Source organism: Pseudonaja textilis, chromosome 2 (genome assembly GCF_049901715.1).
Source record: "Pseudonaja textilis isolate UNSWEBS1 chromosome 2, rPseTex1.2, whole genome shotgun sequence".
NCBI classification, from domain to species: domain Eukaryota; kingdom Metazoa; phylum Chordata; class Lepidosauria; order Squamata; family Elapidae; genus Pseudonaja; species Pseudonaja textilis.
In genome coordinates this window covers 194,553,531-194,771,473 of record NC_141991.1, presented here as the reverse complement: position 1 = coordinate 194,771,473, position 217,943 = coordinate 194,553,531, and the positions used below count along the sequence as shown (strand labels likewise).

Sequence of the window (217,943 nt, the reverse complement as noted above, 5' to 3'; positions counted from 1 at the left end):
TGGTAGTCCTCATCCCATATAGGATTGATTATCTGAAGATTAGGGTGAGGATAGTTACGGGTTTGGTTTTTGTATATGCCTTAACAGATTTTGAGCCCAGATAATAGTGCCTCCTCAGTTATCCAAAGTAAACTTAAGAAAATTTGTAACTTTGCCAAAACAATGTAACACTGCAAATTAGTTTCTTGGAAAGCTGTGTCTTAATTATGATTAGGATCCCAGTCTGACTGAAATTTGTTCTCAGTCTATTTTATATTTAATGGAAGTTGTGCAACAGTATTTCCCATTCATTTCTATGGGGCTTGTCTAAGAAAGCTGATGGATCATATCCATACATAGAAATGATTTTGCCAGAGGAGATATTTATGGCTTCTCTTTTTCTAAACCTTGAAATCTGCTATCCTCACTCCAGACATACAGTCCAGATATACAAAAGATGAATAAATGGACACGAAGCGTTTCGTTTTTTATTCAAAAGCATTTTCATTGTGAATATTATCTGAACCAGTTTCATTTTAATTGTACCATGGCAGGATTTTTGTTTTTCTGATTTCCAGGTTTTAAAGGGAACAGACTTTTTATGTGATGTATCAGTCAAGAATGACTGCATGATTTCCCCCCCCCCCCCAAAAAAAATGATAGGGGGAAATGTCTGCATATTAAAGAGACAGCTCAGCTTTCACAGCTTTTGGTTGTGAGTGTCAAATTTCTTTTGACGTACAGGTTGACTTCTCCCGTTTGTTTTGGAGTTATCGCAAAACACAGATTAAATGATTAAAAGAGTTTTAATAAGTGTTAAAACATACAACAAAAATAAAGTGTACACCAGGTATAAAGATGTGCTCCTCTTCTTGAAACTATTGTATTTCAAACCAAGATCTTTACTGAGGAAGGATGCTTTCATGCCTGCAGCCACAGTACCTTCATTTCAAAAGTGGTGAGCACAGCCAGATCCACATTCAGGGATGTCTTCAGGTGGGGTCAAAAAAATTAAGATTACGCCACAACCATATGATTGCATCCCACTGCTTTTTTATGTGGAAAAGCTGTGACTGCTATGATTACATTTTTACCTTTTCCTAAGACCCTATTTTAGTGGAATTGCAATTGTATAATTAAGATGGCTTTGGAGTTCCCTCATATTGTTGACCTTAAATTCTGGCACATATTGCAGATGGCTGATTCCTATTATTTAGGCAGATTCCTGGCTTTTGTAAATAGCTTTTTAGCCCACATACCTCATATACATACATTATAGTTGATATTAAATGTATATTTTTGTTCTATAGCCTTATTCTAATTTGAACATTCAGTTGCACATCTTAGCACCTAATCTGGAGTTTTGTGTTTGCTCTCTGGGCCTTTTAGGTGAATGAGACATTATTCACTTAAAGATACAGTGTTAATAAATATATCTGCTTTGATCTCTATTGAATTGAATTGTCCAGGAATAATTCACAATAACTCGTTTACACATTGCAAGGCATGCTTCATCAGCAGTACATTTCCATTTTATTCTAGTATATGGGAATTCATTTTAACTGTGATTAAATGGCATTTAAAACATTGATAATCCCAGTAATTCTTATTATACCTATATTCTTGCAAATGGGTCACTTTTCTTGTATTTCCTTCAAAGTAAACCTTGAATGCAATTACTATAATTTTGTAGACAATACTCATGTTTGAACAGGTTCTCTGGAAATGAAATGGGAGCTAGTAAGTTTAAATAGAAAGATTAAAACAAGATTTTAAAAGTGCCAGGTAGCAGAAGGATTCAGCCATGTGTCCTTCCTTCAACATACTTGTAAAATTCAATTTGTTAGTGACTTCTTTATAACAATATCTTGAAAGCTAGCCTTATAGGACCTACATGTTGACCAGATGGAACTCTTGTAATTTTAACACAGCAGTATTTTATTACTTACGCTTGTTCTTAATATCCTTCAAATGCATGTATCATCTATGATTTGAGACTGAATCTTTTTTGGCAACAGCTAATGTATAATAATACCCAAATGACTGCACTAGTTAAAATTACAGCATTTTGGCCATACTTTTGTACTCCAGCATCTTTCTTCCTCTACATTTGCATCTCTTAAAGTACTTTTGGCTCATTGTTATCTTTAAATGCTCTTTTATAATTATAGGAATAAATACTTTTATTCCCATTATTGTTTCAAAGTGCAGTACTGTATCCTAACCAGGCATGCTGATCTGTAAAAAGCTACATATCCTGACTATATTTGAAAAGGGTAATACGTTCTCCCAGTCCCCCATCTTGGATGGTATATCTTTAATATAGATGTGCTAGTTTATTATCAAGATATATTGCTACACCTTCATATACATGCATATAAAACAAGAATTCAATAGTAAGTCCATACTATGGTATGTAGTATCACTTTATATTAACCAAAAAAACTTAAGGACCATGCATAGCTCCCTACTAAATAATATATTTATAACTATATAAAACTTGATGGATTTTCCTTAATAGACTTACAACATGAAATTCTACTACACACCTTTTAGCTTTTGATTTTGAAATTACAACTACTTTAAATGAATGGTATCTTCCTAATCCAATTTAAAATAATGTTCAGAAGGCAGAACCACCTTAAATATAAAACAGGAATCATATTGTTCATTATAGTTAATAGCGAGCAGTCTAAGACTGAGTCCTACTCAATCTCTAGAACACTAAAAAAAATTGCTTTGTGAGAATTGTGTTGAGTGTAAGTGTAAGTTAAATAGAATGGGGATTTCTAAATTCATGAGAAAAGCTAACTTGATAACTTTACAGATGATCAATCTGTAAAAAGATAAAGATAAAATTTTTCCTGTCACTCATGTGTGACTCTGGGGCATGGTACTCATCTCCATTTCTTGGCCAAGGGAGCCAGCATTGCATGAAGACAATTCATGTGGCCAGCATGGCTATGTTTCAAAGGTGCACGGAATGCTGTTACCTTCCCACCAAAGTGGTACCCATTTACTTATATTTTACATGCTTTTGAACTGTTAGGTGGGCAGGAGCTGAGGCAAATAATTGGAGCTCATCCCGTTGCATGGAGCTCAGGTCTCAAATCCAGGCTGTCAGCTCTCCAGTGCCCCTCTTGATGAATTTGTATTGATGTCTTACTTGAGTTAATATTGCCTACATTTTAAAAAATGGTTTTGTATATCATACTGCCTGGTCCTTAAAATCTAGTAAGTAGAAGAAGGTTATGATTATGTTTGGTCAATGATAACCAGTTAAATTTAGAATGACTGTGTCAGCCAAGGAAAAAGCTATATATTACTCTCTATGATATAATTACTTCTTTGTGTCTGTATAGGATGGTAATAATAGAAGACTAAATATTGCAGTAGGAAATGTAATAATAATTGTAGTAGTTCTTAATGCTTATCCACAAAGTACAAATTGTTACGTATATGAGCACACTATTAATAATTGAAATCAATCAGTTTCCTTAAACCCATCTGTCATATGTTTTACCCAAAGATTATTAATACTCTACTGTATTTATCTCAAGTATCCTAATTTGGAAGGTATTCACTATTAACATGGTAGTTTGATTTTTGACCAAACGAATGTTTGTCTGCTGCCTGCTGTAATAGAGCATCTCCAATATAATATATAGTATAGTATAATATAATATAATATAGTATAATATAATATGATATAATATAATATAATATAATATAATATAATATAATAATATAACATAACAATACAATACAATACAATACAATACAATACAATACAATACTAGTGGCATCTCCAAGATGGTGCCGATGATGACTGCCTTGGTGAAATGCTCTCTAATGGTTTCTTTATTCCTTATTATTATCTGCAATTCACTACGGATTTCATACTCATGAGACCATCTGCTAAGAATTTGGCAATGTTTCCTTAAGGAGCAGCTTTCTGATTCCCCACCCCTACCTGTCTTTGCAAATGTGGAGGAGATTCTAACCAATTCCCCGGTGCTATGGATTACAACAAAGAAAGCAAAGAAGTAACCACACCGGAAGAGGAGACGAGGTAAACAAGCGGGAATTTTAAACAGATTAAGAAATAGGGGGGAAAAAACTCCTCTCCCTTCAATCTTTCTGACTAATTTACACTCACTGGCTAACAAGGTGGATGAAATTTATCTCTTAAATAGATGGAATTCTGATTTTCATAATTCAGCTGTTCTTTGTTTTACTGAAACCTGGCTTAATCCACAAATTTGTGGGGACAACACCATATACATCCCAGGATTTTAGACATTTAGATCAAACAGAATTGAAGAGACCAAGTAAAACAAACAGTGAAGGATTATGTTTATATATCAACAGCTGGTCTCAGGATATAACTATAATATATAAGTTTTGTGATGAAAACTTTACACATCAACTGCAACTTTACACCAACTTTTTGTAAGTGGATCATAAGCTTCCTAACAGACAGGAAGCAGCAGGTGAAGCTAGGCAGAATCACATCTGATACCTGTACAATCAGCACAGGGCCCCCCCCCCCCCAAGGCTGTATGCTATATCTTCTCCCTATATACCAATGACTGCATCTCAAACAATCCATCGTTAAAATACTGAAGTTTGCTGATGACACAACAGTGATTGGTCTCATTCGAGACAATGATGAATCTGCATCAGACAGGAGGTTATACAACTTGCTTCAGACAGGAGATTATACAACTTGCTTCGTGGTGTAACCGGAACAATCTGGAACTGAACACTCAAAACCGTAGAAATGGTGGTAGACTTTAGAAGAAACCCTCCTATACTACCACCTCTTACAATACTAAACAACACAATACTAGACAACACAGTAGAGACCTTCAAATTTCTAGGTTCTACCAGATCACATGACCTAAAATGGACACCTAACATCAAAAACATCATCAAAAAACCACAAGAATGTTCTTTCTGCGCCAACTCAGAAAGCTCAAACTGCCCAAGGAGCTGCTGATACAGTTCTATAGAGGAATTATTGAGTCTATCATCTGCACCTCTATAACTGTCTGGTTGGTTCTGCAACCCAACAGGACAGACACAGACTTCAGAGGGTAATTAGGACTGCAGAAAAAACAATTACTACCCACCTGCCTTCAATTGAGGACCTGTATACTGCACAAGTAAAAAAGAGGGCTGTGAAAATTTGCAGACCCCTCACATCCCGAACATAAACTGTTTCAACTCCTTCCCACAAAACGACGCTATAGAGCACTGCATACCAGAACAACTAGACACAAGAACAGTTTTTTTCCTGAAAGCCATCACTCTGCTAAACAATTCCCTCAACACTGTTCAACTATTTACAAAGTGTACACTACTATTACTGTTAATCTTCTCAACACTCCTTATCACCCATCCCCTCCCACTTGACTGTTTCCTGGTATGATTTGATTGTTGATTGTACCCTATGACTCTCATTAAGTGTTGTACGTTATGATTCTTGATCCTTAACAAATGTACCTTTTCTTTATGTATACTGAGAGTATTTACACCAAGACAGATTCCTTGTGTGTCCAATCACACTTGGCCAATAAAGTATTCTATTCTATTCTATTCTATTCTATTCTATTCTATTCTATTCTATTCTATTCTATTCCATTCCATTCCATTCCATTCTATTCTAGAGGTTAATATGAAATAGTCTTGCATCCAGGCCTGTTGGCCTGCTTTCAGTAAGCATGAGTTATTATACAATGATTAGTTATTCTGCTCTTCTCTCTTCCTCTCTGATCCCCATAAGAGATGAGAAAGGGAGATGAGTCAGGCAGGTAAAATCAACACATAGATTGATTAGGCAAAAGAATAATCAAGTCAACATTGGAATGCAATAAAAGTGTTTTAATGAAAAGCATAGTCAAAGTTGAGAGTCAAAAAATTGAAGAGTAAGAATTATTGGCACACAACTCAATGTGGGCAATTGCAATTATTTGCAAAGGTACTTGTTTCTTTTTTGACAACAGATTTCTGAATTCACCCCAGGACTCAGCCAGCATTCATCTGTAGACTGGTGGTAATTCTCAAGTACCCTAGTTGTATAAACAGCATTCCTGTATCATTCAATTAGCCACTTTTTTTCTGTCACATTCCAAGACATATTAGGCATCAGAACCTAAGTATTGATTCAAGACTGGTTCACAGAGTTCCTAAATGTGGAAAGGGCAGGTAAGATCAAGTTTCTGTCATGGAGTAGGACTCAATTCTTGAGTAAAGAAGATCTTTGGAGGTCAGGAAAGATAAATAGTGTCACGCAATTTTTCACAGTTATGGTTTTGAAGGCATTCTGGTAAAAGTAGGTAGCATGCCAATGTCCATGTCCCATAGGCTGCAAATCATTGTCTGACGTCCATGATAATGTTTATTTAATAAGATGCTTGTGTACAGAGCAGCTGAGTTTGAGGAGTAAATGCTTGGAGGTCTGATTCCATTTCTCACAAAGTCCTTTAGATGATCACAACCTGCCCTGCCTTCTGAGTTTGATAAAGCAGCTGAATAATTCTGGCTGCCATCTCTTATGTTCTATGACTTGCTTCGATACCTCATTAGATTCCTCCCTCTAACCTTGAGAGATATAGGGCTGTCATAAGCCTATCCTATCTTCTAATGTTCAAGAGGTCAATGTGATGCAGCTTGCTGCCCATATAGAGTATATGCATGTATTTAAGGGTTTCAGCCCTTCCTTCTTTCTTTGTCGAATAGATGATTTTCTCCAAAGGCAAAATAAGCTCTCCTTTAAGGAAAAAAAGTCTAAAATTTGAAATGCAAACATTTAATACAGTAGTTATGGAAATCAGTGGTAGAGGTATTCAGATTATGGGAAAATAGCTGCTTGTTGTTTTTTAAATGAAATTTATGGAAGAAGATGTAAGACTCCCAACTGACCACAGAAGGCCACCCGTGTGCTACAAATAAGTTTCTGCCAGGATCTATAGATGCTGGAGAAAGCTTCAAATTAGATTCTAAGGAAAAGTTATCCCTTTGTGCACAATCGAAGGATACAGATGAATTCTAAACTAACTGTATAGAATTGTTAAAACAAAAATGTCAGCACAGCACAATAAATCAAAGATCAGACTGAAGTCACTGCGGTCATGTGACTTGTCTTTTCAGAGGTAGTACTTTCTCAAAAAGAGTTGTTCTTTCTGTTTCAGTTATTTCTCAACTTTTCTCTTTCTCCGAATTGTAATAAATTGAGAGGCTGCTAACCTCAGGGTCTTTTTCCTCAGCTTCAATTTAAGTTGTCTTTATTTAGAAGAATTCCACATGTTTTTATCTTAGCAAAGAGCTTGGATTCAAAGATACTTCCCTCTAAAGCTATGCCTTGGCTAAAGTAAATATTGATTGATCTAGGAGGGGGTTGACAAGTATCCAATTTTTCCCCTTCATGCTACCACAAAATTAGGACAGAAATGAGGACATATTAGAGATAAACACATTTAAAGTGGCCCATGTACGTTGATCCTGATACCATACAAATTTCAAACATTTGATTCTCTTGAGCTGCTGCTGCTATTTTGCTAGAGTAGTAAAATTGACTTCTTTAGCTGATTAGAGGAGACTTCTCTCTTTAGCAATGTTGCAAGAAATACAAGAACCAAAACATATTAGGAAAAAAAATGATCAACCAGAATTTTCCTAAAATAAAACTAAAGGTTCTGACCAATGGCTAAACCTACACTTGAGTCATGTGTTAAAATCTGCCTCTTGTCCAGCACAGTCCCTGATAGAGACTAATTGCTCAATGGACCACTGTGTCTTTAATCATTTAATTTCTCCAGTTCCACCGAAATGGTTCTCCGAAGGCCTTTCCTCGTCTTCTCTTCCTAAGAAGGCCTTTCCTCGTCTTCTCTTCCTAAGAAGAGCAGCTCCTTGTGGTTAAGACCAAATAAACACAAAACTGGAAAGTCTAGAAATGAAATACAACATCAGCTGATGGATACCCACATTCCATTCTTATCACATATCCTCTTGTATTGTGATTACCTTGGCATAATTTTGTTGGCTTGTTGTCATTTTAATCAGTGAGTTTCAATCTTTTGTATAGGAAAGGAAGCTCGGCTCTTGCTTTATTGATACCTCTCCTCATTATATTATTCTTGTATTACAGGGTGGTAGCCCCAAAGTGTAAAATGAAACCAGAGGAAACAAATATGATATAAATCATATATTAAACTCCTTATAGACAACCCCATAATCCCTTAATTCAGGGCTGAGTTGGGGTGACTGGATGGAGCTCATCATTTACTGGCTGGATGCTCTTTCTGTTGTAACATGGAGCTCACAGCATTTTATTTATTTTTTTGTATGTGCTCTGGGAGAAAAACATAAGCAGCTACCCATGACTGAACTCTCAACTTTCTGAGTGAGAAGCAAGCCACCACACTGCTCATCTATAAATACATCTCTATATATAAATCAGTGGTGGGATTCAATATTTTTTTACTACAGGTTCTGTGGGCATGGCTTGGTGGGCATGGCAGGAGAAGGATACTGTAAAATCTCCAGTCAGACGTGGTATTTAACAGTTCTCCGAACTACTCAAAATTTCCGCTACCAGTTCTCCAGAACTGGTCAGAACCTGCTGAATACCACCTCTGATATAAAAGCGATATACCACTCACATCATCATAAAATCTCCAGAACCGTAAAGCCTGCAAACTTGAAATTTGGCACATATGTTCCTCTTGATTTCTCACTAAGGATTTTTCAAAATGACCATCAGAGCATTAGTATTTCGTATATTATTATTATTAACACGCTCTGATGCTAAGGAATTCTACTCCCCCTCCCCACCTGAAAAGAAATCTGTTCCAAATGCAAAACACAAGAGGAGAGGAGTTTCAGTTTTAGTTTCACAGCACCAAGCAGTTTTAGTACAGAACAGTTGAGCTAAGCCATCCAAGGCTCCTTGCTGTCTCTTTCTTGCTCACACAGCAAATACTATTTCGGTTTCCAAACAGCCCTGAACTCTCTCACACACTGACAGGACACTAGCCAGATGAATACTGATGGATGCTGGTAAGCAGAGGCAGATTTTCCCCCCTTATTTTCCTCCCCGAAAACTAAGCCCGACCACAAAGCTTCGTAGTGAAGCACAGGTATCGAGTTAGTAATACATATTTTGCAAAAATCTTCTATCGGCTTTCTATTATGCATCTGGAGGTAGGCATATGACAGCTGATTAGATCTAAAAGTAACTTTGCTTTTGGATTTCATTCCGATACAACATCTCTTTGTTTCTCATTCAAACAGCCAGGCTTTTTCAGGCCCTCTGTAAACCTCAACAAAATGAAGTTGTTTTATGGGATACACAAGTTAATCCAGCTTTACTTTTAATTTCCCAAAATATCTTTTGATGAAACCTGACACTTGAAGCTATGGATAGACATATAATATGTACTTGAAACTATAGGTAATCCTCAACTTATAACCAGTTGCTTGGCAAACATTCAAAGTTATGACAGAACTTACCAGTTGCTTGGCAAACATTCAAAGTTATGACAGAGCTTACCAGTTGCTTGGCAAACATTCAAAGTTATGACAGAGCTTACCAGAAGTAGTTATAATGCTGTTCTAAAGTTCTGGCAGCTGATTCCCTGGTTACATGACCACATTTCAGGCTCTTGGCATTTATGGCTGTTTGCAGCATCCTGCAGTCATATGATCAGATTATATGTTTTTTGCCAAAACCTGGCATTTACTTCTGGTTCTGAGCAAAACCAGCCCTTAGTGAACAATTGGTTTGCTTAATTACCATAGCATTAGCTTTACAATTGCTGCATTTGCTAAACATTCCTCCCCCACAAAAGAGTAAAATCAGTCATTCATCTGACCATTATTTTTACAATCATCATAACTTATCATAATGAGTAGGCTCCATTACAGTCATAAGTGGAGGACTACCTGTATGGATAGACCTAAAATGTGCTAAATGTTAAAATTATTGATAAATGGAATATTAAAATGACAGAAATCTAAAGAGCAATAATTGTTCTGTATAACACTGTTAAATAAAGTGCTAAATGTTATAGCCTCTTTCACTTCATTATTATTAATAATAACAATACCCCCAAAAGCAAAATTCAAGTTTAACATTTTTATTTAATTATAAGATAAAATAAGATACAAAATGTGAAAGTAAATAGGAAAACAGTGGGGAGGAAGGGCGGGGAAGTTAGGAAGGATAAGAAAAAAAGAAAAAGAAACATTGATTTCCAACTCTGTCTGTTGCAATAATATAAGGCATTAACATCAAATCATAACTTTTTGTTTTTTTATAATAATTTAAACTAGCCATTTCTATAACGATCTATCAGTCTAATCAGTAAAACCCAAAATAAAAGTTTCATTCTTTTCCACTTGAAGCACAAAGTTCAGAAGTGGTCTCCATGTGGAAATAAAAGTACTTACATTCTTTTCTTTAATCGAAATAGTCAGTTTTGCCATTTCAGCCAACTCCATCAGCTTCTGAAACCATTTGTACATGGTAGGAATCGAAGTGTCCTTCCATTTTTGTGCATACAATAGTCTTGCTACTGTCAACATATATAGTATCAAAGTCCCAATTTTTTCTCCAAGTCTTTTTCCATTACAAGGAAAAGGAAAATTTCTGGTTTCATCATTATCTTTATTTTCAAAAATTTCTGTATTAAAATATGAATTATACTCAAAAATTTGCTGCATTATCACATGTCCACCATAGATGATAAAAGTTCCTTCTTTACTTTTACACTTCCAATATTCACCCAAAAGCAAAATTAATTATACTCGTCCGGGGACGAAACAATGTCTAATATTTTTATTAGACCAATATATAGAATGGCTTAAACTCAACCACAGCCATTTTCTTCTCCTTATTTGCATTCTGTATATAAAACATAGATTACCTGTGACTTGTAGCTCCTGCCTGCAATATTGGAGGCAGTCTGATATTAATAAATAACCATGAACTCTTCCAGTTCTTTCACTATTGCCACTCCCTGATTACCAGATTCTCCTGGTTAGGCCAAGGACACCCTTGCTCTTAGCATATCAAAGAGCAATAAGCACTACTGAAGATAAGACATCAGGCTGAAGTTTGCAAGATAGGAATCTGTGGAATCAGATTGCAGAATTTACTAAATATTGAGCATAGATCAAGTCTATTTATCCATAAATGAAAGGCAGCACCTATGGATTGGGAGGTGGGGAATGAGAATTCCCTACAATGCAGGATTAAATTAATTAAATTAAGGAATTAAATTAAGGAAAAGACACTAATTTATCAGCTCAATAATCCTGGGATCAAATAATACCCACCAGTTATGTACTGGAAAGGCTTACCTTTTCTCCTCAAGAAAACTAGCTACTTTAATTTTCAATCCTCAGGTGCCAATTCAACTCTGAAAGAATGCCCTTTATCCCATCTTCTTTTCCTGATTCCCAGAAAGAGGGCCCTCCAGCCTAACACTTCCTTAGGCCCAACTGTGTTTATTAATTTCAGTACATGAGCTAATATGCCTCAGTATGGATCAGTATGCACAGTTTGGGAAATTCCCATAATATATCCCCATCACTTTCCTTTCAAGGTTAGCAGGGTCATTCTGCAGAAAAGAAAAGAGTAAGAATGTTGAAGTATGAGTAATAAAATAAACAGTAAGAACAAGAATAAGCTTTATAGCCTTTTCGGCACTGCAGCCATCATCTGCCAGCCTCCCATGTGTAAACTGTCTGGAAATAAATCCAGTTTAAGAAATCCCTTCCCAAATTTCATCCTCAACCTCCTCTGGAAATTAGGATTTAAGGTGAAAGTGTATATAGCAATGGAGGGAGGGAGGATGAGGACAAGGAGATCATCAAGGGAGTTGGAAAGAGTATGAAAGCATACCCAAGAAAAGAAGCCAAGCATCAAGAGCAGCAACCCCATAGGAAGTATTTCTCATCCTAATTGGAAGTAACTAGCTACAACTTTTTTTTGAAGAGCACCAAGAGAATATGTCATAAAAATATAATATCTAGCCAGTTCGATCACCTCAGAAACTTCTTTATACTAAGTCTGTCTATTAGCCAAAGTCTTAAGCCTCTATCTAATTTCTTACAAATATTTTGCTGGATTTGAAAAGAATAAAAAGACGGAGTAATCCTTTTTTCCCAACTCTTTACCAATAGTATACATACAAGGTGATTTCATTTTCTGCTATGGAATGAATGTTGCACCTCTGTGCATCTATACGTATTTCTACAAGGGCTGGGAGGAACAAAGCAGGTTTATATACTTCCTGTCTGGGTCACATGACTGAGAGGGAAGGGCATTTAGAATGGAGCAATCAGCAACATTTTGAGTCACTGTTCAGCTATTCCTCCCTCCCTCTCTGTCATCTATATCTCTCCCTCTCCATCTATCTGTCTGTCTATCTATCTATCTATCTATCTATCTATCTATCTATCTATCTATCCATCCATCCATCCATCTTGTCCAAGAAAACTGTGTTTCGTATGTATGTATGTATTATGTATGTATGTATGTATGTTATAGATAGATAGATATAGATATATAGAGATAGTAATATTTAGACTAAGTAGTGTAAAATTTATATTATTATTGCTTCTTGTTTGCTTCCTGCTTTTCAACATTTTGTAAGAGAAATTCACTACTGAAGGTGTACAAGGCAGTATCCACCCAACAGGTAAAGGTTCAAAAATTCAGCTCAGTGAAGTTTATTTATCCTGCCTGGAGCGGGATGTGCATTGGGCAATGATATCCGTACTGGAAAGAATATACCTGTAAAGGCATGCAGAAAAAGAGAAGGACAAAATTGAGAAAAGCTACGTCAAATGAGCAAGAAAACCCCACCAATGTTAAACACTGATAGAAAACAGACGCAAGTAAGGAATCCAGATATGTAAAATCACTAACATCAATAACTGGTGGCAACTGACGCTCACTGAAGAGGTGAGCTGGATCTGTTGTGAAGTTACTAGCTCAAAAAGCTGGTTTTGTTTCCAATGAGTTTTGATAGTTCTCATTGAATCTACTCACCTGCTTCACACATATCCTTGAATCATGAACCATGGTTAATGACCTTAACAATCTGAATTGTATCTATTATAGGTATAATAGAATTAGAATGCATAATGTATAATGTTGATACAACCAGTATATCACATTTATAAAATTGAAGCTGTAATACAAGAGGAAGAAAACTATAATAAAACTTTATTTAAAAAAACACCACCACATAATTTGAATCAAACCTTGTATTAAGCCACAAGCCACATTAGGGCTTAGAAGCTTCCTCCAAAGGAGGCTGATCATAACCAGCCAGATGGTGGGACCTGCATCACAACCAAACCTCTGCCTGTTTTATATGTATGCATGACAAGAGGGATGGGGGGCTTGGATCACAACACCACACCCATCATCTTGAATTTTGATTTCTCCTCCTCCGCCTCAATGCCACTGAACAGCAAAGCATACACTAAACTGGTTCTGACCCATAACATGGCTTGGCTTCGGCTTAACACAGGGGTCCCCAAACTTGGCAACTTTAAGACTTGTGGACTTCAACTCCCAGAATTCTCCAGCCAGCTATGTTAACTGGAGAATTCTGGAAGTTGAAGTCCACAAGTCTTAAAAGTTGCCGAGTTTGGAGACCTCTGGGCCTTAACACATTGCACGAAGCCAGACATTGTGGCTTGTTAAGCCACGATTTAGGACATTGCGCTGAGTAAGTCTTTCAAACATTTTGTTTTGTTCGTTTGTTTTGGTTCAGTAACACGAGGCGTCGATTCAGTCACGGCGCTTCAACGGACGGCGCTTCGACATCTGGGAAGAAGCAATTCCCCGAACTAAAGGAGGGCCATGGCGAGGGTGCGCCAGCCTGTTGGACCGAAGACAACCGAGGTAACCGTGAGGTTGTCGGGTTTTCATCCCGAACGTCTGAAGGGGACGGGGACGAAGACGGGGGTGGAAACGGATCTGCTGTTCCCGAACAGCGCCGGATCCTCATCCCACAAGGAAGCAAAGAAAATAAACGCTGCAAGTTTAGACGTTCCCTCGCAGCCAAAACTAAGCAGAGCCGCCTCGGGCAGAAGCGGGAAGTCTCCTTCCCGAAAAGTGAACGTGAGTTGAAGGGGCGGAGCCTGGGTCGCCGACCGAGGAGGCTTTGACTCTCCCTGGGGAACAAGGCGAGTCCGCTGACCGTTCAAGCCGGAGTTACGGCCGCCCGCCGGGGCCCTCGAGCGGCCCGGTCTGTTTTTCTGCCTGGCGGGAAAGAAGCGCCCGAGTTATCCGAGGGATTTTCGACGTTTCCCCAGAGAAAGGGGCACCCCTCAGGCCGGCTTCTCCCGAGGGGCTGCCGAGCATGGGCGGGCAATGCTGCTGCTTATCCGAAGAGCAGAAGACGAGCCGGCTCTTGAGGCTGGAGATCGAGCGGCGGCTGCGTCGAGACAAGCTGCATTCCGCCGACGAGCTGAAGCTGCTGCTTTTGGGTGAGCCCGGTCGGCCCGTCCTCCTGCCTGGGTTTGGGTGAGCCCAGGGTGCGGTCAGGCCACCCTTGGGAATCCGCTTCAGGAGCGATCTGGGACAGATCAGGAACCTGCCCGGGGCAGGAGCAGAACCATGGGCTCACCTGTGCCAAGATCGCAGGATTTAGGGCAGGATTCCCCAAATGGAAGAGGTTCTGTTGAAGAACCTCCAGAGCCGAAGAAGCTTCTTGGATGAGAAGTGAAACGTCTTCAAAGAAAACCCCAGAAAGTCCAGTTGCCTCTTGAAAAAAGCACCTTTGGGACAACCATAGCCTGGATGACTGAGAATCTCCATAGACATTCTGTTTAAAAGTTGCTAGTATTATTTTGGACTATAATTTTAACATAGTAGTTGAGGCTGAGATATACAAATTGTGCTTATTCCTAATTTAAAAGATTTATTTTAAATAAATTTACTAGTAAATTAGGTCATATATTCTCAATTTAAGGAGCAGGACTGGACACCAAGGTGCCAATATTTCTAGGGAACTTACTCAAGACTATTTCCAACCTTACTTTACTGAGAGATACAGAGAGCTGAATGCAGGAAGTTTATTCAGAAATTGTTTGGGGAGGGTCAAACTGGCTTCTTATCTAGAATAGGTGAGTAATGCTGCAGTCTGTTGAGTAGACTTTGAAGTCCAGTTTACATTACACGGAACTGAGGGAATGTGGGCAGAGTTTACATAATCGCAGTGTGATTTTTTTTGCCACGTTTGCACAATTTATTCTTCTGCTGGGTACTTTATTGCATGTTATCACTAAGATTAGGGCTCTGGGGGTGTGTGGGGGGTTACCGCTATTGTGGTGCAAGAACCCCAGCACGTCTAGTTATTCCTAGGTGGCATGAGCCGATACTCAGTTTTTTGGTTCAGCCATGAAACTCCCATGTGCTTTGGCAAGCCACTACTGAGATAAATCCATTCCCCAAGGTTGTTATGATGATAGACCAGAGTTGGGAGAGAGTTATTTTGGGGGTGGTTCGGCCAGCATGCAGTTAACAATGATCATCTGCCTTGATTCTGCAGCCCCATTGGATTTGACTAAACCATTAGATCAGGGGTCCCCAAATTTGGCAACTTGAAGACTTGTGGACTTCAACTCCCAGAGCTGCCAAGTTTGGAGACCTCTGCATTAGATTAATGTGGGAAAGCTAAAACTAGCCCAGAGGAAGGAAGCCCACACTGCAGCCAAGGCAACAACACACAATAGTTAACATCGGCCTGCACCTTTTGCTAAGCTTACAAGCTTACAGCTTGGTTCTCTGCATGTTGTTTTCAAAAGGAAAAATTTTTAATAGAAGAAGCTGTGAGCAAATAAAGTTCTTATTGTGGTCCCAATGAAAATTATCACTTTCAAGTCACTCCCCCTCCACACACACAGTCCCGCCTTTTCTTTGAGTATGGGATTCCACAAGCCAAACATCAGCCTATGAACCATTCCTGATGTGTGAGATCTAGTCTGTATCCACCCATTCTTGACTCAGGAGAAACTGTACCAGCCTGGCTTTTGTTGGCTGTTTGTCATCCCACCTTTATTGTCTCTGTTTCCAGTCCCTGACAGGCATCTGACTTTCCTCGCATGGTAAGGGGTGACGATGCTTAAGAGATTTTATGCACTTTGAAGTTGTTTTGGGATAGTCTTGAAATAAATAAGCTTTAACACTGGTGTAATTGACAACTTCACTGATAGTCTAAGGATGAAGTGAATGCAATGTTTTGGGGATATCACTTTTGTTATAGTGATCGTGGTGTGATTAGGTAGAGAGGTAGAGGAACAGCCTGTGTCTTCACCAGTCATCATTTTTGGATGGTCCTTCTAGCAACAAAGCCTTCTTTTTTCTGACCACCCATTTTGACCATCCAAATCATAAATCCTAAAAAGCAAAGGGCCAAAAAAAGTCTGATATGTCTGTTTCCTTACTATTGTATTCATCATGCAAACTCAACAGATAAAATATAGCAAGAGAAGGAAAAGACATTCCCCTGTTCTCTTCCAACTAGCCAATATTGTTTCCTTTCACCATTTTTGTCCCAAAGATGCTTTTTTCAAGATGCAACTGGACTCTCTGGTCCTTTTTTGAAAACGTTTCGCTTCTCATCCAAGAAGCTGAAGAAGTTCCAATCCAAGAAGCTGAAGATGTTTCTTGGATGAGAAGCGAAACGTCTTCAAAGAAAACACTAGAGAGTCCAGTTACCTCTTGAAAAAAGCACCTTTGGGACAACCATGACCTGGATGACTGAGAATCTCCATAGACTTTCACCATTTTTAGGTGCATAGAATGCCCAGAGGCATTCCAGGGAAAAGGACATTAGTAAATAGGTGGGAATTAGTAGCATTTTGCTTTTACAACATGGATATCCTACTTGTCCAAAATATCGTAAATGGTTAAGGATGGGAAACAGCTCATGTGAAAGAGAAATGTATTTTGAGTCATTACAGATAGTTATTGACTTACCACTGTTTGTTTAGTGCAAAGTTAGAACTGGAAAAAGGTGATTTATGTCCAGTTTTCACACTTGCAACTGTTGCAGCCTTCCTATGGTCGCATGATGAAAATTTGGGTGCTTGGCAACTGGCATGTGTTTATGACAGTTGCAATGACTCAAGGTCATGTGATCACCTTTTGTGACCTTCCCAGCCAGCTTCCAATAAGCAAAGTCAATGGGAAAAGCCAGATTCTCTTAATGATCACATGATTCATTTAACTACTGTAATGATTCACTTAATAACTGGCAAGGAAGGGTTGTAAAATGGGGCACAAGTCACTTAACAACTGTCTTGCTTAGCAATGGAAATTTTGGGCTCAATTGTGGTTTGTAAGTCGAGGACTACCTGCATAGAGAAGAAAAAAAATGGTTATTGACGTTGCTGAGTCAGATAGGCCAAGGAATGACATGGAATAAAAAGCTTCGCTATAATCTAATTCAAATTTCAAATGACTGCTTGGAACTAGGGAAGAAGAATTGTAGGAGGAGAATGGTGAACTATTTTCCAAAGCATTTTTATGTTTATTCTTGCAAACATAATAGTAAAATAGCGATAACCATTTCTTTCTTGCTCATATGATAAATAGAGATATTCTATTTAGTACATTTTAAAAAGATTTTGAAGTACTGGTTAGAGTGCTTGAAAAAAGGGATAAAGCTCATGTATGAAACCTTGACTTCATAGAAGTAATAACAACTTTTTAAGTGAATTTTCTGGAACGTGCATTTCTGTTCTAAACATCAACTAAAGCAAATTCATTTTATTTACCAATACTATAACTAGCACTAGCAACATAGTCTTAAAACAGTTGAAAATCAAGGATAGTGATTTGAATCAGCATAGGTAAAAAAGTTGGTAACCAAAATATTGACGCAACTAAACCTCATTAAAGCCACTAATGTATTGTAACGTGCTTTCAAAACCACATTAGTTATGCCTGAACCTCATTTGTGGTTAATTATTTGCTCATTCTATTTTGCTACTCCTGCAGCAGTGATTTTGAATGAAACTAAAAACTGCATTGGATGTTCACAAACCAAGACAAAAGTACTTTTTAAGATGGGTTCCTGAGAACTGTTTAGCAGAATGACAGACCCTAAATATTAATTTCGCTTCCATTCCCACAATCTGCCAGATTTAAATAACAATGATGGGACCAAGTCCTATGTAACTCAGAGTCTGAGTATCTAAGCTCATATCTATACAACTACCTCACCCATCACTTCTAGAGCAGCCTATGCCTGGGGAATCCCAAGATTAGATAAGCCGTAGGTTTTTTTTTCCTTATCCCAATTTATGTCACTATAAGGTTAGTGCTATGCAATATATGACTCTTAAGTTCCTTTGGTTGCTCTTGGGCTCAATTGGAGTTTATGGTGATGTACATGGCTTTATAAGCAGTAATTCTTTCAGAGTAAATTCCTGCCCAAGCTTTCTCAAAACAGTTATTTTTGCAGTACACTGATCATTACAACCTCCTTAAAGTGAGGCTCAGAAACTGAGTGCCTGGGAAATTTTCTATCTCAGGTAAATTCTGCATGATAGACCTGGGTGAACAAGATGTTCTTTGCTGAAGTCTCCTCTTATCAAGAGATAGGACAGGAAGGGTCAAAGAAGAGGGCATTTTGATGACTGCTCCCCTCATTTGTAACAGTGTATCCCAGCACAAGAGTAGTCTCCCTCTTATTCTTCTTTGTGTTTTCCTGCAAGTGCAAAATCTGCTTTTTCTAATTTTGGCTCAACCAAGTGTTGGTCCATCCCATTCCGCAGGAATTGACTGATTGGCTTGTGATGCAAGCCTGACATCATGGGCTAGGAGAGAGGGACTGGCCCAAAGTCACCCAGCTGGCTTTCATGCCTAAGGTGAGACTAGAATTCACTGTCTCCCAGTTTTCTAGCCCAGTACCTTAACCACTAGCCCAAACTGGCTCACATCTCTCTTATGTCTTCCAAGAAATAGTTCTGGAAGGCCTTAATAATTAAGTAACTAAAAAATTATTTGTGCCATTACATTTTTGTTAATGTTTATTTTATATTATTTGTTGCATTAATTTTGCATTTTATTTGATTACAAGCCTCTTGAGCAAGATAGTTCATACGTTATATAAATAAAAGAAATAAAATGTTAAAACTGCAACGAAGTAAATTTACAGTGCATTTTATTCGTTTCCTTAGTAAAATTGATTATATGTCTACAATTTCTGGTTATAGTTATTGGAACATACATTGATATATATTGATATACATTTATAAATATTGATTTGCACACATTTTTTGAATGAAAGTGATTTCTGTTTGCTTGATATAGTCAGACATTTGCAATGTTTGTATGCAGCTCATTTCCATGACTTGGCATTTTCTGAATAATTTTCTTTATCGTCTCCCTTCATTTCCAGTGAAATGGAAACATTTCAGAGTCAAACTTGTTCATTTCAGTAAAACACACTCACACACACCCATATACCAGGTAATAAGAGTAGCAAGGTTTTACCCATTTTTTTTTTCAGTTTTCCAGAGAATGGAGAGAAAAAGGAAAAGAATGGTGAAGCAAGTAAACATATAAGCATAAAAGCTAGAGGACCAGTTATTGTCATTAGTCATAGGGCCCTGAGTCAATTTTGTGTTTACTTATGCAGAATAGTTATTGTTGTATTTTTATCCGATCTTTTTTTTAAAAAATGTCCTAACTATGAGATTAGGCAAACAAGGATGTTTTTACTTCCTGATTTGATGGAGTGACAGGGTGTCATGTAAAGTAAGAAACTTGGGAACGATAGTACTGTAGTAATTGGGTCAAGGAGAGTTTGCAATTACTGAAGTATTAATATACTTGTGATTGCATCTTCTACTTAATTTTCAGATATGCCATGGTTCTCAAGTAACAGACTAGATATTCTTCCCGAGATACTTCACAAACCCTTCGCAATAAGGAATTCTTCAATATTTTCAGTTATTAATTTTTGTACAAATACGTAACTAATTCCTTCAAAACTTCAGTATCACATGAATGAGAGAACATTGTGGTTGTGTTAAGTGTTGAAGTGGATTTCCTGTCTGCAAAAACCAAACATAATCATTGCTTTTTCTGAGTTATAAAAAACATTCAAAGGAAAGGGAGAACGACGGCATGTCTCCTTGGTAACAGTAAAACCAGCAGGCTTTTCAATTTCACTAGGGGGCGAAAATATCTCTCAATACAATTTTTAGATAAACTTTAGATAAATTATCCTCACTTAAAATAGTTTCCATTTTTTGACAGATACATTTGATGTGCAAAAATAGTAGTGGGGGATGGAAGGTATTTCCATGAGTTTATTTTCTGTGGAGAAGAGGATGTTTACGGTAGGAAGGAAGGAATGATTTCTGACTCCAGATATTTTATATGTATAATATGGTATTTATTGTTAGTTATTATGTCTGCCTTTGTGAGCTCGCTCTATCTCTGGAACTTTTACAGTAGAAAAATATACTACAGTGCAGAATTAATAAAATAGACATTAATAGTGAATATATATATAACTCCACCATTGCTGGTCTCAAGCCTGAATGAGAAAGGAGGAGGTTAGGCATCAGACTCTGCTACAAGTTGGCTGTAATTTCCAGGTAGCATCACTATGCATCAAACCCCAAACAACGCTTCTGCGGACCCTGAGATATGACAGGAATAATGCATAGAACAAGAAGACAATAACAATTAATATAATATTAGAAAGAAAATAATAGTATTAGCTTTCCTTTTATTTGTTTCTTGTATTACCTACAAGAGTCATCACTTCAACATTCAGACTCTTGAAAAACATATCTATTTTGTGAAGTTAGGGGAGGGGTGTCTGAAAATTTGAGCAAGTCTGTATTATCCAAATGCCAAGTACTGTAGTTTGCAGGACCCAGCAAAACATAGGAATGCCCTGATAACCTTTTGACATTTCAGTAATCAGAGGTCTGAGGCTGCGTGGTGGCCAACCCTACAATTCTGGCCATCTATTTAGGTTAGTTCACTGCTGCATTCCAATAGAAAATTTGCATACAGAGTAGAATTAGCTCCATTAATGATCAGTTAAGCTTGCACCTACTATGACAAGGGAAAAAATGTAACATCAGCCAGTTTTAGGGTCCTCTGGTAGATCTCTGGAGTATTTGGAGCAGATAGGCAAAAAAATGCACTCAATTATTTAATATAACAGTAGCAAATTGTTTTCTCCCTTGCCTGCCTGCAACCATAAATTATATTGCTGAAAAGACCAATGTGAAACCTTATGTGGAAAGTATGTGGATTTAGCTCAGTTCAAGCACAAAAGAAAATTCCTGGGTCTAGGCTTATTAAGCTTCTGTTTTTTTGTTTTTCTTCCATTAAGTTCCATTTGGTGGTTTGGTGGGCTTCTAAGTGACTTGAGTGACATCTAAAATCTCCCCAACATTTTGTAACACTCTGTTGTTTTTGTGAAACAATGTTTTGCCTTGTTTTAGCTGAGGAATAGAATAGAATAGGAATAGAATAGAATAGGAATAGAATAGAATAGAATAGAATAGAATAGAATAGAATAGAATAGAATAGAATAGAATAGAATAGAACTTTATTACGGTCTTAGACCAGCAATAGAGCTGAGGAATAGAACAAGACATTTTAACCGAAGTCCCATTGATGATATTACCTAGGCTGATAATAAAACTAAATGTCAAGCTCAGAGAGCAAAAATTTCAAGCTATATCAGGTCCAGATTAAAATCAATGTTTAAAGGTCAAGAAAAATTTACAAAGAAAAAAGGGTCAGGGAGAAAAAATGAAGAGAGAAGACGGGTTGCAGGAGGTGGTAATGCCCCATTTTTTGAATGAAAAATGTCGTGCGCATGACACAGGAAGGCAGGGTAATGGCACAAGTTCTCTAAATCCAGGTAGTCCTTGACTTACGGCCAAAATGTCTGTTGCTAAGCAAGACAGTTAAGTCAGTTTTGCCCCATTTTAACGATCTTTCTTGCCACAGTTGTTAAGTAAATCACTACAATTGTTAAGCTAGCAACCCGGTTGTTAAGTGAATCTGGCTTCCCCACTGACTTTGATTGTCCAAAGGTCGGCAAAAAGGATCATAGGAGCCCTGGACACTGGAACCGTCATAAATATGAATCATTTGCCAACCAGCTGAATTTTGATCGTGTGACCTCTGGCATGCTTCAACAGTCATTAAGTGTGGAAAATGGCCATGTCACTTTTTTCAGTGCCACTGTAATGTTGAATGGTCACTAAATGAAGTGTTGTAAGTCATGTTCTAACGATGTGAATATTCTTGCTATTTTTAATTTGTTTGGTAAAATACTAAGAGAGGGAACAAACATCCCATATCATGGGACACGTCAGTAGATAGGAGTCTGTAGAGATTCTTACTCATCCAGGTCATAGTTGTCCCAAAGGTGCTTTTTCAGGAGGCAGCTGGACTTTCTTCTTCTTGTTTTTCTTTGAAGACATTTTGCTTCTCATCCAAGAAGCTTCTTCAACTCTGGCAGGATAGTGGGGAATGGAAGGATTTATATTCCTTGAAGACAGGATTCCCCACTATCCTGCAGAGCTGAAGAAGCTTCTTGCATGAGAAGTGAAACTTCTTTAAAGGAAAAACAACAACAAGAAAGTCCAGTTGCCTTCTGAAAAAGCACCTTTGGGACCTATCAGTAGATATGGTGGCTACTTTCTTTCTATAAAAAGTTATATTCTCATTTGGGTCTTATAATCCATCTGAAGTGTCTTTCATAAAACTGATTTTAAGATATTTGTCGTAATAGGAAATACATTGAAATCTCATTGAATCTTGTATGCTTAAATAATACCGCCATCCCAATATAGGCACAAATCTGCAACCATTGATCATTCAATGAGGCAGTGTTTGCTTTAGATGTCTAAGAGTTAAACCCACAATTTCAATATCTGGAGATTGTTGTGGCTTTCCTGAAAGAAATTCATTTACAGCAATCAGTTCTTGCTGCCGCTTTTCAATGTATTATTATCCCCAGTTGTTCTCCTTTTCCATTTTCCAATGAAACACAAGAGCCGACAAAGAGGCTTTACTTTCTCCATTATAATAAGAATAATTTATAACCTGCTGGTGTTTTTGTAACCAGTGGCTGATCTATATAGATTCTAAAGTTATTCCACATTCTTCTAAATCAAGAGCAAGATTCATTACCTCAGGCCCTTTGTTTAATTCCTATGGATTCATCATCTGATGATACAATGAAGCTATCTATCATGGCCTATCTCCACACAGGATTTTCTAATGAGCAGAGCAATTTTAGACATAGCCTCAAGGCATGCAAGCATCTACCTATGGAAAAATTAAGTCCAGCTGTGATCAAAGGCTGATTTTTTATAGAGTGGTCTCCAGAAGATAAAAAACTTATATTCAACCTCGAGTCAAAAGACCATTTAACAAATAAATACTGTAGTAAAGTATTTACTACGGATGCACTGAATATAATTCCCATCACTATCTATAGCATGATTTATTTATTGTGAAACATCTGAAAGTGGCAGCGGGAATATCAGATTATGAAGGTTTGGTCTAGACATGACCCAACTCCCATAAAAATGTGAAGAAGCCAGACTCCCATAGTTATCAAAACCCTATCAATTTCAGACCGCAGAGATGTTATAAGCACAAAAAATACTTTTCACATCTTAACTACAGCAGTTAGAGTGGAGGGGAAGGAATAACTGAGATGGTTATGCTGGCAGCAGTCTTCCTCCTCTGACGTGTAATTTTCTAGTTCTCCAGTATTATTTGGCTCACTGAAATGTAATGCCTGCATATATAGGCAGAGTACAGACTGTAAAAGTCCATGCACTTTTCCAGAAGTTCCAGGGACCAAGGCAGCAACACCAGGTATTAAGGGATGCAGAGAGTTACAATTAAAGAAGAAATTAATTGAGAAGGTTTAATTCAATTTGATTATTTAAGAAGATTACTGGTAATTACTGGTAAATAAACAATGTAAAAAATAAATGGAAACGAAAGAGAATGCCACTGGAGATGAGAAAAACGGCAGCCAAAGGGGAGGCAGGCTTCAAACCATCCCAATTCTTCAGCTGAGGACAATCAAAGCAGCCATTCAGGACAAAAGGGGATTATAGTTTGCTGTATGGAAAGCAAGAAAGTAGCCGCCATATCTGCTGATATGTCCCAAAGGTGCTTTTTCAGAAGGCAACTGGACTTTCTTGTTTTTCTTTTCCTTTGAAGACATTTCACTTCTTATCCAAGAAGCCTAAGTCATTTATAAAGATATTGAAGAGTACTGGGCCTAAGATAGAACCTTGTAGTACTCCACTGCTTGCCTTCCCTCCATGTAGATGTAGTACCATTAAGGACTATTCATTGAGTACAGTTTGTCAGCCAGTTGTTAGCCAGCTTTGTCTAACTGGCTGTCAAAAAACATAACTGGCTTTATCGCTTTAGTTTTTATATAGATGGCTTGCTTGACTGATCTCAGAAGTGTGTTAGAAGGGACACAGAGAAACACATTCGGGCTTTAGCATGGCTTTAACTTGGCAGCCAAGAGTGCACCAGCACTGCTTCCTCTTCAGTATCAGACCTACATTTACTTGGGTGTTGGGCTTAACAGCAATGGCCTACCAAAATACTCTGCTGTATTTTCCTTCAAGAAAATCTGTGCCTTTCTAAATCTGTGTTCATTGCTGTTTTAATTTTTAAAACTTTTATTCATTTATTTATTTTTAAAGGAAGGAAGGAAATGATAGGGAGGAAGAGAGGGAAGATTTTTGATGCTCTCTGCCAACTTCCCAGAAGAAAACTCAATGGGGGAGCCAGCAGGAAGTCAGAAGTTGCTCTGGCTCACTCCCACTGCTTTTTTGCCCAGTAGTAGTCTTTTCTGTTTTTCTGTTTAGGTAAGGAAATATCTCTAGAATGATGACCCAACTAGGTAAGAATTGTCTAGTGATCGTTTAAAGCGCTACAGTAGTGCCTAAACCTAGTGACCATCTTGTTAACACAACTTAACAAATTGGTTAGATTTTCACAAGTTAAAGAATTGAGCTTCTTATATCAACCCAACCAGTGCATTCTACCAGTGAAACATATTGTTTAGTGAAGTCAAAGACAGAAACTGTCTGCAGGCCAAATTACTACGTTTTTTTTTAATGTTCAGAAGCTATTAAGGGGAGGTTAAAAAGAGAAAATGAAGAGAAGCCATAGTGTTGTATTGGTGAAGTGAAAGATAAGAAGTGAAAGTTAAATAAGAATAATTTAAAGATAAATAAGAATGAAACATGTATCAGTAAAAACAACCAGTACACACAGAGATACTACTTGATAGAAATAATTAGCTTCATTACTCAATTTTAAAATCGCCTCAGTAGTTTGCAAACCATACAGGAGACACAGGCATTTTCAGATCATCTAAAGCATTTGAGTTTTACAATCCCTCAATATTTTCATTTATGGTATTGAGAGACCTCTAGTGGTGGCATGGGGGGTTTTAAACAAAAATTAGGGTCTCTTGCTGTTTCCTAAAGCAGTCAAACCACCATTCTTATAGCTAATAACGTTTTAAAGATATAATGTACAATATCTAAGTAGATTCTTTACTAACACTTTAAGAGATATTAAATATATCAGTAGTAAATTTACCTGAAGAGGGGATTTTCTGTTACAATTTTTGAAGAATTTCTCCCCCAAACTATAGATATGTAGGTGTATTAGAAAGATTTTCAATAACAGACTTATTCTTTCAGATTCTTGTGAATTAACGTAATGTTTTCAATCCCTGCTTTCATTTATAGTGACTTCATTATTCTGACTTGGTTTATAGTGACTTAAAAGCATTATGTATATTATCGTTTATATAAAAACTGAAATTTTGTGACTGTCTGTGCCTCAGGCATCTCCTTACTTAGTACCAAATTATACTTGCTACTTTTTGGATATGCCTGTGAGTGCATCAGTTGATATTAGCATGAAGGAATAAAATCTCCCTTCCCTTTAAAAGTTCTCCTTTCTTTCCTTTCTTACAGGTACAGGAGAGAGTGGGAAAAGTACATTTATCAAGCAGATGAAGATAATTCATGGATCAGGCTTTACAGAAGAAGAGCGGAAAAGCTACACAAAACTGGTTTATCAAAACATATATTCCGCTATGCAAGCTATGGTGAGCGCTATGGATGCTTTACAAATACCATACTCATCTGAACAAAGCAAGGTATAGTATTGCACATAAATTAAAATCACTTCTGCTGTTTATTGTATAAGTCAGGTTAAGTAAAAATGCACTGGCATAAACCCATTCAGTCAATTTGGGTAGGGCATGATTATTTAATGTAGCTGGAAATATGCAGTGATTCTATGGATTCTAATCAAGAATTTCAACCTTATGATAAAACATGTATTATTTCACAGTGTGATGAGTTTAGGAATATGTTACATGTACATATACAAAGGAGTCTCTCGTCTTTTTCTTCAACTTTCCTGCTCTTAGCTATTGCCAAGTTTTGTTATTATTTGTTTTGTCCAGCAGCTTTCTATATTCTGGCCATATAAGGCTTTTGGCCTATCCAATGCTCAGTAAGCCTTCATAGTGTAGTAGCTTCATTGCATCTCCATCACTGTCCTTCAGATATTCTTCTAATCTCCTTTTTTATTTTTCAACTCTTTGGTGTACTTACAACATTTCATGCCCACCCATTTTCCTTGGTAAGTAGAGTCTGATATTGTCATTAAATGAAGGGTATGATTTATAGTCATTGTGTTTCTAGTCTTTCTAGCCAGACCTTTTAATTTTGTTTGAGCTTAATCCACTACTCCAGCTGTATATCTAATGACTGGAATCGCCAGGGTTTTAATTGCCTTGATATTATTTCTGCCACTGTGTTTGGACTTTAAGATCTCCTTCATTCTGCTGGTTCATTTTAGCTGTTCATTTTTCTTGACTTCAGTATGTTGTTGTCAGCCCGAGGGATATCCAGTATTTGTAGCCATTTTATTTCCATAAGGTATCTTTAATCCTTCAGTTTTCTTCTATTGATCTTTTGTCCCTCTGCTGTTTGAGTAGTTTCTTTTGTGCTCAGGGGGAGCACAAAGCTTGTTTTCAATTAGGTGTTGTAGGACTGCATCAGCTATCACACCAGTTAGCAACTTGAAAGTTGTTAATAAGCAGGTAAATGTTCTGTAGTTAGTGGATGCTGCCTTTTTGTTGGATCTTTCATTGTCAGGTAGATTTTTCCAGATGTTGATCAATACTCCCTTGGACTATGTTATTAAATTACTTGGCAATCACTTGGTCAGGTAGCAATCGGAAAATTTATTGGAAAAGAGATTCAGATACCTTGACAATAGCAAGGTGAATTTATTTGATGACAGGAGCGATGGATGCACCATTGGGAGACTTGAAGTGCCAGGTTGAGTGCAGATGGTTCTGAAGAAGGTCTATATAGCCATTAACACTTGTCATCAATTTGATACACCAATTTGATATTCACATATCCAATTAGTTGGATATCATTTCTCCAGGATTATCAGTAATTTCTTCTTTAGGTATTCAAATCTTATATTTATTTTGTAGTGATTGTATCCAGTTATCCGGTGTTCTGCTGGTTTCTTTTACCACTTTGATTTTTCATCAAAGGGTTCCTCCATTGATTTTTGCCTTCTTGTTATGTGTCCCAAATATTTAATTCATCATTAGCATTTTCACTGAACTGTCTGCTTTGATTTTATCTAGTAGTAAATGTTTGTCTTTTTTCAGTCCAAGTCCAAGGCATTTTTGACATTTTTTTGCACTATTCACAGGCATTTTTTTTTTAATTTCCTTGGCATTTCTGACAGTCCAGCTTATCTGTTATAACTGGGAAAGCCATAGTCTTGGCACTATTCATCTTTGCTTTAGGTGTGCTGGTAATATTTTGTCTAGGCCTATCACAGAAAACATCTTTTGCATTATCACAATTTGTATGCCGCAAGATTATCTCTTCTGCATTGATTTTGGGAAGGAAAATTAAGCAAAGAATTTCACGATATCCACCTGCTGTTTCCAACATAAAAGATGAGATTTCAGCAGAAGGCGAAAAACCAAAACCAAACTGCAGGTGGACCTTCCTTAATGGTGGTAATTGGGACTAGACTTTTTGTTGCTAAGTGATGCATTCATTAAGCATGATGTCACATGACTGCAGTGCTTAGCAATAGCACTCCCGACAGTTGCCATTATTAAGCAAGGATGGCAGGTTAAGCAAAGACCTCAGGTGACTGCAACTTTCTACTTCCTGCTGGCTTCCAACAAGCAAAGTCAATGGGGAATCCAGCAGGAAGTTGCCAGTTCTGATCACGAGAAGTCTCAGGTTTGGTGGCTTACAAACAGGCCAATGGGCAGGTGAATGCTGTGGAGTGCATGTGAACATAGGTGATGGGTGCTGCCATGTGACATTGTTGTGGCCTGTTGGCCACCAGCCCCTCCAACTTTATGAGGAGGAGGTGTGGGAGTCAGGGTCAGCATCAGGACAACCTGATAGCTCTAAAGGGGAAGAGGGAATGGAGCTGTCAGAGAGAGAGAGAGAGAGAGAGACAGAGGTGGATCCTGAGGAAGAGGAGGAACAGCTGTATGCAGTGACTGACACACGGAGAAGGAAGAGGAGAGGAGAGCAGTGGAAATCTGTGGGCCGATCCTTGGGATAGAAGAGCCACCGCTGCTAGCAAAGTCTCACCCTAGCTCTGGGGATAAAAGGCAGGGGGCAAAGATGAATAGATATTGCAGACAACTATGCATCTCCCTGCTGGACAGACTAGAGAGAGAGAGAGAGAGAGAGAGAGAGAGAGAGAGAGAGAGAGAGAGAGAGACTTTTTGCTGAGGTTGCTGGCGCTCCTAATAAGGAATAATTGGTTTAAATACAGAGGAGTTGTCATGTTTGGGGAGCTGGGTCAGAACAGGCATGAGTGCAGGCAGAGACTATGGCATGGTGCGAATGGACATAGATGTACGTGTATTTGTGTACTACAGCCTGGCACGCCTCAAGAGATAAAACAGCAGGATTGGGGGTAACTAATTAGAGTGACTTGCAACCTCCAGCCAGCTTCCCCACTGACTTTACTCATGGCAAGTTGGCAGGAAAGATCACAAATGACAATCATGGGACTACAGGGGTGCTGCAATAGCCACAATTTGAAGGACTGGTTGTTAAGTCTCCTTCATTCAGCATCATTTGAACAGTTGCTGAACTAGAGGTTGTAACCTAAGGGCTATCTGTACGACGATATACAGGTAGGCCTTGACCCTATGACCCTGGGCACATTTGAGGCCAGAATTTATGTTGCTAAATGAAAAATTTGTTAAGTGAGTTTTGCCCCATTTTACGATTTTTCCTGCCAGCTTGGTTAAGTGAATCGCTGCAGTTGTTCAATTAGTAACACGGTTGTTAAGTGAATCTGGCTTCCACACTGACTTTGCTTGTCAGAGGGTCACAAAAGGGGATCATATGACCCCTGGACACTGCAACTGTCGGGCTCCGAGTTTACCCAGAGCCCGTCAGCTCCGAATATTTTTCACAGCAAGTCAGCTGGCCATGTCACCATATCTCTGTTGCTGCCAGATCTGTATTTCTGCTTGTGTGCTGGCCAATGGCTTTGGAATGACTCAGCAGAGCTGAGGATGGATTCTGCAACAACTGCGGGGCTGTTGGAACTGGCTCTTTTCATGTATTGGTGTGGTGCATATTGTTAGAGGGGGTTGGGGCACATATAGGTGGTAATTAAGACTTAGGTTAAAACATGGTGAAGATGGCACCAGGTGGGGATCAGTTAGTGAGGGTCGGAATAGGGTAGGGATGTACACATGGTATAGGGTTAATAGCATTTAGGGATAATGGGTTAGGCGTAGCCAGAATTACAACAGCGTATAGGCCTGGGTGTGGTGAGGTGTGTCTCGTGATAATGGTGATAAAAGGAAAGGGAGCAAACCCAACTCTAGCCTTGCCTGGGTTTTAGCCATTCTTGCCTGATTAGAGTATTTGTTGTTTGATGCTGTATTGAATAAACCATCATTGTCCTAAAGAGGAGCTGGAGTTTGGGTTCATTTAAAGACAAATCTTCAATACTCAAGGACTGGTTGAGAGCAACTGTCATAAATATGAACCAGTTGTCAAGCATCCGAATGTAAATTACGTGACAGTGGGGATGCTACAAAGGTCATAAGTATGAAAAATGGTCATAAACCACACTTTTCAGTGCCATTTTAACTTTGAACGGTCACTAAATGAACTGTTGTAAGTCGAGGGCTACTTCCATGTTTCTCTCCAGAATCTAGCTAAAGAATCTAGCCTCTTTGATCATCCCTTCCCATCCTTTTATGGCTCATTCTGCAAGATAGTATAATGTAAATATATACCAGACTAAAACAAAGAGACCTATGACTTCGTAATGTAAAGTGTTGTTAGGCAAAATTAATTAGGCATAGATTGCTAGTGAGAACATTAAATTGATTTTATTTTATTTATTTATTTATCTCCTTTATAAATAAAGGAGATAAATAAATTTTTATTTTTATTTTTTGACGTTTTAATTTTTTCAGGTCTTACCTGTCTGTTCCTATAGATAGTTAGTGTAATCATGTGTAATAACACAGTTGGAGGGAAACTGTTTTTCACAGGCTGTCAAAAAGGCAAATTTTGTGCTTGGGATAATTAGAAAAGAGATTAAAAATAAAATGCCAACAGGATAATGCCCTGTGTTATATCATCTGGAATACTTTGTACAATTCTGGCTGCTGCATTTGAAATAGAGCTAGAAAAGGTGCAGAAGAGAGCAATCAAATATCCACCTTATGAGAAAGAATATCTGGCACTTTTCAGACTAGAAAAAGGCAACTGAGAGGGAATATTATCAAGATGTGTTTGATCACACATAGCTGTAGAGCAGGGGTCCCCAAACTTGGCAACTTTAAGACTTGTGGACTTGGAGAATTCTGGGAGTTGAAGTCCACAAGTCTTAAGGTTGCCAAGTTTGGAGACGTCTACTGTAGAGGAAGGGTGAGAGAACCTGAGGGTGGATTTAAAAGAGGGATCAACCTAGAATCTCTGTAGCTACAACTGAGCTAAGTCCAACTCGTCCATTGACTCTTATCTAACTCCTACAAAGTGGTGACCTTAGTTGAGAAGATTCCTGTGAAAGGCATGAGTAGCAGTAAATCAGTTCTCTATTATTTGTTTGAATTCACTACTCTTTCTGTGCTGTAGCCCACGTGTTAATATCCAATGCAAAATGAATTAACAATGGGTTATAGCTTTAAAAAGAACAAATGTGATTATACTTCCACACCAGTAGAAATATAGTTTTCACTATAATCTGCATTGTAAATACATTTTTAAATTTTTTTGGGCAATGTATAAGAGTTACAAAGCCAAGGGATAATCAAAGGAATGGAAACTGATAAATCCTATAAACAGTTACTGAGGAAACTAAATATATTTAGTTTTGAAAAAAAGAGGACCAAGATACTATCTTTCATGTACAGTATTTGGGGCGGGGGGAGTGTTTGTCACACAGAAAAAAAAGTTGCCTCAAAATGCAGGATGTGGAATAATACGTTTCTGTTAGCAGCAGGCAAACTCTGCTTCAATCTTAGAAATAAATTATAATGGTAAGCATTAATGCACAGTAGAAATAATTTTCTGTGGAGATTTTGGGCTTTAAGGAGAAGCAGGATAGCCATTTAATTTATATTCCTGAACTGCAGAGGGAGACTTGCTCGGTGGTCTATAGCGGGGGTCTCCAATCTTGGCAACTTTAAGCCTGGCAGACTTCAACTCCCAGGCTTAAAGTTGCCAAGGTTGGAGACCCCTGGTCTATAGTGCTTCTTCCAGTTCTGCAACCCTGACATGATAGAATCCCTGCCTGTGGCCAAATCCTCCGGTGATCCTCATAACTTTTTTTTTCTAGGTTGCTATCATTGAATTTAAAGAAGAATCTAGAATAGTCTAGTCTAGAGAGGAAAATATGGTAAGAAATGACATGGTATTGAAGGAGAACTTCAATTTCCTTGCTATTATTAGTTTGCTTTCCAAAAATACCTTATCAGTGCCATACAGGTAATTTTTGACTTACAATCAGTCATTTAGCAACCAAGATTATGATGACCCCCCCCTCAAAAGCAACCCACCACCCAGTTTTGAAGTTACAGCCACTGGAACACCCCATGGTCATTTACCCTTACCACCAACAGCAGGGACACCCACCTATTCCTCCTATTTCCCCCATCCTGCCCTGCCAGGTCTCTTCATGTCTTGGGTATGTGTTCTGCCCCACTGGGTCCCTGCAGGCCTTGGACTGGTTTTCCACCCCACCGGGGCCCAGACCCTCCTCCCACCCACTCCCTGTCACCAATTGCACACTTATCTTTCAAAAATCTTAGAGCACTAGACCTTGCATTAGGGAAGAAGGGCAGGCTGCTCTGTCCCTCAATATCCTTGGGACCAGAGGTGGTATTCAGCCAGTTTGGACTGGTTCTGGTGTACCGGTAGTGGAAATTTTGACTAGTTTGCAGAACTGGCAAATGCCCCCTCTGCCTGACTCCACCCACCCATCCCCTTACCTCTTACTATATTCCCTTGTTTTTTAGCTCAGCTGATTTGTATGGCAGAGCAGATTGCCACACCTCAGCTGAGTTTAAAAACAGCTCAGCTCACTTCTCAGCTCACACAGAGGTTGGTGCTTGAGCCCTACGTGTGCACAAATCACGCGTTAGGCAACCACGCCAATGGTGGGATTCAATTTTTTTTACTGCCAGTTATGTGGGTGTGGCTTGGTAGGTGTGGTAGGTGAAGGATACTATAAAATCTCCAGTCAGAGGTGGTATTTGTCAGTTCTTTGAACTCAAAATTTCCGCTACTTGTTCTCCAGAACTGATCAGAACCTGCTGAATACCCACGTGCGCGAAGCACACATAGAGGTTGGTCTGAGTCCTGCACGCATGTACATAGAACCGCTCATAGAACCAATAGAAGCAAATTTGGAAACCTACCACAGTTTGGGACATGAAATTGTGTCCTGATGCCAAAGGAATCAGGCTTTGTTTGCAAAAACGAGGATTTTAAGTGGTGTTCTCCCAAGTGGCTTAAAAAACAACAACAAAGCCTTAATTGTATTAATGTTCTTATTTGTTGGAATGCAAAGTTGGATTACTCAAGAGATTTCAGGATTTGTAAAAGCCTTTGCATATTTATTCTTTTGAATGAAATTAAGGATAAAATCAATATTTACATTTGTTTGGTATTTTAAAGACCCTGTTTGAAAACTTCTACTTTGGACTGAGTTTCTGCATATCATAGATTCTTGATTGTGAAACATAGTGAAGTCAAACATAGCGAAAGCTAATATTAAAAAATGTTTACACCAGGCATTGTTTGGCTACTGTATTTCCTACTGAATTCCCAGCAATAATTTCTAATCCACTTCAAAGAAGTTTCTTAAGCAGAAACTCCTTTTATGATGCGGTGGCTCAGTGGCTATGATGCTGAGTTTGTTGATCAGAAAGGGGGGTAGTTCAGTGGTTCAAAACCCTAGCGCCGCGTAACGGAGTGAGCTCCCGTTACTTGTCCCAGCTTCTGCCAACCTAGCAGTTTGAAAGCATGTAAAAATGCAAGTAGAAAAATAGGGACCACTTTGGTGGGAAGGTAACAGTGTTCCATGCGCCTTCGACATTTAGTCATGCCGGCCACATGACCACAGAGATGTCTTTGGACAGCGCTGGCTCTTTAGCTTTGTAACAGAGATGAGCATCGCTCCCTAGAGCCAGAAACGACTAGCATGTATGCGCGGGGGGTCCTTTACCTTTACCTTTTTAGCCTTTTCTAGACCCTTTTATGTAACCTTGGTCAAGCTCAGATTAGAAATCTGATCGCACAACAATTATTCCAAATTGAATTGTAGTTTAATTTAAACCAACTGCCAATTTTTTGTACGGTACTAAAAACTCCTAATCCAAGAGGCATGCCTCCTTACAATTTGCCCTCTGGCCTGCTTCAGCTATTGTTGGGCTTTTATCAGATCCCATTGCAATGCCCTTCCCTCAGCACTTTTATGGGATAGATACTGGCGTCTCCTCCTGGCTCATTGCTTGTGCTTTTGTGGTGATCAATAACACACACCTTTATACTGTAGGAGTTATAGAACGTTGCACCAAAATCTTATTTTTCCCCATCTAGCAGCAATCCCAGGCAATTAGACAGTTTATAGCTCGATTTTCTAGTTGCTGATAAAGTTTATTTATACAACCTACAATGTTGTTGTAAAGTTTTGTTATTTAGCACCCAAACTTCCACAGGAAGATTTAAGATGGATTGCTGTGTATGCTATTTGTTTTTATCTATTTTGGTTTTCTTTTTCTTTCAGTTTCTGTTTTATTTGCTCACCAAAAGCAGTTATAAATCACATTGAAATTGACTTGTGTGTATGTTTGCAGTTTGAGTTGCTCAAGAGGGAGATGTCCATCAGAAGACAGTAGCTAATGTGTACAAAGAAAAAGGAAGGAAGATATATCCAATTAAGACTTGAACTTATATAAACTCTTGGAAAGTATTGATTTAAACATAAATTAGATGTGGATTTTCTGTCCATTAAAGCTTATCTTCTTTGTTGTGAAATATGGATCAATACTGTTGTCCTCAAATATTATAGATGCCGGGTTCAAGTACAGAAGTTTTAATAACATAAATTCATGGCACACATCAGATGGGGGTTTTTTCGTTCTAATTATTTATTTAAACTCAGGCACTTTGGCATCCTCTTTATAATATTAGGCCAGTATTATTAATCCCATGTTTAGGTGGTGTGTATTATTTCAATTAAAATAATAAGAAACCACTTAATAAAATTAGAATAATAAGCATTTTTAAGGGATTCCCTGAGATTGTTTTTTTAAAGCTAAAAGAAATGTCCCAATTTTAAACCATCACTCTAGAGAAGAAAGGAATGTTAATTTCTCCATATACCACTTTTTCTCATTTGAATTGCTCTCCAAGAACAGCTATTTCTAAATTCATTTGCTCTGCCGTTAATATTCTATGCTGCATTATTTCTTCTGGCCTTGGTTAAAGCCATGGAGGCAAGTTAGATTAAGCAGGTGATCTTGATTGTGCTATTTAGGGTTAAATATTCAACTGGAAATTAACATAAATTGCTTTGTTGATTAGGCAAGACAAGTATGCTAAATTCTGGGGTGACTGGGAGCAGGTTATTTAAACATCTGTAAAAATCAATGAATAGGCATCACAGAATTTGTGCTATGTAAGTCAGCTAATGATGCCTTATAAATTATGATGGGTAAATGACGCACAGGAGTAGGTCACAGAATTTTAGTACATTTAATCTATAAAATCTTAATAAAATGTACAGTATGGGGCCTGGGATCCAGAATGGGACACGCTATCTGAGTACCTTGTTTCTCTCCTGCTAAATAAAAACTCTGAGATTTACAGTAATGTGCAATAGACTTTTTAAAACTCTTACTTAAATTTTATGTGCAGTCTTGGGATCTTGGGATTAGCTGGAAAGGGTTTCATTTCCTGATATGTTACAGCTACTGAATATTTTTTTCTCCTGAGAGGACATGAATTGGTTTCATAAACCTGTATGATGAAGTAGGATCAAAGAGGAAAGATTGTTATCTATTTAAGGTGAAAGATACAACTCTGGACATGTTCCATTCTTATTTTATCTATGTAGCTCCATCTCCTATCTCTTACCGGAACAACTAATAAATTATAATCTGTTATAACAGCTGACAGATAGCAGTGCAGGGAGGAAGTGATGGAGGAGGAAGAAGAAAAGAGGATTCAGTGAGAGCAGGAATCACTTTGATTTAAAGACAGTACAAGTTTTCCCACTGATGAGTGACAGACATCATATTACTTTACAATTCATTCGGTTTCCTTGAATTTATCTTTGGTGCTTCGTACAGGAGTTCCAAATGGCATACATTCCATTCCATCCTCCACTTTTCTCCTACATCAAAAACCTTGTGATATATTTCCGCAGGATGCAGAAAACTTGGCAGTCATTATAGCCTAGTCTTTCCTACCGGCGCTCACTAATTTGGCTTTATTTCCTTGGAATTATTTCCTGTGGAAAAAAAATTACAGATATTTGAACAAGCAAAAGCCTCCAGTGTAGCTCTAAAGCACTGACTTTGGAATTATTCCATCAAAAATTGGAAGGGTTACAGATGTTTATTTTCTCAGATTAGTTTATGGGAAAATGTATACCGTACATACATACTGGATAGACACACATGCACGTTATTCCCTTTCTAATTTCCACCCCATACATTTCCCTTCTGTTCTTTAAACCTCATGGGGCTTGCATTTTTTGAGGATTTTATCAATTGCATCCAACCTCATTTTCCAATTATCTTCCAATCCCTGAATATTATTTTTCTGATCTATTCCCCTCATTGAACTGTACTTACTTTACAATTTGCTGCAAATCATTCTGGCATGAAAACAACATTGCCTGCATGCAAAAGTACACATATATTCATATCTCCAGCCAACATACTTGTAACAGCACAATAATAATTCCTTATATGTTTATCCATAGAGTTCTTTGTCTTATCCAAAACAGCCATCAAATTTGACTTCATTTTGGAAACAATGCAATGTGCTAACATTTATAGCAACATAATAAAAAGGAGACTAAAATCAAATATTTTGTACTTCTTTTCTAACTTAATTCAAGCCATTTGATGAATGGCTGGTATAGATGAAACTGCATACATGGAACTGTGACTCAGGAGAGGCAAGATATTCCTAATTTATCTAGAAGTAGTTGGGTTAGAAGAAATAATTAGGTCAGGCAGAGAGCAGCATTTTGCTCTTCATAAAAGCAGTCTGATTTTTTTCCCCCAGGTGTCTACCTGAGTGTGAAAACAGGACATGTTGCTGATTTATAAGCTTTATTGAGCTTATAAAGCTTTTATAACCTTTATTCCTTAAGGTAGTTGCATTTATTTTTTGGGCTTGCACCAAGATGGTGTGCTTTAATGAGCAGAAAAGCTGCACTGCACTTTCATGAGGCCCAGTGCACTTTTTCGGAATAGTTTTTGAAGCATGCACTGCCCTAGTAATCATAACTTGTTCACACTGTTCCTTTAAAAATGGATTCAAATTTCTAGTAACTTAGAATGCCACAAACAGATTATTCCCTGAGGTTACTTGTGTGTTTCATTTGTTGGCTTGGTACCCAGTTCTTTCCTGGGCATACTTCATAGATTTTGAAATGACAGATTTTTCAGCTGCTCTTTGAGGAACCCTTTCTCTCTGTGGTGGCAAGCTGAAAGAGAGCTTTGTTTTTAATGGCTGGAACTTTTTAGCAAGGAAGTTCAGGCAGGCTAGTTCCCTCCTTATTATGTTTGCTGCTGGCAAGCAAACATTTTGTTAATACTGGCAGCGTTTTGACACCTGAGCTGATCTGTTTGCTGAAGGAGGTGGCCTATATTTTTCTTTTTTTCTACCTTAATTTACTTTCCCTTATGATAGTGCTTGTTATCTTGACCACTTTATTTTCAGGCCTCTTGAACACTGTTTTGGAAGGGAAAGTGGGATAAAAACTTTAAATAAACGGTAGGGTTTTGTTAACTTCGCTTATCACTTCAGCAAAAGAAGAATTTATTTATCGGGAATTCAGTGTGTGCTGGTTTCAACTGGTGATAGCAGTAATTAACCATTTAGATAAGCAGATTTCTATCAGGCTTTGTATGATTTGGATATACAGGAACATCTTGGTCAAATACAATTTTTACTTTGCTCCCTCATCAAATAGCATGGAAATGCTGTAATCAAAGAGCCGATTGTGGTGCACTTCTGTTATTACTGGGTAGCAGGCATAGTATCTAGCCCAGCGCAGACACAGACAAAGTGGCAGTGCTTAGTTACTATGGTGACCACCTTGGGTATGACTTTTCAAATAGGAATAGACTTTATAATAGAATATTTCAGTTCATGTTCCTGGAAAGAAGCGGCAGATTTTATAAGTAAGCTGCAACCATCTTAAATGACAATTAACTTTACTGCAAGGTTTTTAATTGTTTGGATTTTTCTGTACATGTTTTAATATATCAATTAGCTTTATGTTATGTACTTTACCATCTGTTGAATAAAAGACTGCAGTTATAAAACCTGTAGTAATTTTATTGAAAGCAATGGTTGTGTTGACTTTGTGAGGTAGACCAGAGCTGGAAACAGACTCCGTAGAAAGACTAGAGGTCTTCTTCATTGAAATTGGTTGCAATTGCAATAATGGCATTGTGCAAGCCTGGTTGTAATTTACCTCCCCTTATTTTAACTTTTATCAAATAAACTATTGTCTTGGTTAATCATTTATTTATTTATTTATTCGTTTTTTTTATAGCCACCCATCTCAACCAAATGACTGGGCAGTTTACAGTTCCAAGTACTACAATTTTATTTCCTTTTTAATTGTTAAAACTTCAGCCAGCTTCTTTTGAATATCCAGTAAAACGTTCTTATCTGAGTCATTCTCTTGACTTGTCACCTGTATTTCCATTTTAAATGCCTTCTCTGTTTATAATCCACGCTTTAATATTTTTGATTCTGCATCAAGCAAGGTTTGTTTGACATCTTGATTAACACTGGATGATTGTCTATGCATAGAAGCATACATTGGTACTGTTACTGCAGTTATTAATTCTTCAAAGTTCTCCTCTAATTTTTAAAAGCTTAAGCTTTTTGTATCATTTTGTAAATTCTAGTACCAATCAAAACTTTTGGTTTACACTTTTTTTGCCCAGAATCTTTAATTCCCCAATAATGTTCAATTTAAAACATAATCTAATATATGATACGATTTATACAGTAGACAAAATAACTGTTTACTTTATATAGTTAGCTCCAAAATCTTAATATATAAGTTTCAAAATTCCAAAATTTTTAGTAGTAGCACTTGTAAATGCATTGCAATCAAAAGACCTAGTATGATTTTTTTTTATTTAAGTGAGAAATCTAGAGCTTTTCATGCATTTCAGGGTAGTTTTATTCGCATAGTCAAATGCAAATGTTTTGATCCGCTGCTCAGTCATTTGTATAACATTTCCAAAGTGCCTGATTTCTTCATTCCTCAAAGTCACATTCTGACTAACGCTAAAGGAATCAGAGAGTTAGCCTAGTGTAAGTGGAAAAGCCAAGTACTTTAGCAGTGGCGAGATTTATTTTCATTTTAGATTCATTTCTATCATGGAACATTACTGCCAAAAGTTATGCCTGCACATATGGGATTAGATGTCAGATTTTAAGACCACAGTTGCTTGTTTTTCTTTCTTTCTTTCTTTTTTTGAAAAAAAAGAAATCCAAGAAATAATTTGGGATACTGATTGCTGGGTCAGTAAATTCAAATGTTACTATGTCTTACTGCTTGCTTGCTTATTTATTTAACATTTTTTCTTTCCACTTGGAGGACACTCATTATATATGTGCTTATAAGATCAGCACTGAGAAAGGAGAGGGAAATAACCCAAGATAATAACAATCTCTTATTGTTGTCTATTGTCTATTTAAGAGCTATACTAAGATACACTAAGAGCTATGTGCTTGCAGGAGCTGGTGTACCTGGGTGAATGCTTTTCTTCCTTGTCCTCATATGTCTAATTCAGAAGGTGCATTGTTACCTCCAAATTTAAGTTGGAATTTTTGTTCATCACTTTGCACTTTAGGTAAACTTTTAAATGAACAGATAGGTATTTATTTGGTACTTTGTAGAAAATAGCAATAGGTAGTATTTTTAAAGGCTGCTTTAATTAGGGTATTTGTATAATCAATGTGGAACACAGTGTCTTCCACTGTGTAATCAGTGGAACAACCTGCCTCTAGAAATTGTGGAGGCTCCAACACTGGAAGTTTTTAAGAAGAGATTGGACAACCATTTGTCTGAAATTTGTCTGTATAGAGTTGCCTGCCTGTTGGACTAGAAGACCTCCAAGGTGCCTTCCAACTCTGTTATTCTGTTATTTATGTCTTCCTAGTTGTCGGGCGAGCCAGCCATTCAGAGTTCTGATTGCATATCTAGATTTGAAGCAGTTCAAATCTACATTAAATAGAGCAAGGGACGTGCACAGGGGTGGGATTCTGTGGGCGTGGCTTAGGTGGTGGGTGTGACTTGGTCATGTGACTGGGTGGACATGGCTTGGTGGTCATGTTATTGGCTGGGTGTGGCCAACTCAATATCATTCACATCGAGGCATGCATCTCCTCGCCTGGCCTCTCATGACTGTGGGGATGCTGCAACAGGCGTAAGTGTGAAAAATGGTCCTAAGTCACTTTTTTCAGTGCCATTGTAACTTTAAGTGGTCACTCCACACAAGCAAAGTACCAGCAAAGGAGGGGGAAAAAACTCCAGAGAAGTTCCTGAGACAGGAAGTCTAGTCCTGCCAAGAATGTAATAAGGGTTAACGGAGAAGCAGTTTCTGTAAGCAACACCAGAATGTTTCCTTCCTACCTTCCTTACAGGATTAGACCAGTAATTTCTTCTAACAACCGATTCTCCGAACTGCTTAGAATGTTAACAACCGGTTCTAGCGAATAGGTGCGAACTGGTAGAATCCAACCCCGGATGTGCATCTCCAAACAGCCTCCTTAGATATTGGTGGTTTCTCTTCAACATTTCAAAGCCATTGATACACTATGGAGGCAATAAACATTTTAGCCTTGTCCTCCATAAATCGCATGTTTGCCACAGTTATCTCACTCAACCTTATAAGGATTGCTTGTTAAGTGAAGCTTCATTCCAGCTGCTGAATTGGACAGATTATCTTGTGCCCATTGCTTAACATAGAATTGATGAACTCCAGTTTGATATTTTCTGTTGTTCAGACTGATTTTTCAATCTATAACTATGCCTACCCACCCACCCACCCACTCCCCATTTCAGGATGACAGCCGGATGATTGAAGATGTACAAGCAGACAAAATAGAAAGCCTGGAAAGAAAATATGTGGAAGCAATTAAGAGGCTATGGGAGGATCCAGGCATCCAAGAGTGCTACCACCGACGGAGAGAATACCAATTGTCAGACTCAGCTAAATAGTAAGTATAGTAATCTTTGCAAACTTCACTTTGGCTTTTTAAACATATTTATTATTGCTTATTTATTGCTTTGTTGTATGGAATGTTAATGAATAGATTTTACTACGTGTGCATGTTCGGTTTTTATGATCTTGAACAGTTAATAAAACATAGTTGAAACAAATGCATGACAGGATCACATAGTGTTTCTCTGGTTGGAACTGGAAATTCCTCCACCCCCCCTTCTTTTCCTTTTTGGGGGAGTCCTTGGAGGGCTGCAGTGGGCTTGTTGACCCAGCGACATCATTGGAGGCTCAAAGTTGAAGGTTTTAAGTCTCTTTTCAGAGTTTTGAGGGCATTGAGTTTACCCCCAGTTTTGATAAGATTTCCAGAAGCCTGATTTTTTTTTTTAATTAGAAAAGAAATATTGCTATCGAAAAATATAATTGTAATGCCAAATTTTGATCACATTGTTTTAGGTGACTGTCATAAATATTTTTGTTTTTCTGTGTGAGGGATATGCATATAAAATGTTTCCAGTAGATTGTCCTTCTCAGTTAAATAGATATTACAGATTCCTCCTGTACATTATCTAGCTAGCTGTAGAATAATTGGATATTTGATCTTTGAAGTCATCATCATCATATCATCGTCATCATCATCATCATCATCACCATCATATTCACCTTACACACTTTGCTCCCCAAAGGAACTCTGAATGCATACAAGGAATTGAATTTAAAAACAGAAATAAAGTAATACGAAGATGCACATATTTCAGATCACATCAGGGAACATATGGGAAAGAATTAGAGAATTAGAGTTACAGATCACTTTATATCATTCCTGCCAGAGAAGTCCAACCTTCAGGGCTGTTCAGAACATATAGGCTTCAGAGGGAGGATATAGAGCAGTGGCAGATATAGGGAAGCATTACAGCTGTCTGCAATCTTCAAGAAGTAAGATTTCCACAACAGCATCCTGATTCTGAATACATTTTCAATCCTTTTTGTTTGTTTGTTTTTGCTATATTAGCTTTCATGTGAAATATCACTTTTAGTCTCTGTTGGATTAATCCAGGGGTCTCCAACCTTGGCAACTTTAAGCCCGGAGGACTTCAACTCCCAGAATTCCCCAACCAGAATTCTGGGAGTTGAAGTCCTCCGGGCTTAAAGTTGCCAAGGTTGGAGACCCCTGGATTAATTTATAATAACATGAAATGCTTTCTAATGGCATGAACTAAAAAGATGTGTGACTTTGATTTTGAAGTTTCCTTTCAGATTTAGAACGTATTGCTATGCCATCGTTTGTGCCAAATGAGCAAGATGTCCTTAGAGTGAGAATACCAACCACTGGAATAATTGAATATCCTTTTGTACTACAAAAAGTTTCTTTTCGGTAAGTCTATCCTTAAGGCCTTCTCTTAGTCATCATGACCATATGTCCAAAATTGCACCAATTGTTTTCAGTAAATGGATAACTAAAGAAAATACATACGATTAGATTAATCCTCTCCAATCTTGTTTGCTATTATGCTGCATCTATTTTCATCTGTAAATAAAGATTTCAGAATCATAGAATCAGAACTTAAAAAATATCATTTAGGAGATCAAGTTCAAATTAAAATGTCCATGGTGGAAGGCTAACCTGCCTTTGTTTGATCATATTCAGTGAAAAGAAGTATGCCTTCTGTGATTGGTTCCATTGTTCATCTGTGCTTAATTTAAAAGTCTTATTTCCTAATCTAAAGGTAAAGATTTCCCTGTCAGTTGTGTCTGACTCTAGGGAATGGTACTCATCTCAGTTTCTTGGCCGAGGGAAACAGCATTGTCCAAAGACAATTTCCATGATCATATGCCAAAGGTGCACAGAAAGCTGTTACTTTCCCACCAAAATGATATCTATTAATCTACTTGCATTTGCATGCTTTCAAACTGCTAGGTAGGCAGGAGCTGGAGCAAGGAATGGGAGCTCACCCCATTGTGCAGAGCTTGGGTTTTGAACCCGGGCTCTCAGCTCTCCAACTGACAAGCTCAGTGTCTTTAATTGCTGAGCCATTGTACATCGTATTTCCTAATCTATAAACAACTAAACTGTAGTTGTCCTGACCTTTAACTGAGTGAAACAGTGCGTCATAAGGCAATGATTTTTGAATAAGGTACCTCAGCTGGACTCACAGAATGTGCCCAAGATCCAAGACCCATGATTCTTGAGGAATGAAGTTATGACTGATTTAGTGCTATTAGTTGCTGCTGCACTTCTGATCTGCTGCAATCACGTGAATTTCCTTTCAGTAGTCCATGATAGTTTCCCAGCCAGTCTTGCAATCCCTTTCTGTCCCCCCACCCCCCCAACAGCCATAGTATGGGTAGCAGTAGGAACTGTTTTTCTGAGTTTCCTGAAAGCTGCTATTGCCCATTTCAGCATCTTCCACATTTGGACACACTTTATTTAGTGTATTAGAAAAATGATGTTTGCACTATGCACCTTCACTGATTCTGTTTTACCGGTAGTGCAGCGGCCATTAGGAATGTGTGTTGTGGAAGAGTTGTAGAGATGGGATGAAGTTACACATTATTTGATCCAATAGAATTGGTACCCATAAAGCTCAGATAACTTGAAATAACTTTTCCATCATTTTAGTGGAACATATTTACCTGTTAATTTTCCCAAATGTAAAATGTAAAAATCAATTGTACAAAAATCAATATATCTTTCTAGCAAAGTGCAGCCTCAAAGTTGTTGCTTGGTGAAGTGTTTTACAGGATGATTAGTGATTTATGCCTCCTTTTTACAGAATGGTAGATGTTGGTGGACAAAGATCAGAAAGGAGGAAATGGATTCACTGTTTTGACAATGTGACCTCAATTATATTTTTAGTTGCATTGAGTGAATATGACCAAGTCCTGGCAGAATCCCATAATGAGGTAGGAAAAAGAAAAATAATTGCTGTCATAAATAGTTATTCAATACTCATGTGTATATCTTAACAGAAGTTACCATGGAAGGGTGATATTTGTACCAGTTATCTAGGTGGGAAAAGGGAACTTGAGGGATAACTGCCCAATTATGCCCTTAACAGAAAAACTATACCAGTGTAATTGGCTTGGACTTCTGGCAGAGGTATATTCATGTTCAACAAAAATAATAAAACATCCATAGTTGGAAATAAATGAATGTTTGTTATTATTTATTATTAATGTTTATTAATAATAAATACATGAAATGAATAGCTTCACTTAATGATCACAATTGAGTGTGAAATTTTGGTTGTAAATCACTGTGATTGTTAGGTGGGTCACCATATGACTTGATTTGATTTTACAACTGTTTTTACAACAGTTTATAAAATGAGTCACCACAATTCTTAGGCGAATGACATGATCGTTTAGTAAATCCATTTTTCAGAATGGGCTTTTTTTTGGCCAGGAACTAACTGAAACTGGCAAAAAACATTGCAAAATATGATCACAGGACTGTGGGGGTCGTAAATGTGAGCTAGTTACCAAGCACCCAAAATGCAATCATGTGACCATGTGTGCGTGCGTGGCATGTGTGTGTGTGTGCACATGTGGCAATCATAACTTCAAGAAAGGGATTAAAACCTGGGGAGGTTGGAGTCTGCAATAACTTTGAATAATCTTTAAGTGATAGGTCATTAAACGAGGACTACCTGTAATCAGCCACAAAATCAAACCTAGTGGCATCTCAATCAAGACATGTTCTCTGGAAGAGTATAATTTTTAGCATCTTCAAAGAGCAATCAAGGGAACATAGCTGAGCTCTGCAGGGAAGCTGTTCCAAAGAAGGATCACTTCCTCAAGAGCAATGCCTCTGAGATGAGTCAGATGGGTCAAGTCTGGTTGGAGGATATGGTCCTGGAGATACCTAAGCATCAAATGCATTCATAGGTCAAACCAGAATATTGAATTATTCTAAAAGCTGTTTGGAAACAATCAGGTATTGCGTAATGTTATCCTTACCACTTGTGCTGGCTTAACACATAGAGGTGTCAAACTCTATTTCATTGAGGGAAGCATCAGGGTTGTGTTTAACCTCAGGGGGCGGGGTTGGCATGGCCAGCTTGATGTTACTTGTGCCGGGAGCACCTATGGTGACTCAAGCGCCCTGCCAGCCAAAACGGGCTCACAAGCTCTGACCAGATCCAGTCCTCAAGCCTTGAGTTTGACACTCCTGATCTACACTATCTGAGGCTCCTAAGTGATCTTCAGAGACAATCATATGTACAAAGTGATAAAGGCCCGAGTTACTACAACAGAGACCTCCTGCTCAAGTTAGAGCCGCAGTTGGTGCACCAGCATGAGCTGGTCAAAGATCCTCTGCCAATATCTTCCATTTGTCAACTGACATTAGCTTTGAGTATCCCCTAACTCCTCCTTCAGTCTCTCTGTTCCTCCCTACTAATGATTTTTCAGAACTTACAATCTACATCATCCAAAGCATTCCACTATGAGCCAGCCTCCAGGAATTTTGTACAGGTAGACTTTGAGTTATAAGGGCAATTGGGACCACAATTTCCATCATTAAGCAATAGAATCATAAAGCACAATGTCATGTCATTGCATTGCTTAACGATAGCAATCCCTGTAGTGCCCATGGCCATTGTTAAGAGAAGATTGTGGGTTAAGTGATCTCCGCTTCACAGCTTCTAACAACCAAAGTCAGCAGGGAAGCCAGCAGAAATGTGCAAATCTCTGGTAGATTGCAAGCAGGCCAGCAGGCAGGTAAACGACTGTTGCTGAGTGGGAGAGAGTGCATGAAGGTGTGCAAATGTCCTGGAAGGCAGACAGGTGGCTTGGGAAGTGAGTGCAACAAAATGTGGGATGGCTGCTGCCGGGTGAAAGTCAGAGTGAGCTGCTGGGGAGGTATGGCACAAATGCAGCAAGGCATGGAAGGTGTGCAAGGGGGAATAACTGGGACAGACTTGGGATGGCTGCTGACAGGCGAAAGTGATCAAGTAGCTAGGGAGGCACGGCATGAGCTCAGCGAGACGCGGAGATGGTGTCTAAGGGGTTGGGAGAGTGTGTGAGCATAACAAGGCTCACGGAGGATGCATGAAGGTCCGGGGATGAGTGGCCAGCAAAGCAGGTCATGAGGGCAGAGGGTGGGGCATGTTACATGGGTGGAGGGAGGCTAATCTGAGCAATTTACAGTACAACCATGCCTGCCAGCTTCCCCATTGACTTTGCTTGTGGGAAACTGTCAGGGAGGGTTGCAAATCGGGATCGTGTGACCTTGGGATCCTGCAACCATCGTAAGTGTGAGCTGATTGCCAAGCGTCTAGGTCGCAGCCACATAACTATGGTGGTCCTGGGATGATAGGAACATTGAGAAAGGTCATGACTACCACCCTGTGTTGTGGTGACTTCGAAGCTTATTGAATTGTCATTAACCGAGGACTACCTGTATCACAATTCTACAGTCCATTGCAATCCTCCAGCACAGGTAACTAACAATAACTGTAAAGCACTCATAATAAACATTTACAAGGAAGTGGCCTGCTATCAGGAAGCACCTTGATCTTGTAGCAGTGCTCATCTTAGTAATTCTTTGGTTGCAAGAATTACACATGGATACATATGGATTGCATATTATTAATCACACACAAACATCACCACTCCTGGGACAGAATACTTGTTTTCTTGCCAACTGTGCCTTCTGGAGGTGGTCTAGTAGTTTTCTGGAAATCTGCCAGCATTAAACATGTCCTCTTCTGGGAGGACACTTCTCCAAAACTATTGCACTATCCCAAAAAGAAATAGATCATTGTGTTCCTGAGGTGATGGGGAGGAAGTTCCAGTGTTCCCAGGAACATTCTGTCCACAGGCCAGTGAAGTTTTCCCATCTCCACATGTCTATTTTAAGATGTGCAACAGAGTTTATGGCATTGTCTTGATAGCTAATATAGTTGCCCAAATTAATTACATTTTGTGTGTATGTCAGGATGCAAAAAATGGTAGAGTACATTTTGTTTTGAGTATTAAATGAAGGTATTTTAATTTTTGAAGATAACCTATTTAAAAATGCTTCTTTGTTCTTTTATACTTCTCTTGTAGAATCGTTTGGAAGAAAGCAAGGCCTTATTTAAAACAGTAATTACCTACCCTTGGTTTCAGGATTCTTCAATCATCTTGTTCTTAAACAAAAAAGATATTTTAGAAGAGAAAATTATGTATTCTCATTTAATTAACTATTTTCCCCAGTTCCGAGGTAAATGATTATTCTAAATAGGGCTTATCTCTGTTATGCAGGGGTACAATTTCTTCTATTCACTTACACAATTGGCACTATCTTGGTAAAACCTGTCAGCTATCATGGTTTTCCTGTGTTATTTTATTACTTGGAATACTTTGTATTATTGTAATTGAAGTTACACATCATCAGATTCTAATCCTAACAGATGGATACTGATGCTAGAATAAAAAGTTATCATCTGTTCAATCCAGCATGTTTGAAAACAATGGACTGGATTACACTAATAAACATTGAGGGCAACGGGAGAAGGGAATGGCAGAAGGTAATTAGAGCTGGGATACCCACCCCCTAGGCCACGGCCCATTACTGTGCTGTGAGCCATTCAGAACTGGGCCATGAAAGCAGCAGACAAGCATGCATGTAGTTGTTGGCCTCTCCACGGAACCATCCCCTCCCCCTCCACCCCGGCCAGTCCGCAAATCCGGAAAGATTGGGGAACTCTGGGCTAGATGGAACAAACATCAATTTTGGCAAACTTCAGGAGATAGTGAAGGATAAGGAGAACCTAGTGTGCTATGGTCCATGAGTCCCAAAGAGTCAGACATGATTTAGCTACTGAACAACTAATAAATATAAAAACATATTTGGATGGGTTTCTCAATCTGGGTTTCTCAAGTTATCAATTTTGATTTCGAACAGGACCCAAACAAGATGTCAAAGCTGCTGGAGACTTCATTCTGGAGTTATATAAGGATCAGAATTCAGACAAAGACATCTATGCCCACTTTACATGTGCCACAGACACCGAGAACATTCGATTTGTCTTTGCAGCTGTTAAAGACACCATCCTTACTCGGAATCTAAAGGAATTCAACTTGACATGAATAAAAGGGAACCAGCTACATACATTGACTATAACGCAATTTTATTTATTACTTATATTCTGTGTTAATAGATTTTTAAAGAAAGATTATTTGTGTCCTTGCTGAATATGGAAGGGTACTTCGAATAAATTTAGAACTTTTTAAGGCATAGATTTTGAATAGCCTGCTTTTAAATTTTTGGAGATTTGTGAGCATTTTGGTCATAATCACAGAGATCCTTTCATAATTTATAATAGATGTGCATTTAAACCTAGCGAGGCCACAAGAATGAGTTTAAGACATTATTTAGCAGAAAGAGGTGTGCTTAGATTTGAGTAATTACTTATTAAATCTGCTTTTAATGGTACTTTTCTCCTTGTAGTGAAAAATCAGCCTTAACAGGTGGCAGCAGTTGGTTGCTCCTTTTTAGGCTCAAAAAAACCAAAATCAAAGCCTAATTATTACTTGGGTGTGAATTATCTAATCCTCCCAGGTTAGATTTTTTTTAAAAGCCAAAACTGGTCTGATGAACGGACTAACAGTCTTCACATACTGTTCCTGTTGAAATTTGCATGAAGTTACCATGAGCTGAGCTTCATTGAAGAGTACTTAGTTTACTTGCAATTAAACGATGGATATTAAAGAGGCTGCTTGTATATCTTTTTACTTAATGACAGGCAACTACAACTGACAGGTGCTTTTATGGAAAACTTTGACGCTTTAATATCATTTGCATTAATATTAATAGGTTAACAAACCAAAGGCAGTTGTTTGAAGGACCCTCTCTTCCCAATTACATCTATCTGTCAGGAAGGGTGCATTATGGGTCCATTCTGCTAAGAAGTTCCATCTGAAGGGAGCCTAAATATGAGTCTTTTCTGCTGCGGTTCCTGTCCTCGAGCCCAAGTGAGGTTGGCTCTCTTCCTATTCCAGCTTTCTGAAAACTCTGTAATAAAACATGGTTTTCCCAACAACTTTGAGGAACCCATAGGGAGCATGTAAGATAGCCCCACTGTACTTAGAATATTGATATTCTCCCACAACCTTGGTCTCTTATTTGTGTTTAATTTTTTTAAATTATTGTTATATTTGTTTTTAATCATTTGTTGACTGTATGCTGCTCAGTGACATGGGTAGCTATATAAATTTGCTAAATAAACAGTGGCTTTCTATGATTGTTTATAACTTGAATAATAATGCTTTGATTCTCCATTTGATCCCTTTTAAGAAAAATGTTTCACCTATTCAAAATCTTTTATAGCTCACTTACTCTACAGCAGCCCACAACTGGATCAATAAAAGCAATCTTCGTTTTCAAACTTTACAATCTCAGTCACTCAATACAGAGGGAATGAGGCAGGGAAGGGAGATAAACTATTTGGGCAGCAATCAGAGGCGATTCAAGGAAAAGCAGGGTAAGCTGCTTCTATTGGCGGGGCCTCTATAGTGCTGCCGGAACATGGTGGTCGCTAGGTGACAACTGTGGACCGGAGACCATGTAATGTTGCAAGTTTGGCATCATTTTAAGCAAACTGTCCTCAATTTTTTGTTTGTTTGGAGAAGGTAAAGTGGCAGAAAATCAGCGATGGCCAGATCTGTGTGAATCCACGGTCCTTCTCAATGCAGACGTATGTTATTGTGCTAATTGAGGAAGAGAACGGTTGAAATTAAGAAAAGTTTGCTTATGAGACGGTGGTGGTAAGGTAAAGCTTTATTGCGAAACGGCATTTGATAAAAACCCTCTGAAATAATTGCTTGCATCTCCGTTAATTTAAAAAAAAAGAGCAAAAAATGATTGGGCGGTATATTAAAATTATTGACCCATCAACTGTATTATGTAATTTAATTTCCACAGTCACATTTTTCCCTCTGAGGATTTTTGTTTAATCTAGAAAAGAAACCTTCCCAATACCTATAAATATATCTGTCTATACAGCGGCATGAAAGTTGTGCCATGATGGTAATTATAAAGAGCCGACAGTTCATACATTTTTAAATTAACTAAATTTAATTTAGTTAAAACAGACTCCACAAAAGCTTATAAACAGGTTTCAAAGTTTAAATGTTGCCCCTTAGTCATGTGACTGCATTTTTAGCACTTAGCAACTGGCTACACTTTTGGCAGTTTGCAGCATCCTGCAGTTGTGACCATGATTCATGACTGCGGGAAACCAGCATTTCCTTGTAATTTCCAGCAAAAAACAATCCACAGCAAACAATGGATTTGCTTAATGAACCTGGTGTTTGCTTAAAGATTGTAATGAAAAAGATTTTTTTTAAAAGGGTCTGGTTACCTACTTTACAACTGTCATAATTTACAATTGTAATTGCCAGGCTTAATTATGGTCATAATTCCATAACTACCCGTAAATAAATTTCTCTACCTAAACATAGATTTGGTTGTGAAACAAGTATTCTTGGTTCTTTGCTCCCCTCTATCCAAGCTGATTTTTTCTTCTCCTTTTATGGTCCTTCAGCAACATCCTTGAATTACTGAATGAAATGCAGCCTAAATACCTAACAAAACATTTTGCATATGTGCCTATTTGATAACTTTTAAAATAAACAGAGCAGATATGATGAGAATTTAAAAACCACATCCAAATAAGGTCAAATGAAACAATGTAAAAGCTATATATGTATTTATTGTATATCTTTAAAGATGCTATATAGTTGGCCTTACCGTACAATTAATGCAGCGACTGAAAATGCTCAAGTGTGTGATGTGAAGTCAGAGACCCTAGATGTGTATCACAAACTTGAGCCACACAATATAAATTATACTTTGGCATTTCTGATAGTTTAATTTATAGGAGTTATATAAAGAAATAAAAGATTGGAACAATGCAATGGGGTTAGGGTACTTGCCTCAAGCAGTTACATAAAGCATATCAGAATATATTATAAATACATAACACATAAGGTCACACTGGGCATGCCATTTACTTTATTCAGCTTTTACAACAAAGCTACAGTTTGATTAGTTTAAGCACCACTAGCAAAGACTAGTTTTCCTCTACCACAATTCTTCAAACAATCTGGAAAGAATATTCTGGCAGCAGACATTTATTGTATGCATCAAACTATTCAAATCTGTATTAGGCAATATATTTTATGTGCATTTGCATTCCATTTCTCTTTTATGAAGTAGCCTCTGTCATAAAGGGGGGGATAGGCAGTGTTTATTTGCATAGTCTTAAAATTAACATTGTGCAATAATTTTCCCCATCCTGATATTGTATGTGTGTGTATATATGCACTTTGATGAAAGTTTTAACATTACTTTATTAAATATTCTGTAATGAGCCATGGATTCCCTGTACATCCCCACCCCAAATCATAGGGATGTTCTTAGATAAAATCAAGGGTTTGTTACCACTTTGGATCCAAAGCTGAAATGATACTTCAGAGTGGGTACAAAAACACATGTGTGCATTTTCCTGCAGTTCTTCAGCAAGTCCAAAAGAAGACACAGCTTCTTTAAGGAGATGCCAACAGGACATGTTCACTCTGAAACATGCTTGTGACTTCATATCCAAAATGTAACTCATTCTTAAGTGAAAAACTATGATTCAAAGCTAATACAGTACTTCGGAGTGTGCACAAAAACACATGCATTTTCCTGAAGCTCTTCTGCAAGTCCAGAAAATGTCAGTTTCTTTAAGAAGGGCTGACCTATGGGATATAAGCCCCATTCATCTGAAACATGCTTTTGACTTCAAACCCAAAATACAGCTCATGCCTAAATGAACTAGTACTTTAAATTGCCATTCAACAACATTTCTTATTTTGTTTGATAGCTATTTGCTTAATTGTGCGATACCAGAACATTTTGTTAATTTTTGTATTATATAAAAATGTGATTATTAAAAATGGTGTTACAGTACCATAAGCTTATCTGTATAAAAAATTAAATCACCTCATTATATACATATATATATCTATATCTATTAGTAAACAAAAAGCTTCTCCAACAAAGCAAGGTCAGCAATGTAATATCAGAATATCGGAACACCGCTGGTTGAATCAGTCTTCCTGAATTAAACTGAATTTCAGTGAATATTAATTAATGTGATATATCATTACAATATTACCTTTAAATAAACACTGAACAAAAGGAGTTATGAGCAGAGAAGAACCTGATTACTACATCATAAGACTCTGCTAAGATGTTTGGTCTTGTTGATTACGTGGCAGATCAAAAAATAAAACCAATTTAGTTTAGATTTAAGCAATTATAATTTATAAATACAAAATCAAATAAGCCACAATTCAATAGCAGCTTTCGGCACTAGAATTGCTTGCACCTATTGATAAAACTGACCTTTTTCACTCAATAGTGTAGAAGATTCAAAAACAATTGATTTAAATAAACAAAATTACTGTGTCAATCTCTTTGTATTTAAATAGTGTCACATGCTTTGAAGTACAAAACAACAATAATGTTCTTATTTTCTTCAACTGGTCATAGTTTTGGTTGACTCTCCTTTACTTTTTCTTCCAGCTTAGAGAGGATCCACTTGAAATTAAAAAAGCAAAAGTGATTTAATTAATAAAAATGGGGGGAAATGTACAAACTAATAAAGCATAGAAGCACTGAACAATTCATATGATGTCATGAATCTCATTGTTGACATTACTGTGAATCACCTAGTTAAGCCACACTTGGATGAAAACAGCTTCTCTGAGAAATGTCACGCACATGCCTTGCTACTTCTACTACGAAAAATTTGATATCAGGATTATGCAATCTGGGCACTTCAGACCTATCTACAACTCCCAGCATCACTAAGCAGCACTGTAAAAGAACAATGGGAATTGCAATTCACCAACATCTGAAATACTATCCACATATTGTACATTACATTCAGTTAATTCCTTCAAAACAGATATTAATATATTATGTAGTAATAGCATTTCATATTCACCTTTGCATCTTCTGGTGTTCTAAAATTAATTATTTTTCCAAATTCTTTGGCATGAAATACAGACTTCACTCGTTCCTGAAATAAACAAGCAAACAACTACAGTTTGTATTAAAAGCAAATTTCCAAATACCTAGGCAGCACTATTTTTTTCCATTCCAGGAAAGGATTCACAAGTTATATAATGAAATTAGTATTTATTTAAAATGTCTTTTAAGTTTTGCAGATCTTCTCCCCTAACGCACAAAACAATCTGTAACTGGCTCCCAAATTTAATCTTTATTTTCTGAACGTTTAGTGCTCAGTTGAGGGGGGATGAGCAGCATCGGAACTGCTGCAATTAGAGCAAAAGAGGCCTCATCAGAAACCTTCTTAACCTGATATCTTCAAATGCATTGGATTTCAGCTGATTTAGCACAGCTGGAGACCACAAGAGTGGAAAAAGTTGCTGGGAAGATGAAATCTCTAAGACAGCAGACTACATTAGACCCTTCTGCAACAGGGTGTGACCCTTGTATATACTGTAGAATAGACATTTTTGCCAATCACTATGATTTAAATAAATAAGCTAAAGGTTTCTTATAAAGTTTAGTAAAACAATAAATTACAATTTTAATATTGTACAAGATGAATTTCAAGTATAGCTATATAGATAAAATCTTTTTGAAAGTACTGATTGAGAAAGGATCCGAAATACAGTTACAAAAGTACTTTGTTAGTAGGACAAAAGGGGGAGTACTAAATATGTGAAGGAGAATCCTATCATTTTATTCATTGTTCTGGCATGTTAAACTCTTGCAAATTCATTTTGCAAGAGTTTAACTCAGAAGTCCTGTTTGGCATGGGAAAGTTTGCGTATCTTGATTTATGTTATGACCTAAATGAAAAAAAGGTTAATTACTAAAGCATCTTTTTTGTATGTAACATACAAGTAATGTCTGACCATCTCTGTCAGGAGCCTGATTTTCAGAGTGGCAACAATTCATTCATAGGATGGCACCATATTGCCTAGTTGAGAGATTGAACAAGCTACTTTCCTTCCCCAATGTGAGCTTCAGAGCTCTATGAAAGGTAAGGGAGTGATTGTGTGGGAGGACAGTGTAGAATCCTCTGGAGTGAGAAACTGGCCCAAGTCCTACAGGGATGGGGGAGAATATAGTTGGGGGGAGGTCTTCGTGGTTTCCTGTGGTCGGTTGTAAGGGAGAATCCACCCAAATTTTATGCACATGACCATGGGGGTGCAATGGCCTTAAGTTTAAACTGAATTGTAAGTAGCTCTTGGGGGGAATCCATCATAACTTCCAGTCATAAGTTGAGGACAATCTGTATGCATGGAAATAAGAGTAACAGAAAACAGGTAATTCCAGGGTAATAGAATGACTTTTGCTTCTTGACCGGACCAGAATATTAGGTACAGATCCAGAGGAAAGAAATGGTGAAAAGACTGTCTTCCAGCAAGTAATGTTTCTATGGTACTGAGCAAGGAGGGAAGGCAACAATAGTAATTTGGGAGATGGTGAAGGTTTGCAAAGAAAGAGTGAATTGTAATCAGTAGAACAAACAAATGAAACTCAAGCTCCATGAAAAAATATATACATTTAAAATGGTAACGTGTCCTTTATTGGCTAATACTAGTTAAGTATTATTCATAGAAAAATTTCTTACTAATAATCTCATATTTATATTATAAATATAATTATTTGAACATTAATCAAGTAATTTGTTTTGTTCCATCTCTTTTGTTCCATCCATAACTTTACCTTTGCTTCAATGCGCAACCTTCTTCCATCAACAATGAATGGTTTCTTGGTAAATTCATCGTAAGTGTACTGCCATTCACATGTTAACTGTCCAAACGTACCTCTTGTCACAAACAATATGCCACTGTGTACAAACACAAGACAAATAATTAAAACAAATACAATCATAAAACTATTTTTTTTTTTGAGAAAAATGTTTAAGCCTTCAATGTCATATAACACGCAGTTTAAAATTCTCTCAATTTCAGTCTTTTTTTTTAATCTTAGCATTTTCCCGCAAGTGTAGAGTCTACTTTTATTTGGCTCAACCAAAAAAATGATTAAAAAATGAAGCCTGGTGGCAATTAAAATTGCTACACATACTTCATCTTTAACTTCCAGTTCTATCCACTGTATTTAATTCCAAATTCACTTTCATGTTTAGAAAATAATTTTGTCCATCACAAAATTATTTTTACTCTTATTTAAAGTAAATTGAGCACTAATTACAATCCAGATGTTCATAACAACTGTAATTTTAATGGCTGGAAATCTTTTATTCCTTTCATCACTTCTCTCCCCTACCTTCTCCCATCTTTGGCATAGAAGCCTTGAAGACAAGAACTACCTTTCTACTCACATTTCTAAGTTGTTCTGGGAACCATTTTGATTAAACATAAATGCTTTTGGTTTAGAATAAGAAAGTAATACTGGAGGAATCTTACCTTTTTGTAACCATTAATAAATCTGTATTATTAACCATTGCATGTGTAAAGTATCGCAGTTTTGCAAATCTTCCATTTTCAATATTCTAAAAGAAAAAAAAAGTTGTAGAGTTCCCTAGAATATAGCATCTTAATTTTGAGGAAAAGATTTATATTGCATCAGATAATATTAAAACTTTATACAAATATGGATGAACTTCATACTTTTAGTACTCTGAACATCTATTATGAGCAAGCAGCTATCCTATGCAAAATGGCATTGTTTCAAAAATAATGAATGGACTACATCTTGAGACTATTGGAAGACTTAAAAGCTGTATTTTTCAGGTTATATGAATTTTAAACCATAAAGGTATCTTGAATTAACCCAACATTATTCAAAATAAAAAACAGATTCCATTCTTCTTTTGGGTAGGCTCTCATACCAAAGGAAACAAAAGGAAAATAAATGTAAGGATCCTATGCTTTCATACCTTTGTTTCCAAAAGTATATGTTTAAACTCACTAAACAGTGAATTGTATGCAATGAATTGTACCTTAATTCTTAAGTTATTAAGGTAATTTGCTCATTATATTCAGGAATAATAACAACAACAACAAACACCCTCTGTGTTGAGTATAATGCTGTCTCCCATTAGTTCTACATACAAAATTATTATTTTTATCAATGAATCATTATCCATCCCTCAAGTCACACAGTATCCTGAGCTTAAAGATATATTACATTGTGTAAAAATTTAATTAAAGCAATGTATTCACAGCAGTTGAATCATAAAAAAATGGTAATGAATAGTGAAAGGCATATGGCATGGTGAAAGCATCAACATAAGGGCTGCATGCACAAGCCTAGCAAAAGAATTCAGGAAGCAGCCATGAAAAGAGCTGATTTAATATTATTGCTAGTGAGCTTCCAAATAGATCTTGTAGGTTTATCTTGAGAACTAGATAGATTTGTAGTATAGTCAGAATGCCTGGCCCCAAACCATTCAGGAATTTAAAGCACTAAGACATAGTTCTGAAAAGTCCATGCAATAGTAAACCTAATACAAAGTAGGTAATATCCTGGCCCTAAGATAAAACAAGGAATTGTACTCTTCATAAGTCAGAGCTTGTGAATCATCAAAAGATCAGTATGTATGAATACAATAATCTAATCTAAACATAGCCAGATCATCTGTGACTTTAGGAAACATGCTTTCTTTGGATAAGATTAAAGCTGTGCCATCAATCTGATCAGATCAAAGGGGTTGCTATCTACACAATTTGATTAACTAAAGTAATAAATATAAAAATACCCCCAAATATGAATGAGATATTTGGGATGGGGAAGAGGAGTATATATCCGGAATCAGTGATACATCTATCTAGATCTGATTTTCCCCAACCTTTTACCAGAACTATTTCAATGTTCCACATATTTTATTTACATAATATACTTAATGAATTGCTTCAAATCCTAACATATCTTCTTAAACGTTATTACTACTATATTTTTTTTACATGGGCGAAACAACAGTAGAGGACTATCGTTGTGGTCCGCCAGCAGCCTGCGGAAATGGCAGCAGAATCGGACAGTGGGGAAGAACATGGGCCAGTCCGGGGAGGACTCAGACAATGGTCCTGAGTCTGATACAGAGATGGGGCCAGGGCCATCTGGAAGTTATGTGCTGACTCCAGAGCCTCCAGAATCTGACAGCAGTGAAGCAGAGAAACAAGGGGACCCTGTTCCTAGTGCGCGTGTGCTCAGAGCTGCCAGAAGGCAAGAGCAGCTAAGACAAAAGGAGCGACTCGGGAGTAAGGCTTGAAGGTGATTGCCCCTCCCATAAGATATAAAGGAAGTGCAATGGGACAGGAACCTTTGCAGGAAGCAACGTCGTTCACTCTGTTTGGATTAAACCTTTGTGTGGACTTTGTACATTTGACTTTTTACAGTTAATTTGGCACTTTAGTTGTTGGCAGCAATTCAAAGGACATAAAGGTGGGTACTTATCTCAAGAGACTGTTCAGGACTCATTACAGACTAGGAATGAACATAATTACCAGGCTGAAATAAAACAGGAGTTGTTTGGACTAAGTTGTGCTTAATTATGATCTCAGGAAGCCTTGGTCAGAACAACTATAATGACCATCTTCCATCTCACATCCAATATTTTTTAAAGTGCAATCATCTCCAATTACATATTTTTTTTTTAAATGTACTTCTAAAAATGTACACATAGAAGGATGATAGGAAACTGATTTTAATATATTAAGGAAAATGTCCAGGTAAAATAATTGGATGTATCAATATAATTATTACAAGTTGAACTCAACTCAAGGAGATTTCCCTCAAAATTCACATTACAATTTTTTTTGGAAATGTATATGCTGCTTTCCTCAAAGACGTGTATTTTTACTGCCAGAAAAACAGAGAGACAGACTCTTGTAAGATTTTCTGCATGAGGGACTAAAATCATTAGAACTGCTTTTGATACTTTTTGATATAGCTTCATTTTTGCTCTGCAAATTTTGCAGCTAACCTTTTTTTAGGATATGCTCTCTTTTATATTTTCAAACTGGGTTAAATGAATTGGAACTATATACTTAATATGGTGAATAGCTGCTGTTCCATCAAACAATTGACAGGAGCTCTGCAAAGACACCAAACATAGCAGATCCCTTACCTGAGGAGCCTTGGTTATTATTTTATAAATAAAGATCTGTCTTAGCGAACCCACTCACCTTTTCCCTGTTTGGCACTGAATGTACTGTAATTTATTGATTTATCTACAAATACACATATGCATCTAATGTAACATTAATAAGTTCAGAAATTATCTACCAATCTGATATTACATATATTCAATGTCCCCTTTGAAAATGAAAATCCAACTGAAAAATTCCACTGTAGTGCTGGTTGCCTGTAAAATAAAAGAAACACTTGCCCTATAAAATAAAATAAAATAAAATAAAATAAAATAAATGTCCTGTTTTATGGGATAACATATTTTCCCTGAATGAAACCATTTATCAATAAACAGTTATGTTAGCTGCAAAAGGGATCCTGTAAAGTTACCTGCTATGGCAGATCTCCAAATACTGTACACGCAGGCCTCTGAAGTTAGCTGCTAGGACAATCAGATCACCAGAGGGTTTGTAACTTTGTGCTTGCTCCTTAATACGCATATAAGTATAGATTTTCTTACAATTACAGTATATCCTTAAAAGTCAGGGAACTGTCTTTGTCTTATCATATTTTACTGTTAAATTTCTATCTTGCATTATAGCAGCTTTTTCTAAACACTTAATTTTTTGAAACTCTATATGAATAGATAATAACATCAAGACTTAAAGGAAATATTATCACTGTGGCCCATCTGCTTGACCTCTCTCTTTGGATTGAATTGTTACACCAATTGGAAGAACTGAAAAAAAAAGTGGAAATCAATACTTCTTTCTCTTAGTTTTGGCAAAGCTACTATTAGCATATAAGGATTGTACAAATAGTACAGTAAAAATGTATAGTCTGGAAGCTCTCTCAGCTATATTCTTAGACACTACCAAAAAATAGACCACAGCCCAGTCTAAAGCATAACAATGTTGTGCAATCCCTAAGGGTAAGGGGAAATGTTATGAATATTATAAATTTTGTGCTTTAGAGAATCCCATTCTCTGCATGGTTCCATCTCTACTGCTTTTAAAAATATTAAGACCTCAGAGATATATAAACCCATCCACTTTGTTTTAAAGGAAAATGACCATCCAATATGCAAAAGAGTTAATTTTTGGATTTAAAAAATTCCAAGCTATATTTCAACTTCAAAGACACTAGCAGATCCCTTACCTGCGGAGTCTTGGTGTTCTCTGAGCTTTGTTGTTTGCTTAGAGACATTCTGACTAGGTAACATCAGTGCTAGTGAGTGTGGGTTTGCTCCCTGTTTGTATATAGTAGCTTGCCCTGCCGGTGTTGATGTGTGCATGGTTTTCTCCTTAGCAGTTCCTTGATTAGAGTATTGTTTTCTTAAAAATTTGTCTTCTTAAGTAAACCAAAAGACCCAGTAGTGCAAAAGGAAAAATCAGGGTTCATCTACATCACACAGTATGAAGACTACAACAGCGACCATATACAGACAGGTAGGCAGAAGACTAGTGGAGTGCTGAAAACTCCTTAAACTCACAACACACAGAGTCAACCATAGTTGCAATTGGAAAACTGACCATTCGAGAACAAGCTAAATCTAAACACACTAGAAATTCCTGGAAGCTTGACATTCCGAAAAATCAGCCACCAATAGACACATAGAGATAAACCACATTTACATACCAGTCAGAGAATAAAACAGTAAGAAGGGAACAAAAGGACAAAACCACATCCTCTGCAGCAGCAAATACCAAGATAAGCAGGGATTAACACCAGACAAGAAGCAAGCAAGCAAACAGAAAACAATACTCTATTCAACTAACTACCAAAAGGAATATCCCCTCCCCCCCCCCCAAAAAAAAATCACTGGCAGGGAAAGCTACTACAGGTAATTGTCAGGTTATGACATGTCACTTAGCTACCTTAAGGCCTGCACAAGATCCAGTGCAAAAGGATTTGCAAAAGGAGAGGACTTCCCTCTGCAAAGCCTTTTGCCGCAGATCTGGTACAGAATTGTTCACAGAGAACAGAGACCTAAAGTACTGTAGTGCGAGACCACGCAAGATAAGTTACGCGAGATCTTGTGTTACTGATCTTTCATGTTTTTGAAAGCTTTTTGGGGTGATCTGGAATGGTGCAAAAAGTGCTTGACTGGGGACTAGAATGGCATGAAAAGCATTTGCAAGCTGATAGGAGGCTTGAAACAATGTTATTTCACTGCCCGAAAATCTCGGCAGCTTGCAAATGCTTTTTAAACTGAGACTAGAAGGAAACCATGGCAGAGAGGATGGATAGGAGCCAGCTCACTAGATCTTCACAAGGTAAGTAACCTGGGCATGACAGGATGGGGGGAGGGAGCAATTGTGGGGACTCCAGGGGAGGGGAGGCCTTGGGTGGTCTGAAGCAGGTGGCCTGTTCCATCGCTAGCCCCCCCCCCATGGTCTTCCTCACCTTGAGATACCTCATGTGTACTTAACAACCTGTGCAGTCGATGAGTGTGGGCAAAAACAGTGACTGATCCAGTTTGTTTGACATAAATCACTCCAACAAATCTTTGGGTTACAAATGTAATTGGTAGGCTCCATTACATTCGTAACTCGAGGACTACCAGTATATAAACAGAAAAACCCAAAACACACACACACTAGCAATGATATTGTTACCTAGTCAGATAATGAAATGTTTGCAAGGAAACAATCAAGCTCAGAGAGTGCCAAAGACTCCATAGTTCAACCCTGATATATGTTATCCATACATCGTTTTTACTGGAATGAGTTCAAGTAAAATTCTCCATTATATTGTTCCAACTTCTTATTTTCATCCTGTTCATGGCAAGAAAGTTTTAAACACTACATTGCATTGTATTAATCCCACAATACTGGAAATCTCCAGCCATTAATGGATGTGAATGGTAAGCTGCCCAGAATCATTGATTGAGATGGGCCGCTATAGAAATTGAATGAATGAATAATTCAGTTGTAATTTGTGTCCCAGTCATTTCCGAAGTTACCTAATATGTATAATCAGAAACCAAATCTAATTGACATAAAGGTTTGAGGAATAATAAATACGTTGTGCTCTCATTGGATTTCTACTTTTGTAATATTCATAGAATCAGAATTCCTCCCTCCCCCCAACCCTAAACAATTTCTACTCATATAGCTGATCTTAAGAAAATATTTATTTATTACGTCATTCAGAAGGATAAATGACTCTTGGATAATGAAGCCATAGAGTAAGAGAAGGCACCTACCCTACTTTTATTTATGATGCTTATGAATTCATCAAAAATCATATTTTATTTGTCCATATATCTAAAGTGAGATACAACTATCCATTATATAGTTTGACTTAGACTTGTCGTCGTCACAAAATAGAGATAAAGCACTGCTACATAAATTTGCCACTTCTTTTCTTAGTGCTAAGTTTCTGAAAAAAATAAAATTTATATGGACTAACAAAAGACTCAGGTTAGGTTTGAGAAAAAAAAATGCACTTCTTTTCTTTCTTTCTTTTAAAAAAACCTCTCAATAGTAGTAGGTCCAGAGATCTGTTTTTGTTTATCAATAAACCCAATATTTCAACAGAAAAATATAGGCCATTTGGCTTGCAAAACTGAAAAATTATTCCAGATCAGTGAGTATATTACAAATATGATTGTTGGAAACATTTTGGCTGTATTCTCGAAGATCCTATCTCAGAAATAATCCATTGCAAATCCAAGTTCATTTCCTGTTTTCTGATAAAAAATAAGCTCATGGTTATGACTTTTAAAGCTATAATTTCCTAAGAAAATTGCATTTTAATAGCATTGTAATTGTAATGTAAATGAGGACCCAGAGTGTTGGGAGCAACTTGTTGAAATTGTAAATTGCCCAGAGAGTGCTGTAAAGCACTAAGGGGCAGTATACAAGTCTAAGTGCTATGCTATTGTAATTACTAATACATATACATGTAAATGAAACTGTCTAATAAACCACTGAATTTAAAACTATTATATAATTCCAAGATGGCCCTTGGATCATCACTGTCAGATGAAATGGAAATAGCCATATATAAACTTCTACATATACTTTTTAAAGAAAACAACAGTAAGGAAAAAACCACCAATTTAAGTCTTTTATACTTTAGCTACCAACATCAAGTTTAGAATGGAGTGGATTTCTTAGTCTAGATCGGGGGTGTCAAACTCAAGGCCCATGGGCCTGGAAATATCAAGGGATTGGCCTGCGGTGACTCTGGCACCTAAAACAGGCCACATGCAGCCCCCTGCGCCTCGTTTTCACCCTCCATGGCCTCCTGCAGCACTCTGCCGACTGAAACTGGGCTGAAAAAATGGGCCCAAAATTGATCTGAAAAATGAGCCACGTGGTCTGTTTTTGGCCGACAGGAGGGCTGTGTGTGGGCTTCCTGCACTCCGTTTTGGCCTGCATGGTGCTGCAGGAGGCATCTGTCCAACCCCCTGCTGCCACCCTCCCTTGCCGCCGGTCCACAGAAGAGAACTACAATGCTAATCCAGCCCTCAAAGAAATCCAGTTTTACACCCCTGTTCTAGATTCATTTAGAAACAGATCACAGAATAGATCCTATGTAGAATTATTAAAATAATCTTTGAATATTCTTAATTTTCTTCTGTTGGCAAGAAGCAAATTTGCAAATGGAAAATTGGCTCATTGGTAATATAGTTTTTACTGATTGGCCATCCAAATATTTCAAATTTTTATTATTTCTGTATATACTTACATTCAGGCCATTATTAAGAGTTCTTTTTAATCAGAGAAATAAAAGACTTCTATTCGCTCTACTTTTAATAAGATAAATTTAAAATAAATGAAAATATAAAAGCAAAAATATGGTAAAGTCTCTAAGGATGAAAGTGTGTAAGACATAAAGGTATCTTTATAAATAAATCAATATTGATAGATTAAACTATTCCATTAAAAATTTAGAAGGGAGAGAAGGCTAAGTAAAATGGTGTGAAAATTTGAACAGAAGAAATCAATCTTTTCTTATATAGACTTATTTATTGTTATTACAGAATAAAGACAATATACCTAAAAAGAATATAAGACAATATTAACATCCACAATGTATGTGAGAACACAAGACACTGTATTCATATATAAAAGGAAATTTTCTAAAAAATGCACAAATGATTTAAAACATCAAATTAAAATAAAGGAATGGAAAATACAGTACTTTAACAAGGACTACATAATCTTCTGACATTATTTTCGATTAAGTAATTATCACAAGATTATGGTCAATGTCAAACAATGTTTCAGTGTGACAATTGAAATATAAACAAGTTAAATAACAAATTCTTTTAATTTATGTTGCTGATTAGAATATACTTTAAAATTTACATGTAAAACACAATTTTATAACAATTATTGGATTATTTTCTCTGGCAGTCTCATAAAAGAAATATAACATTCAGCTGTTGCAATTCAACAAGTAAGGCATACATTATTATCCTAACTGTTATCATCAACATCATTAACATCATCATCATCATCACTACCACTAATATGGCACAAAGTCCATTTCCTGTAGGCCTGTCTTTTCTGTAAGCATGAGTAAGAGAAGAAAGAAGCAGAAGAGTTAGTTGATGCTAGTTAATTTGGGTTGAAACTTTAAATGCAAGAGAATGAAAGAATAAAATTAAAGATGAGATGTAGCTTTTGAATTATAGCATGCAGAAGAAAAACACTAATCAATGGAGTATGTTAATCCTATATTTCAACCTCTTATTCAACCAACTATTTAAAGATGTCCTAAGATTTTTTTGAATTTAAAAAGCACAAGCTAAAATGGCTCATGGCTATGTAAAGTAAAATAATTTACATTTTGTATATCAGTGAACTTATAAATTTTATAACTAAAGCATAAAACGGAAAACCTTGAAAAAAGATAACTTGTGATCCAAACAGCTTTGCTCTTGTTTTCAATAGATTTCCTTCTTTCCTTGGAATGTAATGTAACTCCCTGGAGGCATACCAGATTTATGGATCATGGTGCCAACTACTCAGAGCTAAAATTAAAATTTGTAAATAAATTGGAACATACTATAATTGCAATTCACGAATACTGTTTAACTGACTGTATACTAATATTTCTAGCCTAATTTGTACAGATTTAGACAGCAGGATGTGAAATGAGTGATTATGTTATCTTGCTGAACTAGATACGAGGAAAAGTAGAGCAGTTGCTTGGAAGGCAGTCAAGGTGTTTTTATTTTTATTGTTACTGATATGAGGCTAGAACTTCAAAGCTTCAGCTTAGTTCAAATTTCTACAATTTTTGGAAGAATCTACTCAATCCAGTTATTAGGCTATTTAAAAGTTATACTTACTGTTCTAACTTATACATAATTTAAGAAGTAAACAGTTACTATACTCATGTTATTGACATATTTCTTTCCTCACTCTGAAGACAACTTCAATAGGAAAAACAAATTAAAAATTTCCATAAAATATTGAAAATAACTGACAAGAGTCATTTAATATGTTATAGTATAAATTCCTCATTTTTTCCTGAATTTTATAAGCAATAATTACTATTCCAAAGTACAAAAGGTACTATTACTACCTTTTGTAACATTTATTACAAATCTTAAAATAAAAAAGTATAACAAGAACATTTGGTTAAATGCATTAAGTTTATTTTAAAAATTATTTATCATTGTTTCTTGTTTTGCAAAAAGCCACTATTTTAAACTTAAAGCTTTTTTTGGGGGGTGGGGGGGAATTCTAATAAGAGTTTTTTATTTTAACCATCACCAGAAAACATTTTATTTATAGCCCTGCATATATACATTCTTTACAATCATTTGTCCTAGGCATGGTGTACTGTCTTTTAGATAAATTATTGCTATTTTGGCTATTGTTGTATTTTTTTATTTTTTTCACCAAAAGAAATGGAATATATAAAATCATTTCATTAAAAACAGATTTCTAAATCAGTTCTTTTGAAAACAGAAAATATAAGAAAAATAAATTTATATAGCTAAACTTAGCATTTGAAAAATTCCTCTAAGTTACTAAAAATGTAAAACTCTCTAGATTAAAAATTCTATTTAAAAATATGTAAAATAAAACAAAACTAAGTCATAATAAAACTTTAATTTTGTTCAAAATGAGATTTTAGGTGTTCAGCTACATATTGAAATTATGTTTATCAACCATTTCAACTCAATTTCTAAGTTTGCAGATATATTTTCTTATATTAGATTTAATATATTAACTTAAAAATAAATATTCTATATAGATTGAATTACAGTTCATCTAGTTAAAAAAAGAACATGTCTCAAATGTTCCAAACAAATGGCTCCGTGCATGTGGAAAGGGGGCTAGCAGGAAGGAAAATATCCAAGCCAGGAAGAAAATTATGTATAAGGGGGTTTAATAATCTCCTGACTTTGCAAAAGATCAGATGTATTTTCACACAATAAAACTGTGTTGGCTATTATTTTTGAAAAAAATGAATATAGATTTTAAATCCTTGTATCTAAAGAGCCACGTCCTTCTGAGGTGGGTAAAATGAGGAGCCAAATTGTTGGCGACAATATGCTGACTCTGTAAACCACTTAGAAAAGACTTTAAAAGCACTGTAAAGCGGTATGTAAGTCTAAGTGCTAGTGCTAAAGGAAATCTTTTCACTACCTGAACCAAGTGGCACGTTATCATATTCTTGTAATTATCATTCAAAATGTGATTCAAATTTATGGTAAGTTAAAAAAAATGCAGTGTTAAAATCACTCTACTTCTATAAAGATAAAAATATATTCAAATAAATAATGTATAATCTGTTATATTAAATATGTTATATTTTTGGCTGTTTACTCTCTTCACCTGTAACATTTGACTTCCAGCACCATCTCTTAATCTGTACGGTCTAATGACTCCATCGTCCCCAAAGAAGCGTGGAGGACGCAGGCTTATGACATCTTCAGAAGCATTTGTAGCTCTGAAATTACAAGTTTAATGGTTATGCACTTAGAGAGAATATTGGCATTCAAGCTGTAAATAAGATTACATAAAGACTTCCCCCATATATTTCTCTGAACAGTACTATTTAATAAATACGTTACAATTGTACACTGATATGCAGATGCAGCAACTTTTAACAAAACAGCTCTTGTGTCCAGTAAATTTCATGATATAAATTTCATGGTGGGTTGCTTTAAAAATGAAAAATTTTAAGCCACAGGTTTGCTCTTTGTTTTGTCTTTGGATGGCCAATGAAGCACCCCTATGTAATAAAAATTTTTACAACCATGGGGGCACTGCAGTTCTGTCACACCTGCATATCTCTCCCATCTTTAGGACAACCAGCACAGCGACATTTGGACCAGCCTCACTTTCAACCCTAACATTGCCACTGCCATTGAGAAATAACACTATGCATATATGAACCTTGGGGAATGTGGCGATTGCCTCATTGCTCAGGGCTCTACAAGATCTACTGCATATTGCTTACATTCAGGCATTTTTCTCCTGCTGTTGAGAGGCCCATATTTAGATATGCATTTACTTTGAAAAATGTTTTATGACATTTTGTATTGTATCATGAACTATTTAATAATAATTTTATGTCATAAAATGTTTGATAAAAATTGCCAAATGTCAATTCCATGGGAGTCATGGATTCTAGATTTTGGAAACATTCTGTAGTTTAGCCGATTTGAGATATCTTTGTTCAAAAAGATAGTTCTTGACTTATGACTATAATTGGGACAGGAATTTTTTTATCATAAATTATTACTGTTTTAAGTCAAATTGAACCAACTTTTACAACCATTTTACAGCAGTCAGAAAGAAAAATCCATCTTCTCCAATGGGAGCTGTTTTGCCAAAAATGGGGGAGGGAAGAGTTACAAATTGCAAGCATGTGACTGCAACATGCTGCAAATGGTTGTAAAATGCAACCCTATTTTACACATTGCCCAAATTGCAATCAAGTAATGGTGGGTGTGGTGTGATGATTTTAAGTGTAAGTACAGATCATAAGTCACTTTTCCCAGGGTGCTGTAACTTTGAACCATCCTTAAATGAACTGTCATAAGTTGAGGACTACCTGTTGTTTCACTATAATGCACTGCTTTGCCCAGGTAAAGATTACGAAAACAAGAGTTTTAGTAGCATAGAGATGAGAATTATTTGCATTTCAGATACTGAAAATATTTGAAGATAATTGACAAAATTTATAGAGAAACAATTAGACATTATTTTAGCCTTGCCTTTTAATTCCTTGAAAAGTGCTGCTAGCCATATCTATTATTCCTCCGGTAGGTCTTGCTACTGCTCCTACTAATCCTTTCCCAACTCCTTTGAAGAAACCTGCTGCTCCTTCCTTTTGGGCTCCTTGAAGAAAAAGCAACAACATTTAAAGGAAGCATTAAATAAAAATCTATACACAAATTTATCAAAAGTTATATTCAAAGTTATTGTACCAATTTTTTTTACTGAAAAAAAATCAAGGAACATTAATAAAATTTTCCTTCCCACATGGCTTTCAAAAGGCAAATCAGATTGAGAGCAAAACATCTGAGTTTCTGACTACAGCCTTCTAAAAGAAAAAAATGGGAGAAATAGCTACACAGTAGCAGTAGAAGACATAATAAACATGATAAAATGTGAATAGTTTTTCCTATTTATGAAGACAACCAGTAGATGAAAAAACAATTCCCTTGCAGGCTGCCCATATCCAGTCAACAGCAAAGTTGTTACAAATGAATCCCGATTAAAAAATTGATAATTTGCAGTATTTTCTTTCATAGGAGAGAAATATATGTTATTAACTTCTATGATATGAAACACTTAATGAATTTTTTTCATTTTATGAATAGTAACTTACCTCTTATTGGCTTAGTTACTATTCCTGTTATACCACTGACAAAACCCTGTGAACAGAGATAAATATTTCATTTTCCACCTGAAATGGAATGCATATTTTAAATATTTTCTATGTTAAAATTTATAAATGAATTATACTAGGCAAAGTATTGAATCATAAAAAGTAGTTAATTTATATTTCCTGTATCTATATAAGTTGTCAATCTAAATCACAATCCACTTTACCATTAAAAAAATTAAATAAAAGGAGACAGTAAGATATGAATGACCTGCCCCTAGTTTGGTTTAGTTTACTTTATTGTCACTGCACCTCATACAATGAAATCAAGCACCATCTTCAGTTCATATCATGACCATGAAAATTAACACAAACACACACCCTTCACACTCCACACACTGAACCGAAAACCCCCGACACCGCACCAACACTGCACTATAATAGTAGAATCTATTAATCTTACAATATACTACTCTTGAAGCCATTCTAAATATTCAAATATATATTTCTTACAGATACTAAGCCTTTTCCTCCACGAGTAAAGCCCTCCTTCAGGCCAGCAGGTTGCTTATTCATTGCTTCTCGTCGTTTCTGCTGATAATCGTCATCAAAAGTTATTGCTGCTACTCCTTTAGCCATAGCACCAGTTATTCTTGAAGCAGCACCAGCTAGTCCACCTATTATGGTATTACAAAAGAGAATTTTTGTTAAAATTAGAAAATTTAAATATAGTAAAAGCACAATATATATTATGAATACATGGCATTTCTGAATCCATGTTAAAAATAATTCTTACCAACAGCACCACCAACTAAGGCTTTCAATCCTAGTGCCATTCCTTCTACAAATTCTTCTGGACCCTGGATAGCCCCCTAACAAAAGAACAAAAATATGAAAAATCAATTACTATTTTACTATCAATGATAAATTCTCCAATGAAAAAAAATGAAGTAAACATAAGCAAGCAAAGTATAAAATCTATCTGATACTCACTATAAGTAATGTAGGAAGTAAAATAGGAAAGATAAAGTCTTGGATAATGACATCTAAAGCCATTTATGGCTAAGCTAAGTAGTTGATTCTTACTGAAACTGATAAGCAAAGGTTAGAACTACCTTTGTTCTCTTCTACTGTGTTTGAAGAATTTCAAAACTTGCTATTATTCCACATTTCTGTAGAATTTTGTGTAAAGTGAATACAACATTTTCATAGCCAACATTTACAAATACAGCCAGTCCTTGTATAAATAATAAACATACCTGATACGGCTCATAAAAAAATGCTTCAACTCCTTCAGATAAATCTCTTATGAATCCAAATGGATTGCCCAAAACATCCAGACCAAGAACAAGAACATACATTTGTTTAATTGCCTGAAATAAAAATCAGATTTTATGAAAAAAAAAAGTTTTTAACAGTAATTTGGAACAATGTTTTTCTGCAAGTATATTGATGCAACAATTGTTTTAAATGCATGAAATCTAAGCTAAAAATGCCTCTCTGGATTTCCATTTGTAGAAGGGAAATTTGTGTTGTGGAGAAACAGAAATGGCTAATTTCCAGCCCGTACAGAAGATGGATACTATACACTAAAAAAGCAATTTTCTTTCCTTTCAAATATTTCCTGTCTACTTTCCTCTGTCCCAGGGCTGCTGTCATTACAGATAGTCCTCAACTTATGACTTTAACTGAGCCCAGAATTATAGTTGTAAATCACTATGGATATACACTGAGGCAAAAACCAGAAGTAAATGCCAGAAAGCAGGCAAAACAATGCAAATCACAGTCACCTGACTGCAAGATACTGCAAATGGCTACCAAGTGCTCAAAATGCAGTCATATGACTGCAGGGTGTATGCTTATGTGCACTAATCATAACTCTGAAAACAGGTGGTAAGTAGCTCTGGGGAGGCCCCTGTAACTTCAAGTGACCAGTCCATAAGTTGAGGACTATCTGTATCATTCAGAAATCCAGGGTGTGGTATTGCTGTGAATGGGTAATTTTGGGCTTCCTGAAAAGGCAAAAGCAAATGAAGATATTTAAAATATTTTAATGGTAATTTTTCTGTTTCTGAAAATTTAAAAATATTCTGTCAATGTGTACTAATAAAAAATTATTCCTGTTATATGCATACTTGAAAACGCAGAATAGAAGCAAGATATAGAAAATTCTGTATAGAATTTGGTACAATTTTGGCGAGTTTGGGTTTTATCTTGCAACTGATTTTCCAGAGAGGTGTCAGGAAATAGGATGGATGGATGGATGGATAGGCAGAAAAGATTGTGGAATCCTTGACTGCCAGGGCTGGAATTTCATGGCTTTTAAGTAAGGTGCTATAGGTCAAGGAAAGGCGGCAACCTAGGTTTTCAAAGGGGCCACCTACCAAGTTCTGCTTCTGAAACAATGAAATGATTTCTCCTTGGAACTGTATCACTCTGGTGAAAGTGACATATCCCTTCCTGACAATAAAGCAAAATTCTCGTTATAGAACTAATGTGGAAAGAATCTTAATAGAAATTTGGACGGAAGAAAATTGCATTTTGGAAAAGTTTGGAAGCACAGGATTCCTCTCTGAAAGGAAATGTTTTTCACTAAAGCAACAAAATAGTAAATGAACAAACTGATGCTGAATCTAATTCTGTATGATTTGTATTCCTACAATAAGATGTATTGGAAGGAAGATGTAATAACGGAAGTGGCAAAGTTGGTTCGTTTCGGCAGAATCTCATCTGCGATCATCAGGCTTCTGTATTGTGTTCGTCTGTGAGTCAGACTTTTACAGTTGTTTCAGTTTTAAATTTGGGGCTAGCTTACTGCTGTGCCAGAATGGTTTTTTCTTCAACCTGATTGGTTGGGAGTCTTGGTCTGTGTTTATTGGTCTTGGAGTTTGCTGTGTTCTGCTTGATTGGTGTTTCTAATATCTTCTGTCTGTTTTGTGGCTTTTTTTGTCTTGGTTGGCTGGCAACATTGTGTTCCTGTATTGGAGGCTTTTAGTGAAGCTTGGCTAGCCCCAAATTTAAAACTGAAACAACTGTGAAAGTCTGACTCACAGACGAACACAATACAGAAGCCTGATGATGGCAGACGAGATTCTGCCGAAACGTTGCTACAACTTTGAAAGCACAACTACAATGACGTGGGAAAATACCCGAACAAAGCTGAATGCCATACATGTAAGTACCCGCGAAAACTTAAAAAAGCACAACTACAATGACGTAGGAAAATGACCAGTTCTGGAGAACTGGTAGTGGAAATTTTGAGTAGTTCGGAGAACTGGCAAATACCACCTCTGACTGGAGATTTTACAGTATCCTTCCCCTGCCATGCCCACCAAGCCACGCCCATAGAACTGGTAGTAAAAAAATTGAATCCCATCACTGATTAAAAAGATATAGCCCTACTGAGGTATATTTTATAATGGCCCTAACTTTAAAATATTTAGTACTAAAACTACCTTGACAACTGGGAACTGAATGAAATTGGGAAATAAATTCCAATAATACATATTTCATCATAAGGGAAAAAGAAGTGCTATTTATTGACAAATACTGGATTTTGAGGAATGTTGCCTTCTATTACCCCCTAGCGGTCTGTTAAGGAACATGGCTTCATTTTATATAATAATCTGCTATTTAGTCAAGAGAATCTGGAGCTTGCAAAATCCTGAACATGGAAGCAGAGGCATCCATAGCATGAAAGAAAGAAATTGTGAAATAAGCTTTGCATTGTTGTGACACAGGCTATAACTCTTTGTATATGTTCATGACCTTGCATATGTGTACGAAAGAGCTTGCAGTAAAATGCTTGTCTTGTCATTGTGAACCTATGCCTGGCTGTGTCAAAATAGAAGGCTGTTGTAGATAAAGCTGTGAGGCTGACTGATGCTTTTGCTCTAAAACATGCTGCCAATTCCTGTTTCTTTCATCTGTATTCTGATTATGCGTAAGTTTCTTAAATCTTAGAGCTCCTTCTTTAGTTTCAAGGGATGACTATTCTTTGAGATGCATCGTTTTCCATTCTCAGCTCATAGCGGTAGCCTTTCCAGCAACAATTCTAGCTTAGGTTATTCCTAATGATATAGTGATTGTTGTGTAAAACTTCTCGCAGTTTAACACACACACACACACACACACAGAAATACTTATACTTTTTTCTTATTGTTATATTATTTTTATAGATAGTCCCTAACTTACAACCAGTCACACTGCAGTTTGAAGTTATAAGAAACCCAGGCAAAACTACTTATGACCTGTCCTTGAAGTTAATTGCTGTACAACCCCCATGGTCACATGATCACATTTCAGCCACTTGGCATCCTGTTTGGAATTTCTCTTCTAGGACATGGGGGCTCCTGGGGGCGGGGGGGGAGGTTTGTGGAGTAATTAAAATCTTGGGGGTGAAGGTTTTTCTTCACCTCAGCACTATAGTTCTCTCCCTCTCCCTCCCTGCCCCCACCCTCTTTATCTCTCTCTCTTTCTTTCTCTCTCTCTCTCTCACACACACAATACACACACACAAACACACACAAGAGAATGTGGAGAAAATAAGCTAGCTTTTCCCCAGCTTTACTTCTGTTCAGAAACTTTGTGTTTGCTAAGTTTTCTAGCCGGAAAATTAGTGGACACAATGTTTTTGAATAGAAGAAAGGGTCTCTCTAAACTTTTTTGCCTTCAAAAACATCATAAGATTGTTCTGAACAGTAAAAACAGCCTCTTTCTACCGTTCAGAAAGATTTGCTAGTTTTCTGGCTAGAAAGTTAATAAACACAATATTTCTGTAACAATAAAAAGGCTTTTTACCCTTTTGAAATATTGCATTTGCTACTATTTGGAGAGGGGACAGGAACCACCCTCCTGGGCTGGAGAAAGGAAACTTAACTTCCTTTCTCCAGCCCAGCCCAGCAGTTTCCTTTGGCACACTTAAGGGAAGGGTAATTGGTGCACTGGGCTGGAGAAAGGAAACTTGAGACCCTAAAGATCCAAGTTTTTTTTGGCTAGCATGGCAATTTTATTATACATACGAATGCAGGGAGAAGGCTTGTGGTGGGCTGCAGAAACAAAGCTTGGATCTTTAGGGTAGGATCTTCATTTCTACAAACCAGGACAGGAATTCTCTTCTGCTGTTTCGATGGACAACTCCTTTGTTTTGTCCACTCAGTCACTCTGCAATTGCTTAATATTTACAACAGAAAAAATCAGAATTGCAGTCTTTGAGCAAGTATGGACACCTTGCTTAATGGCTGCAACACCTAAGACCAATATTTCAGACTCAACTGAGATAAGTCAAGTCACACCTGCATTTTTGTAATTCTTTTTTTAAAAAATTTATTAAAAAAGGAAAATAAAGAAAACAAGGACAACTGGACCTTTGATAAATACATTTTTACTTCTGCCTAGTTAATCAGTGTAGCATTTCGGCTATATGGAAAAAGTGCTCATATGGTTAATTCACATTGGCTTATACTAACCTGCTTTGAATAATGCATGATAACTGTCCACTGCAATTGTTGGGTAGTACAGAAGTTATAGTTCAGTTCAAAGAAAGCCAACCTGAAACAGGCAAATCACATGCATAAATGAAAAATAAAATAAAGTGTAAGTACTATTCTAAATATCATTATTGTATTAATGTAGTCCACATACTTAAGAACAACATCCTGCACATCTGTAAGTGTGGCCCCAATGCTCTTTAACAAGAGGTTTAAGGATTGAAACGGAATCAGTTCTTTGTGTTTTTCATCTCTGTTGCTGTCTTCTCCACCAGTACTGAGTGAAAAGCTTAAATGCAACTGAAAGGAAAAATCAATAAAGGAATTGAAAGACTCTTAAAACTTTGAATAATATTTTAACTCTTGAAAGATTTTTTTGTTGTTTCTGTAAGAATTATTGATAATTTGTCAATAGTTATAGCCATATTGTCTTGCAAAATCCATGCCAATGTTGCAGACAATCATCTAATTTGTTATGTCACCTGCTTTTACAGTTTTTTTTACATTAGAAAATCAAACTTTGCTATCATCTGCATTGTTCTGCAATACAGGTAGTTCTTGTTTAACAACTGCCTCATTTAGAAACTGTTTGCAGTTACGACTATGATGAAAAAGTAACTTTGCAACCAATCCTTGCATTTATTGCCTTCGCAGGTCTGTAAAGCAAAGCTGAAGTAAGATTGTAAGAACAGTCACAATTTCCTTTAGTGATCGCTTTGGGATCTCAACTGGATTACTAAACAAGGTCTACCTGTATAAACATTTGGGATTGTGGCCATCCTTTAAAAATGCAACTAAAGCTAATATACTTTTCCAATAAAACCCAACAACTCTTATTTGTTGGATGTAGCTTTCCTCAAATATTTTTGTAATTTTTTAATGTGAAAAATTATTGATGTTACTCAATGTTGTTATTACCTGTTGAATTAAGTATTCATTGTGGTAGGATGCATCATTCTGTTGACAGTTTATTTTTGTTTTCATATTTGGAAACTGTAGCTCTTAGTAAAATTAGTCCGGTTGCTTTTCCCCCTAGAGTATTGGAGCTTACTAAAATGGCAGAATTTTCACAGAAATCTCGTTCTTATTTAATACTGCTAACTCTATTTAAACAAGCAAATGTTATATTAATGGCTACCTTAATTGGAGAGATATGAAAGTATTCATATAAACTGATTTGTGATGTGTCAGTTGATACTGCATTCTTTAATTCTTCCTGTGCAGATTCGACATCCTTTTTAAAAAGTTCAACCTGTGAAAAATTTGACAAAAGGTAGTAAATCTTAAAACTTATATCAGTAATGTCTATAAAAAACTTCATAGACATTACTGATATATTTTTTACATAGCAGTTCATATGTAGTACATAATCGATAAAAAATACTAGATTATGTAACGATTCATTGTTGCATTATTTAAAAAATATCCTATAGAAATTCATACCTCTTGGTCTTTGGGAAGTTCATCAACAAGTGTAAAGAAATCAGACAGCGCATAAAGGAAACCAAGATCTAATCGGAGATCCATCTCTTGAATTAAAACTTTAAAATACCTATAAAAAGTTGAAACCATTAAATAGTAGAAATATGTAACTATTAGCTATGCAACTATTTCAACAACAAAAATGAAAGAAAATGCCTCAGTGAACAAATAACCAAACAATTCATATAACAATACTTCATGCATTTATATTAAACTTTTATAAAATTAATACAAAAAACAGTAAACACATTACTTCTAATACTTTTACTCTAATTATGTCTACTCAAAAGAAAAGAAAAATCAGTGATTACAATACAGTTTATTTCTAACTAAATAAAGTTTCCTATTCCAAAGGTAAAGGACTGCAGTGCAATGCTATACATATTCAGTCAGAAATGAATTCCAATAATTTCAAGTAGAGAAAGTTACAATTGCACCCCCAAGTTAAGACTGTAAAAAGCATAAATACTTACTTTATGCGTGATATCCGAGAATGTCCTGCAGTTCTCATCACAATACTTACATCAGTAAATGGCTTGGGTTCTATAAAAATTCCAAACATACTTTTATGGAGGATATTATTTATTCTAATATATAAAAGGTAATATATATAATTGATACCATTTACAATGATAAAATGATATCATTTGAGATCATTTGCAAAGGATGCAATGAATGAGTTGAATAAAGGAACCAAGTTATTACAACATACACGCACACACACACACAAACACAGCATATGAGACCAAATGAAGCCATTTACTAAAATGAGAAATAGACATTCATAAACATTTCAAATTCTAAATCCTAGCAGGTGCATGCTTATGATAGTTTAGTGACATCAATGAGTAATAATTTTAAGATTTCAATGACATTAGCTAAACTGTCTTAAATTAAAAGATTTGCAATTTGTAATTATATAGTTCCAGAGTCATTGTACATTTGTCAAGTGAAAGCAATCTGAACAAATCAGTTTGATAAAAATGCAAGTGATAGAAACGTTCTCTTCAGATTACTTTCACACTTGGAAAGATAACCATTTTTTCCTCTAAAAAGATTGGTTACTCCTATTTATTGAAAAGCACTTCATCCAAGTGAAAAAGTGCAAGTATTTTTGTAAAGTTATATATGTTCAGCTTCTAACAAATTTAGGATGAAATATATAAATGTATTAATAAGATATAGTGAATTTATCTTACGTTACTTTTTTGTATTGTGAAAGGGCTTTTTATTCATATATTTTAATTTATTTTTCCTTATAGTATTATAGATGCAAGAAAAGCATAATAATGTATTAAACTGTATTAACACACCTGAATCCAATGAGATGGACTTGGGAGGTTTAATGGGATAGAACACAAAAGGAAATATGGCTCCAGGAATCTGATTTTGTATCTGATAGGAGCAATTATAAGACAATACACCACAGGTTAGAAAGTATTTCCACTTTATATAAATTGTTATGTTGTAGTTTACAATTATGCTAGCTTTATAAATTTGAAATGCAGAATTCCCCAGACAACAGTCTTAATCTACAGACGTTAGCAGCTAATCATGTCTTATTGGTTTTTCTATCAAAACAAAAGTTCATTTTAAAATTTGAATTTTCATACATTATTTAAGTATAGCCTAATGCTGATATTTTAAAAACAAATAACAGGAAATAGTATTAAAACAATACATAAGATGCTTGTCCATTATCTGTTTTTCACCATGAATTGTGGGTAATCTGATATACCTGTATTCTATAGATTTGAACTCTGAAAGAAGACTGATGTTCAGAGGTACTGTATTGTACTTTTAAAGCTGGCAAAAAGCTTCTTCTCACAGGAAATTCATATGGCTGCAATATTTTCATATCATTACCAGTAGGAGTCAAACAGACCTGATATAAGACAACATCCAAATTGTAATTAATTTTTAAAATTAACCTTTCAAATCAAAGGTTACAGCATAACTCAAACTAAGCATTTTTAAATTCCATATATTTCTGACATTTCATATCCTTAGCTTTTCAATTGTATGCAATTGTAATGACAATGTTTTAAACTTTATCCAAATATGTTAATCACTTTGTTTTAAAATTAACAATTATAGCTTCTCCAGGATTACTCAGAAATAACTCCAATTAAATTCAACTGAATATCATCTTTATTAGTGCTGAGAGAAAGCAGAAATCTAGATACTGGGGCATAAAGCAGGGGTCTCCAACCTTGGCAACTTTAACACTTGTGGACTTCAACTCCCACAGTTCTTCAGCTAGCAAAGCTGAGGAACTCTGGTTGAGGAATTCTGGGAGTTGAAGTCCACAAGTCTTAAAGTTGCCACGGTTGGAGACCCCTGACATAAAAAAATCCTGGCTACAATCCTGTCTCATTAATTTAAAATGTAGTTACTGAACTGAGCAATGTTACTTCTCACACAATCTTGCCAAAAGAATATCAGCAATATAAGGAGCAATTTACCATATTGATTTAAAGGAAAAGAAAACAGGTTAAGATAGAAGTGAGAATGCTGAAGAGGTCAGTATCCCCCCCACACACACACATTTCTAAGACTGGCTGAAGAACAATGTTAATTGATATCAGAATCTCTGTATCTGAAAACCCAAGTGATATGATTAAAAGGTATTCTCATAAAGGGTTTAAATTCAATCAAAATGCAGGTATCTGCATATCCTATATCTTTAAGAGACCAAAAAGATGTTGAGAAATTCCTCACTACATTGCCATAGAATCTTTAAGAGTATCAAGGAAGCGAAATACAAGATACCATGCTATTTATGAAAATAGGAACAGATTTTCTGAAAATTCACAAATAATAAAAAATCTCTGTTTTACACAAGAAATTTACTGCCATGTTAGAAAAGTTTTGCTTCATCTGTTCATCTGTTTTCATTCCCAAGGACTGTAACTGTATGATTCAAACAAACATCATATTCAGAATCCTGGAACACAGAATTGCTTCCTTGGCTATTATGCTACAGATTACTACTTTTTGCTGCTTGAACCAGGGGAAAAAAAGGATAATGTGATCAAATAAATCTTAAATATGCAGGACTACTGAGACAAAGAAAGAAAGAAAAATTTCTCTCCCAGGAACTGATTATACTGGGAAATAATGCTGCCCAATGCCATCACTTATATGATGGGCTTTTGAAAAACACTAGTCTAAACACCGTTCAGGTTCTTAAACAACTGCATCTGATCAAGGAGTTTTGCTCAGGAAAATCAAGAGTGACAATTGCAAACTGCCCTAACAATTTAGGAGAAGAAATTAGGACCCAGCATTCTGGAGAACATTGGCCACCGGGCAGGAAATTTTCCGTAACAGGTCATAAAAATTACAAAAGCTCAGTAGTTTCAATTACACGTTCAATTGCACATGTTAAACTGGGGGTGGACTGGTTAATTATATAGTTTCACTAACTCTAGGCTACAGATCAGCCACCTGTTTTAAAAACAATGGTTATACAGTACAAGCCAGGCTTCCTGTCTCCCTTACAAAACAGACCTCAAGCCCAGGGATAAGATAGAAGAGGGTATGCCACAGCAGACCCGCTGGAACAATTAGGGCCAAGCAGATCATGGCTCCCAACTGTCTTCCCTCAAACCATCTCATGCAAGTATTATTAACATCAACACCAGGGCACCTAAAGTGATTTCAAGTTACTGGCTGGCAATGAAATACAGGGGCAGTGTGGTAACATATCTGGGGAAGTGATTAGTGCAATATTCTGCTGGAGCAAAGAGGCTTTGTGGCTATGGCCTAAAACAGTCATGAGTTCCCAGAGTTATTCTAGATTTTTTTCTGGGCCTTGTCATTCATTCAAATAGACTATTTCCACAAAGTTGCACAAGCACAGGAAAAAGCAAAAAATGCCCAATTGCAACAAATTAAATTGATTAAAGTAAATGTTTTAATGAATTAAAATAAAATAGTTATTGATCAAAATATTTATAACCCATACTATCTTAAGGGATACGGAGATAGGATTTGGTAATTAAAAACAGCCAAGAAACAACAAAAGCTATTCATCTCTGGACTTAGAGTTGAAAAACAACTTAAGGAAAATAAGGGCTAATGCATGCTCTTTTGGAAAAACAAAAATATTTTTTTAGAGGTTACTGAACAGAAAAGTTTATGCCTTTTTCAATTTGCATAGTTACAGGAACATTTCCCTCCATGAATTTTTGACTACTTCCAGAAAGTTCTGAACGTTGTTCTGAGATCATAAAGGAAAACTACAACAGATGAAAATAAGAATTTTATCCAAGTGTGGACTACTAGGGGTTTGCAGGGGTTTGGGAGAGCCCCTAGCTAAGATTCTGTGCAGTTTGGAGAACCCCCAAATCGCACTCCTGGCTGGCCCCGCCCACCCCTCTCCTCCCCGGAGTTCCTGCGCGGCCCGTTTTGGATGCAGGTAAGTGCAGGGTGCACACGGAGGCTCATGAAAGGTGAAAAATGGGCCTCCCGGAAGTTCGGGAATGCCAGAAATGGGCCCGTTTCTGGCTTCCAGAGAGCCTCTGGAGCCCAGGGAGGCTGTTTTTGCTCTCTCAGAGGCTTGAGGAAAGCTTCCGGATCCTGGGGAGGCTGACTAGGCCACAGCCACCATGACCACATCCATCCAGCAACCAGGCAGATAACCCTTTGTTAAAATTTTTGAAGTCCACCCCTGATTTCATTGCCTCTCCCAGGCAGCACGAAACAGTTATATTCCATAATTTATTAAATGAAACTTAATAAATAACTGAACTTACCCACCTACGCATGGAACAAATGACATGTATGGCATAACATTAGCAGAAGAGAAAAAGGGGGAAATGTGTGCAAATGCTTGAAGGAATCTGGTATTAGCATATAAAAAAAACCTTTAAAAAAACTTCAATTTACCGGAATATTATCATCAAGCTCCACTACTTTATTTTCTGTAGGTGAGTTATCACAGTATTCAATAAACTCTTTCTCCAGTTTGTCCGTTTGTTTCACACTAAGTGGCTTCCATCTTGACTTTTTCTTGGGTTTTGTCTCCCAAATTACATCGGAGCTTGCAAGTAAATTTTTTTAAAAAAGGATTATTTATCAAATTGTAAAACTATGATAAGCAATAAAACTGTATTAAATCTTTGAGATTTACTAACTTGAAAAAAGTCTCCAATATCAAAGGTACCTCATATTTTTTAAAAAATTGCATTAAAACTTCTTGGAAATATAAACTATTCTATGACTGACGCTTTAAAGTTGTTATTAAAAAGACTGTAGTAGAAATTCAATCATCATAATCCTCAATTATTTAGTGCAAATATACATTTTATATTCTGTCAAGTATTAACTTTAAACTTGGCATTTATGTAGCTGTTGGCCTGTAATTGTGCCAATAAATCATCATTATTTTCCCATATCAAATTTAAAAGCAGCATATGTTGGCAAAGTTAAATTGTTTGTGCATACTTTATTCAGATAGAAGATAAAAATCTGCCACCATTTTAAAATGTACAAAAAGATTCTAGGTAGGAATTGGACTTGTAATAGTTCCTATATATTATGCTCACTTCTAGAGTTAAATAATCTAAATTACATCAAGTATAATTTACTATATAATATACATTACTAATATTAATATTTTAAATTTTACATTTTTTAGTTTTTTGAAATGTCAATGGTAAATTGAATATATTAGTTACCTTGTGATTCCAATGTATGCTATTTCCTGTCTTAAATAGTTATTTACTAAAGAAATTCCAACATCTTGCAATGATACAATTATCTCTTGTTCTGCTAATTCCACTTTTTCACTTTCATATGTCATTTTGAAAACTTTTTCATCTTCAGTGAATAAGATTATACGCTGCAAACCTTCAAAAAATGAAACTATAAAAATGTGCTTGGTTCCCACTTGAAATGGTGTCATCAGGTCCTAAAATAAGAGATAAGTATTAATTATCAGACATTCTTCAAAGCATTGTTGCTCAAAGCTTTTATTTCCAATTCAATAACATACAAAACTTTACCTGGACCATATTTAAAGGTGTATATGGGGTATTCCTGCAGCAGGCAGGGAATACAGCACTTCAGGATCTCCAACCTCAGAGTGATTATAAAGAAGCTATTTAGCTAATTCACATATTTAAATTAAAAGTTGTTTTACAATTGCTTAAATATTTTCAATATCAATTGTTTTATATATGTTTGTTATATGCTACTTTCATGAGTTCTATGGAAATCTGGTGTATGTATATCTATGGTTTTATGCATGCAAGTGCATATACTGGCACATACATATGCACAGAGATACACACACACACACAAATCATGGGAGTTTTGTGGCTATCGGCAGTGAAGCATACCAATAAAAATATTCTGCCTTCTTCATGCTTAAATAACCAGAGCACAAACAAATTCAGAATAATCCAAGAACAGTTTATTCTGTGCCTAAGGCATTCTGAGAATACTAGTTTTATAAGGTAGCCTAAGAGAAAATTAATTAAATTAAACTAAAATGAAGGGATTTACGTAATATTCTCACAGCTTAAAATAAATTAATCTCTTAATAGGGGAAAGACATATTTCTTCACTGAAGTCACAGATAATTAAATTGTAATAACAGCATGTAGTGCAAATTATTAACAATGAGCCTTATTATTATTACACTTTTTAAAGCCTCCAGAGGTTAATCTTATGGGCATGATTGCAATTAATAAATTCACTTATTATGAGTATATCATTCTACCATTTTAAGTTTTATACACGTATACAATATTAACTGTATCACAAAGTATATGTGATGCAGTGTATATTCTATGAGCCAAAGAACTCACAGAATATAATTTCAGTTCAGTAATAAACTGAACTGAACAAGTTACAGTATCGAAACAACTGATATTCATAAGAATATTCTGCTCTAAACAGAGTGGGTTTTGGGATACTATGCATAGAAGGATATAAATGTCAGAATAAACTAACATGGTTTAATCATTAAATTATTAGTATACTCTGGTATATCACAAAATGTATACTGCACGTATGTTAGATTTTACAGCAATTTTTAGAATTAATTTCATGAAGATGCTTGGAGGTAAATAGTACCACCCCTCTATAATTTCTAATCACCTAAAGATAGGTCCTATGTTTGTTTTTTTCAGAGTCAACTCCAATGCTTTCCACAATCTTAAAAGTTTGATCTCTCAGAGCATGCTATGCATGTTTAATTACAAACCTTTTCCAACATAACCAAATGCAAAGTCTATATTCAGTGGAGTTATTTAAGTATATATTCTGAATGCTCTGGAGACATAATTACAGATAATTTAATCAACTAAAGAGGAACAATAGCTCTGATACCAGCTATTAACTAGTGTCTGTATTGTTCAAAATAAGTCTGGACAATGACACAAATTAGATTTTCTTATCCAGATAAAGCTATAAAAAATCAGATAGGGCCCTATAACTACCATCTTGTGCTAAAGACTTGTGTAAACTTATGGAGATAGCTTATTTCTACTTTATTTTAGGGTCATAGCACATAGCTCAATTTATTCAATCCTAGATTTCCATTATCCCTCTCATTTCCAGCCTATTTGCTGCATTTTAAACATTATACCTTCTAAAAGCTAAATTATTTGATTGTTAAGTATTATACTGATTTGAACATTATACATACATCTTTCTGAGTTATTTCTTCACTGTTTCTTCCACATTTCCATTTCAGTTTTCTGGATCCTACAGGATCCGCCCATGTATACAATACTGCTTTATTGGGTTCTAAAGTTTCCTCCATTGAAGTGAGAGAACTGCAAACAAAAATAGGAAAATGCAGATTTCAATGCAAAATACATCCTCAGCAAATTTTTTATCTTTCCTCCAAAGCTATTATTTTCCAATGTTATTAAATTTCTATCAATTAACTCTGACAACTCAATTAAAACATTCCCATGTTACAATATTCAATCTGTGATTTTAAAATTAAATGAAAAAGCTTATTAATATATAGGTAGACTTAATATATTAATTTCTCAGATATTTATATTTCACTGTAACTCTGCTGCTTCTTAATCAATGTAGTTAAAGTGACAGGTTTATGATAGATTACAGTTTGTTTTATTTGAAAAACTTTTCTTTAGTTTTAGCTCAAACAATAATAACCAGTAAACAGGATAAATTAATTTAGCAATTGTGTTAGATACACTATTAACAAGGATATTCTTATAGTACATGATCACTATATATTCATACAGCACTAAATGTTATGCTGTTTATTTTTAACAATATGCAAATAAAACATTGTATACACTGTACAAATTGTATACCTTTGTCCATATTCAATTACTTCTTCTTTGGTATGATTAATTATCAGGAATGGGGCTGCACCATCATGGTAATTAGAGAATGTAATTGTTGTTGAATGTTCAGCTAGCGTAATATCCACAACAATGCCACCAAGCTAGCAGATATGCAAAGATGAAATGATATATAATATACATATTACACTGATGATTCGTTCACATAATTCAAGGATCTCAATGTTTCTGATTCAAAATTAACAGCAAAATAGTAGATTACTACTATTATTTTAAAACTTGGAAAGGGGTTCATGTTCCCAAATCCTTACAAAATTCCAAAACCTGATAACAGGTTTACATTTAACATTTTAAATGTAACATACAACATTTTAGTCCTATTCACTGTGTTCACTTCTGATCTTATTTATCATAAAAATAACTGTATTAATTGCAGATATTCAAGCAATGATGGCAGGTTTTTAAAGTTTAAAGATATACACTTTTGCATGGTTTCAAATTAAACAAATGTATTTATTTTGCCTTATGCCATCATATTAAATAAGAACACATGAATATTTGTAGAATCGTGCATCTCCATAAAAATTAAATCAAAAACTTTGATATTACACAAAACTTTATAGCAAGTACACTAGATTATCTTTAAAGTCTTAAAAAAGTAAGAGAAAAGGAACTCCTTAAGTTAGCTTGGAACTTCTTATGGCATAGTTCAGCAGCCAAAGGACATATACTATCTTCAGCACCTGTAGACTACATACTTAAAACTGGCATCAATATCATCAAACTTTAGTCATAGAAATTTGGTTAGATAGTGATTTCCAGCACTGAGCGAATGCCAGCCTGGCCGCAGTTAGAATATGGATAATCATATAGTTCGTTTTTTTTGATAACTTTCAAAAAGCAGAAAAATATCAACTTTATTACATTAAAATTATGGCATCACCAGCTACTATTTATCTGTTTAAAAGGTTGGGAGGCAACCTGTGGGCAATCTGTCATTTTTTTTTCTCATTTAACATTTATCTCTATATACTCACCTTGTTATCTAAATGAAGTAGTAAGCAGTTTTCTTGTTTATCAAGTTGTATAACTTTGGATGGAATGTAAGAATCTTTTACTCTAACCTGTAACTTGCTGTCATTATTTTCAGGCCAAAATGGAACACACTGAAATAAGAATGAAATGCATTTATAAAGAAAATATATCATGGAACTATAGCTATCAAAAAAACAGTATTTCTCCCTTACTTGACTCCAAAGTTATACAATATACAAAATCCTGAGAGCCAATTGCAAAATTTCACTGAATACTAGAATACAGCACAATAAAAATGTTAATAATTTTTTTAAAATCGCTTTTAGAAATTTGTATGTGTCTTTAGAAAAAAACGTATTAGTAAAAGTATAAAAAACCCTTGTGAAAATGTAATTCAGATGTTTCAATTTCTAAAAATAAACAGAATTCTAACTGCAATTTTTAGTAAATGATAGCATAAAACTAGAATATAACTAAAATAATAATAGTACTGCCTTGTTGGACAAAGGAGTATGCTAACTCCTTTGAGAGTTAAAAGTTATATGCAAATTTTCACTGCTTTAACTTAAATTGGTAGAATTAACTTTGGGCAATTTATATAGTTTTAGCCAGTTATAATAAGAATAGTTGTTTAATAATCATTGTCCATTTTCATGCATTTAAAAATGTTTATCCTATGTTGCTGAAATTTTGAGGGAACTAACAAGTCAATGCATGAGATATTACACAATTTTTAAAATATAGGGAAAATATATATATATAAAATATATATATACATACACACACATACACATACACATACATACATACATACAGAGAGAGAGAGAGAGAGAGATATCTTTGGTTATTCGGGTTTTCTCCCGTGTAAGATTGGAAGTATCTAGGCAATGTTTCGATGAAGTCTCATTCATCATCTTCAGGCTTCTGTCTTCGGCTCTGTGCTTCTCAGAGTTACAGACAGACACAATACAGAAGCCTGATGATGGCAGATGAGATTCTGCCAAAACGTTGTTACAACTTTAAAAGCACAACCACAAGGACGTGGGAAAATACCCAAACAAAGCTGAATACCATACATGTAAGTACCTGCGAAAACTTAAGAAAAAATAAATATGTATGTATGTATGTATGTGTGTGTGTGTGTGTGTGTGTATGTATGTATGTATGTATGTATGTGTATATGTGTATATATATATATCTTTGGTTATTCGGGTTTTCTCCCATGTAAGATTGGCAGTATCTAGGCAACGTTTCGATGAAGTCTCATTCATCATCTTCAGGCTTCTGTCTTCGGCTCTGTGCTTCTCAGAACAGAACACGCCTCCAGCCAATCAGAACACGGCCAACCCCCCAACCAATCAGAACACAGCCAAACCGCCAACCAATCAGAACACATCCCCACCCAATCAGAACACAGCCAAGCCCCCACCCAATCAAGTCACACCCCCAACTAGCAGTTAAAAGGAAGAAGCAGCTGCAAGCTCACATCACTCTGAGAAGCACAGAGCCAAAGACAGAAGCCTGAAGATTATGAATGAGACTTCATCGAAACGTTGCCTAGATACTGCCAATCTTATGCGGGAGAAAACCCGAATACCAAAGATCCATATATATATATGTATATATATATGGTGGTGTAGCTATTTTGTTTCAAATCAGCACTATAAAAACAATAGGATATTGTTGAATATTGCATATTTTATTTTATTTTTTGCTTTTGAGTTATTGTTGAGTCTCGGCAAGTCCTGCCTGGACTGGTTGCTTCTTGGCAGTATTTTTGCCACTGCCTTCTTCCCAGGGCTGAAAGAGAACAGCTGGCCCAAGGTTATCCAACTGCTTTCCTGGTTTCTAGCCTGGTCCCTTAACTACAATACTAAACAGCCTTCCCATATTGTGTATAAACCAAGTCTTTTATATTGTAATATACAATAAGGTAAATAATTCTTAATAAAAAATCTAATGGATGCAAAGAAACAATTTATGCATGAATTATCAAGTTAAAATTATTACAATGGATATAAAACTTCAAGACTTACCTGTTGAAAAAGTACTGGTATCCAATTTTCATTGCCATGTTCAGCTACTTCTAAAATGTGTGTACTTCTGTTTGTGATCATTAAAAAAGGTGTGAAAGTCACTATTCTAGTGATATTAAAGCTGCTATTATGTATAGTAACACCAACCTGGAAAATACAATTTTTAATATAAAAGTCTCATTATTGTTAACAATGTCCTTATTTTTTCTTAAATAATATTTCTTCAAGAAAAGATACAATTCATCCTGTAGTGAGTGAATGAGAATGAAATAAATTCTGTGAAAAATACATGTGATGAATTCTTTTGCTTCTGAAGACATATTATTCCTATACTACATATCAGTTAACAAGTTTAACATTATCTAGTGTACAGTGACAATAGCTTTTTCAAATTCAACCACATTTTGTTCAAGTTCCACCCTTATTTGTAGATTATTAACTTCAGCATCTAAAATAAGTAAAACACTAAGCATATAAAATATTAAGCTTGCCATTAGCTTGCTTTAAATTTTCCCGCACACAGGAACTGGATAGACATTCGCTGCTAACATATCTAAAAGCTATTGCTTATGGCATTAAAATTTGTGACCAGGGCGGAGCTGGCGTCATGACGATACGGCATGCGATCTTGGAGGTCTGAGATCGCTGCCGATATCTTTGCTCCTGGACAGTCCTATTGGATCTAAACCGTCCCGAAAAGAAGGTGAAAGTGAAGAGTGCATCCTGTCGATCCCAGGGATACCGCAAAGTCCCTGGTAAATCCAGGAGAAGCTCTTCTTGCCAGCAGCAAAGAGGCAGCCATTACAGCTGCTGAAGTTGGAACAGCTCCAAAACGGAAGAGAGCAGAAAGACAGAGTGTGCCAGTTTGGTGAGAACCTTTTTTTTATTCTAAGATCTGAAAGAACACCCTAAGGAAAAGAAAGAATCTGTAAAAGTTTTTGACAGAAGTGATTAAGCGCCGATTTTAAACAGGACTGTCAAAGTAATGTTGTTGTTGTTTTTTCTCTCAGTGCTGGATTTTCTATATATGATCTTGTATTTTGAAACTGGACTGGTTTTTTCATTTATATCTATTTTCTTCTTCTCCTTTTTGATTTTGTAATATTTTAGGCTAGAGGCTCCCTTTAGTTTCATTTGTTTTAAATATCTTTTTCTTTTTTTTATTAATTCTTATTATATCCTGCTCGGAAAAGGAGGGGGAAAGTAAGAGCAAAGAAACTTTGTAACACTGCCAACTAGAGGCTTGAAAATATTCTATTTCCCTGTGACCAGACAAAGCTGAGAAAGAAAGAACGGGGATTCTTTTTGAAGGACATTGCTATTTGATAAGATAGAGGGAAGAGCATGGGAGAGTATTATTGCAGGTGCTCTTCTGGGTTTCTATCAACAGCTGGAGTCTGGTGTTGAAACGTAGGGGGAAAAAAGGTGATAAGTTTTTGGAGAAGAGAGTTATAATAAGAGCCTTGGATAATTAAACAAAGTGCAGTGTGCCCTTTTAACTTTTTCTAAGTTGTGCTATCCCTCCTCACCAGCTTTATTGTATTTCTTTTTATCTTTTTTTTTTTTGGTAATAACTATATGGGTTTTTGGCTTTGTTGGAGCTTGTCTTTGTTTTTCTTTTTTTCTTTGGAAGTCCAATCTCTACGTTTGCTTTTTATTTTAAAGGAAAAGCCTTAAAAGCCTTTTTTTCCACTTTCCTGGTATTTTTGTTTTTTCATCTACCTTTCTGGTTTATATTTATGCACTTTTTTCTATTTGAGACCTTTCAATTGGATTAAGGTGTTGAAGAACCTGAAGAATTTTTCCTTTTCCTTTTTTTTTCTTAAGTCTTTTTCTTCACCTATTGACTGGATTAAGGTATACAAGAACCTGAAGAAATTTTGTCCTCCCCTTTTTTATTATTATTGGGCTTCCTTTTTCTACTATTTTTATTTTGAACTATAATTGGTTACTTCATAATTGGATTAGGGTTTAGAAGAACCTGAAGATTTTGAATTGCTTAAAATGAGTAGGAAATTTACAGCTCCTGGTTCTTCAACTTCTACTTCTTCCTCTCCACCATCTGGAGGACAACGTTCAATACAGACAATGTTAAAGCAAGAAAAAGAACAAGAAAAAGTGACTCTGCAGATGATTATGCAAGGAATTCAAAATATAAAAGCAAGATCAGAGAATATTAAAAAGAGAATAGAGAACATCGAACAAAGAACAGAGAACATTGAACAAAGAACAGGGAAAACCGATAAAAAAGTGGAGAACATCTAGCAAATGATGTTGAAGATTCCAAAAAATTGAAGAAGATAAACAAAGAGACAAGAAGATTGGAGATATTGATAATAGATTAATGGTGGTTGAACAAGATAAAAGTGGTATGTTGAGATGGGAGATGGATAGATCAGAATTCTATCTTAGATTCCAAAACGTAGAGGAACAAAAAGGACAAAACCTAGCTGAGATAATGATAGAAATACTGGCTGAAGCTTTGGAAATAACTCAAGAGAAGATGATGGATGGAATAGATGAGGTTTATCGAGTTTTCACAAGATATGCAATGAGAAATAGCTTACCAAGAGAAGTTCACATTAGAAAGAAAGCCATTAAAATGCAAACAGTGCAGTGGCAAAAGAGAAAACATTGAAATACAAAGACAAGGAGATTGTGGTCTTGAAATAAATACCCAGAAGAGTGAGAGAGATGAGAAGAGAATACCGATTCCTGACTAAAATGCTACTTAAAAAAGAGGTGAATTATAGATGGCTGATTCCAGAAGGTTTAATGTTCACGTGGCAAGAACAAAGACATAGAATTGATTCAACTGAGAAAGCGGAATTATTTTATACAGAATTTTTTGGAAGGAAAGAGGAAGAGGCAGAAAAAGAGATCTCACTAATTGAATTTTAAGAGGACTGCCAAATGGCGACTGAAAAAGAAGGCGCAGTAGGTGGAAAGGTGGAAGCCAAAGAACAACGTGAACTAAGATCTACGAGAGCTGCTAAACCTAACTATAAAATATAACCATGGAAGAGAAAAAATTGATTACAATTAATATAAATGGACTTAACTCAGCTGTTAAAAGAAGGAAAACCTTTCATAAATTAGAGAAATTAAAATTTGATATAATTTGTCTACAAGAAGTACATATTAAAAAACAATATGAGCAATTGTTGGTACAGCCAAAATTAGGGAAAATATTTACTTCCTTGACACAATGTAAGAAGAGAGGAATGGTTTTATATATTAACGAGACCATCCCAGCAAAATTGATCTATACCGATGATGATGGAAGAATATTAATGGTGGAAATAATGGACAATAATATGAAAACACTCCTGATTACAATTTATGACAAACAAGAAGAATTCTACAAAAAAATTACATATGAAAATAATCGAACTGGACTATGCTAATATAGTTATGATGGGAGATTTTAATGGAATCGTAGACAATAAATTGAACTATACAGCACAGAAAACAATAAAGCAAAACAGAAAGACCCTCCCTAAATCTTTTTTTTTAATGGTAGATGAAATAAATTTAAAAGATACATGGAGAGAAAGAAATGCTAAAACTAAACAATACACCTTCTATTCAAATAGACACTTATCATGGCCCAGAATAGATATGATATGGATGTCAACAGAATTAATAACTAACATTCAAGAAATAAATATTGAAACAAGTACTTGGGAAGATCACAGTCAAATGACAATTAAATGGAAAGGACAAAAAAGAAGATCTAGATGGACGTTAAATACAGTGGATGGAGAAAGAATTGGCTTTTTTCTTTAGAGAAAACAAAAAAGAAGATACATCAATTCAGAATGTATGGGATACAATGAAGGTATATGTTGGAGGCTTGATAATAAACTATGCAAGGAAAAGGAATACTATGAAAAGATTAGTCTCTAAGGCCCTAGAGGATGAGCATAAAAGACTTGAAAAAGAGCTACAGATCCTCCCTATTAATGACAGTTGTAAGTTTTCCCATTTCTTCAGATCTAGGGCTATCTGTTGTTTAAGTTTAATATAATTGTTCTCTTTTAATGTACTACATCTTGGTGTCAAATATATCCCCAAATACTTAACCTTGTTCGTAACTTGGATTTTCAACAGATCTGCCAATTCTTCTCTTTGTCTTAGTAGCATATTCTTTGACAAAATCTTTGTTTTATCTTTATTTATTTTCAGACCAGCCACCTCACCATATGTCTCTATCTTTTCCAGTAGCTTCGAAGCTGTTTCTATAGGATCTTCCAAAATAAAAACTAAGTCATCTGCAAAGGCTTGTAATTTAAATTCTTCCTTTTTGATTTTCATTCCTTTTATGGTTTTATCTTCTCTAATATTTCTATTCAACACTTCCAGAGTCAATACAAATAGCAAGGGAGAAAGGGGACATCCTTGACTTGTGCCTTTTCTTATGTTAATAGAGTCGGTAAGTTCTCCCTCTATCATTACCTTTGCCATTTGCTCATGATAAATTGCTTCTATTGCTTGAATAAATCTTCTAGCAAAACCCATCTGTTCCAGTAAGAGTAACATAAATCTCCAATTCACATTGTCAAATGCCTTTTGAGCATCTAAAAATATCAAAGCCATTTGCTTTTCAGGGTGTGCCTCATAATATTCCAAAGTGTCCAAATTTACTCTCATATTGTCTCTAATTTGTCTCTTTGGCAGGAATCCATTTCGATCTGGATGAATAAAATTATCCAAATATTTTTTAAGTCTTTCTGCTAATATCGAAGCAAAAATTTTATAGTCTGCATTTAATAAAGAAATCGGTCTATAGTTCTTAATTTGCAGTGGGTCAGCCTCCTCTTTTGGAATAAGTGTAATATAAGCCTCTGACCATGTTTTAGGTATCGTCTTCTTTGACATAGCTTCATTCATAACATCTAAAAGTGGAATGCTCAGTGATTCTTGTAATATTTTGTAGAATTCTGCAGGCAGCCCATCTGGACCTGGTGCTTTCCCATTATTTTGTTTCTTAAGTGCTTGACTTAGTTCCATCATTGTTATATTACTTTCTAACATTTCTTCAGTCTCTTTAGATATCAAGATGAATATTCTACCCAGAATCTTATTTTTGTTTCAAACAATACCAATTAGGCTTGGAAAAGACTATTTTGAGGACCTAAATAAAATTGTGTTGAAGTATATATGGCAAGGTAAGAAAGTGAGGATAAAGCTAAAGCTTTTGCAAGATGCTAGAACTAGAGGAGGGTTTGGCCTGCCTAACTGGGAGTTGTATTATCAAGCTGCAAATTTGATGTGGGTTAAGGAATGGATAACATTAAGGAAGACTAGATTGTTGACACTAGAAGGTCATGATTTGTTGTTGGGTTGGCATGCTTTTCTATGGTATAAGGGAACCAAAACACAGGGCTATTTTAGAAGACATTATATACGGGAGTCTTTGTGGCTAAATTGGGAGAAGATAAAAAAACAATGCTATTTGAAAATTCCAGTTTGGTTATCGACGATAGAAGCATTTTCTTATCCTATAATTTATAAGAAGGAACAAACAGTTAGATATGGGGAATTACTAGATGAAAAGGGTGAACTTAAATCGATACAAAACTTAGAGGAACAAGGTATAAAGATGAATTGGTTTTCATATGTGCAAATACACTCAAGGTATGATGAAGATTCCAAAACAGAGGGATTTTATGATAAACAGACTGATTTAGATAAGATTCTGACAGGTACTGATGAAAAGATGATTAAAAAACTATATGGTTACTTATTGGGAATTAAGCTAGAGGAAGAACAAGTTAAAGAAACCATGATTGCTTGGGGGAGGAATTTTGGATATGGGATTGACTTAGAGAAATGGCAGAAATTATGGTTGCAAAATTATAAAATGACAATGTCTACAGCTTATAAAGAAAATTTGTATAAGATGTTTTACAGGTGGCATTTTCCCCCAACAAGAATAGCAAGAATGTTCAAGAATAAATCCGAAAAATTTTGGAAATGTCATCAGACACCTGGCTCATATTACCATATGTGGTGGACTTGTGTGGATGCTAAAAAATACTGGACTAAAATCCACATGTGGTTGGAAAAAATGACAAAAAACATATAGACCAGAGATACTTTATTGGGAATTTTACCTGAAATATATAGCAAAGACTTGAAATACCTGATTGTAAATGTATTAACAGAGGCTAGGATTGTATTTGCTAAAAACTGGAAAAATTAGAAAATAACATCACAGGAGGAAATAATTAAGAAAATATTGGAATGTGCTGAAATGAGTAGATTGACATTTGAAACTAGAGAACAAGAGGATAAACAATTTTATAAAATTTGGGATCTTTTCTATCAATGGTTAGACAACAAAGTACAGTAATGAAATATGTAGACTTTTAGAAAACAATAAATATATAAAGATGTACTTCTTTTTTATTATATCTACAAAATGATTTTAGGATAGATTTGGGATGACAATATGAACTGTTATAAAATAAACTAAGTAAATTATGATTATCTTGTAAAACATGAATGAATAAAAGTATAGTCAAATGATTGATTAATAATGATACTAAGGTATTTAATTTTTGATTGACAATATGAGATCATATGCAATGTAATTGTAATTGAAGACTATGAAATAGAAGCACAAAACAATTTGTAAACCAACCGGCACACTGTATGTACACCTATGGAAGATAGCTTGATGTTTTCATGTTTTGTTTGTTTATGTTTGTTTTTAAAAACTAATATTTAAAAAAAAAAAAAATTTGTGACCAGGTTTAGTCTAAGAGGCAAGTGAATTGTGCACTTGTCCTAGGCAACGAAATGAAGCAAATACTAAATCCATCCAGTAATTGTGAAGCTGTTTGTTCTATATTTTCAAATATTGAAGAAAACTGAAATGAAATGCAGGGGGTGGGCTGGCTTGAATATGACTAAAAACTGGAATGCTCTGGAAACTTATTTGGAAGTCAACCTTGTTAAATGAAATAGAATTTCCTTTAAAGAAAACATACAAAAATATGGCTGCCAGAAAATTACAATAAAGCAAAACTTTACCTGATATTCTTTTTTGTGGCTTTTACATTTTACAAAGCCATGACTCCCAACTGTATCCAGGGAAAAATGATCAGAAAGTTCACTGTCTGTCACCATGAGCTGAACCTGTAAGGAGGAAACTTGTTATTCAACCTTTATCATGAAGATAATTAAAGAAAAATATAAAAATGGTTAATATTCTTAATTAAATAAACCTGTAAAATACTGTATTTTGAAGTGCTTCATTTTCACATTTTAGTTAACCAAACCATGTAAACTCCAGTTCATTTGCTAGCTGTAACAACACTTTGGGCTGCTAAACACTCTCAAATCTTCATTTGGCTATTTCAAAAGGGGAGATTTTTCTTTTGTCTTATTTTTCTTATATTTCAGCAACTATACAAGCCCACGTGAGCCAACAGAGGAGGCATGCTGTAGGACCTCTCAGTCAAGAAACTTTGGTTGGTGGGGTGCAGGAGAAGGGCTTCTGCTATGGCTCCGAACCTTTGAAACATCTTACCCACTCAGGAGAGATCAGCTCCCACCCTTCTGATCTTCCTTAAGGGACTAAAGACCTGGTTCTACCAGATGGCATGGGACCCCGATGACCGAGCATCACACTTGAGGAAGCTGATACATTTAGAGGCAATCCCATGTATCTCCTGAGCATTCTGTTCCCTCCCCATATTTTAACTATAATTTTCTCTTTGATTATAACTCCATTTTTATTATTTTATACATATTTATTTTATATTTTAATGCTGTAACCCACCCAGAGTCATTTTGAAATGAAATGGATGGCAAATAAATTTGATAAATAAACAATTAAAAAAATAAATTTTAGACTCCCTGTAGACTTCCTCTTTTGGCTGTTTAAAAAATAAGGATCATATGCCTTACTTATTGATACTCTTAAAAACCATATTTTTTAAATGCCATGTTAAAAACAAAACATCTCTTCCTAAGTCTTAAATGTAACAATTTATTAAAATACAATTATCATTAAAAATAGCTTGTAGTATTTTTATAGTAATAAGATTCAAAGTACTGGAAAACTAAATATGATAAGAGTTGATTTATGAGACTAAAATCAATACCTTATTATCATGATAAAAGTGTTTAGGCTGGAAAGAAAAGAGAAGTGGCAACTTGTAGTCAGGTGGATGTTTGCGGTGAATTCCATCGGCTTTATACTGTAACATTCGACCCGTCTTGTTGACCATCCAATAGGGACTGTGAATTGCTACAATCACTTGTCCTGTAGCATATGTCACATGGATAGCTATATCCAAATCTGTCCTATCCAGATCACTAATGTGTGAAAATGTGATGAAACTAATTTCTTGTTGATTTGACTGGAGGCAGTACTCAGTAGTCCAATCTTTATCAAGATAATTAAGTAAATGCAATTCTAGCTTGCTCTGATCCAGTAATGCATTATGAATCTGAGCAGAACATCCAGCTTCTAGAGCACTGCATGTGGTACTATATCCCTGTGAAAGCAAAGTTTCAATAAAATTATAATACATATAATCAATACACTAATTATCATATTAGTTATCTCCTATTGTTTTTATTAGTTAATGAACAATTGTGCAGAATGAAATGGAAAGCTGTTTGTATTGAAATATGACATCTGAAGTAATTATCTTTGGGTTATTTTCTTGGGAGATTTTAATAATTAATAATAAAATATAAAATAAAATAAATGGGAAGTTAAAAGCAATTCTATTATTAAAAAGCACATGTTTCCCCAAATATTATATGGGTGGTTTTTTTTGATACCATGATTCATAATCCTCTTCAGCTTGTTCTTATAAAATTTCTGAAATGTTTTGAATTAGAAACATTTTTATTTCAAATTGCTGTTTTTTTATTTCAAAATGCTGAGATAGCCTGGTCTGATCTTACTGGAAAAGTTCTGTTGCTGTTCTTTTTTTTAACCAGGATGATTCCAAAGTGAACTTGTTACCAGTAATATCAGAAATGCATAGAGACACTTCCAGTGATGTCAAGTTAGTACTTTTTGGCCTCAAAAACAGCTCTCCTAAATTGAAAGCTTCATGCTGAAAACATTTCAAATGTGAAGTTTGCATACTTTTTCATATAATGAAAATAAATTACATCAGAAAGTAATTTTTGAAGGATTTAAAATAAATATTGGGGCATTATGTAGAATTCTTTAAAATCATATTCTTAATAAGCATTTATGTACTTGCACATTTATTGTATCAGTGCAAAGATATAATTGCAATTAAGAAAGATATCAAAGATACCAAATATTTATCCTTATGATCTAAAATAAATGTTCCTCAGATCAAGTCGCAGACCAGCTAATAATTACTTTACTAAGACTAACTGAAGAAACACTATTAACTCAAGAGAATTTTCTTTCATATTTAGTGTGTACCTGCAGCAGCAACTGAATTCTGGACATGGCCAAGCATATTTTGGGGAATTTCAATTCCATTTATTTTATTAGGTGAAACTGAGGATACAGTCTAAATTATAAGATCCGAAGAAAGCGAAAGGGAATTTAGGGAAAAAAAACACTACCTCTAAAGAATAGGCAATCTGATATGGAAGTAGATTGCGGAGAATAACAGAAGACCACAAATGAACAACATATGGTAAATCCCACTGATCATCTGTACAAGTTGAAGTTATCAAAGTATCTTGCATTGGAACAATGTTGATAATAAGTGGGTTATTAGGTGATTTTAAAGACCGGCATTTCTTCTGTAGCAATTTGTCAAAATTCTTCACCATTTCATCAAAGCTAACACCTTCACTGGATTCATATTCTTCAGAAGTTTCATCTGCATCAATTACTGGTCGAAAAAACAGTAATGACCTGTGAGTAAGCATAATAGTTATTCTTATTTTCTTTTTCTATTAAGAATATTCAATACTTCTATCCAGATTTAAACAAATGAAACTAGAACAAAATATAATTAGAAGCAACACAAATAATATTAAACAAACTGCATTCAAATACATTATAAATGTAACCATTTTGGATTACAGGTCTTTTGTTGCCTTATTAAGAAACCTCAGTGCTTGGCCTGGTTGACAGGTTACCTATCTTTTATTCTATCTACCTTCTGCAAGCTTAGATGATAGTCCTATGGATAGATATGGTTTTCCAAGTGATCAATGCTTTTGGGGAGAATATTTAATTGTCATAAAATGGTAGAGGTGGATAGAATGGCTCAATGAGAAGGTGTTATTATTTTCTTGTGATTGGATATCATTAATTTATAATCTAAGAGAAATATTTCAACCAGCAGGAAAGAATAAGAACGCTCAGTGAGTAACTTTTAAAATTAAAATTAGAAAAAAAAAACATCTTAAATGATTTTGACTTACAAGCAAAGACTGTGATTAATTAAGAAAGTTTTAAACAGATAAATGAGACAATAATTTTAAAAGGTTTTTTTTTTCTTTGATGAAATTGCTTTTGAAAAAAGTAAAATGAACTAGACAAATGACTGAAGCTTCATAGGAACATTGACTGTTTATTGTTAAATCCGAAAACAATTGGTGGATTTTACAAAATTAATAAGGATAGTATAAGCCAAATTCCCCCATCCTTTATTCCCTCTTTTCCAAAAATCCATCTTTTTAATTATCATATTGATGTATTTATTCTAGTTTGTTCCTTCGCCATTGTTTACTTTATTATTCTATTATTTTGATTCTGTTCTGTTTATACATTTTATTTTTTGTCCTTTTTATTATTGTAAGCCCTTCAGTGAGATACATGGCAAATAAATTTAAGAAACTATATGACTATATCTATGGATTGGTGGACATATAAAAAGCTTAAAAATTGACTCAAATATACACTTTGCTGAGGAGGATTTTAAATATTAATATTCAATAAAAGATAGAACCTTTCCTTTTAGGACAGATGGGCACAGCTGGAAAAGAATTATAGAAGATTATGTCAAAATAATGGAGTATATGCACAAATGATAGAAAGATTCAGCACTATACACCATAGAGGAATGATTGGTAAAACTGACAGAAGTTGTTGAGATAGCCAATTGACTTCTTTGATTAGAGAAAGGTCACTACAGTATTGACATTAATCAATGACTGAAAACCCCAATAGACTTTTTGTGTAAAAAAGAAAATGATTTTGTGACTTATGATTTTAATGATTTGAAAGAATAGGTTACAGAAGAAGGGAATTATGATGTAATCCTAGAGAAAAAGCGAGAGGTTTGATTAGAAGTGTATGTATTCCTGCGGACAGGAAGATTAGAAGCCATTTCTTTATATTACTGTTCATGTTTTCTGTTTTCTCTGTCTCTTTTCTCTCTCTTTTGTCTTTTTCCTTTCTTTTCCTTTCTTTTACAATTACTACAACTAACCCTCAATTTACCATTCATTTAGCAACCATTCAAAATTACAACAGCACTGGGAAAAAGCACTGGGAAAAGTGACTTACAATCAATCCTCACATGTAATGATTATAGCATCATCCCCATGGTTACATGTACAGTATTTACTAAGGTTGCAGTGTTTGGGGGCCATGTAACTACCGTTTGCAATCTTTCCAGATGGTTTTTGAGAAGCAAAGTCAATGGAGGAAGCTAGAGTTGCTTAATGATCACATGAATGACTTAAACACTGCAGTGATTTACTTAACAACCACAGCAATAAAGGCTGTAAAATTGGGTGCAGCTCACTTAACAACTGCCTTGCTTACCAATATAAATTCTGGTCTCAATTGTGATTGTAAATTGAGGACTACCTCTATACTTTTTTCTCTGAATTTACTTTTTGTTATATATGTAAATCTTTAAATAAAAATTATTCTAATTTTTTTGTCTTCATCAATAAGTATTAGATTTTTGATGGAAAGATCATTTCCAAGGATAAATAACTGGGAAATATCAAACAGCAATGTTAAAAAGGAAATAGTCCTGGGAGTATAAAGTTATTAATAATGATACAAACAATACATAAAGAGTACAAGCGAAACATTTAATCTAACTATATTCCTTTACCAGAACCTTTATTATTTCTTGATTTATTACTTTTAGAAACTAATTTACCAATGTTTGTTTACAAAATAAATATATGCACAAAATAAATAATATACCAAAAAGAAATTAATTACCTATAGGAAGTTAATGGTATGTTAAATTCATTATCTGGTAGTGCTACTCCTAAACATTTTCCATCTTCAAATATACTCAAAGGAATTGAAAAATGATTCTTTATCTACGGTATACAGAAAATAAAAAGTGTGTGTCAATTGACAAAAAATAACTATGTTACAATTTCATTTCATCTATTAATTAAATCTCTATTCAACTGAAAAATATAATGAAATTTAACATTTAGGAAGATGTGATATCCATTTTATAAATACCTTTATAAAATATTGTATATTTGCTCTAATATGCATAGGAAATAAAACAATTAATCTTCCAAAACTAAGATTCTATAAATAAATAAAAACATTGTACTTGGGAGATTCCCACTGATCAGTAAAATTTAAAAGAAAATATCTCACCTGAATTGGAGAATGTACGGTTACTATCTTGCTCCCATCAACAGTATCAATTTGACAAACAATAGATCTTACAACACCTGAATCATTATGTCTAACTCTGTACAAGCTTCGACCCACTTTTGTCAATGGGATCTTGTCAGTAGTAGAATGATTCTGAGGAGCTAAAAAAATGAAGATAAAAACATTATCAAAAATGAAGCCACACAGATCACTGTGTGGCTATGAGAGACAGGGGGAGGAGAAATAAAAGTACCTAAGTTAATTGCAAATACATAAGTACCATGAAAAAAGAATTTAATGTGTTAATAAAATGTTGCTTTGTGTGCATTCACTGATTTGAACAAGTGCTATAATAAAAGGAGCTTTAATTTAACTTGTATTCTTCCTTTCCTAATTTATTAATGCAATTGTTATCCTCTACCCAATCAATGTTATTTTTCTTTCCCCGTAATCCAAATTGAGACATTGGAAGCTAATTTTAGAAAAATATTTAGTTACAAGACTCAGTCATAATATGTGTAATATAGTTTGATTCTATTATACAAGTGATTGATAATTTGTTCATTTTTTGTATTGTATTCACAATATTAATGAATGTAAGCCATGAAGCAATAGCAATAGCACTCAGATTTATATATCACTTCACAGGGCTTTACAGCCCTAAGCTGTTTTACAGAGTCAGCATTTTACCAACCTTGGAAGGATGACAAGCTGAGTTCAACCTTGAGGATTGAACTCTTGCTATAGGCAGAGTTAGCCTGCTATACTGCATGCTAATCACTGCATCACCAGTTAGAACTACATACAGTAGACAGCTATTTAAAAAGACTTCAGACTTTTCTTAAACACTAAAGTTCCAGGTTTTCCCTTCCTGAAAGAGAAATCAAAAATCCATCACATGGCCCAACTGGAGACATCCCACCGATCACTCCTCTCCAGATGCAGCAACATGTCCTTGAGTCTCTGAGATAGAATGTTGTTCTGGCTAGTCTTCTATGAAATCCCCTCTCCCAAATTCCCAGGCACTGAATGTGGCAGCCTCAAAGCTTCCAAGTAAAAAATGGCTTCCAAGGCTGATACTAATCTTTGGAATGTGCTGACTCCTGACAATCAACCTCAGGGGTCTGGGTGGGCGTGGCCATGGTGGGCATGGCCTAGTCGGCCTCCTGCACCATGGCGGGGAGGGGTTGCCCTCCCTGCATTGTGGAGGTTTTTCTCGAGCCTCCAGGAGGATGAAAATGGCTTCCCCGGGCTCTGAAGGCTCTCTGGAAGCCGGAAACGGGTCCATTTTTGGCCTTCCCGAACTTCTGGGAGGCCTGTTTTTCACCCTCCCCAAGTCTCCGCGTGCCCCCTGCACTTACCTGCATCCAAAATGGGTCGCGTGGGGACTCCTGGGAGGGGTGGGATGAGGCCACCCAAGAATGGGATTTGGGGATCCTCGGAACTGTGCAGAATCTTAGCTAATCTTATCTTTTTTTCCTGAAAGCCATCACTCTGCTAAACAAATAATTCCCTCAACACCATTCAACTATTTATAAGGTGTACACTACTATTACTGTTAATCTTCTCATCACTCCTTATCACCCATCCCCTCCCACTTGTGATTGTAGGACTGTAACTTTGTTGCTTGTATCCATATGATTTATATTGACTGTTTCCTAGTATAGATTGTTGACTGTACCCTATGACTATCATTAAATGTTGTACGTTATGATTCTTGATTCTTAACAAATGTACCTTTTCTTTATGTATACTGAGATTATTTACATCAAGACAAATTCCTTGTGTGTCCAATCACAATTGGCCAATAAAGTATTCTATTCTATTCTATTCTATTCTATTCTATTCTATTCTATTCTATTCTATTCTATTCTATTCTATTCTATTCTATTCTATTCTATTCTACTCTACTCTACTCTACTCTACTCTATTCTAAAGGATCTCCCGAATCTTGCATCATATACATTTAGATGTTTACTAATAGACATTTCATTTCATACTTACTGAGCCAAATGTAGAATACCTTGCTGCTTAGAGTGGTCATTGCTGTGAACTGGTCTTGCTCACTTTTGGTTCTGATATATTCCATATTTAGACTTTGCCCATCTTCAAGATGAAATGAATTTGCTTTTGGTTCATGATTAAGAACGCTGAAGGATTCACTAGGCAAAACATTGGTAGAGACTCCTAAGGAATTTATTAATACAAAAGGGGCCCTATCTTTTTTGAATGTTTCTGAAGCTTCGGTAGCTGCTTCTGCAAATGCCTAACAAGAATAAAAAAATCAACAAAATTTCAAATTAATATCTTTTTCTATAGATTATTTTCTTCACTTAAGGCCCAAATCCAAATTAAGATTTCTCTTACCGCGCCTAGATTACTCAACATTAGTAGTCCACATTTAGATAAAGTAATGTTCAGCTGGTTTTGAGAATAAATAGTGATTACTGTTTTATATTCAGGCACTTTATAGTGTTCTTCTTCTGCCACTGATTCAACAAAGGCCTTTTTGTTTTTCTTTTTCATCTTAAAGAGAAAATATTTGGGACATGTAAAATTAGAAATTAGAAGTGAAAGTTTTTTTAAAGTTTAGAATGCTTTGTAAAGTTAGCCTAATAATAATTTATTAAAAGTGTTGTTAAATAATACAAGATGGTAGAAAGAAATATAATAAATAAATCTTTTTTAAAATATTTGTTAAAAGATTTTTTTTAAATAGAAGACAATATAAACTGAACTACGAAAAGAAAAATAAATAGTTGATGTACTAAATTAAAAAAGAGGGGGGGAGAAATACTTAAAGTAGGAACTTTTTATTTTCATCACAAGTACAAATTTAGTAATTGTTCATCCCCCTATAAGGTTACAGGTATCTTCCTGTAACAGATTCCTTATTCATATACAAATTATTAACATTTTGGATCTAGTGCCAACAAAAAGGTTACCCAGAATTTTATAGAAACTTGTTTTATTTTTAACCTTGGTCAAGCACACCAATTTTGCATTCCTTCCTTTTGCTTCCAGTAATTGATTTATTCAGATGTTGCATGATTTGATCTTTCTTCAGTTCCTCCCCCCCCGCCCCCATTAAAGGCTTCTTTGAGGCTTTACAAAACTTGAAAACTTTGATAAATATAGTAAAGAATCATTATCCAGATCTTTGTATATCATTTGCATTTCTACTTTAAATGCCATCTCTATCTTATAATATCTTATAATTTTTTCCTGCACATAAACAATTTATTTTCTAATTTTTCAGTATCTGATGAGGTTCGTTTTAGCTGTTTATCTTGTAAATTACTTGCTATTCTTTTTCACATCTGTACTTTCTTCTTTAACAACTTTTTGATATATTAGATCCAGATATCAGTGCTGACATGGCCACTCCTAGTTTCTTTTCCCATTCTTCAAATATCTCCTGCAGTATTTCAAATGTCATAGTATTTTCTGTCATTTTGTCCCAATGTTGACCAAAGACTAAAGGCAAATCTTTTCTCTTTTTTTCTTTTTCCTTTTGTGCCTGGAATAAATAGTCTCTTCTAATGTCCCATTTTTCAAAGTCTCAAATTTCTATTATGAATTTAAATAGAGTAAACAATTTAATTTGAAAGCATTATTTATTTATATATTTCTAAACTTTAAAGCAAAAGTCATAATATTCCAAACTTGTCTAGTCTTTTAAGCATGTATAACTTTCTTGAATTAAAGTCTTTAGTTTTATACTTTTATTTCAAATTATTTAAGTTCCGAGCTTAATTTTTCTTTTATTCTAGAATGAAGGAATCTCACAAACTTGTCTTTAAGATTTTAATTGCCTGAAGATTGTTAAATAGCTAATTTCCAAAACTGATTAAAAAGTGAGGTTACCAAACCCAGTGATCTTAAAAAGACTGCCATGGTTGAGAATTTGGTTTCCCTTTTTACCCAGAGATCATCTTCATCTGGAGAGGACCAGACTACTTGCTGGTGCTTTGATTATGGCCACGACATTGTCTTCACTTGTTTGGAGATGTGCTAGCTCATCATTTTTCATGAGAAAATATCAGTAGAAAGGATAATAAATATTTCAAGAATATATAATTTGTTTGGGAATTTTTGCTTCAACTAACGCATGGATTACAAAAATGCCAACATTATAATATTTGAGGTGCCTTTGGAACAGAGAGCTGAAATACAGTTGAAGCATTTTAATAAATGCAGTGCTTTCAAATACACTCAACACAATAAAACAAAATCTTTGTAAGTCATCAAATACTAGAATAAAAGCAAGATTTTGGATAACCATTTAGTTAGTAACATAATGTATTAGATTACTGCAGGGAGATAAACCTATGTGCAACCAAAATATAATAAATACATTGATATTTCACAATCATATTCTTCCCAAATGGAGTATATAAGAATAAAGAGTTTCAAACTGTACTCTTTTCAGTCCAGAACCCAAATTACTATGAAGAGATTGAACAGCCAGTAGACTAATACTCCCTTACGCCTGCTTTGGAGTAGGCATACACTGGATTATGTTCTAAAACAAGGAAACATTTCTACTAATAAGTAACAAGCAAGAAACAATTCTTCTCAAATAAGTTTAACAAGATCATATATTTAATATTTTTATTACAATGATAGATCACGAAGAACATTTATTATATTTGTTAACCTATCTATCCTATACTCAAGTGAAATTGTAATTCTAAATCATACCTTTAATTCTAGAACCCATGGACTGAATTCATCACTGTTTTCTACTTCTAGAGGCTCAAGTAATGGTTCCCAAACACCAAACATTTCATTGAAATAGTGTACCTAAAAATATAAATTAAATGAAGTGTAAAAATTAGCTTATATCAATTTGAATGAATTGAAAATGAACAGCAATTTAAAAAAAAGATAACATTCATTCTTTACTATATAAAATGTAAGGGAGAAGAGGAAACTGGAGGAAGAATGCCTCTACATCCTCTTTTCTGGCTTGTCATCACAGTGAAATCTCGATTTTGGATGTTTCTACAGGTAGTCTTCAACAAAGTTGTAAAAAAATTTAAAGGGTCATCATGTTACTGGCCCAATTTTACAACTATGTGTATGGTTGTTAAGCAAGCCTATTGTTCACTATGGGATGTTTGCCCAAAACTGGAAGTAAATGTTGGATTTTGGCCAAAATGTTGTAAATCACCACAGGATGCTGCAAACAGCCATAATTGTGGGCCAGCTGCCAAGGGCCCTAAAAGCAGTTGCATTATCATGAGGGGCAGGAGGATGTTAGAACTTTGTAACCAGGTTGTAAGTAACTTTTGAGGAATTTGAACAGCCATTAAAGGACTGTTGAGGACTATCTGTATTGTAGTAAGATGGAAGTTGAGAAAGGCAATAAAGATATGCATCAATGTAAAGATAGCGTAAGAAGTACTATTCTTAGTTTAATGTAGATTATTCAATAGCTATCTCGTGGTAACAGAATTTTTTGCTGAATTTAAAATAGTAGGGAAAAATATCAACCAACATATCCCGCTGCATAACTATTTTTAAACAGCCTACAAAGTAAAGCATATTTTGAACATTGTACTAACCTCGAGTTCAAGACGTGATGAGAGATTGATTAAACTACTCCAATTTTTAACTTCTCCAGAAAATGAGGATTTTGCTGAAAGCATTGGTATTGTTTTGTGACCAACTCCAGCTTCAAGAGTTATAACAACAGTTTCAATTTTCATTGTTAATGACTCTCCTGTAGGAATCAACTCAGCTACAGAAGCAGGATGTTTGTTTTCAATGGATTCTTCAAGAAACCACATATTTAGATTTGTAATATTCTTCTTATCCCAAAGATCTGGTGGTACGGGGCTAAGATCTTTCTCTGCAGCCTCTTTGGTAGGGAAAAGTGCTGATGTGATAGTTATAACTGTATTTATGATAATGGGTGACACCTGATTTTTTTAAAAAAGGAAAATTATGGAGTTTAACAAATTAGAAAATCAAGACATTACTAAAATATTAGATATAACAATATAAGGAGAAATATTTATGTTGGAAATAGATAGGAGTGCACTTTAAATTATTATGTAACATTTACTTAATATCTGAGTTAATTTATACAAAAAAAATCTATTTGAGTTTTCCCATACCTTATAAGACTAAAAATAGCACTGTATTTAGTCTCAAGATTAATTTAAATATATATTTAATATACCTTAATCGTTAGGGATTTTATTGACAGCTCAGCTTTCTGTGGTTCTTCACCTGACTGCATCATATTAAAGAAAAGATCACATGGTTGTAATACCTGGAATCAAATAATAAATTAATTAATATGAATATCCACGTTAAGAATGTAAATTTCTTCAGCAAAATCGTAATACATGCTGCAAATAAATGAAACAATGTATTTTAGAAATTGATTTCTCTATGATCATAGGAAACAAGCTTCCATGAAGTCAATCTGTTGCTATATGCATATGTTTTCATTTACATACCTGCCATGAGTAATAATGAAAAATCATATACATAATTCTTAATGTCAGCATATGAATTGTGTATCCAGTACCAGAGACATGGTTAGTGATATGGCTACAGATCAAGATTGGATAAAGTCTATTTCCAACAATACTGCAAAATCAGAACAGCAACTTATAATTATTGATGATTCTTCCATCAAGTCAGAGAGCTTGGTGCATTTTATTTCCTCTCAGTCATGATATTGGGGTTTTAATTATTGCTGATATTTCATATACAACCTTGCTTCCATAGAAATGTTGTTATATTTTACTGACTGTATGATTTTAAATTGAATTACTAATTAGAAAGTGTAATTGGCAGAATGAAACTATCTTTAAAGGAAGGAAGGAAGAAAACAAGCAATCTCTCTATCTATCCAATTTACCCATCCCGCCATCTTAATTACAAGAGAGAACTTGACTATTATGGATAGATATTGCTACATATATATAGGCATTCCAAGTACATTGCTTTAATATGAAATTGCATAGCACTATGGCAGATTTCAGTCTTAGATCAGGTTATCTTAAAATCTTACCGTGGTAATATTTCCTTTCCTCAGAGCTGGAAAAAATGGACAAGCTTTCACATTTATATCTTCTACAACAGCTGTCATTTTATACATTCCAGGTGCATTTTTTATGGAGATTTCACACTGTGCTGTGGCTACTAATGCAGAAGCATCTTTCCGAGTTAAATCAGCCACAAACACTATATCAGGGTTTTTAACAGTAAGATTTATTTCCATTGTGGATGCTGACTGCACAGGAGCTAAAAATGTAATGCATATATTTAGTAAGATTGGAGGTATATATTTTTACTGCCCAATGTATCTATTTCACTAATTCTTGCTCTTAATTTAAAATGTTGAAAATATTTACAATAAACAATTTGATTGACAGAACATGAAAAATATAGGGAAAACAAATCAGATTCTGGCAAGACTTAAAATTGAAACAGAACTCAATTGAACATTGGTAATTAATATAAATCAACTGGTCTAAGATTATGTCAAATAGTATCTTGCCTCCTATATCACATGGTTCTACTTTAATATTATTTGATAGAAGTGTCAAATCTGTTTTTCACAGAAAACATAAACCCTAGCTAGATAACCACCTATATAAAATTATTGACATAAAAATGCATTAGCCATTTTTACAAAATTTACCAAATCAGTAAAGATTTCATTTCCCATATTCTTAAGACTGCAAGTTTTAATGACTTCACCTACTTTTATCTAAATTTTAATTGTTTTATATGATTTTATGAAGCTGACTTAAAGAGTTTCTAGGCATTTTAAAATACAGCTAAGCAATATAGTTATTAACAGTATGTGAAATGTTTTTCATCACCAAAAAAATCCCTTTTCCTAAGAATAAAATGATGAAGAAAATCTTTTTATCTTTAGATCTATGTTTGTTATGTATTTGTGTACCCTGACATACCCATCCGTGTGAGAAACATTGTTTTTAAAGAATCAATGTTGTCCTATCAGAAACAATTTTTATTTCCATTTAAAAAAATTGTAGCAATTGGAAAACTTGCTGACTAATAATGCAGGGGTTCCTAATCCCCAGTCTGTGGACTGCCACGGTCCATGGCATGCCAGAAACTGGGCAGTGCAAAAAAAACGAAGCCTCATCTGTGGAATTTAGGCAGCATGTGAAGGCACCATGCCACTTCTGGTCCATGGAAAAACTTTTCTCCAAGAAACCAGTCCCTGGTGCCCATAAGGACAGCTTTATAGTCTATAGTATGTTTTTTCATTCATTTTTATGACTGTAAAAAGACTTCAATACTCCAAAATTTTGAAATAAAAATGTTCACTGTAGATCTCTTGCCTCTATAATTACTGCTCTGGATTTAGAATATTTCTATTTCTATGATTTCAAGACATGTTGTACACTGCAATTGTAAATAGCAGCCTGCATTTTCCTTTTTTCACATATTTTAATAAACAATGTATTTCAAAATGATAACTTACTGACATTTCACAGGCTTTAGAACGCTCTCTCTCTCTTAATTATCTGTTAGGAATTTCAGACAGCCTCTTTAGAAAGAAGGATGACTTGCACAGCAAGGAATCACATAACCCCTTACAATTATATTCAATTCAGCAAAAACTGAATATAGGAACACTTGAAATATAGCATATATCCAATTTGTGACATAAAATTATCGAGTAAGATGCTTATCACAGCATCATGCAAAGTTAGAGCCTCATAATGAAGCCAAAGCTATTAATCAGTACTTAAATATATTGGTGCCAATTACTGACCTTGTTCCTTTGTAGTCAGAGTTTGCCTGAAGTTTTTATTTGCAGCAGTGCTTTCAGCATTAGCATTTAGAAATATTTCTGCAACAGCAAGCAGAAACTCTACACTAGCACAAAGATAGGTTTCCTCAACAATTGTGTCCACAACAGTGGTGTCATCTCTCCCCTGTTTATAGCTTATATTCACCATGACTTTCTTTTCAGATCCATGTTTCATTTCTACCATTCTGAAAGACAAGGTGATTATTCTGTTTTATAACATATCAATAATAAAAGACGGTATGTGCATAATCTTAAATATAGCTCTCAAATCAGATAAAATCATGAAATCTGGAAGTTTATCCATCTTACTTTTTGCTCTCAGTTTGTCATTCCATAATTATTTAAATAGCCTTTGAGAAACAAATATGCTTTATGCCATCTTTTAAAGCTTTATATACATCGAAGTTTCTTTTCAGAGTTCTAATCCTCTCACCTTTCAAACTATTATGAAAAAAATTATACACACATATATACTGTGTTTCTCATATAATAAGGCCAGGTATTATTTTTTTTTGAGCCCCGAAAAAATGGCTAGGTCATCTTTTGGGGGGTGACTTAATTCGCCCCCTTGCATCTTCGGGCGGGCGGTGACAACTTGGATGTTGACCTCAGCTTTGTTGGGGCACTTCGTATTGGGGTCAACGCAGGCAGCACCATATCCGGGTGTGCAACAAAAGTACTTCCTAACGGCAAGCCCACCCACCATTCCCCCCCATTTCGCATGTTTTAATATAGGCCTTAATTTGGGGGGAGGGGCTTAATTTCATTTCATGCCTATAAAACATGCTGGGACTTCCTATTGGGGGAGGCTGTATTGTTGGAGAAACAGGGTGTGTGTGTGTGTGTGTGTGTGTGTGTGTGTGTGTGTGTGTATTTGTTTTCTGAGGTTCTCACGGGTATTTGTATGTAGATCTTTGTTTGTTCGGGTTTTCTACTTCCAATCTTACGCGGGAGAAAACCCGAACAAACAAAGATCCATATATATATATGTTATGTCCCACCTTCCAAAAATAAACAGATAAGGCTGAAAGCAGCAGTCCTCGCAAATAAAGGCAGCAACCAGGAATCTTCACTGATAACAGCCGCAGCCAGCCTCCACAAGATAGTCCAAGTTAACAGTCCCAATAAATCCAAGTCCCAACAAGATATTTCAGGTTTAAATCCTCCAAGCCAAAGTCTTCGGTTCTCTTTGCAAACAATTTGTTCCCGACAAGAGTGCAGAGTCATCCCTCTTCCTTTTATAGAGCAGCAGCTAATTAGTCTAATTACTGATCTGCCCTCCTCCTGTGCTCCCGTTGGTTTCTCTCGTCAGGAGACGCCTGCTTCTGATATCCACCCAGCGATTATCTAAATTATTACTTTCACCTGAAGACTTCCCGGCTGATAACCTGATTGAGAAGCCGAGGAGGTTGAAGGTTCAGGCCGGTCCTGCAAATCAAATGTCCTCCTTGTAACATTCTCATTCAAAACTGCAGGCAAAACTGTTAGGATTCCTTTTGAAATTCAAACAGTCATTTCACGATCAAATCAAACTACAGGGAGTAACGTTCTCATTCAAAACTGCAAGCAAAACTGTTAAGATTCCCTTTTGAAATTCAACAGTCATTTCACAATCAAATCAAACTAAAGGGAGTAACGCTTCCTGGTTCTGACGTCAATCCATGATCTAACAGTCATCAGATTCAAAGTTCCTAACAGGATTGGACCTTCCAATCACAACACATATATATATATATATATATATATATATATATATATATATATATATATATATATATATATATATATATATATATATATATTCTGAGGTTCTTGCGGGTATTAGTATGTGGATCTTTGGTTATTTGGGTTTTCTCGCGTAAGATTGGAAGTATCTAGGCAATGTTTCAATGAAGTCTCATTCATCATCTTCAGGCTTGTGTCTTCGGCTCTATGCTTCTCAGAGTGATGTGAGCTTGCAGCTGCTTCTTCCTTTTAACTGCTAGTGGGGTGTGACTTGATTGGATGGGGGCTTGGCTGTGTTCTGATTGGGTGGGGAGGTGTTCTCATTGGTAGGGGGTTTGGCTGTGTTCTGATTGGTTGGGGGGTTGGCAGTGTTCTGATTGGCTGGAGGCGTGTTCTGTTCAGGTGGGGGCTTGGTTGTGCTCAGGTTAGTCTTAGTTGCTGGGGGATTTGAGCTGGTGAGCTGTGATCCTGCTGTTTGGCTTCGAGTTCGTGGTCGTGCTGCATCTTCATGATGGGTGTCAGTTTGCTTCATGTATGGCTCGGAGAGGTTTGAAGTGGGTAGTGATGCAGCTGCAGTGCAGCTTCTGGTCCGTGGTTGTGTCTCATCTTCTGTGTGGGTGTGAGTCTGCTTTCTGCGTGGAAGTGTGGTGGTGGCATCTTGTGTGGCCCTCATGGGTGTGGGTCTGGTGTCATTCTTCATGTTAGGTACTCATCTGTTCATGAGGGCGGGTTTCCAAATGGCTGGTAGGCGGGAGGTGTCATCTCGTTCCCCATCCAATCAAGTCACACCCCCACTAGCAGTTAAAAGGAAGAAGCAGCTGCAAGCTCACATCACTCTGACAAGCACACAGCCGAAGACACAAGCCTGAAGATGATGAATGAGACTTCATCCAAACGTTGCCTAGATACTTCCAATCTTACGCGAGAGAAAACCCGAATAACCAAAGATCCAGATAGATAGATAGATAGATAAATAGATAGATAGTGTGTGTGTGTGTGTGTGTGTGTGTGTATGTATGTATGTATGTATGTATACATATGCCAAACCTAAAGAGTACCTATGGAAGGATGAATATATTAAGTATATATATCAGGAGAATTTCTATCACTTTTATGAACCTTTTAAAAACTTTTAACATGTCCACAACCTTCATCTTTCAGGTATAGTTCTATATTAAACCAATTTTTAAAAAATTCTTTTGGATTATATTATTTGGCTATTTCTGTCTGCTGATTGCCTTGAATTTCACGGTATGGAAATGCAGAATATAACTTGAAACAATTATATATGCACACGTACTAAACATTTTTTTAACAGACCACATTAAGGTGCAGTCCAGAAGGCAAGTGAGAAATAGCGGGGTGGGGTGGGGGTGACAAAGATGGCAGATAAGAAAAAAGAAAGAAACATAGCTAAATCTACTTTATATTGATACCATACACTATACTTCTCCGTAGTCTTTCTATCCTTGCAAAACTTTGTCATTTATAAGTATCAATCCAAATATTGTCCAAATCTGTTTTCATGATTCTCATCAACTTTATGTAATCACTGTATTTGTGAGATGGGTGGCATAGTAAGCAAGTAAATATGATTTCCAAATTTTGAAACTAACAATATGATTGAATAATTACTTTTTGTATGTACTAAAGCACACATATATCCAAATTGTCCTAAATTGATTTAGGTGGCAGAGATCCTCTACATATTTAATGGTATTAATCCCCATTATTCAGTCTAAAGTGCCACTCAGCATAAGTAGTAAGAAATAATTTTTGCCAGTTCATCTATCATAATAGACCCACAATACTGCTCTAAATTGGAAGATCTTCTCAAACAATATTTAAAATAACATAGTAAGGTTAAATAGAATGAAAAAATCAGCAACTATCTGTCCCACTTCCTTCATCAGGAAACTCCACTGGATTTCATCACTTTCCATGAATGCATGTACTCATATTCCAAGAATCTACATTCTTGATCCAATATCATTAAGCTAGTTAGAACTTCAAATGCAATTATATTAATGTATAATTTTATACTGTTTTACATAACTATGTATTTGGTCTTAATAATTAAATTCGAAAGTTTAGCCTTTTGAAAAGTGAGGAAGAAATGGGACCAAAAAAAAGCTCTCAACAAGCTGTCCCAAGTATTAGCAGCAGTGAAAACTGCACATCTCTTTTATATACAGTAAAAATTATTTGCATGCATTACTATCAACACAAATATTCAATATAAGTTAACAATTTTAAGTTTTATTCTTTTGGGGAAAAATGAGCACCTTGGTGTTGCCTTCTGTACAGTTTCTCGTTTATCATCTAAGGTGCAATCTGTTAACTTAACTGAAGCATTCAGTGACCCATCTGATAACATCTTGACAGCAGCAGCTATTAACAATAATTTAAATTCTGCAAGTTTCAGACTATTATCTCGTTCATCCTTAACTTGAGGCTGTTTTGAAAAGAAAACAAATAATTTAATGCAGTACATTGCCTAATACAGTAAGCAAACAATCCACACAAGAAATGTACAAATGTCCTTCCTTCCTTCCTTTCTAGCGAGTACCTGGATTGGTCATTGTACTTTTCTTCAAAGGTTCTCTGGAAGTGGTTTGCCACTGCCTCCTTCCTAGGACTGAGAGGGGGACTGACCCAAACTCACCCAGGCAGGTCTACAACTTACAGTTTCCAAATTTCTAACTGGGTGTCTTAACCACTGCACCAAACTGGTTTTTCAATTTCTTACCAAAGGTGGACTGGGTCGGGAAGGATGTGTGGGATTGTCCAAGTGGTGCCATGCAAGGAAGTGACACAGATCATGAAGAGCATATGGTAAATGTACAAGAGGTGGTATGTAGATCCAAGAAGAAAAGGAGGAAGGATGGCATGGGTCAGGGAAAGTGCAGTAGAGGACAGCACAGGTCAGGGAGCAGGAGGAGGAGTGGTATGGGCCAAGAAGAATATAAAGGAATTCCTTCCTCTGTTTCTTTCTCCTTCCCTTTCCAACAGGTACCCAAGTGGCTGCTGCTAGATGGGGAAGGGCATGAGGACTGGTAACCTCTCATGGATTAATTTAGTTTTTTTTAATGAACAGAACAGTTTTTCTCACATAAGTTCATCCTTTTACTGTAAAAGGGTACTCATACATAAGACCAAAAGAATAATATCCAGCAATTATTACTATAGTTTTTTTTTATTTCCTTACTTGCTTTGAATGGATAAATGCTTGCTCCATTGTCTAAGTATCCACAAAATAAGATTATGCAATTATAGTAAGCCAGTAGAAAAATTACAATGATTTAATTTCAAAGAATATATTTTCCTTACCTGCTTGGACTGTGGGCTGTACAAAACTAGAGTCAGGGAATCAAACTGGAAGTCTAGTTTTAATGTTGTTTTTACTTTAACTGAGGAGTGCATTTCCACCACAGCTGATGTCACCACTGTTGTTCCAGCTTTAAACATTAGAGACATACATGTTAAGCATATATTGTATTAAGTACTATTACTATGAAAAGCTTTCATAAGAAAAATGGCTTGCAGTATCCAAAGTTGTAAAACTGTGCATCTTAAAACATTTAAATATTCAGGGATAATCTGATTGCATGCAAGGAAAATGGGAAGAAGTGTGGTAACTGCATTATCCTTTCACCACTCACCACATATAAAGGATGACCATCTATATAGCTGAACTTCTACTATCTATGCAGGCTTCCCAGACGATTGAGGCCAATTGAAAAATCAAGGTCTGTAATCACCTGGAAACCCTCCACAGATAGAAAAGGATCTCTACAACAGATAGTTTATCTTTATATATAGAAGGCATAACAAGGTGTTTGGTGCTAACAGTCATTTCTGCTCACAGTAAATATGAGCAGAGTATTTTGAGTAAACCCTGAAGAGATTTTTAATCAGGTCTCACTAAATAAATTTACTTCTAAGCATATATACATGCTCTAATTATACAACTATACATCTCTCATACAATCACTTCAACCAATGTGAAATATTATTTTAATTGATTAAAGAGAAAAAACAATTATATTTTTAATAGCAAAAAAAGAAAGAATTAGCTTAACTGAAAATAAAATACCTCCAGAATGTTGGGAGACACTTGCAGCTCCACTGTGAATGCTTAACACATCTTTTTTTTCTTGTGCAGATGGAGGCTCAAAACTATCTCCTAAATTTTCATTCAAAGTCCTCAACATTGTAGTTATATCCCCTTCACTGAGAATCAGCTTTAGGGAAAAAAGCAGGTAATACAAAGCATTATTTTTGCTTGAGGATGTTTGAAATTATTACTACTTAGAAAAATCCTAATTTGTTTTTAAAACGTATTTACCCTTTCAATGTCAATCATTAATTTACAGAAATACTTCAAATATGAATTTGCTGTAAAAGTTGTCCTATGAATGATTCTGTGCAGTAAAAAAATGATTTCTCCTTTCCTTTTGCCAAAGCCATTTCTTTGATTAGCACAGTATCTTTGCTAATATAAACAACTATTTTGTTAACAATTGCCACTTATTGTACTTTCTGCATTTCATTTTTCTGTCCTCACTGTTTATTCTTTAATCTTTAAAGTGTTCGTCTTTAGAATATATATGGAATGTGTCTATAGGTGCACGTATATACTATCACAGATCAGGAGAGTTCTAAATTGAGCTCATAATTGGATTGGACTTTAGAATAATACCTTATGCCATGGTTCGTGTGTGACCTTATATTTACTGGTTTATTTACCACTTTTATATGCCAAACACTCTCAAATGGCTGAGAGGCAGCTTACAGATACACACAATATAAACATTTAAGCTTATAAAACATTTAAACTGAGTTCATTTTTGTTGTTTCTATTTTTTGCTTTGCTTTTTATCTTTTGTACGATGTTTGAGTGTGTAATATGTGTAATATTTTATATATTACTTGGTTTTATAACCACAATCCAGGGATTAGTTTTAAGATGGGAAGTCATATGTCTTATAAATAAACAAATAAACAAATAAGTACAGGCCTTGGCAAAAATAGATTTTAAGACTCAGACTAAATCCTTAAAAAAAAAAGTCTGCTCAAACTCAACCTGGATACAATACACAATCTTATCTCTAAGGTGCTTTTTCAAAGATGCTTCTTGGTTGAGAAACAAAACGTCTTCAAGGAAAAACAAAACAAAGTCCAGTTGCCTTTTGAAAAAGCATCTTTGAGACAACCATGATGTGGATGACTGAGAATCTCCATGAACAGCACAAAACCTTATTTCCTAATTTTTTTTTTCTTGCCTTTATATATTGTTAAGTTGCAAAATATAGCTATGAACAAAGTATGATATAACATAGATAAAATATTTATATTCTATTTGACATTAATCATGCTAAAAGCTACTGGTATGTTTTTAAAATATACTTTAGGAATATCTGTGTTCAAATTGTGCATGGGATCGATTTCTGAAAACATCTAAATAAAGAACTTACATTAATTGGCTTGAGACGCCCAAATATATTAATGTCAGGAATTTCATGATACCAAAGAGCAGCTAAATTGCGTTCAACTTTAACTTCAAGATTTAATGGCTGTAGTAATTGTAATTCATTTTGTAATAATCCATTCATAATATTTGATCTAAAAATAAAAATGGAAAATATCCAAAGTGATGCATTAAATAAAATTAGGAACAGGAAATCTATTTAAATTAACTATGATTTCCTATAGAATGAATACATTCTGAAAGATGCAACCCTATTAGAATGCAAAGTATTATTACAAATTTTACCAAACCATACGTTCCTTCAAAATATACAGAATTGGCTTTGTACATGTTAGAAGTCACAAGGATTTTATACACCTTTTATTTGAAAAGATGTTTGATTCCCTCTCTGGAAGAATAGACAAATAAATTCTGAGACTTTACCTTGATATCTAGAATAACTTTGTATTTAACAAGCAAATCTTACAAAGAATTTAAGCTTATTTGGAAATAATCTTTATACTAGAATCTAATATCAGGATTATGCCAAAATTAAAATTTGGTTTTGAGAGTTCATATATCAACTAGTGCTATAACTTATAGCAATGGTGGAATGCATCATTTACAATTTCTAATAAACTTTTAATGATTTGAACAGTATTAACTATTTTTAGCCTAAAGCTCAGAAGAGAGATTTATTAAAAAATAGAAAATGTTCATAATGGAGCAAGTTTTTAGTATTGACATTTATTAGCTTTAAATGTTTTTCTCTGTCCATATTTTGTACTTGTTTTTTAACTACTTATATTTTTTAAAATATATACTGAAGATTAGCAGTTATAAAAAGAACAAAAACGTGTCATTTTAGCATTAAGTTAAAAAAAAAATACTGCTGGGAATTACAGGAAACAGCTAGAAAGAGGCCCAGGCTCTCCACTTGGTTTTAAGGTTCTTTTGGTTTTGCATTCTTTTCCTGCAACTGAAGTATCTTGGGTCTTTTTGCCATAAAGAAAGGAAAATTACATAAAGAGAAGTCTGGACTAGAATAAGAGACTCTTTTTCCTCTTCCCCAAATTCCCCCAATTATTTGCCCTTCAAATCTACTGCAAATTGCTTGACATTTTTTCTATTTTTCTATGCCCCTTGTACCTTGTAGCTAGGTAAGGATAAAGCAGAAAATGATAAGAAATTTGGAACTTTCTGGATGGTGAAAGTTTAGTATCCAAATTACTATTGCCTTATAATTGTACATATAACTAATGAATTAATTTAATTCTTCAGCATACTTTGGAAAAACTCAATTTAGATTGCAAAAATGATTTTGAATCAATTGCTGTAACCTATAGAGTGATTATATTCTTCTTGCTTTACTTCAGTACTTGGAACTCATTGAGAAGTATGAATTTTTCAGACATAAGGGTTCCTAAAACAAAAATATTACTCTACTGTCAGCAGAAATCTATATGACTTACAGTATAGATTTCTGTTCTATTTGTCAATGTTTAAATTGAGGAGGTAAGTTGTCAAGAAAAAGGACTTTCAAACAAAATACTCAAGGTTTTTGGAGCTATTTTAATTAATTTTAATTATAAAATAATTTTGAAAAGGAGAAGAAAAAAAGAATGACTAGGAAAGTCTGGATTTGATAGAAGTATAGAATTAGTTTTTTTCAAAATCACTTTTTGGTGGTTATATAGTATAAAGCTGAGGTTGTTAACTTAGCACACCACATCATACTATTCTAATTAAATTGCTTATTTTGAAATTACATTTAGAAAAATTATGAAATCATTTTAACTTACCTGTATAATTTTAGTTCACTCAGCTTCACACAAATACTGTCAAGAACTGGTGGGACACTGTAACGAAGTTTTGTTTTCACAAGCAAAAACTCATTTTTTATTGTGATCATACCAAAATCAGCAACTAAAACATCAGTAGATACTGCTGACTGTGGTATTATGACAACAGGTGCTTTAATGTTAATGTCCAGTGCCATTCGGGAACTCTGCTTAGATAATTCCTTTACACCTGTGGCTGCTTTTTCAGCAGCTTGAACAGTGGCTTCAGTAATTGCTTCCTTTGCCATCTGAAAATTGTTTACAAAAGCCTAGAATTTAAATTAAAAAAGTTCAGCAATAAATAAGTAAAATGGGCATATTTAATCTGCTATTGTTAATCCATATGCACTCCAAATTATCATATCAGTTATCATCGTCATATCACATTTAAGTAACTTCAGGAACAATGTTACGTTAAGGAAAACATAGATTTGAAGGAAGTAGGAATATACAGTCCAATCAGTCCAAACATTTTTGGACCATATTTTGCAAGTACCAGTTCCTCAGTGGTTCCCAGAAAGAAAGAAAGTATCTTAAGCACAGAAACCTGTAATTATGCTGTTCTATAAAATGAGATGTTAAATGGTGGAAAAATGAATAAAACTTGTTTTTTTTTTAAAAAGAAAGTATCTTAAGCATGAGCAGAAGTCCAGGAAGCTGCACACCAGTTTTATCTGGTGAAGTGTCACCTTTGATTGGGTAGTACCATCAAAGCTGATACCTCACCAGAAGCAGGAGGACCAAAAATCCTAAGCCACAACATCTTACTTTGGCTAAGTCAGAGTTGGTTCTGCCCTATCCAGATCCTCACAGCTTCCAGGCAATGGGTCAAGAGCTGAACAGTGTCATGTGCCAGGCCTAAGCTGGAGATACATAGCTGATTATCTGATGATACTGCACCCTATGCTGCTGGAAAATCTTCTCCAGTTCTCTCATGTAGATTTAAAGAGGAAAATGAGGCCCGAGCCCTGAAACACACCACAATGTAGAGGACTTCTCCTCCTCCCCACAACCATAACTTGAACCAATCACAGAAGGAAAAGGAGAATCACTGCAAGATAATACCACCCATTCCCAACAGCCAAAACCAATCCTGATTAAACCATGGTCAATGATATCAAGTACATATGAGAGATACAGGAGTGCTTGAATAGATGCTCCACCCACATCCTGAGTTCTCAGAAGTCATTCATAAGCACAAGTAATATTGTCTAAGTGCATAATCCAGTCTTGACCCTGACTGAAAAGGTCAAGATAAACTGCTGTACCCCGGGACCGCTGAAGTTGAGTGCCTACCACTCTCTCAACAACCTTTCATCAAGAGATCCAGTCTTGCACCAGGCAAGAAACCAAGCAAGAAACCAGGAGGCACCGATTTCTAATCCTGCTCTAGGCATGAAAGCTGGCTGGTTGACTTTGAGCTAATCACTGTGTCTCAGTCCAAACTACCTCGTAGGGTTGTAATTGTGAGGGAAATAGGAGGAGGGAGGAGTATTAAGTATGTTCGCTGCCTTGAGTTATTTATGTAAAAAAATAAAGGTGGGTTAAAAAAGATCTAAAAAAAGGATGGAGACTGATTGAAAGATGTCCAACGAACAATGGCCTCTTGAGAAGGGGGCATGCTACTGCCTTTTTCAAAACAAATGACATCATACCATCCTGTAATGAGACATTACTCACTATTTAGCCAAGCACATGCCACCTCCTAGGAGACCTTAATAGACATGATTTCTTGGGCAGTAACTTTATTTAGAGGATGATTACACTTCTTCCACAACTAACTATTCTGCATTATATTGAGTATTCTATTTCGAAGTTGCACATATCAAATAGGGAAATATTGTCTCTCGCTACACTGATCTTAATCTCTGATGTGTACCAGAACCTCAAGTGTAGAACTTAATAATATGAAAGTAATATATATATAATGCATTTATTGTTTAAATTCCATAATACAAATTATATTTTATATTTTAAAGTGCTCTCAGTTATAATGTTTGGCTGAAAAATTGTTTTAACAATTTTACAGTTAACAATATACAGTTTAAGTAATCTCTTCTATCAATACATAGTTCAACTGAACAATAAACAGGGACTGCTAAAACAAGTTCAATAGCTTTTTATAGAGTAGAACAAGCAAAACGAGTTTACTTTAAAATCATCCAAGCTGTGTGTTAGTTTACAAATGTCAGAAAAAAGTTTTGACTTACCAAAATTGCAGAAACAAATTTGTTGACAAAAACAATTTGAATACATCCAACAGTTAAATAAATGTTGCTGTCAACAGCATTCATATTTGTAAAGGAAGCACCATCCGTGGCACATGTGTATGTAATCATTTTTAAACTAAAGACTTCTTTTCCAGTTATATACAGAGCCTTGAAATAAAAACAATTTTCAGTATAAATAGTATAAATTTTAAAGAATTATGCGTTTATCAAAAATTCCATGGTTCCCCTTCTATTCATGTAATCCTTCATGTTCATGAAATGGGCTTTGATCCATTGAATTAATGGAAAGGTTTAGGAAGAAAATGTATCATCTTCAACCTATACATTAAAAGCAGGAAAAGGGATGATTTTTTTAAAAAATATATGTGTTATGAGGTAATGTACAATATAGGGACCAATCCAATATGTGCACTGTAGCAGTAACTAGATATAGAATGCAAACAATAAAGTTAAACTGAGAGGAGTAATTTGTCTGTAGTCTTTGTTATAAAGTATATTCAATTCGACTTTCTTCTCTGAAAAATTAAATAATTTAAAGCATCTTCTACTAAACCAGGGGCAGTATTTCAAACTCAGAATGCACTGTTTTCTATAGAAGGCTTAAAGCTTAAAACAAAACTGATCTTTGAGTTAGTAAATATCAACACATTAAAAGTACATCTGTACCTTTTTATATAGTGCTGTCACATCACAATCCACAATAATTATATTCTTTAATTTAGCAGATATTTCAGTTGTTTCTTTCTTCATTATCACTTGGCTATCAAGACCTACATATAAAAAAATAATAGATGTAAATGAAGCCTCATGTTCAAAGACTTTTTTCTACAATCTTGTTTATTTTTACCTTCTATGCTAATTTCTGAGATCCAACGTTTCTGTTCTCTTATAAAAATACGCAAACAATTCATGTCTACCAAAAGATGGAGATCACAAACATCCTCATGTTTTGATTTTTTCGAACCTATGGGAAATTAAAAATTACAAATAAATGGAAAGTTGAATTTCCCGAGGTGAATATATGGCATTCACACCCAATTCAAAAGAGGAAATCAATAAGAAAATATGTCAGGAGAAGAGGGCTGTTGACTCTTCTCATCTGACTATAATTAAAAAAAACACTAATGCAACTAGGAACTATAAAGAATTACAGCTTATATGTCGGAAGGCATTTGGTCCATCTGTTCTCACTATAAATGGAGATTTTATTTCAGATAAATACTATAACAAAGCTTTCAACAGATTTTTTTTTAACAGCTTGAAAGGGATAACTTTTCTTAAATAATAAATGTTTTAGCATCAGTCATGGAAAGAATCATTTTTAAAAAATATAATTCTCTCCTTATCTCGTTTCATCAACAAAATCCAAAACCGTTTTCAAATGGACACTTGGAACATAAGAATACCTATTAGTCAGCATTTTAAAAATTATGTTGATTTAGAAATGGAAACTACTAATCCTGAAATAATCTCTTTAATATTCTTTTAAAGAACTCAGAATGTGAAATAAGGCTGAAATACAAGAAATACAAAGTTTGATATGGAAAAGCCTTACTAAATTTCCTAAGAACTTCTTTTTTTTCTTCTTTTTCCTGGACAATTTCTACTGTATTAGCCTCTTGAGTTGGAAGGAGATTATTTAGAAAATTCATTGTACTCAGAAGTGCTTCAGTATGTAAATGAATATCTATAGAAGAAAAAGTCACCTAAAGAACAAATGCATTTTATTAATATGTTTTAAAAGCACCTTCTGAGATATAGCAACCATATAAATAGAAACTATAACTATTACCTTTATCAGCTGCAGAACGTTCTGGTAAGTACTCTTCAGGTCTGGAGCATTAATATCTGCCTATAGTCAAAAACATGACATTTTAAACTTGAAAATATTACAGAACATAGCTGCACCAGAACTCTATAGATAGTAGATCTATAATAAATCCTCAGTATTTGCTTTGGTAATTACCACACTTTTGGAATAGCCTTCTCTAACTATTGACATTGCTATTTATCTATTACCCAATGATAAACCTGTCCTTCATAAATATGCTTAATACAGTAGAACCTCTGGTCAAAAATGCTTCTGACCATGACCAAATTCACAATTTTTTTTTCACAGCCAATTTCCCCTTCCGCACCATTTTTTTTTTTTGCAAATGCCAAATTTCCAAAATTAGGTTTGGGTCATGACCAAATCAGGTTGCGACCAAAGTTATGGAATGAATTATGGTCACGACCAGAAGTTCTACTGTACTAATTTGTTCTATTCATTTTCCAACACATTTATTCCTGAACAATTAAATAATTTAAATATTTGTCCACACAAATTTTAAGGAAAAAAATTGAATCCTTTCTCTTACCTTGGTATATTCAATTGATAGAAGATCTTCCACTGAATTATCCAAAGTTGAAATAATATAAACAGGCTTCTCTTTATTATCTAATTAAAGAAACATTAAAAAAATTAAAATCATAGTGCGAAACAAATGAATTGGAATCAAATACAGAAAGCCCATGAGTTACAACGACCTTGGAAAAAGTCACTTCTGACCTCTTTTGCAATAGTGTGATCACAATCAGGTGCTTGGCAAATAGCTCCTATTTACAATGTTTGCAGTGTCTTGCAATCACATGTTTGCGATATGCAACCTTCCCAGCTGGCTTCTGACAAGCAAAGTCAATTTGGGAAGCTGGATATGCTTAATAACCAATAACCATAGAAAAAATGGTCATAAAATCAAGATTGGTCACAATGATTCATTCTAAGACACTAGAAATTTTGATAGTTAATAATTTAAGATTAATTAACGAGTTAATTATAATAAAAGCAAAATTAATTACATTGAAATTCATGAATAACATCTGTAAAGCATTACTTAGGGTTCTTACCTTATGATCAAAATTGAGACCTGAATATAACTAAGCAATAATATTGTTATGAGTTATGCCTGATTTTATGACCTCTTTTGTCACATTCATTAAGTGAATCATTAAAATTACTAAGCAAGTCTGGCTTTCCCTATTGCTGAAAGTTGCCCCTTGGGAAAGTAACAAATAACCATGGGACCCAGGACAGCTACAACTATCATAAATAGACATCAGTTGCCAAGGGCCCAATTTTTGTCACACAACAAAAATTGGGGATTACTGCAATGGTTGTAAGTGCAAGGATCAGTAGTAAGTTATTTTTTTTCTGCGATATCATAACTTTGAATGGTTGTTTTAAAATGGTCATTAACTCAAAGACTACCTGTATTATAGTTTCATGAAAGGAACCTAAAGAGAGTATTATCAACTGAAAATTTATTATGCAATTATTACTATTACTACTATTTTATTTATTTATTAAATTTATATTACCCATCTCACTATCACAGTTACAATGGCTTATAGCATAATAAAAAGTTAATACAAAGCAATTAAACATTTAAAAAGATTAAATAACCTGAAGTAATAATATTGAGGTTATTATTATTCTTTTTGTATGCTTGATTTTGCCTTTGACAATAAAATTAAATAAAGTATTGTTAAAATAAACAGTGCACGTATTGTTTATATTTGCAAATGGACAAAAGCTAGTTTAATTTAATCTTATACAGGCAGTTCAGTGACCATTCAAAGTTATAATGGCATTTAATGGGGCACTTAGATAAGAACAGACTGTTGCTGGAAATTTTCACTAAATTTTTCTCTCATTCAACTAAAATAAAAGTAGAGCAAATTGCTACTTTAACTTTAACTTTAAAAATACTCGTAGTAGCTTCAAATTGCTCATCTAAAATCATATATATAATACTTACCTATATATTCTGGACACATTAAGCAAATTTCTCTAAGAAAAGCAGTAGCAGTCATGTCATATGTTCTGAGCTTAAGTTCAGTGCCTAATTTTAAAATTTCCAGCCGAAGAATTGGCTTTTCAATGTCTTCTGCAAGACGACACACTTGAAGGAACACCTGTTTATTTAAAAAAGAGAAGATGGTTATCCAAAGTTTCAATAACCTTAGGATGGAGAGAGATTATAGGACTGGAAATAACTTTTAAGGTCTTCTAGACAATCATTTCCCTTTTAATAATTAAAGCAACTTTTCACTTCTTAATGATATAAAAGGATTAATTTATAAAGTAAGCACAAATAACTTTGAGTTACCTGTAAAATAATAAAGGCAGGGGAAAAAACTAACAAATAAATAAAATATAGTTTTTGAATTTGGGGAATACATTTTAAGTACATAACAATGGAAGGAAAAAACAGAATACAGTTGTTCCTTGACTTACAACAGTTCGTTTAATGACCATTCAAAGTTACAACAGCATTGAAAAAAGTGACTAAGGACCGTTTTTCACACAACCATTTCAGCATCCCATAATCATGTGATCAAAATTCAGATGCTTGGCAACTGACTCATATATATGTTCCAGGGTCATATGATCACCTTTTATGACCTTCTGACAAGCAAAGTCAATGGGGAAGCCAGGTTCACTTAACAACTATGTTGCTACATTAACAATTTCAATGATTCACTTAACAACTGTAGCACAAAAGGTTCTAAAATGGGCCAAAATTCTTTTAACAAATCTTTCACTTAGCAACAAAAATTTGGGGCTCAATTGTGGTCCTGTATAAGTAATTATTTTTTCATCAAAAGTTATGCAAATAATTCTAAGTTTGTTGAAAGCCTAAGATTACATTTTATTTATTAACTAAATTAAAGGAAAACCAAATCTTCTTTTGCCGTAAAGTAATACAATGTAGTGAAGTGCTTGTTTCAATCAAAAGAAACTTTTTTCCTACACTAGAATAATAAAATTGTATAATTGTCTTTGTCACAATAAATTCTTTGTACATTCTCCCAAACTGATCGTATTAATTCTTACTACCCAATGTAAGGCCACTGCTACAATCACAGTTGATAAAATAATAAACTAAGTTTTTGTCCAAGGAAATGTGACTGAATACTGTTGCTTTGCTTTTTTTTCCTATTTCCCATTCTCTATTCTTCATTGATATGTAGTTGTGGATCATTTTCCTCAATAAATAAAAGTACAAGTATACTATTTGTGACTCATTTGTCAGAATTGGGTTCTCTTTATCTTATTTTAGTGCTTGTATGGAAAACAGATCATTTATGCAGAAACATTGAAAATTCATATAGGTTCATGACTGTATGTTTAATTGTATGTTTCAGAATTAAACATTCAAATTTTGGATTTTTTAAGACCTAGACTGTAAACATGGTTAAGTAACTGGTCCAGGCAGCTATGAAATATATTTTTATTGGTTATGGTGTTACTAGATTTATTGGAGAAAGATGCTGAAAATAAACAGATGCCAACACTTATAGTCTATTAAAATTCAACTGAATAATAAAAATTGAAGAGAAAAAAGTGCAAGAATAAAACAAAACTTGTATATGTTAAAATACAGAAAAATATATACCTGCCTTAGAGTAATTTGATTGCAGCAGTGTAGAATAAGGATGGTGGGAGGGTGGGGGGATGGATGGGCATATACATACAGATAGATTCATTCATTCATTCAGTCAGTCAGTCATCCATCCATCCATCCATCCATTCAGTCAGTCATCCATTCGTCCATCCATTCATACATTCATTCATTCTCAATACTGATCCAGCAGCATATGGAAAATTCATAATGATGTTACTAGCGGAGTGACTTAAAGAGAACTGAAAGGTAAGAAACAGAATCATGTACCTGTAAGTCTTTATTAAAAGTTCTATATCCCATATAAAAATATTCATGCCTTGAGCTCTGCACAATTGATTATTCGTTCATGTATTAAAGAAAATAATGAAGAATAGCACTGAGATACATGGCTATGATCTGGGTCAGTGCAGCCCGCTTTCTATACATAAAAGTTATTGATCAGTAATGTACAATAAAATTCATAAAAAATTACAAAAATGGAAAGCCACCAATATATATTTAAAATTAAGCCAGTATCCTTTTGATTCTTTTGTTCCTTTAGCCCCTTTGGTTTGGCCCACTGGAAGTCTTAAATAAATGACTGCATTCTGTTGCTGTTCTACTTTCCCTTACGATTCTTCCTTTTACAGTACCTATTGACAACCCACATCTTAGTATTTTGGTGATCCCCTTGTCCTTAAGATAATGGACAGCTGTAAATTCTAGGAAGACAAGAAAATATCAAATGAATTTATTCCCACAATATCAGAACTTGAGATATAGTTGTTAAAGATAAATGTAGCACGGTAGTCCTTGTTCAACCTAGTCATATACTGTATACTGTTGCCAATCAACAGTAACAAAGCAACTATAGTAATAATGATAAAATAAAGGTGTGAACACACATTTCAGAAAGAAAACATACATACATAAACAGTCTGACATAAATGGTCATAAATCTTTAATAGTAAAAAATAAAGCATTACCTCAGATATTTCAAATCTTAATTGGAAATCAGTCATGTTTTTCAAAGGTTCTGTTTTTGCTGTGTTTTTTCGGAAGCTACTAGCTCTACTCAGTGAGCCCAAAGGTGCTTCAAAAAATGGTAGGTCTTCCAAAGGACTACTTGGAGCATCATAAAATTCATCCTCAGATTCTAATAAACAGTTCAAGGTAAAATAATAATTATTAAAACATGCTGCCATTTTGACTTATTCATGTTATAAAGAAAACCCAATAATTGAATCTAACATAGACGGACTTTAGATTTATGAGATTCTATTTAGATATTTGTTTTTATTATTTGGCTCAAGCTGCAAGACCTACCATCCATATCCTAATACAAAAGGCACATGAAGTAGTAATTCTGAGACTATTTTTGAATATTGGAATAAAACTGAAATTATAGTGCTTTTACATAAAAAATTAATCTTGTTTGTTCATTGCTACTGATTAGCAAGTGGAAGTCATAAAACACTGCTGACCTACAGGGATCACCCAGGCATACAGATTTATTTTCTGAACATTTCTAGTCTCTGCATAAATAATACATATTAGCCCTACAGCAAAAAAAAAACTGCATGAAAACATTTATATAAAATAATGAAATTCTGGTACATACATACATGCATGCATACATACATACCTACCTACCTACCTACATACATATCCATTAAACTATTTTATTTTGTGGTAGCCAGTGTCATACAACATGCAGAAAGTAACAAGTCAAGAGTGAAGAGAAACACAATTCTAACTAAATCTAGTTTGCACCAACACAAATTATTATACATGTATCTTCATGACTTTTTTTCATATAGATTTATTTATTGCCTTTTTGTATTAAACTTCTCACTGCTTTCTTTTTCATTAGCTACATCTAGTTATAACCTTTGAAAGGAAACTACAGCCACCTATCTCCACAACCCCCATCTCAAACACACCAACAACAGCCAAGCCTCCTATAACTGACCCCAACCCATTAGGTTCACAATCTCTGGTGATTACAGAAAAAGAAGTGCAAGATCTATTTCACAGATAAAAGCCAGGAAAAGCACTAGGGCCAGACAAGATAACACCTTGCTTAAAAGTCTGTGCTGACTAATTGGCCTCCACCAGAATCTTCAATAAATCACTAGAGATGTGCTATGTTCCTTCTTGCTTCAAACACTCTACTATCATCCCAGTGCAAAAGAAGCTCTCCGTCAGGGAACTGAATGACTACAGACGAATTGCTCTAACATCAGTGGTTATGAAAACCTTTGAAAGGCTAGTGCTGTCCCGCCTAAAAACCATCACGGCTCTGCTGTTAGATCCCATGTAGTTTGCATACCGAGCAAATAGATCAATAGATGATGCTGTTAATATGGCTCTGCACTACTTGAATCTCCATATACCTATGCAAGGGTCCTCTTTGTAGACTTCAGTTCAGCATTCAATACGATAATTCCAAACATTCTTCTAACTAAACTAGCTAGCGGTACCTAACACACTTGTAAGTGGATCATAAGCTTCAAACAGACAGGAAGCAGCAGGTGAAGCTAGGCAGAATCACATCTGATACCTGTACAATTAACACAGGGCCCCCGCAAGGCTGTGTGCTTTCTCCATTTCTCTTCTCCCTATATACCAATGACTACATCTCAAACGATCCATTTGTTGAAATACTGAAGTTTGCAGATGATACAACAATGATTGGGCTCATTTGAGACAATGACGAATCCACTTAAGACAGGAGGTTGTACAACTTGTCTCGTGGTGTGACCAGAACAATCTGGGACTGAACACACTCAAAACTGTAGAAAACCTCCCATACTAGATTTTAGGAGAAACCCTCCCATACTACCACCTTTTACAATACTAAACAACACAGTACAAACAGTAGAATCCTTCAAATTTCTAGGTTCTATTATATCACATGGACACTAACATCAAAAATGTCATCAAAAAAGCACAACAAAGAATGTTCTTTCTGTGCCAACTCAGAAAGCTCAAACTGCCCAAGCAGCTGCTGATATAGTTCTACAGGGAATTATTGAGTCTGTCAACTGCACCTCTATAACTATCTGGTTTGGTTCTACAAACCAACAGGACAGACACAGACTCCAGAGAGTAATTAGGACTGCAGAAAAAAACAATTACTACCAACGTGCCTTCAATCGAGGACCTGTATACTGCACGAGTCAAAAAGAGAGCTGTGAAAATATTTACAGACCCCTCACATCCTGGATATAAACTGTTTCAACTCTTACTCTCAAAACGACACTATAGAGCACTGCACACCAGAACAAGTAGACACAAGGACAGTTTTTTCTGAATGCCATCATTGCTAAACAAATAATTCCCTCAACACTGCCCAACTATTTACAAAGTCTGAATTACTATTCATCTTCTCATCACTCCTTATCACCCATCCCCTCCCACTTGTGGCTGTATGACTGTAACTTTGTCGCTTGTATCCTTACGATTTATATTTATTGTTTCCTAGTATGATTTGATTGCTTATTGTACCCTATGATAGGGGTAGGGAAACTTGGCTCTTCTATCACTTATGGACTTCAACTCCCAGAATTCCAGAGTGAGCCATAAAAGGTTCCCCATCCCTGGCGTACTGGTGGGGGAAATCAATTTTTTACTTGAATGGGACTGTTTAATATACAAATGTAGGACAAATGTATATATAATATACATACATTCTATTCTATCTTTCCCCTTCCTCTCAATCCACTCATTCTTTTTTCATATGCTTTGTTTTTCAATCTGATCCTATTCATTGATCACCATTTAAAAAACAATTCATTCTGCAGCCATTCATTCTTGACCTTACTTCTTGTTTTAACACACACTTAAGTACCAATTTCCAATGCAGTCAGCATACTATTATGATTGATCTATCCTTGCCAATTCTCACTTCCATATAAAAAAGCAAAGAGAAACATGCTCTTATCACAGCTATTTCCCATTCTTCTGATAAGCATTAATTCCTTGCAATAGATCTCATTACCCAGTATTTTTTCTAACATTTACATTTTATAAGTAAACATTACTAGATTAAATAAACATGAAATGAACATTTACCACTTGATCCAGCTATTGAAAGAGGTTCTAAAAATGGAATTACTAAGGTCGACATTTGAGGTGTTGTTATCAGAGAAGATGTTTGAAGCTGCAATACAAAAGCAAAATGTAATCTTCTTTAGTTCAAGAATATATTACTCCCTTGGCTAATATAAACATTTACTTCATTTTTTGGTTGTTCAAAGTCATTAAATTATAACACCAATAATAATGATAAATTTCAAAATATCAACATACAACAGCTAATTAGAATGAGACAAGACTTACAAATCTCCTCTTTTTAAGAAAGTATATGATGCTAACAATAAAGCCAACCAGGCAGTAAATATAATGAAAGATAACAAAACAAAACAACATAGTAGTTGCTGTTGCTGTAATGGGGCAGCATTATTGTTCAACACTTTAAAAACAATTACTTAAATATATCTTCTATCTGGTCATAGATATTAAGAATAGATGGAAGTGCTTCAGGTACAGTGAGTAGGAAAATCTGTATAGAAGGTAGGCCTTCAGATTCTCCTAATCTTAGATGACCTGGCTGCTCTGAAACAAACCAAGAAACAAACTAAACCCAACACTGTTTTTCAAAGTAGAAATTGCATACTTCCATAGCATGTAAATATGATTTAGAATGTATTATGTACCAGATGAATTTGTCAATGTTTCATAAAATTATCCATATAGTAGGAAGGCAGTCATTGGGTTATGACAGTAATTGGAACCAACCAAACTTTCTCTTTCTAAGTGAGGCATTTCTTTTTTTTTTTTTTAATAAACTTTATTAGTTTTACTTTTTAAAAAATCAACGACAACACAGCTACAAAGTATATACAACAAAAAGATTTAACAAGTCTTGGCATGGGCCAAGAGGGAAAGAGAGGAAAGCTTGAGAGAGGAAAGAGGGAAAGGAAGGGAAGGGGGGAAAGTGGGGATAACAGAAGTAGAGAAAACATTTATAATAAAACCATATTTTTGTGACTGTCTGTAAGGTCTTTTCTTCTTCCAGAGTATCATCGGCAGTGCTTTTCTTTATCTCTGCCTCTGGAGGCCTCGGCCTTAATTTTCTTAGAGGTGATCTATCTTTGATTAAGCCAAATGTACAAAGGATTCCAATTGCTATAATAGGTTGAAGATTCTTTATTTTTTAATGCTTGTGTTAGTTTGTCCATTTCGGCGCATTGTAAGATTTTCTGAATAACCATAAGATCAGTGGGGATAGAGGGTAGTTTCCAGCACTGGGCAAATGCCAGTCTGGCAGCATGTTAAGATGTGGATTGTAATATACTTTGACTTTTTGGATATTTGTTTATCAAAAATTCCTAGAAGGAAGGACTCTGGTTTGTACTCAATTTGTTCCATGGTTATTTCCTCTAGCCAGTGCCTAATTTTTTGCCAATACTTCTGGGTTTCCTTGCATGACCACCACATGTGAAAGAAGGTACCTTCTATGTGTTGACATTTCCAACACTTGGGGCTCGTGTTGGGGTGCATCTTCGCCAATCTCGAAGGGGTTAAGTGAGGCATTTCTAAAGTGCAGTGTCACAATGTAGCATTTAAGTGATGCAATGCAGACAGTCCTAGTTGCCATTAACAGAAGACCCTGGCTTGGTCCCTCCAGTAAAGTAAGAGACTGCTTCTTCTTCAACTCCCCACATCCACTTATCTAGTCCTCATCTCTGCCCTTTTGGCTACCCTACACTTTGCTGCCTCTGAAACCCTGTGCTCTGCTGGCTCTACCACCTTACATTCCACTGGCCCTGCAACTTTGCACTCTGTTCGTCCTGCCACTGTCAAAAATAATTAAGTATACATTAAGCAAGGTGATAGAGCAGGGCCCATGGAGCACCAGGTGGCAGAGCTCCAGAATACTAGGCAACCAAAACGGCAGAGATTTGGGGGGGGAGAGATGGGGGATGGTGGGAGCAGCCACGCAGTTGCAGTTATAGCAAGCTGTCAAACATCTGATTTTTGATTATGTGACTGCACAAACAGCCATAACTTCATGGACCAGATATTAACTACCATTTGTTCAGTGCAGCCATAACTCCAAATTGTTTCTAAACAAACGAACTTTAAACAAGGGTTACCTACAATCCAATAGTCCAAATGTAATTTGTCTACTACCATAGCCAAATCTGGTCGCTTGCCTATTTGCCAAAATTAATGGCAAGTACCTGAAAAATCCAAGTTAAATCCAGATCCAAAAGCATCTGTACACACCAAATCTGAAGCTTCTGAGTAAGCTCTAATAAAAATAAACTCCTGGATCTCAATTGACTATCCAGCCTTTTATAAATTAGGTTTTGATTTGTTTGCCCCTTACTACTCAAAGGCTAACTTGAGATTAATATAATAAAGTTTTTTGGCTGTGATTGAAAGACAGCTGGAAATTCCTACTCATTCAGTCCACAGTCCACATGATAATATGAATTTATCAGAATAAAAATAAACCATGTGCCCTCAAGTTTCTTTGTCACATCATGGACCTAATTTTAATGCTCCTATGCTGAGTTCTTGAAACTACAAGAATTTACCTTACTGCAATTTACATAGCTATGACATGGAGGATTGGTAAGAAGATCACTATCATGACAAATTCACACAGCAGCAAGTGAGAAGTTGAAACAATATCTAAAAACTTGTAATTTTTCCTAATTGCTATTCCCTGAAAATCTACTTTTCTATGCTGGCAAATTATCAACAGATAAAAAAGAAAATAAAGGCATTAACTAAATATTTGCTTATATGACTTCTGCTAATTATTTCCTTTGTGCAAAATAAGGAAATATCACATCGATCAAATACTTCACTGTGATTAAATTGCCCAAGAATCTTTTGTACTATCAATGAACATTTAAACTTGCCTTGGAAGGTTGTAGAGCAGCTGTGGAGTCAGATGAATTTTTTGGTTTTGGAATGCTGTCAATAAGTTCCAGAATAGATTTTAATTTCTCATCTGAGATATTAAAAGAAAGTAATGGCAGCTCACCATACATTTTGTACCTAAAAAATAACCATTAGAAAAATAAATCCAGCCAGGATTTGTGCAGTTTACAATCAAAACAAATAAAAATAACAACAAAAGCATCATTTTAAAAACAAGAGAAATAAAAGCATATAAAAACTACCATAAAATACACACAACTCACAGCCCATAAACCCATTTATCAAAACAATCAGTATAGCCACTGCACCAGCTCCACCACATTTCCCTGACCCATATCTATTGGCAAAACCATATCTTCAGCGTCTTATCCAGCTTTACCATAAACTTGGGATATAAATGATAGTTCTATTAGATATGCAACTGGCTTCTTGGAATTGGAAACAAAATAAATGGGTGCTTTTCACAATTAGGATTCCACCAATATCTACACTGAGATTATTTCACATTTGTAAATACAGGTAATCCTCGACTTACAACAGTTCATTTATTGACTGCTCAAAGTTGTAACAGCGTTGAAAAAAGTGATTTATGACTGTTTACAACTGTTGCACTATCCCCCTAGTCACATGATCAAAATTCAGGTGCTTGGCAACTGACTCATATTTTTGACAGTTGCAGTGTCCCTGGGTCATGTGATCACCTTTTGTGACTTTCTGACAAGCAGAGTCAATGGGAAGCCACATTAATTCAAAACCATGGTACTAACAGCTACAGTGATTCACTTAACAATTCTGGCAAGAAAGGTTATAAAATGGGGCAAACTCACTTAACAACAGTCCTGCTTTAATTTTAGGCTCAATTGTGGTCATAAGTTGAGGACTACCTGTAATCATGAGCACTAGAGTGAATTCAGCAGCTGATACTAAGTTAATGAAAAGAAAAACTGTATGCCATTTTAGGTAACCCCAAGTAGTGAAAACGTAGCAAATGCATTATATATGCATACCTCTTTATAAGCTAACAACACAACAGGATATTAAATAGAATTGATATACTACAAACTGAACATTTTAAATACTAGATAGTCACTTTCAAATAATCTCTGTTATGAAAGAAACAAATTAAATATATTTCTGTCTCAACTCAAAACGTTGCCCATGCAATTTCTAGATTATCCAGCACTCATGGTTTTTACCACGATACAGTGGTCCTAAATATAAACTAAAGTGCTGTATTACTAGTCTATAGCCGTGAATGGCGAACTTATGGCACGCTTGCTGGAAGTTGCACACAGACCCATCTTTCTAGGCATGCCAGCCATCGCCCATTGCAGCCAGCTGGTCTTTGCATGCATGCACCAGGAAGCTGAGCTTCCAGTTTCTGGCACAGGCATGAGCGTTGGTCAGTTGGTCTGCGTGCACGCATGCGCGCCAGAAACTAGACAATGAATGAATTGCATACATCATCCCAAAGCAAGAAATAAATTTGACCAAAACAGAGCACTAAATAAGCCACAGCCATAGCTTTTATAGGACCATAGTTTGATCTCAATACAGGTAGTCCTCAACTTACAATAGTTTGTTTAGTGACTGTTCAAAGTTACAATGGCAGTGAAAAAAGTGACTTATGACTGTTTTTCAAATTTACGACTGTTGCAGCATCCTCAATTTAGGGTGTGTCAAACTTCAGCTTTCAATTCCAAACATAAGGGCTGCTCAAAAGTTGTGACATTCCTTGGGAATTGTAAAGATATTTTGGTTATTTTAATATAATTTAGATGTGCTTGGTAAAGCAACTACATAAATATAATAACTTTTTAACATGTTGTTTGTTTCATTACCCATGGTCACATGAAAAAATTTGGATGCTTGGTAACTGGTTCATATTTATGAAGGTTGCAGAATCCTGGGGTCAGGTGATCATCTTTTGTGACATTCTGACAAGCAAAGTCAATGGGGAAGCCAAATTCACATAATAACTATGTTTTTAAATAACTATCATGACTCACTTAACAGATGTGGCAAGAAAAGTCATTAAATGGGGCAAAATTCACTTGGTAAATGTCTCATTTAGCAACAGAAATTTTGGGCTCAGTTGTGGTCATAAATCAAGGGGTATCTGAAGATGATTTATCTCACAATAAAATTACTATAAAATAGCTACCCCTGGGTAAACTAAAAATCTAATCTAGGTCTAATTCCAAGTTTTGATTGCTGGGTTCAATATTCTGCTATTTTTTGGTATTTAAGTGGTCAGTTTAAAAGTATGTCTATTAGATTTACTGGTAGAAGGTCAACAGATATGGAAGAAATATATAATCATAGTCTCCATCAAATGAACAATACTTTTAGTAAGAGTAGTATGAGTAATAAAAAATAGTTATAATTGTTGTAGTTATACTTGGGCATTCTTGCATCTGTTACAACCATTGCTCTGTTCAGTTCCATTTTCACATCTAGAGGTTGCAAGATATGTTGAGATGAGGATTGTAACCTACGAGCCTCCTCCCAGTTTTCATCTAGAAATGAAAAAAATACTTATTGTAAGAAACTTTGAAAAACAATTATATCACAGTACAATAGATGCTTCTCAAGGGTTTTTCATCAATTTTAAAAAGCTTGGCTATATCAATGTTGATGCTAATTTAAAGCTACAAAGAGCAACTTTACACTAGTTTTAGTGGCATCTTTATTGTGGTAAACCCAATAGGTAGAAGTAGATGAATGATAAGGTTTGTTTGAGCTTTTAAAAGTCAAGGTGACTAGTTTCCCTTATTTCCCACTTGCTCTGGAATGGTCCTGTGTTTCCTATGAACTAGCTTAGTGGGTAGAGTGCCTTTGCTGCAACTCTCATACTGTAGGTAAACCATGCCCAATAGACTCTGTCCCTTCTCGGTATCCTAAACTGCCGGGGTGAGCCTTGGTAAGCTGACTTGCTTTTTTGTTGTTGTTTTACCAGAGCTCCAGGTCTAGCTTCTTGATGTACTGTCCAATGTTTCCTATTTCTCCAGTTTGTATTCTAATAATGGAGGAGATTCAGCTCAGATTCCTGCTGCATTCTAAAAGTATTAAGTGCTTCTATCTGCACCACCTTCCTTGGCTTCTATGATTATCTTGGATTTCAGAGGGGCCCTGTTATGAGTATAACCTAGTGGTAGTCTTACTACATGGTGTTGCTGCTATTGGTTTCAATGTCAATCCTGCTGCTTGCCTTCTTTGCTATGCTTCAGGCCTTAGAGGATATCCATACTTTGATTCCACTTGAAGTAGGAGAATAATGTCTGATTTTTTGCTACCAAGAGAGTCAGCATCCACATAAAGCTCGTCTGCGGAAGGAAGCATGAAGTGCTCCAAAATCTCCTGCTAGATGGCTGTGTTGATCCTGGACTTAATGAAGCACACCGGACCAACACCAGCGGATGACATGGCTCCCCAAATCAACACAGATTGTGAAAACTTCACACTGGACTTCAAGCATCTTGCAGTGTGTGCCTCTCCATTCTTCCTCCAGACTCTGGGTCCTTGGTTTCCAAATGAGATGCAAAAGTTGCTCTCATCAGAAAAGAGGACTTTGGACCACTGAGCAACAGACCAGTTCTGTTTTTCTTTAGCCCAGGTAAGACGCTTCTGACATTTGTTGTTGAGGAGTGGCTTGACAAGAGGAATACGACATTTGAAGCCCATGTCCAGGATCCATCTGTGTGTGGTGGCTCTTGATGCACTGACTCCAGCCTCAGTCCGCTCCTTGTGAAAGTCCCCAATACTTTTGAATGGCCTTTTCCTGACAATCCTCTCCAGGCTGCGGTCATCCCTGCTGCTTTTACACCTTTTTCTTCCACACTTTTCCCTTCCCTTCCACATAACTTTCTATTAATGTACTTTGATACAGCACTTTGGGAACATCCAACTACTTTTGCAATTACCTTTTGAGGCTTTCTCTCCTTATGGAGGGTGTCAATGATGGTTTTCTGCACAACTGTCAGGTTAGCAGTCTTTCCCATGATTGTGAGTCCTACTGAACCAGACTGAGAGACCATTTAAAGGCTCAGGAACCCTTTGTAGGTGTTATAGCTTAATTAGCTGATTAGAATGGGACACTTTGAGCCTAGAATATTGAACCTTTTCACAATATTGTAATTTTCTGAAATTGTGGATTTGGGGTTTTCATGAGCTGTAAGCCATAATCATTTTAATTATGACAAATCACAGCTTGAATTGTCTTGCTTTGCATGTAATGAGTCTATCTCCTATATTAGTTTCACCTTTTAAGTTGCATTACTGAAATAAATGAACTTTTGCACGACATTCTAATTTTTCACCTGTATGCCCAACTATATAACATACTCTTATTACAGAGCAGTTTGGCAGAGAGAGCTGGGACTAATGGTTTCTCTTTTGTCAGGTTTCTCTGTAGCAGGTTATTAATGCTGGTTCTTCCAATTTTAAAACCATGCTCATCTTCTTCCAATTCAGTTTTCCTCGATACTTATTCAGCATAGAAGTTAAATAATGGAAGAATATACAGTCTTTTCTCACTCTTTGCCAGTCTGTTTTTCTGTGTACTGTTTGAACTATGCCTTCCTAATCTGAAAATAAGTTTTGCATAGAGACAGTGAAATGTTCTGAGATTCCCATATTTCTAAGCATGTTCTACAGTCTTAATATGATGGACACAATCAGTGACCTAATATTATGAACTAACCTAAATGAAGTTGACTCTTATTTTGTGAAGAGAAAACCATGTTTAGCTGAGCCTTAATGAGATGATTCTCATTAAGCGATAACTTGATGAATAGAATCCATAGGGAAGGGAAAATTTACCTAGTATGTTAAAGAAGGGTATTCCACATTATTCCTTAAAAATCAACAAAATTTAATACTTACAATGTCTGCTATAAAGTAGCTGTATGCTACTGAGTTGAATGTCAAACCTATCATAAGCTCTTGACATAATATCTTCTAGAGCACTTTCGCCAACTTTGATATCTGACAAGGTAGACCGACATTTACTACTCATCTTTAAAAAAAACAACAATAGAAATAGTCAATACATACTCCAAGAAGAGATTACAAATAAAGAGAAGGACTCTGTACAAATCAATCAGGGAACACTCCTGAACTATCCTGCATACTGCATTGTTTAATACATAGAGCAAAATCAGGAATGCTACCCTCTCCATCTCATCTTGCACTTCTTGCTTCCTTCAGCATTTCTCATTCTATTAAAGTTTTGTCCCTCACTCAAGCCCAAAGTGACTTAGTTGCTGTTTTTTTTATACAGGTTAAGGTCTATTAGCCTGGCAAATTGGACTGAATCCTTGGCCAAAGGTTTTCCATTTCTATAATACTGAACTTTTGAAAATATCTAAATTGCCCACTACAGTTAAGCCTTCAAATTATATCATCACATGGACATTTTCAAACCTGTGGAAATTAACATACATTATTTAACTGAATTATAAAATATTCTCTGTGTGTGTGTTAAAATATCTTTTAAATCAAATTTGATTCCTGGTTAATTCAAGACAGATCCATTTTCATGGCAACTGTATGGAAATGGTTTGTCACTGCATTCTACATTCTGCCCTCTGTCCCCACGTCTAGGTTATTGCCATATTCCCAAATCTTCCAACCAGGCATTACTCAGACTAAACATGGGCCTGAAATGAATTCTGTTATGCTCAGATAAAGTCAGCCAATGGTTATAAAATAAATAACAAAGACATAGAATATAAGAATTTTTTTTAATATTTGAAGGGGTTACCTTTAAATGACCTAGATCCAAAAGTAGCTTATTTGATGTAGCTTCGTAAAATCCATTTTGTGGAACAATGACATAGGAAGACATAAGATTTATTTTTAAATCTAAGACCTTCTGGGTTTCTATAACATACACTAATCCTAGACAAAAAAGTCAAAAAATTGCATTAGTAACCGTTTCTTGAGCTAGATTCTGCTCCTCACACTATGATAGCTGTTACAGTGTGAATTCAGTGTGCGCACATGTGTGTAAAAATATAGTTTACCTGTAGCTGTCTTGTCACGAAATTCTTCCAATTTTGTTAGGGTTGCTGAAGTTATTTGCTCTAAATGAACATCACTTGGGGGTCGGAAGAAATCAACTAAACTATTCACAGTCATCTGATAAGTATATAAAAGAACAGTCATGTATATTCTTAATGTAAAATGTGGGTCTTTTTAAAACTTGATTTGTAGAATAAGCATTTTCTACTTACAGCATCATATATTATTTCCAAAGGCTGTGACTCTATTATTAGTCTCTGATTGCAATTCTCATCTAAGGGATTGGTTTCAAACATTATCGTGAAGAGTGATGCATTGTGCTGTGAATGGACTGTGTGAGAGGACAACAGACAGGGTACTGTTTTTTTCTGAGCCATGCCCTGAACTTCAAATGCACTTACGCTTGATTCAAATCTGAAAAATAGAACACAAAGGATATGCATACATAAAGGTACAAATACACAAACACATTTAATATACACACCACATACACACACACACACAAACGCACAAACAAACAACATATTATATTATTCAAAAGAAGTTACTACAAAGTTTTTGCTCTATGCTCTCATAATGTAATAGTCAGAAAATTACAATGGAGAGATGAAGGATTTTGACTTTTTTGCCAATTACATATTTCTCACATCGTTGTATAGGATCAAAGGGGAAAAAAGTTTCCATGGGCATGTTTATGATGAATGACCATGGCCTAGAAATGATTTCAAATATCTCTAATGGAATTCACTAAGCTTGAATAAAAGGCAAGTTACAAATAAGTTTATTTTTTTAAAAACAACTAAATTATTTAAAATTCATTTTACATATATTCATATAATATGTAGTAAAATTATACGCAGAAGACTTACAAAGTTTCAAAGTTATATGGGAAAGGAAAGGAAGGACCCCTGCTGCACTTTACTCCCATTTGAATTATCTCTAAAAGGGTTTTGAAAGTTATGCAGAGCAAGTTATAAATGTAGCAATAAGACCTCTTTTTTGTGTAAATCCAACTTTTCTAGCAACTTTAGAGGTTACCGGAAAAGAACAGTCAAGATTTTGAATGCAATTTGACATTGGAAAAAAATAGAGCATTATAGGGATCCAATACTAGGCTTATATTCTCTAGTAACAACAAAAAGCCCATATTATGTACCGTATTTTTAGATGATGATATTATCATCATCATCACCATCATCTTCCCACCTTTTTATATACATAAAACTAGAAGTGGCACACATACCTAATATTCCTGCCTCTTAATTTTCCCCACGAGTGGGCTGGGCTGAGAAAGTGATTGGCTCAGTCACCCAGAGTTTGACACCCTTGATCTAAGGCATAGATTTTTCAATTCTTATATAGGTTGTCCTTGACTTAGAATCACAGTTGTGACAATTTTCATTGCTAAGTAAGGTAGTTGTTAAGTGAGACACATCTGATTTTATGATCAATTTTGCCATGATTGTTAAGTGAATCACTTGGTTATTAAGCAAATCTGGTTTCCCCATTGACTTTGTTTGTCAGAAGCTGGCTGAGCAGATTGCAAAGGCTGATCACATAACCCCAGGATGTTGCAACTGTTTTAAATGTATGCCTGTTGCCACATGCCTAATCATTTGACCTTCGGGATTTGGCAAAAATGGTAAGTGTGAGGACTAGTTGTAATACTTTTTTCAGTGCCATTATAACTTTGAATGATCACTAAATGTATCATTGTAAATCAAGGACTACTTGTATGTGTGGGTTTTTTGTTGTTATTATTGTTAGAGAATATAAGCCTATAATTTCTTGGGTTTTTTTCCAATGTCAAATTGCATTCAAAATCTCAACAAAACGTCAACTTTTCTGGTTGCCTCTAGAAAAGTTGGATTTACACAATAAGAGATCTTCACTTATTTGTTGCATTTATATCTTGCTTTTCTTCCAGGAGATCATGGCTGAATGGTCCCTCCTCTAAATATTTTTCATCAGAACAACAATCTGTCCAGTAGCTAATTCCCTGGTCAAAATCCAACATTAGATCTACTATGTACCATGCCATACTAACCCTCAGGTAGTTTCTTTAGACAAAGATCAAATAACAGGAATGAAACGTATTTTGCATGTCTCTTTCAAAAAAGCTACCAAAGAGCACAAAACCAGAAGGAAAATCAGATGGACAGGGCAAAGCCAATACAGAAAGATGGTCATACATGGCCACTCACCAAGGGAAAGGCTCTACATTTTAACTATATTTCTATTTACCTACTTTAAATAAATGCTTACCTTATTGCTTCAGCACCAGGTCGTTGTGCTAATGTCGTACGCAGATCAATTAATGCAAGTTTTATCAGCTCAGGTTTCTCCTTGTTTTCCCTGATTAGCACTGACATGCTTATTAATTTTACATAAAGCTTCATAGCTTCATACTATGCAAATTAACAAAAAAGAACATGAACTTAAGAACATTTTAACCAAATGTTATTAATGATTATATTTGAAATTCAGAAAATTAATCATTGTGTATGAAACTCAAAATAGGTAAACTGGACTGAAAACACAACACCAAATGTAAGAAAAATGCCTTATAATGGGATGTCTTTTCTAAGTTAATTATTCAAAAATAATTTTAAAAATTAATAATTCTAATAATTTAATTTTAAATAATTAAAAAAATTCTGAATGGTATATCACGAAAGGACAACACAAATAATCCCTCCCTTCCTCAAAGAAGATTCTCCCTTCCTCTAATTAAACTCAGTTATGTACCAATTAATATTTAATGTCTGCACCAATTAATACTTAAAGTTCTAGGAAACGGACTTTGGATAAAGTCCTACGGGCCCATAGCTTACAGTTCTCATGCATTCCATCCGAACTACGAAAGTCTGGTTCATTTACGTTCAATATGTGAGCAAGCAAGCAAACAAATTATTTAATGCTTAGGTCTATGTATTAATTTGTATTTTAGATATCATCATTCATTATAAGATAGCATTGCTTTTAAAAATCAAATGTTTTCTGATTTATCCTACGCAAATTGCACCCACCGTTTTTGGCAATGTTGGATCGACAGCGGTTTCACTATAACCAATTGCTGCATAAAGTTTATCTTTTTCTTGTGGAGTCATGAACTGTTCAATACCTGCAATATCAAATGTTACTACATTAAACAAAAAACAAGCACATTTTTCATATGGTAGCATTCTAAAACAAACATATTGCATAAGGGTTTCAATATTTTTTTTTACAATTACAGCTTTGTCAAATGCTTAAGTCTACTCCATTAGTAGAAGCAACTTTACCTTTTCTAATATCTAAAGGTACTATAAGATAATTTGGTGTTTAATCATAGTGAACGCTTACTCCAGCACTACAAAATTGTTAGATCAAAACTGCCATCTTTATACCTTTTGGTTCTTGTTTTGTTTCACTGCTTTTTCCTCCAGACCATCCCCACATCCAACTAAACCAGCCACCAGAGTCTTCATCATCTTGTTTAGCACCTGGTTTGAAAATCTTTAATCCAGCTTTAATAGCCTATTATGCAAAACAAAGCATAAATTAACATTACTAATTGTATAACATCAAATAATGCATTTATTGTATCAGTTATAAAGAAAACCTAGCAAGATGCCTGGAGAAATGCAACCCAATCTGAGCATCTCCTTGAAATGGGCAATCTGAAGGAGGAGGAGTGTTTTCATAATATAAATTCATAGTACCAAAAAATAGCAACTGCTACTTTTTAACTCCGAGCGTAAGATTAAATAACTCCCATTTTGGAGCTTCGTTCTTGAAAAGTATTATCCCAGAGTTGATAAAGAATTTAGGCAATCCTTTTCAAGTTACCCCTTACTTGCCAGAATCCAAGTTAAATATCCACAAGGGACAGATGACTTTCCAGCTCCTGCCTCAGCATACTGAACAGATTTATAACCCTGGGAATCAGAAATCCTCCCTCACCCTTCAAGATTTCATCCTTTACAAAATCCCCCTCCCCTCTTAGAAATCCAGCTCAACAAACTCTGTGGAGTATAGAAACAGGAAATCAAGGTGAGCCAGCTGGATCCATTGATCTCTTTCAGAAAATATGTACCCCCTAGCTGCAAATATTATCATCCAGATCCTGCAGTTCTTAACCACATTATCAGCAAAGGTGAAAAGTTCAGGAAGTTTTTATAATGCACAATAATTAAAAGTTCAATTAAACTTCATTAAACAGCTCTTGACAATGGCCAGGCATTTGCTTCCTCAATTCCTGATAGGATCACTGCCAATATTTCATACAAAATGCACACAGGGCTGCCAGAAACAAGTCTCCTAATCTCATTAATTCAAGAGCTGTGATCACTTCATCAAAGCTCCAAAAGACAAAGGAATGCCATGCTTTTCAACACCAATACTGCTACAATGCTCAAATGCAGCTACATAATTTATTTCTTATATCATCCACACTTTCTCAAGGACTGTAAGTGCCATATGCTAAGGGAAGGGAGTCCACAGGAGTTTGGGTTAATTAGCAGATTATTAATCATATTGAATACATAAAATACGTTCTTGTATTCTTGGTTGATCTAGTCTGACTTTCTTATATACAAATAGTCCTCAACTTACGACAATTGAACCAGAATTTCTGTTGCAAAATGAAATATTTCTTAAGTAAGCTTTGCTCTATTTTACAGTCTTTCTTGCCACAATTGTTATGTGAATCACTGTACTTATTAAGTTAGTAACATGGTTAAGTGAATCTAGCTTCCCCATTGCTTTTGTTTGTCAGAAGGTCACAAAAGGTGATTAAATGATACCAGGACACTGCAATTATCATAGATCTGAGTCAGTTGCCAAGTATCTGAATTTTGATCAGGATGGAAATGCTGCCATGTTCATAAGTGTGAAAAAAGTCATAAGTCACTTTTTTCAGCGTATTGCAACATTTTTCAGCATATTGCAACAAGTCTATTGTAATTCTGAATTGTCATTAAATGAACTGTTATAAGTCAAGGATTACCTGTATTAATTTAATAATCTTGATTATTATACTTATAATTTACATTATAAATGCTGAAATAAAGACACTACATTTTGTATAGTGTAGTTTAGAACAGTGGTCACCAACCAGCGTGCCAGGGACCACTGGTGGTCCGTAAGTTTTGGTGGTCCGCAGAGAAATGTCACCCCAACACGCCCCCCAAAACAATTAATCCAAGCTGCATGGGAATACAAGGCTGCACTGCCCACATGGCCCCTGGCAACACAAGGCTTGAGTTGCTTGAATGGGAAACAACATGGGGTAGTGAGGGGAGGGGGGAAGGATGGAGGAGGAAACTTGCCCCATTCACCCCATGTGCCTGGCCTGGCCACCAGGCTGCTTCTTTCTGCTTCTTTCTTCTGCTTTTGGCTTCACGCAAGGAAAGCAGCAAAAGTCTTTCTTTCTCTCCCCCAAACTCTGCCAGAAATGAGTCTTTGGGACCCTACTACAAGGCATCCTGCTCCAAGAGGCTGCACCGGCGCGACAAGTCTCACAAAGACTCATTTCTGGCAGAGTTTGGGGGAGAGAAAGAAAGGCTTCTGCTGCTTCTGTTGCTTTGCTTGCATGAAGCCAAAAGTCTCTCCCCCGCTCCCCAAGAACGGAGCTGGAGATGGTATCCTGCGATCCCAAATAAAGAATGATCGATCAGAAGGAAAACGGGTTGGGGAATTTTCCTGCAAACTTGTTTTGGGATTTTCCCAGGGTCTCAGGTCCATGGGATTTAAAATTATGAGTTTAGTGGTTCCTGGGGTCCAAAAGGTTGGCGACCCCTGGTTTAGAAGACATTTACCTCAAATTCTGCCTGTTGTCTTGCTAGAGTGATGTTGAATATATCTAAAGTCTTCTCTAGATCCTATAAAGAAAAGTACAATGTTACATGCAATACAAACTTATTTAAATGTATTTCTACAGAGTTTCCATCACTAAGTAATGTGGTTGTAAAGTGTAATGACATGTGATTGCATTGCATAGAGATGGCAGTATTGGTTGTTATTGTTAAGTGAGGTCCTCATGGGTCATTATGTAGCGACCTCACATGACCATAATTTCCAAGTTCCTGCCAATGACTTTGCTTGTGGGAAACTAACAGGGAATGGCTTGCTGCAAGATTTTAATCATGAGCTAGGTGCCAAGTCACAATCATGTGTCTGAAGGGATACTATAAAGGCCCAAGGCCCAAAGTCCAAGACTGGTTATAAGTCCCCTTGTTGTCCCAAAGGTGCTTTTTCAAGAGACAACAGTCTTTCCAGCAGTTCCAAGAAGGAATCACACCCATTTGCACTACTCAGGACACAGACAAACCTTCAAGTGACCTCAACAACTCTCTAAAAGAATGCAAATGACCAGTTGTCTGCAAGGAATATAAATCCTTCCATTGCCCACCATCCAGTCAGAGCTGAAGAAGCTTCTTGGATGAGAAGCGAAGCAACTTCAAAAGAAAAACAAAATAGTCCAATTGCCTCCTGAAAAAGCACCTTTGGGACAACCATGACTTGGATGTCTGAGAATCTCCATAGACAAGTCCTCTTGTTCTGCATGGTTTCAGGTTTGAGTGGTCACTGAACAAATGAACATAAATTGAAGACTGCCTGTGGTAGAACTTTTAACAACCAAAGATTCGTAATTTGCTATAGCATATCCTCTACTCCAAACCACATACTACTGTTCCAGATTTCAGTCAACCTGCAGCAAACATTTAGTGATCTTCTTAGAAAATTAAGAAAAAAATATTATATACTGCCACCGAACTATCATTTTGAGATGATAAGATTCAAATCTATTGCAGACAAACTGCAAACACAACAAGCACCCCCATCACTGCTAGCATGAATTGTATCAATAATTTTGAAGGCCTAAATCACTGAAAGGTTTAGGGTACCTATTTTTACTATCAAAAATCCCAAAATGTCAAGCAGATTTTACTTGTTTTGAAGGCCAAGAGATATCTTAATTATTGTTGAATTAAAACTGGGAGAAAGTATTTTTGTCCCTATTTCTTACCCAGGCCCCTGATATGCATATGTAGTTGGAACCTTCATGCACAATTAGTTTTGGCATTCAAATATATAGAGTAGAAGACAACTGGCAAAAGGAACCTTCCCTTGTTCAACTGAGGAAAGAACTGGAGAAAAGAAGATAGACTCCTTCCTGGAAAAGTGTTCTCTCAATCCAATTAACTGGGCAACTTCTACCCGGTGAATTATCTCTTAGTCAGAGTTTATGCCTGGGAATGGGACAGAAGTCACACTTGCCAGCATAACCAGGATGGAAAAGGGAAATTGTTTTTTTCTGCACCTCTCAGATGTATTTAGTATCATTGACCAGTGTTTATTGGTATTGCTTCTGAGAACAGAGGGTAGATGTTACCATTTTATAGTAGTTCCACCATTTTCTGAGTGGGTGACATTAACAGAATTTGAATTAGAAAGAAGTTAGTAATAGTTTTGTTGCATTAATAGTACCATACCTTCCAGACAATGGAAAGTAATTCATCCACTCTATCCTGTCATGGTCAGGCCCATTTGGAACATTTGGGATAGTAACTAACTGGCAAGTTCACAGGAGAGCTTCCAAGATGGTGAAAGGAGGCCACAAACAAAATCTTGTGAGGAACGATTGTATATTAGATATTTTTAGGCCACAAAACAGACAATTAAGAGGACAGCATTCAAATATTTGAAGTGTTATCCAAGGAAGGGGTAGACTAGACAGGGTAAGACTGACCAGAATCAATGGAAAACCATAATGAAGTAGAGATTCAGACAAGATGTCAGGAGGAACTTCCTCTCAGCCAGTGGAGATTTATAAATAAATATACAATCCAACATTATATTTTGGAAAACAATTATTTGTGTAGCTTGTGATAAACATAGTGATTAAAACTTCTAACCTCTAACATAAACAAAGTCTCTTGTGTAGCCTTCTTGGAAGTTATTTTTATTTTATAGAGTTCTTTATAACTTTTCACTTGATTCCTATGGTATCGAATATGTTCCCAAGACCACATTTGTAGCCTAGGTTGGATGTTTACTTCAAGAATGCCTTGTGTAACATATCGCCACCTAATAGAAAAAATAAAACATGTTAGGACATAATATTGCATGCAAAGTTAATGTTTCTTTTTAAATTATAAAGCAATCTTCACAAATTAATTTATAATTCTTGATTCTCTTCCCCAAAATACAAAAATTAAATCTATTACTTTATTAATAAGGGTACTTATGAAAATCTTCCCTATCAAGTTTCTTTGGGATTTTGAATTCCAATTTATGAGAATGTTCTAACAGAAAAACCATCAGAATTGTAGAAATTTCCAAAAGTTATTGGATGTATACCATTTCCTGGCATTGTTGTGTACAGGAACATCTGGCCTATATTTCCTATATGGTAAATTCCGTGTCATCATATCAATTGATTCAAGGAGTTCCATAATACTGAAATACTGCAAGAAAAAATGCAAAAATTTACTTACTACTAGTATGGAATAATAATTACAATAAAATGTAAACAGCATTTGCCTTAAAAGTTATTTAAAGGTCAAATACACTGTAACAGTAAAAGTTTTCATTTTATAATGATAATACAGTATTTAACTTTTGAGTTAAAGTAGTTAGTATTCCAAGAAAACTCTGTTCTTTGGCAGATATATTTATTTCAAGTTGTTCGCAAATCAATACATGATACGAATACATGATTAAAAATCCCCATGGCTATGTGGAAAGTGTTGTAAAAGTGAATGATGTGGGAAGTATCCAGTCAATGTACGACAATATGGCTAAAAATTCAGGAGTATGAAAAGTTCCATCCTCAGATAGCAGTGTAATTGATTAATTGACTCTGCATTTGAGTTAGTATTGACTCCTGGTGGGTGTCTGACAAGTCTACAGTTTTCTTGCCAATATTTTTGAAAGTGTCTTGCTATTGTCTGCTTCCAAGGACACATTTCTAACACTTAAATAACCTTGATATACAAGCCTGCTCAAATGTAAATTTGGGAATTCTTTCAAGGATTACTGAAAACTATAGTCTTATAAAAAAATGAAAATAGTACAATGAAAATTTAATTCAGGAAGTAAAAAAGGTTGCTATAAAAATCTAAATTATTTATGCCATTACCTGTGGTTTATTCAGTTCAATGGTTATATCCTGAAGATTTATATCCAGATCTAGTTTTGGTGCAGAAAAGTCAACATCGGATCGCGGATTCATACGGAGTTTAGCTTTAGCTGAAATCGGACGGAATACTAAAAAGCAGAATTTTAGAAAAAGTTAATCAAGAAACCGATAGGTCATGCAAATAGATTGTTTTTTTCCCCAATATCATATGGATGCTCCTTATAGATGCTACGAAAATTAGATTCCCTTTTAGGCACCAAAGTGAAAGCTAAATTTTGTAACCAGTTGCCCAAAAAGGACAAGGCTATGCAACGTTTGCTCACATATAGCATTCTGGAGGATAAAACAAAGATTTTACTACAATCTCTATAATCAAGAAGTCACATCAATATTGTAGTTTATCCTACTGTGATGATGCAAAAAAGGTGGAACTGTGCCAATAAAATGTTACATTCAGTCCTAGATAGGTAGCATAGTGCCAAACACTATCTTACAATGAAACCTGCTTTTTGTTTCTTTAGGCCTATAAATATACAGAGTTTTCAAGGTAATAAATACCTCTTTGTATTTTATCCAAAAGCAAATCAGAAGTCAATATAACATTTTAGCACAGACATAATATGATCCCCGAGTTCAGTGATGGGATTCAAACTTTTTCACTACAGGTTCTGTGGGCGTGGCTTGGTGAGCGTGGCAGGGGAAGGATACTGTAAAATCTCCAGTCAGAGGTGGGATTTGCCGGGTCTCTGAACTACCCAAAATTTCTATTACTGGTTCTCCAGAACTGGTCAGAACTTGCTGGATACCACTTCTGCCCGAGTTCCTTACAAAACTAATCTAACCACAATTGTCTGTTTTAAATGAAGTTTTTGAACTAAATAACAAGGTTGCTCCAAGAGGAAATTATACCTATGCTTACTGTACTCCAAATGTAAGTTTGTTAGGAAATATTAAAAACTTACCAAAAGTATAGCCTTCTGGAATCACATTAGTGCTTGCAATTCCATATTTTAAGTGACTCTTTTTGAGGGAAAAAAATTGATTGAAAATTTATTCACAATAAAAATCAAAAATGCAATATAAACCAATGAGAGTATTTTTCTCAAGCAATATTCTAGACTGATCAATGTTAAATTAAAATAGAGAAATCCAAGGATATATCTTGCACAGGTTCAATAATTCTGTTTATATATCATGCAGAAGAGGCTCCCCATTTAAAAATGTGGGAATATGTATTATGATAATACAGTGAAATGTAAATCACCCTTAGAACGCTAAATCACAGTAGATGATTGCCTAAATCAGAAGAAACTAATCTGACCTCTGACCTTTGTTCAGTAAGATCTGATTGAAAAAAATATCATGAGGAAAACAATCATCCACACACACCCCTTTGGCCTTATTTAATGAAGAATAAAAATAGTTATGGTAAAGCACAAAATTTTAATTGTCTAAACATAGACCAAAATGAAGCAATTAATTAATAAATCCCGAGTTAACATGAGGTCTTCAATTCAAAATATCTACTGTGGTCTTTGCTCAGAAAATATACATACTTGATAATTAGACGGGCATATTATTAATGAGAATATACTGCTTGGGTTCTCTGCAATGGCATGTCCCAGGATACGACAAGATTCTAAAATATTTCACTTACTCAGGTTTTTAGTTGAAAGACTGAACATTTCCAAGAAAACTGAAGAAAAGTACTTATACACTTATGAATAAACTAAAATTTTTAGATGCAAAAATACATCCCCAAAATTGCATTTGCCTTATTTTATGATGAGTTTATCCATAAGTATATATAATAATACTTTTTAAAATACCTGTATATCTGGTATAAGTTCTCAGATAAACCATCCATTGATAGGCTGACACTCAATTTTTTAATCAAAATCCCACAAAAATTGGTAATTTGTAGATTACCTACAAATAAAACGATTATGAAAATTTAAAAATGTGAGGGTCAGCTTATACATGGATGATACATTTTTCATAATAATTGGGTTTAAAAAGTTGAGGTCGGCTGATATGTATGTAGATGTGCTTGTCATTGTATGTAGATGAGCTTAGATGGATGGGTGCCATGGGCAGGTACTGCAGGTGGGCAACAGGTAACTGTGAGTGGGTGTCATGAGTGGAAATGGGTGCCGTGGCTGGGTGGCAGTGAGGAAGCTGTAAATTTTCAACATGTGACTACAGGGCAGTAAGTTATCAGGCATTTTAAGAGTCATAAACTAGTTTTTTCAGTTCCACTGTAACTTTGAACAGTTGCTGAACAACTGGACATAAAATGAGAACTGCCTGTATACAAATTCAAAAATGCCAAATCTAAATTCCAAACTTTTAATCTTTAAACATGTTTCCTGTTAATGTATTGTTCATATCTTGTATCCATAACAAATATTATTTTACAATTTGGAACAGGTTGGCCTTAGTACTAAATTGGAGTTAAAATCTAAGATAACAACTTTTATTTTGATCAGTTATTTTCAATCTAGCCTTATAATTCTACCCTGATTTTATTTTATATTATTTCATTGTTTTATTTCAAGACCATTTTCTGTAGGACCATTTTACAATTAAACAGAGTTGTTAATAAATGACTATTTTCTTGCAAAACAGCTATACAATATTTCCCATACAAATCTCTGATTTTTTTCTTGATTTAATGGCTATAATTAATTTTCACACATAATACTTATTCCCAAAATCAGCTGAAAAGAAAGAAAACAGACATAAATTTGCTAATTTCAGTGAACCTTTTTTTTTTATGCCTTTGAGTCAGTTTTTGATTCCTGGCAGTTGCCTTGAGTAGTCCCTGCAGCTTTCTTGGTAAGGTTTTCCAGAAGAGGTTTGTCCTTGCCTCCTTCTTAGGGTTAAGAGAGAGGGCCTGGCCCAAGGTCACCCAGTTTCCTTTGTGCCTAAGGCAGAATTAGAACACATTTTCCCGCTTTCTAGCCTAATGTCTTCATCATCATATGAAACTGGTTCTCTCATCAGTAGTGCTTCTTGAAAAGTTAACTAATACAAGGCTACAGCATTAATGATCTTTTTTTTAGCTTAAAAAGACACTGTATAAAAATATAAATGAACTGTAATTCGCTCTGGACAAATCATACTTGAAATAATTTATTAGCTTTGTCTACTTACCAAAGATTCTTTATAGTCACCATGATAATACATTTCAGACTTTACATTCCAGTATGCAAAGAAGTTGTCCAATCGAACTAACTGAAATAAAAATAAATAAATAGGAATTACTGAATATCATATGTAAGGTTATCATGGTCTAATATCTTATACATATTCATGTTTATGAAAGTTATTACAAATATTGATATATCTTTGACAAAAGTTAAACACATGTAAATGGAACTACTGAAATAAATCAAATAAAGCAGCAGTCCCCAATCTTTGAGGCTTGGAAGCCTGGCGGAGGGGGGGAGAGAAGGGGAACTGGGCAAATTGAGATGCATGAAAACATGTAACAATATTAGTTCTCAATTATGAACTATGACAATCAGAGCAAAAAAAGATACTTCTCCCTTGTATTTATTTTTAAATTTATATTTATATAATCTATAATTAACAAACAAAAAATAAAACAGTAGTAACAGAATTAAAAATAATCATATTTGTGATTTAAAAGATTCATGGGATTTTTTTCTGGCCATCAGAAATAATATTGGCAAAATGTGTCAGAAAATGGCTATTGGTATGTCCCAGCAATACAACTACAAAAAAAAAAGAATATTCTACTTTAAATTACAAATGAAATTTGAATAAAACAACTATTTATCTGATGAATAAATCACTTTACTTTACCTAAAAGGAGGCCAAAATTTCAAACAGCCCAGCAAGATAATATTAAAATAACACTTAAAGTATATCTGCTTTAGCATGGTGTGGGAAGGACAATATAATGTTGTATTGTTTCATTCAGTTATTTTTATTATTGGTGGCCACATTTTATCTGAAATTACTGTAGTGCTTGTATTTCTGGACTGACTTTATTTATTTAAGTATTATTGGCCACAGTTTCATTGAAATGAATTTAACAGTTTTATTTGTTGAATTGTCACATGGCAATATCATTACAGATATTAATCAATATCTAAGGGTAGGCATAAATGTTTAAGAATATCATCTATTAACTTGCATATGTTTCCATCTTAAAGCATTTGAGTAGTTCACGAGGAGCAGAACTGCTGGATAACTAGCAAGGTAATTCAGTGTTAAGTCTGAATTAGATGAATTACCCAGAATATTTCTACTGCATGTTAGGGTAATTCAGAAGTATGGAGGTAGAGCATCCAACAGTACATGCAACATGTTGGAAGGTAAAACAAAGCTGTTGTGATTGGAAGGACCAATCCTGTTAGGAACTTTGAATCTGATGACTGTTAGATCGTGGATTGACGTCAGAACCAGGAAACGTTAATCTGATGGGCAAGCCAGTTAATTAGCACGTTACTGCAAAGAGCTCTGCCTGTTTGAATTTCAAAGGGGAGTCCTAACAGTTCCTGTCAGCAGTGATAATAAATATTTTGAATGAGGACACATTTGATTTGCAGGACCGGCCTGAACCTTCAACCTCCTCTGCTTCTCAATCAGGTTATCAGCCGGGCAGCTGACAATGAGAACTTATGGAGACTTCAGGTGAAGATAATAATTTAGATGATTGCTGGGTGGATGTCAGAAGCAGGCGTCTCCTTACGAGAAGAAACCAACGGGAGCACAGGAGGAGGGCAGATCAGTAATTAGACTAATTATATGCTGCTCTATAAAGGGAGAGAGATGACTTTGCACTTTGTCCGGAACAAAGTGTTTGTTTACCAAGGAGAACCGAAGATTTTGGCTTGGAGGATTTAAACCTGAAATATCTTGCTGGGACTTGGATTTATTTCGTTGGAACTATTAACTTGGACTATCTTGTGGAGGCTATCTACAGCTGTTATCAGTGAAGATTCCTGTTTGCTGCCTTTATTTGCGAGGACTGCTGCTTTCAGCCTTATCTGTTTATTTTGGAAGGTGGGACATAACACAAAGCTATATTATTTTTGCTACTATGAGGTATTAAACACTGTGGCAAATAAAATGGTTTGTCTCAGTGATCAATTATAGATTTTATGAGGTTTTAACATAAAAACTAATGGATGGGCCTAATACATACCTACTGCAAGTATAAAATCATTTCATTACAATGAATGAAAACAAAGATGATTCAAACACATTTTCGTTATAAAGTCCGCATAATTAACACAAGTATAGAACAAAAGTGATCAACAATATGTTGATTTAAAAAAATTATTATTGGAAAGAATGCAAGTCATTCAAAATTCCTTTGGATTTGAATAGTTTAGTATGGTATATAAAAACTAAGTATATAGTATTATATATCATATAAATACTAAGGAGGCAAGGGTGTTGGAAAAAATGAAAAACAATGTGGCCTGTGTATCTGTTCTTCCTTGTGATAGTTTTGACAATAAGGAACAGGCTCTTTCAGAACACAAATCCTTGGCCTTCTCACAGCCTTCCTTTCATCTTTGCTTTCCTATTTATGAGACTGAAGAAAGTTCTTGCTTGTGTGGCAGTTGAAAAAAAATATAGCCACTTCTTCAGATACTGATGTTTCCATGATTTAATTTCCACAATTCAAAACCAGCTTAAACATGGACAATCTTTGGATCAGTTAGAAAATGGAGTTGCTATTCTTTATCTCTTATTTCTAGAAATTTATGAGAAGAGTAAAGAAATCACTATAGTTTCATGTACCAATGCTCTATGAACTATTAGCTGGTTATCACACTTTACTAAGCCATATAATAATTTCAACTTATTGATCAACTTTACCACCTTGAGTTCCTGAATAAAACGCAGGATATTGAAGGAATTAACAAACTTTTAGTCCCTTCAATGTATCAAAATTACATGCACATAAAAAAAACTTGCCATGCAACAATTCGGTGTATTTGTGATTTAGCTTTGCTCAAAATGAGATTATTATGTGAAACAAATAGCAAAAGAATGAAACCTCGCTTGTGCTTTACATTAACAAACTCAGAAGGAATCTCATAGCACATTCTACTCAACTAGATTTTCACCTAGGACTCCTACCTTATAGAACAACTTAGTGGTTGCATCTTGAATACATGGGTTCCAATTTTGATCTGAAGTCTGGAATAGAAACAGAAGTTATTCTGACATTACTTTATTGATGAGACAAAACAACATTAAGATTTTCCCCAACTGTCATCAGGAACACCTAACGGGATTTGTGCTGTGTTCCACACTTAGAAAGTCTGAACAGAAACAATTTTAGTCACTTCCCAAATATAAAAATAACATTTCTGTGGAGACCAATCAAATTTCAGATCTTTTTTCTTTATAAATGATGCAAACAAGCTTATTCAATATTCAAAATTTGTTCAATTTAAATCATAAAACCATTTCTGCTTTAAAATTATGCCTTTTCGACTTTCAAAGTTGTCATTTATTCCTGAATTATTAAGATTAAAGAAGCTACATACATATTAAAACATTCATAAACAGAAACAAATTTTTAATTAAAAACTTGAGCAATGATAATACCTGTAAACTAAAATTTTCAAGTGAGATACCAAATGACAGTGGAATATCTTTATTTGTGATCTGGAAAAAACAAAACAAATATTTTTCAATATGCAACAATACAGGTATACAGCATGCAAGATGTAAAATTTGTGCCAACGTGTGCCTTATAACAACAGAAAACATTTCTTGATAATTTATCTATGTATAAGTACTGATTTTATAAATCAGGATATGAATTGTTATGATTAACTTTGGGTTAAGATTAGCTAAACTTTGTATCTTAACTATGTTTCATCCTAATATTCCCAACATAGTATTCTTAGTGCTCTACTCTACACATAGTCCTTTACGTGTATGCATTTTAGATTAGTGTACTGCTGCATAAAATAGTACCTTCTAAATCTGAACTGCATTTATGTAATTATTATGGGCTTTAGACAGAGAAAAGCTGTGTTTAATTTTAAATCTAAGGGTATGAATTTATATAGACATTAGTTCTGAAATCCACTAAAACCAGAGAAAGAAATGAGGATTCAAACGTTATTTGCTCAGACATTCCCCAGCATTACACCAGTACTTAAAGCAATAATTTAATATGCAACTTTGCAATCATACCATCATTGAAACTTTCCAAATTATAATGATGCAATAGACAAGTATAGATAGCACGGTCTCAGCTATCTCAGCAATAACTTTCTTTATGGGTGAACAGATAGATTATCCATCTATACAACCATCTGAAGTATCATTCACATTTTTACAACGTATCTGTATATTCTATGCACATATACTTACATCATCCTCGTATCGTATATGGATGTTGGAAATTTTCAATTGAAGGTTTCTTATAACTTGAGTAATTAGCTTTTCTATGAAAGTATCTTGCTTTTCTTGTGGTTTATCTAAATCAATGAATACTTTATATTATTAAGCAATTATTAAGCAACGGAGGCTACATTTGATTTAGGCAGATAAATAATAAGTAACAGGTAATTCTATAATTGTTTTATTTATATATTCACATAGACACAGGTACAGAAATAGCGTAGGTAGAAATTAAATATGAGTTCCTTCGAAGGGATGAATGAAATCACTTCTTTTTGCAACAACAGATGACTGACATTTTAAACATGGTACTAAGAAACAGTGCTTAGGAACTCATTTCATGTAATGACTTGAGATGACACAAGCAGCCATACTAACCGTAACCAAAGTGTGATGGAAGTTGGTCAGTCAAGCCCAAAACAGGGGGAGAGGATAAAGAGAAGGGTGAAGGGAAATGAAAACTCAAGACAAAGGATCACTGGAATCCTTGCAATAAATGGTCCTTTAGCTGAATGAAGTGAGTTGAGATCCTCTATATAACATTTGTTACTGAAATCTAACACAGACGTTTGTTGCTGGCTGAGTCAATTAAAGGACTATAGTTGGAACCAAACTGGAAGTGACTATGTCTGATGCATATGTGAGAAGTCAACATTATTCAGAATCTCAGTCTACAATGATTCAGTTTCACAGCATTAGAAAATAATAATAGTCAATAACTAAATTGGCAGGCTGCAAGTTATGATATTGTGATTCCACAGACACTTAATAATTCATTAAATGGGTAAAAAGTCTACTGAATCCAAAGTAGATTATACCTTTTAAGTGACTTATCAAAGAGGCAGCCAAGCTTTAATATTTCATTTAACCAACAGCATATATGCTATGGTAAAATACTTACATTTAAGCAAATGCAAAATAGGTAAGTCATAGGCAAGTAATAAATAGCCGCAAATATAAGTGATGGCTGCACAATTCTTGGAAATATTTTGATATACACTGCTCAAAAAAATAAAGGGAACACAAAAATAAGACATCCTAGATCTGAATGAATGAAATATTCTTATTAAATACTTTGTTCATTACTTAGCTGAATGTGCTGACAACAAAATCACACAAAAATTATCAATGGAAATCAAATTTAGCAACCCATGGAGGTCTGGATTTGGAGTTACACTCAAAATGAAAGTGAAAAAAACACTACAGGCTGATCCAACCTTGATGTAATGTCCTTAAAGCAAGTCAAAATGAGGCTCATTAGTGTGTGTGGCCTCCACGTGCCTGTATGACCTCCCTACAACGTCTGGGCATGCTCCTGATGAGGTGGCGGATGGTCTCCTGAGGGATCTCCTCCCACACATGGACTAAAGCATCCCCCAACTCCTGGACAGCCTGTGGTGCAACATGGCGTTGGTGGATGGAGCGAGACATGATGTCCCAGATGTGCTCAATTGGATTCAGGTCTGGGGAACGGGCGGGCCAGTCCATAGCATCAATGCCTTCATCTTGCAGGAACTGCTGACACACTCCAGCCACTTGAGGTCTAGCATTGTCTTGCACTAGGAGGAACCCAGGGTCAACCGCACCAGCATATGGTCTCACAAGGGGTCTGAGGATCTCATTTCGGTACCTAATGGCAGTCAGGCTACCTCTGGCGAGCACATGGAGGGCTGTGCGGTCCCCCAAAGAAATGCCACCCCACACCATTACTGACCCACTGCCAAAGCGGTCATGCTGGAGGATGCTGCAGGCAGCAGAACGTTCTCCACAGCGTCTCCAGACCCTGTCACGTCTGTCACATGTGCTCAGCGTGAACCTGCTTTCATCTGTGAAGAGCACATCAACCAGTGGCAAATTTGCCAATCTTGGTATTTTCTGGCAAATGCCAAACGTTCTGTATGGTGTTGTGCTCTAAGCACAACTCCCACCTGTGGACGTCGGGCCCTCATACTACCCTCCTTGGAGCCTGTTTCTGACCGTTGAGCAGCCACATGCACATTTGTGGCCCGCTGGAGGTCATTTTGCAGGGCTCTGGCAGTGCTCCTCCTGTCCCTCCTTGCACAAAGATGGAGGTAGAGGTCCTGATGTTGGGTTGTTGCCCTCCTACGGCCTCCTTGTCTCCTGATGTACTGGCCTGTCTCCTGGTAGCGCCTCCATGCTCTGGGCACTACACTGACAGACACAGCAAACCTTTTTGCCACAGCTTGCATTGATGTGCCATCCTGGATGAGCCACTTGTGTGGGTTGTAGACTCCGTCTCATGCTACCACTAGAGTGAAAGCACCGCGAGCTTTCAAAAGTGACCAAACCATCAGCCAGAAAGCATAGGAACTGAGAAGTGGTCTGTGGTCACCATCTGCAGAACCACTCCTTTATTGGGGATGTCTTGCTAACTGCCTATGCTTTCCACCTGTTGTCTATTCCATTTGCACAACAGCATGTGAAATTGATTGTCAATCAGTGTTGCTACCTAAGTGGACAGTTTGATTTCATAGAAGTGTGACTGACTTGAAGTTACATTGTGTTGTTTAAGTGTTCCCTTTATTTTTTTGAGCAGTGTATTTGGAATAGATTGCAACTCTATATTCAATATATTTAAAATAATATTCAACCTCTTGACCATGGCATCTTTCTAGATTTGCTACAAGAAGAAATCAGCATGAAATAAAACACAATGTATTCTCAATTTCAAAAGAAAGCGTCAACTAGAATACTCTGCTAAAAATTTTAAATGAATTTCTCAGTTTTAATTTCTAATACAGTAAATATTGGTAGATATAATGCATGTAACCCAAAGCTTCTCTGGTCCTGAATCATTTTTAAGGAGACCAAAATATTTGAGAATTACTGGCTCCAAAGAATGGAAAATAATTACAAGCCAATAAAAGAATTCAGAATTCTAGAAACAATTTGGAATGAGATTTGCCAGTTTGTTTTAAACACTAAGCAAAATGCTTTTGTTGCTTGCTTGCTTGCTTGCCTTTAAAACGTTCCTAGATGGGTCCTGAAGAGAATCAGATGAGAAGAAGAACTTTCTTTGGAAAGCTTTTTGCTGCTTGTCTGACCCTCTTTACACCCTCTCTTTAGGATTCCTGTAAAGCCAGTCAGACAAGTAGCAAAAAGATTTCAAAGGACCCAGCTTCTGCCAGGGCTGTTTGCTGCATGTGTTCTAGTCATTTTTTTCTTTTGAGTGGAACTTGTTCTTCAGTTCCTCAATGCAAGCTGCAGAAAGATTTTTTTTTTTGTTCCCTTCCTTCCTTTCCTTTACTCTTCAGTCTGGCAGTCACCCATCAAATAAGTAACTGACAGATTCTGTCACCCTCTTTCTGTTACCTAATTGGTGGAAGAGTAGGAAGAAAGATCAACAAGTCTGTCCCTCCCAACTTTTGTTTCTGTTTTCTTTTTTGAAGAAATTAGGTTTTGGGGGGAAGGAAGGGTTAAGCAAGGAAAAGGGGGAAAACCTCTTTTGGAATGCCTCTCCTGCATCTGTCACCCTGGCATGCAGGCAGCGGGCTTTTCCAAAGCCTAGCAAGATCGAGGAGAAATTTGCAGTCTCCCAAAGGCCAGCTGATCTTGACAGAAAACTCCAAAAGTAGTCACCATTTCCACAAGAAATTGTGGAAAGTGCTGAAAATGGTGCCCGCTTCCAAGAGGCATGGAGAGCAGGCCCAAGCACTGCAGGGTCCCATTAGGATAAGGGGAGAGGTGGGGGGCACTGTGGTATCACTATGGTTGGTTGTAAGGGAAAAAGACATGGGGAGTGCTGCAGCCACCACAACTTTGAAACAAGGTTGTATAAGCCTGGGGTGGGGGGGTGGGGATCTTCAAATGGCTGTTAAGTGACTGTCGTATCTTAAGGACTGACTACCTGTATTTGGTAACTCTTTTTAAATTAATTTTACTGCATTCATATTGATTTGCTTTTGATATGCTTTATTTTGTGAGCCACCATTCAGTTGGAGTTGAGGTTAAAATTGAATGACTATTGGATCTTTTCTTACCTTTGTCAGCAATCTTTTGTTTTGCATCTTCAATTCTTTGCAATTCTTTTTGCTTTGCTTCCAGCTGCTGCTTTTCTTCTTTTTCAGCATCATATTTGATACCTAACAGAATGGATTACTTTAATAATTAAACACAACTAGATTAAATCAACATCTGAAATTGCACAAATAAAAAATTTATGTCTTATTTGACTGTACTTACTCTCTGAATTTTTTCTTTTTACAAAAAATCTATATGTTTAACTTGAAAAATAAGTTTTCAATATGTAAGTCAGACTATTTATAGGTACCCAAATTATTGCATGATTAAAAATAAAGAGGCAGAAATTATACTGGCTAAATATTAATTTACATACTTATGTTATGAAGCATTTCCATTTCTTAATAAACTTACTAGCTGTAGGTACTATAAGCAGATAAACTTCATCTAAAACAGCTTCAACTGGCTGAGTATAAAGATTTTTCCATGGTATTTGCAAATTTAGCTGACCTAGAATAACAAAGAAATAGTCATTTTTTTAAAAATGCAACAATATTTTTAATCACAACTTTAAAAATCGTCTAATATTATTAATGTTTTCTACTTCAATATTTCCAAGTCTCATATTTAACATTACATAAAGATTAGTTGCAAATAATATGGATAATTCTACTAAACTGAATCAAGCTAGGTGGTAATTTCTCATCTTTTTTGCTTGGAATTGTAAATTGAATTTATATTCCTCATAATTTAAAACATATCATGCATATATTTAAAAAAAAATTATGTAAAAGAAAAACACATTTTAGGGATGGGCAAAAGATTCTATGCACTGAGACCCTCTCATGCACAAAACTCATTAATTCTGAGTGGTGATATATTTCATTGAGGCATGGACCTTAATGTTTTATCTGGAGAAAACATGGTCATTCAATGCAGTGATTGTTCAAGATGTGGAAGGGAAGAAAAGGGGACTATAATACAATACAGTTGAGTAGAATAGTTGCTAAATAGAGGTAAGCAAAGGAAAATGCAAGAAGATTAATGGGAGGAACAGGGAAGTTTGCCAGTTAGGTTTATATTAGGTGTGTGTAATCAAGGGAAAACAAATAATGGGAAGATGGGAGTAACATACACTGGACTTGGCCCTACTTTTCCCACTAAACCCATTTTGGAATTTGTCTCAGCTGAAATATAAAATATACAATACTTTCCAACTTCTGAGTCAGCTGGACCATAGAATTTGAATATAAATCTGAATGTTATTTTTTCCTATTATAAAACCACACTATGGCACTACTTTAACCATGCTTGCAGTAATTTGTTTACAATTTAGGGGAAAAAGACCAGTGAAGCTTTTTTTATATATTATTATTTGTAAAGTTTGTACACTGTCCGATTCTCAACTATTTTGGAGATTCACATGTAACAACCGTAAAAGAAATAAACAATAGAGTAATAAATAATAATAAAAGATTGCAACTGGTAGGAGCAAAAAACAAATCCATACAACCAAACGGGGGCTTCAATCATGCTTGGCAAAGAGATGGGCCTTCAAAGCTATTAGAAACACCAGCAAGATTGGAATCAATCAAATCTCAGAGGGCACTTCATTCCATAGAGCAGGGACTCAACAGATGGCACTGTTTAATGGAAGGAATCCAAAATGCCCAAAATTGGCTGGGTAGATAATATTGGAGATACTGAAAATAGGTGTCCTTCAAGTAACCAAGTCCTATGCCATTTGGGGCTTTACAGGTAACAACCAGCACCTCTAATGACTACCAACTTATTGAAATCAAGAAAAAATACAATCTCAATATTTGAATCTAAATTCAGTAACAAAGTAGATACATAAAATATAGGAGATACAGTAGTCCTCAACTTACAACAGTTCATTTAACGACCATTCAAAGTTACAATGGCACTGAAAAAAGTGACATATGACCATTTTTCACACTTATGACTGATGCAGCATCCCTGTGATCATGTGCTCAAAATTTAGATTCTTGGCAACTGACTCATATTTATGACGTTTGCAATGATCCCCTCTTGCAATCTTCTGACAAGCAAAGTCAATGGGGAAGCCAGATTCACTTAATAACCATGTTATTAAATTAACAACTAAAGTGATTCACTTAACAATTGTGGCAAGAAAGGTTGTAAAATGGGGCAAAGCTCACTTAACAAATATCTCACTTAGCAACAGAAATTCTGGGTTCAATTGTGGTCATAAATTGAGGACTATCTGCATATAAAAAAGTCAAATTAGATCAACCAAGAATACAAGATGTATTTTTATGTATTGAATACCATTAATTATCTGCTAATTAACCAAAACTGTGAACCATATTTTTAGCTAATAAATACAACTATTCACTAAATATCTTAATTAAGGAACTACTACGATATCATATCCACGGAATGATAAAAGGTTAAACATATAGGCTTTTATTTAATCCATATACAATTGCACATGAATATCAAAAACTCTCAAGAAGCATTAACTTTTTATTGATAGATAATAGCTGCATAATGAACCAATGCATTTCTAAGAAATAAAAACCCCATGTCTTTAAAAATACAAATTTCATTAATTATTGTAAAAAGCTTGAGAATTCTACTTACCAATATGACCTGCTTTAACTTTAAAGGGGACATCAAATTGATACTGTAAAGATAAATGTTTTAATTACATTTCAACGACAAAAACATTATTTTAACAGCATAGAACCCAGAATATGCACAAATGTTTTTTTATTAATTCCTAAGACAGAATAAAAACATGTATTTCTGAAGGACTATGATGTGAAAGACACTTTACTACTTACCAATGCATTTTCTTTTATTTCAAGATTTTTAAGTGCTACAGCTCCTATTAAGAAATTTGGAAAAAAAACATAATCAGAGAACAAACTTTATTTACAACATTTCTAATAGTTAGAAATACCACTTATTAGAATTCTAACAATTTTAACGGAAATCTAGCAAAGTAAAAAAAAAAATGCAGTACTTCAGACTAAGATTGCACATTTATTTTTTAATATAAATTTTACTGGATTTTCACAAAAACATAATACAAATAAAACATCTTTTTCTGAGAAAAGCATGATTCCGTGTTATCACTTCTTCATACAGACGCAAACTCAATTTCATATTCTTCTTTGTGTTCTATTCCATATCTTAGTACTATTTTCTCCATAATTTTTCCCCTCCCTTGGTTTTCTCAACTTTATTTTTAATTTTCTCATATCTAAATTCAATTATATATCTTTTTCGAAGTTGCAATGTCTTTCCAATCATTATATTAATACTTTTGTCTGTCCTATTTCAATTTCATATTATCTTTTCTCATTAAACAAATTTTCCCCTGTAGTTACTAATTGGAGTATGACACCTTTGTATCTTTTAAATTTATCCATTCAACTCTTATTTAAACTTGAATTTATGCCTTTAAAATTATAACATTCAATATAGTACATAACTTCCAATCGAATTCTGCTTGGTACATTCTTAAAATACACACTATGTTTTATATATATGGATCTTTGGTTGTTCGGGTTTTCTCCCGTGTAAGATTCAAGTATCTAGGCAACGTTTGATGAAGTCTCATTCATCATCTTCAGGCTTCTGTCTTCGGCTCTGTGCTTCTCAGAGTGATGTGAGATTGCAGCTGCTTCTTCCTTTTAACTGCTAGTGGGGGTGGGACTTGATTGGGGGCTTGGCTGTGTTCTGATTGGGTGGGGTGTGTTCTCATTGGTAGGGGGTTTGGCTGTGTTCTGATTGGTTGGGGGTTGGCCGTGTTCTGATTGGCTGGAGCGTGTTCTGTTCAGGTGGGGGCTTGGTTGTGCTCAGGTTAGTCTTAGTTGCTGGGGGATTTGAGTTGGTGAGCTGTGATCTTGCTGTTTGGCTTCGAGTTCGTGGTCGTGCTGCATCTTCATGGTGGGTGTCGGTTTGCTTCATGTATGGCTCGGAGGGTTTGAAGTGGGTAGCGATGCAGCTGCAGTGCGGCTTCTGGTCCGTGGTCGTGTCTCATCTTCTGAGTGGGTGTGAGTCTGTTTTCTACATGGAAGTGTGGTGGTGGCATCTTGTGTGGCTCTCATGGGTGTGGGTCTGGTGTCATTCTTCATGTTGGGTACTCGTCTGTTCATGAGGGCGGGTTTCCAAATGGCTGGAAGGTGGGAGGTGTCATCTCGTTTATTCATGCGTGAATATAAATATAAATATAAATATATATATATTCTTAAGTTTTCATGGGTACTTATATGTATGGCATTCAGCTTTGTTCGGGTATTTTCCCACGTCATTGATTGTGCTTTTAAAGTTGTAGCAACGTTTGGCAGAATCTCATCTGCCATCATCAGGCTTCGGGAGCCTGATGATGGCAGATGAGATTCTGCCAAACGTTGCTACAACTTTAAAAGCACAACTACAATGACGTGGGAAAATACCCGAACAAAGCTGAATGCCATACATGTAAGTACCAGCAACTTAAGAAAACACACACACACACATATATATACATACTGAGGTTCTCGGGTATTTGTATGTGGATCTTTGGTTATTCGGTTTTCTCCGCGTAAGATTGGTAGTATCTAGGCAACATTTCGATGAAGTCTCATTCATCATTTTCAGGCTTGTGTCTTCGGCTCTGTGCTTCTCAGAGCCGAAGACACAAGCCTGAAGATGATGAATGAGACTTCATCAAACGCTGCCTAGATACTGCCAATCTTACTGGAAGAAACCGAATAACCAAAGATAGATAGATAGATAGATAGATAGATAGATAGATAGATAGATAAATAGATAGATAGATATATTGTGACTGGAAGGATTGATCCTGCTGGGAGTTTTGACTCTGATAACTCTGAAGATGGAAGGTTGGAGTCTGCTGTGAATGTGGAGTCTGAATTATCAGAGGACACAGACGTGAGCCAGGAGGATGAGAGATTGTCACAGAGACAATCCTCCCCAGAACCTTCGACTTCGTTCATGCCAGCAAATGATCAACAAAATGAGACAGAAGTTTCCAGCGAGGAAACTGACAGATCGTGGATTGACGCCAGAACTAGAAGAACCAGGAAACGTCAATCTGAAGGGAGGCGTCAGGCCAAACATTGATTGGAGAGACTGACACGCCTATCCAGGTGATTTAAAGAGGCGTGCTGACTCTCAAGCTTTGCTTGGAAGCAAAGTGTTTGATGAGTCGAAAGAATATATTTGGAGGGGCCTCGTGATTTATGGACAATTCTGATTAGCCTGACAGGTTCTGGGAAGTCTGCCAAGGACTGGAAAACTGTGCTAATTTAACCCTTTTGAATCGGTTTTGTTTCTGCTTGAATATTTTGAATTCTGAAACCTTGTCTTCTCATCTATGAATATAGGTGAGACATAACATATATATATATATATATATATATATATATATATATTTGTTTTCTGAGGTTCTCGCGGTATTTATATGTAGATCTTTGGTTGTTCGGTTTTCTCCGCGTAAGATTTGAAGTATCTAGGCAACGTTCGATGAAGTCTCATTCATCATCTTCAGGCTTCTGTCTCCAGCTCTGTGCTTCTCAGAGTAATGGAGATTGCAGCTGCTTCCTCCTTTTAACTGCCAGTGGGGTGGAACTTGATTGGGTGGGGGCTTGGCTGTGTTCTGATTGGGTGGGGTGTGTTCTCATTGGTAGGGGTTTGGCTGTGTTCTGATTGGTTGGGGGTTACCGTGTTCTGATTGGTTGGAGCGTGTTCTGTTCAGGAGGGGCTTGGTTGTGCTCAGGTTAGTTTTAGTTGCTGGGGATTTGAGCTGGAGAGTTGTGATCTTGCCTAGATACTTCAAATCTGGGAGAAAACCCGAACAACCAAAGATCTCCATATATATATATATATATATATATATGTTTTCTGAGTTCTCAGATTGTATGTGGATCTTTGTTGTTGGGTTTTCCGTGTAAGATTCGAATATCTAGGCACGTTCGATGAAGTCTCATTCATCATCTTCAGGCTTCTGTCTCGGCTCTGTGCTTCTCAGAGTAATGAGGCACAGAGCCGGAGAGACAGAAGCCTGAGATGAATGAGACTTCATCAACGTTGCTAGATACTTCAATCTTACGCGGGAGAACCAACAACTAAAGATCCATATATATATATATATATATATATATATATATATATATATATATATATATATATATATATATATATATATATATATAAACACAATAGTAACTAAAACACTCATTCCATTCCAATTCAATTCTATCATTAATATTAGTTAGAATCTTAACATCTTTAACATTTCTTCTCAACTGAATATCATACTTCCTTGTGAACACTTATAAACTTTCCATAATTAATTCTTTTTTTTCCATATTTCTCTTCACTTATATTTTTATAAATCATTAATAATAATTAAAATGTTCCCATCCTTTCCTAATTTTGTTCTCTCATTCACTTTATTTCATTTATTTATTAACAAACATTCCACTGCATTACAATAAGTATTTTATCCATCATTTTAATCATACATTGTTTCATATTTTCTAAAATTATTTCTATTTCTAATATAACAATACTATCTTATGTACCTTTGCAAAATCCCTTTTTCAATTAAATTTTCACCCATTATCTCTAAATACTTTCAATCCTTATACATTTTCCCTGTTTCTCTATATCTTGTTTCTGTCTTTTATAACTTCTTTTCCTTTCCTTCTTCCCCCTCCCTTTTTTGCCCCCTTGTCTCTCTACTTCTAATTCTCTCTTCTGTGATCCTCCCTTCTGTTGCTTCATAATATTGTAATTATTTTTCAAATTATTCTTTTTTTGGTTGTTTTTTCAAATCTTAAACTTTTCACTCTTTCCCACCTTTCCTTTTTTTCCCCACATAAAATTACTTGATCATTAAAGAAGGCTTCTTCTTTGTCCCAACCTTCTTGTTCTACAAGCGTTTCTTGTTGTTTCTCATAGTTCCAGATCTCCATTTCTAAAAATTGAAATACGAGGCCAAAAGAACCTCTTCCTTCTTGTGCATCTTCTTTCTGTGTTTTAAGTTCCATTTTCAGTTCTTCTAAAAGTGATGGCATTTTAAACAATTTTAAACAACCACCCGATTGATTTAGTCATTTAAATCCAATAGCCAAAAATCTAAAAATCACCAAGTAATCCAAATAATCCTAAGATGTTTCTTCTTGCTTCTTTTTTCCACTTTCTCTTCCTGGGGTTCTATTATTTCATTACAAAGTTTCAGTTAGAATGTATCTTTTAGGAATCTTGTTAAGATTTCACTATAAGTTCCTTTTAGTTCCAGGCAGTCTCCTCCATTTTTCCAGATCCCGCCATTTTATTCTTTCGTTTTCTCTCCTTTCCTGCTTTTAAAGGTTTTTGAGTATCCAAAAGTCTTTATTATCCCTTTGACATTTTATTTTCACCTTAAATGCCTATTGATGTCAAAATGGATGTTTGTCAATTTCTTACTTAAATCTCTTATTTGTCAGTATAAGGAAGAGAAGAAAAAAAAATCCTTTCCCTTCCCTCTCTCCTTCGCTGCTTCAAAGTTTTCTTTGGGAACAATGTTATTTTTTATAGTTCAAATTCCAGGGTACCTTACGTTGTTGCTTTTTCAGTTTAACCCGGTCAACCAAAACTTTCTCTTCTTATCTTCCTCCTGCACATTCTTTTCCGGTCGAGTTCTTCTTTGAGGTGGCCATGTCTGACCATCGCTGCAACCGCCTTCGGGAAAGGGAGTAATGGCTAGCTGAGGAGGAGAGATGTGGCTCTCCTCAACCCTGCTGGCGGTCTCCCCCCTCTTCACCACCTCTACAGGATGGCTTAGCCCCAAATCCAGCCGGCTCGGGGCGCTCCAGCGGCAAGCATGGATCAAAACTGCGCACGATCACAGATGTCACCGAAGAAGCTCAAACAGGAAGTCCTAAGATTGCAAATTCAAATGGTCAAAATTTCCTGACCTTGAAAAAAGCCAGCCTCAGGAGCCAATAAAAGGGAAGAAAGGGGAAAGAGATCAAATCTTTCTACATCAAGACCTCAACTCCAGTATATAAACGAGAAGATATTTTGCAATCAGCTGAAAGTTTACAGATTCAATTAAGCTGCTGCAATTTCAGCAAACACAATTATGTTGCCAGCTAGCTCAAACCAAACTACGCATTACACAAAAGTTCCAGGAATATTATTATACCAGAATGTATATGTGAAATATAGCAATATGCAGCTAAAAGGTATGTGTAGTTGCATTATAATCTTGGGGAGAATATGCAGAGAAAAGTGAGTCCTTACTTCCTGGATTTCTTTGAATTGAGACCTAAAAGTCCCCATCATCACTGGACCTCATTACATATAAACTTTTTTTTTCTTTTTCTGATGAGGTTGCTAAGGTATTGCTATTTACAAAGATATAACACCAGAAGGACTATAAATTAATGATTAAGAACATATTTTGTTTAAAAATATGTTCTGATAAAGTTAACAATTCAGCATAGCATGTTAAGAAATATTTTCACTTAAAAATACATCCTATAGATTTTTATCCTTCATAATGCAAGTAACAGAGGTAAATTTATTACGTGCATCTTCTTCAATAGTTATACATAGGATCCAGAGCATTCAGATTTGGTCCAATGACTTTTCCATTGTCCTTTTCAGCCTTTTACTACTGAACAATGACACCGCCAACTATTTTTATTGAAATAAAGGTTAAAAGTTATGTTTAGTAAGTAAATATATAAAATTAGAGGAAATATTAAGAAAATTTCAACAGTCTAAAGAACATCTAGCAATTTTTATAAACTGCTAACAAGTTTTAGCAAAAAAACAAAAAGTCATGTTCTTCAGGACTGCACCTGTGAGAGTACACCTAAATCTGTTTGCATTCACAATCTCAGCATACAGTCACAAACATAAGCACACACAACTATCTACCCATATATTATATGTACATGCATAATTTATATGTATTTTTATATAAACAGTATTTTCATATAAATTGCCATCCCTCATGCTCCAAAAATAGAATGATTTTCAGTTTCTTTACCAAGAGGAAAAGAGAATTGAAGAGCTTTTTGTTTTCTTCCAGCAAAAAAGAAAATCAGTTTTACATTGGCTAGCAATTTTCAGTAGGATGATTGCCTTTTGCTTCCATTCTAATGGAAGATCATCTCATACATAGTTTTTTGAACAGCTGACTGATGGGCAGATGAATGGAACTTCAGGTTCCATGGAACACGTTACTGGCACTTTCCAAGGGCTCAGGCAATGAACTGCATCTTTGAAAAGAGAATTGCCCACGTAAAACCATTCTGTATCTACTTCTGGATAATCACACAGGCATATATAAAAATCGCTTCCTGAATTCACTGAAAAAATATAAAATACAAAAATACAAAGCCTGCAGACAGTAATGCCTTTAATAAAGTCAACTAAAAGTCAGAGAATGAGAAATACTTTCAATTCTTTATCTAGCTGAGCACAGGAGTTGGCACATTCCTAAAATCACTTCTGTAACTCTTTAAGTTTTAAGATGAAGTGCAGACTTAAATTAGCTTCAGCTAGCTGTTAAAATGGTTTCATGTTGCACTCACAGATGCCAGGACAAATCACCTTGGTTGATGTCACATTTGTAATAAGGCCAGGAAATAGAAATTATATAGTTGTCTTATCTATATAGTGATAAGTGGATATAAGAAAGAAAAAATAATACAAAAGTGTTGATCTTCACATAAAATAACCTGGAGAATAATTTTAGACAGGCACTTAGTGATCTAGCAAGTAATAGCAAGAGTAGAATATATTTATATATTATAAAAATATCTATATGTATATATTAGAAAAACTTGTGTGCTTTTTATTGTCATTTACTAATGATCATAATTTAATTTTCACTAAAGTTTAACATTTTTTTCTGATCCACTTAGTATAATATTATGCCCCATTTATATTGCATCTTCATAATATACACTGCTCAAAAAAATAAAGGGAACACAAAAATAAGACTTCCTAGATCTGAATGAATGAAATATTCTTATTAAATACTTTGTTCATTACATAGTTGAATGTGCTGACAACAAAATCACACAAAAATTATCAATGGAAATCAAATTTAGCAACCCATGGAGGTCTGGATTTGGAGTTACGCTCAAAATGAAAGTGAAAAAAAACCACTACAGGCTGATCCAACTTTGATGTAATGTCCTTAAAACAAGTCAAAATGAGGCTCAGTAGTGTGTGTGTGGCCTCCACATGCCTGTGTGACCTCCCTACAACATCTGGGCATGCTCCTGATGAGGTGGCGGATGGTCTCCTGAGGGATCTCCTCTCACACCTGGACTAAAGCATCCCCCAACTCCTGGACAGTCTGTGGTGCAACGTGGCATTGGTGGATGCAGCGAGACATGATGTCCCAGATGTGCTCAATTGGATTCAGGTCTAGGGAACGGGCGGGCCAGTCCTTAGCATCAATGCCTTCATCTTGCAGGAACTGCTGACACACTCCAGCCACATGAGGTCTAGCATTATCTTGCATTAGGAGGAACCCAGGGCCAACTGCATCAGCATATGGTCTCACAAGGGGTCTGAGGATCTCATTTTGGTACGTAATGGCAGTCAGGCTACCTCTGGCGAGCACATGGAGGGCTGTGCGGCCCCCCAAAGAAATGCCACCCCACACCATTACTGACCCACTGCCAAAGCGGTCATGCTGGAGGATGTTGCAGGCAGCAGAACATTCTCCACAGCGTCTCCAGACCCTGTCACGTCTGTCACATGTGCTCAGCGTGAACCTGCTTTCATCTGTGAAGAGCACATCGGCCAGTGGCAAATTTGCCAATCTTGTATTTTCTGGCAAATGCCAAACGTCCTGCACGGTGTTGGGCACAACCCCCACCTGTGGACGTCAGGCCCTCATACCACCCTCATAGAGTCTGTTTCTGACCGTTGAACAGCCACATGCACATTTGTGGCCCGCTGGAGGTCATTTTGCAGGGCTCTGGCAATGCTCCTCCTGTCCCTCCTTGCACAAAGATGGAGGTAGCGGTCCTGATGTTGAGCTGTTGCCCTCCTACGGCCTCCTCCATGTCTCCTGATATACTGCCCTGTCTCCTGGTAGCGCCTCCATGCTCTGGGCACTACACTGACAGACACAGCAAACCTTGCCACAGCTCGCATTGATGTGCCATCCTGGACAAGCTGCACTACCTGAGCCACTTGTGTGGGTTGTAGACTCCGTTTCATGCTACCACTAGAGTGAAAGCACCACCAGCATTCAAAAGTGACCAAACCATCAGCCAGAAAGCATAGGAACTGAGAAGTGGTCTGTGGTCACCACCTGCAGAACCACTTCTTTATTGGGGATGTCTTGCTAACTGCCTATGCTTTCCACCTGTTGTCTATTCCATTTGCACAACAGCATGTGAAATTGATTGTCAATCAGTGTTGCTACCTAAGTGGATAGTTTGATTTCACAGAAGTGTGATTGACTTGGAGTTACATTGTGTTAAGTGTTCCCTTTCTTTTTTTGAGCAGTGTATGAAACTGTTTGCTGGCTACTTTCTCTCACATGAAAATCACTTACAACAAAAATGATGGAAAACATGAACCAGGGAATAATTAATTAGTCAAGGAGTGAAAGTAAGAAAATCAATGAGACATTCACAGAAAGAGCTATAAGGTCCTATTAAAGGCTACATGAACAAGACCAAGTAAAATCCTTGAGATGAAACATCAGTAGAACATTCAGTTGTATCAACCATATTTATCAACTACAATGATAATTCAGAAAAGATGAGCTCATCTAACATTAGGTGATGGAAAAGTTTGAGTAAGTGTGGGCAAGTATTAAAATACAGAGATAATGAAAACATATGATGCAAAATTCTATTGCATAATCAAGTTATGTAGTTGAAATGTATTGCAATGGATTAAACTATGTTTAACTCAGTAGAGGGAAAAATCTTTAATTTAACTGAAATGTAACCACCTTCTTCTTTATCCTTCCCCACTAAACAGATTTTTTTCCTTCTCCTTATATTGGGCATCTTGTTCCTCCATACTGTAAATACTGTAAATGTTGACAGATGAAAAGCAAACACAATGGTGGAACAAGTCTCTTATTTTTGGTATCCTCCATTGGAGAGACAATTGAAGTAGGAACAGTTGTTGGTGCCACATATTGCATGAAAATTATTATAGTGAAAGGACACGGTATCCAGTCATGGGGCCAACTCAAATGTGTTTCTGAGCTAGATCTTGAACCAATTGTTGCACTTACTAAACTAATATCTACCTGAAAATGTCAGGTTTAGAATTTAGGACTTTATGAATAAAAGTATAGGCTCTATCACTGAGTTTCACTATCTTTCCCACACATACACAGAAAAGGGTAAAAAAATCTGTTAGAAAACATAGGCAAAACTACTACTATCTTTCAAACTCCAAGATAAGTGCTGTATTTGAGCTAATTCCCTAACCAATGATTAATATGTAATGCTGGTATATTTATAGTTGCATGGATTTTCTTACTGGTATTTCAACCACTCTAAATTTAAGCAGCATCTACAGTACAATATATCCTAACCACAAATAACACCATTAGTATTAGGTATGTTTCTCTAGTCTTCTCTTTTTTTCTATTCTCTTATTTCCAATACTATTTATAATAGAAAAGGTAGCTTGCTCCTTTCCCTGTGCTCTGTTCAACTATGATGCTCTTTGAAATATTTACTAAACTGATACTAGTTTGCAAAATATATACACTATCTAAGAACAGGTAGAAGATGCATTTCATATATCCTTAAATCACTAGTTAATATCAGGAGCTAAATAAGTTGTCTATAACATACAGAAAGAAAAAAAAACAAGTTGGTTTTTTAAAGATTTAATATGCATAAATATCAGCATTCTAAGAGCTAAGAATATTTCACTATCTTCCCCGCAGCAAATTTAAATTCCTCTCTTCCTCTCAACCAAATGGAGGAATGAAAAAAAGGTTTTTCAATGCAGGTAGTCCTTGACTTAACAACAGTTCATTTAGTGACCATTTGAAGTTACAACAGAATTAAAAAGAATGACCAGGTTTCCGAGAGTTCCGGTTTGCAGCGCTTCGGCGGCAGGCAGGAATCCGCAATCGTGCGCAGTTTCTGCCTGCGCTCACCGCTGGACTGCCCTGAGCCAGCCGGCTTCGGGGCTAAGCCATCCCGTAGAGGTGGTGAAGATAGGGGAGACCTGGCAGGGTCAAGGGGAGCCGCACCTCTCCTCCTCAGCTGGCTAAACTCCCTTTTCCGAAGGCGGTAAGAGCGGCGGTCAGAAATGTCCGCCTCAAAGAAGCACTCAGCTGGAAAAGAAAGTGCAGGAGGTAGTTAAGAAGTGAAAGTTTTTGGCTGACTGGGACAAAAAGCAACAACTAAGGTTCCCTGGAATTTAAATTTTGCAAAAGATACATCGCTCCCAAAGAAGAGTCGGAAGCAGCGAATGAAAGTGAAAAGGGAAAGTTTTTTTTTTCTTCACTCTCCTTCCTCACTCTGATAATGAGAAGATCTGAATAAAGAAATTGGAAAAATCCACTTTGGCACTAACAGGTAATTAAACTGGAAATTTAATTAATGCCAAAGGGACAATAAAGATTTCTGAATATTAAAAATCCTTTTTTTGTTGTTATAAGTGGGAAGGGAGAGGAAAAGAATAAGAGCAGGACTTGGAAGGAGGAGACTGCTTGGAATTTAAAAGAACTTAAAGTTAAATCTTAACAAGACTTCTAAAGGATACATTTTAACTGGAATTTTGCAACTAAATAGTAACCCCAGGAAGAGAAAGTGAAAAAAGAAGAAAGTGTTAAAAGAAACAGCTTGTGTGTATTTGGATTGTTTGGTGACTTTGGGATTTTTGGAAATCATATTTGAATGACTAAAAATAATTGGCTAGTTGTTTAAAAAGAAAAAAGAAAACATTCTACAATGGCATCACTTCTGGATGGACTAAATGAACTGGATGAACTGAAAATCAAATTTAAAAAATATAAAGAAGAGAAACAAGAAGGGAAGGGCTCTTTTGACTCTACTTTTCAATTCTTAGAAATGGCGATCGGTGTTTACAAGAAACAGCAAGAAAAGAATGCGCAACAAGAAGATAGGGATAAAGAAGAAGCCATTTTTAATGAACAAGTAATTCTATCTGGGGAAGAAAGGGGAAAGGGGAGAAAGAGAATGGAGAATTTAAGACCTAAAAAAACAGCCAAAAAGGGGAAAAATAATGTGAAAAGGGGATATGAAGTTGGAAAGCAACAGAAAAGGGGAATACAGAAGAGGGAAATGGAGGTGGAGAGACAGGGGGGTAAAAAGGGGAGAGAGAAGAAGAAGGGGAAAAGAAGTTACAAAGCTTTGGAGCAAGATGTAAAGAAACAGGATTTATTCAGAGATAATGGGTGAAAATTTAACTGAAAAAGGGATTCTGTAAAGGTACATAAGATTGTATTGTTATATTTGTAATAGAAATAATATTAGAAAATTGGAAACAACATATGATTAAAAAGTGGAATAAAATAGTCTGTGTAATTTGGCGAAACCTTTGTGAACAAAATAAATGAGAGAATTGAATTAGGAAGGAATGGGAACATTTTAACTACTCAATGTTTTATAAAACATAAGTGAAGTGGGAGGAAAGTAATTATGGAAAGTTTATAAGTGTTCCCATAGAAGTATGATACTTATTTGAAAAGTAATGTGTAAAATGTTCAAGACTAAAATGAATATTAATGTTAATGATAGAATTGAATTGGTATGGATTGTTGTTTTAATAATGTTATATATTTATAATCTTTTCTTTTTTAAAAATACATTATGTAATTTTAGAATGTACCAAGCAGAATCCGAACGGAAGTTATGTATTACATTAAGTGTTATAATTTTAGGGGAAAGATATAAAGGCGTCATACTCCAATTAGTGATCACAGGAGAAATTTTGTTTAATGAGAAAAGATAATAGACAGCTGAAACAGGACAGACAAAGAATATAATCATGATGATTTGAACTGAGATGAAATAAATAAAATTAAATTAAGAAAGTTGAAAGAGGGGAGAAGTTATATAGAAAATGTAGAATGATAATAAGATATGGAATGGAATATAAAAATGAGCATGAATTTGAATTTGTGTCTGCACAAAGAGATGTAACCCGGGATCAGGCTGCTTTCAAAAAAGATGTTTTATGTTTTTATGTTCTATGTTTTGTTTGTTTATGTTTGTTTTTAAAAATCAATAAAATTTTCAAAAAAAAAAAGAATTGAAAAGAATGACCTATGACCATTTTTCACACTTACAAACTGTTACAGAATCTCCATGGTCATATGATCAAAATTCAGACGCTTGGCAACGGAATCATATTTATGATGGCTGCAGTGTCCCAGGGTCATGTGATCACATTTTGTAACTTTCTGACAAGCAAAGTCAATGGGGAAGCTAGAATTCACTTAGCAACCTTGTTACTAACTTAACTGCAGTGATTCATTTAACTGTATCAAGAAAAGTCATAAAATGGGGCAAAGCTCACTTAACAAATGTCTCATTTAGCAACAGAAATGTTGGGATCAATTGTGGTTGTAAGTTGAGAACTACTTGTACTTTAATGCCAGGCTGCATGTAGGGCAGAATAGGTTATCAGAGTAGGATACATATTACACATCTAGACCATTAGCAAATAAAATTACTTTGAAAGCACTCATGTTATCCTTAAATTAGTCTGCTCACTATATGCATTGTATCAAAAATATGTTCATTTCAAGTGCAATCAAATCAAACACTAGTTTTCTACGGAACATTTCCAGAAATTGAAATATTTAAGTGATCTTCAATAACTTGGATTATCTAGTCACAGCATTTATTTCCTATTCCCTCTGTAATTATTTTGGACCAAAAAAGACAAAATTGATAAAATCAATAGCCTATCATCAGAAAATATTTAACTCATCTACGGATTATCAACCAAAGATCAAATATGCTGAACGATGCAAACAATTCACCAATTCTAAGGTATTCATATACACATATATTCCACATGGTATGTATTCAATTTCTTAAAGCACTTACCAAAACTACATCTGACCTGAATTACTACCTCAATAACAAATTGGAAGTTCAATGAAAGAATTGTGATTGAAAACAACTCAAATTTATTTATTTATTTAATTAATTAATATTGCTATCTATTCATTCATGCCGACTCAAGGTGGCTTACAGAATATAAAACCAATTTAAAACAATAAAACTAACAAAGAGAATCAAATAAATTGATTTAGTACAATATAACAAAAATTGACACCCCACCTCCCACTCATCCCCGCCCTGACGACAGATCACATGAGCCATTTAATGGGCTCCATCCTGCTCTGGGTTCCCCAGGCCTGCTGGCAGAACCAGGTCTTCAGTGCCTTCTGGAAGAGTATTAGAGTGGGGGCCATTCTAATCGCTGGGGGAAATGATGTTCCAGAGAGAGGAAGCCACTACGGAGAAGGCCCTTCTTCTGGGTCCCACCAGATGTATCTCCCTCGGGGATGGCACTTGCAGCATTCCCTGCCTCCCAGCTCTGAGATAGATGTGACCAGCAAGACATGGTCCCTCAGATAACTTGGTCCCAACTGCAGGGAAATACAGGTAGTCCTCAACTTACAACCACAACTGAGCCTAAAATTTCTGTTGTTAAGTGAGACATTTGTTAAGTCAGCTTTGCCCTACTTTACAACTTTTTTGCCATAGTTGTAAAGTGAATCACTGCAGTTGGTAAGTTAGTAAAGTAAATCTGGTTTTCCCGTTGACTGTCAGATTACAAAAGGTAATCACATGACTTTGAGACATAGCAGCGGTCATAAATAAGAACCAATTGCCAAGCAGCTGAATTTTGATCACATGATCATGGGGATGCTGCAAAGATCATAACTATGAAAAACACCAGTCAATGACATAACTTTGAAGAGTCACTAAACTGTTATAAGCTGAGGACTACCTGTATTAGGTATAACACACAAATAAAAGTGATTTCTATCATTATTCTTGAATGACAATCAAACAAAATTGTCACTGCAAGATTTTCTGTCCCAGTGCCTACACTCTGGAAAAGCAATCCGCAGGCTCCCAAAAGTCTTTGTCTATGGAGATTCTCAATCATCCAGGTTATAGTTGTCCCAAAGGTGCTTTTTCAAGAGGCAACTGAACTTTCTGGTTTTTCTTTTCTTTCCTTCTTTTTTTTTGAAGACATTTTGGTTCTCCTCCAAGAAGCTTCTTCAGCTCTGAAGAACCTACTTGGATGAGAAGCAAAACGTCTTCAAATAAAGAAAAAAGAAAAATCAGAAAGTCCAGTTCCCTTTTGAAAAAGCACCTTTGGGACCACAAGTCTTTGAAAACATGGTCCACTCCCAGGATTGGAGTTTGATTATCTGTTGACTTTCTGCAAGGGAATGACTTTTTATTTCAGTTGCATAGTTGCATCTTTTTGTTTTCTTTAATTATGTAAGTTACCAAGTGTCATTCCCAAGTCAGACACCTTCTACAATTATGAAATAAATGAACATGTTGATCATGCATATCAGCGAAGCCGCGTATGATTAGGCAAAGGCCACAGCATTAAGTTCATGCAATACTTTAGGTTCCCACCCGCACCCCCAAGAGTCACCTTAAACAGAACGAGAGGCACAGTACGCGGAAATACACCGTTTTTACACCTCGTTTAACATAACTGCCTCTTTATTCTCCACCACACCGCGAAAAGGCCTTAACTTTCTCTCTTACAGTCTCCCTTTAAAGGAGATTCCCTTCCCAAAAAAAGAGCAAACACGGGAGAAGTCAAGGAGTGGCACGTGACAAGAAGGCCTGGCCGTGTAAGGAAGGAAAACTACGGCTAAGCAATTCAAGCGAGGCCGCCCGCGGGTGGCTCCGGGGACACTTCGCTCGCCGGGAAAGAAGGAGAACTTGTCCCGGTTCCGTCAGTCGGGGGAGGACCGCGCTCGCCTTCCCTCAGCGACAGAAAACACGCGGGCGAGCAGGCGCGCCGGGAGGCTAGCGGCCGTGCCCTGCGAAGGGGAGGAGCCCCTGCCACCGCCTCCTGAAGAAAAAGGGGCTTTCCGAGGTAGGTGGGGAGGGGGTTGGCTGCCGGACGAGGCTGAGCTCCGCTCCAACCCGGCCGGGGCCAACTTGGCCTCTGGGCTTACCTCCCCAAATGCCCAGCTGCAGCTGGGAACTATCCAGGTTCACCACATAATCGCCCAGGAACCGGTTCAGAACGTCCACCACCAGCGATTCGAACACCATCCTCGAAAGCGGGAGCACTCGCTCGCTCCCCTTTCCGCCAGTTCTAAATTGCCGCCTGACGAGGGGGGAAAAAACAAATCAGAACAACCCCCCCGGGAAGTTCCCCACTCCCGCCGGCCGGTCACCCCTCTCTCCTCCGAACAGGGTGGTGCCACGGCCTCGGGCTTGGCTCGGCGTGTTTCCCGACTCGCCTAGCTTAAGCGCGCAGGCGCGGAAGGGAAGGTGGAGGGACCGAAAGCGAGAAGCCTTCCCCGCGCGGCGTCTGGAGGTGGCGACTCGGTGTCGCCTCACCAGAAACCGGCGATGCTGCGCCCGGGGAGGCTCGGGGCTCGCGCGCGCCTTTAACGGGTGGAAGGGCTGGGTTCTTCTTCGTCGCGCGAGACTGGCGGTTAAAACTGCTCCTCCAGATGCGGTGAGGGGGCGGGGGGTTGAAGGGGGGGGGACGGGCTGCCGTGAACCCCAAACGTAGCGATGGAGTTGTCTTCTCCGCTTCTCGCTGGCTTTGCCCTCTTCCTTCTCCGCGGCCCGCTGTTATTAACGAACCGCGGGCGCGTGTGAACAGCTTCAGAAGAGCCGGAGGTCCTGTCCCACCTGACGTGGGCGCACAGGGACCCTCAGCCAGTCTTGTCATGCTGTAGAAACTCAGCTGCTGCCTCCGTAAAAAAATGCACGGGAAGCTGAAATTTTGAGGCGTGATTCTAAGGGGCAAAGAACGTCTACTTCGCTTGGGTTACTTTTCTTGTGTAAATAAGGATTGAACAGCGTACAAAAGAGGTTGTGGATTGTAATCCTTTAATGTTGGGGCTGGGCATGAATTTGCGGCTAGCTCATGGATGCAAAATGTTTTTTTTTCTCTATAGTATTAGTATTGTTAATAGGATTTTTTTTAAAAAAAAAATCATCTGGATTATGATAATAACCTTAATCTTGCCCGTTGCTGGAAATCCTCCAGAAAATGCATTTTAAATTAGTAATACTTTTTATATAGCATTAGGTGGTTGGCTGATCTGCTGGAATTAGGAGGTGCATTTTGTTGAGAATGGTTTGTGGAATTGAGACAAGTGGTTCTCAATCTATCAAAAGTAGTTTAACATGTCCTGACTACATGTATATGTTTCCCCCTAAAGTGAATTGATGTTGCCCTGATCTCATTCCCAGTAATGAGTGAAATAACTTTAATCATTAGTTGTACTAGTTTTAAAATGGTATTTTTCCCATATTATTTCAACCATAACTACAAAGTGCAAATTAGTATTGCTTATTTTATGTTATTTTGAGATCAGCAACCTATTGTAGGAACAAAAATGAATTTAGGAAGTGGCACATCTCTTTGGTGTTGGCAGGCACTGGCACATCTTTCACAAGCCACATACCTTTTGCATTACTGACAACAGCAAAGGTCCAGCAACACTTGGTTTCTGGTTTTGTCAGGCCTAAAGAACCATGAACACAACACAGGGACTTCTGAACAGTTTCTTTATTGTGGCTCACCTACAATCTTGCTAGGCTACAGTTACCTGCAATAATTATAGATATACTGGTAGTCTTTGATTTATGACAATTGATCCCAAAATTTATTTTGCTAAGCAAGGCAGTTAAGTGAGTTTTACCCCATTTTGTGATCTTTCTTATCACAGTTGTTAAGTGAATCATTGCAGTTGTTAAGTTAGTAACATAGTTGTAAAGTGAATCTGATTCCGCCATTGACTGCTCGTCCGAAGTGATCAATACGACCCCAGGACACTGCAACCATCATAAATATGAGCCAGTTCAAGTGTCTGAATATTGGCCATGGGATGCTGCAACAGTCATAAGTGTGAAGAATTATCATAACTCATTTCTTTCAGTGCCATTGTAACTTCATATGTCACTAAACAAATCGTAAGATGAGGACCACCTGTATTTCACAAATTGCTAGGGAAGATACAAACTTGCTCTCTTCCTGTTTGCATTCCAAGCTTTACTATCTCTTTCCCCTCTGAAAAGTCTCTCCCTGCTGCAACTCCAGCTCACAGGTGGTCCTCAACTTAAGACTATGTTTAAGCCCAATATTTCTATTAAGTGAAAAGTCGTTAAGTGAATTTTGCCCATTTTAAGATCTTTCTTACCACTGTTGTTAAGTGAATCACTGCATTTGTGTTATTAAGTGGCTTCTTCATTGACTTTGCCTTGTCAGAAGATTGCAAAAGGTGATCATATGACCTCGGGAAACTGCAACTATCATAAATTCGGTCAGTTTCCAAGCATCCAAATATTGATCACATGACCATGGGAATGCTGCAATGGTCATAACTGTGAAAAATGGTCATAAGTCACTTTTTCAATACCATTGTAACTTTGAACTGTCACTATATGAACTGTTATAAGTCAAAGACATTCCACTTCAGGCTGTGTTCCTACAACATGATCTAGCTTCCATGAGAAGTTGGCAATCATTTTGTTACCTTCCTTCAACCCCAAGTCTTAGAAAGGCAGCACAACTGCCATTATTGTGCTTGCTTCTGACCTGCCCTTATGCTATTTGTATCTGTAGCTGGCAGATAAAGGCTTGTGGTTTATAGGCTGGGGGTTTGGCAGCAGGGTTTTGCTTTGGTGGGGGGTGATCTTTTACTATCTGGATACTATTGGGCTTTTCTGTGAGGGAGAACCATTTGTTGGAAAATGAGTTCATTTTTTGCTTCAAATGATTAATCTGGTAGCTACTTTGATCTGATTCTGGATTATATGGTTTTGATACTGAAATTAGTACAGTGGTCAGTAACATGGCAATAGGGACAGTTACCAACATCTGGGTCTAGAAACCTGAAATAAAAATTACCTCTTATTTAATGGAAGTAAAATAGTTGCTGAAATTGTCTGACTTCTGGAGAAGCTAAGCAAGAAACTGCAAGAATAGACTTCCAAGTCTGCTAAATAGCGTGCCAAATCCCATTAGCCTTCCATAACACTGTAAAAATCCAGCCCATTAAATGAGCCCATTCTCTCATGCAAGTGAGTGTTTCTTATACCCAATGTCAGTTATGAGCTGTATTTTTTTAATTGATTCTATTTAACTTTTGACTTGTTTTTTTATTTATTGAACTTCACACACAACCCAAATCCTGACAAAGCTCCATTTATTTGGGCCTCCCAGATCAAATGTAGAATTTTAATAGTACTAGCTACCGATAATCAAGAGTTGGAAGGGATCTTGTAGGTCAACTAGTCCAACCCCCCGCCAAAGCAGGAGACCCTACACCATTTCTGACAAATGGCAGTCCAATCTCTTTTTGAAAGTCTCAAGTGATGGCGCTCCCACAACTTCCGAGGGCAAGCTGTTCCATTGGTTGATTGTTCTCACTGTCAGAAAGTTTCTCCTTATTTCCAAGTTAAGTCTCTCCTTGTTTAGTTTCCATCCATTATTCCTTGTTTAGCCTACAGGCGCTTTAGAAAATAGCTTGACCCCTTCCTCCCTGTGGCAGCCCCTCATATTAGAAGACTGCTATCATGTCTTGCCCAGTTCCTGCAACCATTTGTTGTATGTTTTAGCCTCCAGTCCCCTAATCATCCTGGTTGCTCTTCTCTGTACTTTTTCTAGAGTCTCAACATCTTTTTTATAATGTGGTGAACAAAACTGGATGCAGTACTCTAGGTGTGGTCTTACTAAGGCTTTATAGAGTGGTATTGATCTTGACTGTATCCCTCTGTTAATACAACTTAGGATTGCATTAGCTTTTTTGGCGGCGGCTGCACACTGCTGGCTCATATTTAGCTGGTTGTCCACTAAGACTCCAAGATCCCTCTCACAGTTACTGCTATTGAGCCTGGTTTCACCCAGTCTATATGTGCACTTTTGGTTTTTCTTGCCTAAGTGTAGGACTTTACTTTTATCACGTTTTATTGTGTATTATGTTTCCCCATTTGAAATTCATGTGCTGGAGGTCTTCTTGGACTCTCCACAACTATTACAAAAGCAGATTGAAGCTTTGGCCCTTTGAACAGGTACATTTATGACACCAGTTGTGCCCTTTCCTAGATCAGGAGGCCTTTCAGGCAGGCAGTCATACCCTTTCACCTCACAATTGGAACTTTATAATTTGCACTTTATGTGACGCTGCCCTAGAAGAGCATCCAGTGTAGTTGGCTTCCAGGTGCAGTTTAAAGTGCTGGTTATTCCTCTTAATACCCTTCATGGTGTGGAGACTGCCTATCTAAGGTCCTACTTAGCATCAATTGTCTCTGCCCATCTGGTATAGTCCACCAGGATTGGTAGTCTCCAGGTCCCAGTAATTGAATGTCAGCTTAAGGGATACTGGAAATGTGCATATTTTGTTGCAATTTCTGCCTCTAGGCACAATCTCTCTCCCTCAACACCCCCCACCATGTGTGCCATTTTTAAATATGCAATTCTGATAATAGGGTATACGTAAACATATAAATACAGTTTGACAAAAATCAAATTATACAGATAAATTAGTTACAAAGAAGTATTGGGTTTTATTTAATGTGAAGGCGAACATGAGAACATCAATAAAAGTTTTTCTAATAGATTCTGGTGCAAAACAGATAGAATCATATGAGAAATGGAGTCTTGTAGAAAAAAGTAGAATTATATAGGCTAGAGATGTGGTTGTTTGAACTTTGGGTATATAATATTCATTCTGAATTGGAAGAGTTATATTTTCTTTTTAATTTAGTTATGGATGCTTAAGCATAGAAAGCTATATAGGTGCTTGTCAGAATGAACAGCTTTCTACAGAATATTGTAGAGATTCCATGTTGTTTTTGAAGGTCTGTGACTAGAACATTTTTTTTACATTTCAGAATGTGATTTCAGTGAAGTTTTTATATTGTCCATATAAAAAGGAGCTCTTTAAAAAATAACTTAATTACAACAACTTTAATTCTAAACATTGTACTATATCCAAAGTTTTAAGAAATTAATGATATATTGAATGTTTATTTTAAAATATAGCTAAGAATTGTAAGTCCTAAGTATATGTCCTTTTTAAGATGATCTAATAAGATGAGGAGATTGATTTCTATTTGTAGTAAGCAGCTTAAATTCCAAAGCCAATGCATAAATAGCTCAAGTTCCAGAGTCACTGTACACATTCTGTTAACTTCAGTAGTGTAAATGTAGATAACTTTTAGGATTGTAATTAAGTTATATACACAGAATATAAAACTTGGGGCCAGTTTCATATGCTTGTAAATGTATGCTTATCAAAAAAAGAGGAACATCATGAATTGCTTTTCTCTTGTTTCTTTAGAGTTTTGAGAAATACAATCTTCTATGGAATTATTCTTGTGCGTAGAAAATTAGGATAAAAAATAACTAATAATTCAAGGTTTACACATGAATAAAGGTGGGTTATTAATATCATTAATATTAAAATTAATGATTGTAAACCAACACAAGTTTCCTGTGGTAAGAGAGGTAGCCAATATATATTGGGGTGTATATGGTGTGTATAACACACACAGAGAGACACATACACACACACACACACACACACACAGATTTATACTGAATACTAGAAATATATTTTATTAGAAGTAACTTCTTGCTTTCCCACCTTAACCCAGACAGACCCTATTCTTCTTTTCTACTATTTCTATTTCTATCATGGAAACAGGGAAATGACAGAGTCAGATATGAAGAAGCTTTATTGACTTAGTTTTCACTGAGCAGTCTTGACATTAACATCAAGACAGCATTGATTATTTCTTCCAGAATGAATATAGATGTAGTATTTCCAAATAAAACTACCTGATCATGTGGAATTTGTGGCTTTGATCATTACTTTATGATTGCGTTACCCTGGAGGACACCAGAACTACCTTGGGAGAAGTAAATTGAGGATAATTACATTCAGCTATAATGGGTTCTATGTGTGCTTTTACATTAATTTATTTCTCTAAACAAGGTTTCACACAGTAGTGGAGCAGATGGGCAGTTTCTTTTCTGTGAAATGATGAATCCTTGCAATTAAAGCCCACACAGTAAAGCAACTCACCTTGACTTAAAACAATTAGCCAGATAACTGATTTTAGCATGATTATAAGCTTCTTTAAAATGAGAACAGTATGAAAATTTTTTAAAAAGAATGGAGATGATTTCCATAAAAAATAGAGGCAGCAGTTGTCATTGGTAGGAGAGATGAAATGGATCTAAGTTGTGCATTTATTATTTTAATATATATTATGCTGCAAGCCAGCTAGAGTTGTTTGAAATGAGACAGGTGACAAATAAATTTAATAAATAAAATAAACCAATTTATAATGCTGTGCATTCATGCTGTCCATTTAATGTATGACTTTAAATTAAATTAAAATTAAAATATTAAAATTATTGTACCAGCCCTAGTAGGCATACCAGACCAAGAAAACAATTCCACAGGATACTAAAACCACGTTTATTGAGATTGGCTATAAAAACAGACACTTGTGAGTCTGATTATGCTCTACCTCTTCCCCTTTCTTATAACTCATTGAATTGTCTGTCAGCCATTTATGAGTACTATCCGGGTAAAATTAAAAATTGCTATAAAGCCCTTCTTGAAATAGGACCATGCTATTTTCAGGACCACCTGTCTCCAATTACTTCTACTAATCTAATTCAGTGGACAGATATATACCAGGTCCCATCACTCAAATAATATCACGTGATAATAATCAAAATAAGTGGGTTTTTTGGTTGCTGTGTTTACTGGAGAACAAAAGTTTTTCCTCCAAGGCATGAATCGTTCCAATCCTCTCTGCCTTTTGAGAGTTTGTTTTTTGTCGCAGTCCCAGTCACAGAATCAGGAGATTTTGTTGGTAGTTTCTGATAGTTTGAAACTCTCTGAAGTTATTACTCTATAGGGAGTAAGGAAGATGACCTTGACAGAGATATGCAAGTTTTGTAACCTGGGAGATAATGAGTGACAGATATTTTAAGTTTGTCACAGACAGATAACTCTCCTGAGGGCCATTCCTTGTCAACCACTGCAGAGGCTCCACCCCACCCCTCACCATAACAAAGTTCATAATAGTTGCCAACAGTTCCTCACAGAGATGGAAGGACTTACAAATACCTAGAATGGAGGAATGGATGAAAAAGCTAATGGAATTGGCTGAGATGGCTTAATCAGATGACTAGTCTGATTAAATAAAATATTTTGGCTAACTTTATTGCTACTTGGAAATCATTGTTCAACTGCTTTATAGAAACTTAATGACATTTTTAGGATTTGACAATTAGAACTGCTTATGATTATAGAAAACTATTTAATATTATTGAATTAAGAGAAAGAGATTAATGTGTTTTATATCTGTATCTGTACCAAAGAAAGTTGGAAGTTATTTTCTCTCCTTTCTTTTTCTTTCCCCTTGTAGTCCTGATTTTGTCTTTTCTTTAACTTTCCCTAATCCCTTTTACTTTTTTATTTATTTGGATTTTATTTTTTGCTGAAATTTAATGCTTTTTTTAAATACTTGCCAACAGTTCAAGAAATTCTATTTCTTCCACAGTCTCCATCTTAGCCACTGACTCAAAAATATACAGCCATTCAGACTCTAAAGCCCATCCCAAACATCTATTTTATCCTGTTTCAGATTTTAAATTCATAGTTATTGAGTGCAAAAAGCTGTTATATAGTATTTTGTTTGAAGCTGAATAGATAGCAAATGAGGAAAGAAATGTAAGATACTTCCTTGTCTCTTGGAAAGAAAGCTTACCTGTTTCACGGTTAGCAGGATCATACAGAAAAAAATGCAAAATCCAGTCCAAGGTTCAGAGAGCCAAGCTAGTTCATCAGCATCCAAAGGCCAGAGTTGTTGGGTTGTTTTTTTTTTTTTACATGAGCAGGATATACAGGAACAATACACTAGGGCAGAAAAATCAGTTGTTTCCAACAGAGAAACATGCTTTAGGCCTGCCTTTTATATCAGGCTGCAGCTAGCAATCTTTAAGATTGTTGCTTCTTTGCTTGGTAAGGAACCACATTGAGCATCTTTGTTCTCTCTGCTCTTCATGCCAAATCCAATTGGCTACAGTAGTCTGACTGTTCCAGCTGTTCTGATGATACTTGGGTTTGATCATCCTCAGACAACTCCTGGCTGGTGTGCCCTGAGCATTCCACTGGTTTGGCTGGAAGAGCTTATTCATAGTATGAGCATGAGTCTTGGGCCATGACACATCTTGCCCTAGCATCATTTCTTCTATGGAAAATAAGTAATAGAAAAATAAGAAAATAGAGTATCTATCCTTCATGAAGCACAATTTGGAATTTATTTTATTCCTGTCAATAGATTTTACTTCTAAAACTACTGTCTCCAAACCAAGCTTATATTAGCCTTGCTCACGTTTTTTTTTTAAATGAACCAATTTATCTAAGTTGTAAACTGATTTAACATCAAATTCAACTAAGGCCTGATTTGGAGCAACATCATCAGTTATTTAATCCACTAATATAATTTTTAAAGAAGACATGGCATAATTTCAATTTTAAATGCCAAAATTTTCCAACAGAACTGATTCCTTTTTTGTTTTAGATTAATTCCAATGTTCTTGACATTCAATAATACAATAAAAAGTGTTCTCTCTCTTGATCAGCTATTGTTTTTAAAATATAAACAAATCTTCCAAATGATTAAAACTGTATTACTTGATATTGAACAACAGAATGAATTTGGCAAATTTCACATCATATTTAGGCCTTAAATGGGAACCAAGTAGATATCTAACTACATTTATATCTCTTGCTCAACTGTGAGACTTTTTAAAAGCCAGATATGGTAATTTAGCGATAGCAGTTCTAAGTACTCTATCATTAATAATATAAAATATAAAAACCATAAAGCACAAGAAAGAGTGAATGTTAAGTGCAATAATGGTGCCATCTCAGGATTTCACTGATTCCCTGGGACGCCTAAGCCTGATGACATAGTCAAGTCTTTAGCAACCTCTGCAACATTTACAGGGAGGATATTAACCTCACTTCAGGCAGAGGGAGAATATTTCATAAGTAGGTGCCACAGCAGAGAAGACCTGCCTCCTGGAACCTGCCCAGTGTAGTTCCTTAGGCAACAGGATAAGTGTCCTGTCCCCATTGATGCATGCACACACTAAGGAGGTTGCAGCTTTATTAAAGCATTGCAAGCCCTTAATATTATTCCCCAGATCCCACTCACAAGAAATGCCAAGTCTCAATGAGTCCAAATTGGCACAGCTAAGGCATGAAATCAAAAGCAAGTACAAAATCTGCGGGCTATGCACGAGTCTGCAAATCCACACACAAAAATCCAAGACAACAAGGCACAGAACTTGAATTGGGAAACATGAAGTCAGAGCACATGCACAGCAGGGAAGCAAATGGACAAGTGTCTCCAACATCATTTTGCTTCACGCGCTGGGCTTAGTAGCCACCAGCCAATGCAGTTCATCAGAAGAGGCAAGGCTGCCTCCTTGTAAGTAGCCTCGCTGATCTCTGTTGCACTTTCCTCTGTGCCCTGCGATCTTGCAGAGGAGGCAGTTCCTCCCCATCCCCACTAACCAATTGCAGCTGTATCCCTTCTCTGCCCCATTTCCAAGCCTCCTGGCTGCAGCTGTATCTCTTCTCTTTCTTCTTCAACCAGGTCCCCATCCTATTGGTCTTCTGATAGTCTTTCCAAGTTTCTTGGCCTCTCCTCTCCTTTTAGCCATCCCCTCCTGGTTCACAATCCTCTGCATCTTCCTGATGCTTCTCTCAGCCCCACTCTGCTTCAAAATCCCTGAAGCCAGCTCTTCCTCATTGGCCAAGCTGGCATATGGGAAAGCCATTACAACAAGACATGCATAGCATAGCTTAACTTGCCAGGGACAGAGTTACACAAATAGTCCGCAATCTATGAGCTCAGTTAGGATTGGAACTTCTGTTGCTAAGTAATGTCATTAAGCAGTGCCCAGTTTTATGATGTTTTTGCTCTAGATGGTCAGTGAAACAATGTGGTCATTAAGTGAATCACATGGTTAAATGAATCCAATTTCACCCCTTTGTCTTTGTTGGAAGCCCCTAGGAAGGTCACAATGGCAAAAGTGATCCTTGGAAATTACAACAATGTAAATACCGTGTTTCTCATATAATAAGGCTGGGTCTTTTTTTTTTTTGAGCCCCCCCAAAAATGGCTAGGCCGTCTTTTCGGGGGTGACTTAATTCCCTCCCCTTGCATCTTCGGGCGGGCGGCAACGGCTTGGATGTTGACCTTGGCGTTGGTGGGGCACTTCGTATCGGGGTCAACGCAGGCAGCACCATATCCGGGTGTGCAACAAAAGTACTTCCTAACGGCAAGCCCACCCACCATTCCCTCCATTTTGCATGTTTTAATATAGGCCTTAATTTGGGGTGAGGGGTTTAATTTCATTTCATGCCGATAAAACATGCTGGGACTTCCTATTGGGGGAGGCCGTATTGTTGGAGAAACAGGGTACATGCCTGTTGCCAAGTTCCAAATGTTGATTTTTTGTCCATGTGACAGTTTAAAATGTGAGGTCTGTTCATAAGTAATTTTTTTTCAGTGGCATCATAACTTCCACTGATCTTTAAGCAAATGATTGTAAGTCAAAGACTACAAGGAAATCCATTGCTTTAACCAGAATCAATAACGCAAACTTTAGGGGATGGTATTTCTGTCTCCAAGTAATTTTTAAATCCCACAAATCAAGTTCTACTTTCTCATATTCCCTTTCCTTAAAATTCTTTTATCTTTATCAAAGTATTTTACTAATTCCAGAGTAGTAACTCCTGTAGACCTTATATTCCAATAAAGAAAATAATACACATTGTTCTTTTGATTTTCTTTTGTGTATCCTTTTTAATGTTTAATCATCTAAATCCATTTGTAAATCCAATATTTCTATCTTTTTCTTGTTAGTTGTACTTTTTAAATCCACCTTAAAGTCAATTTCAGTTTTATTCAATTGTGCTTGTTCAATAGCAGTTCACTTGCCACTTTTTGATTTCATTATAGAGGTAAATAATTTGAAAACCTCTTGGACCCAAACATCAAACATTTCCTTTAAGGTAGCCATCTGGCAGCTCTAGTATCCAATTTTCAAAATCTTTTCATTTCAAAATACAAATAAAAAATGTTTCCCACAACAGAGAATCCTTTTAATTAACTTCAAAGTATTTAATTCAAATTCACCTGAATCCTTGATCTGTTTAAAAACTTTCTGAAATCAGCACTATTATCACCCTTTTGCTGTGTATTGCAGAAAAGAAAATTCTACAAAACTTTAAATATGTAACTTTTTTCAATCAAACAGATTGAAGAGAAACTCACCCAGAAAAAATCAGACTTGCAGTTTTGAAGGTTTTTCAATCTTCAATAAGCAATATTTTTAAAAAAACCTCTAACATGGTCATAAATATGGTCAAACACTGAGTCGATGAAAGGCTACATTAACAGATCTGAGCACAACGGAATCCTGCCATTTGCAGCAGATTGCAAGGCAAGGCAAAAACACCAGTTTCTACCATCTACTCAGAAAAGCAAAAACAGCTATCCAGAGTGTAGCTGAGTAATCTCAAGATCTCTCCTTAACCTGCAGAAAATTTTCAGCAGTCCAGATCCAGCATCAAGGTGCCTTGTTGGCTGTAATATGTCCAGTGAATCGAGAAAAGTCAGTTTGCTGTTCCTCACTGGAAGCATTTTCAAAATGAGAGGAATGTTTCTTGATTAAATTTTATGCTGGTCTATGATATGTTTTTATATCTGTTTTTATTATACTATATTATTACAAAGGCCTTTTGTCTCACCCAATTCTTTTTATTGTTCTTATTAATCTCTTCACATAAAATTTAATTTAATTCATATGGAATGATTTGGTGTTTCTCCCATCTTTTCTTTGTAATACATCAACACTGATTGAGCAATATATTTGGGTACAAGATAAGTACAGAGGGAGAGGGAGTATGTAGTAATTAAGAAGCTTGATGTGGCCTGGGAATTCCCAGCACAATTAGGGGAGACTCCCTTATAATCTGTCTTGACCTTTCAGATAAAATTTAGGATTTAAACATATAAATTGATGATGAAGATGATGAAGACCATAGTTACATATTTACACATGAACGCTTATAGGCTCATAAACACCAATGTTAAAATGTGGTAAAGATAGCATAAATACAGTGTAAAATCTTACAGTATTATTACATCAGTAAATATGAGTACATAACTCAGTTGGAAAGATTTTAGAAAAATAATCATTTAGAGAAATGGAAGATAATGCTTTTGAAGTCTATTTCATATTAAATAATTTATGTGATCATTGTGCAAGTATAATTATAGTATCAGAACTACAATAATTTAAAAGTTCTAATGCAATTACATCATGTCTTTCAGTTACTTTATCAAATGAAGCTGTTGTGCCTGATTGGATTGTGTAGCTTCAAAACAACTTACTTTCAGGAAGTAACTCTACTTTGGGTAAAAAAATGTTCCTTGTATTCCATGGCTTTATGAAATGCATTTAGTTCATTACATGACCAGAAGATGGCAGCATGAAAACTGAATTACTTATGTCGTCATTTAAAAAAACACACACAACCCTGTCTTTTGTAATTTTTGTAACTGCTTTTTACCATTCTTGCAAAATAATTTCCATTTGTATCACCAGTAGCAAAATAGAAGACTAATCAATATCAGTCAGATTTTCCATTATACTGTTAAGGTCCTGAACCAACAATGGATAATATATTCAAGTGCACTTATATACTGGTAATTACTAATATAATTCTTAATAATGCAAGACCACAGTTACATATTGAATTGTAATCTTGCAATTAACTAATTATTGCATGTTTAATAAAAAAACTTGCTACAGAAAGTTAGAAGAAAAGTATATATTGATTTTAATTTCTGAAGTGCTAATATTCACTGTGATGCTTCAGGTAATGTAAAAACCATGGTTTAAAGCTCGTTCTTTCACTGTCTCTGTCCCTCCCTCCCTCCCTCCCTCCCTCTCTTTCTTTCTTTTTTTTTCTTTCTTCTCCTTTACAACTCCCCAAAAAGATTGACTTTATTTGGGCATTTTAGGACTAATGTTCTAAATTTTAAGGAACTAAATATTGGTCCAATGCATGGCAAGGGATTCTAGGGTGCACACAAAAATTCATACACAAACCTAAAACCACCCTACAATATAGTTTAGTAATTATACCCTGTATCAACAAAATTAGGTTTATGCCAAATATATGTGACTAAAATCTCTCTTTGAAAAGGTAAGAAGTGATAATTTGAATCTATTTACTAAAACACCCAGATTCCCCATAAAGATTAAAAAGCCCCACCTTGATATTATTTATATAATTGAAAACAGCAAGGGTTTTAGGTGATTTTGTTGTTATAAGTTGCCATATCTTTCCTCAAGAATTTTGCCATTTTTAAAAGTCCATCACTAAGAAAAAGTAATGTTTTTTGACTAGTAATTTTACAAGATAGCCACCAATGTGGATTTTCCTTTTGGTTTGGCAAAATATATTGATGCTTGGGGCCTTTGAAAAGCAATTGAAAAAGGCCAATTCAACCTGACATTCTCAGCGATGACACTCTTTAAGTGTGCGATAATTCTAAGAAATAAGTCCTGGTAGAAATGATGTTCATCCTTCTCCTCCTCCAAAAAGTCAAAAGGAACTGAAAGTCAGAAGGAACTGAAGCAACAACATCTCAGAAAATGCTGTGGGGCTTTTATTTGAGTGATCAGGTTATAAGAGAAAATGTTTTGCATACTCATTCAATGAAATCTGAAAAAATTACGTGGGCTATCCTGATACTTTTCAAACTCTTTAATATCTATTTTTGTACTACCCTCAATACAAGTTGAGAGCCAGTTTGGTGTAGTGGTTAAAGCATCAGACTAGAAACAGGAAAATTGTATATTCTAGCCCTGCCTTAGGCACAAAGCCAGCTGGGTGATTTGGGGCCAGTTACTTTAAGCCCTAGGAAAGAGATAGTGGCAAAACATTTCAGTTTTGTCAAGAAAACTGCAGGGACTTGTCCAGGCAGTCTCTGAGAATTGGACACAAATGAATAGTTATGTGGCTTTAGTACCTTCTTATTATAGATTCTTAATGTAGTGCTCCGAGTAATCACTGTACAAGAAACTAAGGACAATCTGTGAAAAAAGTAATTAACATTTCACATAGAATTTTTTACAAGAGATTTTATTACTGTAATGTAAGTATGAGAGCTCTCTCTAGGGGGAAAAACAGGTTATATTTCAAATAGCCTGTGTCTGCTGACAAACATAATCTAACGTTTGATATTTTTATCAGCAGACCTGAGATCTTCCAAGAAGTGGAGCATGTTGCTTAAACACACAGTTGCCACTCTATTGTTTGAAGCATCTTATACTGTTGTTTAGTGAAGGAGGAAAAGCTGAATCTGGTAATTGAGAATGAATGTCAAGTAGTGTCAAGACTCCACTGTTCATAAAGCCAGTGACTCTTTGTATGATTGCATTTTTACCTGTACAGCTGCTGTACTCCTGGACTTGTGTCATATAACAAGTGAGGCTTATAACAAAACGCAGTGGCTTCAAGTGCTCCCTTTTGAGGATCCTAGTTTTTCTAGGCCATTTCCTCTCTCTATTTTCATGGACAGATGATGCTATTGTGGCTACATAAGCTACACCAAACACAATCTGGACAATTACATAGATCAGTGTTTTTCAAACTTGGCAACTTTTAAGATCTGTGGAATTCTCGTGAAACTGAGAATTCCTCAGCTGACACAGAAAACCAAGTCCTAAGATTGGATTTTGGCTGTGCATTATGTGACCATAGTTATTTAAAACAATGGGTTGTTAATAAGCACAAAGTGTTAACCAGGTCACTGTAGCTTACTTAAAATAAACTGTGGCCCAGCTATATAGACTCAGCATCCAAACCTCCTTCAACCAATCCACCATCACCCAAGTCTAGGCACGCACACCCCTAACTACCTCAATTCAAACTACAACTGGCCTTAAATGCAAGCTACTCAATGCAAGAAGCCTTGTAAATAAAATACCTGAATTTCTCCTCTTACTAAATATGGCTAAATTCAACATCATATTTGCCTGTGAAACATGGCTCAACGCATCTCTCCCTGACTCTATTACCTGAGTAAGAGACTATCATGTTTACCGATCCGATCATGAAATCCATAGAGGAGGTGGCGTTGTTATCTTCTATAAAAAGTCCTTACATCTAAAAAACATCCAAGTTATCCAAGAGCTTGTTCTTCCTGAGACCATTATTTGTGAACTGACCTTAAATATCACATTTCAGTTCTTACTATGTTACAGAGCACCTGAGTATGACATCGAACATGTAAACAAGCTAAATACACTACTAACATGGGCAACATCCTGCCCACACACTTTTATCTTTCCTGGTGACTTCAATCTACCTCATATTAACTGGATCCTAAATGAATGTACAACTGAACCCATACATGCAACCTTCTACAATGCTGTAACAAATCTGGGACTGGAACAACTAGTAACCAACAATACTAGGCTTAACAACTGCCTTAATCTCATCTTCTGCAATAGTTTGAAATCAGTTTACAGAATACAAATTAAAGAACCCTTTTCCAACAGTGACCACAACATGATTGACTTTTGTCTCAACATACGTCCACACAAAAATCATCACAATGACAAAATCCCCAATTATAACTTCAAAAAAGACAGCTATGATCTTATAATCAACAATCTCTCTTCCCTTGATTGGCAATTTCTATTCACTGGATGCAATACTTTTGAAGACCATTACAACATATTCTTACTAGAAATCAAAAGAGCCATCAAACTATATGTACCAATAACAACTCCCAAAACCAGGAAAAACAGATTACCCATAACAATAAGGAAGCTTCAATCCAAAAAGAGATCACTATGGCAAAAAAACAAATCTGGTCACATTGCCAACTTCAAAAGCCGATTCAGAAATCTATGCCACCAGATAAAAACTGAATGCACTAATTATCACATTAAACAAGAGGAAAACCTTCTACGCACACATTCCACCCATGCTTTCTACAATTTTGTAAACAGACTAAAAGACTCAAGGTCCATCCCACCCCGAAAGGACCTAATGGCAAAGACTGCAACGATGACACCATCAAAGCAAACCTCTTTAACACATTCTTTGGCTCAGTATTTGTAAACAGCAATGGATCAAGCCCAGTACTTCCTAGTTGAACCACAGACAACTACAATGATCAAATATATATCGATTTTACAGAAGACATCGGTGAAAAAGCACTGCGCAATCTAAAACCATCCCTATCTATTGGACCAGACAGAATATGTGCCTACTTCTTTAAAAAGCTATCCACTGCCATAGCCGAACCTCTAAGCATAATCTTTGAAAAATCTTTCAGGACCAGCTCCTTGCCAAAACTATGTTCACAAGCCACAGTCCTCCCCATCTTCAAAAAGGGACACCCCAGCCTAGTTGAAAATTACAGACCAATCTCCTTATGCTGCATCACCTGTAAAGTCATGGAATCAATTATTAACCAATCCATTATCCTCCACTTAGAGACAAACAACCTACTCTCTAATAAACAATTTGGTTTCAGAAAAAAATTACCCTGTAATCTGCAACTCTTACACTACAAAAACATATGGACTACACAACTCGATCAGGGCAAAGCAATAGACGCAAACTACATAGACTTTATAGATCGCCTTTGATTCAGTGGTACATGACAAACTACTCCTAAAACTAAAATCTTATGGTATCTCTGGACACCTACATAACTGGATAGAAGCATTCCTGTCAAACAGACAACAAATGGTCAAAATTGGGAGCGTCCTATCAAATTCTGTACCTGTCAATAGTGGTGTCCCCGAAGGCAGTGTTTTAGGACCAACTCTCTTCATACTCTACATAAATAACCTCTGTGATCATATTAAGAGCAACTGTGTTCGCTGATGGTGTAAAGCTATTCAACACCACAGACAATACTACTACCTTCCAAAAAGACCTTGACTATGTATCAGAATGGTCAATCAAATGGCAACTTCAAATCTCAACAAATAAATGCTCTGTCTTACATATTGGCAGAAAAAATCAGAAAATAAAATACAAGCTAAATAGTCAAGAGGATCCTTGCTGAGGATCTGAACTTTGTCAAGGACCTTGGAGTACTTATCTCAAATGATCTAAGTGCTAGAGCCCACTGTAACTACATAGCCAAAAAGGCATTAAGAGTTGTTAATCTAATCCTACATAGCTTCTTCTCTGGGAATATCACACTACTAACTAGAGCATACAAAACATTTGCTAGACCTATATTTGAATACAGCTCATCAGTCTGGAACCCATATCATGTATCTGATATTAACATAATTGAAAAAGTCCAGAAATATTTCACAAGAAGAGTTCTCCATTCCTCTACTCATTGCAGAATACCTTATGCCACCAGACTTGAAACTCTAGACCTAGAAAGCCTAGAACTACGCCGCCTCCGGTCTAATCTAAATATAGTCTATAAAATCATACATTGCAATGTCCTACCTGCAAATGAATACTTCAGCTTTAATCATAATAATACAAGAGCACACAATAGATACAAACTCAAGGTTAACTGCATCAAACTTGACTGCAGAAAATACAACTTCAGCAAAGAGTGGTCAATGTTTGGAATACTCTACCTGACTCTGTGGTTTCTTCTGCAAACCCCAAAAACTTTAACCTTAGACTGTCTACCATTGACCACACCCCCTTCCTAAGAGGCCTGTAGGGGGCGTGCATAAGCACACCAATTGTGCCTACCGTCCCTGTCCTATTTTTTTTTTAATTTTTCTTATAAGTATCTATCTCATGTATTCAAAACTATATTTATTCTTCTGGCTGTATCTTGTAAGCGATTGACAAATCAAATAAATACTAAAATACTCCAGTGTCTAATGATGAATCAGTAATGTTGGTATTACGTACAAAAAAAGGCTAGTCTTTGGACAATTTTGACCAAACAATGATCAGAGCTTCATACAATGTCATTTTGCTGATGGGAGATTGTCCACCTGTACGAAAGAAATATTTATAAAATTATGGAGACTTTGTGTTTTTGGAAAAAGAGTCAGTGAACTTTTTATAAGGTTTTTTTCAGAATATCTATCAAGCCTTCAATTTCAAGATGTTTTGTTTTAAAAATGAACTTTAAAATCAATAATCCTAAAGAAGAAAAACAAACCTATGCTGTTATGTATTTGTCTCTGTGATATACTGGCATTTTGACATAAGTGATATATTCTCTATTATATGTGCATATAAATATCTCATTATTTTACTTCAAATAAAATAACATATTTTACTTGTATTTGATTAACTTATGCTGTGATACTAAAATATTTCCAGTGTTTAGAAAACTACTTGTACAGTTTTGCATTCAGCAGTATTCAAGCTTTGCTAGTTCTAAAATATTTTAGAAAAAAACCTACCTTGTTTTTAACAAAGAGATAACTAGTTTGATGCTCACATTTCAGGATGGCGTATGAAATAATCTGTTCTGAAATATACAAGAGTTGCTGTTTTTTTCTATATCTTTAAACAAAATATTAACTTTACCTATAGTCTTTATTATCCTTAAATAGAGCTAATATTTAAGACTCTTGCTGTAGCTATTCTTTCTCTTTTTTAGATAAGAATTAAATATAGGCATACAGTCACGTATATAAACATAAACATAGTAATAGTTAAATACAACTTTTGAAACCCTCCAGATAATATTTAGAATTTAAGAATAACACAGGGGATTCTACAACTAAGAACAATGACACCAGTTCAGTTATCTGGATAATAATTAAAATTCATCTCAATTTCTTATTAAAGAACAAGTAAAAGTTTATGTCAGAATTGGAGAAGATTTCAGCAGTTAAAAGCTATTGAAATGTAATTGAGCATGAGGAGAGCTGCTAGATAATGCAGACAAGATAATGAACTGGAGATAAATGATCTCAAGAGGCTATCTGCTTGGCATCGGGAGAATATGTGGATGAGCCAGATTTATTATCTTAACATCTTATGGTTATGACTTTCAATTTATCGAAAATACCTGTGGTGCTTTATAAGTGATGTCTTCATGTTGTAACTCCATCACAATATATTTCACTTATCAACATTCATTTCCCAGAGCCTTTCAAAACAGAGTAGAATACTGATCCAAACAGCAAACGTTAATCCCTTTTTGGCCAACAAACACTATATATCTTGTCCACATAAGATAATGGACTGAAGGATAGAGGAGATAGGTCTATTATTAAAACCCATACTATCTTGTCAAACCCCTCCTTGAGATCTTCATCTTCATATCCTTCATCTTGGTAGCTATTTCACCCTGTTGGATGCTCACTCTATCTATTCATGAATGGACAATGCCTCCCTTACCTGCAATTCCCACTTTCCCAGGGCTTTCAAATTAATGTCTCCAACTTTTCCCTGTTAACTGGAGGTATCAAACCAAGCCATTCAAGGTTAAGAGATTCCACATAGCCATATCTTTTTTGAAACCATCCAACAATATAGGAGTTACTCTCTCTTTAGTTTTTCTTCCTCTGCTACTCTTCTACTTGGTTACTGTTGTGGGTTCTATTTATAGCATCCTAGTAAGAGTTACCCTGTGATAAGATGTGTGAATAGATAAACAAACAAACAAATAATCCTGGGAAGGTCATAGATTTATTTATAATAGGAACACTCACTTTTCCAATACTGAAGGTGGTCAGGTATATGTAGGTCTTACTGGGCCAAAATTAACATTTTATTTCTGTTGCCCTGAGAAAGTGACACTTTTGAGCCATTTTAAAATGGACAGTAATATTTTTCTTTAAAACTGAGCTGAAATGGGAATATTACTATAAGTAACAGTACCTTTAAAACTTTATAACCGTCACAACAAAAAATATAATTTACCTAAAATGGATGAATATCAATACCTTGAAGTTTCTGAAACTCCAAAGATATTGAGTGTACGGGAGAAGGCTTGAATTCATTCAAGAATTCATCAAGAATTAATCAACAATGCATTATAAACTTGGATAATATAGAAGAGATTTGGCATAGTCAAATAAAATATTCTACTGAGCGGCATGGTGGTGAAACTAATGATGAAAACTCATGCCTTCTACTTGGAAAGGTTGAGAGTTTAATCCAAGGTAGGGATAGAGTCTCTCCACAGTTATAAAGAAAAAATATCTGCTGCAAACTCCATGTGACATCAGGAAGGGTATCTCGCCAGTAAATGTTCAGTTCCATCCAGTCATCCCAACTCCATCCTGAATTAAGGGATTACTGGGTCATAAAAAGGGAGTTTAAATGGAATATCCTGCATTGTCCAAACAATATCTTCAGATTTTAAGGAATGTCATATATGTTTCATATAATTTAAAAACTTAGTTTGGAAAACAGCACCCCAGGTTTATCTTTTCCTTCGAGAAAAGAACCTATTGTTCTTTCCATGCTGGAAGTGTATGAATAAATCTTAGAGCAAATGCTATGAATGTGGCCAGTGGCATTACTATGGTGAATCAGATTCTTAGGAGGAACTTAAGGATCGTATATATTAATGTGTTGTTAAAAGATGCCCCCCATTTGGTATCTCTCTGTTTATAAAGAAATTGAGATATAGTAAGTAGAGACAGTTGTGAAAAAAATTGATTATGCATTCCTGGCAATTGGTAAAATAAATGTATCAACTTTCAGTCTTTGAACTAGCTTTAGATCACAGGAGAGACTAGACTGAACATGACTCTATATTCATTGTTTAAAAATTGTAGGATAAATATTTGTATTAATATAAAATTAAGAGGATAATGTAGAATGATGGTATAATTGTAAATTTTGAATGGTTTGCCATTTCATTAATTTGTTTCTTCTATTTTCTTTTTCTTTGTTGCTGTTGGATTCCCCTCTTTTTTCTTAGTTTTTATTTAATCAGTTTAGGTTTTCTTTTTCAGCATATAGTTTATTCTATAATAGTTTATAGCTAGATATTTGCTATTAATTATGTAATGCCTTTAAAAAAACCAGTTGTAATTATTTTAAAAATCTTTTTTAAGTATAGACTTAGTTTAGTTGGATCTATTTTGGATTATTTTCAAATAAATATAGTAGCCCAAATACTTCTTAGTTCTATAATATGGAGACAAAAATCTAGTCATTCATAGTGTTTCTATGAAATATTTTAAGTGTACATGGCCCCAAGACATCTGGCCTTTATATGTCTATATGTGGTAGAATTTGTAGCTGATGTAGCTGAGTGGAGTTAAGAGGCTAGCTAGCTTGGAATCCCTGCAAAGGAGGAAGTGACAATGAACTGATCCCTCCCCCCCTCCCAGCTTAAACCCTGAAATGTTTACCTGGTTGTTCTCAAGAGAGTAAGTTAGTCTGTCAAGATTCTTGTAAATAGGCGAGTAGCAATAAAGGAACTTCTCTGAGCATCTCAGTGTCATTCTGGTTCCTTGCTCCTACAAGCAAGGATTATAACTATTCTAAACCTTTACTACCAGTAGCTATTGGATGTCTTGAGAGTTCACACATATATTGTAACTATAGCCAACAACAACCAGGTATGAATAGACATCACAAATGAACATGAAAGAGTAATTTTGTACCAGTGTTTGATCTACTTTGCAAAATTTGCAGAATCCCTAAATTGCAGCAAATACTTTATCTCTTCGGTCCTATGTACTGGCTTTCCAGCTTTCTGGAGGCTAGTTAAGGTAGATTTATGTAAACTACAATAGGTCAGAATAGAGGATGTGGTAATCTCAGAGCATATCGTTAAATGAAGTTACAACTGTATGAATTATCCCAAAGTGGAAAAATCAAGTTTTATTTTGTGTCATTTCCTTCTGCCATATGACATGTAGAGCAATTAGTTTAGAAGCACAAATCATTGTTTTACGAATTACTTAGCAGAATCATAAATAGTCATGCATACAAACATATTAAATGATTTAGAACAGTAATTAGTAATTTTAAAGTCCTGAAAAACAGCAGGAAGTTCATACTTGGCCTGTTGCACTTTCAAAGAATTAAAATTGTTTTTTAATCTGTTTTTCCAAAAGCTACCAGCAAATAAATGAACAGGATTTACTTGCTATGATGAATTAATATGCACACTGACAACTTATAAGATAATACCACTCAGGGGAATTTGCTATGAGAATATATACATACAATTATATGTTTTAATGGTTTATTTAATTTTCTGAATAATATACATCTTTAATGGAAATTGATAAAAATAGAGAACACAAATATAAAGTTTTATCAACTTTGCATTGAACCTATTAAGATAAGGCTCATTTTAATGAGAAAATTAATGTATTAAGCATTTCATTATGGATGAGCATTATTTCTCGTTGTTAAGAATTTATTGCTTCCAAACTGTCATCGTCTCTCTAATTATGATTAATACCTTATCTTGAATTCCATTGCCATTCACATATCAGAAATAAATGCAAACTTCTATCTCACGCTCAGGGGTCACAAAAGTAGAATGATTTATTTATGTGCTTATATTTTATTCATTTATATATTCACATTTAAACCATAACATTGATTTTTCAAATTCTGAAATTTATTTTATTATGACATAGTACATAAATCTTTATCTTCCACTGAACTGAAGTTTGTATATAGAATAAAAATAAAAAAAATCAACAACATAATTACTATTTTACAAGTACAGGAATAATTGTTTTATACTAATTTTTAAACATAGCTTTTCCCCATACAAGAAAAATAAGAATAAAATTGTCTTTTATGTTGGTTCAAATATTGTAACATTTCATTTCATAAGAGAGAATCAAATATGAATTATATAGTTGTTCAGAAAATCATGTAATGTTTAGGTTTTATTTTTGTTTTATTTATCATTCTCAGAATAGAGCAATATATGAAATTCAGATAAAATAATACATATACCAATAATATATAAACGAAAATATGAATACATTAACAGAATAATAGAATAACAGGATTGGAAGATCTAGTCCAAGTGATAGGATTCAAAAAATGTTTACTACCATGTGGGTGTGGCTTGGTGGGCGTGGTGGGGAAGGATACTCTAAAATCTCCAGTCAGAGATGGCATTTGCTGGTTCTCCAAACTACTCAAAATTTCCGCTGCCAGTTCTCCAGAACTAGTCAGAACCTGCTGAATACCACACCCTGTTTAAGCAGGAAATATTTCAGACAAATTGTTGTCCAGTCTCTTCTTAAAAACCTCTAGTGATGAAGCCCCACAATTGCTGAAGGCAAGGTCTTCCACTGATTAATTGTTCTCACTGTTAAAAAATTTCTTCTCAGTTCTAGATTGGTTCTCTCCTTGATTAGTTTCCATCCATTGCTTCTTGTCCTACCTTTAGGTGCTTTGGAGAATAGATTGTTCCCCTTTTCTTTGTGACCGCCCCTTAGATATTGAAATACTGCTATCATGTCACCCTTAGTCATTCTTTTAACCAAATGAAACATACTCAGTTCTGGCAACCATTCTTCACCTTTTAGTCTCCAGTCCCCTAACCATCTTTGTTGTTATCTGCACTCTTTCTAGAGTCTCAACATCTTTTTTATATTATGGTGACCAAAACTGGACAAAATATCCCAAGTGTGATTAATGCAGCCTAGGACTGTGTAGGCTTTTTTGGCAGCTGCAGCACACTGCTGACACACATTTAAGTGATTGTCTTATAGGGCTCCAAGATCTCCCACAGTTAGTACTATTGAGCCAAATTCCACCTATTCTGTACCTGTGCATTTGTTTTTTTCTTGCCTAAATGTAGAGCCTTACTTTTCTCACCATATAATTTCATTTTTTTAGATAAGGTCCTGTGTTCCAGTCTATTGAGATCCTTTTGTATCTTCTTGAGCCCATCTTCTGAAGTATTGAATATTCCTGCCAGCTTGGTGTCATCTGCAAATTTGATGAGTTCCCATTCTATTCTCTCGTCTAAATAATTAAGATATTGAAGAGTACTGCACCCAAGACAGAGCTTTGGTGTATCCCACTGCATACTTCTTCCATGTAGATGCAGTTCCATTGAGTACTACAGGTATCCCAGGTATTGATGTCAGACTGATAGGTATGTAGTTTCCTGGAACCATTTTTTTCTTTTTTTAAAGATGGAAATTACATCAGCCCTTTTCCAGTCATCTTGTAGTTTCCCGGTGCTCCAGGATCTTTGAAAGATATAGTTCAGTAGTTATAAGATCACATCTGCCAGTTCCTTCAGGACCTTGGGGTGTAATCTATCTGGTCTTGGTGATTTCAATTCGTCTAGAGTGGATAGGTGTTCTCACCATTTTCTTGTTTATTTTGATTTGTATTTCTATTCTGTATTTTACAAAATACAGTATTTTGGATAGGTTGGACTGTTTTTTCCTTTTGTGTAAAGACAGACACAAAAAATGAGTTAACAGTTCTACTTTCTAGTTAGAAATATGAAATGTATTCTCAGGTAAGCAGACCTAAAACAGTTATCCACAAACAACGTGAAAGTCCAAATAGAATTTTATTTTATAAGAAAATATTTGAGTTTGCAAGAAATAATGTACAAGCCTGACAAATCAGTCTCTGTCAGTCTTCAGAGATAGCCTTACAAGTTATTGCACTTATAATAAAGATGTTATGTTCAAGGAATGGGTGATTATTGCCAAATTAAAACTTAAGAAAGGCTGTGTCTATGGCACAACAACTTTTGATCTGTGAAGAAGAGTGAGTCTACATCCAATTTCCTCTGAAACCATTCCCTTATTTATTAGTGAATAGATTCTGTCCTCCTGGTAATCAGGAGACCTTATATGTTGGACACAGTTATAATGTGATAAAAAATTGCAAAAACAATTAATATTAAGGGAAATAAGATGAAAAGTTTAAAACATCTAGGAGCAATTTTAGAGATCACATAAAGCCTTTGATTTGGCTGCTTAGATATATCTTCTGGAATACAATTACCTAGGTTATTGGGAAAGACATTTTTTTCCTAATTTTTGTTTTTGCTCCTAATTTTGCAAACCAGAGCATTTTTTTTCTAAAACAATTTCATTTAACAATCTATATCATACCATCAGATTAAAAGCTATGTTTGCCTCAAGATTTATTTTATCATTTAAATCGTAGAATAATAATCCTGATTTAAGAAGCAGAATCGCCAACTATTTCAGTGATGAAAAATAAAAGCAGTCACAAAATACTATTTTCCTCTTACCCTCACCTGTTACTATAACCAATGAAAGAATATTTTTTAAGGCTGCCCATCCATTTTTCTGGTTGTAATTTCCTTTTGATAATAACACGATTTAATAACATTTATAAGGTTATGCAAAAAATATTGCCACATTGTTTTTAATACATTTGATTATTTCTTTTTTTGAAGATAAATTACTGTTTTGTTCTGTAAGTTAAAACTTAGCTTTATTCCATTCCACATTTTCATTACAAGGGCACATCAATTGTGCTTACTAGAAAAAAACTACCATAAAAATAAAATACACTTTCAGAGCTGTCATACTCTGCATCTTAATGACATTTTCCCATAGGTATATGGGGTCATATGTTTAAGAGTGTATGAGGTACTTAAAAGTTATTTCTTTCCGCAGTCTCCACTATTGAGATAATGGGTCTGCCCTTTTGAGAGTCACCCTTTGTCATATTTATGACAGTGTCTCATTGTTCTAAGTCAATTGATTGTGCCCATTGAATTTGTTGTCTTGGCTCTTGGGGGAATCCGACAGCTCTTGTGATAGTCTATTCTTTGTCAAATAATCAGATGTCAATTATTTCTAATTTTGGGTAGACAATCTGTAGAACACATACATTTCTCAACCTCAAATCTGAGCCATTTCCAAATGGTACTGCCAAAATTCTTCTGTTGAAGAATGTCAGTTTTTGACTGCATGCTTTTTATTAAAATAATAAATAAAATAGATACATCAACCCTCTTTTCTTGTACCATCAATGCAGCCATCATATGAAGGACAATATATGGATCAATCTTCAGGGATTCTAATATATTTTAGAGGGGAAGGGAGCATATGTTGTATTAAATCTGAGTCTCATTATTGTGCCAGAATCACAGTATGCCCATGGTCCCCTCTGTTGATATGTGAGTGATTAAGCACCTACTAGTTGCCCGTTAATTGTGGATTTAACCAGAGTCTCACATTCAGAATAAAAGTGTAAGCACTATGTCCATTCATTTGATTCCAAAGTGTCCCTAGTAATACATACACATACAAATCACCTTGGTTAAAACTAATGAACACCAAATACCTAAGCTATGTTCTTCTTCACTAAATATGAAACTACTTTTCCCCCCTTCTCACAAGCACTTAGAAGACACACATAAAAATAACATACGTCAAAGGGCAACTCTTCTGGTCAAAGTCTGATGATCAGAAAATCCCACCTCAACCAGGACGTGAGCCTCTTGAAAATATGGCATCAGAATCCAGTAAAAATTCTATATAAATAATGCACAATTTGAAGAGGACAAAATAATATCAAAAATATTGATGGAAGGGTTTGTGTTGAAATAGCAAATGCTAGCCAAGTACTTGAGTGGAATACATCAAAAGTGTGGGTATCTGAGGCATAAGTTCCATGTTACTAAGATTATTTACAAGTCAAGTGAAACAAAAGAATTAAAAATGGTGACCTGGTACTTTTCCCAGACGTTGGAACAGGTGAATTTAGGATGGGATGAAAATGTGAGTCCACTAGAGAAGTGTGACTGTAGCAGCAGGTGTTTCTGTTTTTAGTTTTATTGTTGTTGTATATATTCTTCTATATTACTTTACATATGTTTACATTGCTGAAAGCCAATCAGAATGGCTTTTAAAATGGATTACTGCATAAATGATTTAAATAAACAAAAATTAAACCTATGCTTTTATAACATGGGACAGAAAGAAACTACACACCTAAACTAAATTAAACAACAGGGAAGAACAGCAATTTAGGTCTCTAAAGCCAACTAAGAGAACCTGAATCAGCCAAGAAATTCTAAAAGTCTATATCAATAGGACTGAGGCTTTAGAAACATTATCTGTAACTGTACAATGGCTGATAATTAGAAAATAAGTATGATGCTTTTACATAGACAAAAAAAGGTTGAAAGCTGGCATACTCCAAAATAAATGCCTGCTTTTATTTGATGTAAGCTGGATAATTTTGAAAGCTAAAGAATAGCAAAAAGAAGTCAGTATGTGCAGTATATTGATTAAAGAAAGACCTTTTGTTTGTGTCAATCCCATTAAATTGTGGAAAGCGCTCAGTAGAATCCCAAAAGATCTCATTGTTCTCAGGAGAAACTTACAGTTTGTAGAGGCCAGCAAGATGCAATTTAAACACAATATGACAAAACAGAAAGGCTCCAGGTTGGCAATGGAGCATGACAAGGGTGTATATCCTAAGAGGTCTGTAAGGGGCGTGCATAAGTGAAAGAAAAGAGAAGAAGATAAGCAACATCAAGGTGAATGGTTTCAGTTACAGTGATGATGAGTGCACCATTGAAAGACTTGAAAGAACAGGTTAGGAACAGATCATCATGGAGAAAATCTGTTTGGTCACAAGGAGATGAAAATGACTTGATGGCACATAATCAAAAGGAGGCAATGGTAAAATACTTCCAAATCAATACAGTCAGGGTCCCAATCACTAGAAGTCAAGTTTGTCTTGAAACATTTTCTTTATAGTTTCCCTCTTGAAAACTATTATGAAAGGGCAATCCTATCCATAATGCTTTAGTGAGAATATCACAGATCATTAAAATTTCAAATATGTCCATTAGTTCACAAATGCTGGAAACCTCTGCCCTAGGCCATTGTTTGTTCGATACATTCACTGAGTAAGCCACAACTGGTTAGACACAGCATGCTAACCATACTCTAAACCATGCTAACATACTACCTTAAAATCAAATCACATTATGACTTGGCACAGTATCTGAACTCAGCCTGTTTATGTGTTCATAGGAGTCACTGAATGTGAATTTTATGAGAAAATGTTAGAATATCAGTTTATATTCAGACATAGTAATTCAAAAGTTGCTGTTTTATTATCAAATATTTGCTTTATGGTCAGCCATAATAGTTGTAAAAGCCAACAATGATTCTCTTGAGAAATGAAGGCTGAAATATCAACTTTTAATAAACATAAACCACAGTCTCAATGCATTAACCTCCCATTACATAGTGGTGGTGGTGGTGGGGGAACATGTCTCTGGAAATAAAGATATCATAGCCATCAAGGAAGGTTATAAACAAGAGGTACAATATGTTACACTTTCATTGGATTATTATTTATTTTTGGTTTTAACTGTATAAAGACTCTATCCTCCATTCAATCATGTCTGATTTTCAGAGATTGCCTAGACAAGTTCTTGCAGTTTTCTTGGTATGATTTTTCAGAAGTGGTTTGCCGTTGCTAGGGCTGAAAGAAAATTAATGGCCCAAGGTCACCCAGCCTAAGACAGTACTATAGAGCTCATGGTCTCCCATTTCTAGTTTATGATTTATCCACTATATAATATACAGAAAAGAATTCCAGTTTTGAAAAGTTAAAAAAAAAGCACTCCAATACTGACAATCAAAATTATACAGCTAAGGTTTTGGGTCTTCATCTCTTCAGTAACCCCAATCTAGAACAGACCAATGCAGTCTTGTAATTTAAAAAATTAAATCCAGAAATAGAAGACAGGGCCATGCATTTTATACAGCGTCTACAGTAGTTTGTCTCTGACTTGCAACAATATCTAGAGAACAGTGAAAATCATGGGTGAAAGTAAATCAGGACTCGTAGGAGAGTAGGATTTTAAGTTATCTGGGTCCTTATTCAATGAAGCAGGAATAGGCAGTCTACACCCTGAGTCTACTTTTATTGAGATCACATTCCCTCAGATATTATCTGTCAGCGGTTACACACCAGTGAGGAAATAGCTGAAGGAAACAGTAAGTAATGGATTGTCCTTTGTCTTTTTCTGTTTTTCTTTCATTCAGTCCCACCAGGCTTCCGAAAAATAAGCTTCTGTTTGAATAGATGGTTTTCAGGGAGCTCAAAAATTAAGAACTGCAGGTTGTATTTCTGCAGATTTCTTCATATAATATTCTTATGTGATGGAATAAGAGTGCTAGTTTTTCCTTAGAGAAACCACTGATGTCCCAGTTTATTGATCAATATGTAAACCATTGTCTATGAAGAAATGTTTTAGCCTGGGCATTTACAGTATTTGTTACTGCTTTGAGATTGTTTTTAGTGTAAAGTAGGCTGAAATTAATATAAATTGAAAAAATAAAAGTGAACATTCAGGTAGGGTGTCTGCTTTGAAATTCAGCTGCCAAATTTTCTTTTAGAGAGAGGAGTTGAAAAGTTCAAGGTTATTCTGTATGTTGTATTAAGAATTTCCAGTTGCAGTTAATTGGTTCTCGTGATTTATGAAGTGTAGAAGTGGGAGGAGAGAAGGGAGGAGAGAAGATGGATTCTGCGTAACGCTCAAAAAACTTTCACTTGGGAAATCGCTTTTAACATGCCAGATCTGTTTCTAATAAATCAATTGGAGACATAACGTCTCGAAGTGATTGATATCATGGATACTTTCTGGATGCCTTACATAGGGTTTTTTTCAAGATTTAGCACATTTTAACCATATTACCTTATACTGAAATATTTAAGATGGTAATCATATTAAATAATAATAAAAAAGATTTTCTACTTTTTCTATACAACATTCCTATTCCCTGTAATATCAAAACAAATTAAGGTGTGTGTATATTTGTGTGTACATGTGTAGGTATGTTACTGTATGTATATATGTACTTACGTGTGTACCATCTGTTATACAAGAAAAGTTATTTTGCCTTTATTATTTATTATTTTGACTGATTAATTTTACCTGAATAACATTTAATTATAACATGGGTAAGATCCAGTTTGATGTAGTTTTTAAGGCATTAAGGTAGAAACCAGGAGACTCTGAGTTCTAGTCTTGGGTTACACAAAGTTTTAATCATAAACCCAGGTGGCAAATACTTCTCAAACTTTTGGCAAGAAAACTGTAGAGACCAGTCCATGTAGGAATGAAAACAGATTTGAAGTAACAATGGTAATATAAATGTTTACTTTACTACAAAACAGTGTCCTAAAATTTATTCCACTAGATATTTTTTTACATTTTAGTATTTTAATCAATACAGCAAACTATTCCAGTGTTGTGCAACTAAAAGAAATTAGCACAAAACTCTATTTGAATTTTGATAACTTTAAAATGTGGAAATGTATATTTTTCTTCAAAGACCTTCCAGACTGGAAAGGTTGCAGTTGCAAAACTTTGTCCAATAAGTGTTATAGGATAGAAGAATTCAGAAAAGAGGAAAAAGAATGACCTCCCATAAACACACTATACTTATAACTTTTGGTCATGTATATTGTCTGATCAGTTGTCACACTAAATTAAACAAATAGCCATACTTTGGGTCAAGGAAAATAACATATGCTGTAAAGTATAATCTCACACTTCCAGCCATGAGTTTGTTAACTATACATAGTATCACTTACCTTGAATTTGAATTCTTTGTCTTGAAAAATATTTCTAACTGCTGGGTGTAAGACTTTCCTTTAGGATGCAAAACAGAAAAGAACAAAAATGGTTCAAAAGAGAAGTAAACCTATGGTCCTTAAATTACAAATTAAATGAACTTCTTTCTGTTCTGTTCTGAGAGGCTTCAATCTGGTGACTTCAAAAGAAGGATTATGTAAGAAGATAAAAACTTGATTAACGCTCATGTTTGAAGTCCCTAAGCTTCCCCTTTACAAGCAAAAATAGCTCTCCTTAAAGCATAAAAAACCAAATTCCAAGCACAAGCAGGAAGCTACAACTATGCAGTGAAGATTGTAGGAAGAAAATTAGTTTTTCCTTAATATACTCATGGTCGGCTTTTGTACACATGAAATATAATTAACAGGGTGGCTTTAAAATAAGAATTTAAAGGGGGAAAATATGAAATATTCATAATTAGGTAAGTAGTAGCTTGTTTGGTTTATTAATTTTTGTAACATATTGGAAAGAAAGGAGTTCACAGAAGCATATCAATGTAAGCAAAGCACACTTCCTTTAAATTTTTTAAAAAGCCATATGCTGTGCAAAGCTTTTGTAGATGCTTCAAATGTCACCTCTGGGTGTTTACTTGTATATGTGTACATGCCCACTTTCTGTGAAAGTACAAGCTTGCACAAATATAAACAAGCAGAGAACTGATTTGCAGCATCTGTGTGTCAAGCGTTTGAATGATAAGGTCTCTTTAAAGCTTAATAGAAAGAGTGCTTTGCTTATATGAAGCATCTTGTAAGATACCAGTTAATACTTTGCATAGCCCCAACAGCAAAAATCTTGTGGATAATGACATTTTCAGATTTTACAGATTTCCAATGCTTGGTTTCCAAAATGAGATTCATAGGCGAATAGAATGGAATGGAATAAAATAGGAGGTTTATTGTCACTTTAAATGTACACTATACATTAAAATGAAATTTCATTGCATTCAGCTCTCAAAAGATAACCATTATGCATATACCCACATACACACACATATGACACAGAGAAACATCACAGTCTAGTTCAAATGTATATATCAAATGTATATATTGTGAAAAAAGTAAGAATCCTGTGAACTTAGAAGACAGATGGCAAAGGAACAGAGCTTATACAGAATCTAGTAGTCCTGCTAGAAATACTTCAAAACCTGCTCCAAGAGGGGAGTAACTGAAACAGACTGTGAAGTGGATGTGTGGGGACTCTAACAATGTAAGCACATAGTGCTTATAAGCAGTATCCTGAATAACAGGAAATGAGCTTTCTATAATTTTCTCAGCTGCCCTTACCACTCTCTGTATGGACTTTCTGTCTGAGGCACTGCTACCACCAAACAGTGATGCAGTTTGTTAAAACACTCTCAATCATGTCTCTGTAAAAAGTGGCCAGGACAGAAGGAGAAAGATATGATCTCCACATCCAACATAGGAAATGCAAATGCTGGTTTGCACGCTTCACTAAAGATAACATATGAAGACACAAAGTCATATTTTTAGTTATCTGCATCCGCAAATACTTAATATTGTTGACCATCTCCACAGCTGTAGCCTTGATACAAAGTGGAATGTAACTATGCTGGCTCTGTCTAAAAGCAACAATGATCACCTTTGTTTTATTAACATTCAAAACGAAGTTATTTTTATTGCACCAGTCCACCAAAGCCTTCACCTCCTCCATATAAGAATCTTCATCCCAGATAAGGCCTACCACTGCCATGTCAACTACATACTTCACAATATGATTCATAGAAGACTTGGTACAGCAGTCATGGATCATCAAAGTAAACAGTAATGGATTCAAGACAGCCCTGTAGGGAACCCATACTTAAGAAGATGGAGTTGGAAACTTTTGTTCCAACTCGCACAAACTGGGGCTCATCAATAAGGAAATCAAGTGTAAAGTACTGCTTTATACATAAAGCAGTATTAAACCTAATCTGTCCAGTTTGTTCATCAAATGCTAAGGAATGATTGTGTTGAATGCTGAACTAAAATCAATGAACAACATAAGTATACTTCTCCTCTTGGTGCACCAAACTAAGCACACAAGAAAATGTACCATTTATAGAGTGATTCTTTTGATAAGCAAATTGTAATGAGTCAAATGTAGAGGGAAGGCATGAAGCCATATAGTCCTTTACCAATCTCTTAAAACACTACATCATAATGGAAGTGAGTGCAACTGGATGCTAATAATTAAAGCATGTAATTATAGATTTTTGAGGGGACTGGTACAATGATTGCAGTCTTAAAAGATGATGTAACCACAACCTGGTGCAATGAAAGACTGAAGATGTCTGTAAGAACAGAGGCCAGATGGTCAACACACTCCTAGCACTTGCCAAGGGATATTATCAAGACCCTCAGCCTTTCATGTGTTGATTTTCTGCAAGAACTTCCAAACGGCAGTTGTATCAAACCAGATCACCTGACTCCAATATTTGATAGCTCTAGTTTAAGAGTCTCACATAGTTGGTAATATACTCTTTATAACTATTAAAAACTATATATAAAATACAGAGGACAGTTTATGATTAAACATTAACAGTGTATCACCGAAACCCAAATGTTGATGACTGGACACAGATAGGATCTTACAGATATATTCTTCCACTGGAACAAATTATACATGGAATTGACTACAGTATCTGTAGAATGCCACAGGCTGTCTGCAACTTTGGAACTTAATAATCAATATATTGATGCATGGATAAATGTTGCCTTAAATGTGTGTATTTTTATTTTTGGAAAACATCTTAGTAAGAAATTCACATTATTACTTCAATGAACATTTCATAAAATCGTACACATTCCGAATGAAAAGGTAGGTTTTAGATAGAAAGAGAAAATGCATGACAAATATGTGCTAATTAACCTGTGTTTCACTTTGCAATAGCATAAGATTTATGTTAGTTATTGAAATACTTTACATAGCTACTTGGGTTGATTTTATAGAACAGGGGTGTCAAACTGATGGCCCATGGGCCAGATGCATCTGCGCAGGCCATGCCCACCCCAGCTCCGTGAAGGGAAAAAAACAATATGCCACATGATGCCAATGTGATGTGGCAAGTTTGACACCCGTGTTATAGAAAGTTTAATCTTATAGCTATCTGAACTTATGCAGTACATGTGTCTGTGTGTGCATGCCAAAGCCATTGTCATAAGTTCTGGTGATAAATTTTGTGTCTCCTTTTAATTTTCATTGAGTAAAAATAATGTTAGCTCACTCATGAAAGAAAAGAACTTTATTTCTTTTATTTCCAGGAATTGTTAAATATACATTTAAAAAAATTACTGTTTCTGAAAATTTATTTTGAAGCATTATCAGACGCAGACTTTCTCTCTGTTCTATTCAAAACACAGCATAGCAGAGTTTCAGTTCAGGGCAATAATATAAAGTACCTTGGAAGAGTAGAACAGAAGGCCTTTGTTATTTGATGATGTTTTATAAGCACTCATTGAAGGCTTTCTGAAAAACTTTAAAGAGGACCAAGTTTAATTTAACAAACGGTCCTTGACTGTCTTTATAGTATTCACAGATCTGGGTGGTCCCACCAGATTCTTTATTTCTAAAGACTTTAACATTTTGCAGATAACATTGTTAGAAGATGCCTGAAACTCTTCAAGGGAAACTGCATTCACATTTTCCAGGGGTCTGTTATGCTACTTTTATATTTACAAATTTCAGACCTCGAAACCATAAAACATTTTATACCTGATGCCGAAGCAAAGGCAAATAATGTAGTTATGACCAGTATAATGAATCACTATTTTCTATGATATTCTTTAAAACTGATAGAATTTCTTTTTCATTTCTTAGCAGGAAAGATTATAAAGTTTTTAATGAATCAAAAGGGAGAAATGGTCATTTCTTAAGCTATACTATAAACAAAGGAATTTTGGACAAATTTAACACAGTTTCAGTGCCAGGTGGTAGCTAAAACCGATGAAATATTAACGTAAGTACAAAATAATCATTTAATAATTCAAATCAAGCAAAATGATATTGGGACAATTGCAATAATTCCAAACATTTTGCATATCACTGTGATTGACTATTTGCAATTCCATTTGTTCTGAAATTAAGGAAATCTTAAACATAGCTTTGTATCTGCAGTTAAATCTAAAATTAACAGATATACAAAGCAATGTGTTATTTTCACAAAGATAGTAACATGTTTGCACATTTCATTTTAAATTAGATATTTACATAGTTACAATTTTCTAAAAACAAAATACATGTTTTATATCAATAAGTATGTATTTTTCCAAATAAACAATTGCAAAATCTTATTTGAAAACAAAAATAATTACAATGAAGATTCATAAATAATTAGATAGATTGAGGTATGGAAAATGTACATCAAGGAATTGATTTAGTCCAATTATTTATCATAAATATTAAGATATAAAGATAATCCGAAGCAAAATTATTATATTCAGCTAGGCTAGGGTACACACTTGTGGCTTTGCCAATCATGTGAATTTTCTGGCTGATGTGCAAATTATTTTACAAATATTGCAAACTTTTAGAATCATACAGCAGTCAAATCTGTCAGTAGCTGACATGGAGTTTATCAGCCAGGAAGGGAAGAATGTGGATGCAACCTGGAATTGCTGTAACATGAAAATCACCTTGACATTCATCCATACCTCTTCAAATGGTTTACCACCCATCTGAACCAGATTTTAAATCTCTAGACTATTCAGACTACTGGATATCAACTCTTCATTTAGGATTGGGTTAAGTTTCATCCTAATCCATGCCAAAAGTGCTCTGAATTCCAGTTTAGAGGTTTCACATCTGAAATTAGTTAATAGAAACCAAGACCGCATTCAGGCATTGAGCTATGTGATAGCTGTATTTACTCAAAACAATAAATCGAAATGAAACAAGCTATGCTGGGACTTAGTGCAAAGCATAAAAAAGCAGGACTCAGTAAATCCAGCATTTTGATGCTTTAATTAAAACTTTGGATAACCTCTCGCACTGATTTAATGTGTATGTTGAAAACCTGGGAATAAAAAATGATTCAAAGGTCAAGGGTGGACAAAGTTTTCTTTTCTGAGAGTAAAAGAAATGAGTATTAGTTTCAATATTACACATTTATTCATATTTAGATGAAAACAGCATGTATATGTACCCCTTCATCTCCCCACTCTTTTATTTCTTCCAAATGAACCCCTTAAACATATAGAATTGGGATGTTTGGGGTCTTTAAGTCAGTTTTGACATATGGCAATTGCCTAGACAAGTTCCTGCAGGTCTTTTTGGCAACATTTTTGGAAGTGGTTTGTCATGGCCTTCTTCCTAGGACTGAGAGAGTAGGACTAGCCCAGATATATCCAGTTGATTTAATGCCTAAGGCAGAACTAGAAAATACAGACTCCAAGTACTCAAAATTTCATGTATTTTTAATTAATCATATTTATAAATTACAGAACCTTAAAGGACTGTCAGCAGTTTAAAAGGTAAAATACACAAAACATAACATGCAATAAATCCTAAGTATAAAATAAAGATTAGCAAACTAATGAAAGCAATTAAAATAAAACTAACCAAAGCAAACCAAACAAAAAACAAATCAAGATGGAAGTTGTGGGAGCACCATCAGTTGAGACCTTCAAGAAGAGATTGGACTGCTATTTGTCAGAAATGGTGTAGGGTCTCCCTCTTGGGTGGGGGGTTGGACTAAATGACCTATAAGGTCTCTTCCAACTCTGATTATCTGTTATCTGTAATGAAGATCCATATTCTCTCTTGAAGAGGTCTCTTTTCAGAAACTGCCTGGCTGGAAGCCTACCAAATGCCATTGGGAGACCATTCCAAAGTACTGTCACAGAAAAGCAGCACCAACTCAACTTCAGCTCCGCTTGGCTCCCTAAAGTGGTACACTGCTAGTTGTTTCTCCTAGATAGATTGAACTCACCAGGGAATTTCAAAGGGAAAATGCAGTCTTCCAGTACCAAGCCACATAGGGCTTTATAAGTTAACACCAGCCTTTTAAACTCCATTCCCGATGAATGCAAGGCCTGATTGTATGTGGTCGACCACATGCTAAGCAAATTGCAGCTTCAAAGGCAGCCCAATGCAAAATAGTAATATATGTGGGTGATGACAAGAGTATAAGTAGGAAACAACTGGCACAACAGCAAAGTTAAGGAAAGTACCCTGCCCTGGGCACAATCTCTACCTGCTCTCTCCTAAGACCATGAGTCGGGTTGGAGACCTGCTACTTCAAGGGTACTTCAAGGGTAGTGCCATTCATTCCATCAGGAGACCCCGCCAGAACAGATAGAGCACTCCAATGAACAAGCAATCATTCCCTCTTATTGGGATTCAATTTAAGCCTGCTCTTTCTTGTTGCCTTAGTCCAGATAAGAAGCACAATAGCAAATACTAATTCTCTTTTTACTGTAAGGTTACATTAATAAAACTTGCAAGTCTGAAAGTACCCATCTCATCCCCCACTTTTACTCTCTCCCAAACTAGGGAACATTTTTCCCCCTAAGATGCTTCCATGAGCTGCATCCCTAAGTATAGCTGGGAAGGTAAGCCTGATGGATTGAAAACATGTGAAGTATTATAATTTTAGCCAATGAGAGGTTGGGAAAATGGTTTGCCAGAAAGATATAGACATTTTTTTGGGGGGGGAATCAAAGAGTTTTGCTAGATAAAATTAAATTAGATTTACTGAAATAGTTGTAAGTGTGTTGTGGAAAGGCCATATCATATACATATACTGCCTACATTCACTCTGAGATTTTTGTTTTCTTTTTATCTATACTTGTGAAACTGCTTCACGCTGAGATTCTTTGCTGATAGGCTTTGTGTACTTTGTTTTATAATTTGTTGTTGATCTAAGTAAACTATCTAATTTCAGTAATGGAGTTCATCACTCTTTGGGGAGGTTTTAAATGTTTGATTTGGATCCAACTTTATAGGATTTATAATGGGGGGTGGGAGTGAAAAGGAGATTATTCCCTGGGAGAATAATAGAGATTGGTTTTGTTTTGTTTTGTTTTTATTCTAGGAGAAACAGAAAGGGATTGGCTGTCACAGTATGTCATTCCTTTTCACGACTAAAATGATTCATCTCCAAAACTCAGAAGGAAATGGACTTAAATATTCAGAATAAAGAATTATCCAAAGTTAAATTACTGGATTTCCATTCTATCATCTATTCTTCCTTCAAAATGGCATATTTGATGCTAGATGTCCAAAAGAGCAATTTTGTGAAGGATATGTGTGACTGTTTTCAAAAAGAGAGATAGACAAGCTATCAGAGATTTGGGGAAACAATACATTTTTTTAATCTAAAACCTATCTTACATCATAGATAAATAAGCATGAAGTGAGGAAGTAGTGAAAAATTATTTTTCAACAAGGTTTTTAACCAGAGACAGAGGATTATACATTTCATTGTTATTTTGAGGCAGATTTATAGGATTGTCACCTCCTAAAGTTTATATCCAAATCTGGGCTAGAACTTTTCTGGTATATCTAACTTCATATATTCAGCTTGTATATGTTTGTATCAAGATTCTGAAGCTGAAAAATGTCATACAAACCAACCAGACAGTATTACACACTATTAAAATCATGGAGGTCAAATGTAAATAAATGGAGTGACAGTAGTCTAGTCAGAGATGTCAACTACTCCCAATGGCCCAATAGAAAGAAAAGGAAAACCAAATGTCAGAGAATAAAAAAGCAAAGTCTTTATGATTGTGAAGAAACTGAATGCATTTCACAGGAATTCTTCAAGGACACAAGAATATAATTTTTGCAATGACAACTGAAGGCGTGTTGTAGATTAATAGTCTTAGCTAGTTGCTTGCACTGCCACTGGTTATACAGAAATATGTCATTTTTCACAGAAACATTTTTTGCCGTTTAACTATCAACTCTGGGACTTCTTCCTGTCTTCTAGAAGAAGGAAGTAGAAATGCATGCACTAAATCATTAGGATCATTTTTTTCAAAAAAAAACAAAACACATTAGAATCATTTTTATCCCTGCCTCCAAAATCAAAACCTACAATCATTAAATTACCGGAATAGTAAACTACTCAGAATGAAGTACACCTATTTTTAGAGGGGAAAATAATCCAAACAACTGCTAGAGGACAGCAAAGAGATGCACAAGTGTCTTTGCTGTGGCCATGTGGATTTTTGCAGTCAAGAACTGTTAGCTTTAATAAACCCATCCTTCTGTGACTGAGTAGGGAAGAATGATATAAATGTCACCTCTTCTTCCTCTGCATAAAAATATTAGACTTTTACATGTCAATACCACAGCATATATAAACTAATTCTATCCCATACTTGCTTCAATTATAAAATCTATAAACCAGATTCTGTGAATAAGCCCCAGTGGATGACGTTTAATTCTGAGTAGATACTGATAGCATATTTTAAATCAACTCTACATAAAACTGAATGCATAGTAAAATTCTCACTCTTCTTACATATCAACCCCAAACTTTAAAAAAACATGCAGAACCTAATGTTTTGTACAGATGCTGTGCTGTCCAGACAGTTTAGAGTTAATGGAATTTGGGATAGTTAGTTAGGAATTGAGAGCTGTCCCCTTAAGGGAATGCATCATGGTAAATGTAGTTAAGGTATCCTGGGAAATGTAGTTCATGTCATGTGGCCACATCTGTAACCCTGATTGGTCACTGAATTGACCTTTGGTGGGTTGGGGGAGGTTTCTTCACTCTTGCCTGAACACAGCCTCATGGTAGCATCTCTACCCCCTGCTTCTACGATATGGGATGAAAGAGATAACCATCTTTTTATTATTCTGTCTTGTACAAAGCAGATAAATTCCACAAAGCATCCATACAAAGTCTTTTTTATTGGTTCATGAGGCATCCTCAAAAACTCACAGTTATGATGAGATTCTTCTTAATGTCCAATCCTTTGCATATCTATCTTAATAGGTAAAAAGTTTTAAAAAGTGTGATACAAAAAGAAAAGACTTTTCTCTGTTTCTGCTGAGAAGAAACAGAAGACTCTATATTAATTTCAAGGATAATGATATTTATCCTGTCTATGATAAACAAACACTTCAACTGTCTTTGCCAAGTTAAATCCCAAGGGTCTATAATACAAAGAAGACTGATTAAACTGTTTTGAAACCAAGGCAGAAAAAAATTGATCAAGTCATTCCTTGTATTTCTGCAGTAAAATTGATTAGTAATATATTTAGTAAATTGCACATCCCAAATCTGCTTGAATTTATTCTGGCCCATTCTAAGGATTGCTCAATTGTGCCACAAAGGCAAAGCTATTGCCTGAAAAAAGATGGAAAAGTCCCTTTTTGGATTATGCTCTTCTGTCAGGAAAAAAAACCCGTATCTTGAAACATTTGAATGGCTCAAGTTTCTGTATTGTTGAGAAATAAGAAAAATACAAGTAGAAAGAGGGAAACTTGGAAGAAGAGTACATTTGGATCAGTGGAATGAAAAAGTAGAAGAAAATCCCATCTGATAAAAACATTGTAACTTCAGAAGCAAAGCACGAATCCTTCTTTATAAAGAAGGGGATGAAGAGGATTCATAAGTTAAGCATTCATGTGAGAGAAAGGTAAGTGACATTTATTCCCCATTAAACAAAATATTAACTGTACCCAGGGAGGAAATTCTTTGCAAATATTATTCTCAGGAGACGGAATCTAGCAAAACCTTAAAGCTATAGTAGCAGTGTAAACCAATTGAATCTGTACTTAGAATTAGGGAGTGAGTTTTAAACAAGATATTTTAAAGAACACCCATAAATCCACAGACCCATCCAGTTTTAAAATCTCCTTAGAAATTAAATAGTGTAAGTTTGACTTCTAAACATATTAACTTTTACATTGGTACCTAACTACTGTAGTATGGATCCTAATTTCAGTCTACAAAACATCTAAGCTTGGGGACTTCCGGTTTGAGCTTCTTCAGCGACAGACCGAAACCTCGTCTCTGCGAGGCTTTGATCCTTCCTCACCACTGGAGCACCCTGAGCCAGCTGGTTTCAGGGCTAAGCCACCCCGTAGAGGTGGTGAGGAGTGGGGAGACTACCAGCAGGGTTGAGGAGAGCCGTATCTCTCCTCCCTAGCCGGCCATTACTCCCTTTCCCAAAGGCGGTTGCAGCGGTGGTCAGAAATGGCCACCACAAAGAACTCCACCAGAAAAGAATGTGCAGGAGGAAGATAAGAAGAGAAAGTTTTGGTTGACCGGGTCAAACAGCAAAAGCAACAAATAAGGTACCCTGGAACTGAAACTGTTAAAAACCAATAACATTGTTCCCTAAGAAGATTTTTAAGCTGCGAAGGAGAGAGAAAAGGGGAAAGGTTTGGTTTTCTCCTTTTCCTATACTGACAGCCAAGAGACTTAAGCAAGAAATTGGAAAAAAAATCCACTTTGACATCAATAGGCATTTAATGCTGAAAATAAAAAGTCAAAGGGATAATAAAGATTTCTGAATAATTAAAAGCTTTTGAAAACAGGAAATGAGAGAAAAAGAATAAAAGGGTAGGATCTGAAAGGGAGGAGACTGCCTGGAATTAAAAAAGAACGTACAGCAAAATCTCAACAAGACTTCCAAAAGATACATTCTAACTGAAATATCGCAACAAAAACCCCAGGAAGAGAAAGTTGAAAAAGAAATAAGAAGATATGACTCGGGACTATCTGGATTACTTGATGATTTCTGGATTCTTGGTTATTGTTTTGAATGACTAAAATCAATCGGGTGGTTGTTTAAAACTTTTTAAAATGGCTCCACTTTTAGAAGAACTGAAAATGGAACTTAAAAAGTACAAAGAAGATGCACAAGAAGGGAGAGGTTCTTTGGGCTTCATATTTCAGTTTTTAGAAATGGAGATTTGGAATTATAAGAAACAACAAGAAATGCCTGCAGAACAAGAAGATTGCGACAAAGAAGAAGCCATCTTTAATGAACAAGTAATCTTAGATGGGGGAAAAAAGGAAAGCGGGGAAAGAGAATGGAAAGTTTAAGATTGGGAAAAACAACTCCAAAACAAATAGAGTGAAAAATAAGTATAAAATCAGAAAGCAACAGAAGAGGGAAATGCAGAAGAGAGAATTAGAACTAGAGAGACAAAGGGGTAAAATGGGGAGGGAGAAG

General features: G+C 35.6%; 2 protein-coding genes and 1 long non-coding RNA gene across 4 annotated transcripts; 1 reads left to right on the top strand and 2 right to left on the bottom strand.

The window, feature by feature from the left end:
* Positions 1-5,844: 5,844 nt before the first annotated feature.
* On the bottom strand, positions 5,845-12,239 carry LOC148127300 (uncharacterized). Its single transcript, XR_015742192.1, has 3 exons — positions 12,181-12,239; positions 10,431-11,606; positions 5,845-6,749 (listed from the first exon to the last, which is right to left on the bottom strand). It is a non-coding gene; the product is annotated as an uncharacterized LOC148127300 (long non-coding RNA).
* Positions 12,240-14,010: 1,771 nt separating this feature from the next.
* Positions 14,011-49,321, top strand: LOC113438457 (guanine nucleotide-binding protein subunit alpha-14-like). The gene is made up of 7 exons (XM_026703829.2): positions 14,011-14,493; positions 26,032-26,216; positions 40,937-41,091; positions 42,340-42,468; positions 43,868-43,997; positions 47,148-47,301; positions 47,986-49,321. The coding sequence occupies exons 1-7, from the start codon at positions 14,367-14,369 to the stop codon at positions 48,168-48,170; spliced, it is 1,065 nt and encodes a 354-aa protein (XP_026559614.2). The 5' UTR covers positions 14,011-14,366; the 3' UTR covers positions 48,171-49,321.
* A 1,456-nt stretch (positions 49,322-50,777) lies between these two features.
* On the bottom strand, positions 50,778-176,602 carry VPS13A (vacuolar protein sorting 13 homolog A). 2 transcript variants are annotated; one of them, XM_026703826.2, is made up of 72 exons: positions 176,112-176,602; positions 160,747-160,790; positions 160,544-160,586; positions 158,330-158,425; positions 157,936-158,037; positions 153,905-154,011; positions 153,128-153,187; positions 152,654-152,713; positions 149,684-149,764; positions 147,490-147,547; positions 146,528-146,655; positions 145,747-145,853; positions 145,302-145,473; positions 143,202-143,264; positions 140,790-140,919; positions 140,430-140,524; positions 139,666-139,808; positions 137,613-137,814; positions 137,403-137,517; positions 137,141-137,277; positions 136,261-136,393; positions 133,778-133,895; positions 131,355-131,493; positions 128,491-128,578; positions 125,400-125,569; positions 122,785-122,941; positions 121,345-121,424; positions 120,777-120,836; positions 120,540-120,690; positions 119,832-119,948; positions 119,651-119,754; positions 118,964-119,131; positions 116,715-117,022; positions 114,920-115,067; positions 113,539-113,686; positions 112,773-112,900; positions 111,728-111,897; positions 107,679-107,902; positions 105,936-106,168; positions 105,093-105,185; positions 104,473-104,829; positions 103,607-103,708; positions 101,270-101,428; positions 100,907-101,168; positions 98,903-99,063; positions 98,504-98,607; positions 95,929-96,226; positions 94,470-94,865; positions 93,394-93,498; positions 86,353-86,499; positions 84,319-84,447; positions 83,291-83,424; positions 82,645-82,774; positions 80,669-80,901; positions 79,878-80,031; positions 76,723-76,869; positions 76,298-76,379; positions 75,458-75,527; positions 74,946-75,054; positions 74,641-74,754; positions 73,657-73,802; positions 73,482-73,563; positions 69,273-69,386; positions 68,810-68,885; positions 68,527-68,690; positions 68,017-68,062; positions 67,400-67,523; positions 66,012-66,126; positions 55,539-55,624; positions 54,835-54,958; positions 53,078-53,152; positions 50,778-52,668 (listed from the first exon to the last, which is right to left on the bottom strand). In XM_026703826.2, exons 1-72 carry the CDS (start codon positions 176,209-176,211, stop codon positions 52,615-52,617), a joined length of 9,579 nt encoding a protein of 3,192 aa, XP_026559611.2. In that variant the 5' UTR covers positions 176,212-176,602; the 3' UTR covers positions 50,778-52,614. The 2 variants fall into 2 exon arrangements, with proteins under 2 accessions (XP_026559611.2, XP_026559613.2); XM_026703828.2 differs by lacking the exons at positions 50,778-52,668; positions 53,078-53,152; positions 54,835-54,958; positions 55,539-55,624 and adding an exon at positions 64,074-64,192.
* Positions 176,603-217,943: the final 41,341 nt, after the last annotated feature.

What these genes read in the sequence shown, in the direction of transcription:
- VPS13A (XM_026703826.2), bottom strand. Translation starts at nt 176,211, where the DNA reads ATGGTGTTCGAATCGCTGGTGGTGGACGTTCTGAACCGGTTCCTGGGC. An exon ending in ACAAAAGATTGCTGACAAAG is followed by an intron (nt 154,012 to 157,935) that starts GTAAGAAAAGAT and finishes TCATTGATTTAG; the next exon opens with ATAAACCACAAGAAAAGCAA. An exon ending in ACTTTTATCATGATAATAAG is followed by an intron (nt 93,499 to 94,469) that starts GTATTGATTTTA and finishes TCCTCCTTACAG; the next exon opens with GTTCAGCTCATGGTGACAGA.
- LOC113438457 (XM_026703829.2), top strand. Translation starts at nt 14,367, where the DNA reads ATGGGCGGGCAATGCTGCTGCTTATCCGAAGAGCAGAAGACGAGCCGG. An exon ending in TTGTCAGACTCAGCTAAATA is followed by an intron (nt 41,092 to 42,339) that starts GTAAGTATAGTA and finishes TTGATTTTGAAG; the next exon opens with TTTCCTTTCAGATTTAGAAC. An exon ending in CTATTTTCCCCAGTTCCGAG is followed by an intron (nt 47,302 to 47,985) that starts GTAAATGATTAT and finishes GATTTCGAACAG; the next exon opens with GACCCAAACAAGATGTCAAA.